Source organism: Pelodiscus sinensis, chromosome 29 (assembly GCF_052426305.1).
Source record: "Pelodiscus sinensis isolate ZL-2025 chromosome 29, ASM5242630v1, whole genome shotgun sequence".
Lineage (NCBI taxonomy): Eukaryota > Metazoa > Chordata > Testudines > Trionychidae > Pelodiscus > Pelodiscus sinensis.
Window position 1 is genome coordinate 6,577,104 of NC_143080.1, and position 274,363 is coordinate 6,851,466.

Here is a 274,363-nt window from a genome sequence, read left to right on the forward strand (position 1 = left end):
TGTTCTTGACTTTTTTCTAAACTTTTTCTCGGCTTTTTCCAGACATCTTTTTCAACTTTTTCCTTGACTTTTTCTCTCAAGTTTTTCTAGATATTTTTTCTGAGCTCTTTCTAACCTTTTCCAAGACTTGTTTTTCAACTTTTTATTGACTTTTCTCAACCATTTCCAGACTTCTTTCTCAACATTTTTTATTTTTCCAGACTTTTTCCCTACTTTTTTCTCGACTTTTCCCAGACTTCTTTTTTTGTCTTTTTTTATTTGTTTTTGACGTATTTCTTGACTTTTTCAAAACTTAACAGACCTTTCTGTGATCTGCAAGGCCTTCTGAGCTAAGCCAGGCCAAACAGCTGTGGATCTTTTGCTTTTCCCTAGCAATTCTTGCCCCATGCAAAGAAGCATAAAAACCCAGTAACGTAGCAGCTTTATTCCCTTCCCGTCTTTTGCTTGGGAGTTGAAACTCAGCTGATGGGAAGAATTCTTGAGCCAGACTCCTTTTCATAGGCAGGGGAAGGCTTTTGCTCACTTCAGTGCTCTCATACGGATGTGGGTACCCGCGGCTCATTTTTGCAGCTGCGGAAACCAACTTTGTATCAGCGGAGGGCTCTATGGGTGAGGCCAGGCTTTCCTTGTTGGCTGGAGGTAACAGTTAGGGACCAGCATTCCCCACTAATCTCTCTCTCGGGTCTGGTGTTATACAGGGTAGAGGCGGACAAAGTCAGTGCTCCCTTTACAGCGGGGGAATACAAAGCTGGCGCTAAACACGCACGGCAACTCACCGCAGTTCGGTACAGAGTCAACACCTGCTGATCATTCCACGCTGCGGGATAATAGCCCCGCTGGCGCTGTCGTAGGGTTCAGCAGAGGGCTGGGGACCATGGTGTTACCCGCACTCATTTCTCTATCCCTTCCACACTTCAGGGACACCCACCCTTACCCAGTTCCTAGGGCTCAGGGTGGAACTTCCCGCAGGTTTGCAGGATCTTTTGCCACTGAAAGAGCCACACTCAGTAATATTCCTGTTCTCTATTTATTGACAATTCCCAAGCAAGCAGAATATACATGCTAAGCTCACAGTCATGTTCACCCATCCTGATAAAGGCAGGCCAATGACTCCTGTTGGCCAGGAGTCTTGCAGAGAAATCCTGGCAGCTCTGCTCTTAGGCCGAGCTCTTTTTCCAGGTCTTCCCCCTCCTTCTTGGTGTTCCTTTCCTTCTTTCCCTTTTTCTGCTTCTTCTGTCTCACTTTCCCCCTTTTCCTTCTTTCCAGACCCCAGTTTATATAGTGAAACTGGAGTCCTGCTCTAGACCTTAACCAATTTATTTTAGTATAATTTTACTAACCAAATCATAACATACTGTAACGGAATTACCGAACCAATCGTACCCCACTGCCTTAGTTAATTCACACCTAGCAAAATTAAATTATTCAGCAGACAGAAACTGTTACAAACCAGACCGAGATCTCACCGACAAACAATAGGAAAGTGAAGACAATCACAGAATGCTGATTCCACAACCTCAGCTACTGATAAGCTGTTTCTTGCTAGACGAAACGTTGTTAACTAAGTTTACTCTACCCATCTAGAGATCGGTTTCTGTATCCGGTGACAGTGGAGGCCATTAGGACAGGATCCTTCTCGCAGCCTGGTGTGATCCTATGTTAATGCAATGTCCACGGAATGGGAGGATGTGACTGTTCCATGTCACACTGGCATGAGCTGGCCCCTGGTCTCTCAGCGTCACCGCCTCAAGGCTCCACATGGCAGCAAGGTGCTTGAAGATCAACATGCAAAGCAAGTCGCCTGCCGATCCCGACCGCTTTGGAGGGTGTCCATGGACGCTGGGGGGCTAACCCAAGCAGAGCCGGTGAAGCAACAGCAGCGCAAGGGGGCCCCTTATGAGCTTTATAAATAGGTATTGTATTAGCACTGGCCCACTTTACCTAGCTGCTGGTTCCGAGAGTGGCGGGGCCGGTGGGAACTCTGCACCCTGCTCGCTGGCTGTTGCAATCAACACACGCTCAGGTGAGTACAGCTGGTGGGCCCAATCACTGCCACTGTGGCCAAAGGTGGGGGGTGGGCTCCCGGGCAGGGGGAGAGAGCTATACTGCCCTTCATGGGACCACAAGGAAATTTACCTGCAGACTCCACCCCACCCCCCCCCCCAACCCCCAGACAGGGCATCACATTGGCCCTGTCTGCAGGTAGGGAAACTGAGGCACCAAGCAATGTGTGAGATCAGCCAGTGAATCAGTGGCAGAGCTGGGAACAGGACCCACGGCTGGGCCTAGTCACAATGCGCCGCTCCTTAGGGGTGCGTGTTTGGGGGTGGACAGCAGGAAGGGGAGGGTGGACAAGGGAGTGTTAGAACCCGGGGGGGGGGGGGGGGGAGTTATGACCAATCCTGGGCTGAAGAGTACAGATCTTGCCAGGAGGTTAGATTAGACGATCCTGACATTCCCTCCTAACCCAGTGGATAGAAGATCCCTTGCCTGTTTGGCCGGGACACCTCAGTCTGATCACTAGGAGACTTCTCCCAGCTCAGATTCTGATCTCTGGGCACCTGATCCTCTGCAGGCCCAGAGGGGCCCAAACAGAGTCACTGACAGGACTGGGGCGGGAGAGAGGGGCAGGGGCACCGTGGGGCCCAGCTGCAGAAGGCCCGTACCGCTCCCTTGTTCTCAGTGTCTCTCCAGTGCCCAGGGGAGTCTATAGAACCCTAAACCTGGAAAGGATCTCAAGAGGGATCAAGCCCTGGCCCCTGCCCTCACAGCAGGCCCAAGACCAGGGGTGAGCAATATTTTTGATGGGGGAACCACTCCAAGAATTTGGAACGTGGTCGAGGGCCGCACTCTTCCACGATACTATCGGAGGAGATGTAGGGTCTGGGGTGGAGGGAGGGTGCAGAAGGAAGCTGGGGGAAGGGAGGGAGTTTGGGTGGAGAAGGCCGTTGTGACCTGGGGCACTGGAGTGGGGGGCAGGGGGTTGGATTGTGACCTCGGGCAGGGAATTGGGCTGGGCTGATTAATCACCGGTGAAGCGGGGCTGCCAGCTCAGCTTAGAGGGAACCCTGCTGCCTGCCCCGCCCCTGCACAGGCTGCAGCCATGTGCTCTGGAACGCCTTGTGCTTCCTGGCTGCATCAGGCAGCTCCCATTGGCCAGTTTCTGGCCAGACACCGACCAATGGGATCATGCTGGGAGTGGGAGCAATTCCTCCCTTCCCCTCGCCCCTCCAGACTCAGAGTTTTTAAAGAAAAAACGCCCCGCAGCCGCGTTTTTGACCGGCGTGCGGATGGGACGAAGCAAGCGGGGAGCCGACCTGACGTTCCCCACAGAATCCACAGGCTGGGTCCGTGGGCCATATGTTGCCCAGGCCTGTTCTAGACCACGGAGGAAAGGCAGAGCTGCCCCTGAACAAAGCAGGGTTACAACGTGTCCCTTGTGCTCTCTGGCAAGGGGGCTCCTGCCCCCCACGCCAGGGACTGGGCGAAGGCGCCGCCTCGCCACGGGAGGCTGGCTGGGGCTCGGGCAGCCTCCTGCGTGGGCCGGCTGCTAGATGTCCAAGTCGAACGTGCTGCTGCAGTACTCCTCGTAGTCAAACTCCTCGATGGCGAAAGTCACCCCGCTCCATTTCTTGTGCTCTTTGTTCCCGTCCGGCGTGGCCACCACGAAGTTTTTGATGGAGAGCATGGGCAGCGTCACGCTGCGGTAGATCATCTCCATACCCCAGGCCTGCGGGGACAGACCAGGCACACGTCACCTATCCGGACCCCCCGCCGATCGCTGGGGCCAGAGAGTCGCACAACAGGGCCAGGGGGGCTTAGAACTTGGCCACGGAGCTGAATTATACACAACAGCTCCAGGTGATACACCCAGGAGCATAGACACATTAAACTGCCCTGCCCAGTCACACGTGGCCACACGTGCACACACAGACACAGGCTTGCGTGCATTATACCCACCCTGGGCGGCCGGTAACGTGGGCAAGGGAAGGCACAGATTTCCCAAAATTGCCGACATGCCCTGGCTGCCCGGGAAGGCTGGGGCCACGCACAACCTGGCTCCCTGGCCACTGCGGAGAGCTGGGGCCTGTAGCATGGCAGCCCTCCAGGTGGCCAGGAAGAATCAGTCCCTCCCGGGAGTGGGCGGGGCTTATATCCAGGGGAGGGGCCTCAGGCAAAAGGGGCGGGGCTGTGGCTTGCCTGCCCAAGCTGGGCCTTCACCCGCTGCCCATGGCGCCCACGTACACCCCAGATCCAATGGCTGTACGTTTAATGCAGAAACACTCGCACAGAATGTGGTGAGGATGTGAAGAAGTGGGTAACTGACTCATCCTGTAGTCGATACAATTGCATCGAGTACACGATCGGTCGGTCGATAAAGGGGAGGCGGGAGCTAGCGCTACCCCCACTGCGGCTCTGCAGGCAGCCCAGCTCCTACTATATTTAAGCTGCAGTGGGGGTAGATCCCAGACCCAGTGCAAGCTGAGACTGTGGTTCCAGCTCGCACTGGGTCCTGGACCACTGTGGCTTTGCGTCCCCTGCTGCCCCCGCCCTCCATCCCCTGCATCGCAGAGACCGTGCTGGGGTGAACCGGCTTTTAAGCCAGCTCCCCCCCGCACCGGCTCCTGCCTCCCCTGCTTGCTGCCTCTGACACAGAGGCAGCAAGGGAGTGGCGGAAATGAGTAGTTGTGTATTGACTCAACTAGTCGCTTCCTTCCCGGGAACATGGTGCCCATTCCGAAAGAGGATAATTAACCAGGATTTAAGATTGGCTGCTTGGCGGACAGACCCAGACCCTGGAGTCACGTGGCTGGGGGTGATCTCAGCTTTCCCTTAACATAACAAGGACGTTTCTAGCCCTCATGGCTGTGCAGAAAACCCGGGGGAGGGGGAGCTGTGACCCCTAAACGCCCAGAAACCCCCCTTTGCAAAACCTCACGGGCTGTAAATGTTTGGGGATGTCAGCCAGGGATTCCCAAGGGGCAGGTGGATTCTCTGTCCCTTGGGCCCTGTACGTGCAGACCGGGTGTCTTTCCAATTCCCCCCAGTGCCCGTTTACCCCGCCGGGGAGAGGAACCGGCAACTCACTGCGTTGCCTGGCCCCCGGGGATGGGGGGGGAGTGGGTCTCTGCAGCCTACCCACCTGCCCGCAGTTTGCACAGCTGATGCTGCCCCCTGGCTTCCAGTCCTTGAAGTTGCGGGGGATCTCCACCTGGCCGGACGTGGCTCTGTAGTAAAACCTGCAGGACACGCACCAAGAGCCGCGGCCATAAGGAGCTGGCCCGGGGGCGACTGAGTCAAGCCTGCAGGGCTCCCAAGCGGAGCCAGCAGGCAGCCGCCGGGCGAGGAGCGCCCCCCCCGCCCCGCCCCCCTCGGGGAGAGACAAGGCCGGCCCCAAGGGCGTCCCGGCCGCTCCCCAGAGCTGTGCCTGGAGCGCAGAGGAATGACGGGGCTGGCAGAGGCTGCCAACTGGCCCCGCAGGGAGTCCTAGCACGGAGGAGCCAGCGGGGGGCCTCGGGGCAGAATGAGAGAGGGGGCTGAGGGCAGGGGGTCGGGGACATTAACCCCCCTGCGCTAGCAACTGTCCCCACCCGGCTCCCTCGCTCGGCCCCGCCGGCGGCTGCTGCCCACCTCCCCTCCCAGCTCTGGTCGCCTGCGAGCCGGGCGCCCCCTTCCCCCCAGCTTGTCTGCAGATCTCACAGCACCCCAGGAGGCCACTGAGCCCGGCCCCCTGCCCAAAGCAGGACCCACCCCAACTCAATCCGCCCAGCCAGGGCTCGGTCAGGCCGGGACTTAAAAACCTCCAGGGATGGAGATTCCACCCCCTCCCCAGGGAACCCAGCCCCGTGCTTCCCCCTCCCCCCCCAGGCCAGGACACCGCTTGCTCAGGCCCCCTCCCCGGTGCCCCTCCGCCGGGCCGCCCTCACTTGAAGTTGGGGTTGATGTTGACGTGATGCATCTTCTCCACGGTGCGCAGGTCGTTGCCGTGGCACACGGCCACGTGGCAGGACCCGCAGTGCAGCCGGACGGCGTCCGGGTCGTGCAGCCGCCGTTTCTGGTGGGATTCGGCCTTCTTCACCTTCCGGCTAATGATGGCGCTTCGCTGCAGGTCTGTGATCTGGGGGGGGGGGGTAGGGCGGCTTAATGGGGGTGCCACAGGGGGCCGCCCTCAGACACGGAGCAAGAGGCACCAGCGGCCCCCTCAGCTCCTCTCTGTCCCCTCCCCAGAAGGGGCTCCTGCCACCTAGGAATTGCTGCCCCTCACCAGCCTGTGGGCCGGGCCCGGAGGTGTCGGCACAAGACAGGGCAGAGCGTGGGGCCTGGGGCAGGAGGCGCCTGGCTCCCACCCAGCACCGGCCCCCTCACCGTGTCCCGGTACTCCTCCTCCGGCATGGCCTGCACCGCTTCGATGGCTCTTTGCATGAGCTCCTCCAGGGTCTCATTCCGCCGCTCCCGGGACACCTCCTTGCTGTTGGCTTGGGCGAGGACGGAGTACAGGCTGTCCTCAGCCCGGGCGCGGCCCCTGGCCTGCACAAACAGGGAGGCACCGGCGGGTCAGCTCGGGGAGGAGGCCCAGGGAAGTGCTGGCAGGCCCCCCCGCAGGAGTTGGGGCAGGGGAGGTCTCCAGCGCCCCAGTGCAAGGGGGTTGGGGGGAAGGCTGAGCCCCCTAGGCCTGGGCGGCTTGTCCTGCTTCACCCCCCCTGGTGCTGGCAGATGGCACTGGGGTCAGAAGGCCTGTGGGGAGGTCTCCATGCCCCATAGGTCCTGGCCCCTCGGCACAGCTCCTGCTGCTGAGCCAGCTCCAGCGAGAAGGACCCAGCTGCAGGCAGCGCCCAGCAGGACCCCAGGGAGGCTGGAGGGGCGCAGGCAGGGACTTGGGCCAGCTGTCTTGGATGCCCAGGTCGGTCAAAGAGACCCAGCCGGGCGGGCCGGGGACAGATGGGAGCTGAGCCTAGCGAGGGCGCCGAGGAACAAGGGACGAGCCGGGCCAGGCCTGGGAAGGGGCCAGCTACCTGCACCATGGCGATCTCGTTGGTCATCAGCCCGTAGCGAACCACGATGTTGCATTCGGGGATGTCCAGGCCCTCCTCGGCCACGCTGGTGGAGACCAGCAGGTTGAAGGCTCCCTTGCGGAACTGATTGATCACGTCCTGCTGCTCGTTCTGGGAAGGGAAGGGACAGAGTCTTCATTGTGGTGGGCCCGGCCCCAGGCACCGCGGGGATACCCAGCCCGGAGCAGGGGGCTCCAGGGCTAAAGGACGACAGGGAGCCCGGGCAAGACGGGACCTGGGACACGGAGGCCAAAGCTGCAGCTGAACATGGGACACCCTCGGACACAGCTGGGCTACGAGAAGGTGAGAATCACATGGACTGAAGCTAGTGGCTGGTCCCTTCCCAAGTGGAGCAGGGTGGGAGAGGCTGCCGGGGAGGGTCTAGTGCAGGGGTGGCCAACCCAACAAACGAAGAGAGCCAAAGAGCCACACCAGAACTGTTGGGGGGGGGGCGGGGGAAGGACGCTACCACTTTAAAAACCCCAGGTTAGGCTTTTTGGCCACATCGGGCTCCCGTCGGCCGCTGCCGTCTTACCGCTGCCATTTGGCCGCACCGGATGGCTCCCCTGCACCCGGCAAGCACAGGGAGTTGGGGGCCGTTTGTAGGGGCACATGGGGCAGCTTCGCGAACCCCGGGGAGGAGGGGGTTTCACGAGCCGCACTTTCAGGGGTGAAGAGCCGCTTGAGGCTCACAAGCCGCGGGTTGGCCACTCCTGGCCTAGTGGTTAGAGCAGAGGAAGGGGTGGGAATCAGGACTCTTGGGTTCTCCTCCCAGCTCTGACTCCAGCCTGGGAAACGCGGCACTTCCTTTTTTGTGCCTCAGTTTCTCTCTCTGTCCCATGGTCCCTCTCCAGGGGGCACGTGGGCAGAGAACACCGTGAGCTCCTGGGCCGGGGAGGGCAGAGCTGCCCCCCACCATGGGCACTGCCAGCCCCTTCCCCCCACGCCCACCCACCTGGGTCATGTGCTTGGTCTGGTTGCTGTAGCCGGCTCCAGTCAGCACAGCGGCTTGGATGCCCAGGTCGGTCAGCGTCGTGTTCTCCCGGATCCACAAGTACAGGGCATGGGCGCTCTGGCGCGTCTTGGTGAAGATGATGCCGCGGGCGCTGCCCGGGGTGTGGAACCGCTCCAGGAGGATTTTCTCCAGCTTGCTCAGTTTGGGGTTCTCGTAGCGCGCGTCGTCGGCCAGCGCCCGCAGGGTGCCCCTGTTCTCTGCAACGAAGCGCGCCGCCAGCAAGCGGCGGTCCCTGTGAGCCGAGCGCGTGGGCGGCCACCCCAGAGGGACTGGAAAGGCGCCCGGCTGATTGGCAGAGCACCCACGGCTGGCGGCGCACGTGTCTACGAGTGGTGCCCCCCCGCACATGCCTCAGTGCACGTAACAAAATGTATTCCGCACACGGATGGGAAAAAATACAGGGCGCACGGTGAGAGCTGCAGCACCGAGCCAGCAAGCCCCATTTACAGCACACACGGCCCGGTCCACAATTCGAACCCAGGGCCTGCTGCTCTAGGCACAAGACTTCTACTGCTGAGTTTGTTAGCTAGCAGCAGTAGTAGGCACTTATCCATTCCTGAGGACCATCTACCCACCTCCGCAGGTTACATTAATCTTAGCGTTTCTCAATGTGCTTTTCCCCCTGGGGCTTGACGTACCGTCTATTTGTGGTCTCTGGCAGCAAGTGCTGCGGAAAAGACAGGTCCCAGCACCACAAGGGGCAGCACTGCCTAGTGGTTAGGACACTGGTCTGGGCATCAGGACACACGGGTTCTAGTAACGGTTCTGCCACTAGCCTGCTCGAGCAGAACCCGGGGAGGATTCTCTGGTCTGTCCCCTTGCTTTGGGCTCTCCAGGTCTGACCCCCACCCTGTATCCTGCCGCTAGCTCTTACCATCAAAGGTGTCGATGAGGAAGCCCTCAGTGGCGTTCTGCAGGGTCTTGGTGGCCTTTTCCTGCAGGTAGAACTCGTCCAGGGTGTGGAAGGCGTCAATCATGCGCACGGTGTCGTTGATCAGCAGAGCGTCGTTGTACTTCCGCAGGTGCACGGCATACGTGCGCGTCTTCCGGCACAACGACGCGGCTCCTGGAGAGGCAGGGACAGAGCCATCCTAGCGACCAACTCCCCTGCAGGGCGGCTCTAGTGTGGGGACCGGGCTTGGGACTCCTGGGTTCTCTTCCTGGCTCTGGGCAGAAAGCCTGTTTCCAAGACCCCTTACGCAGCGAAGGTAACAGCTTCCCTCCCCCCCTGCAGCAGGGAGTCCCACCAGCAAAGGACATGCTGCAGGCAGCATTCTGCCCTCCTACCAGCACCATCACTGGGGTGGGTGCCCGGTCTGGAGCCCAGGTGGTTTTATCTAGGACATTTGTGTGCAGAAACAGGAACGCCTAGAGCAGGGGTGGGCAAACTTTGTGACCAGGGAGCCAAAATCAGGGTAGGGAAATTGTATGGAAGGCCATGAATGCTCACGAACGGAGCCGTCCCACCCACAGGATGAATCGGGCCTGGCGCTTTGTGGGGGCCCCGCAGCCGCCGCCCCAACTGTCCGATGAACGGGAGAGACCTGGGAGATGATGGGGGCCTGGCGCAGCAGCCGCAGGGGCCACCCCCTTCACTGCACAGGCGGCAGCAGCCAGGCTGCTCCACACTGCCCCTTCCTGGCCCACCACGCTCGGCGCCTGGGCGCTCTGCTTCCTGCTGCCGCAAGAGGCAGGGTGCAGCAAGCCGGGAGTGGAGCCGCCCACGTGGTGAGTGAGGGGGTAACCCCCGCTGTCGCCCTGCACCAGGCCCCCAGAATCCTCTGGACTGCGTTGCTCTGGGAAAGGGGGCGGAGCAAGGGCGGAGCAGAGGCGGGGCCTGTGGAAGGGGCGGAGCCTGTGGAAGGGGGTTCCCCAGGCCCGGTGCCCCCCCTCAGGACGGCCCTGCTCACAAACCTGGGGTTAGGGTGCAGGAGGGGGTCAGGGCTCCGGCTGGGGGTGCAGGCTCTGGGGATGAGGTGTTTGGAATGCAGGAGAGGCTGGGATCAAAGGGTGAGGAGGGGAGACGAGGGATGGGGGCATGGGACTGAGGGGCAGCGTTTACCTCCTCAAGCAGCTCCTGGAAGCAGTATCACGTCCCCCTTCCGGCTGGCTCCTACGCAGGCAGTTCGGTGCTCTGCCCCTGCAGCTCCCATTGGCCGTGGCTGCCAGTCAATGGGAGCAGTGCTGGGGGAGGGGCCAGCGCAAGGAGCCCTCCAGCTGCCCCAGTGCAGAGGAGCTGGAGGGAGGAGATGTTGCTGCTTCCAGGGGCCACGCGGAGCAGGGCCAGCCTCAGATCCTGCTCCCCGGCGGGAGCTCGAGTGTCGGATCAAAACGGCCAACGGGCCGTCGTCTGCCCACCCTGGCCTAGAGGGACCCATTGCACTGGGCCCCACGTAGAGATATGAGAAGAGACCAAGCCCTCCCCCAAAGGGAGGCTCATTATCCCCATTTCACAGGTGGGGAAACAGAGGCACGGAGCAACCGACTCGCCCACAGCCAGGTGGGGCTACGAATTGAATCCAGAGCTCCCAAGTCCCCACCCAATGCCTGAGCCACAAGCCAACCTTCCCCCTGCCCCAGATGTACATAGATCCTTCCGCCCCTCACAGCCGCCCCCCCACCCCCACCGGTGCTGACACACAGCCCCTCACCAGCCTTCCGCAGCTCCACGATGCGCTGCTCGTAGACCTGCGTGCCGAAGTCCTGCGGCACCTCGGGAACGTCCAGGCGCTGGTGGATCTGGGCCATGATCTCTTTGAGCTTCCTGCCAAAGGGGTCCTGGGGCACAGAGCAGGGGGCTGAGCTGTCCCCCCGACAGTGTGAAGGCCCCTGCCTCGGTCCACCCCCCTCCCGGCCCTTCCCCGAGGGAGGGCGTTAAGCCCCCCAGAGCAGTCTCCGGCCTCCCCCCGGCAGCGGCTGTGCTGAGGCGGGGTCTCTCTGCCCCCTCGCGGCTCGGCGCGCCTTGTACCTGCGGCCTCTCCTGGGACACGTCGTACTGCTTCTTGGGCTGCGGGATCTGAGCCTCCAGGTGCCGGCGGTGCTTCTGGGACGACATGATTTTGGCCGTGTCCAGGTTGGCGCAGATCTGAAAGGGTTTGATCCCCCACACACACACACGCCCGATGAGCCACGAGTGAAGCCAGCCCCTTCGCGCCCTGCTCTGAGCCGCGGGCCAGGCTGGGGCCGAAGGGCACGTGCTAGGGAGGCACGGGGGGAGGGGGAGCAATCCCAGATGTGCCCCTATAGGGGAACCCTCAGCATCCCTGTGTGGGCACAGCTGGCACCACCAGCCACTCACCTGCCCCCACCCCTTGGGACGTCCCCTGGTGGATGCCCGAGTGAACAGCACTGCAGCTCCGGGACCCATGTGGCTGCCGTGGCCAGAACCTCAGGTGTGTCAGGAGGCCAGAAGCCGAGGAGACGGGCACCCTGGCGGACGGCTCCCCAAATCCTGCCCCAAATGCCTTTTCCAGCCGCCAAAAGACAAGCCTGGTGCAATCGCAGAGAGGGGCTGCAGGCACCTGGGACAGTGGGGGCAGCCGGGCACATCACCCGCTCAGCTGGGACGGGCGGGTGGGGCGCGCTCCCCTCACCTGCAGGATGTGCTGCCGGGCCCCCTGGAAGGTGCTGGCCCCCCCAGTGCCGGGTGAGGCAGTGAGGCCCAGAATCTGCGGCAGCTTCTTCTGGCCCTTCAGCTTGCGCTCCAGGTAATCCTCCATGATCCGGTTGTAGACGGCGTCCTTGTGGGTGTGGTGGCATTCGTCAATCACCAGCAGGGAGAAATCTGCCCAGGGAGACGGGGCTGAGCCACGCTGAGGGGTCCAGCGTGTGACTGACAGTGGGAAGGGGCTCTGGGGGGGAGGGAGCGTGATTAGCGTGCTAGCGAGGGGGGTCAGTTCCCAGCTCTGCCACTGACTCCCTGGGGCATCTCTGGTAAAGTCACTTAGCCTATCGGCCAACAGGCCCGGGTGGATTTTGAGGTTCAGATACTGTGGCAAGGGGGCCGTGCGAGGAGGGGGACAGGGCGAGGGCCTGCTCTGTGAGGTGACCAAAGGCCAGCTTCTCAGCCAGCGTCAGTCGGCTGGGACACAAGCTGGGAATCCAGGCCACACCCGGCCCCACCCAGCTCCTACCCGTCAGCTCCACGTGCATGTCCGGGTCCTCGCTGGTCAGGGCATTCTGCAAGATCTGCGCCGTGCAGAGCACCACCTGGTTCAGCAGCACCTCCTGGGAGAAGAAGAACTTCTGGTCGCTGTCGCTGCTGATGGCCGTGACCTGGAAGCGATCCTGCAGCGCCCGGAATTCCTGTTGGTAGTGCTGATCCACCAGGTGCACCTGGCCACCCGACGTGGGAGAAAGGCCCAGTCAGGCTCCTGGGCCGAACCCACCTGCCCCGAAAATTCCCTGAACTAGGGGAGGGAGCTGGGGAGAGCCCCATGGACAACAGAGGGCAGGACAGTAGGGCCCCACTGCCCAACCCAAACCGGCCACACCCTGCCTGTCCAGGGGGCCTCGACACAAGGGCAGGAATAGGGTTGCCAGGTGTCCTGTTTTGAACCGGACAGTCCAGTATTTGAGTTGTTTGGGAAACACGTTGAGACAATAGAAATGAGAAAATAGGAACGTCCAGTATTTGGAATGTCGATTGTGAGGTCATGTCAAGTGTGTCCGGTATTTTTGTTGAAACCATCTGGCAACCCTAGGTAGGAGTTTGGGGTCTCTCCCTCCTTAGCATGGGTTTTAAACACAGGACTTCAGCACAGCCCTCGCTACCACCGGAGCGAATGGAGTAGCGCAGCGAGCTGGCAGCAGTAGTAGGCTGTTACCCTCTCACACAGACCATTCATGCAGAGAACACAGACAGTGCCAGGTGCCATGCTGGGCAGTGGGAGATGAACCTGGCAAGGCCTGGCAGCTGTGCATGTAGAAAGGCTGCAGCCTCCAGAAATGTTTGGCCCAAGGGACTGAGCTAAATCTCGGCTATCCAGGCAGAGGGGGAATCAGGCATGTCCTGCCTCCAGTGCTTTTCCACTGCCCTGCCTAGTGCAATGCCAGCCAGAGTGTGGGTAACTAGCTGGTTCGCCCTCTGTCTCCACTGCCATGCTTGGCACACGGCAACCACCCAGCAACCACGGGGACTTGGACACATGCGGTTCCTCTCCAGCACGTCGATTGAGCCAAGAGCTGAAAGCCTGGGACGGGTCCCCTCTCCAGCTGCAGCCCCAGCGCAGCCCCACCACACCCTGGCCACGCTGGGAGAATCAGCCCCCTGCAGCTCCAGCCTCACCCTGTTCACCAGCACGGCCACCTTGGCCCGCTCCTGGGTCTCCAGATGCCTCTTGCACACGTAGGCGGCCGCCCGGGTCTTCCCGGCGCCCGTGGGCAGCCAGATGATGATGTTCTGGCCCTCCAGGGCGGGCAGGATCACTTCCCACTGGTAGTCGCGCAGCTCCATGGGGGCGGGCACTGGGCATGGCCAGGAAGCCCAGGGCACAGCAGGAAGGGGGCAAAGCCGGGGTCAGCATGGACACAGCAAGACGGGGTCAGGCCCCCAGCCCTGCCTTCCAACCCCTCCTCTCTTGCCCCCTGCCTAGCTTCCAATCCATCATCCCCCACAATATTCCCCTTCCCATCCCCTCTCCTGGCTTGCAGTCAACCTTCCCCCACGCCGCACGCTCCCGGCAGGCAGAGCACAGATCAGACCCAGCGCAGCCCCCAGCCCTGCACCCTAGAATACAGACCCACAGGGTGAGATGGGACCGTGGGTAGCTCATCTGCCCCCTCCCCCCCGGGTCTGTGAGCCTGGGCAGGATGCCCCTGCCAGCCGGCGGCTGCTGGCAACACCCCCAGCCCTGCAGCGCCCCTCTCCACCCGGCATCACCCCGCTTTGCAAAGCCCTGGACTGGCTGCAGACCAGGGCGAGTGTCGGGCTGGCCTGGCAGCTGCTGACTCTGCAGGGGGCAGCGCCCACCAGCCCCCGGGGCTTTTAACCTCTCCCTTCAGACCTGAGAGCCACGCCTGCCTCTGCCCGGCTCTTCCGGGAACCCCAGCCAGAGGGGTGTCCGGTGGGTCAGCTCCGTGGCCATACGCTGGAACTAGGGGGTCTGCCCCCCCCCACTGGAAGTGGCTTCCAGCCCACGCAGGGTCCCAGTTGGGTTCAGTGGCTCTCAGCTCCCCCCCCCCCCCCCACACTGCACCCATGGGTCCCACGCCCCCTCTCCGGGCTCCAGCTCCCAGGTTAGACTGACCTGAGTCCACCAACCAGCCACAAGCTCTGCTCCCTGCCACTGAAGCCACAGGCGCTTGCAGGGCCCTGGAGCACCCGCCCCCCCCCCCCCCCGAATTCTCCAGCCCAGTGTCACAGACAGAAATCGAAACTGAATCCTCTGCTAGACACACAAGGAGGCTCCGCCCCTAGGCAGGGTCGGCCCCGCCCCCCCTTCCCATGAGGTCCAGTGATTTCTTGGGGGCTGGCCTGGCTGTCAACAAAGCCACCCACATGTTGGGAACTTAGGGGGAGATACTAAGGCAGAAAACGTCTGGTGGCCTCTATAAACCCAGGGCACACCCATCTCTTGAATACCTGCCTGCAGCTGCGCTCGCCCCACAGGGAAGCTATACGGGAACTGGAAAAGGTTCAGAAAAGAGCAACCAAAAGGGGAGCGGAAGGAGAGAGTAATAAGACTGGGACTTCACAGTGGAAAATAGATGACGAAGGGGGGAATACCAGCCTATACAATGATGACAGGCACAGAGAAAACCAATGAGGAAGTGTTATTTAACGCCTCACAACACAAGAACTAAGTGGTCAGCTGATGAAGCAGGTCTTAGCCACGGAAGCTCATGAGCCTTTTCTATCTTTGTTGGGCTCTAAGATGCCACAGGACCACTCGTTTGAAATGTTACAGACGAGCACGGCTCCCCGCTCTGAGACTTTTTGGCACAAGAACTAGGGGTCACCCAATGAAACTACTAGGCAACTGGGTTCAAACACACAGGAGGAAGTATGTCTTCACACGACACAACCTGTGGAACTCCTTGCCAGAGGGCGTCGTGAAGGCCACACCAACAAGATTTAAAAAAACAACCAACCAACCACCCACCCTAGATTCATTCCTGGAGACGAGGTTCCATCGATGGCTATTAGCCACGTTGGGCAGGGAGGGTGTCCCTAGCTTGTTTGCCAGAAGCTGACAATGGGCAACAGGGAACGGATCACTTTATGCACTGACTGATTATCCGTTCTGCTCATCCCCTCTGGGACACCTGGCATTGGCCACCGGCTGAAGACAAGATACCGGGCTAGATGGCCCATTGATCTGACCCAGTCGGGCTGTTCTGAGGTTCTAGTTACATTTATGAGGCTCACAGAATCCCTGAACCGTAAGACGACACATAGCAGCAGTTTGGCTCCTCCCCCACCCTTTCCCAGCCAATCCTGTGCCTCGAGCAGCTGTCATGGTCCCCAACCTCTCCCCTGCTTCTCCGGCCATTCTGGTCTCTCATACAGCTGCAAGCAACCCCCTGCATCTGCAGTCAGCTCCAGGGAAAATCTCAGGCTCCGCCACTTAGCTCCCGCCAGTAGCCCAATGCCATGGGCGGTGGCCTATTTGTTTCCAGCTATCACAACACAAAGGGATGTTTAACTGCTCCTCTCAGCCGGCCTGAACGACGGATGCGTCAGCACGGCCATAGTGAGCCAGCTGCCGCTTAGAGATACCCCCCAGAGATCGCTGGGCACAGCCACCCCCATCCTTGCGCGGCTTCACTTGGCCTCCCCAGACTGGGAGAGGCAGCAGGGAGCAATGGGCAGAGGTTGCGAAGGCCGGGACTATAACAGGGTTTACAAGAGAACTAAATATTCATGGGGATTAGTCCATTCATGGCTATTAGCCAGGCTCAACAAATCCGTGTATCTACTCGCCCGTGGCGGGCAGATTTCAGCCAGTCGCCCCGTTTGCCGGCGGTGCGCGCATGCGCGGTGTGGGGCTGGCAAGTGGATTTCACCATGGTTTGTCGAGCCCTGGCTATTAGCCAGGATGGGTAAGGAATGGTGTCCCCAGCCTCTGTTTGTCAGAGGGTGGAGATGGATGGCAGAAGAGCGATCGCTTGATCATTACCTGTTGGGTTCCCTCCCTCTGGGACACCTGGTATAGGCCACCGTCAGCAGACAGGACACGGGGCTGGATGGATCTTTGGTCTGACCCAATGTGGCCGTTCTTATGTTTCTTAGGGGCACTGCGGTCAGACGAAGGGACGAGTCTGCGTCACAGGTGCCCCATACCCATCTCAGTAGGGACGAGCAGGGGCTACCCCCCACGACTGCCTTGCTGCAGGGTGTCACGTTACTGGAATTTGAGGGACGCAGCCAGATTATGGCTGCACCCATAGGTGGGGGTGCTGGCCCCAACAATGGTATAAAAGGGGGCCATGTGGGGTATTGAATAGGAGCTTATTGTTTGCTGATCCTGTGTACGCTATTTATGTGAGTGTAGAATGTCTGTGTGTGTAGGTAGGAATCTGTAATCTGTGTGGAAGCTGAATATTTCTCTGAATGTGGTTGAGCATTGCTATGGACAGGCTGATTAGCGAGGCCCTGTGGGACAATGGCACTGGATGGGCCAAGGACACACCTAAAGCAGGAGGGCGGAGACCTAAGAGCGGCCAGCAGAGAGAGGCTGAGGGCCAGGTGACTGGCTGCATACAAGAAGAGGCCAGGAAGGAGGTATAAAGAGGCCATGTGGTCGATGCCATTTTGTTCTCAGCTCAGCACTTCATCCCAGAGGCAGCATTGCAGGGATCGAAGAGCCCGGAAGACCTGTGAACCCATCCTGATTCTAGGATGCGCAACAAGAACTTTTAAACCAGCAGCTGTAACATCTCTGCTAGAGCCTGCATCGAGGACTGGACGTTTCGATGCATGTAATGTCTGATTCTTTAGCAACCTTACTCTCATGCTTTTCTTTCTTGTGATAATAAACCTTTAGATGTTAGATGCTAAAGGATTGGCCCAGCATGATTTGTGGGTAGGGTCCAAAGGGTAAATTGACCAGGGATCTGTGGCTGGTTTCTTGGAACCGGACAGGACTTGTTGGGGGTAGGTGGGATTGGGTGCTAGGACCCCCCACCTGTGTATGAGGCCCGGGGCCATCTGGGGCACGGATATTGCTGGGGTGTCGGAGGGGTTTTGCTCGGGAGGCTTCAGACAGGCTGCTGGAGCGCTCTGTGGGACTGGTTTGTGGCCTGTGTGGAGAGGTCACCAGTCTGGGGGCTGTAAGGAGCCCCGGATTTGAGCAATTCGCCCTGAGCTGTGCCCAGACGTGGCCCGGTCCGTCACACAGGGGCCCCCGCAACACCAGGAGACAAAGACTTTGCTACGGCCACGAACATTTATTTAAAAAAAGGGGAAAATAAAAATGAGGGGAAGGGCCCACGGCAGGGGGACCAGTCACCCCACGGCACCGCGAGAGGGACAGACCGGGGTGTGGAGGGAATAAGGCAACAGGGCCCCGTCTGGGATGTGCCGGCAAAACACTGGCCCGGTCTCTGGCTGCCTCTAGTGCGCTGAGCCAGGAGGGGAGAGGAGCCTCGGGGCAGGGGCTCTGTGCTTCACTGCGGCCCAGATGGGGGTTCAGCCCCTAGAGGACGGGGCAGGGAGGGGCCTGGCCCAGCCATGTGCGGCGCTCACCACTTGGACCCAAGGCCCCAGCTCCCGCCTGGGACCCGTTTCTCCCATGAGCGCCGACATCCCCCCTGCAACGTCCCACGCAGGAAAACGAGCCTGGGCTGAGCCCTGCTGGGGTGGAGAGGCCTCGCCCCCAGTGGGTGGCTCAGGACAGCAGTGCCCAATGAGGGGGGAGCAGAGAGGATGGATCTGACCCCGATGCAGCTCAGGGGCTAAAGCACCCCCCCAAAGAGCCCCCCGCCCGGAGGCGGCAGTGGGGACTGTGCTGCGCTGGGGGCAGGGCCGGGCGCGAGAGAGGCCAGAGCATCGGCCCCACACGCTGCAGGGGGAGGAACGGCCGACACAGACGCTCTGATCCAGGCCCCCTGGGACCACCTGCACCGAGCCAGGTGAGGGCAGAGGGGGGCAGCTCCCGGCCCGGGGAGCCCGTTCCACATTCACGCACAAAGCGGCTGGGTGGGGCCTGGGGCAGGGGGGAGGGAACAGGAGCCGCAGGGAACACACCGGGCTGTGGCGGGAGCAGCGCCGGCCTGGGGCCAGGCAGAGGGGCTGCAGCAGGCAGCTGAGCCCCCACCCCAGAAAGCCCAGGTACCTGCCGTTCCCCCGCCCGCCAGCTAGACACGGGGCAGCTCAGACTGGAGCCAGCGCTGCCCTGCTGGACTCTGAAGCAGGCTGACTCCACAGCAGAGCCCAGAGCGCCCGACGGTCCCTGGTGCAAGCCTGCCCGGGCTCTTGCCCCCAGGGCCAGACTCCGAGTCAGCGAGGAGAGCCGCCTGGGCCGCCCCGGGGAAGGGCAGCTCCTGGCCTGGCTGCCCCGCTGGCTAACACAGCCCGGGGGCCCAGGGGAGAGGCCAGCAGCCACCGGGGAGCCAGCGAGTGCCCCCGGAGAAGCCCTCCAGCAGCAGGAGGGAAGCCGGCTCTTCAGCAGCCACACGCTCCCTGGCCCGTCCCGACCGGCCAGCAGCTGAGCGGGGCCCCTCCTGGGAGAGTCACGCAGGAACTGAGGCCTTGGGCACGAGGGGGGCGCGAGGCCAGGCCCCCCACCGGGGCCCCTACTTGTCTATGAGCCCGGCCTCCTTGAGCTTGAAGTAGAAGAACTTCTCGAGGGTGTTGGCGCACTTGCAGTAGTCGCTGTCGGGCGGGTTGTACTCCCGGCAGTTGGTGACGATGCGCTGCAGGTCGGCGATGAAGAGCTTCTTGGTGACGTAGTAGCGATTCTTCAGGCGCTCGGTCATCGTCTTCAGGTCTGTGGGGGCAGCGAGGGGCTGGCTGGGTTATTCCCCCCTCCCCCCACACGTCACCCCCCTCTGAGCCCCATGACCCCAGCGCCAGGCCTCGCGGAAAGGAAATGGGGGCAGCGAGGGGCTGGCTGGGTTACTCCCTCCTCCCCTCATACATCACCTCCTGGTGCGCCCCAGGACCCCAGCGCCAGGCCTCGCAGAGTAGAAAGGGGGGCAGCGAGGGGCTGGCTGGGTTACTCCCCCCCCATACGTCACCCCCTCTGTGCCCCATGACCCCAGCGCCAGGCCTCGCAGAGTAGAAAGGGGGGGCAGCGAGGGGCCGGCTGGGTTACTCCCCCCCCCCCCATACGTCACCCCCTCTGTGCCCCATGACCCCAGCGCCAGGCCTCGCAGAAAGGAAGGGGGGGCAGTGAGGGGCTGGCTGGGTTACTCCCCCCCCATACGTCACCCCCTCTGTGCCCCATGACCCCAGCGCCAGGCCTCGCAGAAAGGAAGGGGGGCAGCGAGGGGCTGGCTGGGTTACTCCCCCCCCATACGTCACCCCCTCTGTGCCCCATGACCCCAGCGCCAGGCCTCGCAGAGTAGAAAGGGGGGGCAGCGAGGGGCTGGCTGGGTTATTCCCCCCTCCCCCCACACGTCACCCCCCTCTGTGCCCCATGACCCCAGCACCAGGCCTCGCGGAAAGGAAACGGGGGCAGCGAGGGGCTGGCTGGGTTGCTCCCCCCTCCCCTCATACATCACCTCCTGCTGCGCCCCAGGACCCCACCGCCAGGCCTCGCAGAGTAGAAGGGGGGGGCAGCGAGGGGCTGGCTGGGTTACTCCCCCCCCCATACGTCACCCCCTCTGTGCCCCATGACCCCAGCGCCAGGCCTCGCAGAAAGGAAGGGGGGGCAGCGAGGGGCTGGCTGGGTTACTCCCCCCCCCCCATACGTCACCCCCTCTGTGCCCCATGACCCCAGCGCCCCGAGCCAGCGCCAGGCCTCCCAGAAGGGTAAGGGGGGGACCGCGAGTCAAAGACAGAGCTAGGAACAGAACCCGGGAGCCCAGGCCCCTCCCCACCCACCGCTCCCCACAGGAGGGCAGAACCCAGCCCCATCCCAGGAGTCCAACAGGACCCGGTCATGCTCCCCACTGCCAGCGAATCCCGCAGGCAGCCCATGCTCACCCCCCCCCTCAGCCCCAGCGCCGCGGAGGCCTCAGGCTGACCCGCCACCTACCGATGGGGAAGCGGATGATCTCGTAGTAATCGGGGGCTTCGGATTTCTTCACGGGCTCCATGAAGGGCCAGGCGCTGGGGTGGGTCTGTGGGGGGCGAGGGGCAGTCAGAGGCTCGCGCGCAGGACGCAGACGCAACTCCCCTCCCAGCCCCCCGGCCGGTTGGCTGACCTGCCCTTCCCGAACCAGGCTGGGAGGCACCTGGCTCCCGGCCCCTTCCCTGAGCACAGGGAGCGGAGGCAGCCAAAGCGCCTGGAGCAGAACCGTCTGACCAGCCCCGGCGCCTCTCCCGGGCCGCTGGCCCCAGCTGTGGCTCTGGGAGGCACCAGACACTCCGTGGTGCCGGGAAAACCTGCCCTGAGCCCTCACTCGGCAGCGGGCAGGGAGGCTCCCATGGGAGCTCTCGATACCCAGCGAGGTCTCTGCGGGCCCAGAGCAAGACCCCGGGGGAGCCACCCCCCACAGCCCCGTCACCTTGATTTGGGCCAGGAGGTTTTTCAGGGTGTTGTACAGCTGGTCGGGGTCCTTGAGCTCCTTCCTGCAGAAGGGACACAGCTGAGGTCTCATGCGTCCCCTCCCAGCACCCGTAGGCGACTGAGCCCCAAGCCCCCACGGCTAGATGAGCCCCGCCCTTCCGACACGGGGCAGCCTTGTGCTCTCCCTCCTGAGCCGAGGGCAGCAGCCTGCCAGGGGCCGAGCCCCAAGGCAGCGCGACAGCCTCAGACCTCGTGTGTCACAGCCGCTCCCACCGCCCCGGTGCAGCCACCCCACGGCCCAACAGCCTGCGGCCGGGCCACTGGGAACGGATGGCAGCCCAGTGTCAGCCCTGCATGGTCTGCCAGGCTGGGCAGCCAGCGCCCTCCGGCAGAAATCACCTGGCGGCTCCCAGGGCTGGGGTATCACGCCCGCCCCGCTCGGACGCAGAGCTGCGAATGGCGCTTACCCTTTCTCCTTCCCCAGCGGCCGCCATCCCGCGTCTCCTGGAAGGTGGAAGGAACCTGTTCACACGCCATCGCTCGCGTCGCAATCCCCTCCCCCGGCACAGCCCCCGAGCTGCGCTCTCCGGCCTCTCTGAACCGGCCTGAGAGCCACGGCCGCCCCCCCGCTGTCCCCGGAACACACGCTCCATGGAGACGCGCCGGGAGCTGAGACAGCTCAAGGGCTCCTGAAGGCCTGGAGCAGAGGACGGAGCAGAGCCGTGCAACCCCCCGTCTCTTCCCTGAGGTTCCTGGCTTAGTTCCGATAGGAAGGACGGGCCGGCCACTGCCTGGGCTCACTCCCCAGCACCCAACTCTCAGCATCCCAGCCCGGACGCAGCCCGGATGGAGCAGCAGCACGGCCTGGCCACAAGGCGGCAGCAGCACGGAGCCTTTTGCACAGACACCCCGGCTGTACCTACAGGCGCGGCGGCGGTGTGAGCACCCCCAGCGCTCCGGGGGTTGCTACAGCAGCAGAGAAAGGCTCCAGCGGTCGGGAGCTGTCAGAGCCCTTCCCGGCGGCTGGAACCCTTTGGGGCACGGGGAAAGCCCGGGCAGCAGGAGGCCCACACGTACGGATCCCGGGGATGCTCTCGACGGGGATTTGCCGCACGCCCTCCTTGAAGCACGTCAGGCCCGGGTAGACCTTGCGGATCTGCGCCTGCTTCCTCTCGATCAGCTTCTTGATGATCTGCAGGGGGGCGGGCAGGGCGTCAGCTGGGGAGGCCTGGCAAGGACAGAGCCCCGCTGGGCCAGGCTGCGCCCCAGAGGCTGTCTCGGGCCAGGGGCACAGACCAGCGGGGCTGGAAGCAGCGTTTGCCCAGGGCCAGGCGGCTGGGTCGGGCCTGAGGCCGTGAGCTGTCCGGGAGGAACCGGTGCCCATGTTTTTTTAAGGCTACGGGGGCCTGGCTGGTGTGAGGGTCGGGGGGAGCCAGGCAGCCCCCCTCCCCGTGCTCACCCCCCCTCGCCCAGTCGGATACCTCCTTCTGCTTCTTGATGATGTGTGAGAGCTCGGTGTAGGGGATGCGGGGGTTGAGCTCACACTCCATCAGGGTGGCCCCCTCGTAATCCTTGATGTAGCCCAGGTACCGGCCCTTGGGCACTTTGATGTCCTTGGAGAAGCCCTGGAAAGGAAGGGGGGGCTGTGAGAGCGAGCTTCGCCCCCGTGTGGGGGAAGGCGTGCTGGTGTAGGGACCCTCCCTGCGGGAGAGAGGGCAGGTGGCGCAGCGCCAGGGGGCCAGACCTGCTTCTTGAAGTAGCCAATGGCGTACTCGTCGGCGTACGTCAGGAAGTAGAGGATGTTGTGCTTGATGTGGTACTCCTTCAGGTGGTTCATCAGGTGCGTCCCGTACCCCTGGGGGAGACACCCGTCAGGCAGATGCGAGGGTGGGGAGATGCTCCAGGCTAGTCCTGCCCTGGGACGGGTTTGCGCGACAGACTCCGGCAGAGCAAACGCTCAGCTGCAGCGACAGCCACTGTCAACCACGGGCCGTGTTCCCGCTACGGTTTTCCATGTGTGTGCAGAATACATTTTGTTCTGCGCACTGAGGCATGAGTGGATGTGCACCACGAGTAGAAACATGCTGGCAGCTGTGGGCGCCCGGCTAATCAGCTGGGCGGCATTTGACTCTCCCAAGCGCCCAGCTTACAGGGGACGCTGAACGTAGGCCTGGCCTGGCTTCGGGGCAAGCTCCACTGCTGGGCTACGGTCACCTGAGCCAGGGCAAAGCACCAGCTCCTGTCTCCCTCACTGCTAACCCGGCATCAGAGCCACAGCCTGTGGCCACCTGCTATCTAGGCCTGGGCCCCACTTGAAAATCTCCCCCCACAATCCCAACCCGCAGCCCCCGGTAACCAGCTCTGCCAAGCTCCCCAATCCCAACCCAATCCCCAAGCAACCCTAACCCTAACCCAAGCTCCCCAATCCCAACCCGCAGCCCCCGGTAACCCACGGCTCCCCAATCCCAACCCACAGCCCCCGGAAACCCACGGCTCCCCACTCCCAACCCACAGCCCCCGGAAACCCACGGCTCCCCACTCCCAACCCGCAGCCCCCGGAAACCCACGGCTCCCCAATCCCAACCCGCAGCCCCCGGAAACCCACAGCTCCCCAATCCCAACCCGCAGCCCCCCCGGTAACCCACGGCTCCCCAATCCCAACCCGCAGCCCCCGGTAACCCACGGCTCCCCAGTCCCAACCCGCAGCCCCCGGAAACCCACGGCTCCCCAATCCCAACCCTCAGCCCCCGGTGACCCACGGCTCCCCACTCCCAACCCGCAGCCCCCGGTAACCCACGGCTCCCCAATCCCAACCCGCAGCCCCCGGAAACCCACGGCTCCCCACTCCCAACCCGCAGCCCCCGGTAACCCACGGCTCCCCAATCCCAACCCGCAGCCCCCGGAAACCCGCAGCCCCTGGAAACCCACGGCTCCCCAATCCCAACCCGCAGCCCCCGGAAACCCACGGCTCCCCAATCCCAACCCGCAGCCCCCGGAAACCCGCAGCCCCTGGAAACCCGCGGCTCCCCAATCCCAACCCTCGGCCCCCGGTAACCCACGGCTCCCCAATCCCAACCCGCAGCCCCCGGAAACCCGCAGCTCCCCAATCCCAACCCGCAGCCCCCGGAAACCCGCAGCTCCCCAATCCCAACCCATGGCCCCCGGAAACCCGCGGCTCCCCAATCCCAACCCACGGCCCCCGGTAACCCACGGCTCCCCAATCCCAACCCGCGGCCCCCGGAAACCCGCAGCTCCCCAATCCCAACCCACGGCCCCCGGTAACCCACGGCTCCCCAATCCCAACCCTCGGCCCCCGGTAACCCACGGCTCCCCAATCCCAACCCACGGCCCCCGGTAACCCACGGCTCCCCAATCCCAACCCACAGCCCCCGGTAACCCACGGCTCCCCAATCCCAACCCGCGGCCCCCGGTAACCCACGGCTCCCCAATCCCAACCCACAGCCCCCGGTAACCCACGGCTCCCCAATCCCAACCCACAGCCCCCGGTAACCCACGGCTCCCCAATCCCAACCCGCGGCCCCCGGAAACCCACGGCTCCCCAATCCCAACCCACGGCCCCCAGAAACCCACGGCTCCCCAATCCCAACCCGCAGCCCCCGGAAACCCGCAGCTCCCCAATCCCAACCCACGGCCCCCGGTAACCCACGGCTCCCCAATCCCAACCCACGGCCCCCCAATCCCAACCCACGGCCCCCGGTAACCCACGGCTCCCCAATCCCAACCCGCAGCCCCCGGAAACCCGCAGCTCCCCAATCCCAACCCACGGCCCCCGGTAACCCACGGCTCCCCATTCCCAACCCGCAGCCCCCCCGGTAACCCACGGCTCCCCAATCCCAACCCTCGGCCCCCGGTAACCCACGGCTCCCCAATCCCAACCCGCGGCCCCCGGTAACCCACGGCTCCCCAATCCCAACCCGCGGCCCCCGGTAACCCACGGCTCCCCAATCCCAACCCGCAGCCCCCGGTAACCCACGGCTCCCCAATCCCAACCCTCGGCCCCCGGAAACCCACGGCTCCCCAATCCCAACCCGCGGCCCCCGGTGACCCACGGCTCCCCAATCCCAACCCGCGGCCCCCGGTGACCCACGGCTCCCCAATCCCAACCCGCGGCCCCCGGTGACCCACGGCTCCCCAATCCCAACCCGCGGCCCCCGGTGACCCACGGCTCCCCAATCCCAACCCGCGGCCCCCGGTGACCCACGGCTCCCCAATCCCAACCCGCGGCCCCCGGTGACCCACGGCTCCCCAATCCCAACCCGCGGCCCCCGGTGACCCACGGCTCCCCAATCCCAACCCGCGGCCCCCGGTAACCCACGGCTCCCCAATCCCAACCCGCGGCCCCCGGTGACCCACGGCTCCCCAATCCCAACCCGCGGCCCCCGGTAACCCACGGCTCCCCAATCCCAACCCACGGCCCCCCAATCCCAACCCACAGCTCCCGGTAACCCACGGCTCCCCAATCCCAACCCACGGCCCCCGGTAACCCACGGCTCCCCAATCCCAACCCACGGCTCCCCAATCCCAACCCACGGCCCTCGGTAACCCACGGCCCCCCAATCCCAACCCGCAGCCCCTCACTGTGGCCTCTCCTGCCCCGTTGCCCCCTATCTCCGCAGGCGAGCTGCCGTTTGGCCTTCACCTTCACTTGCTCGTTGGAGGTGACGGCGCAGAAGACAATCTCCGTGAAGCCCTGGGTGGGGAACATCCGGAAGCAGATTCCTCCGATCACCCGCCCGTCCTTGATCAAAGCCAGGGTCTTGTGTTTGCTGGGGGGGAAGCCACAGCCGGTCAGCGGAGGGGGGAAAGGCGGGCAGCCTTAACGCCTTATCCTGGCGCTCCCCTGCCCTGCAAGCCACTGCCGCGTCCGAGTGAATATTAGGGGACTCGGGCGGGTCTGGAGCCCAGCGTCAGCCTGGCTCGAGAGTCTGGATCCTTCCCCCCAAAACCCTCCCAGCTGCTGGGGTCACGCTGGCGCCGGAGCAGCCGCTTCCCACGAGCCGGGACGGTGACAAAGCCCCCCCCGCTCCCGGCACCACCTACGGGTCGAAGACGAGGCGGGTGATGTACTCCTTGGGCATGCGGGGCAGCTGGTGGGAGAAGACGTTCTGCAGCCCCACCAGCCACATCAGGATGCGCTTGTTGGATTTCTGCGAGAGCGCGTTGCCGATGACGTGGAACTCGATGATGCCGCGCCGCTCCTCCAGCCGCGCCGTCTCGTCCCGCGCCGCGTTGGCCGACAGCAGGCTGGTCTGGGGGGAGGGCGAAGCACACAGCCCTGACCACGTAGTCTCCCCCGGCCGGGGCCCAGCGCACTGCCACCCAGCCGGGGGGGGTACATAGAGACCGAGGTGACATCTCGTCCTCAGAGCCAGCCCTACACACCTCCCTCCCCTGCGGCTGCCAGCTCCGATTATTCCTGGGCCTGTCGCTGTCCCCAGAGGGCAGCCAGCGGGTACTGACGGGAGCCCTCCCCGCCCCGTACCTCTGGGCCCAGCATGGCAGCCGGGTCCGTGATGGTCAGCATCACCTCATTGACCAGCTCCATGGGGATGTCGCCCATGACCCGGATCCGCTTGGCATCCTCCAGCGTCAGGCTCTCCGGCAGCTTCCGCTTCTCGCCTGCTTGGGGGGCAGAGGACGGTGACAGCGAGGCTTACGGCAGGGCCACGGGCCCCTCGCTTCCCAGCACCCCCCCCCCCCAGCAACGGAGACGGTAGCCACCTCAGAGAGAGACTGCAGCCAGAGCTCGGGAGGACGGGGGTCCGCGGGAGCCGGTGGCGCTGGGTCTTAGCAGCCTCCTCCCCCTCTCAACCGCCTACAGGAGGGACGGGACCAGGGCAGCACGACCAGGTGCGCCACAGAGTCCGGCGTGGGGCTGCCTGCCCGGGGAGCGGTCACAGCCCTGTCCCAGGCAGCCTGGGCTGGGGGTCGTAGGATGGCTCTGTCGCTCCCCCGTTGAGCCGAACGGCTTGTGACTGACGGCCGCCAGAGTTGCAGGCATGGGCTGCTCCCGAGCCAGCCAGCGACAAGCTGCCTCCGCCCCAGCCCCTTCCGCTCCCCAGACCCCTTCCCCAGCCCGGCAAGCGTGCGAACTCTTGAGGGTTAACTGTGGATCACTGTGGAGTGGTGGGAGCTGGCGCTGGCCAGACGCCGGGTCCTCAGGCACGAGGACCCCCCCACGCGGGGCATGCAGAGTTCCAGAGGTGGTGGGGCCGCCCAGGGATACACGGGGGGTACAGCACAGGGCTGGGGCTGGCCTCACCTGGCACAGGCTCTGCCGCGCTGGCATCCAGGCTCATGGAGGACAGGGAGCTGCTGCTGCTGAGCTTCTTGCTGAAGATGGGGGTGCTGGGCACGGGGACGGTGCTGACGGCTGCTGAGAGGAGAACGGAGCCTTTTGCCAGCAGAACTTGCGCTCGCAGCCCAGGTCAGTGCCCGCGTGGCCCCAACAGGGCACGTTTGCACGGGCCCTCAGCAGCCGTGCGAGGAATGCACGTGCGTGCAAGGGAGCTGGCGTAAGCTCCACCGCCAGGTCGCCCGAGCGGCATTTCCCCAGCAAGGTACCTGGGCGTGGGACCAGCTGGGAGCCTTCTGTGGCCGGCATGGTGAAGTCCGATTCCCAGATGGGCGAGTTCTCCCCGTAGATCTCCTCTTCCAGCATCGACAGAAACCTGGGCAGGGCAGGTGATGGGCCATGTCAGCCAGCAGCTGGCACGGCTGCATTAGCGCTGCCAACCCTGAGCAGGGGGGGATGCAGCCACATGTGGCAACCCCAATTGAAGAGGTAGGTAGCCGACGGGGAGAAGCCTCACCCAGCAGGCAATGCCCCGGGACCTCGCACTCACCTCTGGGTTGGCCAGAGCCAGGGAGAGCTCAGCGAACTCCAGCAGCCCCCCAGCCCCCCACCCCAGCAGCCAGCCCCGCCTACTTGGGGAAGTGGGTGAGGATAAGGGTCCGCTTCTCGGGCACCAGCTTGTCCTTCTCCACCCGGAACTTCTCCAGCAGCTGCCGGCGGGTGACGGTGAAAATGGACTTGAGCAGGCTGCGCCCGAAGACGTGGGTGGTCTCGCAGCGGGGGAGGCTGTCGCAGCTCTGGGGCACGTGGCAGTAACACAGCCAGCTGTGGGGGGAGAAAGAGGAGCACTCCCAAGGGCCTGCCCGCTCCTCGGCACTGGCACCAGCACCCCCATGGGGCCGGCGCTACGCCTGGGCTCACAGCCGCTGCCTCTTCTGTGTGTGTGTGGGGAGGTGGGGGGCAGAGAGGCAGCGGCTGTGGCAGTCCAGACAGGGCGAGGGACAGCAAGACCATTGCTCCCCGCCAGCCGGGGCAACGCGCACTGGCTTCACAGCACTGAACCACCGTGGGTGCCCCAACCCACATGCTACACTGGCCCAGGCGCAAGCTGCCAAGAGCATTAGCCCTTCCGTGGCCCGCGAGGACACAAGGGTGCGCCGGGCCAAGCCACCGGGGGCAGCAGCAGCTGCTGAGGGTGCTCTGGAGACACGGCAGGGATGTAAAACCCCTTTGAATTGGTTAAACACAGGGTGTTGGAAACAAAGTCTGGACACTCTGCGTGTGGAGCAAGCAAGCAAGGGAGAGCTGCCCCAGCGGGGATAGGGTGCCCCCCCCCACCTACCCACTTGGGTTGGGCTAAAGCAGCCCCCGCTGTAGCCAGGGCCCCCCCCTTGCCTCCGTGGGGGGGAACCCCCTCCCAGGCCAAGTCAGCAGCCCTCCACAGGGAGCCGCCCGCAAGCACCAGGTAAGCACCGTGCATTAACGGTGATGCTCCCCAGGTAACCATTTAAAGCCAGGTGCCCGTTCACATCCCTAGGATGCGGCAGGCTCAGGACCCCCGGTTACTGTCACTGCAGCAGGCAGGGAGGCGGGAGAGATCGGGATCGGGGAGCTCCTGGTGGCTCAGCAGACCAGTCCAAGCCCAGACTCAGGACGCCCCCTTAGCCATGCCTGCAACGAATGGTCGGCGCAGGCCGAGCGGGGCCAGGGCCCGCCCCCGCCCCCGCCCCCTGGCCGGCGCTCACCGGGTGTAATTGACTTTGTAGGTGGCCACGTCATCGTTCTGCGAGCGCTGCCGGAACTGGGAGGGCGTCTCCAGCTTCCAGTAGTTGAGGCAGAGCAGGAACATCTTGGAGAGCTCGTACATGGTCTGCCGCTCCTTGGGGGGCAGGTGGCTGAACTTGTACTGCACAAAGTTGAAGACTCCCTGTGGGGGCAGGGTGCCCGATTAGCATCAGGGGAGCCGCCGGCAAGCCCTGGCTACAGGCCGCCCCGTGCTGCACAGCACACACAGGGCAGGAAATGGAGCAGCAGGGAGCGGCCGGGACGACCCGCGGAGACCCAGGCTCTGTTATGGATCCGGTGTAGTGGGCTGCATGTGGCCGGATTCTCCAAGAACTCCCAGGTCACCCGTCACCGTACGAGCCTCCCTGCCCGGTGCGGTGAAGCCGGGACCAAGGGGCGGCAGCAGAGAGGGAGCGTGGAACCCAGGACGGCGCGTCGGCAGGCTCAGGGCAGCGGCTCAGGGCTGGAGATGCACTGGCTAACACCTGGAGACGATACCGGGGAGACGAACCCCGGTCTGACCCCGCCGGGCACCTGCAGCCCCGTCCCTCACGCTACACCAGAGCCCTCCCTGCCTCGGCCCTCCGACTTACGAAGATCTACCACTTCCGGGGGCGGGGCAGCAGGCCAGTCACCTCCACGAGAAAAACGCACCCAGCACCAGCCCCCGGGCAGGGATTTCCTTGGGCCAGCACTAACACGGCTCGCTTTGCTACCGAGGCACCAGCTGTGCGGTGACGTGTCCGTGCCAGTCCCTGGGTGGATAACGAGTCGGCCAGCTGCAGGGAATGTCTCCTCGTTATACCAGGGGTACCGGGCAGGGGAAACCGACACCAGGAAGCTAAAAGTCACAAAGATCAGGCTGGAGGAGGCCATGGGAACATGCCAACACCTCTCCCCCGCGGGGGAGTCCGTGTAGACACGTTCGGTAGGGGCCAGCTACATGTCACAGCAGAGGGGGCACTGGGGTTGGGGGTCACCGTGACCATGGACGGCCGCCACAGAGCACGTGGGGTTACCTGCTCGATGTTCGGCTTCTCAAAGGGCGGGCTGCCGAGGGACCCCTCTACCACGGGACGGCTCATCTGCAGGATGCATTTCCTCAGCAGCTGGGGAGGCAAGGGGACTGTCACGCACCAGAGGCTGCAGGGTGGTGAAATTGACGGCAGCCACAGAAAGGGGCAATGCAGGCCAGGAGCAGCCGGCCAGACCCCCCGCTGGCATACGTGGTGCCATGCTGGTACCTTTAACCGGCTGCATGATTTACACCACCTAGCGAATGACCTACTCCTTCCCTTGACACGTATTCCCCGGGGGGGTCAGTTTGGGACAGTGCGGAAGGAACATCTGGTTTCCAGCAGGATGTGAGAGTGCAGCCGTTTAAATGACTCATGCCGATCGGTTACCCAAACAGTTACATGTGCCTCCTGGTCCGGTTCCCTGGGAGGGGGACAGCAAGAGGGAGCCTCCTGCCGCCCCATGCTGCTGCCTCTGTATCAGAGGCAGCAGCACAGGGCAGCAGCTGGCTCCCTGGGAGCAGGGTGGCAGGCAGGAGCTGGTACGTTCCAGCTCTCAGAGAGCTGGCTGCTGCCCCACATGTAACCGTTGACATTTTCAGCAGTTCACAGTTATCCAATTACATGCATTTTAACATCCCTCATTTCTAGCAAAACTCTTCTTCTAAGCCAGTCTTGCAGCTGGGCTGCCCGAGGCGGGTTGCCAGACGTTCAACAGCTCTGAACCTTTCCTGACTACTGTCCCTCTTTCAGGTGGCTGATGTGTCTTGCCTACCCCCAGTGGCTTACAAAATCAGACACCAAAATACAAGTGTCCCAGTACCTAGTACAGAACCAGCGCTTATACCGTCTCGTTTTACCATATAAACCAATTGGGATGTAAACCCTGTACTTAGATGTCCGTGTAGATTACGTGGAGTAGGGATGTTAGATAGCATGTAATTGAATAGTTGTGTATCCGCATCAAATCTTACTGGTTACACAACTATTGGATAGTCCAGTTAGCTCCACATGCGTATCAGTTCCAGCCTGCCCCCTTCACCCTCCACACTGCTACCTCTCTCTCAGAGGCAGCATTGTGGGGGGGGGGGGGGGGGGAAGAGGGGAAGCAGGCAGGTCTTGTGCTCATGGGGAGCCACCTTTTAAGCTAGCTCACAGGCACCGGATCCCACTCAAGACTAACCAATAAGCCCAGGCTTATCGATGAATCGTGTAGTGTCTACACACTGATGTTCCTAACAGAGCAGTACAAGCAGATCGCGGTGTGTGAAATTCTAGTTTGTATTGACTTTGCTAGTGCTTTGTTCGTAGCCGGTTATACAAATAGGCTTCGGGTTGACAGACCCTGAAGATGTGTGTGTACCTCCGGGATACATAGCCCTGGTTCAGAACCAATGTAAAAAATCAGCAACTCCACTGGGCTGAGATTCCTACACAGACTGGTTACTCCCAGGCCTAAGAGAGACCCCCCGCCACACACAGACTCTCCCCGCACTGGTCATGTAATCTGTCAGCTGCTCTTCCTAGCTCCATCACAGGCCCGGTGAACAGGGATTGGATTGGTCCTGCCTTGGGCAGGGGGCTGGACTGGACCACCTCCTGGGCTCTCTTCCAGCTCTATGGTTCTATAATCGTTTACAGCACAAATAAAGCAGAAGGGGTCAGTTATTACTTCAACAATTGAAGGCCAGATGCGGGCTAGGAGAGGTATTTTGTTCCCTGCTTGTAGGACGACAAACGACCATCAAGATGGACACCGGGAGCTTGAGCTCACCAGGATACAGAATCAAAAAGGCGTCAGGAATTCAGAGTTCCATCCTTTGCCAGGCGGGATACACACAAATGGGATCATTTACGCCAGGTCCTACACAAATTAGACGCAGTCAGAGGGTAACACGTGCTGCTACACACGTGCAGACCGTTCCCCTCGCGGGGAAACAAATTCTCCAGCTAAGTTGCTCTCTTTTATCGAAGCTGGAATAACGAAGGTCCCCTCCAGAAAGGGGAAGCCCGGAGGTCGAGAGGAAGGCCGCCTTGAACACGGCCTGGCAACGCTGTCGCTGAGACGGACTGCGAAGGCGTCTGGGCAAGGGAGAGTAAGGAAGGGGGCGCCCATGGAGCATGCCCACTGGGCAAACAGGAAGCCCTGCCGCAGAGCTGACTTCAACTGAGCCTGCCCCGGAACGCGCCCGCATGGAACAGCGGCCAGACCAGAGGCAGGAAGAGAAACGCCAGATTTGAGGCTGGAAACTAGAAGCCTTTGCTGTTTGTCGACTACACGGGGGTCAAACCACTGTCATGTGGGCAGGAACGGCCTGCTCCCCCTGCTCAGCAAGGAACGGTCAGAACTGCTGTCCTAGGCCCCCCCAATGCCACCGGCCAGGACGTTAAGGCATCGGCTCAGCTTGCACCAGTGTCCCCTCTCAGCTGAGCACTCAGGTGGTGGCTCAGATGATTAGCGGAGGGCCCAAAGACAGCAGCATGTTTCTATTGGTGGTGCACATCCACACATGCCTTGGCGCACGGAACAAAATTTATCCTGCACGTGGATAGGACACAGAGAGACGGGACACTGGCTGACACCTTGTCCTAGATGCCCGGCTAGCAGCTCCAAGGCAAAGCTAAGCCGCTGCTTCCCTACCTCACCTTGAACAGGTAGAAGTACACTTGCTTGGTGTCCGTGTCTTCCTCTTTGTGGACCGACATAAAGAGATTTTCCACATCCACCACCATCCCCAGCAGCCGGTTGATCTCTTCTTCCGAGACGTTCTCCAGGTGGGACACGTGGTCAGCTGGACGGGGAGCAGCAAAGGCGATGGAGAGGCTTAGGGGGAGAGGGCACCATGCCGCTGGGACATCCCCAGCGAGCCTCAAAGCATGCACAGCACCGAACGCAGCCCCGCCAGGGTCTGACAGGCCCCCGGGCAGCCCTGCCAGTGCAGCACCCTCCACTCTCCAGCCCTGCACCCCCGCGTGGGTCCCCGCGCAGAGTGGTACCTAGGGCGTGTCCGCAGCTCCGGCACAGCTCGCTCAGGTTGGTCACAGGCTGCTGCAGGTCCATGCGGGGGGCAGTGGGCGGGTTGGGATTCTTCCAGCCGTTGCACTTGCAGGCATCGTTGGCCTAGGGTAGGGACAGCGCGGGGATCAGTGCAGAGTCCTGGGCCTCACCCCAACGGCTGGCGCTGCCCCTCCCGATTCAGCGTGACCGCGGGGGGTGGGAACAGCCAGGAAAGGCGCCACCCAGGGCGTGGGGGCCACATGGACCTGGGCGGGCTGCTGGCCCAAGGGGATGAGCTGGGATTGCTCAGCTCTGAAGGCCCAGAGACGGCTGCTGCCCAAAGGCCCCAGCTAGGACGAGACGGACGATGTGGCTGCCCAAGGTGGGAAAAGCAGCATCCAGCTCCCCCCCCACCCCCTGCCCCAACCCGCTTCCCCAGCTCTGCCCCAGCACCAGGCCAGTGGAGAGCTCCCCCGCTCCGCTCCCCAGCGCTCCTAAACACAGCTGGCCCCGCAAACAGCTCCCCCATGCCCAGGCATCCCTCTCTCCTCCCCCCCCCCCGGGCACCTTGCAGACGGAGAACGCTGCTCCCCCCACCCCACCAGCACCTTGCACGCGCAGAAGGCTCCACCCCCCCCCCCCAAACTTGCAGGCGGAGAACACTCCCCCCCTCCCACACTTTGCAGGCGGAGAACGCTGCTCCCCCCTCCCCGGCACCTTGCAGGCGGAGAACACCCCCCCCCCCCGACACCTAGCAGGCGGAGAATGCTCCTCCCCCCCCGCACCAGGCAGGCGGAGAACGCTCCCCCCCCCCGGCACCAGGCAGGCGGAGAAGGCTGCTCCCCCCCGCACCTTGCAGGCGGAGAACGCTCCCCCCCCCCGGCACCTTGCAGGAAGAGAACGCTGCTCCCCCCCCCCCGGCACCTTGCAGGCGGAGAACGCTGCTCCCCCCCACCTTGCAGGCGGAGAAACCCCCCCCCGGCCCCTGCACCTGACACGGAGAACGCTGATCCCCGCCCCGGCACCTTCTAGGCGGAGAACGCTGCTCCCCCCCCCAGCACTTTGCAGGCGGAGAACCCTGCTCCAGCTCCCCCGGCACCTTGCAGGCAGAGCGAACTCTGCCCCCCCGCACCTTGCAGGCGGAGAAACCCCCCCCCCCCCGGTACCTTGCAGACGGAGAACGCTCCCCCCTCCCCGGCACCTTGCAAGCGAAGAACCCTGTTCCCCCTCCCCCAGCACCTTGCAAGAGGAGAACGCTGCTCCCCCCCCTCCCAGCACCTTGCAGGCGGAGAACACTCCCCCCCCGCACCTTGCAGGCGGAGAACGCTGCTCCCCCCCGCCCCTTGCAGGCGGAGAACGCTGCTCCCCCCCCGCCCCTTGCAGGCGGAGAACGCTGCTCCCCCCCGCCCCTTGCAGGCGGAGAACACTCCCCCCCCCCGCACCTTGCAGGCGGAGAACACTCCCCCCCCCCCGCACCTTGCAGGCGGAGAACACTCCCCCCCCCCCGCACCTTGCAGGCGGAGAACACTCTGTCCCACCCCCGGCACCTTGCAGGCGGAGAACACTACCCCCCCCCGCACCTTGCAGGCGGAGAGCTTGCACCTCTCCCCCCCCCCCCGGCACCATGCAGGCGGAGAACGCTGCTCCCCCCTGCACCTTGCAGGCGGAGAACACTCCCCCCCCCCCAGAGACCTTGCAGGCGGAGAACGCTGCTCCCCCCCCCCCGGCACTTTGCAGGCGGAGAACGCTGCTCCCCCCCCCCCCCCCCCGACACCTTGCAAGAGGAGAACGCTACTCCCTCGCTCCGGAACCTTGCAGGGGGAGAACGCTGCTTCCCCTCTCCCGGCACCCTGCAGGCGGAGAACGCTGCGTCCCTTCCTCCTGGGCACCTTGCAGACGGAGAACACTCCCCTCCCCCGGAACCTGGCAGGCGGAGAACACTCCCCCCCCCCCACCTTGCAGGCAGCGAACACTCCCCCCCCGGAACCTTGCAGGCGGAGAACCCAGGTCCCCCTCTCCCGGCACCTTGCACGCCGAGAGGGCTCGTCCCCCCGCACCTTGCACATGGAGAATGCTGCTCCCCCCACATCTTGCAAGCGGAGAAACACGCTGCTCCCCCCAAATCTTGCAAGCGGAGAAACACCCCCCCGGCACTCTGCAGACCCGCCCCCCCTCCCCGGCACCTTGCAGGCGAAGAACCCTGTTTCCCCCTCCCCGGCACATTGCAGGAGGAGCATGCTGCTCTCCCCCCATCCCGGCACCTTGCAGGCGGAGAACACTCCCCCCCCCGCACCTTGCATGTGGAGAACGCTTCCCCCCCGCACCTTGCGCGTGGAGAACGCTCCCCCCCGCACCTTGCACGTGGAGAACGCTCCCCCCCCCCCACACCTTGCAGGTGGAGAACGCTTCCCCCCCGCACCTTGCGCGTGGAGAACGCTCCCCCTGCACCTTGCGCGTGGAGAACGCTCCCCCCCGCACCTTGCGCGTGGAGAACGCTCCCCCCCCACACCTTGCAGGTGGAGAACGCTTCCCCCCCCCCGCACCTTGCAGGCGGAGAACGCTTCCCCCCCGCACCTTGCATGCCGAGAACGCTCCCCCCCGCACCTGGCACACGGAGACACTCCCCCCCCCCCCCGGCACCTTCCAGGTGGAGAACGCTGCTCCCCCCCCGCGGCACCTTGCAGGCGAAGAACACTCCCCTCACCCCGGAACCTGGCATGCGGCGAACTCTGCTCCCCCCCGCACCTTGCAGGCAGAGAACACTGCTTGCCCCCCCCCCCCCGGCATCTTGCAGGTAACGAGCACTCCCCCCCCCCCCGGCACCTTGCAGGAGTAGAACGCTCCTCGCCTCCCAGCACCTTGCAGGCGGAGAACACTCCCCCCCCCCCCCCCCCCGGCACCTTGCAGGCAGCGAACACTCCCCCCCCCCCGGCACCTTGCAGGCGGAGAACACTCCCCCCCCCCCCGGCACCTTGCAGGCGGAGAACACTCCCCCCCCCCCCCGCACCTTGCAGGCGGAGAACACTCCCCCCCCGCACCTTGCAGGCGGAGAACACTCCCCCCCCCCCCCCCGCACCTTGCAGGCGGAGAACGCTGCTCCCCCCCCCCCCGGCACCTTGCAGGCGGAGAACGCTGCTCCCCCCCACCTTGCAGGCGGAGAAACACCCCCCCCCACCGGCACTCTGCAGACGGAAAACGCTGATCCCCGCCCCTGGCACCTTCTAGGTGGAGAACGCTGCTACCCCCCCAGCAGTTTGCAGGCGGAGAACGCTGCTCCAGCTCCCCCGGCACCTTGCAGGCAGACAGCGCTTCTGCCCCCCAGCCGGAACCATGTAGGCGGAGAACCCCCTTCCCCGGCACCTTGCAGACAGAGAACGCTCCCCCCTCCCCGGCACCTTGCAGGCGAAGAACACTCCGCCCCCCCCGCACCTTACAGGCGGAAAAGGATCTCCCCCGCACCTTGCAGGCGGAGAACGCTGCTCCCCCATCCCCGGCACCTTGCAGGAAGAGAATGCTGCTCGCCCCCAGCACCTTGCAGGCGGAGAACGCTGCTCCCCCCCCCCCAGCACCTTGCAGGCGGAGAACGCTGCTCCCCCCCGCCCCTTGCAGGCGGAGAACGCTGCTCCCCCCCCCGCACCTTGCAGGCGGAGAACGCTGCTCCCCCCCCCCCGCACCTTGCAGGCGGAGAACACTCCCCCCCCCCGCACCTTGCAGGCGGAGAACACTCTGTCCCACCCCCGCACCTTGCAGGCGGAGAACACTACCCCCCACCCGCACCTTGCAGGCAGAGAGCATTCTCCCCCCCCCCCGGCACCTTGCAGGCGGAGAACGCTGCTCCCCCTGCACCTTGCAGGCGGAGAACACTCCCCCCCCCCAGAACCTTGCAGGCGGAGAACGCTGCTCCCCCCCCCTCGGCACTTTGCAGGCGGAGAACGCTGCTGCCCCCCCCCCCGACACCTTGCAAGAGGAGAACGCTACTCCCTCGCTCCGGAACCTTGCAGGGGGAGAACGCTGCTTCCCCTCTCCCGGCACCCTGCAGGCGGAGAACGCTGCGTGCCTTCCTCCTGGGCACCTTGCAGACGGAGAACACTCCCCTCCCCCGGAACCTGGCAGGCGGAGAACACTCCCCCCCCCCCACCTTGCAGGCAGCGAACACTCCCCCCCCGGAACCTTGCAGGCGGAGAACCCAGGTCCCCCTCTCCCGGCACCTTGCACGCCGAGAGGGCTCGTCCCCCCGCACCTTGCACATGGAGAACGCTGCTCCCCCCACATCTTGCAAGCGGAGAAACACCCCCCCCCCGGCACTCTGCAGACGGAGAAAGCTCCCCCCTCCCCGGCACCTTGCAGGCGAAGAACCCTGTTTCCCCCTCTCCCGGCACCTTGCAGGAGGAGCATGCTGCTCTCCCCCCATCCCGGCACCTTGCAGGCGGAGAACACTCCCCCCCCCCGCACCTTGCGCGTGGAGAACGCTCCCCCCCCCCCCGCACCTTGCACGTGGAGAACGCTCCCCCCCGCACCTTGCAGGCATGGAGAACGCTGCTCCCCCCCCCCGCACCTTGCACGTGGAGAACGCTGCTCCCCCCCCCGCACCTTGCAGGCGGAGAACGCTCCTCCCCGCACCTTGCAGGCGGAGACCACTCCCCCCCCCCCCGGCACCTTGCAGGTGGAGAACACTGCTCCCCCTCCCCGGCACCTTGCAGGCGGAGAACACTCCCCCCCCCCGGCACCTTGCAGGCGGAGAACGCTGCCCCCCCCCCGGCACCTTGCAGGCGGAGAACGCTGCTTCCCCCCGGCACCTTGCAGGCGGAGAACGATGCTCCCCCCCGGCACCTTGCAGGCAGAGAACACTCCCCTCATGCGGCGAACTCTGCTCCCCCCCGCACCTTGCAGGCAGAGAACGCTGCTCCCCCCCCCCCCCGGCATCTTGCAGGTGACGAGCACTCCCCCCCCCCACTCCGGCACCTCGCAGGAGTAGAACGCTCCTCGCCTCCCAGCACCTTGCAGGCGGAGAACACTCCCCCCCCCCCGCACCTTGCAGGCGGAGAACACTCCCCCCCCCCCCGCACCTTGCAGGCGGAGAACACTCCCCCCCCCCCGCACCTTGCAGGTGGAAAAGGCTCTCCCCCCGGCACCTTGCAGGCGGAGAACGCTGCTCCCCCCCGGCACCTTGCAGGCGGAGAACGCTGCTCCCCCCCCCCGCACCTTGCAGGCGGAGAACGCTGCTACCCCCCCCGGCACCTTGCAGGCGGAGAACGCTGCTCCCCCCCCCCCGCACCTTGCAGGCGGAGAACGCTGCTCCCCCCCCCCCGGCACCTTGCAGGCGGAGAACGCTGCTCCCCCCCCCCCCGCACCTTGCAGGCGGAGAACGCTGCTCCCCCCCCCCCCGCACCTTGCAGGCGGAGAACGCTCCCCCCCCCGCACCTTGCAGGCGGAGAACACTCCCCCCCCCCCGCACCTTGCAGGCGGAGAACACTCCCCCCCCCCGGCACCTTGCAGGCGGAGAACACTCCCCCCCCGGCACCTTGCAGGCGGAGAACACTCCCCCCCCCCGCACCTTGCAGGCGGAGAACACTCCCCCCCCCCCCGCACCTTGCAGGCGGAGAACACTCCCCCCCCCCCCGCACCTTGCAGGCGGAGAACACTCCCCCCCCCCCCCCGCACCTTGCAGGCGGAGAACACTCCCCCCCCCCCGGCACCTTGCAGGCGGAGAACACTCCCCCCCCCCCCGCACCTTGCAGGCGGAGAACACTCCCCCCCCCCCGCACCTTGCAGGCGGAGAACACTCCCCCCCCCCCGCACCTTGCAGGCGGAGAACACTCCCCCCCCGCACCTTGCAGGCGGAGAACACTCCCCCCCCCCCGCACCTTGCAGGTGGAAAAGGCTCTCCCCCCCGCACCTTGCAGGCGGAGAACACTCCCCCCCCCCCCCCCGGCACCTTGCAGGCGGAGAACGCTGCTCCCCCCCCCCCCCCGGCACCTTGCAGGCGGAGAACGCTGCTCCCCCCCCCCCGGCACCTTGCAGGCAGAGAACGCTCCTCCCCCCCCCACACCTTGCAGGTGGAGAACACTCTCCCCCCGGCACCTTGCAGGCGGAGAACGCTGCTCCCCCCCCCCCCCCGGCACCTTGCAGGCGGAGAACACTGCTCCCCCCCCGGCACCTTGCAGGCGGAGAACGCTGCTCCCCCCCCCGGCACCTTGCAGGCGGAGAACACTCCCCCCCCCCCGCACCTTGCAGGCGGAGAACACTCCCCCCTGGCACCTTGCAGGCGGAGAACGCTGCTCCCCCCCCCGCACCTTGCAGGCGGAGAACACTGCTGCCCCCCGCACCTTGCAGGCGGAGAACGCTGCTCCCCCCCCACCTTGCAGGCGGAGAACGCTGCTCCCCCTGGCACCTTGCAGGCGGAGAACGCTGCTCCCCCCCCCCCCCGCACCTTGCAGGCGGAGAACACTCCCCCCCGCACCTTGCAGGCGGAGAACACCCCCCCCCCCGCACCTTGCAGGCGGAGAACACTCCCCCCCGCACCTTGCAGGCGGAGAACGCTGCTTCCCCCCCCCCCCCGCACCTTGCAGGCGGAGAACGCTGCTCCCCCCCCCGCACCTTGCAGGCGGAGAACGCTCCTCCCCCACCCCGCACCTTGCAGGCGGAGAACACTGCTCCCCCCCCGGCATCTTGCAGGTGACGAGCACTCCCCCCCCCACTCCGGCACCTCGCAGGAGTAGAACGCTCCTCGCCTCCCAGCACCTTGCAGGCGGAGAACACTCCCCCCCCCGCACCTTGCACGCCGAGAACACTCCCCCCCCCCCGCACCTTGCACGCCGAGAACACTCCCCCCCCCGCACCTTGCACGCCGAGAACACTCCCCCCCCCGCACCTTGCAGGCGGAGAACACTCCCCCCCCCGCACCTTGCACGCCGAGAACACTCCCCCCCCCGCACCTTGCACGCCGAGAACACTCCCCCCCCCGCACCTTGCAGGCGGAGAACACTCCCCCCCCCGCACCTTGCACGCCGAGAACACTCCCCCCCCCCCCCCGCACCTTGCACGCCGAGAACACTCCCCCCCCCCCGCACCTTGCACGCCGAGAACACTCCCCCCCCCGCACCTTGCACGCCGAGAACACTCCCCCCCCGCACCTTGCAGGCGGAGAACACTCCCCCCCCCCCCGCACCTTGCACGCCGAGAACACTCCCCCCCCCGCACCTTGCACGCCGAGAACACTCCCCCCCCCGCACCTTGCACGCCGAGAACACTCCCCCCCCGCACCTTGCACGCGGAGAACGCTCCCCCCCCCGCACCTTGCACGCCGAGAACACTCCCCCCCCCGCACCTTGCACGCCGAGAACACTCCCCCCCCCGCACCTTGCACGCCGAGAACACTCCCCCCCCGCACCTTGCACGCCGAGAACACTCCCCCCCCCGCACCTTGCACGCGGAGAACACTCCCCCCCCGCACCTTGCACGCGGAGAACACTCCCCCCCGCACCTTGCACGCGGAGAACACTCCCCCCCCGCACCTTGCACGCGGAGAACACTCCCCCCCGCACCTTGCACGCCGAGAACACTCCCCCCCGCACCTTGCACGCCGAGAACACTCCCCCCCGCACCTTGCACGCCGAGAACACTCCCCCCCGCACCTTGCACGCCGAGAACACTCCCCCCCCGCACCTTGCACGCCGAGAACACTCCCCCCCCCGCACCTTGCACGCCGAGAACACTCCCCCCCCCCGCACCTTGCACGCCGAGAACACTCCCCCCCGCACCTTGCACGCCGAGAACACTCCCCCCCCCCCCCCCGCACCTTGCACGCCGAGAACACTCCCCCCCCCGCACCTTGCACGCCGAGAACACTCCCCCCCCCGCACCTTGCACGCGGAGAACACTCCCCCCCCCCCGCACCTTGCACGCGGAGAACACTCCCCCCCGCACCTTGCACGCGGAGAACACTCCCCCCCCCGCACCTTGCACGCCGAGAACACTCCCCCCCCCGCACCTTGCACGCGGAGAACACTCCCCCCCGCACCTTGCACGCGGAGAACACTCCCCCCCGCACCTTGCACGCGGAGAACACTCCCCCCCGCACCTTGCACGCGGAGAACACTCCCCCCCGCACCTTGCACGCGGAGAACACTCCCCCCCGCACCTTGCACGCCGAGAACACTCCCCCCCGCACCTTGCACGCGGAGAACACTCCCCCCCGCACCTTGCACGCGGAGAACACTCCCCCCCCGCACCTTGCACGCGGAGAACACTCCCCCCCCCGCACCTTGCACGCGGAGAACACTCCCCCCCCCCCCCCCGCACCTTGCACGCCGAGAACACTCCCCCCCCCGCACCTTGCACGCGGAGAACACTCCCCCCCGCACCTTGCACGCCGAGAACACTCCCCCCCGAACACTCCCCCCCCCCGCACCTTCCCCCCCCCCCGCACCTTGCACGCCGAGAACACTCCCCCCCCCCCCCGCACCTTGCACGCCGAGAACACTCCCCCCCCCCCGCACCTTGCACGCCGAGAACACTCCCAGCTTCTCCAGTTTCTTGGCGCGGGGGAAGCCCCGCACTTGGGCCTTGCGCTGGCTCGCGCGCTGCTGCTGGCTCAGGCCGGGCCGCGCCGGGTCGCTGGAGCCCGCGGGGCCCCCTGTGGGGCCCGGCCCGGCCCCGGAGGCGGCCGGGGGGGGCGGCGGCGGCGTCCGGCCGGGCTGCGAGGCCTCCGGCTCCGCCATGCCGGGACCGCGGCGTGCGCCAGGCCGCCACTGCGCCTGCGCGGCGCGGGGTCTGCTGGGAGACGTAGTCCCTTGGCTGGAGCTTCCCCTGCTCCGGGCGAGGCCGGAGCCCAGGCCGCCAGTGCGCCTGCGCCGCGCGGGGCTGCTGGGAGATGTAGTCCCCACTGGTTTAGCCTGCCAGGTGTTAGTGAGGGCTAGCCCTCTTGGGGGACCCCAACAGAGCACCCCCTTGTGGGGTAAATCACCTCTTCCACAGAGTATACCCCCCACACTGCAGGGGCTTATACAGAGTATACTCCTCATTTTACCAACCCCCCCCAACTGTGCGAACCCCCCAATAACGTGGGAAGAGGGAGGACTGGAGGTTCCCACCATGTGGGGTGCAGACCTCCCAGGAGGGCTAAGGAGCCCTAGCTTCCTGCTCTGACCCCATCAGGAAGTGTGTCACCATATGTCCTATGTGTTTCCCGGAATAACCCCATTCCGACCTCCACCCCCCTAAAAAAAAAGTTGGAGTATTAGGATATAGCTATTCAGGCTGGTCTGTTACTAGGATTTAGGGTTGCCAAGTGTCTGGTTTTGAACCGGACAGTCCAGTATTTGAGCTTTCTGTTCGGGAAGCAAATTGAGAAAATATAAATCTCTGGTATTTTCTAAATGATGTAATGTAGATTGTGGTGTAGTATTTTTGTTTAAACCATCTGACAACCCAACTAGGGATGCCAGCTACTGTCAGAAAAATACTGAACATGGCAGGGGAAAAAAATGTGGTTGAGCAAAAACAAAAACAAAACAAAAAAAACCAGGGGACCAAAGTTGTTGAGCAAAAAAACCCCAAAAAACAAAAAACGCACCAAAAAAAGAGGTGCTAGGGTTTTAAATTCCCTCGCTCGCCGCTCCCTCTGCCCCCGCCAGACGCAGCAGGGGAGGAATGTCCTAAGCAGCCTGCCATCTGAGAAAAACAGAAAATACCGGACATTTTACGTGTCTGATATTTTCTCCTTTTTTTACCAGACAGCGGCCGCAAATACCAGACTGTCCAGGCCTTGTTCTTAAGCTAAGGCTTTTGGCTAAGCAGCAGGAGAATCCATAAACCAGGAAATGTGCAGTCACATCTTGATCCACCCAAACAAATCACATTGAAATAAGGCAATTCTGTGCTGTTAGAAAGGCCGTCCAACGATCATCTCCAGATAAAGGAAAGTGCAAAGAAGATTTAAAGGAAACTTAGGTTGATAGCTTTCTGACCAGCAAGGATCCACTTATCAATAGTTGAGGTTGTGAAATCCCCCTCTCTCTATCATTTATCCGGATGGTCTCTGTCTGGTTGTTTGATTGTTTTTGTCTGCTGTATAATTAACTTTGCTGGGTATAAAACAATTACGATGGTGAGATAATTGGGGAGAAAATCATGTTACAATACGTTAAGATTGATTTGTTATCTATCAGTAGAATGATTGGGTAAAGTATACCTGAAAATATTATTATGTGCAGTGGGGACAAACAGGAAGTAAGAGGGAAAAAACAAAGGAAGAAGGGAGAAAAGGAAAGGAAACTGGATTCGTGCTTGCTGGAAGCGAACCCCAATAAACATGAAATTGTTTGCATCTCCGGGCTTTGAGTATTGCTGTTCTCTGTTCACATGAGAAGGTTCAGGGAAGTGGAAGGGTGAAGGAATAACTCCTCTAATAGACAGTATGGCTGGAGCGCCCCCCATATGGGTGGCAGGTAGTGTAGGCAAGGAAAGGCATTGCCTTCCCAAAACTGTTTACAATGCCCAGCCACCTGGGAGGGACCAGGGCCGTGCAGTGCGGCAGCCCGGCTCGCCGGTGGCTGGGGAGAGCTGAGGCCATGCCACACAGTAGCTCTGGCTCTCAACTGGGGCGGAGTTTGGCTGGGTGGGAAGGTTGTTGACGGGGCATGGACTGGGAGCAAAAGGTGTGGCTTCGGGATGAAGGGGCGGGGCTTCGGCTGCCTTCCCCAGCTGGGCCTTCACCCATGCCCCCAGCCCCACATCCCAGAGTGAAGCCAAGTGCCGCAGCCCCCACCCAAAGGTGCACACACCAGTGGAGTCACTGGAAGCAGGGCAGGGCTTCACATGAGTCTCCATCCAGGACCGCTTTGGGGTGCAGCAGGGGTCCAGCTGGCCTTGGGAACACTAGGGGCTAGAGATACAATACTGCACTGAGCTTGCTGGCGTCACGCAGGCACTGGGCCTTTCAGGAAAACTCTGGGGTTGGGGCCTGTGACGTAGTGGGGGTACCTGGCTGGTTTCTACGCTGCTGGCTCTGGGGGAACCCCCATTGGCTGCAGTTGGTACCACGGCCCAGCAAAACAGGATGAGTCATTATGCAAAGGGTGTGTCAACCTGTCTGACCAGCCACCCCCCATGGAGAGGAACTAAGGAAGGTGGATGCTGCCCTGGCTGGGGGGCAAGGCTGGAGGAGAGTGAGTTAGTTTCTGGCTGGGAGCATGGAGGAGGCAGCCTCAGCAACAGGCTGGGGGGTTTAGAAGCCGAGACCCCCTCCCATATCAAGGGGGGGCTGAGGCATCCTAGGCCTGCCCTGTAACCTGATGACATCTGTGCTGTGCTGTATCCTGGAGAAGCAATAAACCACCTCTGTTCTACCGGCTGGTGGAGTCTGTTCGTGCCATTTCGGGGTGCAGGAGACGGGAGCCCCAACGCGTCGTCACAGGGCCACAGCTGGTAAGGTGAGGAGAGCTGACAACCCTGTGACTAACAGGCTGGCACCAAGGCTGTGGGAAAGGGTCTGTCTGCCAAGGACTCATTGTTAGGCTGGGGGCTGTACGAACCCTCTCTCTGCTCAGCCCTCCCAGCTACCTTACAAATCCACTGACCTGCAGAGCAGCTTTCTAGCCGTGTATCCACCCCCAACCCCCCGACAGACTCCGAAAAGGTAGGCTGGCAAGGGTCTCATTGGTGACATCTGGCCCAGCCCCCCACGCCGAGGCAGGACCAAATAAATCCAGACCATCCCTGAGAAGTGTGGGGAGGTTTTCAAAAACAGATCCGACAGGTCTTAGAGCAGGAACCATCTTAGTCTGCCACTTTAAAAACAACTAGCCGTCCTGTGGCACCTTAGGGACTAACAACATGTCGTACCACGAGCTTTCGCGGGTAAAACCCACTTCCTCAGACGAGCCGGAGTGGAAATAACAGAACCAAGAGATTTATAACAAGGGCTAGGAGAAAGTACCTGTCAATTGTAGCGCCGGTGCTAATGAGGCTAATGAAGAGGGCTGGACGTGTCCCATTCTTAGTTTTTGATGTAAAAATGTTAGCGGCAGAGGAGACTGGCTTCCTACTGCAACATCCAGCTGGGAATTCTACCACCACCTCTGCTCAAAGATTAGGCATCAGGAAAATCTTTCTGACGCCTCTTTTTAATCCCTTCCTCCCTAGTTCCCCTTTGTTACACTGTTCCCACCACCTGCTCAACATTTCCCAGCCTGAAACTGCACAGGGCCCTGATGCTATTTCACTCCCATCCTCACCCAACCAAACACCCAGGACTGTTTTCCAGGGCCTCGCGATCCCTGCAGGTCTCCTGTTTTCTCTGAACTACACCAGCGTTTCTCAACCAGAGGGACGAGTACCCTTAGGGGTACTTGAGAGAAGCTGGGGGGTACGTCCACACAACTGAAATTTGGAGAAAACTGATTTGTTGTTGTAAGTTTTACAGCGCTTTCTTATTTTTGTACTTTTTACACCCAAAAATTTCATCACCCGCCTGGCTACGATTAAGTTGTTTAAACAAATGTGTTGCAATGATAGAACAAAATAGTGTGTCTGAAAACCGTAGGTCCTGCGGGTACTTATAATACTTTTTTAAAAAGGGGTACTTTATAAAAAAAAGTTTGAGAAACACTGAACTAGAGCCTGCACTGAAGCAGAGTCACATCACCCACTGTAGAGTCTGTTAGAGCCCAAAAAAGGTTTCTAGAAAGTGCACTGCCAATGGACCTGGGGGAGAACAGGTTTATTCCAGGAGCAACACAAACCAGAGAGACATAGAGAGAATCGTCACCCAGCAGCACAGCCCGGAGCCAACAGGGAGAGGGGGACACTTGTGTTGTCTGCTTAACGAAGCACACGAGATCTTTTATCGGGGACAAGGCAGTACGCCGCGTTTATTGAGAATACAACAGCTGCATATGCTTTTCAATCACTCACATACAAACATACACACAGTCTTGCCAGACGGTGTTATAGTTACCAGTCCCGATTCTGTATCAGTCTAGTGGCCAGCTAGATTGAACACAGAGGGAGAGCAGGGCCTTTGTTGGTCGATGGAGCTGATGCTTCTCTGGAGTTGGTGGCAAGACGAACCCAAAGTTCCATAGCAAAGCACCCGCCTTTTATCATCCTTTTCTCTGTTGAAATCCATGGATTCCGCTGTGTCAGCCCATGACCCGAGTGTTATCTTGTTGATGTCAATCATTCCCAAACATTTCTTGAAGGCTGATCCTGTAATCAGGGACGGCTCGAGGAGACCTGCCGGCAACTGGCACCCTAGGAGGAATGCGCAATCGGCACCCCCGCCTCCATAGCCCTCAATGACGTGACGTCATCATTGGGCGCCACCTTAAACACAGCGCCCTAGGCAACTGCTGAGGTTGCCTACATCCACAAGCCACCCGTGCCGGTAATCAGTCGTCTTTTGGGGATAACAACGTCGCTTCAAGGTTCGTCAATCTGCCATTCTGCCAATAGTTCAATCGCTCCTTATTATGACGGTTTCTCTTCGCAGTCTGTCGTTTACAGTTTGTCTTCACCCTGCATTCTCCCCCTTTTCTCTTGACCATCTGGCTCTAACAATGATCTTCACACCGTATCTCATTCACACAAACAGTCTTTCACAAAATCCTCCAAAAGTAAACAATGCTATTTTATATTAAGCAAAAGCAAAATCAAAACAATTCACATCGAAGGCCCAGGCCTTCAATATTTCTAATCTCATTTACATAGACACAATAGGAGATCCTGTCTCATACTTACTAAACTTTAGAACAAGGCAATATAGGAGATATACACTTAACTAAGGGATTTCACTGACTACAATTTAAATATGATTCTATATTACCTTACATTACTAAACCTAACATACAAATATAAAAAAGAATAAAACTTTCAATCCTAACACTTGCACATTCGATACAGGGACCACAATCCCGCCGGGCCCCTCGGGCGGCTCCAACCCGCCCCAGAGACAGGGCAGTTCCCCGGGAAGAGGCGTCGGGCGCACGGCACCGTGCGAGAGCAGGGCCGGAGCGGGAGGCGCTGGCGGCCCGGCCGTGGCTGTGGCCTCCGGGTGCCGGCATCTCTGGCCGGGTCAGGATCCCCTCGGTCCCTCGCTCTCTCCCGCAGGGGCCTTGCCCTGCTCCTCGCTGCTTGGCGGCTCCGGCCCCGCGCCGCCGTCCTCCCACTGCTGGATGCTGATGGGAACGTCTCTGCCCCGCAGGGCCGGCGAGGCCCGGCGCGGCGCCTGGATGCAGAGCTGTCCGTCCCGGGACAGGGAGCAGGTCACGGCCTGGAGATCCACGTCCTCGGGCAGCAGGGCCTCCGTGCGCAGCTCCCTGTATTCCCGGCTGCCGCCTCCCTCTTCCCACGCACGTTGCTTTTCACGCTGCCCGGTCACCGTCAGTCTCCTCCCCGCTACCCGCACCCTCAGCTCCTCCGGGGAGAAGCCGGCCACGTCCACAGCGAGCTGGAACTTCTCCTCCCGCTGCCCCCGGGAGCCCGGCTCCTCCTCGGCATCCCCGGACGGGGCCTGGCCGCTCTCCTCCAGCTCCCTCCGGCCCGCAGGCTCCCAGCAGAGGGCCGGCTGGGCCTGCAAGACAGCGCGGCTCATCCTGTCCATCTCCTCCAGGTGTCGGCGCGCGTCGCCCAGCACCTGCGCAAAGAGGCTCTGGGGGGCCGGCCCCAGGAGGCTGCTGCCCGGCTCGCTGCTGCAGACCCACATGGGGCCGAAGCTCCGCGACGGCCACTGTCTGAGCGGCAGCAGCCGCACCAGGTACCGGGAGCAGCTCGTCATGTTCCCGCCGCCTTCGCCTGCCTGCCTGGCTCGGCACTGGCTCTGGCAGCCGCAGGGCTGCCTTATATAGCTCCTCCCCCCCCCCCCCCGCCGCCCTTCCAGGCCCTTCCTGAACCTTCCTCCTCCGCCCACGTAAGGGCTGAGCCAGCCTCCGCTGCCCACAGATGGTGCCGGGGGTGGGACGAGTCCGGCCTTCGGAATGACGTCACAGGGCAGCGGAGCCAGCAGCTTCTGGCAGGGCCTGGGCAGGGCCAGGCTGGGCAGGGCTCTGCAGTGGGAGCCAGGCTCCTGTGTCTGCAGGGAGGGGCGCAGGGGAACACCCCCCTCCCGAAGGTTCGCCTCCGGAGCAGAGGGCAGCAGGTCCCAGGCCCACCCTGCACCTGCTGAACTGCAATATCGCGAACATCGTGTCATGCAGCTGGGCAAGGACACGCCGAAGCTGCCGCAACCTGTGTGTGGGCCTAGGGATGGGGAAGGGGGTGTGGGTGATGCCCCACCCTAGCGCCCCCTCTGCCAGTCCTTACCCCACTGGCCCTGGGAACCACGGCAGAGCTCAGGGCACCCTGCAGACCCAGACACTGACGCCAGTGGGGGACCAGTGAGACTGGCCGGGGCAGGTCGGGGGGGACAACGATCCAGTGGAGGAGTGAGGCAGAGACACAGGAAAGCTGCTCCCAAGGGGGGGGTCCCTCAGACACACTACGCACACCCCCACACTGGGCTGGACCCCGTCCCAGCGACTCCCAGGCTCAGCTCCCCACAGAGAATGCCCAGGAGCCTTCCGAGGTTTCCAGCTACCAGCGGACCGGGGCCGAGAGCTGCCGTCAGGCACCCGTCAGGCAATGGGCATGACCCCGAGCCAGGCCCCTCCCGCCTCCCTCGGACACAAACAGGGACCAACTTCAGGGAGACCCCAGAAGACTCTGAGCTGGGCGTGGGCTGGCAGCCAGGGCTCAGCCACAGCATGGGGGCTGGAGCGAGTGAAGGCTTTTATCTGCGTAGGGCCCACATGGGCTCCGTGGGTCTGTGTGTGCCTGTGTGTGTGTGCGCCTGTGTGTGTCTGCCTGTCTGTGTGTGCCTGTGTGTGTGTGCCTGTGTGTGTGTGCCTGTGTGTCTGCCTGTCTGTGTGTGCCTGTGTGTGTGTGCCTGTGTGTCTGCCTGTCTGTGTGTGTGTCTGCCTGTCTGTGTGTGCCTGTCTGTGTGCCTGTGTGTGTGTGCCTGCCTGTCTGTGTGCCTGTCTGTGTGCCTGTCTGCCTGTCTGTGTGCCTGTCTGTGTGTGCCTGTGTGTCTCTGTCTATGTGTGTCTTTGTGTGTGTTTGTGTCTGTGTTTGTGTGTACCTGTGTGTTCAAAAGCAGCTGCCCTGGGCAGGCTAGGTCATGCACTAACATCAGCTGATGGTGGAGGGAAGTGGGCGGGGGGGCGGAGAGGAGAAGGGGGGACATCCCCTCCCTGCAGACACAGCGGGGGGCGGGGTTCCCCCTTCAGAGCCTGCCTCTGAGCCCTGCCCAGCCTGGCCCTGCCCAGGCCCTGCCAGAAGCTGCTGGCTCGGCTGCCCTGTGACGTCATTCCGAAGGCCGGACTCGTCCCGCCCCCGGCACCATCTGTGGGCAGCGGAGGCCGGCTCAGCCCTTACGTGGGCGGAGGAGGAAGGTTCAGGAAGGGCCTGGAAGGGCCGGGGCGGGGGGGGGGGGGGGGGGGGGGGAGGAGCTATATAAGGCAGCCCTGCGGCTGCCAGAGCCAGTGCCGAGCCAGGCAGGCAGGCGAAGGCGGCGGGAACATGACGAGCTGCTCCCGGTACCTGGTGCGGCTGCTGCCGCTCAGACAGTGGCCGTCGCGGAGCTTCGGCCCCATGTGGGTCTGCAGCAGCGAGCCGGGCAGCAGCCTCCTGGGGCCGGCCCCCCAGAGCCTCTTTGCGCAGGTGCTGGGCGACGCGCGCCGACACCTGGAGGAGATGGACAGGATGAGCCGCGCTGTCTTGCAGGCCCAGCCGGCCCTCTGCTGGGAGCCTGCGGGCCGGAGGGAGCTGGGGAAGAGCGGCCAGGCCGAGGAGGAGCCGGGCTCCCGGGGGCAGCAGGAGGAGAAGTTCCAGCTCGCTGTGGACGTGGCCGGCTTCTCCCCGGAGGAGCTGAGGGTGCGGGTAGCGGGGAGGAGACTGACGGTGACCGGGCAGCGTGAAAAGCAACGTGCGTGGGAAGAGGGAGGCGGCAGCCGGGAATACAGGGAGCTGCGCACAGAGGCCCTGCTGCCCGAGGACGTGGATCTCCAGGCCGTGACCTGCTCCCTGTCCCGGGACGGACAGCTCTGCATCCAGGCGCCGCGCCGGGCCCCGCCGGCCCTGCGGGGCAGAGACGTTCCCATCAGCATCCAGCAGTGGGAGGACGGCGGCGCGGGGCCGGAGCCGCCAAGCAGCGAGGAGCAGGGCAAGGCCCCTGCGGGAGAGAGCGAGGGTCCGAGGGGATCCTGACCCCGCCAGAGATGCCGGCACCCGGAGGCCACAGCCACGGCCGGGCCGCCAGCGCCTCCCGCTCCGGCCCTGCTCTCGCACGGTGCCGTGCGCCCGACGCCTCTTCCCGGGGAACTGCCCTGTCTCTGGGGCGGGTTGGAGCCGCCCGAGGGGCCCGGCGGGATTGTGGCCCCCTCTCCCTGGGGCTGCCCTGCTGGGGGACGATTCTCCCTGCGTCTCTCTGGAATAAACCTGTTCTCCTCCACGCCTGTTGTCAGTGCACTTTGTAGACGTGGTTTTTACTCCCATTTCCCTCTCACCAGGGCAGGCTTAAGGGCCGGGGCTGAACTTGGGGTTCATCCCCCCGGGGGGCTGCCCCAGGTGCTGACTGGGCCGTGGGGGCCCTGCTTTCTGCTAGGGGGTTGTACATGGTCCTAGTTTAGGGCAGGCCTGGCTCGCAGCAGGGAGCCCCCTGGTTGCAGGGGGGCTGGGGAACTGGGCCCTAAGGAGTTAATGAAGGAGAGTTATTCCTGGGCACGCACCCTGGCGACACACAGCTGCCGGCGGGCACCAGAGGCGTGGCGAGGGCGTTATGCGCCATGGGGCAAAGGCCAAATTTGCCCCCTCCTCCCCCGCTGCTGCACCCCAAACCTGGTGCACGGCTGAGCCTGATCCTGGAGGTGGGGGAGCTTGTACCGCGACTTCCCCTGCCCCCTCCTGTTTGGGGCCAGGGCCCCGCCTGCACTAACCTGCCGGCGGAGATGGAGGAGGGCTGGGCTGGGGCAGAGAAGCGGGCAGGAGGCTCCTGCCGGCAGCAGTGGGAAGAGGAGGAGCAGATGAGCTAAGGGATGACGGGGAAGCAAAGGGGGACTAAATTGATGCCCCCCTAACATGGCGCCCGGGGACAACTGCCCTCCCCCGCCCCCTCTCGCTACACCACTGGCTGGCACCTCCCCTCCCTCCCCCGGGCACAGGCCTGGTTGTCACAGCAGTGATCTGGAGCTGAGACGAGCCACCCTGCAAATTTTCCACCCTTGCAGGAGCGTCTGGCTCCCTGGGCAGAGCCTGGCGCGCCTAGGAGGGCCTGCCTGCGTGCGGCTGGAGCCGAGGGGGGTAGCGCCACCGTTGCTCGCTGCCACGTGTCCCAGAGGCGGGGGGGGGCAGCGCAGCCGGATCGTGCCCACGGAGTCCTGCCCTGGCACACGTGGCGAGGCCTTTGTGCGCGTCGCCAAGGAGAGCACGGCCTCTGGTGGCACCGTCGCTACTGGCACGGCCGACTCGGTGCTGGACCAGCTCCCCTGGCAGGCAGGCAGCAGGCTGACGAGGCCGTGGCCGAGGGGGCTGGTGCCGACAGCAAACCCCCTGGGCTCCATGCAGGGGAGAGGTGGCTTCGTGGACGAGCAGGGCGCCCTCGGGAGCAGCGTTGGATGCGCTGTGCTGTGGCAGTGGCAGGCCTCTGTGCCAGGGTCCCCACCACCCACTTCCCCTTTGTCGCTTGGGATGGCCCGGCAGGAAGCCTGCCTCAGTTTCCCTCCGAGGTTCCTGGAAATAATCCACCCACAGTCTTTAAAATAATGCCCCGCTCCGCCTAGGGTCTCATTCAGGAAACCCAGGGCAGCCCTGGCGGTGAGCCTCTTTCACCCAGAGCTAGGCTCTGGGTTTGCTCAGACCTCCTCTGCGGGGTTTGGTGCCGGGGGAGCTAACTCTCTGTTTGTGCCTTGCTCCCAGCCTGTGGGAGTGAGTGTCCACCCCATTTCAGAGTGTCCACCGGGGGCAGCCGTACCACGAAGGGAGTGGCCAGCAGAGTTGCGGCTCCACCTTCTTGCCTGCCAGAACACTGGTAAGTAGCCCCACTGGCCTAAACCCGCCCCCAGGTCTCACCACTGGAGTGGGGGGATGCCCCTGGTGGCTGGAGGGTGCCTCGGAGAGAGAGAGGCTAGGAGACCCTGGGTTGGGAGAGGACAGGTCCCTGGCAGGCAGGGGGGAATTCCCCCACCCTGAGCCCCTCCTTGCCCCCCCCATCCTCACTCTCTTGCCCCCAGCCTCCTACACCCATGCCCACCTCCCCGAGGCCCTGCCCTGAAGGATACAGTCGGTCTGTTCAAGAACTCCTAAATGCTAAGAGCTAGGAGCACTGAATTCAGTATAGAGCGTCCGCTTGTGATCATTAAAGCAAGGGCCGGGTTGGGCTGTGCCAGGGAAAGGGGATGGGCCTGGAATGGGATTCATCCTCATCAGCAACCTCCCTCACTATATCCTTCCATCTTTCCCTGTCCAGTGCGGAGTGGCTTAGTTTCTGTAGACTAGCTCCACACCCATCTACTTTATCATCTACCCATTGTCTGTGGGGTCTGCCTCTCCTATTCGGATCATCCATTACGCCAAATACCAGGGTCTTAACTTTTCTCTTCTTGCTCATTCTGCAGATATGCCCAAATAGCTGTAACTTCCGCTGTATAACCTTCTGCGGTAGGTTCTCTTTCGGCTGTATCGTCCTATACAATTCCTCGTTGGTGACCTTCTGCATCCATCCTAGTCTCAGGATCTTTCTATCACAACTCCTCTCGAACGCCAATATCCTTCTCTTCGAATCTTTCGTTATTACCCATGTCCAGGGCTCGACAATTAAGGTAACCTACTCGCCAAGGGCGAGTAGATTATAGCCTGGCACAGCGCCGCAGCGTGGTCTGCGCATGCGCAGCGTGCTGAACTGGGTGGCTGGCGAGCGGGGCTCACCCCGGCTCGGCGAGCCCTGCCCATGTCTCATATCCGTACAACATGCTGCTAAATACACGCTTTCAAGACGCTCAGCTTCGTTCCTAAGCTAACTGGGACTGGCATGAAACCCCTAGAGCAGGGGTGTCCAAACTTTTTTCAAAGAGGGCCAGATTTGATGAAGTGAACATGCGTGAGGGCCGACCATTTTGCCTGACATTCTTTGAACCATTAAAATTAAATGCAAATTAACTATTTTATGCAAAGTTTATTGCAAACGGCATACTTTTCATTTCGTCACATGGATCACAAATCTAAACAGGTGTTAAATCACTCTGCCTTTCATATCTGAAGGCCAGATGAAAAAAAAAATCCAGGAAGCTGAAATATGTCAGGAACATTGTAAAGTACATTACATATTATTGGTAATAAAGGTTGTCTGTCAACTTTTAAGTTAAAAAAATATGAACAGGAACATAACACCAAGTATACATGTTGTGTCCAAATATATTTATAACTGATTTAGACCAACTGACATTAACTGAGATTTTACAATGTATTCATCTCAATACATATGGATTCGTTGGGGGCCATAAAAGATAGATATTGCCAAATTACCTGTGGGGCCATATTAAACCGGAACACGGGCCGCAATTGGCCCACGGGCCGGACTTTGGACATGCCTGCCCTAGAGGCTTCATGACGGAGTTTGGAATGGGCTCGCTTCTCAGAAAACCATAGAGAAAAAAGACAGAATCACCCTGCAGTTCAAAGGAGCTGGCTGGGAGGGAGGGAGGGAGGGTGACCCCCTCCAGGGCTGCCCCCACCCTCAGCCTCCCACCACAAGGTGACTTTTAAGGAGGGGGGGTGAAGCTCCCCCCGCTGATTCGTACAGGGACATTGCTGGCGGGATTGGTGTTCCCTTTCCCAAGGGAGTTGCAGCGTTTGCTGCATTCCTCACTCTGGCTGGGGAGGGCAGGGGGCAGATGAACCTGGACTTGCCCCAGCCGGGGGACATGCACCCCTCCCCCGGCTGTGCCCGCTGGAGCTGCAGTGACCATGGAGAGGCGCTTCTCGCCTGGCCCCAAGCTGCTGCGGTGAAAAAGGGGATGGAGGTGTCCTCTCTCCCCGGGCCAGCCGCACCCTGAGCCCCACGTCCCCTGCCCCACCTCAGAGCCCTGATTCAAATGAAGTCTGGGCGTTTTCATTTTATTTTCCAAAAAATACAAATTAATTGAGTGCAGGCCCCGAGGAACACCAGGCCCATGGGTTAGTTTCCTATACAAATAGGTTACGTGCCATGAATGTGGCCTGCAGCCAGCCACAGCCAGGCCCCCATCTCAGTCCCTGAAGGCCTGGGACGCTGGCTCTGTCAAGTCTCTGCCCTGGTCTCTGGATTCTGCCCTCCCTTCTCTGCCAGGGTTGCTGCCATCAACTCAGCCGGTTACCCCCGGGCTCGGTTATTGGCCCTGTCCTCTGAGCCCGGCTCAGCCGAGGCCGCCGAGCTCCCCGCAGGGTTGACCCGGACGGGCACGTTCCTCTCGGGGGCGGCTGCTGGGGGCAGGCCCGGGGCTTCGATGCGCAGCTGCCCCTCCCCGGAGATGGAGCAGGCCAGGCGGTCGGTGTCCACGCCCTCGGGCACGTCCCACTCCCTCCGGAGCACCTCGTACTTGTAGGAGAAGGCGCCTTGGCCGTCCTCGCGCTGCGTCTCCTTCCTGCCCGTCAGCAGCAGCTTCCTGCCCACCAGCTTCAGCCTCAGCTCCTCGGGCGCAAAGCCCCGGACGTCCTGCCGCACGGCGAAGGGCTGGGGCGGCGCCTGGCCGGAGCTCTGGCTTGGCTCCCCAGCGAGGCTGCTGCTCCCTCCGCCGGCCACGAGCCGCCCTCTGCTGCTGGCAAACTCCCTGGGCATTTCCAACTCCCGCAGCAGCTCCTCCTCCAGCGCCGCCAAGAGGGTGCCCGGGGCTGGCCACAGGGTGCGCACGGGGCCCAGCCGGGCAGCCAGGGAGCCGTGAGGGCGTGGCAGGAGGGGCAGGCGCCACAGCATGGTCGCTTCTTGGGCTGCTTCTGGCTCCTTTCAGCGGGGACCAGGGGCTGATCTGCTTGGTGCCGGGGGCCGGCAGCTTTTATCCTGCCCCGCAGGGGGCCTGGCCCCTTCCCGAACCCTCTGGCCCTGCCGGACGCCATTGTCTATTTTTATGAGGCTGATGGCTCGGAATGACTCACGGCCCAAAATGCAGCGACTGCGTCCCCAGCCTGGATTCCTTCGCTGCAAATAGCGTAGCTGAGCTCTCAGACAGAAGCTCAGGTTACAGGCAAGTTCCCCCCTTCCCAGCTGGGACCTGGCACAGGAGAAACAGTCCCTGCCTACCAGCATCATCTTGCTGTGGGGGAAAGCAGCAGTTCCCAAGCACCTGCCCCGAGGCTGGCCAGCTGTTCAGCACCATCCCTGCCACAGCAGACTGACAGGCTGGCCCCCCCCGCTTTCTAGCTGTGGGGTACTGCTAAGAGGATCAAATCAGGGTGTGTTGCTCAGAGTCAGGACTAATGGAGAAACCCCCTTATCCTTCCTGAATTCCAGGGGTGCCAGCTCCTTCCCTTGGGAGGTAGCTACCCCCAGGGAAGGCAAGGCTTGAACCCTCAATCTTGGGCTCTAGAGGCAGATGCCTTAGCCAATGCACCACTAGAGGAGCCTCCCAACCTGCTTACAGTCTGGAGCCCCCTTATCCTTCCTACTTTCCAGTGGTGCCAGCTCCAGCCCTTGAGACGCTGGTGGCCCCAAGCCGGAGGGCCCTTCACTAAAAAGCACCACACCAGTCACACACAGCACTTCTGGTTGCCACTCTGGCCAGCAAGAAGTCTCACAAGCCATCCCCTGTGAAAACACTCCAGTTTCCTGTGCCCCAACCAGCGCCCCTCCTTACACTGACGGGAGGTTATAAAAACCAATCCCACCAACTCCGAACAGGTTCTCCCGGTCCCAAGGGACCAGCCACACTCCCAGGTCAGAGATCCAGCCCCACAGAGCATGGGTGGACCAATCCTTTAGAATCGGAAAGTTTATTAATGAAAGAAAAGGTTGAGGGGAGAATCGTTAAAGGAATTAAAGTGCAGACAACAATGACAAAGCTCCTGCCGCAGGCTCTTAGCAGAGATGGAATAAACGGCTTACCTCCTGTGTTAGGATGGGCCGTCAGTCCTCCGGGACCCTTTATCCATAGCCAAGATGCTTCTGAAGTGATGAGCTGGAGTGAAGACAATTGGAGGAATCCCCAGGGCCCTGTTTTATAATCTTGCCCGTGTGGAGGGAATCCGACTGTTCTCGCTGGGGGAAGGTGCCTCCTAAAATGGAGTTTGTCACATGAGCAAGTCACCTGTTCACAGCCTTTTTAGGGGAGCTGCCTTCTACCTGCTTGACCGCAGGTTGACAGCAGAATTCCTCGGGGCTATGTCTACACTCGCGGCTTCTTGCACAAATACAGCCGTTCTTGCGCAAGAATCTGCAGAGCGTCCACACTGCCTGCCTGCTCTTGCGGAAGGAAATTTACAGCGCGGCGTGGTAACAGAGGGCTTCTTGTGCCAGAGCTACGCTCTTTAATGGGGTAAGCCCTCTTGTGTAGGAGCTCTTGTGCAAGAGGGCAGTGCGACGCTCGGCTGGGATTTCTTGCACAAGAGAGCCCTATGGCTAACATAGCGGTCGGAGCTTTCTTGTGCAAGAGAGCATCCACACGGCCATGGGAGCTCTTGTGCAAAAGCACAGCTCGCACATGGCAGTGTGGACGTTTCCTTGCACAAGACTTCTTGCACAAGAACCCTTGCGCAAGATGTTCTTGTGCAAGGAGCCGCCAGTGTAGACACAGCCCAGCTGTGTATGGTCAGCGCTTAAGGTTCCTGGTCGGTGAAGCGCTGCTGTGCACTGGAGTAGCCAGACGCCCTCCCTCAATCGCTGGGGGACGCCTGTTGAGATCTCCCAGAAACAAACATTTGAAGGACAAGTACCGAGCCAACACTCGTAACTTTACAAACAAAAGGCATCCAGGCCTGGGGGCAGGACGAACAGAACCCACAACGCATCGGCTTTCACCAGACACCTCACTTGCCCCCTTTGCACAACTCTGGGGCACACGCAACAAGGTGCTGCCTGTTCACATCGAAAATCCAATCATGTCCCGCTAGCCCCCTGTAACATACCCCCAGCGGCAGGGAGTGTCCACACGACGGCTCTTCCAGGCCAGGCGGCGGGGTGGCACGCTCAGTGCACCGGTAGGGAAATCAGCATCCTTAGCCCATCCAGGGATGAGTTATGGCGCCCATTTCAGGAGCACCCTGAGCGAGGAGACTTCACGTGCTAGGCCTGGCACTCTCAGCGAGGAATCCCTCAGCTCCAGCGAAGCAAGGCGCAGGGAAGAGAAACTGAGGCATGGAGATGGGGAAGTGATGTGACAAAGGACACCAGCAGAGCCGGGAACAGATGCTGGGGCTCCCATTCCCAGCCTGCGGGCCTGCCCACTCCAGCCCACTGTGTCTGACGATGGGCCTTCAGCCAAGCACAGTCACTCCCTGCTGCTCAACCTGGAGGGGATGAGCTAGAGCCAACGGGGAGAGACCAGGGCTGGACAGCTGGGGCTGGCAGGGCCTGTGCCAAGGAAGGAAGGTCACAGACCTCGGCAAGGGGGACTCCAAGCCGCCAGGAGTTTCTATTTAGAGGCAGAGACGCTGCTGCTAATTATAAGCACTGAGCCAGGAGTGCGACATGGGAGCTGCCTGTTCCGGGGCTGAGTAATGGGAAGGAATAGTCCCATTCAGTCAGAGGGACCTGGCGGGGGCGGCAGGCCCAGAGGGTTCGGGAAGGGGCCAGGCCCCCTTGCGGGACAGGATAAAAGCTGTCTGCCCCCAGCACGAAGCAGATCAGCCCCTGCTCCCCGCTGAAAGGGCTCGGCCCTAAGCCAGGAGCAGCGATGCTCTGCCACCTGCCCCTCCCGCCATGCCCTCACGGCTCCCTGGCTGCTGAGCTGGGCTTCATGCGCATGCTGTGGCCAGCCCCGGGCACCCTCTTGGCGGAGCTGGAGCAGGAGCTGCTGCGGGAGTTGGAGACGACCAGGGAGTTTGCCAGCAGCAGGGGGCGGCTCGTGGCCAGCGGAGGGAGCAGCAGCCTCGCTGGGGAGCCAAGCCAGAGCTCCGGCCAGGCGCCGCCCCAGCCCTTCGCCGTGCGGCAGGACGTCCGGGGCTTTGCGCCCGAGGAGCTGAGGCTGAAGCTGGTGGGCAGGAAGCTGCTGCTGACGGGCAGGAAGGAGACGCAGCGCGAGGACGGCCAAGGCGCCTTCTCCTACAAGTACGAGGTGCTCAGGAGGGCGTGGGACATGCCCGAGGGCGTGGACACTGACCGCTTGGCCTGCTCCATCTCCGGAGAGGGGCAGCTGCACATCGAAGCCCTGGGCCTGCCCCCAGCAGCTGCCCCCGAGAGGAACGTGCCCGTCCAGGTCAGCCCTGCAGGGAGCTCGGCGGCCTCGGCTGAGCCGGTGCCAATGGCAGAGCCCGGGGGTAACTGGCTGAGCTGATTTTTGAAGCAGACAAGAGGCTGCAGAGCCAGCATTGGGCTTGTGTCTACGGGCAGAGGGAAAGCAGCTTGTTAGTTTTTGTACTAAATAAATTCCTCGGGCTAGAAATCAGTCCCGGCTGGCTGAGCATCAGCGACCACAGTTCCTGGGCCACCTCCACTGCTAACGCAGGAAGCTTGGGCCCTGTGGTGGAAGGGGCGAGCAGCAGGAGAAGCTGCCCCCGGGTCCATCTGCCCTGCACCCTAACCTGGCTCTGCAGATGCAAGCCCCTCCAACCCCTCTGAATACAGCAGAACTTGCAGGAGGCTGCCTGGGCCCCCCTTGCTGCCAGGGCAGCCTTGCCCTAGGGGAATGGGGGTGGGGTGCACACTGCTCTCAAGAGCTGGGATTTCTCCCAGAGCAGGGACCCTGACATGGTTGCAGGGACCTGGTGACTTTACAGGAGACCCAGCTCGTGTTCCTATTGGGGGGAGGGTGCTACGTACTTTGCCAAGAGGGCAGCTGGCAGCCAAGGATACCTGGGTTCAGGGCCCAGGCTCTTCCCCTCTTCAGTTGGTTACAATCAGAGCCTTGGCAAGGCCAGGCCGCCGGATACCACAGTGCCTGGCCCCACAGCCGGGGGCAAGTCCCCTCTCTCATGAGAAGGGTGGGAAGAGGCTGGCTCCTGAAGCTGTTGTGATCAGTGGGTAGACGCTGACCGGGGAGCGGTCCAGGCAATGCAGAGTGAGGTGCTTTGAGCTGCAGCAGAACGGCCCGAGAGCCCAGCACGAGCTGCCCTGTTCAGCACCCTGGCTTCAAACAGGCTCTGCCTGCAGCCGCCGCTGCCCCCTATCCCAGCGATGAGCTATTTAAGCTAGTGAGGGTCACGGTGGTGTCCCTCCATGTCAACGGGCCGTCAGATGGCTGCAACCAAGACCACCTCCCAGGGTGGGGCAGTTCTAACTGAGCTTGCGTGCCTAGAATCGGCCGGGGGGAGAAGGGGGCACTGAACAGGGGCAGTGCTTTGATTGGAGGCAGGGGAGCACACAGCTTTCAGTCGGTCCCATTAGCACGTACCTCCCGTGCCCTCACTGTACACGTTGCCTTAGTCGTCCCTAGTACAAAAACTCCCAACATGGACAGAAACCTGCAGGATCTGGCAACCCTGGGTACGAGCAACCGTCAACAAAACGTCTTGTGGGCCACAGAACCTGGATGGGCCTTAGGGGGCTCAGTGCTGCCCTAGCCCCTTCTGGCACTAGGGAGCTCTGAGCAGGAGACGACGCAAGGAGGCGGGAACAGCTGCAATCCAGCAACTCTGTGGCACAGGCACTAGGGGGCAACATTTTATCACTTTACTGAAGTGACAACCTCAGCTGGGCTCTGCCCAAGCACCAGGAAGTTCACCAGGAGGGATCTGGCACAAGCAAGGGGAGCGCTTCGAAGCCTTTCCAGCAAGCAGCTCGCTGCAGCCGGGAAGAGGCTGGAGTTTGTGTAGGAGATGCAGGATGCCCCCACCCCCAACCTCTCTAGAGCCGCAGCCAGCTGGAAGAGGCGAGGCCGGGTTTGCCGGACAAAGCAACAAGCCAAGGGGCGGGGAGGATGGGGCCAGATGAATGCAATATGGAGCCCACGCTCTGAGTCTGAGCAGGGAGAGGGGGTTGCACAGTAGGAATTATAGTAGCCTCCCCCGGAAAGGTGGGGGCAAAGGAACTACAAAGCAGACTGATCCTCTCACACGCCTCTCCAATGCTTTTACGGTCACAGTGCAGCTCGTCCGGCCTCACTGCTCGGTTCTACCACAGCACCAGGAGTGGGGGCTGCCCTCAGCGTTTGTGCTCTGCTCCTGCGCCCCAAGGAAGAGGCAGGTGGAAGGAAGTTCGGTACAGGCAGACGTTTCCCACCTGGCGAGCTCTGAAGCGGAGGCGTCTGCTCCGTGTTGCTAGCGCTCCATGTTGTGGGAGCCTGTTTGAGGCAGCCTGGGGCGGGGATGGGCACTTTGAGACCTTTCCCTCCAGGTTTGCATCTGAAGTCAGATGCCTCCTATGAAATGAGAATGGCCTTGTTCCCTGGGCACCCTGCCACGCTCCAGGCCTGGGTCAAGCTGGCACCGGTTCTGTGCCTTGCCGAGTGGCCCTGTGCTCAGGACAAGCCATTCAGCTTTTACACCCTGGGTACACTGGCATTGCCACGAGGGGCAGACTGCCACACCTAGCCCAGCCAGGGATCCAGACATGGCTACAGTTGTCTACAAGGAGTAGCAGGTAGAACAGCACGTGGGATTTAACACACCTGGGTTCCACTGATGATCTGACATTGGCCTGATGGAGGGCCTTGGCAAGTGCCTCAGTTTCCCCCATGCGGACTGGTGATAACACTGCCTTCAGCAGGGCTTTAAGAACTTTCCTGCTGTGGCACTAGCAGAACCAGTTCACAGTGAAGTGACACTGGTCAGTTTTGCTTTCAGCGAAGTACCTGACGCCCAGGGACACCACAACCTAACGTTTTCTTTAGCTGGATTTAATAAAACGTGAACATTCCGGGTCACATGAGGTTTATAAAAATTTTTTAATCACAACATAAGTTTGTGATGAAGACTAAGTTGACAGTTCCTCTTTAAATACCGATCTGTGAGCCGCGGCATGAGGCGCTAGGCAGCAGCCAACAAGTTAAGACACCAGCAATCATCTCCCTCCCTCACCGCAGGTTCGTGGGGAACAGATGGTTTCCACAGGCAAGTTACTCAAAAGTCTCCCCCAGCTCCAACTCCGCACATCAGCAAAACCAGAGCCGTCTCCCCGCCAGGTTAACAACATTAGTGGCATCGCATACTGTCAAAAAGGACAATTGGTTTTTTTTATACAAGATTTTTTTGCAAAAAAACTGCAAGAGAATTATTAGTGCATTACACCAGAACTGAAGAGATAGAAAAGAGTTGGCATGCTCAAGTCCGACACCCAGATGAGGACAACAGAAGGCTACCTGGTATGTACTATACTGACAGGATACTGATTGGTTACATGAAGAAATGTACAATACAAAATACAGGAAAAAAGACCAGTTTGGCTCCCGGCTGCCCCCCCATCCCAAATACTCATCATTGTGATTTGGTCGAGACACCTGGCTCCGAAACCGGAGCTCAAGGTCACTATAATGCTATTGTTTAGTGGACTCCCCTTAGCTGGTTCACGTGGCGAACGCAAACGAGATACCACGGAATGGGCAAGTTACCCTTGTTTCCAAAAGTGAAGGAGAAGCTTGTGGTGCCCGGCCGGCTCTAGCCCTCGCCTAGCACGTATCCACCACCGGGAAGAGCAGAAGTTCATCTATTAAAAAAGGTGACGTTAAGACTTAAAATGGAATTAGTATTTGTACAGAAAGGTGCAAGTGGAACAGCTCCCTCCAGCCCCGGATCAGCAGGAACTGGAGAAATCACGGCAGCTGCAGGGGCCCAGCTGCTCTACCGTAAGTGCGATTGGTGCGCGTGGATTCCAGTCAGGTCATTGGAAGGGCTGCGGGCAGGTGGGGATGAAGGCTCAGTTGCTGCAGCACTGGCTTCTGCTGTGCTGGCTGTTGTCCTGCAGGTCCACGCCCCGATTCCTGCCCGGCACACCAGCAGCATTCTGGGTGTCGCTCTTCGGCAGCTTCTTGGCTGGAGGAAGAGGATGGGGGTCAGCTGCGGGGGCTGACAGCAGGGGGCTCAGCTTCCCCACAGAACTGAGCCGTGGTGCTGCTTAAGCTGGGTCTCTCTCTCCAGCTGGGTTTGGGATTGTCAAGTGGGTGCCAATTCCAGACGTGCCTAGGGCACTGGCAGCACTGAACAGTCATGGCCAGGCGGGCTCAGGTAAGAACGGCCAGACTGGGTCAGACCAAAGGTCCACCTAATTCGGTACCGTTTTCCAACAGTGGCCAATGCCAGATGCCCCAGAAGCAGCAAGCTGAACAGGGAATCAAGCGATCCTTCTCTGGTCATCCACTTCCAGCCTGACAAACAGGCCAGAGACACCATCCCTACCCATCTGGCTATGAGCCATCAATGGACTTAACCGCCATAAATTTCTCGTTCTTTTTTGAACCCTGGTCTTCACAACATCCTCTGGCAACAAGCTGACACTGTGCTACATGAAGAAATACTTCCCTGTTTGTTTTAACCTTGCTACCTATTCGTTTCATTTGGGGACTCTAGTTCTTATATTATGGTAAGAAGTCAATAACTTTTCCTTGTCCACATCGGTCATGATTGTCTAGACCTCGATCAGTCCCCCCTTCATCTCCTCTTTCCTAAGCTGAAAAGTCAATCTCCCCTACACTGACCTGTTCCAAACCCCTAATCAGTTTTGTTGCCCTCTTCTGAACTTCCCAATGCCAAGGTCTCTTGTTTGAGATGCGGCGACCACATCTGCATGCAGTAATTCCAGATGTGGGTGTACCAAGGATTTATACAGAGGCAATGAGATAGTCGGTCTTAGTCTCCAATTTTAATAATGCCCCAAGGTTGTTTGCTTTGATTGCCGCTGCAGATTGAGAACTACCCACAATAATTCCAAGGTCAAGTGGTTATAGTTAAAATAGTCCCAATCATTTTGGATGTATAGTTGGGATTCTCTTTGCATTTATCAGCATTAGTTTGCCATTTTGTTGGCCGATTTGGTTCTCTGGCTGCCCTGCGGCAAGTGGCAGCGTCGAGGGAGGCAAGAGCTGCTTCCAGGGCAGTGACTTGGCTTTGCTACTCGGAGGATTGCCGCTGTGCCAATGAGCAGCTGTGTAGGGGGCGCGTCTTGGCACAAGGCCAGTTTGTGATGGAGCACACAGACATCGCCAACTCCCCCCCTTCCGCCACTTACCTATCGCCATGAAGATTTCATTCACATTCATCGCTGTCTTCGCTGAGGTCTCCATGAACAGCAAGCTGTTGTCGTCTGCATACGTTTGGGCTTCCTGGAGGCAATCACATGGAGTGAGGCTGGCCCTATGCTCAAGCAAGTCCCAAAACTGCACCGCCCCACCACTGAGGGGTGGGCTGCAGGGCAGGTGAAGGACAGAGTTTCAGCTGCGGCCTCTATCACACTAGATTCTGCTGCTTCCCTTCCCATCCCCACTCTAGCACCGGAAGGGTTGAGCAGCCACAAGATACAGCCCGGCCTGGCCGGCGACCCACCTCCTCACCCAAGCCTCCCACCAGACAGACCTGCGCACGGTGCTGCTCACAAGGGTCGTGCGTGACACCTGCCAGGGCAGCTGCTGGCCAGGAGACACGCTCTAGAAGCCTGGCCCACAGCCAGCCAACCTGTGTCTCCGCACTGCAGCGTAGCAGAAAGCCTGCTGCTGACAGGAGGGAAAGCAGGGCAAATCCCGCATAACCCAGCGCACTCAGCCAGGTGGGAGCAGCAGCTGGCCGAAAGGCAGCACCACAGAGCATGGGCAACACACACCAGCCCTTACTCCCAGCCTAGAGGAGTAACTGTCTCCACCAGGCGCAGGCCCATCTCCAGGAGCGGGTATTGGAACAAGGGCTCCAACAGGAATGGATGGATGGATGCAGATAGGCTCCACTTCCCCTCAAGCAGGGTTGGGGGGTTATTGGGTTGTGGCTGCACAGAACCCAGCTTTCGAGGGCTTTAATGCACCTCTGGGTTAAGTTTCAGCCTGAAGTTAGCAGTCAAGGGACCCCCCCCCCCATTTTCCCAGCTCTAACTAGGGCAGTGTCCACGTCGACTTCTGCTCACCTGGAAGTCCACAGCTCTCTTGCTGGCAAGGTCTGCCTTGTTGCCTGATAACGCAATCACAATATTGGGGCTGGCCTGCCTCTGCAGCTCCTTCACCCAGTTCTTGGCGCGCACAAATGTGTCCTAGAAAGAGGCAGGAGGCTGTAGTCAGGAAGGGAACCGTCTCCCCCTGCCCACCAGCCGCCTCTGATCTTCCCCTTCCATGTGCTAATTTTTTACCACCCATGTGCAGAATACATTGTGCAACAAGGCATGTGCAGATGTGCCCCACCTGTAGTAACATGCTGCCAGCTGTGAGCACTCTTAATGAGCTGGGCAGCATTTGAATTTCTCCTGAGTGGCCGCACAAGCGCCCAGCTTACAGGGAACATGAGGCAGGAGAGGCTGACGCTAAGCAGCCAGGATGGTCTCCAAGCTCTGTGGTCAAGGCTCAGTGGCTGGACTAGAGAGCTCAGTCCAGAACCAAGGGGCAGACGGGGAGAGTCAAAGCAGGGGTTAGACCCAAGATCTGCTAGTCCTGGTCCCGAGCGGACCCTCTCTCTGCAGCAGCCCAAGGAACACGGTCCCCAGCCACTTCCCTCTGGAGAAGCCTCAACCCTTCCGCAAGCCGGCCCGGGGCGCCGCACTCACCGTGTTGGTGATGTCATAGACGACAATGGCTGCCTGCGCGCCCCTGTAATACATGGGGGCCAAGCTGTGGTATCGCTCTTGTCCTGCCGTGTCCCAGATTTCAAACTTCACCGTTGTGTCGTCCAGACAGACCGTCTGCGTTAGGAAGGCAGCTGGGAGAGAAGCAACGGGTCAGTGCCAAGGGAGCTGGAGTGCCCTGGGTAGGCCAGGTGGCCTTTGAGAAGCTGGCGCTCTGCACGAGCTGTGCCCAGTTAGACCATCCCTCCAAGGCACGCCAGATACCCATCTGACAACTCCCTCTGCCACGTAGCACCCCACTGAATCGTGGGACACGGCGGCACGTCCCGGGAGGATTTTGCCATCTCACTGTTACAGGAACATGCCGTAGTTGAGGCAGTGCTCACCAACCTGCTTCTCGGACACAGGCAAAGGGCTACCGAGCCATGACCTGCCACACGCCAGCAGGGGGCGCTGACATTTACAATTCCTCTGAAGGCCAGTTTGGTGCTCACGTATGCAGCACAGCCGTCTATGCTCATGACCCCACAAGGACTGTCTAATGAAGGGGATAGAATGGGGAGGCCTTAACCTCTTGACAGAGCGGGGACCAGAGGGCACAGGCCCATCACTTTGTACATGCCTTAAGGGCAAGGGGGGGGGGGCAGAGGCGTGAGCCGAGGAAGGGTCTCAGATGGAGAACAGGGGTGGAGCCCTGGTTTGATGCCTGTGGGGGTACCCCCTTCCCAGGCACTTCCAGCGCTCCTGCCTCTCCCCTACACTAAGGTCCCTTGGGTCTTTCAAGCACTGGGCTGAGGGTGTGGACTGGCTGGGACACCTGCCAGCCCCCGAGTGCCAAAAGCTATTGGCAAGAAATTTAGATCTCTCATCTTGGTAAAGTTGAGGCATTAGCTTGGGGTGCTCCCCTTTTGTAACCAATTCTGCCTTATGCTGGACCACTCCCAATCCCTGGGAACTGCTCTAGTTCAGCAACTAAACCCAATGTTTGGGAAACTCCTGCTTGAGCAGTGCCTGGCTTGGGATCATCCCTGCTGCTGGAGTGACTCTACAAGCTCATCCGACGCAGGAGGGAGCCAGGGTGCTCATAGCTAGCCGAGACAGCATGTGTCCTCAGCTGGGTGCGATTTTGCATGCTGAAGACAGCAAGCCGGCTTGGGGTGGCTGCTCTGTACAAGGCACATGGGGCTAGAGAGCGGTTGGGTTGCAGCCTGGGGAATGGCACAGCTCTGACCTGGGGGAAGGCCCAGTTAGAGCTACATTACTCCAGGAGTCAGGGACACTGCAAGAGGCTGCACAGGGTAGAGCGAGCGTCTTTAGGAACCACAGCTCCCTGAGCTAGACAGAGGAACCAAACCACAGTCACAGCATCTGGAGAGCCGCTCCTCGCTGCATGGGTCTGCCCCACTGTGCAGCCGAGCACAGCATGGGAGGACCCCATCTGCAGACAGCTGGGCAGCCATGCCATCTTAGTGACTTTTCAGAGGGCGGCGAAAGAGCCAGGGTAATCTCAGCATGAACCCTCCAGTGCTCGTGTAGGCAAAGCGGGGGTGTTAGAGCGTTGCATTTGGGGAACACTGTGCCCCTAGTGCCCTGAGATCTGAGCGCTTCCTTGCAAACAAGCCTCAAATCCCATCCAAGACAAGTGACGTGTGGCACGTGTACCGGGCCCACCGAGGCTAGCGCAGCAGCGCCGGGCGTGGAACCCAGCAGATCTGGCTCCGTAGTGCCGGACCATGAGGCAGGAGACCATGCCTCATTTTTGTACCCTTGCTTTGAATCCTGTTTCCAACCATGGTGCTGCCACAAGGGAGGCAGCTACAGCCTCAGACAGTAACCAGGACAACCGGCAAGTGCTACAAGCAGCGCTGGGGCCATTAGTCACAAGCGACACTGTCCAAGGTCCCAGCTGGGGGACACTCATTCCCACACAGCTGCCAGGAAGGCAAGTCGCTCCAGTCCACGTAGCTCCTGGCCCAGTGTCTCTAGGCCACGTGCGCCCCCATAGGACATGACTGTGGAATCTGCTCGGTGTAATGAGTTGTCAGAGGACAGAACCACCTGTCACCAATCCAACCATCGGCCCACCAGGGTGACCGGCCAAGGTGCTTGTGGTCATCCCTGAAGTGGCACTGAGAAGCATGTGGCAATTGCGTAGCCACCTCCTCATTTGGGGCCCCCCTATTGACTCATTGTGGCTGCAGCTTCTGACTTTCAGATCCTTGAGAAGCGCCTGCTTATGGCTGCCTAGCAGCTCTTCTCCTGGCTGGGCACGATGCTAGGAAACGGCTGGGCGCACTGCACATGAGAGGTCTGTCAGGGGGTCAAATCCAGACCGAGTCATTAGACAGCAGGGATTGTCCGACAGCTGATTGTCCGACTGTCCACACTGACCAGTTCCTTCCTCATTCCCAGAGGCCACATGTGCACATCCCAGCAATGCCTGTGGCCCGGTGCCAAGGGGTCGTGGGCTGGGGGAGGTGGGGACACCCCCCCGCGCAGGTGGGGGTCAGTTGCAGGCTAGTTGAGGCCTGCCGGCAGGGTGATGACAAGGAGCTAAGTCCTATGCAGGCCAGCGCAGGGTGTTGGGCAGCTAGGGAGGCTCCCATCCCCAGGCTGCCAACCCAGCCGAATTCACTAGAGCCATGCTGTAATCCCAAGGCACGTGGGCTGGGGATGCAGGTGTGGGCACCTGGAAGTGGATTTCTGGGCAGAGCAGCCCAGTCAAACTCCGTGTGGCTTCACTGCAGCAGTCAAGACCCTGAGATTTCACGAGCAAGCCCACCTCCCCTGGTCTGCATGACTAGCCCCCGCATGGCCCATCCAGATCTGACTGCAGCAAGGCACAGGCTGTCGCTCTTCCTGTTTTCTGTGAGAACTTGGGGGGAAAGCCCCCCCACCCCCAAACTGAAAGTGAAAGGCGGCTCTGCACTTCCCATGGCAGGGCCCATCTCTCCATAGCTGCGTCATTCCCCTCACTGCAGATCTCCAGGCAAGGCCCAGAGCTGCTGCGCACCCTACTGCATTGTGGGGGTGGGGGACCTGGTATTTCTATGGCCCCTGCACACTGGGGCTGTAAAGGAGCCAGGCCCTAACACCAGTTAATGGTTGAGGCCCTGTAGCCAGAAGAGTCTTAGACCAACACTAAAACACTGTAAAGGAGATTATAGAAGCACAGAACTTACTATTTCACCCTGCCTCATGATCAGACAAGGTTTGTAACGCTAACAAGCAGCAAGACCTTATGGCAGGTTAAGTTGGGCCTCTTGTCTCCATTACAAGCTTGGGAGAGATTGTGTCAATGCTTCAGTAACTGTATAATCAATCCCTTCTAAAACGTAATCCTGTCTGAAACCACGTTGCTGAACAAGAAAGTCTGTCCTCGGATGTGGGGCAAGTGGGGGATTGTGTGCATGGCTAAGGGCAAGTGTGAAAGCCATTACAATGCACAGATGGGCCAGACGAAGCGAGAACCTCGAAGACAGGCAGGAAGCATCCACTGTGCTCAGTGCTAGAATTAATAGAATGACAAGCCTTGGAGATAGGCAGAGAGACTCCCCCGCCCCCCACGAAACAAGAGGTAATGGGAAGCTTGACAACAGCCAAAGGACGCAAAGGCTGTAGGGATAACACATTAATGTATTGAAAATGATTCCCCCAAATGGAAGTGACTCCCCATAATTTGTTCCCCACAACTTAAAGTGTTTAGATTTATTATTATTATTGCCCCTTTAGAATATAACTTATTAGGTCATGTAACTTAGAACTGTTAAGAATATAATCCTATGTAGCCAGAAACAGCCCCCCCTCTGTGCTCCAGGGCATGCTCAAGCTTGTGCAAGGGGGGGGGGGGCTGCTTGAAATTGACATTGCAGAGATACATTGTAACAATGCATTGTCAAGCCACTAACTCTGCTACAGGAGCCAAGCCCTGTAATTGACTAAGGGCATTGTTACATAATTGATGCCTGTTCTTTTTAAAACATTGTAACTTTACTCAGCACTCAGAGAATGTTTTAAGCAATACCACCCAGAAACTTTTGTAACTACAACTTTTTTTATTATTCAAAATACTGTATGGGAAACATTAATTAGGGAATGTATGTAAGAGAGAGTGTGCTTGGACGATGAATGAATGGTTCTGAGAGGTGCCAGCCTGAGAATACAGCAACAAAGGGCTGAAGAAGGCATCGGGTGCCAGTGCAACCAAAAGGTATCAAGTGGAGAAAACCAAGTTCTGGAGGTCCACCCGATGAGATCACTGACGAGCACCTGACAGCCACCCTGGAGACATCAGCATGATGCAGCAATTCCCATAGACTGGCATAGGAAGAAATTCCTATAAGAACTGGACTAAAAGACTATGGAGTCAGAGTCCAAGGTTCTGCTGCCAGCCTACCAGGAGCTTCAGATGCCCATCTGATCAGGACCTCGCTCCCCACTCCCATCACTTGTGTACAGAATACCTGGCCAGTATTCTGTCACAAGCAACTTCCAGGCTGGTAACTATAACAAATACACAGAACCTGAATGAATGGATGAATGAATGTTTATATGTATATGGGTTAAGTAGTTAAACAACATTGTTTGCTTCTATCTTTTCTTTATTTTTTTATTATTTTTACATTAAATGTGGCTTTTTGCCTTATCCCCCTCATAAGATCCTGCTTGCTTTTATTTGGTACAACAAGGCAACACAGAAACCTGTGGGAGCAACTTTAACCTGCCTGGGGAACTCATTAATGGATCTTCAAGTCAGTGGCGTTTCAGGCCAATTCCACAGGGAAGCATTGGAACTGAACTTCATTCACAAGTTTCATTCTCATGCAGATGGTTTAAATCAAGATATTGGATGGCCTGGACATTACCTACCAACCAACCAAGGTACCAATGGTTCTTGAGATCTGTATAGAATCGGTTTGCACTTGGAGAGGAAGAGAACTAGCTTATGGTTCTTATCTACATGTTTTGTTAGTCTATGAAGTGCTACCAGACCATTTGGGGTTTATGTTTTTCCTGTTACAGACTCCGCTACCCCGCGAAAGCTAGATGGACATGTCCCCAACAGCGGGAGGGGCATTACTCCAATGCCAGCAGCCTATGAGGGGAGCTGAGGAGCAGGATTTTATGAACTGCATTCACCTGCTTCAGAAGGCAGCAGGCCAAGCAGACCTACCCCCACCTCTCAGACAGGGAGCCAAGCCATCCTTGGCACCGAGAGCTCCTTTTACCCAAGGATTTCAGTGCTTTAATGCTCACTTAAGGCAGATCCTGAGCAAACAAGCCTGGTCTGCAGTAGTGGCACAACTAGGGAGTTCCGGGTTCTAGCTGTAGCCTCCTGCATTCCCACCAGCCTGCTCCTGTGAAACCAACTCTCCAGCCAAGCCTCTGCTGCTTCCCCAACACCGGCTCAAGCACTCACCTCCAATGGTGCTTTCCTGGTACTCATGGAACTGGCCCTTCACGAAGCGCAGGACAAGACTGGATTTCCCCACGGCCGACTCCCCCAAGAGGACAAGTTTAAACTGGCAAATTTTGTTTCCAGCAGCCGGTCCGTTCGGTCGAGCAGCTCCTCCCCGACCCGCCATGGTCCGTTCCAGTGCGGCGGCAGCGCCCAGAGCACAGGCTTCAGGGGCAAGGGGATTGCACCGCACTTGGGTTACCAACTGGAGGAGGAAAACAGATTGCGTTACTGGACCACGATACTGCTGCTAGTCAGGTATTCCAGAAGTGAGCTCGTTTCCTGCCCCAGCAGGAAGGAATCCCCTCTCACCCAATCAGAAGCCTCCAAACCAAACAGCATGGATTAGAGGTACCCAATCCTTCCTCCAAGGAGGGCCTTGTTAGCCTTCAAGACTTGCCCTTGCCAGTGGTCTCATTGGACTATGTCTGAAAGGAACCTCAGTCTCCCAGCCTGCCACAAGGGACACTAGCCATGCTCCCTTTCCCCACGGTGCAGCCAGCCAGCGCTAGTGAAGAGCTGAAAAGGCCACACAATGCTTTGCCTCTTGCTAACACAGGTAGGGGAGAACCCCAGAGTAGGTCCTACCAAGTGTTCTTTGGATCCCCGTCTGCTGAAAGCTGGATAACCAACCAACTAGTTTTACAGGCCACAGAACAGCCCAATGGCATGTACCCGCCTGCCCTTGTGAAACCATTCTGTGACACTAGGGGATTTCGACAAGTCATGATCGTTACACAAGCAGTGAGCTTAACCCACCTGCGGGGCCTTAGCTTGCATAGGGCAACAATGAGCCAACTCTGTATCGAGCCACTTCTGTAAAGCGAGAACACAGGCCAAGCACCTGAATGCTTAGAACAAACGAGCTTAGCCGAAGGCCGACTGTTCAGCCACCAGGGGCTCCTGAGACACTTGCTGCTCCACAGAGCAAGAGGCAGGGAGTTCTAAGATGGGGTGTCAAAGGGCAGAGCAGCTTATAAAATGGTCTGTACGATGACTGAGTCAGTGCACGAGAACCACACCACTAAGGAAGTCGGCCGTGTATTCTGTCTGCATGGGAAGAGACAGTCGCACTGAAGAACAGGGCACCCCAGTGGTCTATAGCCCAGTACCTTCCGTCTTCCAACACTGGCCAGAGGGGGAAGCTTGCGGAAATGAGAAGACTGGACAGTCTATCATGTGATTGATCCCATCTTCCCTCCCCAGCTCCTGGCAGAGCATGGGGTTGCTTCCCAACCACCTCGGCTAAAGTTATTGAGGGACCCATCTTCCCTTCCTAACCTATGGGTCACGACCCAAATATGGGTCACCATTACTCTTCAAAAAGGTCGCCAAGTGTCTCCCCAGGTGGCTCTGTCCTCCCTAACCCTGTTTTTGAATTGCCTTGGGTCACCAAGTCTCAATTGTCAGAGTGGGTCCCCATCTGGAAAAGGTTGGGAACCGCTGCCTTAACTTCTTGGAGCCCATTCACACTTTTGGCTTTCACAAGATCCCCTGGCAACAAGTGCCCCAGATGGACTGTGCTGTGTGGGCAGCGCTTTGTGTTGGTTCACAACTGGCTGCCTATCCGCTTCATTGGCTGGCCCTGGTTTGTTTCATCTGAAGGGGGCAGTCACTTCTGGGATATCGTTCAGGCTTCTAGAGGCCTCATTCTCCACTTCCCCCACCAAGCTCCAGTCGCCTTTGCTAAGCCAATCAGTCTTCAGATTTTTAATTTCTCCTCATACCAAAGCTGTTCCCTACTCATTCATTCTGGTTGCCCTTCTCTGCACCTTTTCCAACTCACATCACCTGTTAGGAGATGGCATAATCAGAACAGCAAGCAGCATTCAAGGTGCAGGCAGTACCAGGGGTGTATAAATGGTATAGGATCGTTTTCTGTCTTTATCCCTTTCCTAATGGCCTCTAACATTGTGCAGTGGCAACGCTAACAGGGAGCAGGTATTTTCACAGAACCATTCACGGCTCCAAGATCTGACTGTAAAAGCCAACTGAGTGCCCATTGTTCTGTATGTATAGTTAGGATTAGGTTTTCCAGATGCATTTAACACTGAATTCCATCTGGCACTGTGTAACCCAATCCCCGATTTGTGAGATCCCTTTGTAACTCTTTGCAGCCAGCTTTGGGATTCAGCCATCTTGAGTATTTTATATCTACAGATTTTGCCACCTCGTTGTAGCAGATGATGCACCAGAGGCTGTGAAGTGACCAGTCTCCTACACAGTAGCAATGGCTAGAAGTCAACTGAAGCTGTAACAGCTAGTATAGAGGGGGGGAGGAAGCCATGACAAATTGGCCAGTTTACCTATTCGGCAGTGCCTGGGAAACAAGACTTCGCCATATAAAATTAGTGTGAGCACTTCAGGAATGGAGGCTGTTCGTTATTCAGAAGAGAAACCATTCTGACTCAAAGTTCTCAGCTGAATGGTGACTTAATACAGCTTTGAAACTATTATGCAGAAGAAAAACTGCTGCTTGTAACCATCTTAATTGACATGAGATAAGCAGAAAGTTTACCTCGTCAAGCCTTTATTCTAGTCGTTTGTTCGACAGTAACGTAACTAGCTTTTTGGGGGTGTTGCTGTTGCCTGATTGCATGCTTCCAGTTCCAGATAAGGTGTGGGGGCAACCGGTCAGTTTGTAACTTTGGGGTTACACTGTAGGACGTCTTTCAATTCGTGTCCAGTCAGTCATTTGAGTCTCCACAGCAAGGCTGTCCATCACACATTCCAACTCCTATTCCCCCCCTCCCCTTCTTATTTAGGCTTATCTTAATGCACTGGTATATTCGTACTCATTTATCCTGGTTCCGTTCCTCTTACGTAGAAGTGCCTGCTAACCCAATGCTTTGATTTGCTGGGATTACACCCAAGGCAGGAAGAAGGAGACAGGCAGGTTGCTGTATCACAAAACAGACAAAGCCTACACAAGCCTCACAGCTGTGCCTCCTCCAGCCACCGAATGCTATTCACTGCGGGGGAAGGATAATCACCTTGCTTTGCAGTTGCTAAAGGGAAAAGGAGAAAGGGAGCCACGGTTTAATACACATTTATCACTTTGGCCCCAGTGAAGAAAGTTAGCATAGATCTAAAATGCTATTTTCTGATCAGCACTGGAGACGCACAAGAGAAGGTGTGTCCTGTTTGACAGGGCAGCCTAGGAGAAGCCCCGAAGAGCCAGGGTTGTAGTCTCAAGCATGCCCAGACTCTTTGGGGGTTTCCTGAATAGAAATTCTAGCCTGTGCCTTCTGAATCAGGCGGCTTCAGAGACCGCGGGTCACAACTCAGCAAACACAGCTCTCAGTGTCTAAGACCTACTTCAAGTCATTTCTCAGTCCACATCGACACTGGAGTGAGTCAGTACCATCTGTTCCGGATTGGCAGTTTGGTCCACATCACTGTACGTGCTGTAGGGAGCAGCCCTACCTGGGCTGCCAGACATGGCTGAGGGGCAGACAGCTTGCTTTGGAAGCTCTCTATTGAGGAAGGCACCGGAGTTAGAGAACAGAACCTTGAGCTTTGACCCTAGAGATTGTAGGGGCTGGCAAGGGGGTTTGGAGCAGACTTCAGAACTTCAAGTAGGACTAATCTTGCTTCCAAATTGAGCTAGCCAGGAGACAGCTTCCTGAAGGATAAACTTTTAGATTATAAATTCTTCAGCCAGAGCAGCCTCTGAGAGGCTATGCAGCCAAACAATGGAACCCGGATCTTAGTGGGGGAGGAGAGAGAATCTTGGGGTGTCTACACTGCACCCTTAATCAAAATAAGATGCACAATTTGCATAGCGTAAACTGCTCATTGAGAGAGTTCAAAATAGGCTTTCTACACAGCGCCAAATCTCAACCACCACACTACCCCTTGTGCAATGAGGTTTCAAAGATGCCAAAATAGCGAGTCCGCTATATTTCACCTCTGGTATCCCGAAATAGCATTGCAGTATCACACCACAGGCAATGTTGGAGCTACCTGTAAAGTGTCACTAGCACAAGTGAAGAACCCCTTACCAGTCATTACTGGCTTGTGAAGGCAGCTCTGGACTGCCACTCTGCCTCCGGCTCCACACAGAGCATTCGAGAACAGGCATGCACAGAAACAGATACCTCTGGTCATAAATGCATGCAGACAGAATAGACACCTGTCATTTCTTACATGTATGTGTCAGGGCAGTGACAGTTTGGGGGAGGGGGTAGGAACTGAGCACTCTAGGGAGTCATGCTCATATGCAAAAGCAACAGCATAGTCCAAGCATCTTTTCAACAAGTTTCAGGTTACCAGCAAAGCCATCCTTCTAGAAACAGTCTGACTAGAACGATCCTCACAACACCACTCAAGTGTCTCATGCTGCTACTGATGACCAAGTCATTACAGGCAAACAACTGGATGCAAGTTTCACTCCACCCAGGGATGGTATTTGACTGTGCTTTGTAACCAACTGTAACAAGCAACTAGAAAGCAAGGAAGATATTCCTGTGGCAGTTCTCTATACATGCAGAAAGCCACGATAAACAGGTCATTACGTCCTTCCAGAGGGCTGTCTTTCAACCAAAGTCCGTCTGCACAAGACTGCTGGGAAAGGGTTCTATGGATTTGCTTTTGCAAATGGTTTCGTTATCCTGTTTGTCAGTTAAATGCCATAATGTTCTGCTATAAAGAGGATCATCTTACCTAACGAGGTTAAGCATCAGGCAGGGAGGGAGGGGAGCCCTGCTTCTGATACAATAGCAAGGACAGAGAATCCATCTAAAATGTGAGGACCTGTTCATGCCCACAGCTGGATAATGCAGTCAATTCAGGGCATCAAAGCACTACCCTTTGGTCTTGCTTGCTCGACAGTCCTACCAGAAGCTATGCCTGGGTACCATGGGCGTGTACCTGCCAGCCAATAGTGTCCTTCTCAATACACATGGAGGAAGGCCATTTCCCAGCATTCCTCAACCCCTTTCTGGAAAGGCTCTGTCGTAATATAGTAAGGATCAGCCCCCATATGTCCTCAGAACACCAGCACAGGTGAGCTGGGGTGGCCCTGGAGACATGGAAGTAACTCCATCTGAAGTTCTGCAGGACTGACCAGATGGATGTTTATTTCTAGCCACAGCGAACTTGGTTGACGTGAATGTCACTAATCTGGATGGCAAAGGCTCTGCTTCCGTACCAAGCCGAGGCACTTGGCCTCCTCCACCTCACAGATTTCTCCTCTGATCACATAGCTCTGTGGAGCAGCACAGGTTGTTTTTTAACCTTGTCCTGGTTCAGGAGGGCAGCGTCTATCAGCAACATGCAAACACTTGGCTGCAATTTCAGACTGGTCACATTGACCGCCATGTAAGTTGTGCCACAGCCAGATAAGCACCTCTGAAAGGAGCCTGGGAGACCCACAATGCGGGCAGCACAAGGAAACAGTGACCCAAATGCCTATCCCACTAGGCTCATAAGCAAGCATAGGCCCGGGATCAGGCAGTCAAGTCTATTGCATAAGCCAGCACAGAATCACCAGGAAATACAGCTTGTGACAGTTCTCTGCAGGCTCTGAGACTACATGGATCAGGGTTTGACATTTTACTCCTGGACTAGGCTACTACTGACCACAAATGGAGCCCATAGCCTCTGGTGGCTGCCTGGATGTAGATGTCAATCGGCTCAGTCCAGTTAAGACAAATGTGTCAGATCCCATTATGAGGCACTAACTCCCTCCCCCACAGGTTACGTCTACACTTGCATGTGATCAACAAAACTTGTTCACTTCCCTTCCCCACCCCAATGAACCGCCAAGTTTTGCCACACCATGTGATGAATGCTGCTTTGACGACAGGAGCATGCTCCTGTCCAAGTGAAAGCCTCTTGTAGGGGGAGGAAGCGGTTTGCCAGCAAAAGTGCTGACAAACATCCACACAAGAGGACTTTGCAACAGGGCAGTGTCGACACAGCACAGTTGCTCAAAGCTGCACGGCCTGACATACCCACTGGTCACAGCCACACCAAGGACTGAGTGAGCCATAGAACTGGGTACCTCATGCCTCTAACAGCAAACCCCTCCATGTGTTTGGGGGTGGTAGGGCAGAGAAACAGCCAGGAAGGATCTGGCTTTGCTTTGGTACATGTTCCATGGAGAACAAGACTATGAATGCAGCTCCTTTTACCAGCACAGAGTTGGTTAAAGGATGATCTGCGTAGGCATTCTATTTGCTGCTTTAGAGGAATATTTGACTCAGAAGCTCAAATTGGGCACCAGGACCACACTTTGCTTATGCAGCATCTAGCAATCTAAAAATCACTCATTTACTTTCTATGCTACAGGCCCTTGACATAATTCACCAGTGCACTGCGCAGACAAATTCCGACTTCCTAATGCTAGCCGTAAGCAGTTTCTTGCAGCTGTAACTTGAACCTTTGTCCAGCCTGTCACCAGCTACAAGGTGGTCTTACAACCAGGAAAGCACTGTGTCTTATACCCAGGCTTCTGGATGCAGCTGAAATGTAATTATGACCATATTCTGCAGCAAGGGAGGTACAGTAAAGTAGCTGATGATTCTCATTTGGCTTTAAGTCTATTTGATGCCTTCTGGCCTACCACTAGGTATAAAAACATTGCAAGTGAAACTCAGTTGGCAAAGGCCGAAAGGAGTAGGAGCACCTAACTGATTCCAGACAGAAGGCTGTTTACATAATTGCCCACATTAAAAATAGGGTTCCATTTGTGCAGCATATGCCGAATGGGTGCAGTCCTGCTCTCAAGATGTGCTAGGATGCAGACCTTCCATCAGCAGCAACTGTCCGGATGCCCAGCAACGACTGTACATGCTATGCATTGGGGCGTCTCGGCTCCTGCCGGTCACAAACATTATGTTTACAAACCTTGTGTGCACATCTGAATGATCAGACAGCGGTGCTTCGGGCCAGTCCTTCCCAGCTGCCAGACTGATAACTTTGAAGTGTGCTGGGATGCAGGGGAAGGCCTGGCAGACTGGCTGCCAATTCCCGTCTCAGCTTTAAGGACACGGTCACACCATGTCTAGCAGGAGCAGCAATACTCCCAGCACACCACATGCTACCACAGCAGCAGATAAGAACTCCTGCTGGACCAGGTGAGTACGAGAGCTGATGGACCCATGCATGCCCTGTATGATTAGATTGGCACCCTCTGTCATTCTGAAGGTCCCCCCCCCCCCACACACACACACCCTGCCATTTTTTTTTTAAGATAAAGCAGCACCATGATGAGTTTGAACTAAGGCCTGCACATCAGTGCCTGGTTCTGACTAGAATCCAGTTTGTGTTCATAAGGCATCTGCAAAGGCTGGTCAAGAGGAGGAATCCCCACACTCGCTGTGCCCTCTATCCCCTGCCTCAAGTGACCACGTCCAGAGATGTGAGCTAGCTATTCAACTCAGGGCTTGTCAACACTGTGGAAGATCAACACTGTGTAGTGAAGACCCACTAAATCAAACTGAGGGTGCCCCTTCCCCTCTGCCCCCCTCATCAGCACCGCTACTCCTGCCCCTCACGAAGGATGACAAGCTGCTTGCCTAGCAGCTTAGAAGACTTAAGCCCATCATTTGCGCTTCCATAGTGCTCCACCTCTGTTCACATTCCCCAACGTTGCCCCCCACAGCAACGTCACCCTGCATTCGAGTCGCTAGTAATAAGCAACATCAGATTGTCTGCCACTCACCCCGCCTTTGCAAAAGGAGCAATTCGAAGGGGCTTTGCAAACAGTTATTGCAGCACCAGTTTGTAGCTGGGATTTTAATTTAGAAGAGTGTCTTAGCTCGCTAGTCTAGCAAAGCCTTAAAGATACTTCAGGCAGCTCTCCCCTCCACCCTCAGCCTGTTGCCGGATAGTCTCAGTGTGGAAGATGGAAGTAGAACACTGAAAAGAAGTGTTCAGTGTCAGTGTTCAGGGATACTGTCAGTGAGGGGTAGCCAGGCTACACTTCTGCTGGCAGCTTCTGGACGGGACATTTGGCTGTAAGGTTCCTTTATTCTGCTCCATTTAGGGTATCATGCAATTGGGAGATCTCAGTTCAGAAAAATATGACTAACTTTCAGTGCAAGGCAGGCTAGACTCACATTAGTGATTTAATAGGTCACTCCCCCCCCCCCCCCCAATATATTCTGGTACTGCTGACAATTGTTTAAAAGCACAGCCAGTAGCAGCAAGTTAAACCTTTTAGGAAAAAAACCACATGGAGGAATGAGCTTCCCTCATCAACTCCGGGCAGGGGTGGGAGTCCCATCTTGGGGGTACCTTGCAACATGCTCTGAAAGTCACAATGGGCCACTTCAGACCAGGGAAGCGGTTCCGAAGCCAACAACCCTTTGCAGAGAACACTGAGCCAGGTCCGCATCAGCCAGAGACTGCAGCTTGCCAAGTTCCTGACCGTACTGGCCTACAGTGATAATTGGTATTTTCCTTGCTATTCTTAAAGTCAGCCATTAACTACCCAGTAAAACACAAGTCTGCTAGCCAAGGTAGCTTCCTGCTTTATCCCCAGTTGGCAGAGCAGGCAGACGGGGGTGAGTCAGTCCATTATAAGGAGGGAGCTGAGGAAAGCATTGGGTACTTCATGTCTAGTACCAAGCTGAGCATGAGGAGTTAGCTCAGCGATTTGGCAAGGGATAAGGGACTTTATCAGCACTTGCTTAACTGAAGTAAAACAGGCCACAGGGCTTTAATCAGCAACAAGTGGTGATCAGGGAGCCTGGTCTGAGGATTCAGCCACCTACCATGCTGCAGTGGTGGCTCTGGGTGAACCTTTGTCGGGACAGTCTTCCAAGCCTGAAACAGTCTCATGGCAAGACTAGTTCTAGTCCCAGCTGTGCCAGTCACTGTATTGTTTTGATGGGTCTCTTCTGCAAAGCGGGAATAAATCCTGTCCTGAGGGACACTGCATGGCTTGTGACCCCCTTAGAGTGTCTGGAAAAGGACTCTGGAGAGGGAACAGGACTTCAGGGATGGAATCATTGTCTGACAGTAACACTAATAAGCAGAACCCAAATAATACCCAACATTACTGTAAGTGGCTTTTACCTTTGCTGGCCTCTGAGGCCCCAGCAACAGCCTTGCTACATACAAAGTGCTTCCTCCTCCCTCGCTAGATTAAAAATTCTGTACTTCACCAAAAAAGTCCAACTCAAATTTTTAACTGATTGCAGGACATGCCAAAATATGTCACCTGTGCTCTGAGCCAGCTGACATCTGGCAAGCACAGCATGTGGGGACCAGTTACATAACCTCCATACACATGGTGTGAAGCATTTTTCTCCCTAATCAATGTATTAACTAGGGATGTCAAATGCAGATTAATTGGCTAATCGAATAGCTGATTTGTATCAGCTAGTCGATAATGGCCCTTCTGCCTTTGAAATGTAGTAACCCCATGGCTGTTGCTGCACTTCAAAGGCAAAAGCCCTGCGGGGAGCATGGGGCTGGCAGGGGACTCAAAGCAGTCCCCTGCACCGGCCCTGCCCTGCACATGGTATTTCAAAGCAGACCACTGGTTCCCCACTTTGAAGCACCCCCTCCTCTCCTGACAGAGCTAGCAATGGGAAGGGGGAAGAAGAGACGAGACTAGTCATTCACATCCCTAGTATTCACTCCTGAGAAATGAAACCTGATCCAATGTTTTCAGGGGTGTTATTTCAGAGTGTTCAGACACACTTGTGCCTACCAGAAAGCAAACTAAAGAATAAAACTTGTTGCGAGGGGAGCCCAGGGGAGGGGTCCACTGATGCTACAAGGAACGTGACTCCACTACCCACATGTATTAACATCTTGTTTAGAAACCGGATTTAGAGTCAATGCTAAGAGTATTGACTAGGAAATAGGAAGCTTCACTTCAGCTTAAACTAGTCAAAGAAACTCAACTCCTATGGTGCATGGTTATTGCAACACAACCGGTCTTGGCAGTCTGGTATCTACTTGCAATGGTCAGTTCTCATGTGTGTCTCCTCCCAGATAAGTCTTAATGCACAGAAGGTGAAAAACCCAGATCCTCCATTATCCCTAACCTCACAAGTGGATACTTGTGAAGGTAGATATGCCACTACTGCAGGTGTAGCTATTCACCAGGAAAGCAGCACAGTGAGCAATTACCCTGGGAATCAATTGTGTGTCTAAGAGCCACTAAAATCAACCCCTCCAGTCACCCCCAGCCCCTGGGACAAGACGTGTAAGGGAAATCCAAGGGACAGTTTCTCCTCACAACAGAGGCCCCACAGCAACTTGCAGATACATCTACTCCAGCCACAGTACTCACCTAGCCGGAGCTGCGTACCTTATGGCAACATAGCCCTGGAACTTACCATCTACCCTATGACAGGGGAGATCACTGAATAGCCTCAGTTCAACTCAAACAGCCGCCATCTTCAACATGCCTACAGTACCTGGCATGCAAGTACCCACAATACAGCCACATTGCAACTATCATATCTTTGAGTCTCAGTGGGAGTTGGTGGGGGGAGGAGGGGAGTTAAGCTAGGATTCAAAATAGTGTTTTGAGGACAAGTTGTACCTCATGCCTGCATTGTAAGCCAAGCTGTGTCTTCTAGTAACTACTAATCTTGCCTGACACTCTGCACAATTGTGGTGTGAGTGGAGGATGTGTAAGTGTGAGCCATCACAGATGCCCAGGCAGTCAAGGAACCTTGAAGATAACCATGAAACATCCATTGTGTCGGAGGTTTAATTAAAGTAGCAGCACTGATGAACCCTGGAAACAGTACGACACACAAGAGTGAGACGAGACAATGGGAAACCTGACAACCATCAAAACATAACTGTGGAAAATCCAGAGATTAAAACCACTGAAGGATGGATGATTGCAGCACAACACTGCAATCCCTGGAGACTCCAATGGGAGCTTGTATACGAAGGGGAGCTCTGGCCATTAACGCTGGGTTCAGTCCTGCAAGCCAAGCCTCAGAGGAGTTGGCATATGCCAGCTGCTTTCCTACTGTATTCTCAAACAGTGTATTGACTCTTCCCCTGAAAGATCTTATAAGCATAACAATGGCTGTGAAGACAAGATCTTAAAAATGTGAACCAGCTATAACTAATGGTGTGTCTGTCCACACGGTCAGTTGGACAAACTGTTCCACTGGCTCCATATGGTGAAATTAGCCGAGATGGCTAGCTTCATCTCAGTCCTGACAATTCAGGCAAGTTGGGGGGGAGGGAGGGGAGTGGGGGAAGTCCCTTCACTACAGTAAGGATGCTTGTCAAGCACCCACGTAGTGGGTGTAATAAGGGAAGATTAGGTATGAAGCATTACAAGCAACTATTAAATTTGCTTCCTGAAAAATAAGAGGAAAGCGTACACACTCCAGGTGAGACATGCCTCTTCATGACGGCTACTGCTCCAGTGGGCACAGGCGGGGGAGAGGTGCATGGGTCCAGGTTGGTCTGCCCCTTGAGCTCCCCAGCCAGAGTGAGAAATACAGCAAACTGTGTACTTCCCCTTTGCCTCCCGAGGCAGGGGAACAGTCAGCAACGTCCCTGTGCAAATTGGGGGGCCTTCAGCTCTCCCTGAAGGGTAGAAGGCTCAGACAGACTTCGACCAGCCTGGTGATGGTCTTTTCTATATTGTTTTAGGAGAAGCAAGCCCGTTCCAGGCACATTTTCCTGGTGCAACCAAAACCCTGACCATGGGTGGAAGAGAGTGGAAGTTGAATCCAAGTGAGGAAAATAGAAAGGAGCATAAACTGTCAAATTAAGTGCAAAATATTTATAAATAAATAAAAAGAAACAGTTTGAAGAACAGCTAGCCAAAAACCCAAGTAGTAACAGCTAATTTGTTTTTAAAGTATATCAGAAGCAGGAAGCTGGCTAAATAACTGAGTGATGGGGGAGGGAGGTGCATCTGGACAGTTGAGATGCTAAAGGAGCACTCAAAGATAACGTCCTTGTGGGGGAAACTAAATGAATTCTTTGTTGCAGTCTTCACGGCTGAGAATGGTAGGAAGGTTCTCAAACCTGAGGCATTCTTTTTAGGTGAAAAATCCGAGGAACTGTCCCAGATTGATAAACTTAACAGTAACAAGTTACCGGGACCAGTTGGCATTCACCCAATCGTTCTGAAGATTCAAATGTGAAATTGCAGAGCTATTAATTGTGGTTTAACTTATTCTTTAAATCAGCTTCTGTACCTAATGACTGGAAGACAGCTAATGCGATGCCAATATTTAAAAAGGCTCTAGAGGTGATCCTGGCAGTTACAGGCTGGTAAGTCCTAAGGATGTAATAGTGTAGTCAATTAACCGATGAGCAAAAGCTTACAGGTAAAGGCTATAGACGACATTTCTCCCCCCTGCCTCCCCCCCAAATATTTTAATGGACTAGCCAGCAACCCTACTCAGCTCCACCTCTCACCAGGTCTGGGAGCTCAGCTTCCTCCTTCCCTGGACAGGGGTTTCTGCCTGTATCAGAGGTATCAGCACAGGGCAACAGGCAACCAGTCTGAGAGGGGAGTGGATTTTTAAACTGGTTCCCCTTGCAGAACAGCTCACTTGGTACCCCACACTGCTGCCTCTGTATCAGAGGCAGCAATGTGGCATGGCAGGGGGCTCCTCAGCAGTGAGGCTGGAGTGCACTGGCTGCTAGGCCCACCCCCGGGAATACAGAATAGTCAAGGAACCAATAAGAATTCACAAGGTTAAGTACTGGTTAATTGAATAGTCGATTAACATCCCTAGTAAGTAACATCAGTATTGGGCAAGTTAGTTGAAGCTATAGTTAATAAAAGGGACACAGATGAACATTGTTTGTTGGAGAAAGTCAACATGGATTCTGTAAGGGAAATCATGCCTTACTTGAGTTGAGAGATGGTCAGACATGTGGACATGGATCCAGTAGATACAGTGTACTTAGATTTCCAGAAGGCCTTTGACAAGATCCCTCAAAGGCTCTAAAGTAAGTTGTCATGGGATAAAGCAGGAAGGCCCTCTCATGGACTGATAACTGGTTAAAGGGCAGGAAACAAACAGTAAGTTTTCTGAGTGGAGAGAGGTAACTAGTGGAGTTCCTGAAGGGTCCATACTGGGACCAATCCTATTCAACCTACTGATAATGATCAAGAATGAGGTAAACAGTGGGATGGAAAAATTTGCAGATTATACTAAACTGGTCAAGACAGTTAGACCAAAGCTGACTTTGAAGAGCTTTAAAAAGATCTAACCAAACTAAGTGACTGGGCAACAAAATGGTAAATGAATTTTAATGTTGATAAATGCAAAGTAATGCACATTAGAAAAAGTAATCTCAACTAGACATACAAAGTGATGGGGACTAATTTAGCTACAACTATTTGAGCAAGATCTTGCAGTCAGTGTGGAGAGTTCTCTGAAAACATCCACCCACTGTGTAGCAGCAGTCAAAAAAGCTAACAATACCAGGAATTATTAAAAGAGGGATAGAGGAGACAGAACATCTTATTGCCTCTATATAAAAGCCATGGTATGCCCACATCTTAAATACTGATTACAGATGTGGTTGCCTCATCTCAAAAAAGATATTGGCACCAGAAAAAGGGCAACATTTATAAGGAGTTCGGAACAGGTCCCATATGAAGACAGATTAAAAAGACTGGGACTTTTTGCTTAGAAAAGAGGAGATGGATAGAGGTCTATAAATCATGAACTGGTGTGGAAGACGCAAATAAGTTATTTACTTGTTCCCATAATGTAAGAACTAGGGGTCACCAAATGCAATAAATAAGTAGCAGGTTTAAAAACCAACAAAAGGAAATTTAACAGCGCACAGTCAACCTGTGGAACTCCTTGCCAGGGGAGGATGTGAAGACCAAGACTTTTACAGGGTTCAAGGAAGAGCTAGATAAAATTCATGGAGGTTAGGTCCATCAATGGCTATTAGCCAGGATGGGTAGGAGGATGTCCCAAGCCTGTTAGTCAGAGGCTGGAAATGGAGGACAGGAGAGGGCTCATGTGATGATTCCCTGTTGTGCTCACTCCCTCTGGGCCATCTGGCATTGGCCACTGTCAGAAGTCAGGATACGGAGCTAGATGGACCTTTGGTCTGACCCACTATCGTTCTTGTGTTATGTTCATGCTTTAAGTTATAAGAGGAAGCTGCATATCAAATTTGGTGGCCCTAGCTTACTGTTTAGGAGGAGTTCTTGAACATAGAATCCACATGTGTTTAGTGTCCTCTGATTCGTGGAAAGGAAAAATTCTCATTAGCTAAGGCTGCAGGGTTTCATCTACCCCACATCAGAAGCAGAGACCAGACAAACTGAGGAGAATGAAGAGTTTAGGATGCTAGTATTACGTGCTATTGGATGTTTCACCTTCCTTATTCTGCTTCATTGGGGTACAGCTGTATCCACCCTACAGAAGTGACCAAGACAGGGTCATACCAGCTCGAAGATTCAGAGGCAGTTGCATGGTTGCTCTAGTTGGGGTTTTAATTTAGCTGAATGGTATGACTAATGCTTTAGAAACAGCTGTTTGTGCCCTATTAGATCACCATGGCTGAAGTGAGAAACATACAATTAGAGCAGGCTGAGGTATTGTGTTTGCACATGTTACTAGCACATAAGGAAGGTGACAAGGATAATATTAGAAGCGACAGTCTCACTAATGGCACCTAAGCACAGCATTCTTGTTTATGCTACTCCAGCAATGCAAAGCAGGTGGCCAGCTAGATCAAAATGAAGGAAGACAGCCACCAAAGCTGCTTTGTATTGCTTTGGCTAAGCCCTCTACTTGGGTCACTTTCACCCTCAGGGTGCGTGACTAACTCTGTACAAACCCACTTTTGCTAACATCCTCGTTAGTAAGATACCAAATTGCACTACTTTTCACTATAGTCTTCCAGCACTTAATGGGAATGTCACGGGCCAAAGAAAGTCTGTGCAGTGTTATCTGAGTAGCGGGTGGAACTCTTTAGAAAAGGCCCCATCTTTCTGAACATATATGGAGCATTTAGCACGAGAAACTCCGCTCTTGTCCAAGAATGTCATAGTATAAGTGTCTCAAAGCAGCAGCTGTCTAATATAATCCCCATCTCTAATTTTTGTTCACCCCACATTAGGGATGTTAACTTTAGTTTAATCAACTAGTTGACTAATGGATGGAAATTCCATCTACTAGTTGATAAAAAGGGGAGCTGCAGCAGGGTTAGCCCCCAGCCCCAGGAGCTAATCCTGCTGTGGCTCTGCCTTTTAAAGGTATTAACAGCTGGCAGGCTCTTAATACAGTTAAAATGCAGATGTGCAGCATCTGGGACTGGGTGTGAGCCAGGAATCAGCTGATTCCTAGCTTGCACCTGGCCCCTGCTACCTCTAAGGATGTTAAATTTCCATCGGCTAGTTGATAGGCACTTCCACTTTCCACCTTTGAAATGTATGCAGCCCAGGGCCAGCGGGAAGTCCTGCTGATGGAGCTCCAGGCACTTGAAAGTGTGCAAGAGCCCGGGGTTCTTGTGCATTTCAAAGCAGAAGTGCCCACGTGGAGCCTGGAATTAGCATGATGTCCCACTGGCCCCAGTCTGCACAGGCACACCAGCTTTGCAATGCCATGCGGAGCTGGGATCAGGTGATCCCAGGCTCCATGCAGCATTTCCGTAGAACCTGGGTTCGCTGGAAAAACCGCATAAAGCCCGGGCTCAGCCGGGGAGTGATCCTGGTCTCTGCTTGCCATTTCAAAGCGACAGCACTGCTCAGAGCCTAGGATCAGCTGGGGACTCCCCCGCTGACTCCAGGTTATGCAGAAATGCTGCAGGGAGCCTGGGGTTAGCTAGGGAGTCCCCAGCTGACTCTGGGCTCCACGTGGCACTGCTGCTTTGAAATGCCACAGCAGTGTTTCAAAGGAGCAGCAGCATACAGAGCCCTGGGTACAGGCTCCATGTGACACCCCCACTTTGCCTCAGAGGCAGGAAGTTGGGGGGGGAGAAAAATCAACTAGCTGACTTAATTATCCAATAAGCATTTGCTTATCTAACAGTCGACTAGTCCTTAACATCCTTACTCCTGAACCCTGTGGAGATGGTGCTGGGGGAACCGGCTCTTAAGCCTGTTTTCTCTGCCCCCCCCCCCCCCCCTCAGAGAGGCAGCGGAGGGGAGGGAACAGCAGAAACAGTTATGCTTATCAGATAGTCAACTAGTTGCTTACATCCCAACCCCATGTATACTGTGGCACGTCAGACATCTGAGATAGGGAAGCACCAATGCTTTCACCACAGAAGGGCCTTCCAGTTTGCTGCTCTCATTGCAAACAGGCACAGCCCTGTACAGGCAGAGTGGGGAGGAATAATGCTTTGCTCAGAGGGACCCCATCTGCTTATAAGAGGAACTCAGCTGCCCAAAAGGATCACTTTGCATGCCTCTGAGCTGGGAGAGGATGGAGGGTCACGTGAGCATTCTGGGCTACTAAGTATAACCCACATGTTAGCCTGTGTTGGGAAGACTCCACAACACAACTCACTGCATGGAGCACTGCAATGTAAACCAAGCAAGGGATGCCAGTAAGATTCCTTTAGGGCTTCAGGCAGCTCACACCAACTGTCCCTTAGAAGAAAGGGCATGCATTTTAAGGTTTAAATTAAATCCTAGTGCTCCCAGAGACAGTAATACCCAAAGAAACTGCAACACACAATATGATGGGGGCTAATTTAGCTACAACTAATCTGGAAAGAGATCTTGGAGTCATCGTGGATAGTTCTCTGAAGACGTCCATGCAGTGTGCAGCAGCAGACAAAAGCAAACTGGATGTTAGGAATCATTAAAAAAGGGGATAGAGAATAAGATGGAGAATATCTTATTGCCCTTGTATAAATCCATGGTATGCCCGCATCTTGAATACTGCGTACAGATGTGGTCTCATCTCAAAAAAGATACTAGCATTAGAAAAGATTCAGAGAAGGGCAACTAAATCGATTAGGGGTTTGGAACGGGTCCCATATGAAGAGAGATTAAAGAGACTGGCACTTTTCAGCTTGGAAAAGAGGAGACTAAGGGGGGGCGTGGAGATATGATAGAGGTATATGAAGTCATGAGTGGTGTGAAGAAAGTGAACAAGGAAAAGTTATTTACTTGTTCCCATAATAGAAGAACTAGGGGCCACCAAATGAAACTAATGGGCAGTAGGTTTAAAACAAAAAGGAAGTTCTTCACACACACAGTCAACCTGTGGAACTCCTTGCCTGAGGAGGCTGCGAAGGCCAGGACTATAACAAGGTTAAAAAAGAACTAGATAAATTCATGGAGGTTAAGTCCATTAATGGCTATTAGCCAGGATGGGTAAGGAATGGTGTCCCTAGCCTCTATTTGTCCGAGGGTGGAGATGGATGGCAGGAGAGATCGCTTGATCATTATCTGTTCAGTTCACTCCCTCTGGGGCACCTGGTATTGGCCACTGTTGGCAGACAGGACACTGGGCTGGATAGACCTTTTGTCTGACTCAGTCTGGCCATTTTTATGTTCTTAACTTTCCCAGCAACTGCTTGGGAGTTTATGGAGGTGCTCTGAAAGCCGGAAACAGGCCTTGCTTGTCCAACAGTGTCTAAACTTCATTGCTTCTGCATCACTGCCCTGATTTCCAACACTGACCAAGGGGACACCTCAATAATTCTTAGAGGTATGAGAAGTCATTTGTCTTAAAGGATTTTGTAAGCATCTCTGCACCCAATGTTACAGAAACATTGCTAGTTTTACATACCTGAAAATACTGGGTAATTTTACTGTTCTCTTCTCTAATTCATTAGGTCACTATTTTTACCTGCCTGGGGCCTTTTGCACAGCAGCAGAGAAACAGGTAAGAGGCTGTAAGACAAAGATGATCTCAGGGACAGGCCCAGAACCTGAAGGCCATTTCAACTCTAACTAGAAGTAAAGTTGGAACAAGGACATACTGACTGAAGATAGTAGCTAAAGAGGGAAAGATCTAAGGACTGCTTCAGCTGTAGTAATAGAACAGGTTTACTCCTCTGAGTTACTGTGAATTTCACTTTCACTTCCAGACAGCTTTGCTTCCCCTGCCCTGCCCTCCCCTCCTTCCCCCCCAGTTATTAACTTAACTGTATACTGTTGGGGTCACATCAGTACAGGGAAAATTAGGAAGTTGCTCTCCCCACCCCCACCCTGCCACAAAAGTTACAAGGGACAGCCAACTTACTGTGGGCCTGTATTACTCTCAAATTTCCAAGTCCTCCTCGTGTGTCATTTGAAATCACTTAAGTTTCCCCTTGCCTGAAGGCCATTAAGAATGCCTAGAGAAACTGATAGGGTTGTATGAGGGAACACATTCATCTGGCTCCATTTCTGAAACACAGACAACAACTTGGAGCACCCTATAAAAATGTATAAGCTATTCACTCATTCTCTGGAAGGATAATGGTGTTAAACAAAGGACCAGCCTCCTGTCTTCCAACAGTGGTCAATGCCACATGTCCTAGAGAGTGAACAGAACAGGGAATCAAGTGATCCCTCCCCTGCCACCCATTCCCAGCCCCTGACAAACAGAGGCTAGGGACACTATTCTTGCTCATCCTAGATAATAGCAACTGATGGACCTAATCTCTGAATTTCTTTTTTGAACCCTGTTCAAGTCCTGGTCTTCACAATATCCTCTGGCAGGGAGTTCCACAGGTTGACTGCACTGCATGAAGAAATACTTGTTTGTTGGTTTTAAACCTCCTACCTATTAAATCTAATTTGGTGACCCCTAGTTCTTGTGTTATGGAACTTATTCACTTTCTTCACCCCAGTCATGATTTTATAGACTTCTATCATATCCTCCTTAGTCACCTCTTTTCCAAGATGAGAAGTCCTCGTCTTATTAATCTTTCCTTATACAGCAGCCCCTCCAAACCCCTAACCATTTTCTGCCCTTTTCTAGACTTTCAAAATGCAAATACATCTTTAAATGAGACATCCATATCTGTCTGCAGCATTCAAGATATGGGGGCATACAGGCAGTCCCCGGGTTACATGGATCCGACTTACATCGGATCCCACTTACAAACAGGGTGAGGCAACCCTGCACTAGCTGCTTCCCCCCAGCAGACCAGGGAGATGTGAAGCTAGCGCCCCCCCCCCCCCCCCCTCACCCAGCAGACCAGGGAGACACAGAGCAGCTTCTCAGCAGACACCTTAGCTTGAGAATAAAGGACTAAGGGAAGTGAGGTGTGGGAGAATAAAACTGAGCTCTGGAGAAATGTTTGGCTAGAGTTTCCCCTACAATATGTACCAGTTCCGACTTACATACAAATTCAACTTAAGAACAAGCCTACAGTCCCTATCTTGTACGTAACCCAGGGACTGCCTGTACCATGAACATCTAGATCCTTTAGACGTACGATTCAGGAAGATCACATTAGTTGAAGATGTAGGGCAAGATTCCAAACAGGATTACTTCAACCATTCGGAATGAAGCAAGCTACTCAGCGACCCATAAATGTCAAGTTATTTCTCAACACTGCCGTTCTGGGTCACTCAGTCACGGTGTGTAGCCGATCCCTGGTTCAGAGCTGCAGACTACATGCATTGTTCTCAGAATTCCACATTCATCATGGCTGCTTCTACTTCTGGCCACCCAGAGCACCAGTTACAAGCTCCAAGTATAAGAGCAACCCAGAGTGTGGTTAAGAGAAGCAGCCAAGGAGTTAATGGGCCTATGAACAGGAAGTTTCAAAGATATGAGCTAGAGTGGAGGACAAAGGCACAGGAACGGAAGCAGTCCCTGTTAGTCCATGAAGACTAACAGGCCCCTCAGCTCTTGGCCTTGGAGATTAAGAGTTTGGAGTTCAATTACCTCAAACAGGAAGAGGTCAGGAGTTGTCTCAGCTTGGCACCAAGGTTCTGATACATTGTCTCTTCTGCCAATTTGATCTAGTACAAGCAGGGCATTCAATTATTTTGAACTCTGTCAACAGAAAGCCAAGAATATACAAGCAGCATGTTTCACACGGAACAGCCTTAAAACATGATGTCCCAGCGTAATCTCTCTTCTTTCCTTTATACATTTTAACTTCAACCTTGATTTGTCTCAAATTGCCATTTACAAAAGCACAAGATGTTAGAGGTGAGCCAACATAATATCAATGCTGCCAGTAAGATCCCAAACCAGACAGTGTTGACTTTAACACCGCTGATTTCATTGAGAAGTTATAAAAAGGCTGGAAAACTTAGTTGCTGTTTCTCATACCAAGACACACCTTCAGTGTCCAGTTTCCTTAGTGAGGCAATATCACTAATGACCTGTCAGGACCACTGCTCCTTTACCCTTAAGTAAAAGTTACCTTTTAAGTGCAAGTAAAACCTAATTGTACTCCATTCTAGGCATTCTGAGCTGGTGCGAGCCAAAACAGAGATGGCTGCCTGCCCACCCAGCTCCTAATACACTTTAGATGTAGAACCATGGCAGGGGTAGGTCCTGGACCCATCACAAACCAGGACGGAGACAGGCTGCTAGCCAGTCTTTTTTTTTTTTTTTAAAGCAAACACTTACTGACAGGCAGGGAAATGCATGTAGTGGACAGCATTAGCCAATAAGCAAAAGCTTATAGGTTAATCAACTATGCTATTACATCCCTACTCCATTCAGCTTTGAATTTGTTACAGTTTAGCATATTTATGAGGTCTACATTTGATCCCACTGTCATGCAATTTAACTGCAGTATTACCTCTAAATGTGTTAAGTCCACCTTCAACTTGATACATATTCAATTTGTAAACACCAGCTCTGACCATTTCTATCCCCCCCCCCCCTTTCTGAAATGAGAGATTGAAGTTGGGGGTCTTAAGTCCACTAGATACTTGAAACTCTTAAAATAAAAAAAAAAGACACAAATATTGGATCCCTTTGGCAACTAACTTTGGGCTCCTGTTTCCTAAATCCCTGGGCAGTTTATTTCCACAAGATATTTTCTAAGAAATCCAAGCTCTTAAAAAAAAAAAAAGCAGAAGTGCTCTAACCTTTGCTACAAGTCATAGAAGTTAGGAGAAATCAATTACTTTGTCTATACAAAACAGTACAATGGCACTTAAATAACCAGAACAGTTACAGCTGGCTATTGTGGCGGTCATTCAGAAAGCCTGACACAGCATGGTATTCCCCTACATATAAAGAAACTATTAACTAGTAACTCAGGCAGCCCTTATGAGTCAAACCTGAAGAGCCATATCCCCGTACTCCAACTGGGAAATTAAGTGAGCAGCTTCTAAGTATGCTGCTTTTAAAATCAGGAAGTAAACTAATTATAAGTAGTAGTAAATATTATTGCTCTGATGTCCATAAGGATCATACATTTTGGTTGGATAGCACCTGAATTCTGTGCCTCTGAAAAATCTTGCACACTTCCACAGTAAGTGCGCTACCATACAGGCCCTATCAAGAAGGGAGTGAGAAGGTTAGTTTTATAGAAGCATGCATATGACCTAAGTGAAATCTCTGTATGGGAAATTTGCACTTTTATTCAAGAGTCTTAACTAGAGGAATCTATTTTAAGACACCATCTTTTCTTTAGTTACATCCTTTATTCCTTGCACTTCCATTGTTTCACATTAGGCAACAAGCCCCCAGTCTTTGGAGCCAAATACCATGCCCATGTCAGAAGATAAGACACCTTCCTCCAAGGCTCACATTACAAGCTTATGTCCGAGTTGGGATTGGAAGTTGAAGTCTCCCCACCTCACACACCAGTGCTCAGCTCAGTCCAGACTAGGTGACTTCTCAAAGACATAGTTTTGACAATTCTCTGCCTTAAACTTTCTGCTCAATAGCACTAACTACCATAAAGCCATAATATTATGGTCAACTTGTACACCTACATTTGACAATAGAAAGCCTAACCCTTGGAAACACTATGCCACAGCCATTAGACCTGTCCAGTGCCCAGAAAGCTAGGGTGATTATGGCAACAAAAGCCACCATTACCCAGTCAACCAATCCAGTTATCCAGATCCTAATTGTGGGCAAGAGAGAGAGGTCTGTTTGCTGGGTCAAAGTGAATCATGAATTGTCATACATTTACCAAGTGACAATACAAGCCAGGGGAAGGGGAAGTTACTAGGAAATTGACTGTTCATAACCAGGGAAGCAATAGAATTAATGACCAGGGGCAGGGGGGAGATGAGTTTGCTTCTCTTTTCTACTCATGTAATAAGTGAGTTACCAGCAAATGCCATTCTTGGTATGCTTTATGTGCATGCATGGGGGGGGGGGGGGAGAAATGTGGGCAAGATTACAGAGTCTCATCCAAGACAGGGCAATAGATTAATCCCACTTCTCACCAGCCACCTAAACTGGTCTCAGGTGTTCAGGGAAACAGGGAAGGTTACCCCTGTAAACAGCCCAGGATCTCAGCTGCTTCCAGGCCCATTTACACACACATGCCAAGTAACAAGGAACCCAGCCAAGTTACCAAGGGAATAACTACTCCATACCAACATTCCCTCTAATCCAGTCCATCCAGGTGTAGATTTTTTCCCCAACCACATACAGAATAAGTTTTGCGCACACTGAGATATGTGCAAAGGTGCACTACCAATAGAACACAGACAAAAATACTAGCTGCAGTAGCTCTGCTAGTCAGCTGGCTGGCCAGCACTTGACTCTGAGCAGCTACCCAAGTGCCCAGCATACAGGCAACACTGCCCAGTACCGTGTGGCCAGGGCTGATCTCTGCTGACCCCTGAAGAGTGGCTGGGCAAAGCTCCCTTAAAAAGACACCCCCCCCCCCGAACACAACCTTACGTATAGAGCAAAGAATAAAGAGGGGGAGCATGTGAGACAAGGACAGAGTCCCCCCAGCCCAGTGCCTCCTTGCCAGATCACCCCCTGGTCCCAGGAAGCAAGGCACCCCCCACCGGGCCCCCCCCACCCACAAGGCACCCACCACAGGGCCCCCCCCACCTCAGGGCCCCCCCCACCCACAAGGCACCCACCACAGGGCGCCCCCCCCCACCCACCCCTCAGGGCGCCCCCCACCCACAAGGCCTCTCTGCCCCCCGGCTCCAAAGGGCAGGACACCCCCCTGAGGCCCCTCCCCGCCCGACTGCGCCCCCGCCCCGGCTCCAGGGAGCAGGACACGCAGCACCGAGCCCCCGCCCCAGGACGCCCCGCTCCGAACAGGCCCCACTCACCGCGCCGGGGTCGCCTCTCTCCCCCGCCCCAGCTGGCTCTCAGGCTGCGGCCTCCACTTCCGCCTTTCAGCTGCTCCGTTTCCGGGTCCGCCCACCCCTTCCGCTCCGGTCGGGCGGGGTCAGAGGCAGCGGCGTCCGCCAATCACCGAAGCCCTGCCCACTCCTCCCTCCCCGCCCCTCCCAGCCCCGCCCTTCTCTGCGCTGCCGGAAGTGGGGCGTAGCGCGGCGGGGCGGTCCACGTGACGCACTCGCGGGGGCCGATGGGAGTTGTAGGCCTCGAGGTGGGAGGGTGCCGCCTGGGGCGGTGGGCGCAGCTTGGTGCGCAGGGAAGAAACAGGGGGAGGAGCCTGGAAGGGGGCGGAGCTTGAAGTGGGTGGGGGAAGCGGAGGGAGAAGCCTGGGCGGTGGTAGGGTGAGGGGGAGGAGCCTGGGGCAGAGGGAGGAGCCTGGAACGGGGATGGGCAGGGGGAGGAGCCTGGGGGCGTGGGTGGAGCCTGGGGCGGGGGCTCGGTGCTCCCTGGAGGAGGAGCCAGGGACAGAGGGAGGAGCCTGTAGTGGGGGGGGCGAGGGGGGATGAGAACGGAGGGGGTGGAGCCTGGGGCAGAGAGAGGAGCCTGGGGCGGGGGAATGAGAACGGAGGGGGTGGAGCCTGGGGCAGAGGGAGGAGCCTGGGGGGGGGGAATGAGAATGGAGGGGGTGGAGCCTGCGGGTGGGGTTGAGCCTGGGGCAGAGGGAGGAGCCTGGGGCGAGGTGGGGGGAGGGAGGAGGAGCCAGGGACAGAGGGAGGAGCCTGTAGCGGGGGGGGGGGGAGCGAGGGGGGATGAGAACGGAGGTGGTGGAGCCTGGGGCAGAGGGAGGAGCCTGGGGCGAGGTGGGGGGAGGGAGGAGGAGCCAGAGACAGAGGGAGGAGCCTGTGGGGGGGGGGGGGGGGGGGGATGAGAACGGAGGGGGTGGAGCCTGGGGCAGAGGGAGGAGCCTGGGGCGAGGTGGGGGGAGGGAGAGCAGGAGGAAGACTCTGTTGCCTGGGTGGGGGGGGGGGGCCAGCAGGACTTCCCCCTGGTGGCAGCAGGGAGCTCCCTGGGATAGCTGGGATCATCTGTGCCACCCCAGAGCTGGGTGTGATAGGGAGGGGTGCTGGGCCACCCAAGCCTGCTGGGGGGCGCTTGGCCTGGAGGAGACAGAGGTGGAGGCATTGGCCCACGGGTCTGCTTTGGGACGCAGCCTGCCCTGCTGCACACGGTCAGTCCCGTGCCCACGGCTGGAGCTGCCCTGAGGACAGCTGGACTGGTATATTGGTTTTAGGCTGTTCTGCTGCCCCCATCCCCTCTTACCCAGGAGGCTGCAAACTGCCCAAGTCCAGCCACCAACATGACTAGGATTGCCAGGTGTCCGGTATTGTACCGGACAGTCCGGTATTTGCTCGCTCTGTCCGGTAAAACAAATCAGACAATACTGGACACGTGCAATGTCCGGTATTGTCTGATTTTTCCGGCTGCGCACCGGACAGAAGCCTGGCAAGGGCGGGGGGAGCGGCTGGGCGTCCTAGTTGGGAAGCGGGGCCACCATTGCCGCAGAGAGCCCTCCGTTGGTTGAGTGGGGGAAGCCTCCTCCTTGCTCGTGCGTTGCCGGGAGCCTGCGCGGGACAGGCAGCGCCCCAGGATCTGCAAGTGCCCGGGTCAGTCCCGCTCCCGCCGGCCGATTTGCTCACCCCTCCCCTTCCCAGCCGGCCAGTCCTCCCCCACTTCCCCTCCTGATCTTCCCCGGCCAGCCCCCCTGCACCGCCCCCCAGCTCTGCTTCCCACTGGCCTGTTCTTCTTCCTGCGCCGCTGCACCCCCGCCCCCACCAACTCTGCTTCCCTCCCAGCCAGCCCCACGGCTCCCGACCCCTCCCCAGCTGTGCTTCCCACCCCCCTTCCTCCTGGCCCCCCCCTTCCTCCCGGCCAGCCTCGCAGCTCCCGCCCCCCCTTCCTCCCGGTCAGTCCCCCTCCCCTGATATTCCGCGGCCAGCTCCGTACCGCCCAACCTCCCCCCCCCCACGACCAGCCCTGCTTCCCGTTGGCCCCCCCATCTTCCCCCTGCCAGCCCCGTTGCCCCCCCCCGTTAGCTGTTTCCAGGCCCCCCACCCTTCCCAGTCAGTACCGCTCCCCGCCTGGCTGGTCCTTCTCCCTCCCCTCCTCCTATGAAGCGTGTCCAGTTTTTTTGTTAATGACTACCTGGTAACCCCTAGCAGTGCCCCATCCCTGTGATCACCACAGAGATTTAAACTGAGAAGCAACTTGCCTCCCTCCTCAAGCCCCCCCTGGCTCCCAACACCCCAGCTCCCTGACCCCAGCCCCAGGTTCTGCAAGGCTGCTGGCACAAAATGGCCTTGGAGTCTTTTTTTTTTTTTTCTCAACCTCTTTGGCTCCCCCCCCCCCTTTTTTTTTTCCTTCAACAGAATTTTTTCTCGGTGTTTTTTTTTTTTTTGGCAGGGGGCGGCTTGTTCTGTATTTTTGTTTCAACCATCTGACAACCCTAGACCTGACCCATGCCAGCTACACGATTCAGCCTCGGCGCGCTGGCAGGGCCCCTCCACAAACCCAGGCCGTGGCTCAGGGCTTAGGAGAGGGTTCTGCCTCCAACATCCCAGCGGGGCTGTAGCTCCCAGAGGCTGGCACTAGCAGGAGAGGGCTGTGCTGGGCAGCAGAAGATCCTGGGTTCAGGCCTGCCTCTGACACATATGCAACCGCCCAGAGCTGGCTGCATTTCAGCGGCGGGTGTGCAGAGCAGCCAATGAGCATTGGAAAGAAAGGGGCTGAAGACACGTGAACATCACCGTGGTGCAGCGGAGGGGAATTCCCCCGAGTAGGGGTGTCCTCACGGACAGCAGCCCCTGGCGTTTCTGCAGCAGTGCCTGATGGGCGGGAGAGCAGAGCGTAGTCCTGTGCCATGCCCTGGAGATGAGGGCTCTGGGGTTCAAAGGGCAGAAGTGGCAGCTGTAGCTACCCAGGGCCTGACAGGTTGCCAGGACAGGGACCTGGTAAAAGGAAGAGGAAATTTGGCAGGCAGAGCTATGGGCTGGCTCCGCCCTACTTGGCTGTAGGATCTTTACGGGTGTTCAGGCTGGGTCCTAGTCTGTTACATCGGGAGCTGCTGTGACTCAGCCCAATGCCGGCCCTGCCGCAGCTTGGAAAGCACATGGAGCAATGGGGACTGTGGGCTGGGTCGGAGGATGGGATCAGCGACCTGCCCTTGGTGTGGCCCAGCAGCCTGCAGTCACACGGCAGCCCCAGCTTAGGAGAGCAGGTGATGCAACCCACCCCGAGGGCTCGTTAGGGGAGGGAGCCGAGAGGCCGCCCTGTGTTGCCAGCAGCGATGTTTGTTGCTCGCAGAGACCTGGGAGCCCTGGGAGCTCTGGCCCAAGGGAGATTTTTCACGGGCCAGCCTGTGTGGCTAGCCTGTTTGGCTGGGGCAGAGCAGGGAGAGAAACCTCCCCCCCTCACAGGGTCCAAGCTGCCAGAGTCAAGGGGCGCAGTCAGTGAGCCGGGCTGGGTAAGCCCCCAGGAGCATGTAGAGAGCTGCAGAGCACAGGGCGGACAAGGCCACAGGAGGCGCTGCCTGTCAGCATAAACCCCACTGCCCCCCATGCCGGGCTGGAGAGCAGGCTGGGCCACTGAGCCAGTGGGGCAGGGGAAACGCACACTCCCCTCTAGGCCAGAAAACTGGGTTGGCCAATCTATCCACGGCTGAGCCCCAGCAGCCTAGGACAGGTGGGGACTGGTGCCCGTGAGTCAGGCTGGCTTGCCAGGAAAAGGCGCCACCAGTTAATTGCCCTGTTCCAGGGAGGGTAGCTGGCTGGCACAGCACCTCTGACAACACGGCTACGTCTAGACTGGCATGATTTTCCGCAAATGCTTTTAGCGGAAAAGTTTTTCCGTTAAAAGCATTTGCGGAAAAGAGCATCTAGATTGGCACAGGTGCTTTTGTGCAAAAGCACTTTAGACGCAGTTTTGTGCAAGAAAGCCCCGATCGCCATTTTCGCCATCGGGGCTTTTATCCGCACAACAATACCGCGTTGTCTACACTGGCCCTCTTGCGCAAAAGCATTTACACACGAGGGCTTTTGCCCGAACGGGAGCAGCGTAGTATTTCCGCACGAACACTGACAATCTTACATTGTCTTACAGCAAGTGGCTGTGATGGCAAGTGGGTGGGGGAAGGGGCAAGGCCTGAACTGGTCCCCAGGATCCCAGAAAGCAGCAGCAAAGGGCTCTGAGCAGATGGAGCCCCAGGTGGGGGGGGACCTTTCAGCAAGGTGCTTTGGGGTGCCAGGTATTTTGGGAATCAGACTGAGTTGTCCCTCCCCCCCATCTCTCCAACCCCTTCTGTGCTAGCCATTGACCGTACCACGTACCAAGCAGCAGGGGCACAACACTGCCCCTCCCCAAAAGCAGCAGGAGGCAGTGGCTGTAAAAATAGAGCTTTTATTTCATGTTGTGTCTCTGCAGCACCATGGAGGGGGTGGCCGGGGTGGGGCTGGGCAGTGGTGGCACATGCTGGTGGCAGATGCGGGGAGGATTCATCTGTGGAAGGGACCAAATATAAAACGGAACAAAACGCCGGAGAATCACTGAAGTTCCCAGCAGGGAGCAGAGCCCCGGAGCCAGGCACCGCAGCAGGCGGGTAGGGGCGGGGAGGGCAGTGACGGGCGACTGCTGGAGTCCGGGTGCCTCTGGGCTCAGGGAGAACAGTGGCTGGTAGCAGCCCAGCTCTGTCTGTCTGTCTGTCTCTGTCTGTCTCTGTGTGGTCCCAAGGAGGTGTCTGCTTGGCCACGGTCCCCTTAACTCTGCCCGCCGTGGCTGAGTCCAGGCTCACCACCTTGTGGCCCAGCCTAGCCCCTGCAGGCCCAGCCCGAAGAGGCAGGCTGGCATGGCTCTCTCTCGGACCAGCTGCTAGAGCTCAGCACAGGGTCCCTGGACAGCAACCAACCCTTATAGGGCTTCCCCTGCATCCTAATCCTGAGCACAAAGGGGCTTCCCCACCCACCCAGCCCCCTCCCTCGCACTGAGGTCAGAAGAGACTGCCGGTTGTGGCGAGCACAGCCAAGGTCTCGTGGGGAGGAGGCAGGCTGGGATGTGCCACACAGGCACTTGCTAGGAACAGCCCAGAGGCGGCCAGGGCGGAGAATTCCCAGTCGCCGAGGCGGCCAGGCAGGGCTGTGCCGGAAAAGACGTAGGGTGACACAGGCCCAGCACTGGGGACGGCTGCGTGAGCTGGACAGGTGGGGAGCTAGGCTGAGCTGGGTCATTCACACACAAAGGGGGTGCTCCTGGAGCTGCACAGCTCCCAGAATGCACTGCTCCAGCTCCCCTCCAGCCAGAGGGCCTGGCCGGCCACCCCCAGGACTGAACCGGGCCCCTGGAGCTTGGGCTCCGTCCCTGGAGTTGCAGCAATCACCCCCCCCCCCCGGGGAGGGCAGGGGCACCTGGCCCCCCCGCGCAGGGGGTTACACTTGCATGTTGGGACACGTAGCCTTGGCACAGCACAGTCTGGACCCCCCGACTTGCAGCGCCTCGAAACTGAGCCCTACGGCGCCAGGAACAAAGCGGCCGACAGCCTGGGGGTGGGGATTCCCGGACGGGCACCAGGCGCTACCGAGTCCAGCCCAGTCCACCACTGCCCCTGAGGCTTCCCTGGAGTCCGGGGCGGATCGGCGAGAAGCTGGACGGCCCTACCGGCCCCGGTTTCCAAGTGGCCCTAGAATCAGCCCAGCTGGTTTCCAGCATTGTGTGTTTCATGCAGCTTTTCCTCCCATCAATTACACCAGAGCCCTTCCAGCCCGACCCACTCGGCCCCCAGCTCCAGCCCCACCGCCCGCCCCGTGTTGAATTCGTGCCAATTCGTACTGGAGATGGGAGCAGAAGACTGGGGAGACAGCTCCCACCAGGGGAGCAGAGAGGTACCTCGCTGGGGGGGGGGGGGCGCTCCAGGCCTGTGGGGCGCCAGTGGGGCTGGGCTGGGGGACAGCGGATGGCCTTGTGCTCACGGTAGTCCTGGGCGTTCTACGGCTCTCGGAACAAACTGCTCGTCGCAAACGTAAAAAGCGTCATTTTGTAGAAAAGGCCGCGGCTCTGCAGTCTGCGGGCAGTTGGGTTGACAGCTGGAGCGGAAAGTGTCCTGGAAGAGCCCGGGGGGGGGCTCTCCTTCACTCCTCCCCGCAATTCCTATCTCTTGTGATTCCTCCTGCAGAGGAAAGTTGCTGCTGGCAGAACGGGGGTGGCCTCCGAGCGCTCCATCCGTTTCGCTTGCCCCGGTGCCCAGCCGGAGCCAGGCGGGCGCCACACCCGGAGGGCGAGCCAGACAGGAGGCAGGGGTGCGGCTCTGGGCAGGGGTGAGCCGACGGTGGGGGTGTCAGCGGAAGCTTTCCGAGTCTGATCTGCAACGGAGGAGCGGCCCGGGATGGCTCTGAGCGGGGCAGTGGGGGAAGGCGGGGCTGGGGCCGGCGGGGGGCGAGGGGAGGGGACACAGGACTGGGGAGCCTGCGAGCGAGTAGGGGAGGCTGGGCGTCAGCCCGCAGTGCAGGGCCGCCTGTGTCGGCGAGAGGAGGGCTCCGTCCATGGCCGCCCAGGGCAGGTGGTAATGGCACACGGGGCTGGAGGGCGTGCAGGGGGAGTCTCTGTGAGCGCGGAGTCCTTCTGGCTCCCGGGGGCTGGCCCTGGCGGAGGTGGTGCCGGGACAAGCTCCGGCGTCCCCCGGCCATGGCGGCAGCGGCCCTGCGATGGCGGCGGCAGCCGAAGGCAGAAGAGGCGGCCCTGCTGCCGGGGGCAGTCTGGGCGGCTGCTCGCTCCCGCTGCTGGGTTTCGGGGGCGGGGAGGACAGCACGGGGAGGCCGTAGGGGCAGGCCAAGACCGGGGCGTGCAGCAGCTGGCTCCGGAGCAGGTGCATCGTCCGCTGCAGCTCCCGGCTGAGGTGGGAAACTTCCTGGTTGAGGTGAATGAGCTGGAAACAAACGAAGGCAACAAATTCTGAGGACAGCGCCCCAAGGACGCGGCACCCTGCCCTGCTCCCACACGGCCCAGGGCTCAGCAGCTCCCCGCACCGGCAGCCTTTGCTTCCCAAGAGTGGCCGTGCACCCCTTCCTGCTGCCTGGCGCCTCGCTTCCACCGGAGAAGCAAAGGATTCTGGGAGCACGGGGCAGGGATACCCCCTTGGGATCCGGCTGCTCCTGGATCTGCAGCCAGAGGAGTGTGGATCAGGAGAGGGCTGGCGGTGGGTGACTGGGAGGGGGGTGTCTCAAGATTATGACATGCACCCGGACACAGCAGCCTATGTAACACCTGCCTGCCCACTGGGGCTCTTTTACCACAGGCAGCCATTTAGTCACCCCCACCTTGGACAGCCCCGGGCTCGTGTCCCAACTTGCTCATTGTCTTTTGTTCACCAGCCTCATTGGCAACACCCCCCAGGAAAGGGGGGTTACTGGCTGCTGCGGAAAGGCATGAGAAGCAGAAGCAGCAGCAGACCTTTTGTTTTTATAGGGCCTATAAAAACCAGGTAGTGGCCACCGCTCTTCCTTCTCTGCAGGGATGGCAGGTTTAACCTCCTGCTGGATTCAGGATGCTAACAACTCCCCCGGCGAATCGCAGCAGCCCAGCATACCCGCCCTGGCTCTCCTGGGGGCCGCTGTTTACCACGAGCGCTGGCTACGGAGGGGAGGAGAGGAAAACCCAGGGGGCCAAGACACAGCAGCAGGCAGGCTGACAGGCCAGGATCCAAGGCCGAGGGGACCCAGCCCCACTGGTTTTACTGGGCTAGTCTGTGAGGGTCCGCACAAGGCAAGCAAAGGCCTGGGCCGCAGGAGAGGTCATGCCGGGGCTGCCCATGGAGATGCAGAGCCCGAGATCGGGGCTGGTTAAGGGCGCTCGAGTCCCAACAGGACCCTGGAGCTGCTGTCGCTTACGGCAGGAAACCGGCCAGTCCCTGCAGCAGCTTCACGTCTCGCTGCTCACCCGGCCAAGCTGCCTTGCTCAATATCCAGAGAGCCCTGGCAGCCTGCCCCCAAGGGCAACGGACCCTACCCCCAGCACGCAGCCCGGGGGAGGCGGGCGCGGAGGCGGGGCTGTTCCCAGAGCTGCCTTTGTTGCTATGAAATTGTCACCCAGACAGAGTGGGCGAATTGTCAACCCGGATCGCCTGAGTCAGCGGGAGCCGCGGAGCAGCCAGGGCTGCCTGAGCCGGCGCGGGCTCCGCGCTGGGGGTGGGGCACATCCCCCCGCCCTGCAGAACGCCCCCGGCAGCCACGTGCCGGGAGCTCTTTGCAGGAGGGAGCAAACCGGGCCCGTGGGTGCTGCAGCGGTCTGAGCGCCTGCGAAGCCCGGGAGACCCAGCCCGGCAGCGCCCGCCTCTCCCGCCCCCTGGCCCCAGGCCCTACCTCTTGGTTCAGTCTCCTGACGTTCTGCTTGATCTCATCCGCTTCCGTGCCTAAGGCTGGGCTGGCCTGGTCAGTCCCTGCAAAGAACCCAGACCCGGCTCAGGGACTGTCGACCCCGACCCACAGGGACTCGGGGGCCCTGGCAGGACAACGGGCCGGGGGCAAAGCCTGAGTGAACCCCACATCGTCACCTGCCCCTCGCGGGACCAGCTGCCCCCTTTGGACGTAGCCCCTCCCTCGCCGGGCCTCATCCTGGGCCCATGCCCGGAACACTCAGACACGGGGGCTTCCAGCTGGGGGAGAGGGTGTCAGCTGCTCCCGCCCCTGCTGCGCAGCCTCCTCCCGGGGCCGCTCAGGCCAGGCTGGCAGGTGGTGGAGCTGAACGAGCCGCTGCTCATCCCGACGGGCACCATAACCACAAAGCGCCGGCACCCAGGAGGCTCCTGCAGGCAGGACTGAACGTCTCTCCGGAGGCCGGCCAGGAACATGCCCAAGGGCACACGGTGAGTCAGAACCAGGACCGGACCCAGGAGTCCGGCTGTAGGGGAGAGGAAACCAGGCAAACCCTGCGACTAACGCTCCCCCGGGCCCAGAGGAAACAGCTGCTCTCCCGGACGGAGCGCACCGCGTGGCCTGGACGGCGCCGGGTGGGGCAGCAGGCGGTTACCGGACGTCGGCGAGTCCACGACGGAGCTCGGCGGGGGCGGCTCCACGTTGAAATGGAACGTTTGCGTCTCCGACATCCCGCCATCGTCCTCGATCCCGTCAACGACCCTAAGGGAGGGGGGGTTATGGCCAGGGAAGGGTCCTCCCCATAGGACCAGCTGGGGCAGCATCATGGGCATCGCTAAGCGGCCCCTCTGCCTCTTAGGCATGGGGCAAATTCATGCCCTGGGCGACCGAGCTGGGCTCCAGACCCTCCCTCGCGCCCTGGGCGACCGAGCTGGGCTCCAGACCCTCCCTCGCGCCCTGGGCGACCGAGCTGGGCTCCAGACCCTCCCTCGCGCTCTGGGCGACCGAGCTGGGCTCCAGACCCTCCCTCGCGCTCTGGGCGACCGAGCTGGGCTCCAGACCCTCCCTCGCGCCCTGGGCGACCGAGCTGGGCTCCAGACCCTCCCTCGCGCCCTGGGCGACTGAGCTGAGCTCCAGACCCTCCCTCGCGCCCTGGGCGACCGAGCTGAGCTCCAGACCCTCCCTCGTGCCCTGGGTGACCGAGCTGGGCTCCAGACCCTCCCTCGTGCCCTGGGCGACTGAGCTGGGTTCCAGACCCTCCCTCGTGCCCTGGGTGATGGAGCTGGGCACCAGACCCTCCCTCGCACCCTGGGCGACCGAGCTGGGCTCCAGACCCTCCCTCGCGCCCTGGGCGACCGAGCTGAGTTCCAGACCCTCCCTCGCGCCCTGGGCGACCGAGCTGAGCTCCAGACCCTCCCTCGCGCCCTGGGCGACCGAGCTGAGCTCCAGACCCTCCCTCGCGCCCTGGGCTCACTGGCTCCTACGGGGCAACGCCCAAGGATTGCAACGCAGCCACCTGAGCAGAGGACGGCAGCTGCTGGTGAAAGTGAAATGAGCCAATGGGTCTCAGCCTTGATCCAGGCAGATGGCCCCATGGAGCCAGCCCTACCCCCACCCCGTGGCACTTACCGCCCATCCCCCAGGCTGGCAGCACCGGCAGGGCGGCCAGGGCTGGGTGGGCAGAGGCGTAGGCACCCGGCACGGACACGCTGGGGTGTGGGGTGCTTGCCTCACGTCTGCAGGCAGTAACTGGAGTATTTGGCTGCCAGGGCTCTCACGCCGGGATCTGCCGGCCCAAGCAGCTGGAATCCCCCTAAACCGCCTGCATCTCCCCAGTGTTGCATGGCAGGCGCCGCGTCCTGCAGGGGCGGGTGGATGGGGCCTGCCGCTCGTCCCACCTGGGCCCAGCCCTGCGCTGACCAGCCCCCCCTCAAACCATCACCCTCCCTGCCCCCCCCCACGGAACGCCAGCGATACCGGCCATTCGGCAGCACCACAGCGACGGTCGGGAGCCCCCGCGGGGAGGGCAGGCCGCGGCCTCCTGCTTTGGTGGGAGCCTGAGCCCCCGGGGCAGCGACGCGCTGGGTGCAGGAGGTGGGACGCCCAGGGAATCCAGCAGGCTGGCTCTGGCAGAGCAGCAGCCCAGAGCATGTGCGTGTGTGCGTGTACGTTTTCAAACACCGGGGCCAAACTCTCACAGGCAACATGCCCCTGAACCTGTGGGGAGTTCGCTGCGGCCAGCCAGAGCTGCAGGTGATGGGCAATTACCGTGAGATGAACTGGGAAGAGAGGGGCAGGCGGGAATGTGTGTGCGAAAGAGGGAACACGCTCGGGCTGCTGTCTTTCTAACATGTGTGCATACGTGCGCGAATGCATGCAACTCTGCCAGTGTGCGCACGTGCGAATGCATGCTACCCCGCCAGCATGCACACACACGTGCAAATGTGTTCACCCCGCCAATGTGCACAGGCACAAATGCATGCAACCCCGCCAACGTGCGCACGTGCGAATGCATGCTACCCCGCCAGCATACACACACACGTGCAAATGTGTTCACCCCGCCAATGTGCACAGGCACAAATGCATGCAACCCCGCCAACGTGCGCACGTGCGAATGCATGCTACCCCACCAGCATGCACACACACGTGCAAATGTGTTCACCCCGCCAACGTGCACATGCGCGAATGCATGCAACCCCGGCAACGTGCGCACGTGCGAATGTATGCAACCCCGCCGACGTGCGAATGCATTCACCCCGCCAACCTGCACAGGGGTGCGAGCAGGTGGCGAGGCACGCACGCAAACCCTCGCACGCCGGTTTGGGGGCTCGGCCCTCAGCCGTGGCGTTCCAAGATGGTGGGGCTGCCCGGCCTTACCTGGGGCTCAGATCTGGGGGGCCGTAGGCGTGCAGGGAGGGGATCAGGAGCTTGGTTGGCCTGTGGCCGTTGCTCTCGCCCTCTCTTGGACACTGCGGAGAGGGGCTCCTGCCCCGGCTGCAGCGGGCGGGGGAGCGGCAGGTGCGGCGCAGGGCCGAGAACTGGCGCAGCTCGTCACCCAGCAGGCTGCTGAGGGAGCCGCCCCGCACGGGGCTGTGCAGGGTGGGCAGCAGCAGCTTGTGGTGAGTCAGGCTGGTGGGCGAGGGGTGGAAGAAGTCATCGGGAGCCTCGGCGTCCTCCAGGATGGAGGGGAGGGGCTTCTCGGGGCTGGCGCCGCTCTCCGGGTGAGGCTGCAGGCAGAGGGAGGGAGCTGGGGGCCAAAGGCAAGGGAGCTCCCGCACGTGGCGCTGGCTCAGGGGGCAGGACAACCCCCCCCCCCCCGACATCGCTCAGCCAGGCCAGCGGGGCAGGGGGAGGAAGGACGCAGGCTCCCTACTCCGAGGGTCCCCAGGGAGCCCAGCGACTGCAGGCAGAGCCGGGGGAGCTGCCGCGCCTTGGCCCCCTCCCCTGCCCAGCGCCGGGCCGTGAGGGCAGCTGGACACCCGCAGAGCCTGGCAGCCTCCTGTTCCCAAAGGCCCCGAGAGCCGGGGAGTCGCTGGGGCGAGCGGCCGCTGGCCCCGCACGTCGGGTGGGGGTGGGGGAGGGAGAGTGTTTCAAATGAGCCCCCGGCACAGAGTGAACTCGGGGGGGGGGGGGGTCCAGGCAGTGGCCAGCCCAGCCCCCCAGCCTGGTCCAAGCCAACCTACCTGGGATAATCGAGGGGACCTGGGAAATCGCAGGAGCCCCTGGAAACCAAGCAGAGAAAGGCCGGTCAGCGTCGCTCCATTCCGACCCAGGCCCCGGGCTCCGGCCAGCCCCCAGGAGCAGCCCCCAGATGGGGGAGCAGCGGAAGGTGCCGAGCGAACACGCGCGGGGGGGTCATGCTGCGTCGACAGGAGCCGATCCCCAGCGGGAACAGGCAGGGAGCGGGTTGCCCACAGGTGCCGGGGGATCGCCCAGAGCTCTATGTCAGTGCCCGGCCGCCTGTGCCCAGGATCCGACTGCTCCGTGCCTTCCCTGACCGAACACCGCCCTCTGCCGCCCCGCCCGGCCTCTCGAAAGGACAGTCGCCGAGGGTCTGCAAGGCACAACAGCAACCGCGGCACGGGGCCGGCTCACCGGCACAGCCCGCGCCCGGGGAAGAGGAGGCCCAACAGCCTGTGATACGGGGAGCTCCGTGGTTCTAGCCCATGCGGCTCTTCACATCTGAAAGTGCGGCTCGTGAAGCCTCCTCCCCACCCCCCGTGGCTTGCGAAGCTGCCCCATGCACCCCTAGAAATGGCGTCCTCAAGATGGTGGCGGCCGACGGGAGTCCGACGTGGCCTAAAACCTGCCAGTGGTTTTTAAAGGGGCAGCGTCCTCTTTTTCTTTTTTTGCTCAACAATTCTGGGGCGGCTCTTTGCATTTTTTCCGCCGCCGTTTCGGCTCTCTTCGTTTAATGGGTTGGTCACCCTTGTTCTAGCCGGACAGGGGGACCAATGAACATCGGATTCTTGGCCTTGGGCCGGCGCTGGGGCGAGTGGGGAAAGTTCTCCTCTTGCACTCCACGGCTCCAGCTCTCCTGGCCCTCAGGGGCTGCCAAAAGGAGGCCTCTCGGAAGTGGGGCCGGGGTAACATGCCATCTCCAGCCAGCCCGTTGGGTGTCCAGAAAGACTCTTCCACTCTGGCCTGGGCTTCCGGTTGCTTGGCTCCCATCTCAGAGAGCAGCGGCCCAGTTCCCTGCGTCTTCGCCCCAGAGCGGGGGGCTCGGAGGCTATTCTGCAAAGCTGTGGGGGGAGGGTTTGGTCCAGCGTTTGAACCAAACCAGCATCTGCAGAGGGCGCAGCGGCACCCAAGAGACACCCCTCCTGGCTGGAGCTCGGCCGGATGCTGGAGCAGGGCAGAGGAGACAGCTGTGCCCGAGCCGAGCTGGCTTGTGAATTTCACCACTGGGTAAGTTGTACCAGCTCCATGAGGCCACATGCCCCACGGCCATGCACGGTGCTGGAAGGCTGATGGGGGAAAGGGGGCGAAATAAAAGCCACTGGGGCAGCGACACCTCACAGCCAGCGTTCCCTGTAAGCTGAGCACTCGGGCAGCCACCCAGGAGAGATTCAAATGCCACCCTGCTGGTGAGCAGAGCGCCCAGAGCCGGCAGCGTGTGTTTCTAGGGTGGTGCACCTCCCCCACATGCCCCAGCGCACATAACATTTATTCTGCACACGGAAGGAAAAAATTAGAAGGAACACTGCTCCGAGCCTGCACTTGAGAGCGGAAATAGGACACATGGGGGCGGGGGAAGGAAGCGGCCTGGTGCACAGGGTCTGGCACGAGGGGGCACCGCCTACCCCTCTCTCCAATTCCACGAGGCCTGTTACCGCTCCAGCCCCACCTCAGCCCAAAGCAGTGCCTAGCCCCACTGCTGGTTTCGTGCCAGGAGGAACGATACCTGGCAGCAGGTGCCTTTGCTGCTGTGGGTTTCTGGCCCTGCCCCCAAACTCGGGCTCTCCCCCTTGCCCCACCAGCCCTATGGGGCCCACTGGGCATCCAGCCAGTGGTGAGGCCGGATCGCAGGCAGCGCCTACCATCCTGTGCCCAGAGGGTCGCTCCGAGAGGACTGTGGAAACAGAGATTTTTGGGTGCTTCACGACTAAACCTACAGGGGCTGAGCAAGGAGCAGGGGCTGGCAAGGGAGGCTGGGAATCCGTCACACGCCAAGGACCACTCCGGCGGGGTGGGTGGAGGGACAGCTTGGGGGGGTCGGGAATGGGTCACACAGCCCTTCACCTCGAGGTCACTGCTTGGAATGCAGCCTGGGTCGGTAGCGACCGAAGCACGTTACCATCCGCCGGCTGTTCAGCGGCCTATGCGAAATGAGCGGCTGGTCTCGCTCCAGGTCCTAGTGGACAAAAACCACCCGTCACAATTGGCACCGAGCCGCGGCCGGCAGAGCAGACAGCCTGGGCCGGGCTGGCCCAGAGACGCAGGGCCTCGGCAGGGAGCAGCGGGAGGAAGCTGGTACCGAGTTTCAGCCAATCAGCGAAGCTGTTCCTACGCTTGGTACCTGCCACCAGCTGGCTTGGAAGATGCTCCCAGGGGAGGAGGGGGGTTGGCGCATCTACCTTCTTGCTGATGTCATAATCCAGAGCAAGTGACATCACAAGGCATCGCCATGGAGGTGACGGTGATGTCAGAAGTGCCAGATGCGGCCCCACCAAATGGAAGGAGCCTCGGGGGGATGGGCCCCGCATGGCATTTGTCTGTCAATCTCAACCGGGTTTTACTTCCTGAAAACCCAGTTACCCCCTTCGTTCCATTGTTCTCCCTATTTTCATTATGGGCCAGACGCCGAGCCGCAAATCGCAGTGCTGCAGGGTCAGGCCACAGCAGGAAGGACGCTACTTTCTGGCCCTGGTGACCTGAAACCTCACGGAAACATCTGATCCTGCAAGCCAGCTCAGGCCGAACCCGCAGAGCAGCCGCTCGGGAGGGGTCAGCGCTGCCGAACCCGGAGCAAACCCAACTGGTCTGCAGGCAAAACCTGTCTCCCCCCGCCAGACTTCATGAGACCCGACGGCGCTGGGCCCGTCGGCTGCACGTTCACTTCTTTGTGCCACTGTTACGGAGGGAGGGGCTGCCCAGCTGTGAAGCTGCACTTTGCAGGCTAACCAGCAGAGGGCGCAGCCGGCACTTAGTTTTGGTGGGTCCTACGCAAACAGGGGGCTTGGTGTTTTACAAGTATCTCCGCTTACCGATAACTCGGAGATGGGTTTTTTTTAAAGGTTTTTAGGGCCCAGAGGGGAATTTCCCACCGAGTTCTATTCCATTCCGGGCCTGGGGGGATTTTCCAGCAGGGTGCGCCGGGAACATACGCGGAGCTGGACGGGCGCACCGGGGACCTACACAGAGCCAGACGGGCAAAACACCCCGAGCTCTCCCCAACGCTGGCTCACAGCAAGTCTCTATTCCGGGCGGCTGAGCAACGAGCGGTTCCTTCTGAAGCGGAACGGTCCCGCCTGACCGAGGGAGTCAGCGGAACGACGAACCCTCCGGCCCTGGGGTGCCCCTGGACGGCACTGGCTAAGTTCCAGGCTCGGCTCTCAGAGTCGGGCACCAGCAAATGCCTGCCCCTCCCCCCCAACAGTGCGGACTCGTTAATGTTCTGTTTGCCAGGCAGGATTCATCCTGACACGAAGCTCTGGCCCTGGGACTCTCGGCGACTCCACAAGACAAGACAGTGCCCACTGCCAGGGCCGGATTAAGGGGGGGCTAGCCGGGCAGCTGCCCAGGGGGGCCAACCTATGGGGGGTGCCTGATGGCAGTTGTAAGGGGTGCCATGCGCCTGGGGGCTACACGGCACCCCTTACAGCTGCCACGCGTAACAGCCGGGTGAGATCCGAGCATGGGGCTCAGCCAATCCCAGGCCGGTGCCGCTTCCTAACTGGCTGTGGGTTACGTCTGACGTTACGTGGTGCAGTGTAACCACCACCAAGGTGGATTTGAACCTGAGACCTCAGGAGCTGACTATAGGCGCCTCTGCCCTCTGAGCTAAAAGCCAGCTGGCTCGCAGCCCGTGCTGTAGAGGTCTCTTGATCTTAACCGTTGCTGTGATTTGGTGCCACTTGCAGTACTCAGTAACCACACTAGGGCGCTGTCTACACGCGCAGCTTCTTGCGCAAGTAATATGCAAATGAGGCTAAGCATGGAATATCGCCGAGCCTCATTTGCATACCTAATGAGCCACCATTTTTTTCAGAAGAGGCTCTTGCGCAAGAAGGAGTGTCTACACTGCCCCTTCTTGTGCACGAAAACCCTCTTGTGCAAGGCCATTCTTCCTGGAAAGTACTAGGTGTAACGGCCTTGCGCAAGAGGGGTTTTCGTGCGCAAGAAGGGGCAGTGTAGACGTTCCTTCTTGCGCAAGAGCCTCTTCTGAAAAAAGGGTTGCTCATTAGGTATGCAAATGAGGCTCAGACACATTCCACGCTTAGCCTCATTTGCATATTACTCGCACAAGAAGCCGCGAGTGTAGACATAGCCCAGGTGTGTGGGTTACAGTAGCACACCGGCTGGGCTGCCACTGACCCCTGGCGAGGCCTGGGCAGGCGGCCCCCGGGCGGGCGAGTGGGCCCACCACACCCTGTGGTTTCCCAGCCCTCACCGGCACGGATGGGGCAACGGAGCCTGCTAGGGACGCGACACACTCGGCCGACGCGCCGCCCTTCTCCGGCCGGCAGGAATGGGGAGTCCAAACTGCCTTTGAGCAGTGTGGCAGGGAGGGTGTGACGGGGTGTCCCCTCGCACGAGGCCCCTGGTGTTAGCACTCGTGCACAGCAGTCACTACAGTCCCCTCCCCGCCCAGCCACCGATCCTGCCCGCAGCAGGGCCAAACGGCCGGGGCCAGGGCGCCGAGGTCAGGGCGCCGAGTGCTCCCGGCTGCAGGAGCGACTTGGAGCTGCTGTCTCACCTCACCAGCCCAGCCCTTGGGGCTGAGGGGACCCGAACGCCCTCTGCAAGCCCTGTGCATCCCCCGGGGCCGGGGCGTGGGCAGGGGGCGGCTCCGGGACCGGCGTGCACCCACCTCGATGTCGCTGCCCTCCCGCAGGTTGAAGGTGAGGTCCTGGTGGATATCGGCCAGGAACTTGCTGGAGTACTCGGGGTACAGCTCCAGCACCTCAAAGAGGCCGCGCAGGCTGAGGTACTGCAGGTCGCAGTAGGTCAGCGCCTTGACGTCCGCGTTGGTTTTGATCACCTGGTCCTTGCCGGGCAGGTCGGCCCCAATCAGGTCCCCTTTGCCTGCGGGCGTCAGGAGAGGGGGATAAGCCGGACGAGGGGCTCCCTGGCCAGGCCTCAGAGGGTTCACTGCCCAGAGGGGAACCTGAGGCACAGAGCCTGGCCCTCTTCCAGCCGGGAATGGAATCCAGGCTCCAGAGCCCTTTCTTAGACCCAGCTGGGAGTGGGGCAGCCGGGCGTCTTGCTCCCCAGGGAGAGCCCTTTGGGGGAGATGACAAGCTGGACTGCCCCCCAAGAGAGGCCTGCGTCCATGCGGGGGGCCGCCCCCAGCCCAGCAGTGGCTTGGACCAGCCGCGGGGCCCCCTCAGGACGTATCCGAGACCCTGAACCCAAGGGTAGGGCTTTGCCAGCTCCCGTCACGGTGCGAGGCGCAGTCTGGAGGGCCCGTCTCCGCAGCCGCTGTCTGAGCTGGGTGCAGGGGATGGGCACCGGGGAGCAACTACCGCCCGCTGCCCAGCGAGGCCCCCGCGCCTCAGGCGCTCGCTGCCCGGGAGCCGGCCCGGGGCACGGCCTTACCCAGGATGGCCAGCACCATGTTGTCCTTGAGGACCTCGAGGGAGCCGGAGCAGACGAAGTAGTTGGCCTGCAGGGCGTCGCCCTGGCGCAGCAGGTACTCGCCGGGGGCGCAGAAGGAGGTCTTGATGTGCAGGGAGAGGGCGCGCAGGCAGCCCCGGCTGGCCCTCTCGAAGAGCGGCAGCTGCAGGATGTCCTTGTTGAGGTGCATGGCGATGTCGGCCCGCAGCTCGTCGGGGAAGTCGCGCAGCAGCTGGGGGGGAGCGGCGGGAGGGAGTCAGCATCGCCACGGCAGACAGAGCCGCGCCGTCCCAGCGCCGTGCGGAGCGTCACCGCCCTGCCCAGCAACACCGGCCTGGCCAGGCTGGCGGGGACGTTACCGGATGAACACGATGTCCCTTGTGACACAGTGGGGGGCTGCCTGCTCTGTAACCCGGGGTCCCCCTGCGCTGTGAGGTGCGATTCCCACTGACTCACCCACGTGTGGATTGGCCCAGACAGCTAGGCGCAGCCTGACCACATAACAAGGCTCTTCCCGGGGGAGAGACAAAGGGAGGGAGGCCGAGATGAACCAGGTCTCGGGGGAAGGGTCAGTTGCTGGCGGGGAAACATGAAGGAAAGAGCCTAAGCTGAGGGGGGGATGGACCCCCTAACCCAAGGGGTCTGAGGCATCCTGGCCCTGACTCCTGTAACCAAGCGAGCAGTCTGCGTATTCCCCCTGGCCCACACGGGGGGAGTTATTTCGAAATAACCCTCCTCGGTTCAAAATAATAAGCAGCGCGTCCTCCCTACCCAGCCTGTTATTTCGAAATCCGTCCTGCTGCTTTCCTCAGGGAATCACGCTGATTTCAAAATAGCGGGCGTGTGGATGCGCCGCGGCAGCTATTTCGAAATAACTACCCCGCAGAGTCATTCGAAGTATTTGCTCCCCGGCGCTTCCTGGGGCTCGGAGTCGAGGGAGCGCGTCCACACTCATTCAATTCTTCAGCAGGCCCCTTATCCCGCCTTCCTAAAGCAGGAGCCAACTCCATCCCTGGGGCTGCCTGTGTTGGCTGTCCGGCCGGTCCCAGGGTGGACGGAGGGACTCGAACCCACCACCCCGCGCTCCCCAGGCGAATGCTATTGTTATTTCGGGAGTTATTTCGAATTTCATTTTTTTGAAATAATTCCCCGGTGTAGACATGCGCTACAGCTCACGGTTTGCTGGTTACGGTTACACTGTTGGGGGACACGCACCATGGGCGCATGTAGAGCTCTGAGGACTGGCTCTGTTAGCTCCGGGAGTCGTGCCGGCAGAACAGCTAGCCGCCACGGCTGGGAACGGCTAGTCAAGCGGATTGGCCCACCAAGACGTACTTGGCTGACAATGGGCTTGGGGAGGTGCCAAGCCACATCTGAGGCGCTGTTCCAGGAATGGTCAGACCCGCCTGGAAGAACTGAGCCCCCCGGGGACAACAGGAGCCCCTCCACGTGGCCCAGGACTTATAAAGGGCCCTGGAAACCCTCCCTTTTGTCTTCAACCCTGCTTCTCTGGAGGATCTTTGCTCTGAACTAAAGATCTACACACAGGACCGAAGGCCCCAGCCTAACAGGGCACGTGGTCCAGAGACCTGATACAAGACTGCGGTTTATTCCCTCTCTGCGACAAGCCTGCACCAAGAACTGTGCAACTGGGGTACATATTGGATGTACCAATTCCTTCCTGCCTTCCCTCGGTTTTAGATTCTAAAGGACTGGCACCGTGTAATTTCTGGATAAGATCAGTGTTCCCTGCAAGCCGTGCGCTTGTGCAGCTGCTCAGGAGAGATTCCCGTGCCTGCAGCAGATTAGCAGAGCACCCACAACTAGGATTGTGTTTCTCTTGGTGGTGCACATTTGTGCAGGCCTTGGCGCACATAACAAAATTCATTCCACACATGGAAGGAAAAGATGAGCAGGAACATCAGGTAAGCGTCTCAGTTGGCTGGTCCACGGGGATCAGAACCACCTTTTATTCAATGAGACTGGTTTTCATAACCTCCCATCTGCACACGGAGTGACACGGGTGGTAGGTGACAGAGGAGATCTGGGGAGCTTGGAGGGGTGGGGAGCTGCTTGTAGGGCTTCTTGCTAGCCCATGTGGTGACCAGAAGGGCTCTTGGTGTGTTTGGTGCCTTATAGGGGACGAGCCCCGATCATGGGCTGTAAGTAGCTTTGCTCTGAGCTGACCCTCTTAGCAGGGCCCCTAGAACCTGTTATTACACTGAGCCGCACACGTGGGGCGCTCAGCTCCCTGCCCCATGGCACCACTCTCTGATCCTATTCCGCCAGGGCAAGCGCACGCACCAGCTAGTGCCGCAACCCCCCGGAGAGCCGGCCCCGTGGGCAGCCCCGCTGGCGGAGGCCCAGCCCGGCGGCACCGCCTACCTCGTTGGCGTCGATGCCGTTGTTGACGGACCAGGTGGTCTGGAAGTACTCCAGCATCCTCTGCTTGAGCTGCTGCGGGAGGCGGTGCACGCGGATGAAGTCCTTGAGGTCCTTCATGCGGGTGTGGTAGAGGGAGCGGCGGGAGTACATGCGCTGGATGATGGCCGTCACGTTGCCGAACACCACGGCGTGCATGAGGGCTGCCGGGAGAGGCCGGTGCCGGCTCAGTGCCACGCTGGCAGGCACCCCGGGCTGAACCGGCCCAAGGCAGAGTCCCTGCACCACGGCGGCTGCCAGCCCGCCACGCTGGGGGAACCCGCCCGCGAGGAGTCTTTCCTGCCCCCCAGCACTGGGCGCACGTTCCCCTGCCTGGCCCCGCCCGGCTCCCCCCCCAGCACAAACTGCCTAGGCCTCCCCCAGCTTCCCTCTAGCACAGGGCGCCCATCCACCTGCCTGGCCCCTCCTGGCTCCCCCCCAGCACAGGGCACCCGTCCCCCTGCCTGGCCCCGCCCGGCTCTCCCCCCAGCACAAACTGCCTAGACCTCCCCCAGCTTCCCTCTAGCACAGGGCGCCCATCCACCTGCCTGGCCCCTCCTGGCTCCCCCCCAGCACAGGGCACCCGTAGCACAGGGCGGCCCGTCCCCCTGCCTGGCCCCGCCCAGCTCCCCCCCCCAGCACAAAGTGCTTAGCCCCCCCCCCCCCGGCTTCCCCCCAGCACAGGGCGCATGTCCCCCTGTCCGGCCCCACCTGGCTCCCCCCCAGCACAGGGCGCATGTCCCCCTGCCCGGCCCCGCCCGGCTCCCCCCCAGCACAAAGTGCCTAGGCCCCCCCGGCTTCTCCCCAGCACAGGGCACCCATCCCCCTGCCGGGCCCCCCGGCTCACCCCCGATCAGCATGGTGCAGATGGAGAAGATCTTCTCGGCGTCGGTGTTGGCGCAGACGTTGCCGAAGCCGACGCTGGTGAGGCTGCTGAGGGTGAAGTAGAGGGAGGCGATGTAGGCGCTGCGCACGGACGGGCCGCCCAGCGAGTTGTTGATGTAGGGCGCCTCTAGCCGCTTGCCCAGCTCGTGCAGCCAGCCTGCCAAGCACAGCCAGGGTTAGTCACTGGGGGTGGGGGGTCAGGCTGGTCGAGCAGCCCTGGCAGCCAGCCCGCCGGGCCCCCGCAGCACCTCCTCTGCTGCCGGGCATCATCACGGTGCAGGCCTGGTGCCGGGCTGGGTCCCACGCGCTGCTGCGGCGCCTCGCCCCACGGCTGGGTCACTCCCGTCCCACGAGGGCCGGGGCCCACTCCATGGCACTGGGCTTTGGCCGGAGCGGTGCCGCGACCCCCCCGCTGCACCACGGGACTGGACACTCGGGCGTGCCAGGTGCTCAGGGCTCGACTCGCTGGTGGCACCAAGTGGGGGAGATTTGGGGGGTTTCCGGGGCCGTAGGTGGGGGGGGGGGGCCACTCAGTGTCCCTGGGTGTTACGGGTGTAACGAGGGGAGGGGGAGTTTGTTGTGACAGGCAACGGCGCAGAACTGGAGCCCCCAGCGATCGGCGACCGGGAGACCCAGCTGGAGGGCCCAGCCGGCGCTGGCCAGAGGGAGGCCAATGGGCTGCAGAGAGAGGCCCCAGGGGGTCCCGGCTGGGGAGAACCAAGGAGGGACGAGAGGAGCCCAGGTGCCCTGTTTAGCCTGGGCAGGCGAGGGGCGGCTGGAGGGGACACTGGGGGCTCAGCTGGAAGAAGGGGGCTTCTGACCTGCGCAATGAGAGAGCAGGCAGGCCCCCTGGCGGCAGGGAGACCCACATGGGCTGGGCTGGGCTGTGCAGGGAGAGGGGGGAAGCGGGGTGTGGGGGGAGCAGGCCGACAGGCCTGAGGGATCCTTTGCTGGTTCAAAGCTCAATAAACCCTCCTGTGTGATGCCTGCTGGGCGCTGCTCCGGGCTGGGCTGTTCCCTCTGGGAGTGCAGGCCCCGGGGGGCCAGAGAGAGTGGACCCCCCCCACGACAGAGCCAGGCTGGGGGCTCAGAGAAGAGCCGTCCCAGGAGGCAGGGGGCGGACCCTCGGGAGAGAGTCGCACTGGAGGGGTGTCCGCCCGGGGACCCTACGGACTGAGCCCCTGGCACCCAGTCAATGCAGGGGCCCGCGCACCCGGCGCCAGGGCGAGGAGACGTGTTTTCATCAGCCCCCTGCAGCCAGCGCCTCCTCACCGCTCTGCCAGGCCAGGGAGCTCACAGGCAACGGCTCCCTGGCAAGAGACATTCAAACCCTGCTCAGCCAGCAAACCCCTCCCCCCCCCCCGCAATGCATCCAGAGGCCCACGACTGCCCGGCCACCCCCCAGCTTGCAGAGCTCCCCCTGCGCCTTCCTTTCCTGCACGCAGCGGGGGGCCCCGCCTCACTCCAGTGGCTGCAGGCAGCTGGACTCCCCCCGCGGAAGGGACAGGCCGCCCTGGCCCAGCCAGACTGTCCTCTGGCCACCCTACCGCCTTCCCAGGACTGCTCAGGCTTCCACGCCCCCCCGGAGGGCACAGCCCGGCCCAGTGCCTGGCCCTCACCAGACCCTGCATCCGCCTCCCTTGAGGGCTGCAGCGGGTCCCTGGCACCGCTCATCGAGAGCGTCCCGCCTGCCAACGCCCTCCGCAACCACTCCTGGACCCCGGGACGTGGGGCAGCCTCCGTACCCACCTTGCGCAAGTGGGGAAACCGAGGCAGCGACTTGCCTCGAGCACACCGGCAGCCCATGGGAAAGCTAGGCTAGAACCAGGCGTCCAGACTCCCAGCCTCCACCCCCCCCCCGGCTCTAACCACTAGATCCCACTCCCCTCCCAGAGCTAGGTGCAGAACCTAGGAGCCCTGGGCTGGCCCACTGGGGCTCAGGCCCCGCGGGACTCACCGATGTCCCAGGTAAGAGGGTCGTTACTTTCCATCTCCTTGCGGCCGATGACGTACCAGATGCAGGCCAGCCAGTGGGCGAGCAGGGCGAACATGGACATGAGGAGGGTGAGCACCATGGCGCTGTACTGCGAGTAGCGGTCCAGCTTCTGCAGCAGGCGCAGCAGCCTCAGGAGACGCACCGTCTTGAGCAGGTGCACCAGCGAGGTCTGGGGCGGCGAGCGGGGAGAGAAGCAGAAGCAGCCGTCACGCACCGCGGGCGCCTGGGCAGCTGGACGGGAAACAGCTTAAAGAACGAGCGCAGGGCTGGGCTGGATCGGGCCCCCGCAGCACATCAATCCGGCCACGGCACCTGGCTGCTTTCTATGGACAGCCTGCGGCCCGTGGCACCGATCCAGGCAGCAGGATCCTATTGAACTGCCTCACGGTGGCGGCGCTACCCCGGCAGGGGCTGGAGTCGGGAGCCCTTTGCTGAGTTTTTAATTCAAAGCCTCCGGCCCCAAGGGGAGACTAGCCCCAGCCCCGCCCCGTCTGTCCCAAGCCCCGCCCCCTCTGTCCCAAGCCCCGCCCCTTCTGTCCCCAGCCCCGCCCCTTCTGTCCCCAGCCCCGCCCCTTCCAGGGAGTGGAGCCAGCCTGTGACCACCTACCAACGTTCATTAAGTGGCCCCCTTCTAGAATCACAGGGGGGAGAAACAGCCCTGGGCAGAGCCCAGCATGGGACTGGCTCCCACCCAGCGCCCCCCAGGCCTCGGCCCCACTGCCCTGCCCCCAGCTGGCCGGTGTCCTGCTGCAGCCCCAGTTCTCACGCCGGGCAGCGGCTCAACATGGGGGCGTGGCCGGAGGGTTAGAGCCCCCTGCCCCGAGGTTCCCCTTCCAGCGGGCGGCTTTGGTTCAGCGCCTGCAAGGAGAGGCTCGGCTGCGGGTGGCCCATGCACGGGGATCCATTCCCACGGCGCGTGGGCTGGGCCGCCAAAGCCCGCTCCTCTTCCTGGTGCCTGGGGTGGATATGGCACCCCGAATGCATCCGTGGGGCCAACCCAGGGCCTCTGTGGCGGGATGGGGGCCCGGACCCTCCCCAGCTCACCCCAGCCGCTGTGCGGACTCAGCCCCATTGGAACAGGGTGGGCGCAGCAGCGTGTGTCCGCGTGGAACCTGCGTGGGCAGGTGTCTGGGCACGTGGGTGCGTCTCGGAGCCCAGGCAGCCTCATTGTGTCCCAATGCCCAGGCACGGGGGCGCCTGCAGGCGCAGCCATGGGTCCTTGGCAGGCGTGGGGGCAGCCGGCGAGCCCTGCGCCCGGGTGGATCCGGGGGAGCCGCGACAGAGACCCCGCAGCCCGGCCGTCTCCGGGACGCCCCGGGTTCGCACTCACCACGGTCACGTTGAATGCGTACAGGAGGTCAAAGGGCAAGGCGGCGATCAGGTCCACGAAGAACCAGGTGGCCACGTAGTGGAGGCAGATGGAGCGGGCGTCGTAGACCACCTGCCCCGACTGGCTGACGTAGGTGGTGCGGAAGTTCAGGACGATGTCTGGAGAGGAGCACCGAGCCGGTCACTGCCGGAGCCCTGCCTGGGCGCACCCTGCTGCCTGGGGCGGATGCCAGCCTGGAAACGGGGGGCTCTGACCCGGCCCATTCGGGGACCGGGGCGGTGGGGCGCAGCAGCAAGCCCTCCGAGCTGGCCTGGGGGCTACCGGAGGGAACGCGCCCTGGCACAGAGCTCAGCTGGGAGAGCAGGCGCCCTGTCCCCAGCCGGGAAGGGCCCGGTGGGCCCCAGCCCCACGCCGAGTGCCCTCCCCGGGTGCCACACAGCGGCGCCCGGCCCGGCGCCAGCCCTACCCAGGATGAAGAGCATCTCCACGACAATGTCGCTGACGATGGTGCTGCGGGCGGCCGCCAGGCTGTCCTCGGTGCCGGTGAAGCAGACGTTGTAGGGGACGGTGACGGCCACGTAGAAGGTGGCCAGCAGGATGAGCCAGTCCCACAGGGCCTTGAAGATGCTGTAGTGCAGCAAGATGAAGCGGGATTTCTGCACCGAGGCCACTTTGTACTCGGGAACGGAGGGCTTGCTCTCGAAGACGTCCTGGGGAAGGGAGGCCTCTGCTGAGACGCAGGTGCCCGGGGGGGGGGGGGGGGGGAGGAGCGCCCCCATGGCTATCCGCACCAGGCCGGAGACCGGGGTGAGGGGCTTGCAGCCGGGATCGCTGAGGGGAGGAGCACCAGGCCCCTGCCCCAGGGAGCTCCTGTGACATAGGACAGGAGTCCCCATGCAGGGACACAGAGACCCCGACTCCCACTGCCCCCCGGCCCATTCCGAGCCCAAAACAACCAGCCGGTAAGCACCCCCTGCCGCACCCCTCTGCCCAGCCCTGGGGGGGGGCTGCTGCAGGCAAGGCCTGACTAGGGCCTGGGGTTGCCTCATCCCCAGCAGGACGGGGAAAAGCCCAGCCACTAGGCGCTTGGGACCTGCGCTTCTAACGCTCCCTAGTCCCCCCACCCCCCAACCCTACAGCAGCCGGCCCCTGCGCTGCTCCCGCCCCCCAACCCTACAGCAGCCGGCCCCTGCCCTCCCCCCCACCCCCCACCCTACAGCAGCCGGCCCCTGCGCTGCTCCCGCCCCCCAACCCTACAGCAGCCGGCCCCTGCCCTCCCCCCCACGCCCCCCCCCCCCAACCCTACAGCAGCCGGCCCCTGCCCTCCCCCCGCCCCCCAACCCTACAGCAGCCGGCCCCTGCCCTGCCCCCCTCCCCCCCCCCGCCCCCCAACCCTACAGCAGCCGGCCCCTGCCCTCCCCCCACCCCCCACCCTACAGCAGCCGGCCCCTGCCCTGCCCCCGCCCCCCACCCCAGCCCAGCCCCTGCCCTCCCCCCCGCCCCCCACCCTCCCCCCACCCCCCACCCTACAGCAGCCGGCCCCTGCGCTGCCCCCCCGCCCCCCAACCCTACAGCAGCCGGCCCCTGCCCTCCCCCCCTCCCCCCCCCCTACCCCCCACCCTACAGCAGCCGGCCCGTGAGCTGCCCCCCCCCGCTCCCTCCCACCCTACAGCAGCCGGCCCCCGCGCTGCCACCCGCCCCCCCCCAACCCTACAGCAGCCGGCCCCTGCGCTGCCACCCGCCCTCTTTCCAAGCAATCCTACAGCACCAATCTGGGCCGCCCCGAGCAGGCAGCCCACTCCCGGGGCAGAGGAAGCCCGAGCTGTCCAGGGCTGAGAGCCGGGGCTGCTGACCCCCAACAGTGAGAGGAGGAAGGGGGCCGGGAAGGGAGATCGCAGCCCAGCAGGGCTTCCCGCCGGGCCCCCTTCGCGGGACACAGGCCACATCTACCAGCTGAGGCTCCAAAGGGAGCAGCCCCCGGCGCGCAGGCTGCTCTAAGGTCACCCCGGCAGCGGCTTGATGATGTGCCAGGGGCAGGACGCCCGATCACAGCCTCTAGATTCATTTCCCGCTAATGCTATTAACCGTAATCCCCGGGGGCCGCCCGCCCTGGCCCCAGACAGTTCCAGGTGCAAACGCTCGTGGCTTTGGCAGCCAAGGGCACAGCGAGTGCCCATCTCCACTTCCGGGACGCCTGCCTCACAGCTCCACCACGGGGCAGCTAATCCGTGCCCCAGATGCGCAGTCCGGAGGAACAGGGCTGCAGTCTCCCACCTCCCTGTCCCGGGGCAAAGCACAAAGCACTGGGGACTAGCGCCGGGAAACACCTCCCTCCGGCCCCGCTCGCCCGGAGTAAACACTCCTCCGGGATGCAGCCACCTCTGGGGTGGAGGACAGAAGCCAGCAGGTGGAAGGAGGGAGGGAAATGCCAGTTGAGGGCAAGGAGATAAACACCGCCCCTTCCAACCAGGGCCAGCAGGCCCCCCCACGTGACTGGTTAGTTGTTGCCCACGGGTGGATTTAGGGACCATCTGGAGTGATCGGTGCACAGCACCTCGCCGGCAGTTCCTGCCTCTCGCCTGCCCAGCTGGAGCGCAGCGTTCACAAACTGTACGTCTAGACTACACGGCTCCGTCGATGGAGCCATGTAGATTTGTTTGGTCGGCAAAGGGACATGAAGCGGCGATTTAAATAATCGCGGCTTCATTTAAATTTACATGGCTGCCCTGCTCTGCCGATCAGCTGTTTGTCAGCAGATCGGGGCAGTCTGGACGCTCCTCTGCCGACATAACAGCCCTTTATCGACCTCCCCAGTAAACCTCATCCTACGAGGCATAACGGGGAGGTCGATAAAGGGCGTTCAGGTCGGCACGGGAGCGTCCAGACTAGCACGCTGAGCCGACAAACAGCTGATCAGCTGTTTGTCGGCTCAGCATGGCAGCCATTTAAATTTAAATTGAGCCACGATTATTTAAATCGCCGCTTCATTTCCCTTTGCCAATCAGCCTAATCTACATGGCTCCATCGACAGAGCCATGTAGTTTAGACACACCCAAAGAGACGTCCCGGCTGGATTTCAACGTTCCCAGAGACAAAGACTCCGGCTCAGTTACCCTCCTGGCTAGAAACGGGCAGCGGGTTTCTAGCACGCCCTGGTCTGGCTTCAGCTCCCGGCCACGGGCTCTGCTCTGCCAGAGGCGAGAGCCCACTGCAGGGCGACAGAAACCTTCCAGAGGCACCCGGAGCCCCAGCTCACGCTCCTCTTGCCCTGCTCTCGGCTAAGCAACAGACAGAGCTGCTGCGGTCTCCCCTCCAGAGGCAGGTGTGGCGGCGCGCTGGGGTTCCCCCGACTCCTGCACCCCCATAATGGCACGGACAGACTCCGCCAGCCAGTAGAACAGAGGGAGTTTATTGCTGCTCCAGGATACAGCACAGCACTGATGTAATCTGGTTCCAGGGCAGGCCTAGGATGCCTCAGCCCCCCTTGAGATGGGGGAGACTGGGCCCCTAAATCCCAGCCCCTTGCTTAGGCTGCTTCCTGCATGATACCAGCCAGAAACTACCAACCTCTCTTCCAGCCCTGCCCCCCAGCCAGGTGCTGGTCTCCACCCTCCTTCCTTTGTCTCTCCCTGGGAGGCTGAGCCTGGGTTAATCCACATTTGGGAGAGTCAGCCAGAATCTCCCATCCCAGCGCAAGGGGACCCGGTCACAGAGCAGACAGCCCCTCCCACTGCGCCACAGCAGGGTTTCAGGGAGCTCCCTCCAGCTTGTCAGGGGTCCGTCCACACTAGGGATGTCACAGAGTCGTCGACGAACAGATTAACCGATAAGCAAAAGCGTGGAGGTTAACGCGGGAGACGACACGCATTCCCCCCACCTCCCAACCAGCTACAGTTTTTAGCAGGCTGGCCAGCAGCCCGGCTCAGTCCTGGCTCACGCCGGGTCCGGGACCGACCCCTGCTGCGGTTCTGCATTTCAAGCGTCTTAGGAGCCGGGCGGCCAGGCTGGTCGCTGTGCTTGGGCTGTGGGTGACCCCCACTGGCCTGTGTCTATAAGTGGGGGTCACCCAGACTCGAGAGAAGTCTGGGGGGTTACGTCCACACAACTGAAATTTGGAGAAAACTGAATTTTTGTTTGAAGTTTGACAGCGCTTTCTTATTTTTTTACTCTTTACACCCCAAAATTTCACCGCCGGCCTGGGCTTCTCACCTGAGCAAAGGAAGGGGTGTGGCTACCTGGGGGGTCGTGTGTTCTGTGGTTTTGGGAGAGGCTGTCTTGGCGGGGAAAACATGGAGAGAAGAGACTAAGCTGAGTACTGAGGGTTCAAGGGCCTGTGGACCCCACCCCAAGGGGTCTAGGGCTGCCAGCCCCCGACTCCTTATGTCCACACCACGCCTATGCTGGGCTGAATCCTGGAGGAGCAACAAACCCTCTCTGTTCTACCGGCTGTGGAGTCTCGTCTTGCTGCTGACGGGGGTGCAGGATCGGGGGGTCCCCGACGCACCGTCACACTCCCCTCACGGACCAGCTCCCACCTGGCCCCCTGCACTGCTGCCGCCCCCCCCCAGGGACTATAGAACAGTCCAGTGTTTCTCAACCTTTTTTTATAAAGTACCCCTTTAAAAAAAATGATTATAAGCAGGGCTCACCGAACCGCGGCAAGCCCCTCTCGCCAGCCGCGCTGTCCGGTGATCTGCGCAGGCCGCCCGAACCCGGCTCTTCCGGGTTGTAATCTACTCGCCACGGGCGACTAGATTACATAGTTTGTCGAGCCCTGATTATAAGGACCTGCAGGACCTACAGTTTTCAGACAGATACATTTTTTTTCTACCATTGCAACACATTTGTTTAAACAACTTAATCGTGGCCGGGCGGGCGGTGACATTTTTGGGTGTAAAAAGTACAAAAATAAGAACGCGCTGGAAAACGTAAAACAAAAATTGCGTTTTCTCCAAGTTTCAGTTGTGTGGCCAGAGCCCCAGACGTCTCTCGAGTACCCCTACGGGTACTCGTCCCACTGGCTGAGAGACACCGGAATAGTCGACTAACCGATAAGAATTCAAGAGGTTACTCGACCCTTCAAGTAACCGAGATTTAACATCCCTAGTCCAGACGCCAGAGCCGGGGCCGAGAGCCGGTGATGGGCTCGCTGGCCCACAGGCCGAGGTGACCCCACCTCTGTGTTCATGCGGGTGTCTGCACTGGGCTACCCCAGAGGAGAAACCTTGGTCTGAGCAGAGTGGCTGGGCTTCCTCAACAGCAGGCGAGAGGCCCCGAATACCTGCCCCCGGCCGGCCGCTCTCCACACACTCCAGCCCATCACGCTACGCCCCCGCCTCCTTCCCCTCTGGCTGCGCGGAGTCAGTTCACAGCTCAGACCGAGGCCCTTGGCAGCAGGGTCCCCTGCCCCCCGGAACAATGTTCTAGGGAGCTCCTGGCCCTCAGCCCAACGCCTGCCAGGCCCCTACAGACAGCACCCGGGGCACGCCGGGAGCGCTGAAATGCAGCTGCTGCTGGAGTGGAACGCTTCTAATGGAGGGGCTCAGGCCGGTGCAGAGAGGGAAGGTTGGGGTGCTGCTGAGCCAGGGTGGGGCACAAATGGGGGGACTATGCACCCAGTTCCCACTGACCTACAGTAGGGTCCAGAGACCAGGCCAGGAAGGGCTTTGCGGACCGTCCTGTCTGAGCCCTGCATTGCCTGGGCCGGAGAGACGCTCTGAGACAGGCACACCCTGCCTTGATTCACAGACGCCAGGTGACAGGCTCCACCACGCCCCAGGCCGGCTGCGCAGGGTCCCTCCTTTCTCGGCCAGGGCACTTGATGTCTGGCCCCAGCTGCCTGTGGGTGACCTCCCCTGCGCTGGCAGCCCAGGGGAAGGAGTGGGGAGGGGGTTGCGTGACCCACGCTCGAGTCCAGAGCTGGGTTTTCCCAGGGGAACTACTGTGAGGTGACTCCAGCACCACTGTGCTCCGGGGTGCTCAGCCCTGAGCCCTGCCGGCAGCAACGCCCGTGTCTGCTGGAATTCCTGCTGTGCTCGCTCCCCCCGTGCCACAGGACTGCAGACAAACCCGGCCCCTCCGCCCGACACGCCTACGGCCAAGGGCTCTGCCGGGATACCCTGGGCAGCCTGCCACCACCGGAGGGCCAGGCACACAGCCGCACCGCACCGCTGGCTCTCACCAGAGCCACGCCGCCCTGACCCTCTGCGGGACAGGACTCCCCTCACGTCTGGGAGCTGGGGTCTACAGAACCATGCAGGCTGCTGCTCACACAGCAGGCCAGGGACCGCACCGACGGGCCTCAGCTGCCCGCTGCTCCGCTCTGGGGTGAGAGGGGAGCCCGATGCCCTGGGAAGAGAGAGCTGGTCCCTGGCAGAGAATCAACAGGCAGGCCCAGGCAAGGCTGCCTGCCAGGGGAGGGCTGGAATTCAGGGCAGCTGGAAAAGCCATCGGGGGCTGGGAGAGCGGGCAGGGGCTGGGGGGAGGGCGCCGGGAACACCCCAGGTTAGGAGGAGCAGAGGGGGCGCAGGAATAAGGGACCACGTGGCCGGACTCCGGCAGGGGGAGCGGGATGCAGGACCTGGCTCGCTGAAGGCAGGTGGGTGCCAAGGAGCCCAGCACAGAGGCAGGGGAGGGGCACAGGCCAGGGGGCACAGGAGGGGGGAGAGCAGGAGGGAAGCCCCGGGAGCAGGGGCCGGGTCCTTACGCTGTTGATCTTCATCTCGGCCCGCTCCTTCCCGGCGAACTGGCGGGTGAGCTGGTGCAGCACCGTGCGGCCCTGCCTGCGCGCCGCCCGTAGGCGGGAGCTGCCTGCCTTCTTGGTCCGGTGCTTCTCTGAAACACAGAGGGAGCGGCTCAGAACCGGGGCCGGCGCCGCGTCGCTGGGGCTGGCCCCTCTCCCAGTGCAGGCCCCGGGTGCGGATGCAGCAGCCATCCCACGAGGGCCTCCTCCTCCTTCCCATTCCCTCCCCCCCACGCGGGGTTATGGGGAGCAGAAGGGGGCGCAGGAATAAGGGACCACGGGGCTGGACGTTTGCCCCAAGCAGATGCTACCAGGACCACGCTGGCCTGTCCCCACCATGCCAGGCCCCCACCCCAGACACACGCCGCCCAGCCCCACTGCCCGCCCCCTGGCCAGGGCGCACCATCTCTCCTGTCGCTCGGGTGGCCCTTGCCCCGGCTCTCCGAGAGGTCCTTGAAGGAGACGAGGAAGAGCACCACCTCCCCTTTCTCGTTCTTGATGGGCACGATGTCCAGCAGGCACCAGAAGGCAACTCCTGCAGGGAGAAGGGGAACAAGGTGAGCCAGGCATGCCACATCGCAGCCAGACACCCACAGGGCGGGCCCACCTCCCCCGGGCAGGGCTAGTCAGCAGCAGCCCCATTCCAAGACCACGCTGTGCCCGCCACCCCCTTAGCCAGCAGGGACCCAACTCTCCCCACATTCTCTAAGAAGGGAGCTGCGGGAGTAACTCCAGGAGCTGGCAGCAGTAGTAGGCTGTTAACCCCACATCAGCTGGCCACTCGAGGGGTCCACAGGATGGCCTGGGGCTCTGGGAGAAGCTTCTGGGCTAGGGTTCCCTCCGGCATGCTGTTACGCTGAGGGGCAGGAGCCGGTTCCTCTGAGGCTGGTCCCCATGGGTGCTGCGGATCCCGACCTCGCGGCCTGCCCCACGCCGCCGCCCCCACTCACCGCCCTTCTTGTAGAAGCCGACCTCAGTCTGGAATTCCTGCCTCCCGTCCAGCGCCTTCTCGATGCTCTGCAGGGCAGACTCGCTGGTCTCCGCCCCGTACAGGAAGCGGCAGCTGCAGTTCTTCTGCATGACCTCGGAGCGGGCGAAGCCGGTGAGGTCGCAGAAGCCGTCAGAGCAGTAGACGATAGGGAAGCCGCGGTGAACCTGAGCGTTGGCCAGGATGAAGTTGCTGTCTGGAGAGAAACAGATGGACCACACCCTCAGTGGCGCGGTTATCGCCTTTGCGAGGTCACAGGAAGCTTCCCCATTGCGACCCTGCCTCCCAGCCCCCTGCTCTGACCACTAGACCCCATTCCCTTTCCAGAGCCAGGGAGAGTCCTGGCTCCCAGCCCCCTGCTCTGACCACTAGACCCCACTCCCTTCCCAGACCCAGTTGGTGTGGCGGTTTCTGGCGTGGCCTAGAGGATAGGGCATTCGCCTGGGGGTGGCGGGTTCGGGTCACCCAGCCCAGCCCAGCCCAGGGTCAGACAGGATAAAGGGCGTCTTGAGAGCAAGGCGAGAGAGTCCTGGCTCCCAGCCCCCTGCTCTGACCATTAGACCTCACTCCTTCCCAGAGCCAGGGAGAGAGTCCTGGCTCCCAGCCCCCCAGCTCTAACCACTAGACCTCACTCCCTTCCCAGAGCCAGGGAGAGAGTCCTGGCTCCCAGGACCCCTGCTCTGACCCACTAGGCTACACTCCCTTCCCAGAACTTGGGCTAGAACGCAGGTACATTAGCTTCCTGCTCCAGCAACTGAACAACCCCAACACTTGCTGAGCCAGAAAGCAAAGGAGTTTTTTAAGCATATTAGGAGCAACAAGACATTAGCACTGATCCACTACTACTAAATGGAAAGGGCAGAATTATTATTAATAATAATACACCAAAGGCAGACGTGTTCAATCCATATTTGTGTTCTGTACTTCTGTAGCTATATCAGAAGGCAACACTCTTTCCATTCCACTAGCCTCTCAGGAGGATGTTAAACAGCAGCTACTAAAGCCAAACATTTTAAAATCAGCAGGTGCGGATAACTCGGATCCAAGAGTTTCAAAAGAGCTGGCTGACGAGCTTACTGGACCATTCATGTCGATTTTCACCAAGTCTTACAACACTGGGGACATTTCCAAGGATTGGAAGGAAGCTACGGTTGTCTCAATATTTAAAAGGGGTAAACAGGACGACATGGAGGATTATAGGCTTGTTGGTTTGACATTGATCCTGGGCAAGATGATATGAGACTCGATTAACAAAGAATGAAAGGAGGGGAATATAATTAATTCCATGGGCTTATGGGGAAAAATAGTCCTGTCCTACTTGATTTTTTTTTAAAACATGAGATTACAAGTTTGCTTGTGAGTGCTGATGTAAAAGCCCAAATATCTGTGCCGTGTTTGACTCGGTACCAGGGATATTAATGGGTAACCTCTGCCAGAACCCTGCGTCCACTTCTGGTGCTGACAAGCCAAGATGGTACCTGCCTGTGGAACACACATTTAACACTGGGTTTTCCAGGCTTGTAGAGTCTCTAATACATCAAAAAGGGGGCGTGATGCCGAAAACTTTGGGAACCACTAGACTAGTATTGGGTCCTGCCGGGAGGGCAGGGGACTGGACTCGATGACCACTCAAGGTCCCTTCCAGTTCTAGTGTTCTAGGATTCATCAAAAGACTAATCGCCGAAACATTTTGGATGATCTACATACAGGAAGACATGTACCCTGCATTACTGAAATGTGCCCCAAAAGTGCTGACTTGCTTTGGGTCCACATAGGTATGTGCAAGTTCATTCTTCTCCATGGGAATCATCAAGCCAAAACTGCGCACCCCTCTTACTGATAGACATCTGACTGACTGTCTCTGTGGTGCTACAACGGGATACAAGCGAGATGTGAAACAGCTAGTTAAAAGTTTGCAGACATAAGAACGGCCACAGAATGGTCCATCTAGCCCAGTATCCTGTCTGCCGACAGTGACTGATACCAGATGGACCAAAGCGAGGGAACACAACAGGTAATCCTCACGTGATCCCTCTCCTATCACCCACCTCCAGAGAAACAGAGACTAAGGCCACCATTCCTACCCATCCTGGCTAATAGCCATTGATGGACCTAACCTCCATGAATCTATCTAGCTCTATTTTGAACCCTGTTAAAGTTCTAGCCTTCACCACATCCTCTGGCAAGGAGTTCCACAGGTTGACTGTGTGCCGAGTGAAGACAAACTTCCTTTTGTTTGTTTTAAACCTGCTGCCCATTAATTTCATTTGGTGACCCCTAGTTCGTATATTGTGGGAACAAGTAAATAACTTTTCCTTATTCACTTTTCCCACACTAGTCATAATTTTATATACTTCTATCATATCTCCCCTTAGTCTCCTCTTTTCTAAGCTGAAAAGTCCTAATCTTATTAATCTTTCTTCATATGGGACCCGTTCCAAACCCCTAATCATTTTTGTTGCCCTGTTCTGAACCTTTTGCAATGCCAAGAGATCTTTTTTGAGATGAGGTGACCCCATGTGTACGCAATATTCAAGATGTGGGCATCCCATGGTTTTATATAGAGGCAATAAGATGTTCTCTGTCTTATTCTCTATCCCTTTTTTAATGATTCCTAACATTCTGTTTGCTTTTTTGACTGCTGCTACACACTGAGTGGGCACAATTTTCACATTGATTGTACTTATGCTCCAGTAAATTCCAGTACAGTATTAGCAATTTTTGTTTGATTTAAAATTGTGAAGCCAAAACAAAAGAGTAGTCAATATAATGGTCTTCTGTTGATACGCATTTTAGTTGTTAAATTCCTGGACTGTCATTGCTCATTAAAAGTGCTGTCATATAGGTGGAAATCAGTTAAATACTGCATTTTATTAATATCATCAGAACTGACGTAAATGGGGCCTGCGTGTTGTGTAGTCTTGTCTTAATTTTTCTATTCATGCCCATCAGTGTGAGATAAGCTATTTGCATATATTTGCATATATATTTGAATGTATATGCAACCACACTTAAGTTGCGGCCCTCAGCATGTGCTGTGAGTATCATTGTGGCCCTCGGGGCTTCCAAAGTTGAGTAGTAGGGTTACCAGGTGTCTGGTTTTCGCCCAGACTGTCCGTTATTCGGGTCCCCCGTCCGGTAAAAAAACCAGAAAATACCGGACATATGAAATGTCCAGTATTTCCTGTTTCTCTTGGATGGAAGCCCGGCAGGGACAATTTTCCCTTGCTGCAGCTGGCGGGGGAGTGAGGAGTGCAGGGCCATTTAAAGGCATAGCGCCCCCCCCCCATTTTTTTTTTTTTTTTGCTTAGCAACTTTGGTCTCCCCCTTTTTTATTCCCAACAACATTTTTTCCATGGTTTTTTTTGGGGGGAGGGAGGGGGAAGGGTTCAGTATTTTTTGTTAAACCATCTGGCAACCCTATTGAGTAGCCATGGTCTAACATGATCTAGGGCCTTGAAGTGAAAGCTAGACAAATTTGGACTGGAAAGAACGGGTAAACTTTTAACAGTGAGAGTAATAATTACCCATTAAGAACAGCCAGACTGGGTCAGACCAAAGGTCCATCTAGCCCAGTATCCTGTCTTCCGACTGTAGCCAACTCCAGATGTCCCAAAAGGGAATGAACCAGACAGGCAATCAAGTGATCCATCCCGTCACCCATTCCCAGCTTCTGGCAAACAGGGGCTATGGACAGTATCCCTGCCCAGCCTGGCGAATGGCCATTGATGGACCCATTCTCCATCTTTTTTGAACCCTACTGAAGTGCTGGCCTTCGCAACATCCTCTGGCAAGGAGTTCCACAATATGGAGCAATTCACCAGGTGTCGTGTCGGATTCCCTCTCACTAACCCTGTAAAAGTCAGGGATGTTTTTTTCCTAGACGCTCAGCTTAGAAAAGATAGGAAGTCTGGCAAGAGACCACCCTGGCATCAGACTTTGAATGATCTAAAAATCAAAAAGGCATCCTATAAAAAGTGGAAACCAAGTCCACGTGCAAAGGATGAAGATAAACAGATAACACAAAGATGCAGGGGCAAAATTGCAAAGGCACAAAATGCGCTCAGTCTGACTAGAGACATAAAGGGTAACAAGAAAACATTCTGCAAATATATTAGAAGCAAGAGGAAGACCAAGGATAAGGCAGGCCCATTGCTCAATGAAGAGGAAGAAACAATAACAAAAAATGTGGAAATGGCAGAGCAGTCTAATGACTTCTTTGTGTTGGTTTTCACCAAGAAGGTTGGTGGCAATTGGAAGCCTAACATAGCGAATGCCAGTGAAGATCGGGTAGGTTCGGAAGTTAAAATAGGAAAAGAACAAGTTAAAAATTAGCTAGAAGTTAGACATCTTCAAGTCACCAGGACCTGATGAAATCCAATCTAGAATACTCAAGGAGCTGAGAGGAAGAGGTATATGAACCATTAGCTACCATCTTTGGAAGTTGGGAGAGATTCCAGAAGACTGGAAAAGGGCAAACCTAGTGTCCGTTTATAAAAAGGGAAATAAGGACAATCCAAGGAACTCCAGACCAGTCAGCTTAACTTCTGTGCCAGGAAAAATAACGGAGCAAATAATGAAGGAATCCATCAGCAAACATCTGGAAGATAATAAGGTGATAAGTAACAGCCAGCATGGATTTGTAAAGAACAAACTGTGTCACACCAACCTGGTTTCTTTCTTTGGTAGGATAACAAGTCTTGTGGATAAGGGGGACGTGGTCGAAACGGTATAGCTAGACTTTAGTAAAGCATTTGATATGATCTTGCATGACCTTCTCATCAATAAACTAGGGAAATACAAACTAGATGGGGCTACTATAAGGTGGTTGCATAACTGGTTGGAAAACCATTTTCAGAGACTATTTATTAACGTCCACAGTCATGCTGAAAGGGCATAACAACTGGGGTTCCGCAGGGATCAGTTTTGGGACCAGTTCTGTTCAATATCTTCATCAACGATTTAGATGATGACATAGAGAGGATGATTATTTTGAAGATGATCCCAAGCTGGGAAGGGTTGTAAGTGCTTTGGAGGATTGGGTGACAATAGAAAATGATCTGGACAAGGTGGAGAAATGGTTTGAGGTTAATAGGATGAAGTTCAATAAGGACAAATGCAAAGTGCTCCACTTAGGGAGGAACAATCAGTTTCACACACACAGAATGGGAAGTGGCTGTCTAGGAAGGAGCACTGCAGAAAGGGATTTGGGGGTCATAGTGGACCACAAGCTAAATATGAGCCAACAGTGTGACGCTGTTGCAAAAACAGCAAACATCCTTCTGGCATGTATTAACAGGAGTGTTGTGAGCAAGACACGAGAAGTCATTCTTCTGCCCTCCTCGGCACTGATTAGGCCTCAGCTGGAGTATCGTGTCCAGTTCTGGGCACCACATTTCAGGAAAGATGTGGAGAAATTGGAGAAGGTTCAGAGAAGAGCAACAAAAATGATGAAAGGTCTAGAGAACATGATCTTTGAGGGAAGATTGAAAGAACTGGGTTTGTTTAGTTTGGAAAAGAGAAGGCTGAGAAGAGACATGAGAGCAGCTCTCAAGTACCTAAAAGGGTGTTACAAGGAGGAGGGAGAAAAATTATTCACCTTAACCTCTGAGGATAGGACAAGAAGCAATGGGCTTAAATTGCAGCAAGGGAGGTTTAGGTTGGACATTAGGAAAAGCTTCCTAATGACCAGGGTAGTTAAACACTGGAATAAATTGTCGGGGGGGGGGGGGGGGGGGGGGGCTGGGGGGAGGGGCTGTGGAATCTCCATCACTGGAGATATTTAAGAGCACATAGATACACATCTGTCGGGGATGACCTAGATGGTGCTTAGTCCTGCCACGACCTCTCGAGGTCTCTTCCAGTTCTAGGATTCTAGTGGGACAGGTCCTGGGCCGTACAGGTCAAACCAGCATGACAACAGTCCCTTCTGGCCTTGGAATCAAAGAACCCAGGATGCAGAAGGGAAGACAGGTGAGGACTAAGGCTGCCAACCTTTGGGGGTGCCAGCACTGGCCCTGCACCCCCGCAGCATCCAGACATTCCCATGCCAAGCAGAGCTACATCCCCAACTCCAGGGTGATGCCAAGGAAAGGCCCCAAGCGTCACCACCTGCGCGGCCCTTCCTGTTGCTATTTGTGCGGGGACGCCTTGCTTTGCCCGCCCCCCGCCAAGGCCTTGACTGAGGCTGCAGTCCTTCCTCCAGGCTGGGGAGCTGGCTATGCCCAGCCCCGCGCCATTCAGTGGGAAGGCGAGCACAGGAGCCCCGATATAGTTCCTGGTTTCCATCTTCGCAGAGACACGGTGCCAAGCAAACCGCGCCTCCCCCTCGCCAGCTGGTGCTTCCCCCCCCCTCCCCGTGCAGGGCTAAGGCAGCTTAATAGCAACAACAACAAACCCAGCAGGGGGCTCTGCCAGGACTCCCCACAGGCCCGGCAGCCAAGCGCTCGCCGTGGGCACAGGGAAAGCTGCGGGGAGAGGAGCTCCGGTCCGTGCACAGCAGGGTACACACAAGGAGGCACCACGCAGGGTGCAGGACGGCAGTGGGCCCTGCACGGTCCCAGAGGATGCTGGAGGGCACGGGTGGGAAACCTGTGGCCCCCAGCTAGCCTGGGTCTGGTCCCCGAGGCTTGGGGCAACCCCCCAGCATTGGGGACCCCACGCTGGTGCCCCACAAAATCTACTAGCCTGGGCCCCCCGAGGCTCTGGTGAGCGAGGGGAATGTCACTGAAGGCTTTTTTGTTTTGTTTTGGGGGGGGGGTTCTTCTCACTTGTGTGCGGCCCCTGACGGATTTTTCTGTGGGTCAGCGGCCCCCCCAACCCAAAAAAGGTTCCCCGCCCCCGCTACAGGGCAGCAAGGTCGGATTGCAGGCGTCAGGAACGCCCCCTTGCTGGCAGACTCCGGGCCAGCACAGACACGGAGAAACTAGTGGGGTGCCCGGTCGCCCACCCTGGCAAGGGCAGAGTGGTGGCCCAGAGCACCCCGCACAGCAGCCTGCGGAGGGAGGAGGGGCGTGGCTGCAGCAGTGCATGTCCTGTGGCAACCCAGCCACGTTCCCGCCCCCCCCAGCCATGTCACAGCACCACACTTGTTTCCATGACAACAGACAGAGGTGGTACCAGGGTCAGCACCCCGTGGGTAGGAGCACGGACAGATGAGGCCACAGCAGGAAAGCCCCAGGCTCAGAGCCTGGCGAATTGCTCGGCTCCTAGAGACGGGGTCATTGGCTTGGCCGGGGTGTGGAATTCGCAGAGTCTCCGCTCTTGGCAACATCCACAGACACGGCCGGCACCTGCCCCGTGCTCTTCTGCCCCACCCTGTGGCACCCAGGCACCAAAGGGCGGCATCACGCACCAGGGCTGCTGTGGGGGCGAGCCGGGTTCATTTAGCACCAGGCATCTCTGGAAGGAGCCCCCTTTCCAGCTTCGTTAAGCCCCTCATGGATATACTGAGGCCGAAAGTCTTTCAAAGAGCCTGAGCAATCGCCTTGGAAACGCACACGCAGCATCCCAGGGAGCCCTCCCCCCACAGGCCCGGGGGGTGGGGGGTGATGTGCCACCCATCTGGCCGGGACACTAGCCAGGGCGGGAATGAAACCGGTCAGCGCTTCCCACCAGCCCTGGCAGCCCTTAAAGACAAATCTGCTCCCTGTCCAGAGAGGGCGAACCCTTTCCGGGACCCGACTCCACTCCATCACTTCAGGGAAACTGAGGCAGGGACGGGACTGGCCCAAGGTTGCCCAGAGAATCAGTGGCAGGGCTGGGGATTCCAGCCCCCTCCAGAGCCAGGGACAGAGCCCTGGAGCCCTTCCTCCTTTCCCGGCACAGAGCGCTGCTGGGAGCGCAGGTCGTTATGCAAACATCTGGTGCGTGTGGCTGTGGTAGGGGAACAAAGCCCTGTGATGCAGCGTGCTGGGAGCCAAGCGGGGGATGGGCTTTGAAAAGATAATTACGGGGGGGGGGGGCGGGAGCTGTGTCATTGTCTGAAACATCTGGGCTGCTGGGACTGGCGGCTGCAGGAGAGCCCGGGCGCCCAGCCGGGCAGTCATTGCCATTGCCTTTGTCTGTGTTGTCGCCGCACACTGGGCACAGCTGTGGCAACCGCTCGCTCTCGGCCGCCGGGCCAGCCAGCTCCCTGCGGGCACCCCTCGGCCTGGCACAGCCGGCCCAGCTCTCCTGCCTGCGCCTGGCGCTGGGTAGGCCGAGGGAGCAGCCGTCTGCTATGGCCACACTCATCCCGGCAGCTCGCAGGCTGGGGTCTGGCTGCCCCGTCCTCCGCCAGAATCACAGACTTAGGGCAGGGGTCTCCAGCCTTTTTAGCCCGAGATCACTTTTTGAATGTAAGTGCAATCGGAGAGCTACCTCACCCCCAAATACCTTGGCCCCGCCTACCTTCCCGCCCCTCCTCTGAGGCCCCACCCCTGCTCATTCTGTCCTCCCTCCCTCCCCCATCCTCCCTCCCTGTCACCAGGCTGGGGCTGAGGGGTGGGGTGCAGGCTCTGGTCTTGGATAAAGGGATCTGGAGTGCGAGAGGGGCTCTGATCTTAGGGCAGGTAGTTGGGGTGCTGGAGGGGGTTCTAGGTACAGGCTTTGGATGCAGGGTACTTGGGGCTAGGGCAAGGGCTTGGAGGGCAGGAGGGGCAGGGTTTCAGGATGTGGGTACCAGCTGGGCCCTGCTGACCTCCGGTGGCTCCTGGGTGGTGGTGCAGCGGGGCTAAGGCAGGCTCACCCCTGCCCTGGCCCTGCACCACTCCCAAAGGCAGCCAGCAAACTCCCTCCATCCCAAGCCCTGTTGTGCCTCCTCTCTGCTCTGTGGAGATGGGATACAGAGTGGGGGGGGGGGCACCTTGACATCTGCACCTTCCTCTCTCCCCCCTGTCCAGCAAGCAGCAGGCTCCTGAAAGGACAGCTCCAAGGCAAAGGGCAGGAGATGTACAGGAGTGTGGGGCGGGGCAGCTGACGCGCTGGCACTTGACAGCCTCTTGGCCAAACCCGTCAGGATGACCTGCCAGAGGCTCCAAGATCTACCAGTCGATCCCGATCGACTGGTTGGTGACTGCTGCCTTAGGAGGTCAGGTCCCAGCCATCCCCGGGGAGAGGATCAGCCCTGGCAGACTCCCACGGCTCCATGCAGGCCAAATTTTAAGCATCTGTCCCTCCCTTGTGAGATCCACTGGGCTGCAGAAGAATTCCCCCCCCCCTCTCAAATGGGCACTTAAGAACATGCCATGGGGGGCAGGGATCTCCCGGGGGCTGCATAGGAGACCCCCTCCCCACCCCTGGGCTGGAGATGATCTCTTGGGTGCCAGGTGTCCCCCTCGCCCCAGCTGTCCACTGGGACCCAGCCTCCTCCCTGTGTCCGAAGGGCTCGGATCTGCCACGGCTCGAGGCCTGACGCGGGTTATGAGCTGCGGCTCCATCCCAATGACGGCTCCATCCCAAAGGCGCATCACTTCCCTCCATGAGCAACAGGTTTCCCAGGTGCTGGGAGCAGTCGTGTGGGGCTCCTTCAGGGGGGCCTGGCCCATGGATTCGGCTGCTGGAGTTCGGATGAGAGGGAGGACCCAGCCTAGCAGAGCCAGCAGAAAAGTCCCCCCATGAAACCCTGCTCCTTGTGAAAGGCCCAGCCAAAGAGAAAACTTCCAAGGGGTCTTCTGACAAATCCCCCAACATTTCCACAAAAAGGACCAAAAAAAAGACAGTTTCCGGCTCAATTTTCTGCTGGGGAAAATTCAGCAGTTTGCAAGCAGCTGAATCGGGGGGGTGGGGGTGGGGGACCCACCTTGCCAGGGGAGCACCTGTGACCCACAGAGGCTGACACCCACAAGGGGTGCACTCTGCCCATGCTCCTTTCGCCCCCTCCCGACTGCTCCCACCTTGGTACCTTCCTCTCCCTGTGGCTGGCACGGGACGGGCTAGCACAGGCCCTGCCACTGTTTCTCTGGGCAACCGTGGGCCAGGCCCGTCCCTGCCTCAGTTTCCCTGACGTGGACGTTAATAAATAGTCTCTGAAACATCTGGGCTGCCGGGACTGGCGGCTGCAGGGGAGGTGGCTGAGCGTAGCCAAGCAGGGCCAGTGCGTGCTGACCATGAGCCACCGTAGGAGCTGCAGAGAGCTGGGGCGCGGGGCATGTGTCTGTACTGGGGGCTGGGGCGGCTCCTTTCTGGAGGCTCCCCCTCCGTAGCCTGGGGCGATGTCCCCATCCGGCAGCCAGCTGCTCCCTGGGTTTCCCGTCCTCTGAGACTTCACGCTGCCCATGGCCCGGCGGGGCTGTGTTGCTATGCAACGCAGCAACAGGCAGGCCGTGCCCGCGCTCACCGCGGGATGTAGCTACATGCAGCAGAGAAAGGCCCTGGGGAGGCAGTGGGCACAGGGGTGTAACATGGCAAGCCCATGTATGGACCCTGCCCAGGGTGGGGGGGGTTCAGGGGCGTAGCATACTCCGCCCTGCACACCGGAGCCGCGCCTGCCTCGCCATCCACACCGCTAGCTAGACAGGAGCCAGCGGAGCGTCCGGCAGGGGCGAGGAGCCTTTTTTGGGTTGGGGGGCCGCCAACCCACAGAAAAATCACTTGGGGGCTGCGCACAAGGGAGAAGCAAGAAAAATAAAGACAAATAAAAATACCCTCACTGACGTGGCCCCTGGCTGAGAAGGAAAAAGACATTCCCCTGGCACACCAAAGCCTTGGGGGGCTCAGGCTAGTAGATTGTGTGTGCTCCAGCCCCACGGAGGGACGACGGGGGGGGGGGGCGCTGGAGCACCAACACAGTCTCCCCAAAGCTGGGGGGGAGCCCCGAGGCTTGGGGGCCGGATCCAGGGAAGCTAGGAGCTGCCACCGGGCCTCACGTTCCCCATCCCTGGCGTATGGGGACAGTACTCTACTCACACAGCCCTACCCTACGGCGCGGGCCCAGGGTGAGCTGGGGGTGGCCTGGGAGGAAATGCAGGCTCGGTTTTGTTCTAGATGGATCCTTGACAAAGCCCCATTCCCTGCCCTGCGGGGGCGCCCCTGTCACCTGTGCCAAGCTCGCACTTGATAACTGTCCCTGGTGCTGAGTCTGGGGCAACCCGGTGCCCTCTGGCAATGCAGAAACGCCCCCTCCCAGCCAGTCCACCAAGGCCACAAAAGGCTGAACTGGCTCTGATACAAGACGCTCCGGCTGGACTCAAATCCGGGGCCAGGCTCCTCTCTGGCCTGACAAACAATATTCACTTTAATCCATTCTTATATAATTCTGGATGCAGCCATGGCTCTGGAGTAGGGGGCTGGGTGGGGGGGCCCTCAGGGCTCCAAGCCTCCCTTGTTACCTCCTCAGTGACTCAGCCCCCTCCCCACGGCAGCCTTTCAGGGAGAAGCCGGGGGCTCGCTCCCTGCGCCCGGAAAAGGGGCTACGGGTCGTCTCATTTGGAAGGGCTGTCAGGGAGCCCCCGGAAATGCTAAATTAGTTTTCATTGATCTTTCTGGAAGCATTTAAACCACAATCCTCTTAGGGGGAAAATCCCAGCGACTGCAATATGGCATTTTATTTACAAAAAGCCATGCTTACTACACCTTCCCCTGGGGATGGGGGCAGCACAGACCAGCTCCCGGGCTGTATCGGGAATTCCAGCAGGGGAGGGCGTTAATCCAAGCCAAAGACGCCGAAGAGGCCAAAGACTCAGGGCTGGAGCAGCCATGGTCTGCGGAAGGTTTTTTGACACTTTCTACCATGTCAGTAGGAGGATGGAGAGAAGCATCTTCCCCTCCTCCAGGCCGCTCAGACTGTGCACGTTGCGGGTACAGGTGAGCGCTTGGAGAGAGACCCAGGCCCCGCCCTCGCCGGGAGTCGGTGATTCTACGAGACCTCCTTAGCCACCCACGAATGCCAGTATTTCAGCCCTGGGCGTGGGGCTCAGGCGTCAGCCCTGGCGACGGAGTTTGGGTTTTGGCCTCAGGAAACCTGTGATGTTTTGTCTAGTGGCTGCGTCCCGTCTGCACCTTGCAATAAAAAATACCCGTGCCAAAATCAAAGCCTCGCAACCCGCCCTGCCCAGGGAGAACCATTGGCCACCATCACTGCTGCCCTGGGGCGCCATGGGGTGACACAAAATAGCCACAGTGCGGGCCAGATACACCAAGCCTTCTCTCACACCTAGGTGCAGCCCGTCCATCCTTCACGGGAGAGAATCAGTCATCTTTGCAGGGAGGAGCAGGGCAAGGGGCTTGGCTAGGCTGGGAATCCCTGAGCAGTCTCCCAGAAGCAGCAGGAAGGGGATGTGCCCAGCAGCCACCCCCACCACAACGCCACCGGGTGTGCGGGGACCCAACACAGGGGCGCAAGGATCCCCTCTTGCCAGGGCAGAGCAACAAGGAATCACGGTACTTGTCCCGATAATAGAAGGCTAAACCCTGCCCCTGGGGTTGGGCAGCAGGGTGGGGGCAGGGGCGCTCTGTGGTTTAGGATCCCTGCTACTGCCGTCCCACCCCCTCAGCTGCAGAAGTGGGTCGGGCAGGGCAGCTGGCCTGGGGCTAAGGTCATGGATCCCTGGTATGGACAATGCCCCCCCCCCTGCAGTTCTGCTACCCCCAGAGCTTGGAGGGGGGGTGGCAGGGAGCCGGCAGCTTCCACCAGAGGGAACCTGGCCCCCCAGGGGGAGGGATCCCCTCTAAGCCCAGCCCCGAAAGTCCAGCCCTATTGTCCACTAGAACCACAGGCCAGCCCGAAGGTGCAGGATCCCCCTCAGCCCTGCCCAGCCCGAAGGTGCAGGATCCCCCTCAGCCCTGCCCAGCCCCAAGGTGCAGGGTCCCCCCAAGGCGTAGGGTCCCCCAAGCCCCGAGGCGCATGGTCCCCCTCAGTCACGAGGCGCAGGGTCCCCCCCCTCCGGCCCTACCCAGCCCCGAGGCGCAGGGTCCCCCCCCCCCCCCCCCCGGCCATACCCAGCCCCGAGGCGCAGGGTCCCCCCCCCCCCGGCCATACCCAGCCCCGAGGCGCAGGGTCCCCTCCCGGCCCTGCCCAGCCCCGAGGCGCAGGGTCCCCCCCGGCCCTACCCAGCCCCGAGGCGCAGGGTCCCCCCCGGCCCTACCCAGCCCCGAGGCGCAGGGTCCCCCCCCGGCCCTGCCCAGCCCCGAGGCGCAGGGTCCCCCCCCGGCCCTGCCCAGCCCCGAGGCGCAGGGTCCCCCCCCGGCCCTGCCCAGCCCCGAGGCGCAGGGTCCCCCCCGGCCCTACCCAGCCCCGAGGCGCAGGGTCCCCCCCGGCCCTACCCAGCCCCGAGGCGCAGGGTCCCCCCCGGCCCTACCCAGCCCCGAGGCGCAGGGTCCCCCCCCGGCCCTGCCCAGCCCCGAGGCGCAGGGTCCCCCCCCGGCCCTACCCAGCCCCGAGGCGCAGGGTCCCCCCCGGCCCTGCCCAGCCCCGAGGCGCAGGGTCCCCCCCGGCCCTACCCAGTCCCGAGGCGCAGGGTCCCCCCCGGCCCTACCCAGCCCCGAGGCGCAGGGTCCCCCCCCGACCCTACCCAGCCCCGAGGCGCAGGGTCCCCCCCCGGCCCTACCCAGCCCCGAGGCGCAGGGTCCCCCCCGGCCCTACCCAGCCCCGAGGCGCAGGGTCCCCCCCCGACCCTGCCCAGCCCCGAGGCGCAGGGTCCCCCCCCGGCCCTACCCAGCCCCGAGGCGCAGGGTCCCCCCCGGCCCTACCCAGCCCCGAGGCGCAGGGTCCCCCCCGGCCCTGCCCAGTCCCGAGGCGCAGGGTCCCCCCCGGCCCTACCCAGCCCCGAGGCGCAGGGTCCCCCCCGGCCCTACCCAGCCCCGAGGCGCAGGGTCCCCCCCGGCCCTACCCAGTCCCGAGGCGCAGGGTCCCCCCCGGCCCTACCCAGTCCCGAGGCGCAGGGTCCCCCCCGGCCCTACCCAGTCCCGAGGCGCAGGGTCCCCCCCGGCCCTGCCCAGCCCCGGGCTGCGCGCGGCGGACTCACGGGTGCCATCGAAGCGCGTGGCGATGGTGTCCAGGAAGGTGTTCTGCGGAGCCAGCAACCCCTTCATCACCGGCATGGCCCCGCCGCCGCCGCCGCTCCCCGGCCCGGCCCGCCCGCGGGCTGCCAGCGGCAGGTGCAGCCAGTGCGCCGCCCCGCTCCGCCCTCCCGCTAATCCCGGCCGGGCTGCTCCGCGCGGCCCCGCCCCGGGGGACCCTGCGGGCAGCAGCCGTGCGGGCATTGAGCCCGGGGGGGGGCACCTTGCACCCGGGGCTTGTGGTGGGGGAGGGGAGACCTGGCTCCCAGGGGCTGTGGGGGAGGGGACCTGGCACACAGGGAACTGCTAGGAAAGGGGCGACCCTGCACCCAGTGACTGGGGGGGGGGAACCTTGCACCCGGGGCCTGTGGTGGGGGAGGTGGGACCCTGCACCCAGTGACTGGGGGAGGGGGGGGGACCTTGCACCCAGTGACTGGGGGGAGGGGGGACCTTGCACCCGGGGCCTGTGGTGGGGGAGGTGGGACCCTGCACTCAGTGGCTGGGGGGCAAGGGGGGACCTGGCTGCCAGGGGCTGTGGGGGAGGGGGCCCTGCACTCAGGGAACTGCCGGAAGAGGGGCGACCCTGCACCCAGTGACCAGGGGACCCTGCACCCAAGGCCTGTGGGGGATTAGAGGCGGGCTGGCTTCCAGGGGCTGTGGTGGGAGGGGGCCCTGCCCACAGGGAGCTGCCAGGGAAGGGGGGACCTTGCACCCAGTGTCCGGGGGAGGGTGTCCAGCTCCCAGAGACTCTGCGTGTGGGACCCTGACCGAGCGGGGTGACAGAGGAACAGCTCTAGGCCGAGGGACAGCAGGGAACGCCAGACCCCCAGGCCCCTTGCGAGTGTGTGGGGGTGGGGCTGGTCGTGGGGCCTTGGCTGAGCGTTTGGAGCCACCTGGGGCCTGTCTGCGCTGGACCCGAGAGGGGCCGAGCGCTCTGCCCGCAAAGCCGATGCCAAGGGGCGCCGACATCTCAGCTCTGTGCCCCGGCTCCCTGCCAGCGCTGGGGGACGAAGGCTCATGCTGCCAGAAACGGGATCCAGCGGCGCTTTGACTGGCAGCCTCCCTGTGCTCCCAGGTCAAGTAGGGGGAGCACGTGGCCGTGTGTCCAGCCTGGCCTGCAGAGAGCCCCTCAGCCTCCCGCCCTGGCCTGGGCATCTCCCCGGGGGGGCTCGGGGAAGGAACAAGGTGCCCCAGGGCAGACCCCTCCCTTTGCACGCCCCTGTCTCCCTTCCCTGCACGAAACTCCCTGCTGCATGGGGTAACCCTCCCAAGCAGCACGGGCCCTCCTGAGGAATTTGCCCTGTGCCCCGGAGTTGGAGGTGGCCGAGGAGGGGACGGGGGGGGGAGGGGGGAGGTTTCCCATCAGACCTTGATCCCAGCCAGGCCAAGGAAGCGGCTGCAGCAGAAGGTGCCGGGGTGGGGGTGGGTTCAAAGGCTGGCTGTGATGTGGCTGGCCTGAGAGATCCGGGGCCGGTCATGGCACAGCCCTCGTCCTCATTCCCCAGCTGTGCACGGGCGCCCTCGTCCCGCTGGGGGGAGAGCCGGCAGGGCTAGGGCTGGCCCAGCACCACTGCAAAGAGAGGGGCTGGGAATCCAGGGCCTTGCTAATTGGAAGAGGGGGTTTGCTTCTCTGGCTCCATAGCAGGGGGCTGTTCTTGCCCCCCCTCCGGCAGGCCTAGGGTGACCCTTAGCTAGGAGTCCGTTGGCTGCAGCAACCACTACCCCAGTGCAGTGATGCCCATTTATTTTCCAACACTGCCATCTGGCTGCCAGCGCTGCCTGGCCCCCGGGCTGCGACCTCGATGATCCCGAGATCGGGGCGTCTGCTACATCAGAGGGGGGTGCCTATTTTTGATGGGGGGGGCATTCACATTTTAGAAAGTGGTCAAGGGCTGCACTTTTCTATGGAGGGGGATGGAGGAGGGAATTGGGGTGCAGGAGACGCTGTGGAGTCTGAGAGGGAGTTTGGGTGAAAGGGGGGGGCGCGCACAAGTTTCCTCCCCCACCCCGGAACAGAGAGGCAGATAGAGCCGGCAACTGATCTGAGCCCTGCGGCTGCTCCCTGCCTGTGGGTCCAATGGTACAGGCCGTGGGCCAGACTGGAAGGCTCCGTGGGCCTAGCTTAGCCTGTGGGCTCTGAGAGCCCCAGCAAGACATCCTGCGGTGCCAACCCCATCAGGTAGAGGTTGGCTGGTGCCAAAGACCAGCCCGTGGGGGGCCCCAACAAGGTCCCCCAAACCACTCCCCCCCACCTCACAGGCCTAGCCCCTCCCTCTTGCCCACTCTGTGCTACATCAATAAAGTGCCACGAACCACGGGCCACCCGCCTGGGCATCTCTCCCTCAGCCACAGGCCTGCTAGTGGCAGAACAGCCGCCCGGGTGCCGGGTGTCCGCAGTGCATACACAGGGTGCTGGGGGCTCAGAGCCAAGCCATCCCAGCCAGCTCTGCCCGCTCCCATCCCAGCCCGACCTCGAGTGGCCTGCAAGTCAAGGAGGGCAGAGCTCCCTGGGTGCACAGCTCATTGCAAACCTGCCTCTTTGGTCTTTCTTGAGAGGCCACCCCCCACCCCTTCGTCATGGCGCAGCAGACACCCCCGCCAGGAGCATGGGTGAGGGCAGGAGAGCTGCCACGTTCTGAACTCGCTCTGCTCAGGGTGGCACCACCGCCTCAGGTTGGCAGCTGGCTGCAGGGGACTCCGGCCAGGCCCCCGGGTACCCCCACCCCATTGCAGTCCCGTGAGACAACACGCCAGGCAGACAGCCCTGAGCCTCAGGCAGGGGTTTATTTGTAAATGGCCCGTGGTCATTAAAAGAGTCCCTGTGGGTCCTCCCTGCCCTCGGGCTGCTGCTCCCCCCACCTCTGGCCACTTCAGGAAAAACTCTTTGCAGCCACCCCGCTCTGGGCCTGGTCAAGCGGGGCCAGGCACTCCCTGGTGCTGGCAGGGTCAGTGTTGGCAGCACACGGGGCTAGAGGCAGCAGGCTGGTGGGGTAGGGAGAGGCATCCCGGCAGGCCGAGGCTGGCTGCTCTGGGGCCAGCTCCTCCCGCTTGCCCATGGTGAGGATGCCGGCAGCGTGGTTGCCGGAGCCGTGCAGCAGGCGGTAGAGCTGGCTCTGGAAGGCTTGCGAGCTGCTCCTTCTCTTGCCCAGCGTGAGGATGCCGGCAGCATGGTTCCCCAGGCCGTGCAGCACGTCATAGACCCGGCACGGGCAGGTTTTCTGGCGGCAGCACACGGGCATGCTCTGCCGGGCCGCAGCCAGGGAGCAGAGCAGGGCCAGGAGCAGGAGGCAGGAGGCCTTGTGGATCTGTGAGCACAAGAGGCAAGTGTGAGCGCAGGGCCAGGCGGGTGTCAACGGGGATAAACCCAGCGACACCCCAGCTCAGCCCAGGGGCCCATCTAGCTTTGCATCCGGGCTCTGAGAGCCCCGGCAAGACGCCCTGCGGTGCCGACCCCACCAAGGAGAGGTTGGCTGGTACCAAAGACCAGCCCGTGGAGGGCCCCAACAAGGTCCCCCAAACCGCTCCCCCCAACCTCACAGGCCTAGCCCCTCCCTCTCCCAGAAAACCCACATGGGCGCCACCTCACTGCCCTGCCCCACTGTGAACTCTCTGCAAACACTGCCCCCAAAATACCCAGCATGCCCCACTCTCCCAGGGCCACCCCCAGGGCTTGGGTTGCGCAACATTCTTGTGGGCCTCCTGCCCCCTAACCACTAGCCCATACTGCCCTCCCGCAGCTGGGACTAGACCCTTATTTTAAGAGGGCTAAGGGATCTTTCGGAAAAGGCTTTATTTTCCGAAAGATCCGCGTCTAGACTGGCGCTTTTTTCCGGCAAAGCTCGGTGCCGAAAAAGAGCGGCAGCCATTTTTATGCTAATGAAGCGGGGGAGATTTAAATCCCCGCTTCATTAGCAATTGCGATACGTCTAATTTGCATCCTTTTTACGAAAAATCGAGACGTAGCCCAGGAGCGCTAGCTGCCACACACCCTGTGCACAGGCCCTAGTGACCTGCTGCAAAGTGCCAAAGGGGCCAGACTCACACACTGTTCTCTGCCCCTCGCCCCATGGCAACACTGTAGAAAGCACCCCCCCCCCCATTTCCATAAGGGAGAAGCAGCCACAGTGGCAATTAGCACTAATTGGCCCCCTGGCTGGCGGAGGGTGCGTCATGGAGACAAAGCTGCCCCCAGGGAGCCTGCCGGGGCAAGGCAGGGACTGATGCTGGTGAGCAGCTCAGCCTGTTATGTGCGTGGCTGGCAGGGGTCGTGCCCCAGCTGCCGCAGGCCCCTGGCGGGGTCAGGGAGGCGTTACATGTTGTAGCTGCCCGGTCTCCCTTTCACTCTGACTGTGGGCTCGGTTGTGCACTGCCCGGCGCCCAGCGAGGTCAGGGTTGCCAGATGCTTTCACAAAAAACCCCGAACATGGCAGGAAAAAAATTTATTGAGGAAAAAAACAGGGGGGGGGGAGCCAAAGTTCTTGAGCAAGAGAAAAAAAAAACCAAACCAACATACCGGATGTCTGGGCGAAAACCGGACACCTGGCAACCCTAAGTGAGGGCTGCGCTTCCCCGTGCGACGCACCACAGCTCTGAGCAGGGAGCAATTGACACCGTAGCCTCACGGCCAAGGTGGCTCAGGCCACAGGTGCCAGGTCGGTGATCAGGAGACACCAGGAAGAGTCAAAGCAGACGCCACTTGCTCCCTGGCCTGCATCCCCCCAGGGCCTGATGTGCTGGGCTCCTCCCCAGAACTGCCCGCGGGCACGGGGCTGGGACACATTGCGACACACCAGCCTTTGGTGCCGTGGCTGGCAGGGTTTCCCTCGGGAACGCAGCAGGGGAACCTTGCTGGGGAGGAAAGCCACCCTCATGCCACAGCACTCACCCTTTGGGGTCTGCTCCCCCGCATGCCCTGGCCCGTACCTTGGCATTGGGCGCTGCCATCGCTCTGAGAAGTCTTCAAGGGACGGCGCGAAGCTATGGCATGACCCGGTGAGGTGCCTCAACACCCTGAGCCGAGCTCCCGGGCAGCCAGGGCTTATATAGGGCTGGGCCACCCTGAAACTCATTCCCTGCCCCCACACAACAGTGCTGCCAAAAATAGCCCCGGCAGCCGTGGGGCCGGGGCTGCAGGAAGGGCCTGTCTCTGGGCGACACGCGCCCATTGTTCCCCGTTGCTTGGAGACGGGCCAGGCCCGTTCCCTCATTTGTGACTCCCCATTATGCCCCGGCCGCCTGGTGGCCGTGCTGGCTGGAGACGGGCCGCGTACCCTGGCGCTAATGAGCCTGTAATTTCCTAAGGAATCCGCCAGCCTGCGCGGCACAAAGCAGCCGGAAGGTCGGCGGTTGGGAAGGGACGGGGAGACAATAGCAGCCCCCAGGCAGGGAGGGGGGAGACTGGGCCCCATTAGGCTAATTACCGCGTCCCGACAAAGGGTGACCAACAGCCAAGCTGCACCCGTCAGAGGCGCTGGCGTGGCCCTGTGCGCTCGTGGCACGGTGCGCCTCCGGATCCCCAGGCCCTGCCCGCGGGAGAATTCCCCCACTAGAGGGGCTGGAACAGTTTTTATAGTGGGGGCACCGATGAGGGCAAGAAAGCAGGGAGTTGGGTTATTACTCCTCCAGCCAGGGCCTCCAGGGCTCCCTGCTGAGCCCCGGGGCCCCGTCGGACTCTCTGAGCTGCTGCTGCCCCAGGGTGGATCTGGGCCAGGGATGGGCAGCCGTAGGAACTGCCCCACGGCCGCCCCCAGGCTAGCATCTGTCCCCAGCCATACGCACGGCTCTGCAAGCTGGATCGCCCCCGGGAGCAGCATGGGGGTGGCCCCCGGGACAGGCCGTCGGTCCCACGGCACAGGGCAAACTCCGCAGCCCCCTTTGCAGCAGGGCCACGGCAGGCTGGCGAGGGCTCCCTGCAGCTCCTGCCTCAGCCAGGAGGGGTCAGTAGCGTGACACAAGGTGCCTTCTGCCCCTGGGGCTTACACGGCTCCCCCAACCCTGCCCAGCCATAGGCCACTGCTCAGAGGTGGCAGAAGCACCCCCAGCCCGTGGCCATGCCAGAACGGCCCCGTGGCCACAGCCCAGGGGTGAAACGTGCCGTTCTCATGGCCTGCCAGGCCTGGGGGTGCGTGTGACTTCAGTCTGGCTGGGCCTATCAGCAGCATCCCAGGCAGCCTGGGCCCATGGCAGCCACCCAGTGCTCTCATGGGGACCAAGACCCCCCCCCTCCCGGAAGCCAGGACTCTCCCCAGCACCTCTAAGGGCAGGAACAGCAGCGTGGCACATAGCTGACTACTTCCGCTAGCCCTAAGCTGCCCCCTACACCCCACAGCACTACAGGCAGCACGGGCTGGAGACCTCCAGCTGACATGGGGCTGATGGGGGTGGGGGCTGACTCTCCATACAGCACCCAGGCTACCAGGAGCAGGGGCTGGCATTGTGAGAAATGAGCCCAGATGCACCGAGCCCTGAAGGGGACTGAGCAGGGGGCAGAGCCATGCCCTGTGGGTCAGTGACGCAGAGCCACCCCAGCAACCCAGCCCCCCGGGGGGAGAGGCTGTCAGTGCCGTCACTGGGGGGGCAGCCCTGGCTGAAAACCCCCAGATACAGGCCAAGGCCCCATGGCTGCGTGTGGGGAGCTGACGTGGGCCCGGCCCGGACTGCACACAGGTGGGGTGGGGGGGATAAAGCACACAGCTGACACGGGCCCGAGGTCCGTAGGGAGCCCTGCTCCCGGGGAGGGGGCCGCGTTTCTGGGCCTCCCCCTCCCGGGCCGGGATCCGGGGTGCAGCAGCAGCCCGGCAAAGCTAGGCCAGGAGGCGTTTTCCTCAACTCTAGGGTGTGAGAGCTTCACCAGCCCCATCCGCCCCGCTGCCAGGGGAGCTTTCCCCATGGGCCCAGAGGGAGGACAGGATCTCCATCCCAGAAAGCCAAGGGCACGTGGCTATGGGCCAGTCACCACGGCAACGGGCCAGGGTCGGGGGACAGTAATGTGGCCAAAGCGGCAGGCGTCCTGGCCAGGAATGGCGCAAGAGTAGGGCACGTCACCGCTGCCTCCCCTGCAGGCTGGGAGCCCGGGCCAGCCCAGCGTCACAGCAGCAAAAGTCCTCACCCCCCCCACCCCCATCCCGCTCCTTCCCTGGGCCTGGTGTCCCTGGGCCCATGCAGTCACCATGGGAGCAGCACAGTGCCCCCCCCCCAGGAACCCTCACAGGTTAAGGCCACTGCAGTCTGGGATGTGGGGGCGCCGTGGGCTGCCTGCACCCCAGGGCTGCCCCATGCCAGGCCCAGCACGGCTCCTGGCTGCTAAGGGCCAGCTTGCCCATAGGATCCCCCAGACCCACACGTGACCTCCCAGGCCCTGCCGCCCAGGGCACCTGCCCGTCTCCGGAGTGCAGCCAGCCCCCACCCCATCTCAGAGACAGGCACACCAGCGTGAGGGGGGAGGCTCTTTATAACATGCCACTGCTTTCATTCAGCTCTGAACACACAGGGCGCGGGGGGTGGACACCCCGGCCAATGGTGGGCTTCCAGGCTCTGCGACTCCACCCCTCCCCACCCAAGGAACCACAGGGATGGTGCGTGGCTTCCTGAGCCACACACCTCCCTGCGCTGGGCCTCCCCCCACTCTCAGCCCTATGTGGGACTTGGGGGGGAGGGCAGCCCATGAACTCTGAGCCTATCCGGGAACATTCTCTAGAGCAGATGGGCCAGAGGGCAGCCCCGGAAAAGGGGGAACCATCCTGTCTGGCCCCTCCCAGCCCTGGGGTAGCTCAGGTTGGAAGCTGCAGGGCTGAGCCCGGCGCAGGCAAATGCCCCAGCCCTGAGCTGGGAACCAGTGTGGCAAGCGGGTGGCGAGAGGGGCCAGGTGTGGTCCGCTCGGTGCCCCTCCCACCCCGTCTGCTCGCTGGGTGCCCGCGGGTGCCCCTAGAGCTGCCAGATGCTGCCGTGGCCCTGCCATGCGGAGGGGGGAGGGGTCCGTCTCTGGGCAAACACCAACCCCCCGCACCACAGGACCAGGCGCTGCACCTGCACGGGGAGGGGGGAAGAGTTTTCACAGACGACTTAACCCAATGCTCCCCCACAGCCACCTGCCGCAGGCAGAGCTGCTGCTACAGAAAGCGCAGTCAGAGCAGGGGCGGGGGGGGGGGCATGGAGGGAGGATCAGGGGTCTGGGGGCTCTGGGTACCAGTTTGATTGTGAGATGCAGGCTGGAGCCAGCCCGGCTCCCTCTCCCACTCCCAGCACCTTGCCCCAGAGCTGCTGCAGGAGCCACAAGTTCCGGAGCCACGTCCCTGCCTGACACTCACCCCCCAGCCCAGCCAGGGGCCAGGCAGAGCGCCAGCCCCGCCCCCACCCGAACCCCCTGTCTAGATCGCCCTGGGATAGGCAGTTCAGTCCCCACCCGCCGGCAGCCAGCGCTGCACGGGGCTCGTGTCTTTCACACGCGTGGTTCAGAGCCTAGGAGTTGCGGGCCCCTCGGGCGGGGCCAACGCCTGTACAATCCTGGGTCCATGGCAGGAGCGCTGGGGGCCACGGGCGACGGAGACGCTGCAGGGTGCCCCCTCCGCCAGGGACGCTGGCTCAGTCCTGGCCCCCATGCCCTGCCCCATGGTCAGCAGGACCCTGTGTCGCTGCCCCCTTCTGTCTCAGAGATGGGCTCCAGCGGGACCCGGCCCCGGCCGAGGTCGGGGGAGGCGGAGCCGTTCCTGCCGATGCCACATGACTGGCCCGCGTTGTGGATCTGCCACAGGTTGTCCAGCGCCTCGGCTTTGGCGTGCTTCAGGAGGTCGGCCTGGCCCTGCAGCGGGGGGAGGCCAAAGGTCAGGGGGGGTGCACATGAGGGGGGCCCCCACACTCCCTCCCCAGGCAGAGTCATTGCTCAGCGGCTGCCCCTAAAGCACAGCCTCTGCTCCATGAGACACACAGTGTCCCCGCCCCTCCGCCCCAGCCAGCTCGGCACAGCCCTGCCCGGCACAGCCCTGCCCGGGGCCTCGGAGCTCAGAGACCAAGGGCAGAAGCGAGCAAGGTGATCACGCCGCCTGGCCTGCCTCACACAGACCCCCGGACCCACCACACCTGCAGGAGACCCCTCGCCGCTGACAGCATCCCCGCTCTTCAGAATCCCGGGAGACACCGGCTCTAGAGACTCCCTGGTGACACCCGCTTAAGAACAGCCCCAGGCTGCAAGTTGCTCCTCAGGCTGGAATACCAGCCACGGCCTCTGGGACGGGGGTCCAGCTCACATGTGGCTGGAATCGCTGAGACTCCCTCTCCCCTCTAGGTCCAAGCTGAGGTGTGTTTACATGGTCCGTGGGGGGACCCTTTGCTAGCACAGCCTGGGGCTGGGGTTCTCCTGCCCAGTCCTGCGCACAGGGCACCCGCCTGGCTGCAGCGGTGCGGGAGCCACGCCCGGCCCCCTTTACGGCTCACGAGCCGCTTTGGTGCCTGTCTCTGGGGCCACCCGGAGTCCAGGCTGGGTACTGCAGCTCTGTGCCTGCCCGGTGCAAGCCGGCAGGTGGTGTTGTGCGGGGAGAAGTAGGGATGTCATAGTGTAGTCGACTAACCAATTCATCGAGAAGCAGAAGCTTATCAGTTAACGCTGTAGACTACACACATTCCTCCTTCCCCCGCTAGTAAATTTGATAGCAGCCTGGCTCCTGGGACCTACCCTGCACTCTGCATTTCAAGTGTATTAGGAGCCAGGTGGGCAGGCAACCCGGCTCAGTTCTGGCTCACGCTGGGTCCAGGAGCTCAGACCCCCACTGTATAGGGGCTGCTGCCACCCTGCGCTGCTGCCTCTGTATCAGAGGCAGCAGCGCAGGGTGGCACCATGGCAGGCAGTCACTCTGCGAGGGGAGCTGGTTTTTAAACTGGCTCCCCTCGTGGACCAGCTCCCGCCTGGCACCTTGCACTGCTGCCCACCCCGAGGATGGCAGGGGGCTCCTCGGGACTGGGGCCACATTGCACTGGCTGCCGGCCTCACCCCCCGGGACGACAGACGAATCGAGTAACCGATAAGAATTCATGAGGTTAATCGACTATTTAATTAACCGATATTTACCATCTCTAGGGAGTAGGGAACGTGGGTCCACGCTGCCGCAGCGGCACCAGCACAGCCTGGCGTGCTGCAGACCCCACCGCGCCCAGCTGGGAGCAGCAAGAACCTGCCAGAACGCATCCCTCTGTGGGCAGGGGGTGTGGGAACAGGGAGGGGAGCTGAGAGCCACTGAACCGAACTGTGACCCCTGGACGTGATGGAAACCACTTGCAGCCGGGGGTGCAGCCTCCCCATGTGCCGCTGGCCCCAACCTCCCCAGGGCAGCACCGTAAAGCCCTCTTAGCCATGGCCCAGCCAGGAAGGGTGCTTGCTCAGGGAGGTGGCCTGAGCCCCACACGGCCCCTAGGTGGCAGCACAGGATCATCGTAGGGCAGGCACGGTGCCTTACCCAACCTGTCTCTGACTGGGCCCATGCAAGCAAGATTGGGGTCTCCCCACGCCCCACCCCATGCCCACAACAGTGGGGCCCCGGTCCAGGCTCAGGCAGGGCACAGCCGAGTCCAAGGGCCTAGAGCTGCCCTCATCTGCACGTGCCCCATGGCCCAGCAGGGACCACGTGACCCAAACTATGGCAGCCAGGCGTGGTGGGTAGGGGGAGGCCAGGATACTGGGGCCCCCCCAAGAACAGCTGATGGGAGCTGGGCTGGATGGTCCCTTGGCAGGGTAGTCCAGGAGCTCAGCGTTCCCACACAGGCAGAGCGAGCACAGGGGGGTGCCCAGTACAAGCCCAGATCACAGGGTGCTGGTCCCTCCTCAGAGCCACCAGCTCCCCTGAGCCCCGAGGCACGTCCCGGCATCACGGCCCAGCACGCCAAATGGCGGAGGAAACACCACTGTGCTGAGTAGGGATGGTAAATATTGGTTAATTGAAGAGTCGATTAACCTCATGAGTTCTTATCCGTTACTCGACTATTCGATAGTCCCCAGGGGTGGGCCCAGCAGCCAGTGCGCTCCAGCCCCACTCCTGAGGAGCCCCCTGCCACTCCGCGCTGCTGCCTCTGTATCAGAGGCAGCAGTGCAGGGAGCCAGGTGGGAGCTGGTCTGCAAGGGGATCCAGTTTAAAAACCAGCTCCCCTCGTGGACTGGCTGCCTGTCACCCTGTGCTGCTGCCTCTGATACAGAGGCAGCAGCCCCTTTCCAGGGGAGGTCTGAGCTCCCGGACCCGGTGCGAGCCGGAACTGAGCCGGGCTGCCTGCCTGGCTGGCTCCTAATATATTAGAAATGCAGAGTTGCAGCGGGGGTAGGTCCTGGGCCCGGCACAAGCCAGGACTGAGCTGGGCTGCTGGCCAGCCTGCTAAAAAATGTACTGGAGAGGGGTGGACAGGGAGGGGGAAGGGGGGATGCATGTAGTCTCTAGCATTAACCTATAAGCTTTTGCTTTTACACTACTACATCCCTAGTGCTTGGCTCTCACTGCCTGCAGGAGCAGGGCCTGGAGCTTCTCCAGGTCAGGTCAGCCTCAGCCCTTGCCCTGTCCCAGGAATAGATGGGGAAATGGACCCAGGGAAGGGACAGACCCAAGGGAGTCTGGTGGCAGAGCTGGGACCAGGGATGCTAACATGAAGGGGAAAGGAGTCCAGGAGAGCTGGCAGTATTTTAAAGAAGCCTTATTGAAGGCACAGGAAGAAACCATCCCGATGCAAAGCAAGAAAAGCAAATGTGGTAGGTGCCCAGATTGGCTTACCGGGGACATCCTGGGTGAGCAGGATGGAAGCTGACAAGAAGTGGAAACTTGGACAGATGACTAGGGAGGAGTATAAATATATTGCTCGAGAATGCAGGGGAGTTATCAGGAAGGCAAAAGCGCAATTGGAATTGCAGCTAGCAAGGGATGTGAAGGGGAACAAGAAAGGTTTCTACAGGCATGTTAGCAATAAGAGGGTGATCAGAGAGGGTGTGGGGTCCCTACTGGATGAGGGAGGTAACCTAGTGACAGGTGATGTGGGAAAAGCTGAAGTACTCAATGCTTTCTTTGCCCCGATCTTCACGGACAGGGTGAGCTCTCAGACAAATGCACTAGGCAACGCAGTAGGGGAAGGAGGTGGACAGCCCTTAGCAGGGAAAGAAGAAGTGAGGAACTATTCAGAAAAGCTAGACACATCCATGGGTCCAGATTTAATGCATCCGAGGGTACTGAGGGAGCTGGCAAGTGTCATTGCGGAGCCTTTGGCCATTATCTTTGAAAACTCATGGAGATCGGGAGAAATCCCGCATGACTGGAAAAAGGCAAATGTAGCGCCCATCTTTAAAAAAAGGAAGAAGGACAATCCAGGGAACTACAGACCAATCAGCCTTACTTCAGTCCCTGGAAAAATCATGGAGGGGATCCTCAAGGAATCCATTTTGAGGCACTTGGAAGAGGAGAAAGTGATCAGCAGGGCTCAACAAATAATACACGGGCGAGTAGATTGTAACCCGGAAGAGCTGGGACAGCACGGGGGCTCGCCACGGTTCGGTGAGCCCTGGTGATCAGGAATAGTCAGCATGGATTCACAAAGGGCAAGTTGTGCCTGACCAATCTGATTAGCTTCTATGATGAGGTAACTGGCTCTGTGGACGTGGGAAAGTCAGTGGATGTGATACACCTTGACTTTAGCAAGGCTTTTGATATGGTCTCCCACAATATTCTTGCCAGCAAGTTAAGGGAGTGTGGATTGGTAAATGGACTGTAAGATGGCTAGAAAGCTGGCTAGATTGTTGGGCCCAACGGGTAGTGATCAACGGCTCAATGTCAGGTTGGCAGTTTGTTTCTAGCAGAGTGCCTCAAGGTTCGGTTCTAGAGCCAGCTTTGTTCAACATCTTTATTAATGACCTGGCTGAGGGGATGGATTGCACCCGCAGCAAGTTTGCAGATGACACTAAGCTAGGGGGAGAGGTAGATACGCTGGAGGGCAGGGATAGAGTCCAGAGTGACCTAGACAGATTAGAGGATTGGGCCAAAAGAAATCTGATGAGGACAAGTGTAGAGTCCTGCCCTTGGGACGGAAGAATCCCCAAGCATTGTTACAGGCTGGGGACCAATTGTCCAAGTAGCAGTTCTGCAGAAAAGGACCTGGGGGTTACAGTGGATGAGAAGCTGGAGATGAGTCAGTAGTGTGCCCTTGTAGCCAAGAAAGCTAATGGCATATTAGGGTGCATTAGGAGGAGCATTGCCAGCAGATCTAGAGAAGTGATTATTCCCCTTTATTTGGCTCTGGTGAGGCCACACCTGGAGTATTGTGTCCAGTTCTGGCCCCCCCCCCACTATAGAAAGGACGTGGACGCACTAGAGAGGGTCCAGCGGAGGGTGACCAAAATGATTAGGGGGGTGGAGCACATGACCTATGAGGAGAGACTGAGGGATTTGGGTTTGTTTAGTCTGCAGAAGAGAAGAGTGAGGGGGATTTGATAGCAGCCTTCAACTCCGTGAAGGGAGGTTCCAAAGAGGCTGGAGAGAGGCTGTTCTCAGTGGTGGCAGATGGCAGAACAAGGAGCAATGGTCTCAAGTTACAGTGGGAGAGGTCTAGGTTGGAGATTAGGAAAAACTATTTCCCTAGGAGGGTGGGGAAGCACTGGAATGGGTTCCCTAGGGAGATGGTGGAATCCAACCCCGGCTCTCGGTCTCTCTGGTGCTCAGGATCTAGTCTGTAGGGCTCCTCTAACCCGAGGGAAACCGAGTCACGAGGAAACTGCTGCAGCTGAACATCTAGCGGGAATCTCCCCCCAGCCCCAGCCCAACAGCAGCCAGAAACCCAGGCCAGGCCCCGGCGTTACCTTCAGCACCGTGATGTTCCAGGCAAAACTCTCCAGGGCCTTCTGCAGCTTCCTGCCCTTCAGCCCTTCCTGGGCTTCCAGATGGTGCAGCTCCTTGTGGAAATCCATCCCTGGGGAGCAGAGCAAGAAGGTGCTTGTCATGCTGAGCCAGTGCCCAGAGCCACGGGGCAGAGACCTGGGGGCCAGGCTGCCATGCCCACAGCAAAGCCGGCTGCGGGGTGGGTGCCCAGAGCTGGCTTCATACGGTGGCTGCACAAGCAGAAACAGCCGGGGACAGCCGGCACCAAGCCAGGCAGCTGTGCTGGCACAGGCGGCTGAGGCCAGGAGAGATCCAGCGTTGCTCCCTGCACCCCACCTAGGCAGCTCTAAGGAGCTGGAAACAAGGGAAATCCCCTGGCACAAAGGGGAGTCCCAGCCACACAAGCCCTGGCCTGCCCTGGGTGGACAGAGCAGTCCCAGAGGCCAGGGGGCCTGCGGGCACCCAGCTCAGCCAGGTCCGAAGGCCGGAAGAGGCGCGATTCCAGCCAGCGGCGGTGGCAGCTGTCACCACCCCTCCAGGCACCGGGTGGGCCAGCGTGCCCAGCATGCGGGCAGGGGCGGGGTGTGCATGGGATACCTGGGCTCCCATAGCAGAGGTGGGGAAGGCCAGGCCGTGGTTGGGGGCCTGTGCTCCTCAGAGGGGAAGGGGGGCTTGAGGGCTGACCCCCAGGGCCAGGCGTTGCCCCAGGGGGTGGCATCATGACTGGACTGAAGCTTGGATGGGCAGACGCTGGGGAGTGGGCTGCCTCTCCCATGGACCCTCTGGCCACCCACGCTCAAGCCAGCAGCTGCCGGGTGTGTCCTGGTGCCCTCCGTGCTGGGCACAAGGGAACAGCCTCCAGAGCCGGCGGGTGAGGGCGCAGCCAAGGTCGCCCCTCCCAGCAAACCTCTGTGGAGCGAGGAGCCTGGGGGTTGCCCAAAGACCACGCCTCCCCCTTCCCCCCCAGCATGGGGCCTCCCCCAGCATCCCACCCGGGCTCGGGCACAGCCACGAAGCAGCCTATGGGGGCGGGAGATCCCATGGTGAGGGGCAGGAGCCTGGGGCCATGCGGCACCTCTCCCTCTCCGCCTGCCCAGCTGCTTAGTGCTGGAACAGAAAGAACCCAGGGTGCTAAACAGCCCACCCATTCCTCACACAGGACCCTTCAATGACAGTACACCCCCCCCCCGACAACCCACCACCACAGCTCCCCACACCCAAATGAAGAGGGGCAGCCCCTCTGTCCCTGCAGTAGCAAATGGGGCCCCCGCTGCCCTTCCAGATCCCCCTCAGGGGGCACCATGCTGAGCCCACCCTGCTGGACTCTCCGGCCAGGGACAGGTCGCGGGGGCGGGGTCCAGCACACGAGGGGTTAAGCCAGCCCGCTGCACAGCACCCTGAGCGCGAGCTATATTTACCCTCCCTGACGCAGTGCCAGCTCCGGGCCCACGCAAGGTCGCCCACACGCTGCCGCTCACCCACCTGCCATCAATCAGCCCCCCCTCCCGGAGACACACCAGGCAGCTACCCAGCCCCTCGCCCGGGGTACAGCCCAGTCGGGACCCACGGCAGGGCAGGGAGCAGAGCCGGAGAATCACTGGGGGTGCAGGTAACAGAGCCGGGGGCCTGGGTGTCTCCCTGCCACAAGCTTGGGCAGCGCATGGGGCGCTTGGGCAACACCCGACCCGCTAGGAACTGAGCTTAGGCCCAACAAACTCATCTCACCTCCTGCCAGCAAACACCGGGTCAGCCGGCTTCGACTGCACAGCCCTGGCATCTCCCCAAGCCAGCCTGGCCTTCTCAAGCACCCGCGGGGGGCCATAAGCTGTCCCCTGTTCCCCAGAGCCACCACCAGGAGCTTCTGCAGCCACACCCAGGGCACCGGCATCAGGGCCACAGGCTCAGCCCTGACCCCTCTCCTTAGGTCACCCGCCAGCCCTGCCTGCTGCCCGCCAGATCCTAGAACTGGAAGGGACCTTGAGAGGTCACCGAGTCCAGTCCCCTGCCCTCACGGCAGGGCCAAGCACCATCCCGACTAGTGTTTCCCAACCAGTGGTACGAGTACCCTTAGGGGTACTCTAGATAAGTCCGGGGGGTTCATCAACACAACTGAAATTTGGAGAAAACTGAATTTTTGTTTTAAGTTTCACAGCGCTGTCTTATTTTTGTACTTTTTACACCCAAAAATTTCATCGCCCGCCCGGCTGCAATTAAGTTGTTTAAACAAATGTGTTGCAATGACAGAAGAAAAATGTGTGTCTGAAAACTGTAGCTACTGGGGGTACTTATAATTATTTTTTTGGAAAAAGGGGTACTTTATTAAAAAGGTTGAGAAACACTGATGTAGACCATCCCTGATAGATGTGCATCCAACCTGCTCTTCAATAACTCCACGGATGGAGATTCCACAACCCCCCCAGGCAATTTATCCCAATGCTTAACCACCCTGATAATTAGGAAGTTTTTCCTAATGTCCAACCTAAACCTCCCTTGCTGCGGTTTAAGCCCATTGCTGCTTGTCCTATCCTCAGAGGCCAAGGAGAACAATGTTTCTCCCTCCTCCTTGTAACACTCTTTTAGGTACACGTTGAATTTCTCTAATCCGGAATCCTCAGGACCTGACCAGTTCCAAACGAGAGAATTTTCTGGACCACGGAAGGTCAATATTGTTTAGCAACATTACCAACACTCCCACTGATTACTGGGCCGTTAGAGGACGTTTTAGGGGTAAATTAGAGCTAAATAACAGCACAGAACAGAGAGCCAGGACTGGTGTCTGTAAACAAACTTTTTTGGGTCCGCAGGAAACTTGGCCAGACCTGTGAAAAGTGGACATGCGGCTCACTAAAATCATGCCGAACAATGGATGTTTCTGGACGAGAGAGCTCTGGATTAGAGAGCTGCCATCATATCCCCTCTCAGTCTTCTCTTTTCTAAACTAAACAAATCCAGTTCTTTCAGCCTTCCCTCACAGGCGATGTTCTCTAGACCTTTAAGCATTTTTGTTGCTTTTTTCTGGACCTTCTCCAATTTCTCCACATCTTTTCTGAAATGTGGTGCCCAGAACTGGACACAGTACTCCCGCTGAAGCCTAACCAGCGCAGAGTAGAGGGGAAGAACGACTTCTCCTGTCTTGCTCCCCACACTCCTGTTCATGCAGCCCGGAAGGATGTTTGCTGTTTTTGCAACAGCACCACACTGTTGGCTCCTATTTAGCTTTGTGGCCCACGACCCCAGATCCCTCTCTGCAGTGCTCCCTCCTAGATAGTCACGTCAGGGGGGCTTCAGGGCTCCTGGCAGCTCCCCGGGCACTGGACTAGGGGAGCAGTGCAGCAGGGCACAGGCTGGCACAGGCCTCCCTGTGACATGAGCAAAGGGGCCTCTAGACCTTCCAGTGCCTAGCAGTTACCCCTGCTGCCCTCCCCAGGCAACATGTGACTCTGGCAGGAAGGGGATGGGGCGCTGCCTCTCCCTGGAGGGATGAGAGGAGGCTCCTATCCCCACAGCGCACCCCTCATGGGGTGAAGCAGATCTGCAGGGCAGCAACACTGGGGGATCCAGGCAGGGTCCACACTGGGGGAGGCAGGGCAGGTTGCAGGGCACTGGGCCCAGAAAGGCAGGAACTGGCCAGCCCTCTGGGATTCACAATCTGTTCCACCCGCATTAATCCCGGGCTATTCATAACACTCCATGCTCCCCGAGGATCCAATCAGCCGGGGCACAGCCACTGACCCCCGGCCCCGGCATGCCTGGGTGTAATTATCCATGCCCTGCCACTGAGGAGCAGAGCTTTGAGCGTGGGAAGGGAACAGGGCTGCAGGTCGGGAGTGAGGGGCACTGGCAAAGTAGGGGGAGCCCAGGGCTGGGCTAGCAGGGGGCTGTGGGTCAGGAGTGAGGGGCACCGGCAAAGTAGGGGGGAGCCCAGGGCTGGGCTAGCAGGGGGCTGTGGGTCAGGAGTGAGGGGCACCGGCAGAGTAGGGGGAGCCCAGGGCTGGGCTAGCAGGGGGCTGTGGGTCAGGAGTGAGGGGCACTGGCAGAGTAAGGGGGACCCCAGGTCTGGGCTAGCAGGGGGCTGTGGGTCGGGAGTGAGGGGCACCGGCAGAGTAAGGGGGACCCCAGGGCTGGGCTAGCAGGGGGCTCTGGGTCAGGAGTGAGGGGCACTGGCAGAGCAGGGGGAGCCCAGGGCTGGGCTAGCAGGGGGCTGTGGGTCAGGAGTGAGGGGCACCGGCAGAGTAGGGGGAGCCCAGGGCTGGGTTAGCAGGGGGCTGTGGGTCGGGAGTGAGGGGCACCGGCAGAGCTGGGGGGAGCCCGGAGTGGGTGAGCAGGTGTGGGGGGGCACAAGGAAGGTGCCTTGGCACAGCCCGACAGCAGCACCTGCCTGTGTGGGTTCAGCCACATGTCTTCGATGCCATAACACTCCGCTGCCGCTTACGCCGTCAGCCCCAGTCTGTTATTTCTGATGCTAATTATATTTCAGCGTTTGGCAGTTAACAATTCCTCTCTGCTTCCTTGTCAGCCTCCCCCGTGTCGCTCCGCTCCCCCACCCCGCTCGCCCCTTTGGGGCCCAGTGGCCCCCTTTCAGCGCTGATGCCCCGTGGCAAGCTGCCCCTGGTGGAGGGTGGGCTCCCGTGGGGTTCGAGCCCGCACGGCAGGAGGGAGCTATTCCCGAGGGCTGGGCGCTCGCTCTTCGGCTCCGCTGTCCCAGCTGGGAGCAGCCAGGAGAGGGGACAGAGAGCCGCTGTCCCCCCCAAGCACCCCACGCTGCTCTGCCCAGCACAGCGGGACCCACATCCCGTCCCCTGGGGCTGCCCGACCACCAGTCTCAGCGCAGGAGCAGCCCAGGCAGCCGCATGCCAGAGTCCCCGAAGGTACTGCACGGCAGATTTCTGGAAGAGCTAGAGGCACCCCTCACACAGGCCTGTCTCCGACATCCGCCACCCCTCGTTTCCTGCCCGCTGCCACAGGAAGACACGTCCCGGCCAGCAGACTCCCGCGGGGCCGGGTGCAGAGAGCTGGGCCGCACCAGGAGGCGCCTGTCAGACTGTCGCAGGCAGCTCAGCCGTCCCCACCCCAGCATGGGCTAGGAGGGGCTGATCGGGCCGTGGGGTCTTTCCCCCCGGGGGACACAAGTTCAGCCCTGGGAGGGGGCCCCCCCGAGTCCCATTAGCACCACGCCTCCTCCCGCCAGCAGGTGTCACTGTGGTCAGCAAAAACGCCGCCCCCTGGGGCCCCACGTGCCCATCGCCCCCCAGCACCCAAGTTCCCTCCGAGCTGCCGGTCACGCTGCTGCCTTTTAAGCCCCGCACAGGGGGCCAGGGCTGCGGAAGGGAGAGATGCCTCTTCCAGTACAGAGCTGCCACAGCGGGGGACAGGCACTCCTCCCCTGGCCCCACTCTGCCTAGCGCGGCCGTGAAGAGGTGCCTGTCTGCTGTTCCCGGGCTGCTGCGGTGAGAGAGGGTTGGGGTCATCCTCTGTCCCCGGGCTCCCCGAATTGCTCCCCCCCAGCCCCACCCCAGAGCCTGCACCCCACACTCCAACCCCCTGCTCCAGCCCCGAGCCACCTCCTGCACCCCAACTCCCTGCCCCAGCCATGAGTCCTCTCCCACACTCCAAACCCCTTACCCCCCACACCTACCATGTGCGGAATGAATTTTATTATGTGCACCAGCTGGACGTGATGTGTCACGCGTCACCTCCCTACGGGTGCACATAAAATTCACTCCGCCCATGGACGAACCATTAGAGGGAAGGGGGCCAGCACGCTGGGGGCTGTGGAATAGGGGGCCCAAACCCACCCCACTCTGCATCCACCAGCCGCCGCCGCCGCGGCACATACCGGCTTGCTGGACTTGCATCAGCTTGCTGTGCACGCCATCGGCCGATTCGATCAGGGTCCGGCTGGTCTGGATGGTCTGTGGGAGCAGAGAGGAGGGACTGAGGGAGCGAGATGAGGGATGGCCAAGCCCCCAGGGGACTCCCTTCCTCATGGGCTGTGCTCCAGGCTTGGAGGGGTGAGGGGAAGGGAGGAGACGCTCCCCCTCACCCCCCACAATGCCTGGGCCAAGTGCCAGCCGCTGGCCAGAGCCGGGAGCTCCTGGGAACATGAAGGAAGGAAGCAGTTCCAGCTCTTTCTAATCAGGGGATTCCTGCCGCCCACTGAGATCACGTCCCGCAGGGCATCTGGTGACCCGATGCCCGACCCCTGCGAGGCCTGAGGAGTCCCGGGGGGGCGGTGCCAGGGAACGGACCCCCAGGCGGCTGCAGGAGCAACTTGCGTCTGGTAGCTGCCACGGGAGGCCCTTGCTCTGCCACCCCAGGGAGGGGCTGGGATTTCCCAGCCGACCCGGCCTGACCCCCCCATGCCCCTGAGCAAGGGGGCACCCGGCGCCCGTGGGGCCAGCCCCAGCGTGCTGGGACCAAGCCAGGCGTTGTCTGCCTGAGACAGCCGGAAGGGCTGCGGGGCGAGGGGCAGGGAGGTGCTTACGGTCTCATAGGCGGTGAGCACTTTGCGGAGCAGCTCCGGGACGGGCCCCTGGGCCTCCATGGGGGGGTACTGCTGGCCCAGGTTCAGCGTGACGCTGGGGGCGCTTTCGCTGCGCAGCAGCCAGGCGGCCACGGTCAGGATGCACTGCTTCATGGTGGCCGCCGGCGTCAGGCCGCACAGCTCCTTGAAGGAGACCAGGGCGTTCTGGAGACGGAGACGCGGGTGAGCCAGAAACCCCACTGATACTGCGGGGGGAGGGCAGGAGTCCTCAATCCCAGCCCCCCTCCACTGCTGCCACCCACCCCCACAACCCAGGAGTCCTGACCCCCACCCCTCCCCCAGACACGCTAACCCACTAGACCCCCCTCCCCTCCCAGAAGGAGAGAGAACCCAGGTATCCTATCCCCAGCCCCTCCCCCCAGATATACTCGACCCCCCCCTCCCCCACAGAGGGGGAGAGAACCCAGGTATCCTATCCCTCAGCCCCTCCCCCCAGATATACTCGACCCCCCTCCCCCACAGAGGGGGAGAGAACCCAGGTATCCTATCCCCAGCCCCTCCCCCCGATATACTCGACCCCCCTCCCCCACAGAGGGGGAGAGAACCCAGGTATCCTATCCCCCAGCCCCTCCCCCACAGAGGGGGAGAGAACCCAGGTATCCTATCCCTCAGCCCCTCCCCCCAGATATACTCGACCCCCCTCCCCCCACAGAGGGGGAGAGAACCCAGGTATCCTATCCCCCAGCCCCTCCCCCACAGAGGGGGAGAGAACCCAGGTATCCTATCCCCCAGCCCCCCCCCCACAGAGGGGGAGAGAACCCAGGTATCCTATCCCCCAGCACCTCCCCCGATATACTCGACCCCTCTCTCCCACAGAGGGGGAGAGGACCCAGGTGTCCTGTCTCTCCCGCCCCGGCACTGCCGGCCAGGCCCGCACCTGGACGTTCTCCCGCAGGTCGGTGGCCTCGCGCAGCGGCTGGCCGGCCGCGCGGAAGACCTCGTCGATGGCCTTGATGCCCGTGGCCTTGGTGGAGGTGTATTCCCGCAGCCGCCGGCCCTTGCGCCCGGGGCGCCCCCGCCGGTGCCCCTTGCCCCCGCCGGGCCGGTCGGCGACGGCCACGTGCACGAAGAGGGTGGCGTGGGGCAGCAGGTCCCCGGCCAGGGACTGCAGGGGCAGGTGGCGGTAGCCGCTCTGCAGGCACTCGAAGGGGATGGTGTACTGGGCGATGAATTCGTCCCCGATGTAGTCGTCGTCCAGCACCACCAGGCGCAGCACGGCCAGCTCGGGCAGGTTCACCTGGAACTCCAGGCTCTCCTCGAAGACCGGGTTGTCCCCGCTCTGCAGCGCCGTCTTGGTGCGCCGCTCGGCGCAGTCGGCCGGGATGCCGTGGATCTCGGCGCAGACGTAGGGCTCCACCACGTCGCCCTTGGCGCCCGAGCCCCGGGGCTTGGGCAGGTTCTGCCCGCTGATCACCTTGAGGTGGAGCAGCTGGGCCGGCACGCCGGGCAGCGAGTCCTTGGCGTTGGCGCTGAAGTAGGACACCTCCTCCCGCATGACGGCGGGGCGCAGCACGTACCCGCAGGCCCCGTTCTGCCGGAACCAGCCCGTGTTCAGGTCCATCATGAGCCCCGGCGTCTGGAAGTTCATGGCCACCATTTGGCAGCCGCACTTCCAGAAGTCCTGCGGGTTCATGTTGCTGGCGTCGATGCGCAGAGGGCTGGGGTAGACCCGCGACAGGAACCGCTTGTTGTAGCTCACCAGCTCCGCGGGGGACTCGCTGGCGAAGCGCCCGGCCTCCACCTCGCTGAAGGAGCAGAGCTCCCAGTACCGCTGCCCGCGCCGCGAGGCCTCGAAATCCCGGAAGGGCACTGCCTGGCACAGGCCCACCAGGTCCGACAGCTCCCTGCTCAGCCGCAGCCTGCGTGGCCCGCCCCCCCCGGGAGGCTGCCCGTCGGCCTCGCCCGGCCGCTGCCACGGCTCCGGGCCCTCCTCCTCGTCCGTCACCTCCCCCTCGCTCTCGTGGCAATTGGGCGGCAGCTTCCTGCCCTTGATGAGGATCTTGCCCTTGAGTGTCTCCGGGGAGGGCAGGAAGGCCTCCTCGGGGGCGGGGGTGTCCAGGTACAGCTTGGCGCCCAGGGTTTTCCTCAGGCACTGGGCCATCAGCCTCTGCTGGGCCGGGGAGCAGCGCACGGCCAGGCACAGGATGAGTGGGTAGTCGGAGACCTCGAAGGCGTACCGGTCGATCACGCCCACCGCGCTGCGGAAGGCCACGCGGGAGGCGGCCGAGCGGCCCCCAGAGACCAGGGGCTCGCCCTCCGGGCCGTCCCACACCACCAGCTCCAGGCTGCGGCAGCCCATGCGCAGGGCGGCGACGTAGCCGCCGAGTCCGGCGCTGCCCCAGGAACTGTCCTCCCGCAGGCAGGCGCCATGGGCCGAGCTGATGTAGTAGTGGGACAGGGGCTGCGTCATGTCCTGGCACACCCGGCGGTGCTGCGGGTCGAAGATGGAGCAGTCGGGGGAGAGCAGGTAGCGGGTGAAGCCGTCCACAGCCAGGTAGCCCTTCTCCCGGCCCTCGCTGGAGGGCTCGTATTTGCCAATGATCTCCAGGCACATCTCCTCCGTCACCCCCTCCATGCCCTGCTCCACCTCCAGGAAGGTGAGCAGGTCCTTCAGGCTCAGCGACTCCTTGTTGCTGGAGAACTGGACCAGGAGGAAGAAGATCTCGGGCCGGGTGCAGAGATCGCAGTAGGCCTCCACGAAAAGGTCGCAGGCGACGTCGCTCCCCGACCGCTCCCCGGCCTTCTGCATCTCCTTGAACTTCTGCTCGATGGTGGAGGCCTTCATGCCCGGGTTCAGGGCCTTGATGAGCTGCACGGCCCGGGCCACGGGGATCCGCCCCGCCTTCTCCAGGTCGGCGACGTCGAAGACCGAGGAGATCCAGGCGGTCCGGAGACTGGGATGGCCCGCCTCCGGCGCCTCCGGCGTGTGCTTCCCGTAGGACACCAAGTACCTCAGCCCCATCACCCAGGCATTCACCACGTCGGCCGAGCTAGCCACCAGATCCAGGGACTCGTACTTCTCGCCGTAGATGATGGAGAAGGCGCACTCATCTGGGAACTGGTCGGAGAGGCCGTTGCTGCGCAGCACGGGGGTTTTCTTCCCCACCCGCACCTCCTTGACCGACTTGATCTCGATCTTGGCCTTCTCCGAGTCTTTCTTGGACGGCTCCCAGCGCAGACAGCGCATGTCGGGCTCCAGCAGGAAGAAGCGGCTGTACATGCGCGAGTTGGAGCGCACCTTCTTCATCTCGCAGCCCTCCAGCATGAAGGAGATGCAGGCGGCCGTGCTGTTGATCTTCCGGTCGTTGGGCATGGTGCTGAAGGACACCGTCTTCTTCTTCTGCACCGGCCTCTGGCGAGAGCCATCCTGCAGAGAGAGGAGAACACCGTGGTCAGGCGTGGCGGGGGAACACCAACAGGCGGTGCCGTGGGTCGGGCTGCGCACTGGCTGGCCGGAGGGAGGAGGGGCGATGCCTCGCATACGGGCGAGCGCCATCCCCTCGCAAGACGCACTCTGCCAAGACCCAGCTGAGAGCAGAGCCCGGCGCTGGGCTCCTGCCCCTGCGGGCGCAGAGATGGAGGGCAGCCAGGCCTGACTGCTGGGGACAGCCCGGTGGCGGGCCGGCTCCTTTGAAGCAGAGCAGAGATGGGAAGGAGGGTGCCATTCGGGCCCAAGACAGGAACCTGGGAGGTCCGGGAGGGAGGCCCTGCTCTGACACAGCCCTGCCGGGTGCCCCTGGCACATCCTTGTTGTCCCTGTGCCTCCCGGCCACAGAAGTCCCACCGCTAACAGGCTGGGGGGCAAAGGCAGAGCTCCCGACGTCCCATCCGAGAGCCCATCCCGCCGTGCAGGGGCAGCGCAGCCTTCAGGGGGGACGAATTCGCAGCTGCTGCTTCCCTGCGTTCCTGCCACGGGTGGTTTTCCTCTGCAGGGAAAACTCCAGTAGCAGCAGCAGGTCCCTTCGCTGCAAGGTGGCCAGATCAGCCCGGCCCCTCAGTGCAGGGCCCCAGCGCTGACCCCTCAGCCAGCTGCCCGACGGGGGCGTGACAGCAGCAGCCGACAGGTCTCGGTCCTTCCGTCCCGGCGAGGTGCAAGGGCCTGATAAGCCAGAGCCAGCGCAGTTTCTTGGAGCTAAATATAGGGCACATCCTCCCCAGGGCAGCTACACAGGGACTCCCATCCCCCCCTCCCCCCCCCGGCCGGTGAGCTCTTCCTGCTGGGTCTGGGGCCAGGAGGTGCCTTCCTGCCTCCCCACAGCTGGTCTGTGCGCCTGATGCCCTGGGACCCCCATCCAACCGGATTTGCTTCTCCTTTGAGCTGCAGTCCCCACGCTCCCACCCCTGGGTTCCCCACCCGCCACAGCCCTCTAGTGCCCCACCCTCCCCACCCACAGCCCCCACTCCCCACAGCACCCCGCCCTCCCCACCCACAGCCCCCACGCCCCACAGCACCCCGCCCTCCCCACCCACAGCCCCCACGCCCCACAGCACCCCGCCCTCCCTACCCACAGCCCCCACCCACAGCCCCCATGCCCCACAGCCCCCACTCCCCACAGCACCCCGCCCTCCCCACCCACAGCCCCCACGCCCCACAGCACCCCGCCCTCCCTACCCACAGCCCCCACCCACAGCCCCCATGCCCCACAGCCCCCACTCCCCACAGCACCCCGTCCTCCCCACCCACAGCCCCCACTATCCCACCCCAGGGCTCCCCCCCCACAGCATCCTTCCCTCCCCACCCACAGCCCCCGCTATCCTACCCCAGGGCTCCCCCCCACCCACAGCCCCCAATATCCCACCCCAGGGCTCCTCCACTCCCCACTGCACCCCTCCCTCCCTACCCACAGCCCCCACTCCCCACAGCACCCCGCCCTCCCTACCCACAGCCCCCACTATCCCACCCCAGGGCTCCCCCCCCCCCCACAGCATCCTTCCCTCCCCACCCACAGCCCCCGCTATCCTACCCCAGGGCTCCCCCCCACCCACAGCCCCCAATATCCCACCCCAGGGCTCCTCCACTCCCCACTGCACCCCTCCCTCCCTACCCACAGCCCCCACTCCCCACAGCACCCCTCCCTCCCTACCCACTATCCTACCCCAGGGCTCCCCCACTCTCCCTAACCACAGCCCCCACTATCCCACCCCAGGGCTCCCCCCCCCCCCACAGCACTCCTCCCTCCCCACCCACAGCCCAAAACAAATGCCCAAGCAGGCAGCAGGGCCCAGATTCCAGTGAATGGGCACCGAAGGTGAAGGAACCGTCAGCCCGTGGGCAGCCGGGAGGGGGTGGGGGATCCTGGCTCCAGCTCCCTCCGCCACCCAGCCCTGTCTCAAGGTGAGCTTGGGCCCTGAAGAAACACAATAGCCCCGTGGCCCTGAAATGCTCCCATCCGAGCTCAGGAGACCCCAGCGTCCACGGGAGAGCCAGCCTCCTGCCACTCCCTGCCCCCCACTGTGCCGGGCACCCCCCAGGCTCCTTCCCTGCCCCCCGGAGTGGGATGCTCCCCCAGCCCAAAGGGCTGTAAAACCGAAGGCCCCGCCCTGGCCCCATGCACAGCCGCTTCCTTGCTGCTGGGCCCCAGCCAACGTGGCAGGGGTGGGTGAGATTCTGTGGCCTGCACTGTGCAGGGGGTCAGACTAGATGATCATAATGGTCCCTTCTGACCTTAAAGTCTATGAGGTCGTCCCCCCCCCCCCACCAGCCCATTAACCAGACCCAGGCCACGTCTGTGCGGGGAGGGGGGCAAGGGGCATAGAGGGGGTGCAGCCACCAGCCCCCTCCCCCCCACCAGCAGGTGCCATCCAGCAGTGGGGCCTGGGTGGGTCACGAGCCGTGGGGCGGGGGTGGATTTCAAGGATTTCCAGCCAAACCGAGGGGCGTTTTCCGTGAGGCTCAGGGACGTGTGTGGGGGGGGGGGGGAGTTGAGGGAACCACTCGGAGGCTGGGAGCTGGGCAGGCCCCTGGGGGGCAGAGCGCAGCGGGGCAAGGCTGGGGTGGGGCCTGGATAAGCAGCCCTTGCCTGGGGCTACTTCAAAGGGAAGCTCTGAGAGCTGCTGCTAGGAGATAAGGGGGGCGCAGCCCCACCAGCAGGGGGAGGGGAGAGGTGCCCCTGCTTGGGAGGGGGGAGGGAGTGAGGCCCATCAAGGCCCAGGTTCAGGGCCTGCTGCCCATAAATGGTGAACGACGGGGGGGGGGGCGATGGGAGCCCAAGGATGCAGCAGCATGGGGCCAGGGACAGGAACCGCGTCCCGCCAGGAGGGGGACCAGCTGCAAGAGCAGCTCCCAGCTCCAGGGGCTGGGTCCCGCTAACGAGCAGCGTGGGGGGGGGCATGCTAAGAAACACAGGAGCGGCAGCGCTCCTCACTCCCAACCCGCACCCCCCTGCAGCCCCAGCCCTGGGCCTCCCCCTTCACCCCTGAGCCCGCCTCTCCCTCACCGGCTCCGCTGCTGAGCCCCCCTCCCTGCAGCCCCAGCCCTGGGCCTCCCCCTTCACCCCCGAGCCCGCCTCTCCCCCACCGGCTCCGCTGCTGAGCCCCCCTCCCTGCAGCCCCAGCCCTGGGCCTCCCCCTTCACCCCCGAGCCCGCCTCTCCCCCACCGGCTCCGCTGCTGAGCCCCCCTCCCCGCAGCCCCAGCCCTGGGCCTCCCCCTTCACCCCCGAGCCCGCCTCTCCCCCACCGGCTCCGCTGCTGAGCCCCCCCCCCCCTCCTTGCAGCCCCAGCCCTGGGCCTCCCCCTTCACCCCTGAGCCCGCCTCCCCCCCACCGGCTCCGCTGCTGAGCCCCCTCCCCGCAGCCCCAGCCCTGGGCCTCCCCCTTCACCCCCGAGCCCGCCTCTCCCCCACCGGCTCCGCTGCTGAGCCCCCCCCCCCCTCCCTGCAGCCCCAGCCCTGGGCCTCCCCCTTCACCCCTGAGCCCGCCTCCCCCCCCCAACTGGCTCTGCTGCTGAGCCCCCCTCCCCGCAGCCCCAGCCCTGGGCCTCCCCCTTCACCCCCGAGCCCGCCTCCCCCCCACCGGCTCCGCTGCTGAGCCCCCTCCCCGCAGCCCCAGCCCTGGGCCTCCCCCTTCACCCCCGAGCCCGCCTCCCCCCCACCGGCTCCGCTGCTGAGCCCCCCTCCCTGCAGCCGGACTTGCTGCCCTTTTAATCCAGCGGATTTTCCAATCAAGAGGAGCTGGCAGAGCCCGATCCCCTGGATCCGAGGCTCCTGCTCGGCACAACCGAACTCCCTGCCGCTGCCAGGTCGCGGCCAGGGCAAGGGACCCCCGTGCGTACACCCCCTTTGCAGCTGAGCAACCAGGAGCCAGGACGCCCTGCCCAGACAGGGTCTCCTCGGCCCCTCAAACAGCCACGGTCCACCAGGGTCAGGACTCCCTGGGGATCCCCCAGTGCTTCTAGCCCCCTCTCTGGCCCAATGGGGAGAGGCTCCTGCCCCACCAAACCAGATGGTTTTAGCTCCGTTTTCCTTCCTTCCTTCCTCTCCAGGCTGGGATCCTGCCAGCTGCACACCCTCCCGTGGCAGCCTGGCCTCTCCGGGCTTCCTCCCTAGGTCAGCCTGGCCCAGCCCCCAGCCCGCCATGGCTGCCCCTCATGACACGGGGCTTTCGGGCAACTCACCCCCACAGCCCAAATGCCTGCTCTGACACGGGCTCCTGCTGGGCTGCCCCAGGAGTTCCTCCCAGCGTGTCCCCAGCCCCCCCATCTGTCCCAGCCTCCGGACTCAGCCCCGTCAGGCTCTTCCTGACAGACACCCCAGTACTGCCAGCTCCCTCGCCCCCCAGTGCGAGCCTGCCCCTCCCCTTCAGGGCTGGATGTGTCCTCAGTTCCCTTACTCGGACGTTACCGAATTCTGATGTGAACGTACAAAACACTGTTCTGTGTTTGCACCAAACCCTGGGCCAAGGGGGCCAAGGGAGACGTCTATAGAAAGCGTCTGCGTGGCTGGTTCGGTTTCGACAGCTCTGATGCCTGTGCCACTTTTGTATCTGAAGTTACGAGCATTGGCTCCGAACTTGCATTTCACACGCTTGCTTGCGAGAGGTCTCGGCAGAAGGCTTGGCCAGCCTCCTGAAAGGGCGGCTAGTCAAGTGAACAGCAGCCATGAGCCGAAACAGGGGCCAATCCACACCTGAGGGACTTTGCAGGGAACGGTCACACCCACATGTGAGCCGTGGCTGCTGCCGAAAAAGGATTGAGTCGTGCCTGGACCGGTGACTAGCTCACGTGACCAATAGGGATGTGAAAGTGTAACTGTGTACATAACTAACGGTAAATGTAGGCTCCTCATAGGTAAGGGGAGCCGGTTTAAAAGCCGGCTCCCAGCATGCACTGGGACGCACACCGACCCCCCCCCTGCTGTATCAGAGACAGCAGGGTGGGTGGCAGGCGGGAGACGGTAGATGCGGGGAGCTGGCTCCCCGTGCACATCAGCTCCTGGGGAGCCGCCTGCCAGCCCACGTGGAACCATTGAAAATTTCAGCGGTTACATGGTTACTTAATTACACACATTTTCACATCTCTAGCGATAAACTGCATCTTGGGATATACTCTCGCACGGGGAGAACAATGGGATCCCCTCTACATGGGCAAGGGCATAAAGGGGGATCCGGGGGTTCCTCCGCGTTTGCCTTCATTCCAGCTTAGCACTTGGCTATGAATTGAGCCCGAAAGGACCGAGGGCCCAATCCTAACAGAGGATGTATTCCAGAGACTTATAAAACAGCAGCTGAATCCGTCTCTGCTCCAAGCCTGCACCAGGAAGGTTGTAAGCGGTGCGCGTCACTTGGTTCCTTTAACAATTTCACTCTCAACCTCGTCTTTCCTTCTTTTTTAGTAATAAACCTTTAGATTTCAGATTTGAAAGGCCTGGTGCAGGGTGCTCTTTTGGATAAGATCCGAGGTGTAAATCGGCCTGGGCGCGTGACCGGTCCTTTGGGACCGGGAGAACCTGTTCGGAGTTGGCGAGATTGGTTTTTATAACCTCTCCTCAGCGTAAGGAAGGGCGCTGGTTGTGGCACAGGTAAAGCTGGCGTGTCTGAGGGAGACTTTTTGCCGGCCAGAGTAGCAGCTGAAATGTTCTTTGTGGCCGGTTGGGCGCCTTGTAGAGGGAGCCCCCCAGACTTGGGCTGAAAGTAGCCCTGGTTCTGAGCAATTCCGCCTGATTTGACTCCCTCAGAGGTGCCCCCCGACCCTTGTTCTATTACACCCAGAAATCTTTTATTTTACAGGTTCCATTTCAGTCCTGCCCAGCGGCAACATCCCTCCGCACGGTTCAATGCCGGATCCTGAGGTACCCTGCACCCAACAGGCGCCTGCAAAGGGAAAGGGGAACTGCAGACACGCCCCATGTGTCACCCAGAGAAACCGCCCCCACACAGGGTCCTTTCACCGCAGTATCCCCAAAGCCAACCCTGGGGCTTATCACACGCTGCACAGGCACCCCCCCAGATGCCGTGGTTGGCTTCAGAATCCGTTGGCATCCCTTGGTCTCTCCCCCCCCCCCCCCCAACCTCCTGGCCAGGCTGCTCTGGAGAGCCGGCACAGTGCCAGAGACAGCAGCCTCCACCCACCCGGCTGCTGCTAGCCAGACTGGGCCTGTGGCACCAGGCAAGGTGGCACCGGAACGGGGGAGCCCAGCGCCGGTGCTGGGTCCTGTGGGGCTGCAGGTGGGGATGAGGCGAGGGAGCTGGTCAGGGCTGCTCCCTGAAATGGGTGCAGCCCTGCTGGGAAGCCAGCCAAACCAGGAGGGGGCCCCCAACCACCCACAGGAGGGGTCACGGCCAGCCTGTACCACACTCAGCCACAGACGGCACAAGCAGCCTGGAGCAGGCTCCACCGGTGACCGACAGGCAGAGGATTCCCCCCCAGCACCAACCCCTCCCCTCCAGCAGCCCTTCACAGTGCAGGGGAGGGAACGAGGCGCCGGAGCAGGAGGTGAGCCTGGAGGGACATCGCTATGGCTTCTACGCCCAGGGCAATGCATCTGCTGGCATCACTCACCAGCTCCCAGCCCAGAGCCAGGTGTGGCCACGGGATGCTAAGACAAATCTTGGCCCCAGGGGGAAGCGGGGCCGGGTTCTGACTCCCTCCGCAGCTCAGCGATGGGCCAGGCAGCCTTTGGGGGGGAGGGTTCCCCTGCTTTCATCCCAGCCCCACTTTGGGTGGCTCCAGCTGGCAGTTAGAGGGCGTTTCCCCTTCTCCCTGAACAGCCCCCACGGCCGGTCCCACTGCCCAGGCTGCTCCCTGCAGACGCTGAGGCTTCTCCGGAGCCTATTGCTGGAGAATGACGCCCTCTGCTCCTGCACCCAGGGGAGCCCCATGCATGGGCGGGGGGCGGGGACAGGCCCCATGGAGACCAGACCAGCCATCACTGCACCCCAAGCAACCTGGAAAGGGGGCTCAGCACCTGAGCCTCTGGCTCTGATCACAGGCATGTAGCTCTCTGCTCCTCCCTCGCCCCCTACCCCATCCCTCTGCCCTGGAGCAGGCAGCTCTGCCGCCAGCAGGGTCAGATGCACACACAGGGTCACGGCCCAGCCTCCACCCGGTCCCAGCGGCACCGCCCTCCTCATCCCACAGCCCGTACCGCCCTGCCCCGGCCCCGAACAGAAAACAGGAAATCCACCCGGAAAGGAAGGGCCGGGTGAGGAGCTGCTTTGGTCGAACAGCTGCCAGATGTGACTTCACAAGGCACCATGTCCAGCCTGGCCTGCTGCAGAGAAACAGCCCCACCGGCCGCACGACTGGGCAGAGATCTGGCCGCGGGGGGATCGTGTCAGCGGGGGACCCCTGAGCTAGCTGGGGCACAACCTGCAGAAGGGGCGATGGGTTTCACTGTGGGGGCAGGTCGAGGACACACCCATCCCGCCCGCGCCGGGAGCCTGGTCCCCGTGCACCGAGGGCCGGCAGCGGCTGAGTGCTCGGCACTGGGTGCACGGGAAAGGCAGCCCATGGGCTCCTGCTGCAGCGCACACTCCGTCTTCTCTGGGGCCCTTCTGCGCTGCCTGCGGAGCGTGACTGCTGCAGGCGGAGACGCCCCAGGGGCTGATCTAGCAAGCTCAGGCCTCCACAGCTGGGAGGCTTCCCCAACACTGCACCTGGCTGGTCCGTGCTGCCAGAGCAACCCTGCGCCTGGGACCCAGATGAACGCCTGCCCGTGCCGAGCAGCCTCGGTACATGCACTAGCCCAGGGATCGCCAAGCGCTCTGCAGGCGGGGCTGCCTCGCTTCCCGGTACAGGATAGAGCTAACCGCACGCCGCCTGTCTCCGGCCCAGCGAGGCGCTGACAGTTACACGAGGCACGAAGAGGAAGTTCAGCTCCGAGGCAGCCGGTACCTGAGCGCCGCCGCCCATGGAAGCTCTGAGGCGGCGCAGGGAGTCGGGGGCTCCTGGTGATGCGTGAGGGGCCAGGGCTGCATGCTACAGCTGTCAATGCCGGGGAGGAAAAGTACCCCCGGCGGCCGGCTGTAGTATGGCGTGTGTGGCCCCATGCCCACAGGGTGGCTCTTACCCTGTGGGACAGAACACCCGGCAGGCACCACAGGGCGAGTGCCTTGCTGGGCCAGGCACAAGACAGATGCTTTCACCGTTCCTGAAGGCGACATCACTCACCCAGGGAACTGAGCTTAACCAATCCCCACGGGACGTCGCCTCTGGGTCAGCCCCGAGCACTACACGCTGTGCCCAGCACGTTCCCCGGCACACAGGGCTTTCTCTGGGCTCTGACACCGGGCCTGCACGGTGCTGTGACCAGCCACCTCCCATGCACAGGGCCCCGGCTGGGGTCGCTGGTTTAGCCTCGGAGTCCCTGCCGGCTAATTTAGCACCAAGCTCCGTGTAATTTACCTTGTGGAATATTTCCTTAAGCAGCTGATCTGGCTGCTCCCCCTCCCCCCACGACTGGTCACACCCGGTTGGGTTTGGCTGCTGGTGACCAAGAGACAGAGGAACCGAAAGCCGTGGAGGTTCAGCAGTCGGAGGCTGGGGGCAAGTCTGGATCAGCAGCAGGGGCTCAGCCCACCGGCAGGGCGGCTAGCCACATGCACACATAGCAGAAAGGCTCCCTCACCTCCACCTGGGCCTCTGGATCATGGCAAGAGGTGCCCCCCCCCCCCGATACCTCACAGAGCAGGACGGTGTGTGTGACACACCCACACACGCCCAGCGGTGGCGGTAACTTTCTAACACTAACAGCCACAGCAGAGCCGGAGACAAGAAACCAAGTATCCAGACGCCGTTCTGCCCCCGCCCGCTGCCCTGGCCCCTGGATGCCGGAGAGACACCAAGGTCCATGCCGAGTTCTGCTCCAGGGCGGTAGAGGCCACAAGAGAGGGGTGGGGGTGGGAAGAAGGAGGCAACATCACATTACTAAAAGGCCTCTCAGCGTCTTCCCCCTGCCATGGGAAGCCCAGACAGGCAGCAGCTGGGCTCAGCCAGAGCTTTTCTAGAGGAGCTTGTTCCCCGCTGAGAAAAGAGACAGTGACACACGGTCCCCAGCAGGGCCAGCTGGAGGAGATGGCATGAGCCCAGCCTGTGAGGTACCCCAGGAAGGGGGCAGGTCTAGGGGGTTCCTGCCCCATGCCAGGCCCCACGTAAGGCACTCGAGCACTGCCGACATCGACTGCTGCCCCGCAAGCCCTGCACTGGGTGCTGGCCCAGGCAAACCTGATGGGACCAGCCACCCAGCCCTTCCGAGAGCCACCCTGCGCTCCCCGCCTCCCACACGCCAGCGACACATCCCCAGTTGGACACCAGGGTTCAATGGAGCCCCTGACCCCCTGCACCAGCTCCCTGGAGCTACACTCCCCTCGGTAACCGTCGCCCTTGGTACCATGGTAACCGTCACCCTCCAGCCCCCTGGTAACTGCTGCCCCTGGAGCTCCATTCATCTCAGCAACTGTCACCCTGTTACCGCAGCAACCATCACCCTCTGCCCTGGTAACTGCCTCCCTAGTAACCACTGCCCCAGAGTTGCTCTTGCCTCAATAACCGTCGCCCTGGTACCTCGGAAACCACCATGACCAGAGCGACACATCTCAGTAATTGCAGCTCCCAGGCCACCAGTAACTGCTGCCCCAAAGGGCTACACACAGCAGCCCCCCCTCCCCCGACACCCACCCCATGCAGCAGCTCCCCTCCTCCCCCCCGCCAGCTGCATCCAGGGTAGAATAGATCCCTATAATCCTGGCGTACCGGGCAGGTCACCGGGCTCAAATCCGTCCACCTGGCTGTTCTGCTCACGTGGCACGGAGCAGATTTACCAGCGGCAGGACGGGAGATGCCCACGTTTACCTGCACCGGGGCCGGGGGGGCTCCCAAGCCCACCCAGGGAAGAGGAGAGACCTGCTGCCCAGGTGCTGCCGGGCGCTCCCCGCGCCACGTGACAAACGCTGCCTCTCACAGTCGTTTCCCTGCTGCCCCAGCCGGCCCGTCAGGCCCCGGACAAAGGCGATGAGGAGGGAGGAAGGGGCTGGCTGCCAGCAGAGGCGAGATTAGCCAGCTGCGTGCAGGGAAACCCGGGAGGCAGGCGCCGGGATCCAATAAGAAGCGAAGGACGTTGGCTCTCGAGCCATCTCGGCATCATCTAAGTGACGTGGCTGCAGGCTGCTTTGCTGTCCTACCCATAATTCCCTCCTAGCCAAAGGCCTTTTCTGCAGCCCGACCCCCTGCCACAGAGGCCTAGACCAGCTTTGGGGCAGTGGGCATGGGATGCTGGCATCCTTCACGCCAAGCCCTGGGCTGCAGAGGTTGTTGGAAGGAGGGCAAGGAATTCTGGGAAGCTGGGCACAGCAGCTGCCTCTAAATGGGCACCAGCAGGAAAAACACGAGCCAGTCAGGGGCAGGCAGTTGCCTGGGGCAGTTGCATTGAGCACAGGTTCTGCCCCAGTCCCCGAACTAACCAACCTGTGGAACTCCTAGCTGCAGGAGACCCTCAAGGCAAGGAGTCTGGGGGTGCCCAACCACTCTATGGAACTCAGAGAAAGGATTAGATTCAAAGACACCAACATTTTAAAGCCAGAGGGGACAATTCATCCTCTACATGACCTTCAGGGTGCAGGCAGCCCTTCCTGCCCCTTGTCCGCAGGACCCTCCCGAAGATGAGGCCTGTTTCTGCAGCACAGCTGCACAGTTTCTGCATGCCCAGCTATGCCACATTGATATGTCCCCAGGGCCTCTCTGGGAGAGATTCCTGGGCCACCAGTAACACACTGTGAGCATTTTTGCTCTCCAAAGTCTTCGGCTGCAGGCGAACAGGGGCGCAGGTCACAGGCAGGTTTAAACTGGCGTAAATGGTGGAGTCTCTGCAGCTCCGCCAGAGATGAGGGGTCCTATTGCAGGAGTAGGAGGGCGTGGAGATGTGATGAAGTAGGGATTGCACTCGCTTTGCTACGTTGCATGTGGGTTCTACTGTCCTGTAGCAACCCCATGTGTGTGCCTCGGTTTCCCTGGGCACTGCACTAAGACTTAGATGAGGGAAACTACCCTAGCCGCAGCACGTACATAATGGGGTACAGCCAGGGTGACACCTTTTGCCCAGGAAGGAGAACAAAAGGCAGAGGAGAGGCTTTGGGCCCAGGCTAATGGGCGGGGCTGAGTCAGTCTGGATTGGCTTGGGGTGCTGGGAGGGGGTGTGAGGCCTTGGCTCTGAGTCCCCTCTCCCCAAGATGGATGGTACTGACTGCTGGTGACTGTGCTGACAAGCCTAATCAACCTTCTGTTCGCTGAGTCACATCTGGCTGCGGCTGCAGGGCCCGGTGACACCCGATGATCCCTGCACATCTCCGAGACGGATCCCGGGTCATTCGAGGTGCAGCGGAGCCCTGCTCCAACTCCCGGACACGGGGACCTGAGCTCAGCCCCTTCCAGAGCAGAAAAGGAGGGTAGAGCTGCCGAGGGTTACAGCTGCACTCGTGCTGCAGGCGCTGCTGGGGAGCCTCCGCCGGCACGGCATCCGGGGAGGCGGGAGCCCCTCCTGGCGCATTGCACGCGCTCTGCCTTTCCACCCGCAAGCGCGCTCCCCGCCGAAGGCCCCGGGACCACAACGAGGCTGCACAGGCGCCGGGCGAGCAAGGAACAACCCCCCTGCAATTGCCCTGTGCGCACGCTGTGAAGCTGGCTCACGCCCCCTTTGCCAAGACAACGCGGCGCTTGACAAAGGAGGGGCGGGAAGGGGACAGCGGCACGGGAGGCAGCCCACACACCCGGTATTAATAGCACAGCAGCAATTTCACCTTAAAATAGGCTGTGTGAAGAGGGGAGGCGGGCTCTGGACACAGGCGGCCTATTGCACGGCCCGGCAGCGGTGACGCGGGCACCGCTGGGGGACAGACTTAGAAATACACACGCGACTCTCCGGCTCCAGTGCAGCCCCGGGACCCTCCTCGCCAGAGGCACCTTCAGACCCTCCCTTGACCTTCCAGCAAGAGACTTCCCCTGCCTGCGAGCGCCCCAGCGCCAGGCAGGGAGCCCCTCCATAGTTCCTCCTTCCCCAGGGATGCACCAGCCCACCAAGAAAAAGGGGGTGAAGCCTCCAGCACTCAGAAGCAACATCCGCTCCCCGTGTGTGGTTCCCCCACTTTGCTCTGAACACAGCCGGCCCCTAGTGCCTGGGGACGCCAAGGCGATTCGGGGCTGCTGGGGGCCTGCACGTGGCAAGACGGAGGGGCGGCCCGGAGACAGGCCCAGCCCCAACACAGCAGCCAAACCCGCCGAGTTCGGACCCCAGAGTGTCACGAACCACCCCATGGCCTGATCCCCTCAGGATCGGGCCCTACCAGGCCCCACGGGCCCCACCAACATGGGCCACTGCCAGCCCAAGCAGGCTCGGAGGCAAACCCATCTGTCTGCTGCCTTGAGCGTCAGAGCTGCTCCTCCTCCCCCCCCCCGGGTCAAACAAGAGAAACACAAGCCTCCAGGGGCATGCAGGGCAGGGGCTGCAGGGAGCCAGCCCCACAGAGGCACCAGAGACCTGGCTGAGCACCCAGAGAGCAAGGTGGATTCCGTCCCCGAGCAGCAACGCAAGCAGACAGGCAGAGGTCACGGATACACGAGGTCATCCAGAGCCACGCCACCCTGATCGCCCACGAGGCCCAGCACCCTTTGTGCACAGACAGCTCGGGAGCACCAGCCCCGCCCCCGCCGCCCACAGCGCCCTGCAAGAAGTTAGGCCGTCAGAACATGGGGCCCCCACCCCCGCCCTTTCTGGGAACCCCAGGTCTGCCTGGCTGGGAAATCCCCCCCAGCTGCAAGCCCGGAGCCCGTCCACCGAGCCTGGTGCCGGCTCCCAGCCAGGGGGCGTGGTGCAGCGAACAAAGCCCCTCGTGGGCGGGGATGAATGAAGAGAGAGGCCACCTTGCACCCCACAGAGCCAGGTCACCCACTGCGGCCCCCCCCAGGTGCACGGGGGTGCACACCAGCCAGCTCCCCTCCTCGCTTGCTGCCCCAGACACTCCGACAGTAGAGCCCTTTATGCAGGGGTGAACTAGGGCAGGATTCCCCAGTTTGGCCAGGAGGGGTGGGGGATCTGGACAGTATGAGCTTGGGGAAAGAGGGCTGGGGGTAGCCCTAGGGAAGGCGGCGAGGGGGAGGATGCAGCAGGAATCCCCAGATGGAAACAGGAGGTATGGCAGGGGACAATCCCAGCCACTGGCTCTGGATGGAGGGAGGGGGGAGGAATCTCCAGAGGGGGGGGGGGGGGTTCCCAGAGGATCCCATCCAGATAGGGAGAACAGGACAGGCAGGCTGCAGACAGCAGTGCCAGGTCAGCAGGGAAGATGTGGGGGGACATGATGAGGGTCCAGTCGGGGGAGGGAGTCCTGGCCAGGCAAAGTGGGGAGAGGTGCTGCAGGCCCCAATGTGCCAGTCAGGTGGGATGAAGTGGGTACCAGCCAGGCAGGGGGGAATGAGGGAGACACTGGGTACCCCAGGGGATATGTAGGTCCTGGGTGGGGGACAGGACAGGGGGGATGCAGGTCCTGGTTGTAGGGAGAGAGATTGGCAGGGGCAGCTAATGTAGGACCCAACCCGGTGTGCGGGAGGATGCAGGTCAGGTAGGGATGCAGGGCATGGGGGGGGGGGGGTGCAAGGGATGCAGTCTGCGGTCAGGGAGGATGAGGAGGTGATGGGCTCCAGGGTCCAGGCCAGCAGGGCTGATGGGGGACGGGTGGAGGGGATTGCAGGTGGAGTGCTGATGTGGGTCCCAGCTGGGTGGTGCAAGAGGCCAGAGCTGTGGGGGGCAGGGCTACAGGATGCAGGGAAGCAGGAGTATAGGAGGGCCTGGGAAGCAGGGATGCCGGGGAGTGCAGGGGGCATGGGGGCCAGGCTGCAGGTTGTTGGGGGGGGGTGTCTAGAGACAGGGCTGAAGCAATGCTAGGGTGCAATGGGGCCGGGAGCACGGCAGGACCGGGGGGGGGGGTAGGGCTGTGAGGGGTGCAGGGGGCCCTGGGGGCACGGTTGCAGAAGATCTGGAGGTGCAAAGGGGGTCTGGGGGCAGGGCTGCAGGGGCCCAGGGGAAGATCGGAAGCAGGGCTACAAAGGGCAGAGAGGCCGGGGCACCGGCAGGATGCTGGGGGGGGGGGGGTGCAAGGGAGCCTGGGGGCAGGGCTGCGAGGAGGACCTGGAGGGAAACAAGGGGGGCTGGGGGCAGGGCTGCGGAAGACCCGGGGAGGTAACGGGGCTCAGGGGAGGGCCCGGGGGTGCAGGGGGGGCCGGGGGCGGGGCTGCGGGGGGCCGGGGAAGGGGGGGCTGGGGGTGCAGGGGGGCCGGGGAAGGGGGGGCTGGGGGTGCAGGGGGGCCGGGGAAAGGGGGGGCCGGGGGAAAGGGGGCCCGGGGGTGCAGGGGGGCCGGGGAAAGGGGGGGCCGGGGGTGCAGGGGGCCGGGGAAAGGGGGGGCCGGGGGTGCAGGGAGCCGCCGTCCCGGTCTCACCTTCATGATGCTGGCGCGGGGCGCGGCGGGCACCGGGCTCCGCTCCGCCGAGTTCTCGCGGCTGCTGCCGGAGCCGGAGCCCGGGCTCCCGCCGCCCCGGGGCCCGTCCGCCATCCCCGGCTCGGGGCACCGCGGCGGGGCCGCTCCCCAGGCTCCGCCGCCCCGCGCGCCCCGCAGCCCCGCGCGGCTCTGCCTGGAGGGGGGCGGAGCGGGGCGGGGGAGGGGCTGGGGGCGGGGGCGGGCGCGGGGCGGCCCCCAGCCGAGCTGCGAGCCTGGCCCCTGCAGCGCTGGGGCGAGGGGCCCGAGCCCAGCCTGAGCCGGGGGTCCCGCTCCCTGCACCCCCAACGTCCCCCCGGTGCCACAAACACCCCGTGCTCCCCGAAACGCCGCGCCCCTGCCTCCAACTACCCCCACCCGCCCCTCAAATCCTACCCCGGCTCCCCACCCCCTGCACCCCGAAACCCCGCACCCCGCCTCCAGCTCCCCACCCCCTGCACCCCGAAACCCCGCACCCCGCCTCCATCTCCCCACTCCCTGCACCCCGAAACCCCGCACCCTGCCTCCATCTCCCCACCCCCTGCACCCCGAAACCCCGCACCCTGCCTCCATCTCCCCACCCCCTGCACCCCGAAACCCCGCACCCCTGCCTCCATCTCCCCACCCCCTGCACCCCGAAACCCCGCACCCTGCCTCCATCTCCCCACCCCCTGCACCCCGAAACCCTGCACCCTGCCTCCATCTCCCCACCCCCTGCACCCCGAAACCTCGCACCCTGCCTCCATCTCCCCACCCCCTGCACCCCAAAACCCCGCACCCTGCCTCCATCTCCCCACCCCCTGCACCCCGAAACCCCGCACCCTGCCTCCATCTCCCCACCCCCTGCACCCCGAAACCCCGCACCCTGCCTCCAGCTCCCCACCCCCTGCACCTCGAAACCCCGCACCCCGCCTCCAGCTCCCCACCCCCTGCTCCCCGAAACGCCACGCCCCTGCCTCCAACTACCCCCGTTCTCCGAAACCCCGCACCCCTGCCTCCATCTCCCCACCCCCTGCACCTCGAAACCCCGCACCCCGCCTCCAGCTCCCCATCCCCTGCACCTCGAAACCCCGCACCCCTGCCTCCATCTCCCCACCCCCTGCACCTCGAAACCCCGCACCCTGCCTCCAGCTCCCCATCCCCTGCACCCCAAAACCTCACACCCTGCCTCCAACTACCCCCGTTCTCCGAAACCCCGCACCCCTGCATCCACCTACCCACCCCCTGCACCCCGAAACCTCGCACCCTGCCTCCAACTACCCACCCCCTGCACCTCGAAACCCCGCACCCTGCCTCCAGCTCCCCACCCCCTGCACCCCGAAACCCCGCACCCTGCCTCCATCTCCCCACCCCCTGCACCCCGAAACCCCGCACCCTGCCTCCAGCTCCCCACCCCCTGCACCCCGAAACCCCGCACCCTGCCTCCAGCTCCCCACCCCCTGCACCTCGAAACCCCGCACCCCGCCTCCAGCTCCCCACCCCCTGCTCCCCGAAACGCCACGCCCCTGCCTCCAACTACCCCCGTTCTCCGAAACCCCGCACCCCTGCCTCCATCTCCCCACCCCCTGCACCTCGAAACCCCGCACCCCTGCCTCCATCTCCCCACTCCCTGCACCCCGAAACCCCGCACCCTGCCTCCATCTCCCCACCCCCTGCACCCCGAAACCCCGCACCCTGCCTCCATCTCCCCACCCCCTGCACCCCGAAACCTCGCACCCTGCCTCCATCTCCCCACTCCCTGCACCCCGAAACCCCGCACCCTGCCTCCATCTCCCCACCCCCTGCACCCCGAAACCCCGCACCCTGCCTCCATCTCCCCACCCCCTGCACCCCGAAACCCCGCACCCTGCCTCCATCTCCCCACCCCCTGCACCCCGAAACCCCGCACCCTGCCTCCAGCTCCCCACCCCCTGCACCTCGAAACCCCGCACCCCGCCTCCAGCTCCCCACCCCCTGCTCCCCGAAACGCCACGCCCCTGCCTCCAACTACCCCCGTTCTCCGAAACCCCGCACCCCTGCCTCCATCTCCCCACCCCCTGCACCTCGAAACCCCGCACCCCGCCTCCAGCTCCCCATCCCCTGCACCTCGAAACCCCGCACCCCTGCCTCCATCTCCCCACCCCCTGCACCTCGAAACCCCGCACCCTGCCTCCAGCTCCCCATCCCCTGCACCCCAAAACCTCACACCCTGCCTCCAACTACCCCCGTTCTCCGAAACCCCGCACCCCTGCATCCACCTACCCACCCCCTGCACCCCGAAACCTCGCACCCTGCCTCCAACTACCCACCCCCTGCACCTCGAAACCCCGCACCCTGCCTCCAGCTCCCCACCCCCTGCACCCCGAAACCCCGCACCCTGCCTCCATCTCCCCACCCCCTGCACCCCGAAACCCCGCACCCTGCCTCCAGCTCCCCACCCCCTGCACCCCGAAACCCCGCACCCTGCCTCCAGCTCCCCACCCCCTGCACCTCGAAACCCCGCACCCCGCCTCCAGCTCCCCACCCCCTGCTCCCCGAAACGCCACGCCCCTGCCTCCAACTACCCCCGTTCTCCGAAACCCCGCACCCCTGCCTCCATCTCCCCACCCCCTGCACCTCGAAACCCCGCACCCCGCCTCCAGCTCCCCATCCCCTGCACCCCAAAACCTCACACCCTGCCTCCAACTACCCCCGTTCTCCGAAACCCCGCACCCCTGCATCCACCTACCCACCCCCTGCACCCCGAAACCTCGCACCCTGCCTCCAACTACCCACCCCCTGCACCTCGAAACCCCGCACCCCGCCTCCAGCTCCCCATCCCCTGCACCCCAAAACCTCACACCCTGCCTCCAACTACCCCCGTTCTCCGAAACCCCGCACCTCTGCATCCACCTACCCACCCCCTGCACCCCGAAACCTTGCACCCCTACCTCCAACTACCCCCTGTTCTCCGAAACCCCGCACCTCTGCCTCCATCTCCCCATCCCCTGCACCCCAAAACCTCACCCCCTGCACCTCTGCATCCACCTACCCACCCCCTGCACCCCGAAACCTTGCACCCCTGCCTCCAACTACCCCCCGTTCTCCGAAACCCCGCACCTCTGCATCCACCTACCCACCCCCTGCACCCCGAAACCTCACACCCTGCCTCCAACTACCCTCCGTTCTCCGAAACCCCGCACCCCTGCATCCACCTACCCACCCCCTGCACCCCGAAACCTTGCACCCCTACCTCCAACTACCCCCGTTCTCCGAAACCCCACACCCCTGCATCCACCTACCCACCCCCTGCACCCCGAAACCTCGCACCCTGCCTCCAACTACCCACCCCCTGCACCTCGAAACCCCGCACCCCTGCCTCCAGCTCCCCATCCCCTGCACCCCAAAACCTCACACCCTGCCTCCAACTACCCCCCGTTCTCCGAAACCCCGCACCCCTGCCTCCAACTACCCATCCCCTGCACCCCAAAACCTCACACCCTGCCTCCAACTACCCCCGTTCTCCGAAACCCCGCACCTCTGCATCCACCTACCCACCCCCTGCACCCCGAAACCTTGCACCCCTACCTCCAACTACCCCCTGTTCTCCGAAACCCCGCACCTCTGCCTCCATCTCCCCATCCCCTGCACCCCAAAACCTCACCCCCTGCACCTCTGCATCCACCTACCCACCCCCTGCACCCCGAAACCTTGCACCCCTGCCTCCAACTACCCCCCGTTCTCCGAAACCCCGCACCTCTGCATCCACCTACCCACCCCCTGCACCCCGAAACCTCACACCCTGCCTCCAACTACCCTCCGTTCTCCGAAACCCCGCACCCCTGCATCCACCTACCCACCCCCTGCACCCCGAAACCTTGCACCCCTACCTCCAACTACCCCCGTTCTCCGAAACCCCACACCCCTGCATCCACCTACCCACCCCCTGCACCCCGAAACCTTGCACCCCTACCTCCAACTACCCCCTGTTCTCCGAAACCCCGCACCTCTGCCTCCATCTCCCCATCCCCTGCACCCCAAAACCTCACCCCCTGCACCTCTGCATCCACCTACCCACCCCCTGCACCCCGAAACCTTGCACCCCTACCTCCAACTACCCCCGTTCTCCAAAACCCTGCACCTCTGCATCCACCTACCCACCCCCTGCACCCTGAAACCTTGCACCCCTGCCTCCAACTACCCCCCGTTCTCCAAAACCCCACACCTCTGCATCCAGCTACCCCCTGCACCCCAAAACCCACACCCTGCCTCCAACTACCCACCCCCTGCACCCCAAAACCCCACACCCCTGCCTCCAACTACCTACTCCCTGCACCTCAAAACCCCACACTCCTGCCTCCAGCTACCCACTCCTGCACTCCGAAACCCCACACCCTTGCCTCCAACTACCCAGACCCTACACCTTGAAAGCCCACACCCCTACCACAACTAACCACCCCCCAAAATGCTGCTCCCTACCCCATCTGCACATCTCTGCTACACATAGCCCAATACAGCCCCCCCCTGCAAAAGCCTGCCCTCCCTGCCCCACTCTGGACACCCACCAAGCCACCCCCCCTACGCACAGCACTCACCCTACCTCTCCATCTACCTCCAGCAGGGCCCTTGGCTTCTCACTTCATCTGCCCCCTAAGCCTCCCACCCCACCCTCTGGCCCTCTCCAGCTCCCTCCCAATGCCTCTCCCCCCCTCTCCCACTCCCACCCTGGGGGCTGGGCAGCACATAACCTCCCTCTAAATAGGGGTGAGGGATCCTGCTTCCCCTGCCCCGTCTAATTCCTAACCCTTGATGTGGTCTGTTGTGCACAGCTTGTGAGCTCTTCCTGGGCGGGGAGCATGTGCCGCTGTGCCACACCCAGCCACCGGGCCCTGGTCTCCACCAGCTGTGGGCGGCACCTGCCCTACGTGCTGAAGAACGGCCAGGCTGGGTCAGACCAACGGTCCATCTAGCCCAGGCACCTGTCTGCCCACAGCAGCCATGCCAGGTGCCCCAGAGGGGATGGACAGAACAGGCAGCCATCCGGTGAGGACAGAGACAGAGGGACACCATCCCTGCCCAGCCTGGCTCACGGCCATTGCAGGACCCAGCCTCCATGCCTTTATCTAGCTCTTCCATCTCAGGTTGGGTGGTGCCTGGCACAACAGGGGCCTCCCATCCTGGTGGGGGCTGGGCGGCGCCTGGCACAAGGGAGGGGGGCTGATTCCACTGGAGGCTGGGCAGTGCCTGGCCCAACACGGCCTGGATCTCAGCTGGGATCCGCAGGCATCACCGTAACACAAAGAACCCGTCATTCCCGTTTGCAAAGCCACCACGCGGCATGAGGGGTCCCTAGCAACAGCAGCTGATCCCCCCCGCCCCTGCCCCCACCTGCGAGTGCTCCAAGCTGCCCCAGCATTGGGCCGGCTGCAATCCCTGATTCTCCGCTGATTACGCAGCCGTAGGGTCCAGGGAGGGAGGCCTGAGATAAGTTCCTTGGAAAGCCCCACCCCGTGCACGGCCGCCCAGCTCTGGGAGCCGGCGAGGCAGAGCAGAGCGAACAGGCTGGACGCCGCAGCACACAGCGGAGGAAATTAATTCAGGCCTCAGGGAGGGCCCTTGTAAGGGACACCCGCCCTCCCCAGCTGTGTGGGATGAGAAGGGCTCCCTGCAGAGCAAACGAGGAGGCACCGCACGGCCAGGTCCCACGTGTGCAGTGCCCGGGGCCGCCCCGTTTCCCGTCGACGGCAGGTGGGGAGCTGGAATCCTGGGCCCTGCTGGTTTCCCCCAGGGCACCTGAGCAGATGGCAGCCAGGAAAGGAAGGAAAGCAAGGAGCGGGCAGGGCAGACTCCAGCCGAGGGAACACAGGGCAGTGCGGGTTTTGCCGCATGGACAGGACGGGGGAATGGTTGGACACGGGCCTTTTACCCAGGCCCTGTCTGGGGCGGATCAGCCCTCGCAGCAACGTGCAGGGGGCTGCCTTTTGTGTCTTCCTACAGCAGGAGCACAGGCCAGGGACTTTGCTTTCCCCACCCCAGGCCCAGCTGTCTGCACAGCAGGGCTCTGGAGCCTCACAGCTCAGTTGCCTCACAAGAAAACCTTCACAAACTGTCGGGAGGAGCCGGCTCCCCTGCCTGCTGCCCTCGGATCTCAAAGGCGCCGCAGCGAGCCGGTCCCAGGGGGCCCCGGACAGATGCCGAGTTGGTGAAATATTCATAGGGCCGCCCCCCCGCATACAAGACCCACGGCCAGGGGAACTCTTTCATCAAGCCGAGGTGGCCTCCCAGCTAGAAATCTCTTAATGGGGATTAAAGGCCCAAGCACAACGCAGGGCCTGGCGGTTACGCTCACAGATAATCCGTCTTTATTTTGCTTTCGGAAACATTAAAAGCAGCCCCCCCCCCCCCCCCGTTGTTTCACAAACCGGAGGGCACGTGCTACAACGCAGCTTACAGGCTGCCAGCGAGCCCCAACCCCTGCCTGGCCAAGGCGGGCAGGGCTGCACCAGCAAGCAGAGCCAACCCCTTCAGGACCCAGGCCCCTGGCACAACGTCGGAGGGGCCAGGTTACGAAGCACCGGGCATGGCATCCATACCAGCCCTGCAGCTGCCAGCCAGCTCAGCTCCCCGGAACAGAGTGACGGGGGTTCCCCAGCCTGCCAAACCAAGCACCTGAATGGCAGGGATTGCTCCGTATCTTTGGCGGAAATGTACCCCCCCCCCTTCTGCAGCTGCCACCTTCCACCCCAGAGGTGGCTGCATTTCAGGGGCGCTGCAGAGGCAGAGGTGAGGGCAAAAGGCACAAGCGGAACATCTGGTGACGATCCCAGCAACGAGGGCAGCTCCCTCTCCAGCCAGCCGTGGCCCCGGCACTACCAAGGCCCTGGTGGAGCAGAGGCAGCAGACAGAGGAAGTTGGGGGAGGGGGGTGCAAGGGTTGGAGCATTAGCCAGGCCTTGATTGGTGGCTGTCCCCAGTGCCCTGGGCCTCCCAGAGCAGCAGCCCCCAGCTGTGCAGTGGGGCAGATAAGGGCCCCCACCAGGTGCTGCCCTTCAGCAATCAGCTGCCTCATCCCCCGCCCTTGGCAAGCCTCCTTCCCCCGCTGGGGGCACCAGGGACCCCCCCCCCGGCTTCCCTCCGCAACAGGGGCAGGGACCCCAGGGAGACAGGGGTCTCTCCTGCCCCTCTCCCAACACACTGCACCGGGGAGCTGAGCTTGATGTCAGCGCCACCTGGTGGGCAAGCTGCCCTCTGCAGGGCGGCCCCTGGAGCAGCATCACCCACCCCAGCAGGCGGGGCCCCCGGGGAGCTGGCAGACCCCCTCGGGCAAAGCCTGCCTCAGGGGCAAGATCAGGAAACTTCGCCCAGCTGCCCGGAGCCCTTGGGTGGCAGAGGGGGGCCCACTGCTCCCCTGAACCCGCTTGGTGACCACGGCAGGTGCACCCCCAGCTGAGGCTGAGACCCCCCAGCCCAGCTCCGCGTGCAGCCTCGACCAGAGAGCAGCCCTCCATCTCCCCCCCCCCTCGCACCCACTGCTTCCCTTCCCCCTGTGAGCAGCAGCACAGAGCCCAGGCCAGGCCTCAGGAGATGACCCTGCTCTGGATGAAGTGCAACGGGCGCCGTTCCCTCAGCACTCTGGCCATGGGGCCCGGGGGGCTCGCTGTGTCCCGCAGCTCCCTGAAGGCCCCAGCCGCCACCAGGTGCAGCCGCACCGGCCCAATGCTGCCCTTGAAGCGGAAGGTTCTGTAGACAGGAAAGTCTTCCTGGAGGCACTGATCCAGCTGCAGGGAGAGGGAGGGGATGGAGCCTAAACACGGGCGCTCGGACCGCCGAGACCAGGACTTGTCCCGGGCCACAGGCAGGCTGAGTTCAGGCTCTGGGAGCTGAGTTTTGGGTTGGACCTTCCATTGTGCACCAAAGCTCCTTCCAGCCCCACCGGTCTCCAGCCTGGACGGGCCCAGGCGCCCCTCCTCACAGCAGCCAGTCCCAGCTGTGGCAGGGGAAGGTGCCACATGTCCTGGAGCACCAGGACCACTTGCCCCGAGCGCTGTTAGCAAGGGGGGGGGGGGACTCTTCCTCCCACCGTATTTTGGCCTCTCGCATGCATCTGGAGGAGCTCATTACCCAAAAGGGTAACAGCAATGTCCTGGCCCCTTTGGGATCCTGCTCTGCTCCAGCCTTGGTCAGACCTCGCGGCGAGGAGTTCCACCGGTTAAGTGCCTCACGGTGCTTCTCTTGGCCCCAGGCGTGGCTGGGTGCCTCCCTCCACCTGTGCAGATCCCCCCCACCCCAGGAGGCAGGGCGCCTGCAGGGCACAGCACACCAGGAGCAGAGGTCCCATCCCCCGGTTCAGCAGTGCCAAAGCTGAGCCCCTCCATGCCCTTGTGGCAAGCTGGGCACCTGACCAGTGAGAGCTGCCACCTGGTGGCCAAACTCAGCCATGGCAGCACAGGCCACGTGAGGGAAAACCCCTGGACAGGTGGGGGGCACCTGTGTAGCTCTGGTGAGGCTGGAGCCCAGTGCTGGGAGTGACCCCAAGCACACAGGATGCTCCCTTCTGCAGGCTGGGGGGTGGGGGGGAAGGTTCCCACGACCCCCAGGCCCCCTAGGCTGGGGCAAGGAGACACCCCCTGCCCCTGCCCAGCCCCGCCCCGTGCGGCTACCCTCCCACGCCGCTCACCTTATAGCGCTGCGCCTCTGACAGATCCCGCACACCCCGCAGCTCCACAAACACCTGGTAATGGGGGGCGCAGGCCCCGGAGGAGGCACCTGTGGGGAGCACGGACCCACGTCAACCCACCCCACTGGAAGGGCAGGAGAGAGCATCCCTGCAGCGAGGGGCTCAGGCCGGTTGGGGGAGCCTCCCTACACGGGGAGGGGCAGGAATTTGGACGGCCCCAGCTCTGGGCGGCACCTCGCTCCGACGGGCGCAGAGCCACTCCCAGGCGGTGCCATCCGGCCATCAGCACCGCGGAGCCGGAGCGTGGGCAGGGGGTCCCCACCGACCACGGCGTCAGCTGGCACCAGCCATAGTGACCCCAGACACTCAGCCCCCTCCTGCCCACCCAGCTGGGCCCAGGCTGGGGGCATGGCCAGTAGGGCCCGGGCACAGACAGGGTTGGGCAGCCCCAGGGTGCCAATAGGAGTCGCAGCCCTGGAGGCAGAGCGGTGCCCGGCTGTCTGGAGCCAGCAGTGGCACTTACCCAGAAGGCCGCTCTCTGCGCAGACGTAATCGACCAGCCGGGCTCCCGGCCACATGGCCACGGCGCGGCGCAGGCTGTGGTAGAAGCGTTCCTCCGGGACGCCTTCCCCACGGACGCTCAGCGTCTGGCTCAGCCTGCGGAGCCGAGGGCAGGGGGCAAATCAGGGAGACTGCCCCTCCGCCAGCAGGGGGCAGCGCCACAGCCTCACTGGCCTGGGGAGAACAGCCCCCCCCCGCCCCAAAACCACAGGGGAGGGAAGCCCCCAGCCCACACCCCACTTCAGCCTCCATCAGGCCCCAGCGTTCCCCAGGCTCCGGATGGGGCGGGAGCCCGGTGCTGGGGGTGGCCCCAAGGACACAAGATCGCCCCCTTCTGCAGGCTGGAAGGGAAAGGTCTCCACCCCCCCAGACCCTCTGGGTTGGGGCAAGCAGGGGCAGGGAGATACCCCCTGCCCGTGCCATGGGCATGGCCCTAGGCACCTGCTGCCTCTGCCCAGCCCTGCAGGGTGTGTGTGGTGGGGGGGGGGGGGCGACTCTCCCCACCTGCGCACGGGCCCCACCATGGGGCAGTGGTTGTGGAATCCAGCCACCTTCAGCACCTCCCCGACGCGGCACCTAATGGAGAAAGGGGGGGACGTGAGCCCTGACCGCACCCCCACAATCAGCCCCATTCCGTCCCCGGGCAGCAGGGAGCAGCCGCACGGGGCGTACAGACGCGGGGGGCGCGGGAAATAGGGCAGGGAAGGGGACACCTGAGCGGCCCAGCCTTGGCGGTCAGCACCAGCTCGTATTCCTGGCCCTCACGCAGCTCTGCCAGCAGCACGGCCTCCGGGGGCCCCTCGGCGCCCGGCCCCACGGGCAGGAACTCGCAGAAAGCCCAGCCCGGGCACAGCAGGTAGCGCGAGTCAGGCTGCTCCGGCCACAGGTTCATCCCAAGCAGAGCTGGGGGAGGGGGGGCACTGCGGGTCAGCAGCAGGGAGAGCACGTAGCTCCTCCCCCCGCCCCCCCCACCGTCCCGTCCCGGACAGACCCACAGCTGCTGGAAACACCCGCACGGCAACCTCATAGGGCTGGGGAGGGGGGAGGGGGGTGGAGCAGCCTGCAGGGCAGTGACCTGAGCAGGCAGCCTGCCCCCGCTCCCCCAGCAGCTGCCAGCGCCCCTCAAGCTGGCAAACCATGGGGGCCCCAACTGCGCTCGTGCAAAGAGCAGCACAGTGCCCCCCACTGCCACACGGGCCGGGGGTCGCCATGCTCCCCACTGCTACCCAGGTGTCACCACGCCCCCCCACTGCCACACGGGCCGGGGGTCGCCACGCCCTCCACTGCTAGCCAGGTGTCACCACGCCCCCCCACTGCCACACGGGCCGGGGGTCGCCACGCCCCCCACTGCTAGCCAGGTGTCACCACGCCCCCCCACTGCCACACGGGCCGGGGGTCGCCACGCCCCCCACTGCTAGCCAGGTGTCACCACGCCCCCCCACTGCCACACGGGCCGGGGGTCGCCACGCCCCCCACTGCTAGCCAGGTGTCACCACGCCCCCCCACTGCCACACGGGCCGGGGGTCGCCACGCCCCCCACTGCTAGCCAGGTGTCGCCACGCCCCCCACTGCCACACGGGCCGGGGGTCGCCACGCTCCCCACTGCTACCCAGGTGTCACCACGCCCTCCCCACTGCCACACGGGCCGGGGGTCGCCACGCCCCCCACTGCTACCCAGGTGTCACCACGCCCTCCCCACTGCCACACGGGCCGGGGGTCGCCACGCCCCCCACTGCTACCCAGGTGTCACCACGCCCTCCCCACTGCCACACGGGCCGGGGGTCGCCACGCCCCCCACTGCTACCCAGGTGTCACCACGCCCTCCCCACTGCCACACGGGCCGGGGGTCGCCACGCCCCCCACTGCTACCCAGGTGTCACCACGCCCTCCCCACTGCCACACGGGGCGGGGGTCGCCACGCCCCCCACTGCTACCCAGGTGTCACCACGCCCTCCCCACTGCCACACGGGCCGGGGGTCGCCACGCCCCCCACTGCTACCCAGGTGTCACCACGCCCTCCCCACTGCCACACGGGGCGGAGGTCGCCACGCCCCCCACTGCTACCCAGGTGTCACCACGCCCTCCCCACTGCCACACGGGCCGGGGGTCGCCACGCCCCCCACTGCTACCCAGGTGTCACCACGCCCTCCCCACTGCCACACGGGCCGGGGGTCGCCACGCCCCCCACTGCTACCCAGGTGTCACCACGCCCTCCCCACTGCCACACGGGGCGGGAGTCACCGCCCCCCCCAATCGCCTGGGTGCTGCTTACTGCCCAGTGCTGGTCCCATGCCCCTCACCTCCTGCTGCGCCATAGAAGGGGCAGTAGAAGGGCAGGCCCTGGCACGCCGACGCTCGCAGGGCCTCCCCATAGAGCTGCTCGCCGCTGGGCTCTGCCGCCACCACCACCTGGAGCCGCGGCCACAGGCGCCGGGCGATGCCGTCCCAGCCCCGGGCGCACTCTGCCCTCAGCTCCGCCGCCCGCGCCGTGTCGGGCACCAGCAGCCCCTCCAGCTGGTGCCGGGTCCCTTCAGGCAGCTCCAGCTGGGCACTCAGCCGCCCCCTAGCCAGGTCCTGCGCCAGGCCCTCCCAGCTGGCACGCAGGATGTCCAGGGCATCGTACAGCTCCGACGCCAGCCCGGCCTCCAGCGCCCGCAGCGCCCGCTCCCGCAGGGCGAACAGCAGCTGCAGGTACAGGGCCACAGCTCGCGAGGGCACCGTGCCCGCCCCTTCCGGAGTGCAGTACAGGGTCGGCAGCGGCCAGGCCGCGGCAGGCAGGGCGCAGCTCCGGGCCCAGGAGAAGCGAGCAGTACCCCGTGGGCTCAGGGCCTCTGGGTAGGCTCTGCCGAGGACATCCAGGTACAGCACGGGCCCCTGGGCGGGGGAGAGATGGGAACGCTGAGCCGGCACGGCCAGCCGCCCCTCCCCAGTACCAACCTGACGCACCTCTTCCCCAGGTACCAGCCTGAAACTCCCTCCCAGGGTACCAGCCAACGACACCGCACCCAGCCACTCCGGGTAACCTCCTGAAACACCCCACCCACCCCCCTAGGTACCAGCCTGAGACCACCCCCCCCAGGGTACCAGCCTGTGACACCCCCTTCCCCACTTACCCCAGGGTACCAACCTGCAACACCCTCCCATCCTCCCCCTCCGCCACAGGGCGCTGGCATGCGACATCCTCCTTCCCCCATAACATGCCAGCCTAACACACTCCCTACCGCCCAGCTGGCTCCCACCTCTGCTCTCACGGCCCCACCAGGGCAGGGCCCTGCGACAGCGCCAAGCCACATTGCCCTCCCCCAACTCCCAGCCTGGAGGAGCTGCCCCCTCGCTACCTGCAGCAGGGAGCCCGCGGCGAAGCAGCTCCAGAGCAGGGCCCAGGACCCCGGCCGTGGTGCTGGGCTGGCGGGGGGCTCCGCCCCGTCAGAGCCGGGCTGTGCCAGGGGGTAATGCTTCCGGAAGGTGGCTAAGTCTGTGGGGCAAATGAGCTGGGGTCAGCCTGGGCCCTCCAGTTCCTGGCCTGCCCACGAGGGACCACGCCCAGGCACAGTGGGATGGGCCCCTCTGCCCCAGGTACCTGGTGCTGCAGCTCCAGCTCCCTCCAGCAGCTCCAGCAGGAGGCGCTCTTGGCTCTGCTGCCCATCTTTGGACACCTGCTCCAGGTGCTGGCGCTGCCGGTCGACAGCCAGGCCCAGCACCCACAGCACCAGCCGGTGCCAGAGAACGAGCCCCCAGGGCTGCCTGGGCCCCGCTTTGGCCGTCCAGGAGCCTGCACTCCCCAGGCAGCAGCGCCAGGCCCAGAGCAGCAGCGCCAGCCCTACAACCAGCCCCACAGCCAGGAGCATGGCAGCAGCACTGTGGGGAGAAGGGGGGGAGGGGAAGGTCACTGACACAGGCCCCCAAAGCCCCACCCTGGTGTCCCCAGCCCCCTAATATCTCAATGGCCCCAGTGCCCCCAATACCCCAACTCAGTGCCCCAGGCTCCCCAATATCTCAGGGGCTCCTAGTGCCCCCCAAGTACCACAGTGCCCCCAGGCCCCCACTATCTCAGTGACTTCATCACCCCCAATAGCCCTGCCCCCAGGGTCCCTAGTGTCCCCCCCAGGTCTCCCCCCCCCGTGTTCTTAGGGTCCCCAACATCTCAATGGCCCTAGTGCTCCCCAGGGGTGCCCCAAAGCCTCCCACCCGGATCCCAGTGTCCCCAGGCCCCCCAATATCTCAACGGCCCCGCCCCCAGTGCCCTCGGGCCCCCCAGTAGCTCAGGGGCCACTAGCGCCCCCAATGGCCCCGCCCTGCCCTGCCGGGTCCCCTGGCGCCCCCACGGCCCAATCCCCACGGCCCCCGGGGCTCGCAAAATCCCCAGGGCCCCCCCGCGCCGAACGCAGCGTCGCGTTTCCTACCGACCCCCCCGCGCCCAGCTGACGTGACGGAGAATTAAAGGGCCGGAGCAGCTGCGGCTCTTAAAGGGCCAGTTGCCCATTTAGCGCCCCCCGGCCAGGACTGGGACCCGGGCGCCAGGTCGGGAGTGGGGGGCACCGGCCGAGCTGGGGGGGAGCCCAGGGTCACAGGTCGGGAGTGGGGGGCACCGGCCGAGCTGGGGGGGAGCCCAGGGTCACAGGTCGGGAGTGGGGGGCACTGGCCGAGCTGGGGGGGAGCCCAGGGCTACAGGTCGGGAGTGGGGGGCACCGGCCGAGCTGGGGGGGAGCCCAGGGCTACAGGTCGGGAGTGGGGGGCACCGGCCGAGCTGGGGGGGAGCCCAGGGCTACAGGTCGGGAGTGGGGGGCACCAGCCGAGCTGGGGGGGGAGCCCAGGGCTGCAGGTCGGGAGTGGGGGGCACCGGCCGAGCTGGGGGGGAGCCCAGGGCTGCAGGTCGGGAGTGGGGGGCACCGGCCGAGCTGGGGGGGAGCCCAGGGCTACAGGTCGGGAGTGGGGGGCACCGGCCGAGCTGGGGGGGGGGAGCCCAGGGCTACAGGTCGGGAGTGGGGGGCACCAGCCGAGCTGGGGGGGAGCCCAGGGCTGCAGGTCGGGAGTGGGGGGCACCGGCCGAGCTGGGGGGGAGCCCAGGGCTGCAGGTCGGGAGTGGGGGGCACCGGCCGAGCTGGGGGGGAGCCCAGGGCTACAGGTCGGGAGTGGGGGGCACCGGCCGAGCTGGGGGAGAGCCCAGGGCTACAGGTCGGGAGTGGGGGGCACCGGCCGAGCTGGGGGGGAGCCCAGGGCTGCAGGTCGGGAGTGGGGGGCACCGGCCGAGCTGGGGGGGAGCCCAGGGTCACAGGTCGGGAGTGGGGGGCACCGGCCGAGCTGGGGGGGAGCCCAGGGTCACAGGTCGGGAGTGGGGGGCACCGGCCGAGCTGGGGGGGAGCCCAGGGTCACAGGTCGGGAGGGGGGGCACCAGCAGAACTGGGGGGCAGGGTACGGCTCAGGAGTGAAGGGCTCCAGTATCTTGGGGCCAGGGCTCCAGGCACCACCCCCTGGGAGCTGGGCGAGGCCAAAGGCAGGAGACGCCACCAGCCCTTCCCCCAGATCTGGCCTTTCTGCCCCGGTGAGCAATTCACCTCCCCCTCGCAGCCCCAGCCCAGACACAGCAGAGCCCAGGAGCCGGCAGGGGCCTTGGCCGTTCCCCATTTGAAGGGGCCCAGACTCCGTGGTGATGCTATGGAACCCGGCACAGCTGGCACAGGGCAGCAACAGGGGCACTGCCTGCCTGGCACAGCCCAGGGCTCCCATCCCTCCGCTCCTGGCCCCAACCTGAGCCAGGCCCAGCTAGTTTAGGGGAAGGTGCAAGAAACCTTCCTGCTCCTCTCTCTGCTCCGCTCTTCAGAGCAGGAACAGTTTCCCCGGCCAGTCGCTCAAAAGAAACCCAACCCCCACCCAGCTGATAAGCAGAGTGCCCACTGCTAGGCGTGGTGCACATCCGCACAGGCCTTGGCGCGCATCACATTTATTCCACACAAGGATGGGAAAAAAAAATCTGCAAGCAGATGGGAAAGATGAGAAGGGAGCATTGAGCGGGGGGAGGGGCTGACTCCCCTGCCGCCCCATCACAGTCACATCCCGTCTTCCCGTTATCCCTATAAACACCCAGTTCTTTTCCCGCCGCTTGTGACAGGGGCCCCCATGCCGGTTGTGCACTGTGTGTGGAGTCTAGGAAATAGCCCACAAGGAGTTCCCGTCTCTGGTGGTGGGGGCAGCACACGAGAAGTGGGGATGAGACGCTGGACACGGGGGAGGCGCACAGGGCCCGTGGGGCCTGTATCGGAAACACAAAAACACAATTTTGCAGCCCCCGGAAGAGTCGACAATAGTTTATTAGTGCCATAGGCTAGTCAGGAGCAGACTCCAACACTAAGAATAGGCAGTTGAAATAATTCAGTTTCCACATACAAGGTTTTCTGGTTTTTTTTTTTTTTTTTGGTTAAAGAAAAATCGTCCGAAAGTTTTGCCATGGCTGTTTTCCAAATGGTATTTCCCCCCTTGCTACAAAAGACGTGATCGAAAGCCTGCGGGTCCCACCTCCCCTCAAGGCTTTCCCCGCGTCTCTTGAAATGCACGTGCGTTGCCAAAAGACGAGAACGGGCCCCCATGGGCCGGGGCTTTGGCAAGAGAATTTTTCTTTTTTCTTTTCTTTTTTTTAAAAAAGGAATCTTGTTGGTTGTCAGGAACGACTCGGCAGGAGCCGGCTGGCTGGGCAAGGCTAAGCGAGGCCAGCGCAGAGCTCTCGTAGCCGGGGCTCTCCCCCAGGCCTTCCCCCGCGGGCGTGCAGCCTGGCGAAGCAGGTGGTGGCGGAGTTACTCACAGGGAAGGCCGCGTGCAGGGCTAGCAGCAGTGCTGAGCGAAGCACACACTCCCACGCTAGCCGCCTCTGCCGAGTGCAGCACGGAAAGAGGGTGACGACTCCCCTGCCTGCGCCCAGGGCACTGAGGTTTCAGCGGCTGGTGCAAGGCGCGGGAACAGACACGCTTTGCACGGGGGGAGCTTGTCCTGGGAGCAGCCGGACAGACAGCACTGGTGTGAACGGTGGCCGTGCTGGGACCCAGCAGGGGCTCACGCTGCCACAGCCCAAGGGGAGCGCACTGCGCAAAGCTGGAAGGGCCGGCCATCTCCCTGCCAAGGGACAAGTGCGGCGCCTCCAGGTCTGGGCTTGTGGGGCGCTGGCCATCGGCCCGGCTCAGGGGCTCAGCGCGGCTCCCCTCCTGCGGCTAAGGGCACAAGGGACACGTGGACGTGGCGGAGGGCGAGACGACCCGGCTGGAGACCTACAAGCCTGTAACCAGGCTCAGCACCTCCTGCCTCCAGCCAGTAGATTGGGGGCTGCGGCAAGTCCCCTAGAGAGCAGAGCGAGGAACATCACAACTTCCCCGCCCTCCCGTCACACTCCCTGGTTGCCCCACAGCGTGTGACCGTTTCCCCCACGGCGGCTCCTCCCCAGGCCGTCCACACAGTGCACGGCTCAGTCCTGGGCTCCCACACCCGCGGAGCCCAGAGCCAGCCCCCTCCCGCACCAGGGGATCTGTCTGACCCTTCCCTTGGACCTCAGCGAGCTGCTGGGCCCAGACCTGGCCCTCCCACAGAGACACGCGAAATCCAGAGATTTGTGTTAAAAAAATATTCTGTGCTTTATTTACTCAGCCGTAGAAAAATAACGTTGAACGGGAGGGAGGGCGCCCAGGGCGGGGCCGGCAGTGCCTCCCCCCATCCTGAGCCACGCCCTGCCCTGACCCCAGCGGGGAGCCCCTTTCGTCCTGCACACAGAGCAGCCGTGTCCGTCTGGAGCCCCCTCCGTCCTCTCGCCACTTATCAAACCTCCCAGTGCTGGGCCAGGCACCATCCCACCAGCTGAGCAGAGAACGGGCCAGACAGGAGCCAAGAGGAAAAGGCCCCAGGGCCCTGGGGGGGACGCCTTCCCAGAAAGCCGCTCCCAAGGCGCAGATGCTGCCGCCTGGGCTGAGAAAAGAGGCTCTTGGCCCCCCAGGCAGTGGAATCCCCCGGTCTCTGTGCACACAAACAGGACCCGACGCGCACACGTGCCCCCCAGGACGGGGAGCGGGTAACAAAAGCGTTTCAACACACAAGTCCCAGAGGGGACGATTACTGCAAACTAAGTACCAGGCCTGCCCCCCCGCCGCCCCCCAGGAGTGGCTCCGGGCCGCGAGGGCAGGGCTCCGCGTCTGGGGGGGGGACACGGGGCGGGCGCCAGGGATCTGCTGCGCGCGAAGGAGCAGCGCTGCAGAAGCAGAAAGCGAAAGGCGGGCTTCTTAAAGGGACAGACAGGAAACCATATGACAAGCCCACTGCCTTTAGTACAAGGGGTAACACCGACGAGCCAAGCGCAGCCGGACACAGCTGCTGGCACGGAGCAAAGCCCCCGGACGAGCACCGCGCTCCCCGCACACAGACACTAACACGGGCTGCTCTCCGCAGGGCACACGCCCGGCTCGTCTCCGAGGGATGCGGCGGCCGGGCCGGGCCCGTCCCACAGCGCGGGGTCACGACTGGCTGTGGGGGATCCACTGACTGTCCATGGGCCGCCGGAGAAGCTCCTCCACGTGCCGGGCCACGTCCATCGTGTCGTCCAGGTCGAACTCCCCGTCGGGATCCAGCACGGAGTCGGGGCTGAGGGAGAGACAGGGAGAGCCTGGGGGGGGCATCCCTTGACAGCCCCGCGGGGGCCGGAGGCGGCGTGCTCCCCCGCAGCGCCCCCTCCCAGCACAGGGAGGCCCAGGGCCGGGAACGCGCGGCACCTACTTCTGCGTGTAGACGTTGAAATGGGGCTGGGAGCACACGGCGGGCGACGGCGCCTGATCCATGTAGGTGACCGTTCCGCCAGCGGGATCCCCGGAGGCGCTGGCGAACCTGGAACGGACGAGGGGCCGGCGCGTCAGCCGGGGGTGGGCGGACGGGAGCGCGGGGGCGAGCTTGGCAGCTTGTGCCGGCCCCGGCCCCCCAGCTCAGCACAGGGCGGGGGAAGGGAGTTCTCATGGGTCGCTCGGCTCTCCCGGGGCAGGATGAAGCTGTGCCCACGGCGGTGCCAATGGTGCTTTACACCCTCCCACGCAGTCCAGGGGAAGCTGTGCTGGCAGGGGCGGGTTACAGCCACACTCAGACCCTGCTCAGCTCCTCCCAAGTGCCCAGCAAACACTCTGGGGCCTGCTGGGTTCTCAGGTGGGGGGTTGAACCCTCCCAGCCCCAGGCCCAGGCTGCAGCCATCCGTGGCTGCCAGCCTGGAGCGCTCCTGCCCTGGCCATCGGCTCTGCCCCTGTGTGAGCCATGGGACGGGCGTGTCCCCAGGACCCTGGCCAGACCCTGTGGGGGGGCCCTGCGGAGCGAGGACGCTGGTTCAGGGGTGTGAGCAGAGGGGCCGGGGAGATGGGCTGAGGACAGCGCACAGACGGGCGTACTTACTCCGGCACCACTTGTTTGATCTGTGGCTTCACGTACCCATCCACGGCTTTAGCTACAGACGGGGAGAGAGAGAGAGAGAGAGAGAGATCAGCGCTTCGGCACGGCGAGCCCAGGGGGTGCTGAACCGACAGCGTCACCGGCGCTAGCAGCCAGTCGGCTCGGGGCACTGCCGAGCCAGACAGCCTGTCGGGTTGGCGTCTCTGCGCCATGAGGTCAGGCGCCACCGAGAGGAACCCATGGCTGCAAAGCGGCCAGGCCCTTGGGGGCGTGAGCTGGTGGCAGCCTCCTCCACGGCGGAGCCCGAGCGTGCTGGAGGAGGAGGGGGGCGCGCCCCAGACTCACAGAGCACCGGCGTGTAGTACTTGGAGAAGACCTCGTCCTTGGGCCGGTCAGGGAAGACGTAGATGAGGTAATTGAGGTCGCCCAGGCGGTCGGCCAGCGAGCGGATGGAGAAGTCTCGGGTCGTGAAAGGCATGAGGTTCCAAAACATCCGCTCAGCTAGAAACACAACAGCAGAGAGGCGCCTGTGAAACGTGGCATCCGGGGCCACGGGGTGCCATGGAGGGGCCTCAGAGGCACGCTGCGCCCGTCAGGCCCTTGTGTGGCACAGCCGGCCCCAGGAGTTCACTCAGACCTCAAGGAATCCAGCTTCAAAAATCATGAAAACTCTAAGAATCGACGCCGAGTTTGTTGGCGCTTCCTTAGAATCATAGAACCATAGAGCTGGAAGAGACGTCAGGAGTCATCAAGTCCAGTCCCCTGCCCTAGGCAGGACCAATCCCAACTAAATCAACCTGGCCAGGGCCTTGTCAAGCCAGGACTTAAACACCTCTAGGGATGGAGACTCCACTGCTTCCCTAGAGAACCCATCCCAGTGCTTCCCCACCCTCCTCGGGAAATAGTTTTTCCTAATATCCCACCTGGACCTCTCCCACCACAACTTGAGCCCATTGCTCCTTGTTCTGCATCTGTCACTACTGAGAACAGCCTCTCTCCAGCCTCTTTGGAACCTCCCTTCAGGAAGTTGCAGGCTGCTCTCAAATCCCCCCTCACTCTTCTCTTCTGCAGACTGAACAGACCCAACTCCCTCAGCCTCTCCTCATGAGTCATATGCTCCAGCCCCCTCATCATTTTGGTCGCCCTCCATTGGATCCTCTCCAACGTGTCCACACCCTTTCTGTAGCGGGGGGCCCAGAACTGGACACCATACTCCAGCTGTGGCCTCCTTCTGGCTGTGCACCTTTAGGGGTTCCCTCCCTGCACCCTCGGGGCTGGAAACGTCCTGTCCGCACACCGGCACGGTGAGAGTATCATGCAATCGCCTGATTCTGGGAGCTGGGGGCTTCGAAACCCCCCTCCCCGTATCATCAGCTTTGCAATTCAAGTCCCTGGGCTTCCCCAGGCGCAGGGCTGCTGCTGCATTCAGGGCATAGGGACCCTCCCCCCCCCCCTCCTGTTTGACCCAGGGCATCTGCAACAGACTGGGGAGAGCCCGAAAGTGAACCTAAGGAGAAACAAAAGCAGAGGAAGGAGGAAGGCTGCTGGGCCATGGGCGTCGCTGGGCTGAGAGCCGGGGCAGAGCCGAGCCGGCACGTTCTTGCAGGTCTCACAAGGGAGGCTCTGCCCTGGCTGCATTTGCACGCGAGTCTCTCTCAACACAGGGCTCTGGACCACACCCGCTGGCGTGGACTGGGCAGCCCAGCCCGGCCGCACAGGGACGGCCCTGGCTTTCCCCAGTGGGAGGAGGATCCTCGCGGCAGCCAGCAGCCCAGTGGGACGCATGTTCTGGGCGAAAAGGAGAAAAGCCAAAGCTCTCCAGAGCCGCCGGCTGCCAGCAGGGGCCCAGCGGGGTCGGTGTGGTTCACCGTGCAGACACCCGGGGATGGCCGAGCCTGGATGGCGGGGTGGGCTCCCGCCGGCACAGCCTGGGCCTGCCCGGGAAGGGGGCCTGAGGCACCTTTACTCCGGTCTCACAGGTCAGCGAAGCGCCGCCTCTAGCAGCGCAGCCGGGCTCCGGCGGGACGTGTGGGGTTTGCGCCGCACCAGGGGCCCCGTCCCAGCCCCGGCCCCGTCCCAGCCCCGGCCCCGCACTCACGCGAGTCGAACTTCCAGGCGATGGTGATGCCCCCGATCTCGGAGTCGCTGAAGCGCAGCAGGAAGGTCCCGTCTGGCTTGTTGATCAGCAGGTCGTGCGCTTGCTGCTTGTTGACAAAGCCCAGGATGGCCCTAAGCACAGAGAAGGGGTGAGGGTGGGGGCAGGCGTGGGGGGCCCTAAGCACAGAGAAGGGGTGAGGGTGGGGGCGGGCACAGGGGGCCCTAAGCACAGAGAAGGGGGTGAGGGGTGGGGGCAGGCACAGGGGGCCCTAAGCACAGAGAAGGGGGTGAGGGTGGGGGCAGGCACAGGGGGCCCTAAGCACAGAGAAGGGGGTGAGGGTGGGGGCAGGCGTGAGGGGCCCTAAGCACAGAGAAGGGGTGAGGGTGGGGGCGGGCACAGGGGGCCCTAAGCACAGAGAAGGGGGTGAGGGGTGGGGGCAGGCACAGGGGGCCCTAAGCACAGAGAAGGGGGTGAGGGTGGGGGCAGGCGTGGGGGGCCCTAAGCACAGAGAAGGGGTGAGGGGTGGGGGCAGGCGTGGGGGGCCCTAAGCACAGAGAAGGGGTGAGGGTGGGGGCAGGCGTGGGGGGCCCTAAGCACAGAGAAGGGGGTGAGGGGTGGGGGCAGGCGTGGGGGGCCCTAAGCACAGAGAAGGGGTGAGGGGTGGGGGCAGGTGTGGGGGGCCCTAAGCACAGAGAAGGGGTGAGGGTGGGGGCAGGCGTGGGGGGCCCTAAGCACAGAGAAGGGGTGAGGGTGGGGGCAGGCGTGGGGGGCCCTAAGCACAGAGAAGGGGTGAGGGGTGGGGGCAGGCGTGGGGGGCCCTAAGCACAGAGAAGGGGTGAGGGGTGGGGGCAGGCGTGGGGGGCCCTAAGCACAGAGAAGGGGTGAGGGTGGGGGCAGGCGTGGGGGGCCCTAAGCACAGAGAAGGGGGTGAGGGGTGGGGGCGGGCACAGGGGGCCCTAAGCACAGAGAAGGGGGTGAGGGGTGGGGGCGGGCACGGGGGGCCCTAAGCACAGAGAAGGGGGTGAGGGGTGGGGGCAGGGGTGGGGGGCCCTAAGCACAGAGAAGGGGGTGAGGGGTGGGGGCAGGCGTGGGGGGCCCTAAGCACAGAGAAGGGGTGGGGGGCAGGGGCAGGAGTGGGGGGCCCTAAGCACAGAGAAGGGGTGGGGGGCAGGCGTGGGGGGCGGGGCCATTCCAGGGAGGAGGGTCTCACCCGTCGTTCCAGTGCGGCTTCAGGTGCTTCTTCAGCACCTCCATGACGCCGTCGAACCACTGCCAGAAGGTGTAATTCCGCCCTGGCAAGTTTTCCTGGGTGAAGACAAAAGGCCCCGCGTGTGTCTGAGCCCGGCGTGTCCTCCAGCAGCCCCACTGCCGCTGTGGGAACGGGCCTGGCACCAGCCCCCCTCTCTGCGCAGGACGGGCCCTGGTCCCGGGGTCTCTGCGGGCCCCGCCCTGCCAGGGCAGGCAAGTCTGGCACCTCTCCTGCGCGAGCCCGAGGGAGGGAGCCAGGCGTCCCGCCTGCTCCTTTGGGGGAGGCTGGCCCCAGGGTCAGCGGGAGCGGAGCTGGGCGGGCCCAGGCCCCCTCCCTCGCAGTCCTTGCGCCTTCCCACGTGGCACGCGGTTCTGCAGCGAGGGCGACGCCACAGGGACCCCAGGCCGGCGAACCCCGGGGCCAGGCTGTCTGCGGCGATTCGCCCCACGTGACGCCGCTCGGTGCCTACGGGCTCCCCTCCTCCACCCCGGCCCCGCCGGGCGCCCCTACTGCCCAGCCCGGCGGGCAGGCTCACCCGGTTGAACTGGGACCAGGAGACGGCCATGGCGCTGAACTCCTCCAGCTGGGGGCTGTTGCTGCTGAAGAGCTTCTGGGCCAGGAAGAGCAAGTTCTCCTTGGTCAGCCCCCGGCTGCTCTGCACCTCCGCCTTGAACTTCATGTTGAGGGCCTCGCACAGCTGGGGCCACAGCACCTTGTCGGGCACGGCGAACGGCACCCGGCCCTGCCGGAGGGGACGCGGGGCCAGGGTCAGGCGGCTCCAGTGCGCCGGGCAGGGAACCCAGCAGCCCTGCCCCACCCCAGTACCCCCCGGAGCCCCACGCCCCTTCCCCCAGAGCTCTCCTCCTCCCCCCTCTGTGCCCCATGCCCCAGAGCTCCCCACCTTACTCCACCGCCCCATCCCCTCTCCCCCAGCATCCCCTCGCCCGGCCTTTACCCCCCCCAGCATCCCCTCCCCTGGTCTTCACCACCCCCTCCCCCTCTCCCCCAGCAACCCCTCCCCCGGCCTTTACCCCCTGCCCAGCATCCCCTCCCCTGGTCTTCACCACCCCCTCCCCCTCTCTCCCAGCATCCCCTCCCCCAGCCTTCACCCCCCCCCCCAGCATCCCCTCCCCTGGTCTTCACCACCCCTCCCCCTCTCTCCAGCCTCCCCCCCCCAGCTTCCCCCCCCAGCCTCCCCACCCTGGTCTTCCTCTCTCCCCCTCTCCGCCACCCCCTCCCCCCCTCCCAGCATCCCCTCCCCCAGCCTTCACCCCCCCAGCATCCCCTCCCCTGGTCTTCGCCACCCCCTCCCCCTCTCTCCCAGCATCCCCTCACCCGGCCTTCACCGCCCCCTCACCCTCTTCCCCAGCATCCCCTCCCCTGGTCTTCGCCGTCCCATCCCCCTCTGCCCCAGTATCCCCTCCCCGGCCCTTTGCCTCCCCCATCCTCCTCTCCCCCCAGTATCCGCTCTCCTGGCCTTCACACCCCAACTCCTCTGCCCCAGTGTGCCCCGCACAGGGCCCAGAGCACGGGGTCCCAAGTGACGAGGGCGGGGGAGGCCCCCGGCGGTGCTGGCTGCTCACCGGCTCGGCGAAGGCGTTATCCCAGAGCACGGTGGCCGTGGCGTTATTGTCCTGGCTCCCGTGCACGATCACCACCACGGGCAGGGACAGCGTCTGCGGGAACCAGCAGGGCCGGGCTGAGTGCGGGGCGGGGCTGGGGGCTGGGGGCTGCCGGTCCCCACCTGCTGCTGGGCGGTTCTGAGCCAGGCGGACCCCTCGTGTGTTCCTCCCCCCTCCTCCCCACAGAGCCCCCCAGGGCTGCCCAGCTAGTGACTGAGGCTCAGATTTCCTGTGTCCCTCCCTCCGCCCAGAGACGCCAGCCCGGCGACAGGCGACAGGAACCGCCGGTGCCCAGGTCAGTGTCCCCGCCGGACGCCAGCCCCAGAAGGGCTCCTACTGCCCCCAGGGCCGGGCAGAGGTCCAGGGCGGCAATGCCAGCGTAGGGCCCAGGGCAGCGGCGGCACCAGCTTAAGGCTAAGGGCCGGGCAGGGCCTAGGGCAGCAGCAGCGCCAGCGTAGGGCTCAGGGCCAGGCAGGGTCTGGGGTAGCGGCGGCGGCGGCAGCATAGGGCTTAGGGCCGGGTAGGGGCCGGGGTGGCGGCGGCACCAGCGTAGGGCTCAGGGCCGGGCAGGGTACAGGGCGGTGGCGGCAGTGGCGCCAGTGTAGGGCTTAGGGCCGGGTAGGGGCCGGGGCGGCGGCGGCGGCGCCAGCATAGGGCTCAGGGACGGGCAGGGTACAGGGCGGCGGCGGCGGCAGCGCCAGCGTAGGGCTCAGGGCCGGGCAGGGTACAGGGCGGCGGCGGCGGCAGCGCCAGCGTAGGGCTCAGGGCCGGGCAGGGTACAGGGCGGCGGCGGCAGTGGCGCCAGCGTAGGGCTCAGGGCCAGGCAGGGTACAGGGCGGCGGCGGCGGCGCCAGCATAGGGCTCAGGGCCGGGCAGGGTACAGGGCGGCGGCGGCAGTGGCGCCAGCATAGGGCTCAGGGCCGGGCAGGGTACAGGGCGGCGGCGGCAGTGGCGCCAGCGTAGGGCTCAGGGCTGGGCAGGGTACAGGGCGGCGGCGGCAGCGCCAGCATAGGGCTCAGGGTCGGGTAGGGGCCGGGGCGGCGGTGCCAGCTCTACCTTGACCTGGAAGACCAGCTCGTTGCCGCCGACACTGAACTGCGACTCGAAGAGGATGGTGAACTTCTCCTCGGTCACCGACTCGGCGCCGCGCCGATCCGAGCGCTTGATGCGCTTCAGGGACTGCGGGAGGCAGGAGAGGGCGTGAGAGGCGGGCCGGGGCGGGAGGAGGGGGCGGGGCCTGCGGCCCGGCTCTCACCATGTTCCTGAAGTGGGCGCTCAGGGTGCCCGTGGCCTGGTGGTACTCCATCACGCAGCAGTTGTTCAGGATCTCCCCGCTGCTCTCGCTGCAACGGGAAAGGCAGGTCAGGGGCCGGGCGCTGCGCCAGCTCCGCCAGGACACCAGCTGTGGCGCCAACCGTCTCCAAGGGGGGGGCCACGCCCTCTGGGCCCAGGGATCCCACGCGGGGGGCTGGAAGCTGGCTGCGGGCACAGTGGCCTGTCGCCGGAGGGGGGCCTGCCTGCGGGTTTGGTTCTTTGGGGTATTCCAGCCGGCTGACAGGTTCCTAGGGAAGGCCGGGACCTCCAGACACACCCTGCATGCTGAGCTAAGGCCCAGCAGCCGCCCCACGCCGGGGGCCTCTTGCCCAGAGACAGCGATGGATTGAGGGCCAGACACGGCGTGACCTTCGGCGGACAGACAGCCTGTGTGGCAGCCGGCTGGCGCTTTCCCACCTTCCTCCCCTGAACCCTCCCCACTCGCCCCCAGGAAAGGAGCTACTGCCCTTCCCCGTGCGTGTCTGTGCCGAGCCGCACACGGCCCAGCCAGACCCTCGGTGGGGAGGAGGGCGAGTTTCCACCGAGGAGGGGGCTAGAAGAGAGTGACCCCCCCCCCCCCCCGCACCCGGGACATGTCCCAGCTGCTGTGCCAGAGCTTGTTCTCCAAGCGTCTGCGGCTCTCAGCCGGGGAGTTTTCATGCTCAGTTTTCAGCCCGCCGGGCGGGTCGGACTCTACGCCGGCTTCCCCGGAGCTGAGCTCTGGCGCCTCCTAAGCGCTGCCCCTGCCCTTGGCTCTCCCACGCCCCGAACGTCCCAGCAGGCCGGTCCCTGGCCTCTTACCGCCGGGCTGGAAGGGCGGGGTGCGAGAGCCCCCGGCAAAGCGCCCACTGCCGAAGGGACCAGTAACACCCCAGCTCTGCCCCAGTAACTCGGGTCGCCGGAGCAGGCGGTCACGGTCCCGCTAGCTCTAGGGAAGGCGCTAGGCGCCATTTGTCTCCGTGCGAGTGTCCTGTCCTGCCCCCTTGGCGTGGGGGCAGGGCGAGCTTGTCTGCGCCCCTCTCCGCTCAGAGGGACCCCGCCGGGCACACGCTGAGGGGGCCCCGGCTCTGTGAGCAGAGGGGCAGAGAGAACACGGAACCAAGCTCCCAGGGCCCTGCCAGGCGGCGCGGCGGGGCCAGCTCGGGGGTCTCCCCGGCGGAGGGGGGGCCTACTTGCGGGTGCTCTCGTTCTTCAGCAGGGCCTTGGCTTGCTGCTCGCTGATGATGGTGGCCTTCACCTGGGGCGGGTTCATGTGCACGTTCAGCTTCCCCCCCACCAGCAGCCGCACGGTGGCCGCGAACTTGGTCTGTGTCTTCAGCACCTGGGGGGGCTGCTTCTCGATGATGAAGGTGCTGGGGGAGGAGCCAGCGTCACGGGGCCTGCAGCTGCAAGAGGGGCCGGAGCCACAGCCCCCTCCTGCAGCCTGGGGGGGGCACCGGCACATTCCCCCTCCCCGGCTTACTGCACCCGCCCCAAGAGCCCCCTCCCGCCCAGAGCACTTGCCACACAAGCCCCTTTCTCTCGCCCCCGCCCCCCGCTGGCCCCTCGCAGCCCGCTCCTGCCTGGCTGGCTCAGAGCGAGGCCATTGCTGGGCCTGACCCTGTCTCCACCCACGCTCTGAGCTCAGCCTTGGCCCCTCCAGCCCATGGGAAGCAGATGGCCCGGAGCCCATCAGGGCCCAGCCCGGCCCTGCCCTGCCCTCCCAGCCCTTGTGGGGCGGACAACCCAGGCCATGTGGGGCGGACGTCACAGCCCGGCCCTGCCCTCCCAGCCCTTGTGGGGTGGACAGCCCAGGCCATGTGGGGCAGACGTCACAGCCCGGCCCTGCCCTCCCAGCCCTTGTGGGGCGGACGTCCCGGCTCCCCAGCCCATGTAGGGCAGATGTCCCAAGCTGGCCATGCCCTCCCAGCCCATGTGGGGTGGACAGCCCAGGCCATGTGGGGCAGACGTCACAGCCCGGCCCTGCCCTCCCAGCCCTTGTGGGGCGGACGTCCCAGCTCCCTAGCCCATGTAGGGCAGATGTCCCAAGCTGGCCATGCCCTCCCAGCCCATGTGGGACGGCCGGCCCGGCCTGGCCCTGCCCCCACGTTACCTGGTCACCAGGGCGGAGATGATGTCTGTGATGGTGCTGTTGAGCTCGGCCAGCATCTCCTCCACGGGCCCCGGGATGGGCAGCTGCTGGCACAGGTGCTCGGCCCGACGGATCTGCTGCCGGTTCTGCCAGATGATCTCGGCCAGCTTCTCACACCTGGGGCGACGGGGCCCGGCCGGGTCAGTGCCCTGGCAAGGCCCAGGGACCTCCTGGAGCCCCAACCCAGCTGTCTGTGTCAGAGGGTCACAGGACTCCCCGTCTGCACCCCCAGGCTGGCACGGCCTGGCCTTAGCCAAGCGCGTGGGGCACTCAGACGCCCCAGCGATCCAGTCCCATGTCCCCAGCGATGGGGGCAGGTGACGCCTGGACTAACACCCCTGCCAGGGTCTCCCCTGAGTCCGCCTCTTGGCTCCCCGATTCCCCGCTGGCGGCGGCACCGTTCAGTGGCTTCCCAGCCAACCGCCCAGGGCCAGCCGGCAGCTCTGGGTGCCCAGCCCCCCTTTCCCAAGGGGCCCCGTCCCCGGGGCACTGACGCACCAGGACTGCAGCACGTCGAGGGTGCCCTCGGGGGGCCCCCCGTTCCCCGCCAGCTGCTGCCGCCGCTTCCACTGGATCAGCTCGTCGTCCAAGATGGTCGTTTGCTGCTTGCGCAGCAGCTGCAGGGTTTTCTGGTGCTTCTCCGCCAGCTCCTGTGAGGGGCGGGGCGTCAGCGAGGGGCGGGGCAGGGGGCGGGGCTATGGCAAGCGTAGCTGCCCCTCGCTGGCACCGGGGGGGAGGGAGTGGGGGCCCCCAGGCCTGGCACTCACCACTCGGTACTGCTGTAGTGTCTGGGCCTCCCGGTGCAGCCAGGCCTCCAGCGACGCCTTCTTCTGCTGCAGCGTCGTCTCGCGGGACATGCGCTCCTGGGGGCCCAGCTGGGAGAGCTGGGAGAACTGGGCTGGGGGGGGGGAGGCCAAGAGCCTTAGGCCTGAGCCCTGCCTGCCCCGGTGCTCCCCGATTCCCAGAACCCCTGTGCCAGGCCTGCCCCGGGGGCAAGGACTCACTCCCCAGGCCTCACGGAGCCCGTGGGAGGGGCTGAGCTGGGGCTATGGAGGGGGTGGAGGTGAGGGGGGGGTCTGCGAGCATGTAGACACCCACAAGGGTGCGGAGGGTGGGTGAGATGTCGCACCCCCAATACTATGGCAGGGTCTCCCCTGCGCTAGGTGGGCAGCTGATCTCCCCACAGACACCCCTGGTCCCAGGGTTGAGCAGCCAGCACGGGTCCAATGGGGTGGGGGCTGAGGCGCAGAGGGCCCAGTGGGGGGGAGACGAGGCGCGGGGGGCCCAGTGGGGTTGGGATGATGTGCGGAGGGCCTAGTGGGGGGAGTACTAGGCACAGGGGGGCCAGCAGAGGGGCAGCAGGTGCAGAGAGGAACGAAGGGGCCAGCTGGGGGAGCACGAGGCGCAGAGGGGCCAGGAGGAGGGGTGCAAGGAACAAAGGGGCAAGCTGGGGGGCATGAGGCACAGAGGGGTCAGCGGGGGGCACCAGGTGCAGAGGGGACAGGAGGAGGGGTGCAAGGAACAAAGGGGAAAGCTGGGGGGCACGGGACGCAGAGGGGCCAGTGGGGGGGGGGGGGGGCGTGAGGAACGAAGGGGCCAGCTGGGGGGGGCGCGAGGAACAAAGGGGCCAGCTGGGGGGGGCGCAAGGAACGAAGGGGACAGCTGGGGGGGGCGCGAGGAACGAAGGGGACAGCTGGGGGGGGCGCGAGGAACGAAGGGGACAGCTGGGGGGGGCGCAAGGAACGAAGGGGCCAGCTGGGGGGGGCGCGAGGAACGAAGGGGCCAGCTGGGGGGGGCGCGAGGAACGAAGGGGCCAGCTGGGGGGGGGGGGCGCGAGGAACGAAGGGGTCAGCTGGGGGGGGGCGCGAGGAACGAAGGGGACAGCTGGGGGGGGCGCGAGGAACGAAGGGGACAGCTGAGGCGCAGAACCACATAAGCAGCATTCCCTGCCAGCTGCAGCCCTGCCAAACCCAGCCGCACCCAGGGCCTGGTGCCCCCTCAGCAGCTGGGACAGGGACAGTCCCTCAGGACAGGGGTCTCCCTCAGGACGGGCTCTCCGGGCCAAGCTGCCTCTGCCCTGCAGGCCCTGCCCCCGTCAGCCCATCCCCACGGTCCCTCCCTGCCCCCATGGCTGGCGCCCCCACCTTGGAGACGCAGGTTCTCCTGGTACTGGATGATGAAATACTCCTGCGTCTGCTGCAGCTTCTTCAGCTCGCTCTCCGTGTCCTGGGTGACCAGCCGCAGCTCCTCGAAGGTCTGGTTAATCTGCAGGTGCTTCTGGGACAGGGCGTCCGCCAGGCTGCTGGCCGGGGCGGGGCTCTGCACAGAGGGGCGCCAGCTCAGGGCCATGCTCCTGTGCCCGGAGCAGGGAAAGGGTGGGCTGCGGGGGGGGAGGGGGGCGACAGCCCCAGAAGGCGGAGGCCGAGGCTCGCGCCAGGGGGCAGTGGCTGGAGAGAGACACTGTGACGTGGTGGGGTTGTGTTTGTTCTGTTTGCTTGTTGTGTGTGTGTGTGTGTGTGTCGCGCGCGCCTCAGTTTCCCTGGGCACTGCACTGATGCCTGGCTGGGGATGGGTGTTTTGGGTGTGACTCTCACTGAAGGGAGGCTGCCCCCGCCTGCCCAGCCCAGCACGGACACAACGTCCCAGGCTCTCCTGTCACCTGAGCCTCGGTGGGAGATGCAATCAGGTGACGCCTTTTGCCAGGGGAAGCTGGACAGAGGAGGAGGAGGCTGCCTGCAGGGCTGGGGGCCTGTTGCTGAGTGTGTGAGTTGGTCTCAGCTGGCTTAGGATGCAGGGAGTCCAGCTGGGGGGGGGGGCAGGCAGGGAGCCCAGAGTCCTGGTGCTGGGCCCCCCATCTCCAAGATGGATGGTGCTGACTGCTCCTGTAAAAAGTCTGTGTCCCTGTGAACCCATCACCCTTCCGTTCTACCTGCCGCCTGAGAATCCCGTCTGGCTGGACGGGGGTGCAGGGCCCGTGGATCCCCACACTCTGTGACAGACACGGGGTGGGGTGACGGGCTCCAGGAGGTCCCAGCAGAGTCAGTGCCCTGGCCTGGGGTCCCCCAAGAGACAGGGAGTGAGACAAGGGCCCCCTGCCTGGCTACTCACGTTAGTGGCCTCCCGGACCAGCCGCTGCTCGTGGTACAGGATGTGGCGGATGCAGCGCACCAGCTCCATGGGGCACCGATCGTACGTGTTCTGCAGGAGGGACAGCAACGCCCTGAGCTGGGCTTGTCGGGGGGGCTCTCTGCCCCGGCTGGGGGAAGGGGGTTGCCCTGTGTGAACGGCCACGGCCCAGCCCAAACCCACCCTGCCTGCCTCCCCGCTCCCAGGCAGGTGGGGTGGGGATGGGGTCACCACAGCCAGACAAGGAGCCTGAGGGGACAGAAGTGCCGGGCGGGGGGGGGGGGGCTGCCACATGGCCCCAGGGCTTGCAGCAGTGGTCCCATGGGGAGGGTGGGGGCAGCAGTGGCCCCATGGGGAGGGTGGGGGCAGCAGTGGCCCCATGGGGAGGGTGGGGGCAGCAGTGGTGGGGGCTCAGGGACGCGCTGGCCTCATGCAGTGAGGAGAAGGGAGCAACAGGTACCAGGCACCTTCTGCCATGACCCTTGCCCCGCCCTCCCCTGCTGTGCCAGGCCCCGGCGGGGAGGCAAGTGGGCGGCCCTGGCAGGACACAGGGGGACAGGGCGGCTCCGGGGACCGACCTGCAGCTGTGTGGCATAGTGTCCCAGCTTGATCTTCAGCAAGAAGCCGTCCTCGCCCACTTGGTGATCTGCCTTCTTCTGCAGCTCCTGGATCAGCCCCTCCAGCAGCTGGGCGGCTTTCATGTTCTCCTGGGGGCTATCGAGGTCGATGGAGTCCCTGGCACAGACACAGACGGGGGAGAGCTCAGCTGGGGCCCGAGACCGCAGCTGCCGGGGGACCCCCCATGCGTCCGTCCCTCAGCAAACCGCAGCCAGCCCGAGCGAATGGGCGCAAAGCCCCGCCCCCTGGTTCTGCCCCCCTGGACCTTGCACCTGCCCCCAAAGCTTGTGCCTGGCCTGAGCCTGCCCCCCGCACAGAGCCAAACCCTCCTCATACCCGTGTCCCCTGGGCTGGAGGCGGGGACCTGCCTTTAGCTAGGGTAAGGGGAAAGTGAGGCACGAAGGGCAGCGGCGACTGGCCAAAGCTCCCCAGAGAAGAGGGGACAGGACAGAGAAGAGGCCGGATCCAGACGTTCCCAGGCTCAGCTCTAGCCTAGGCCATGGTCTGCTCAGCCGTGAGGTTGTCAGATCCACGGATGCCCAACAGCACAGGGGGCCATGAGACGCCTTCACTGCCCGCCCCCTCCCAGCTCTGCCCAGGATCCTAGGGCTTCCTTGCCCTCCCCCGCAGCCCCATTTAGAACCCCAGGCAGGCCTGTGGGGCGGGCTCACCTACCATGCCTGGCTCTCGATCCACTGGGACAGGTAATGCCGCACCTCGATGGGGAAGTGCTGGCCGTAGAGCGCCTGCATCTGGCGCAGGGCCTCTCCCTGCAGCTGCTGGGCCTGGATCCACACGGCCATCGTTCAGAACCTGCCGGGCAAGGACACGCCGTCAGGGCGAGGGCCCCCCGCGCCCCAGAGTGGGCGGCGCCGGCCCCACGGCTGCCCGGGGCAGGCTACATGAATGCGGGAGGGGGACTCCTGGCTCTGGCACAGCTGGGATCCGACTCTCCCTCCCAGGAGGGGCCCTGGAAAAGCCAGCAATGGACGGCCCCGTGGGATCGCATGCAACGCGGTCACCGTCCCCGTCGCATGCGCCCGACAGCTCGGCCTCGGGCCGGCCAAGCGGAGCCGAGCATGGGAGGCAGCTCAGGGAGCTGCCCAGCGCAAATACGAAACCTTTGCCCCACCCAACACCAGGCTGCCTTCCCCAGCCCTCCAGATGCCTTCCCTCCCCTCACCGGGGCACCTGGCCACGCTCCCCAGCCTCCTGGCCCCCTTCCCCAGCCCGCTGGCTGCTTTCACCAATGCCCCCGGCACCCAGCTGCCTGCCCCAGCCCCTCAGTGTCTGGCCCCCTTCCCTGAGCAGCTGATGGGAGGAGCTGGCCAAGGGCATGACAGAACAGGCTGGAATCTCCCACATGCCAACGCTCTGGGGCTTTGCCCCACGTGGCCTAGGCAGTCCAGTTCCTCAGGGGGCAGAGAGACCCAGCCCTGCTACAAAAGAGGCGCCCAGGACAGTCCCTCTGCAGCCAGCCCAGGTCCGGGGTCTTACGTGCCTCCCACTGGGTCCTTGCCGCACGCAGCCCGGGGGCACTGGGTTTGAGAGCACGCCCAGCGCCCGCCCGCTGTCGACTGTACACAAACACCTGGGAGCAAACACCCGGGCGAGGCCCCCGTCCCTGCTGAAATTGGATTCCTCGCGCTATTTCAGGCTCCTCCGCCTCTCCAAACACTAGGGGAGAGGAGCCAGCTTCTATTCTGGGCCCAGGCCGGGCTGCACGGCCACGCTCATACTTTGGACTTTAATCTGGGCCTGGAGGCATTTCAACTGGCCGGCGGGGAGAGCGCACACGGCACCAAGCGCAGTGCCGGGAGGCAAATATAGCACAGGCCGACAGAGCCAGCGCCTATAAAAAGCAGGAGCTTCCCCTGCCGAGCCGGCCGGATCTTGGAAAAACAACCTCGGGGGTCGGAGAGTTTTTACAGGTGATGCAATGAGGCGCGTGGGCCGGGGGTGGGGGTATAAATACGACAGACACAAACCGCGCTGAGGAACGTGACTCGGGTTTCAAGTCAAGCACTGAAAAGTTAAGAAACGCCACAATTCACACTTGGAAAACCTTCCTGTGGCCTCTCCAGGGGCTGAGGGTCGGGCTTTGCCACGCTCAGGTTTCTTTAACCCAGTTTTCTCTGGGCAGTCGCCGAGGTTTTTTGGCAAGGGAATTAACGGGGGAAGAACTCCCAGATGTGGGCTCCTTCCTGTGGAACGTCACTGGCCTCTGTGGGCTCGCAGTAGGGTTGGCCACCCAGGCCCACCTCACCGGTCTCGGCTGCTTGAGCTAACCGTTAACCAGCAGCAGCAGCAGGTTGTTGTACTGTTCGTGGACCAAAACTAGAGGGGGTGAACCACTTTGCCGGTGGCGTCAACTCGCCCGTTCCTCCCTCTTTCGCCCTATCCCCTCCAATTAGTCCTGTCCCAGGCCTGGCTATTCCCCCCCCCCCCCCGGCTCCCCTGTCCCCTCCCGCTCCCCCCCATTAGTCCCTGGCTCCATGGGTTCTCATCAGCCCCCATCTCCCTCCCACTCCTAGTCCAATCTGCTTCCCCCCCTCCCCTGGCCTCCCCCATGTTCCCCGGTTCCAGCCCCCCTCCCTGATCGTCATGTCCAATCTCAGTGCCTCTCTAGCTCCTAGTCCCAACCAGTCCCAGTCCTCCCCGCCCCCCCAGGCACCGGCTCCTTAGAAGATCTGTCTCCCTCACCTCCTTCCTCCTGCCCTCTGCCCCACGGTTCCCAGACCAGATTCCTCCCCACCCCAGGTGCAGGTAGGCCGTACATACAGGAGGGGATCTACCTGGGGGTGCAGGGGCTCCAGAACCCGCCGGAGGATCAGGGTGGCTAAGGAGCTGACTGGGAGTAGAGCGGCTGTGACCCTAGACTGCAGAACTAGGGAATCTCAGGCAGGGGCAGATGGTTATTTGACCTCCCGGTGCTCAGCGTGGGGGCCCCAATTCAGGGAGTGGTGACCCTGCGAGGGCCCAGGGAAGGGTTGGAAACCTGCTTTGCGGGGGGCGCTCCAGCTATGGAGCTTAACACCGAGAGGCTCGGGGTGACGTGGATGGGTCTGTGAGGACCGACACGGGGACCCAACGTGCAGCTGCGGCCCCGTCGGCCTAGCCGAGGGAGATCGGACGCAGTCCCAGGGCTGGAAGCGGACGCTGGACAAACTCAGCCTGGGAAGGCGACGTGCGTTTTGAACAGCAGGGCTAGGAACCACTGAGCCCCAGCTGAACCCTGAACAGCCTGAGCTGTTCCCAGGGCCACAGGGCCTAGCGGCCCCACCTCCCTCAGGCCCAGCGAAGAAGCTCGAAGCCTCACAGCACATAGGGTGACCCCAGAGCTCCTGCTAAGCAGCAGGGGCTGTGCGGGGGGTGGGGAGTGCATGAGGGGGCTGTGAGCAGGAGAGGGTGCATGGACGGGGGTGTATGGAGGGGGGCTGTGAACAGGAGAAGGTGCATAGACGGGAGTGCACGGAGGGGGGCTGTGAGCGGGAGGAGGGTGCATGAAGAGGGGCTGTGAGCAGGAGTGGGAAGTATGGAGGGGGGCTGTGAGCAGGAGGGGAGTGTATGGAGGGGGGCTGTGATCAGGAGAGGGTGCATGGATGGGGGTTCATGGAGGGGGTTGTGAGCAGGAGGAGGTACATGGAGGGGGGCTGTGAGCAGAAGGGGGTGTATGGAAGGGGGACACGGAGGGGGGACATGGAGGGGGGCTGTGAGCGGGAGGGGGGTACACGGAGGGGGGCTGTGAGCGGGAGGGGGTGTATGGATGGGGGTTCACGGAGGGGGGCTGTGAGCGGGAGGGGGGTATATGGAGTTCACAGGGGGCTGTGAGCAGAAGGGGGTGTATGGATGGGGGTTCACGGAGGGGGGCTGTGAGCGGGAGGGGGGCTCACGGAAGGGGGCTGTGAGCGGGAGGGGGGCTCACGGAGGGGGGCTGTGAGGGGAGGGGGGACAGGAAAGGTTCTGTGCAGAGGTGAGTGTCATACAAACCCAGAACCCTCCAGTGCTGGCATGTTGCCAATGCCCCAGGAAGCTTCCGGCGGAGCGCCCGGGGGCCGGCAGCAAACCCCTCATTGGGGCCCTGCGCGGTGGCCCTGGCGCCGGGTCAGAAGCTCTTGGTCCCTTCCCCGCGTGCAGGGGATACTCACGGCAGGAACAGGTGTTCTCCTCGCTCTGCCCTGCCCCATGCACCGTCCCGGCAGCCCCTTGCCAGCCCCCTGGGCACCGGGACCCTGGGCACCGAGGGGAGTCCTGCCGCTTGGCTAAAGGTTCGTGCCCCGCAGGGACAGCCCAGCTCCCGGCGTGGCAGCCCAGTGCCGCCGCTCCACGGGCTGCCCGGCTACAGGAAGGAGCAAACAGCAGCAATTTCCTTCCAAAATGTCAGCTGCCTCTCGCAGACCAAACAGCGAGCGCTGGGCTCCTGGCAGCTTCCTCCCTGCGCCGCAGCGAGCGCGCGACCGTGCGCAGATCCCAGCCACGCTCGCCGGGAGCGCCGGCGCCAGGCCGCGTGGGGCCGGCAGCGAAGCAAGCGTCTTGCTCAGCTGAGGACAGGTCCTAAAACCAGCAGGGCAGGTGCCCAGCCGCTGGCCAGCGTTGGCACGTGGGCGTTTCCACGCCAGCCTGCGCCTGCTCTACCACAGGACACAGCACCAAGGGGAGGAGGCTGATCGCAGGCCCGTCCTCAGGGGGCATGTAACAAGCTGTCGCCCCCGCCCCCTCGGCGGCCCAGCACTCACCGCTGCATGGGTTTATGGGGCCCAAAGTGCCCAGTGCCTGGAGACCTGCCCAAGGAGCTGAAACCCCAGGGCCCAAAGTCTGCTGGGCAGGGGAGCAGAGGACAAGGGGGGGCATTTATCGAAAGGCGCAGAGCACAGAGCACCCGTGGCTCCCCCCAGGACGCGGGTCCTGGGGTGACTCCAAGGAGGGGGCGGGGCAGGTCATGTGCCCACCCTGGAAGCTGGCTCCCTGCTATCTGGCCATGCAGGGCCAAGCTGTGCCTCCCGGTGCTCCACTGCCCACGCCCGGCCCAGCCCGGCCCGCCAGGCCTCCCCCGCTTCTCCGGGACCCTTCCACAGCCCGTGCTGGGGCCTGTGCTCCCTCCCCCCGAACCCTGTTCTTCCCAATACAACACAGGGACGACAGTGGGGGACACGGAAGCAGCCCCAGACCATACCCAGCTGCCCAGCAGTGAGCAGGCTGAGCCAGCGAGTGGCATCGGCTAGGGTTACCAGATGGCTTTCAAAAAAATACCAGACGCACATGATCTCAGAACAGGATGGGGGGGGAGGACTGGCCGGGAGGGGAGTGGGGCTGATTGGGAGCTGGGGGGGACTGGCCGGAGGGAAGCAGGGCTGGCCAGGAGGAGCGGGGCTGGCTGAGGGAGATCGGGCGAAGGAACCAGCCGGCAGGAAGCAGGGCCAGTCAGGAGAGCTGGCAGGGGGGGGGGACTGGCCGGGGGGAGGGGGGAGGGGAGCAGGGCTGGCCGGGAGGGGGTTGGAGGGAGCGGGGCTGACTGGAGGAGATTGTGGCGGGGAGGGGAACTGGCTGGCGGGGAGCGGGGCTGACCGGGAGGAGGTCCGGGGGGAGTGGAGCTGGCTGGGAGGGGGTCCGGGGGGAAGCAGGGCTGACGGGCGGAGATTGTGGCGGGGAGCAGAGCTGACCGGGAGTGGGTCGGGGGGAGCGGGGCTGACCGGCGCAGATTGCAGGGTGGAACCGGCCGGCGGGGAGCGGGGCTGACCGGCGCAGATTGCAGGGTGGAACCGGCCGGCGGGGAGCGGGGCTGACCGGCGCAGATTGCAGGGTGGAACCGGCCGGCGGGGAGCGGGGCTGACCGGCGCAGATTGCAGGGTGGAACCGGCCGGCGGGGAGCGGGGCTGACCGGCGCAGATTGCAGGGAAGAACCGGCCGGCGGGGAGCGGGGCTGACCGGCGCAGATTGCAGGGTGGAACCGGCCGGCGGGGAGCGGGGCTGACCTGGGCGCACGCCGATCCCAGAGTGCCACCCATCCCACGCATGGTCCTGGCGGTTCATCTGGGTGGAGCCACCACCACCACCGTGGCCCCTTTAAAAACTGCGTGCTGAGGCCTTTTGGCCCTAACAAGCTGCCAGCGGCTGCCGCCATCTTGACTCCCTGCACCGAGCCGGACAGCTCCCCAGTAAGCGCTAGGGTTGCCAGGCTGCCTCCATATGGAGCCAAATCAGAAAGTACCCGACATTTTAGGTATTTTCTGAATTTTTTTACCAGACAGGAGGCAAACATGATGGACTGTCTGGTTCAATACTGGACACCTGGCAGCCCTAGGCTACAAACTCTCTTTCCCTTCAAACAGATTCCCACACAATCTCGGGATTCCAGTCGCTTTAAGCTCCCCAGAAGAGCGAACGAACCCGGCCAGAGCCATCGCAGGCAGGGGAGACAGGGATGTAAACTCCTCGCTGCCTGCCAGCCCGCCTCTTTGGAACCGGCTGTGCGGCTGGGTCGCTTCATGTCGGCCTGTGGTTTCCAGCGTGTTTGCTACAAGCGGAGCTGGCACCAGCTGTGCGGGAGACACAGGCCACTTCTGAAGGTTCGGCAGGCTGACAGGTTTTGTTCCGCTCCTGCAGAAGAGCGTGGCTTTCGCCCTGCTGCAGCTGGGGACAAAGAACCCGCCGGTGGCACCCTGACAGCCCTCGCTGGAACATGGGTGCCAGGCGAGAGGGAACGGGAACTTCGAGGCCTGCTCTGCACTCGCAGAAGAGAGACAGTGTCAGTTGTGGAAAGAAAATATTTCCTCTTAAGAATAAAGGCGAAGGGCCCAGCTACAGGCCAACCCTTTGAACCTCGACTGTCAGGATTCAGCACTTCTGCTCGCGTCCTCAAGGACTTGAGGCTCGGGCGAGGTCACCAGAGAGCCCCAAGAGAAACAAACCATCCAGCAGGGGGTGCTCTCCTCTCAGTCACTCGCAAAGCAAAGGTGGCCCCCGGAGAAGGAGAGGCAGCAGACACGCAGGAGCCGAGAGGCGCGCCTTCCGAGGACTTTTCACAAGAACCGGGGCGCTGTCAGCTCTGGTGCAGCTACCAAGCTGCCGCGCTCTGCCCCAGAGATGGCTGCATTTCAGAGGAGGGCAGTCCCTCGGTACCCTCGGCGATGTGCTTAGGTATCTTTCAGGATGAACAATGCCACGGAAACTCCATCATTCAGGCTCCAAATCTAGTCGCACAGTCGTTGCATTTGCGATATGTAACCCCATGTCCCCGCTGACACCCACCGCTCAGGGACCAAGCACTGGAATAAAGACTGTCTGCCTCTCACAACTCACACTCCTCCCTAATTGCATATCAGCCAAAAGCTACACAGGAGCAGAGGGGATTGGCTCCCTGCCTGAAATTTTTGAAGAGCCACGTAGGAATTGAAAGTTCACAGGCGAGACCCTGAACCAGCCTGGGGTCTGGTAGGTAAGGTCGCATGGGAAGCAAGTGGAAGAGGAAAAACAACTGAAGACAGCTGGCAGTTTTTCAAAGAGACATTATTAAAAGCACAAGAGCAAATACTTCTTATCTTTCCGAGGCAATGGAATAATGGCAAGAGACCACCCGGGATTAACCAGGAGATCTTGAATGATCTAAAAATCAAAACGGAATCCCACAAAAAGTGGAAACGAAGTCAGGTAACAAAGGATGAATGCAAACAACCCACACAAGTGTGTAGGGGCAAAATTAGAAAGGCCGAGGCACAAAATGAGCTCAAACTAGCAAGCGACATAAAGGGTAACAAGAAAGCATTCTACTAATATATTAAAAGCAAAAGGAAGACCCAGGGCAGGACTGTTACTAAATGAAGAGGGAAAAACAATAAACAGAAAATGTGGAAATAGCCGAGGTGCTTAATGACTTCCTTGTTTCGGTTTTCATTGAGAAGGTTGGTGGGCAGCAACCAAACGCCTAGCAGAGTGAAAGCCAGAGAAAATGGGATAGGATCAGAAGCTAAAATAGAGCAAGAACAAGTTAAAAATTACAAGTCAGATGTCTTCAAGTCACCAGGGCATGATGAAACGCATCCTAGAATACTTAAGAAGCTGACTGAGGAAATAGCTGAGCCATTTGCTATTATGTTTGAAAAGCCATGAAAGTCAGGAGAGATTCCAGAAGACTGGAAAAGGGCAAATATAGTGCCCATCTAATAAAATGGGATATAAGGGCAACCCAGGAAATTACAGACCACTCATCTTAACTTCTGTATCAGGACAGATGATAGAGCAAATAATTAAGGAATCCATTTCCAAACATCTGGAAGATAATGAGGTGATAAGCAAGAGTCAGTCTGGATTTGTCAAGAACAAATCTGGTAGCTTTCTTTGATAGGATAACAAGCCTTGTGGATAAGGGGAACGTGGTAGTTGTGGTATAGCTAGATTTTAATACGGCATTTGACAGTCTCGCATGACCTTCTTGTTAATAAACCAGGGAAATACAACCAAGATAGAGCTACTATAAGGTGGGTGCATAACTGGTTGGATAACTTTCCAGAGAGTAGTTATCAATAGATCACAGCCATACTGGAAGGGCATAATAAGTAGGGTTCTGCAGGGATCAGTTTTGGTACCAGTTCTGTTCAATATCTTCATCATTGAGTTAGATAATGGAATAGAGCAGGGAAACTTTTTTTGGGTTGGGGGTAAAAATCAGTTGGGATTTTTACCACACACAAGTGAGAAGCAAAAACAAACAAACAAACAAAAGCCCAAAACCCAAAAAACCCTAACTCCCTCTCCGACGTGGCCCCTGACTGAGAAGAAAGACCCTCCCCGCATTCCCCTCATGCACCAGAGCCTTGGAGGGGCTCAGGCTAGTAGATTTTGTATTCTCCAGTCCCACAGGGGGATGGCAGGAGGGAAGGGGGGCTCTCCAATGCAGGGAGGGAGCTTTGAGCCTCAGGGGCCTGATCCAGGCAAGCTACGGGCTGCATCTGGCCCCCAGGCCTTAGGCTTCCCACCCCGACATAGAGAGTGCTCTTGTAAAGTTTGCAGATGACACCACGCTGGGAGGGGTTGCAAGTGCTGTGGAGGATAGGGTTATAGAGCAAAATAATCTAGACAAACCAGAGAAATGATCGGAGGTAAACAGGATGAAATGCATTAAAGACAAAGGCAAAGTGCTCCGCTTAGGCCACGTCTACACTGTCAGATGTAAACTGCGGGTAGTTACAGCACTGCTCACAGAGCCCTGCAGGGAAACAGCTGTTCTGTGTCCACTCTGCTGCTTGTGACGGTAGAGCATGTCCACATTAGCAGCTTCTGCAAACCCGCAACATCTCAGCCTCCTTTCCCGGCTCTTTGCCCAGCAATCTCTCTCTACACACGCACACAGACACACCTGCCTCTGTGCTCAACAGCACAAACATTCCATCCGTCTGCTTTGTTCTGTGTCCCAGAGAAAATCAGCCCCGTCTGCAGGCTGGGCCAAACAAACCTCTCAAAGGGAATCTGCACAAGCCTGCAGGGTAGACCGAGGGAGAGGACTTGAGGGACTATGGGCCATCTCTGGAGGCCAGTCACAATGTAACAAACAAGTCAAGTGTCCACGTTGGCCCCCCAGCGCTGTATCTAGAGCACAGAAAGCTCTACACTTCTCATTGAGGTGGTTTACCTAGGGTGCAGTGTGACGCAGTGGGAGCCTGTCTGCTTTGTAACCCGGTGTCCCCACCTGGCTGTGCGGTGCTGTGTGAGTCCCACTGATACACCACACGTGTATTGGCCCAGACACCTAGTCCCAGACTGAGCAGTTAAGAAGGCTCTCCCCAGAGGGAGGGACAGAGGAAGGGAGGAGACGACGCACACCTGGCTGGGGGGCAGGACCTGGGCGCTGGGCAGTCTTGGCTGGGCAAACATGAAGAGAACAGACTAAGCCGAGTGGTGGGGGGTTCAGGGGCCTGTGGACCCCTGCCCCAAGGGGCTGCCTGCCCCTGACTCCTATGTCCACATCGCGCCTATGCTGTGCTGTATCTCTGAGAAGCAATAAACGCTCCATATTCTACAGGCTGGCGGAGACACATCTGGCTGCGGACGGGGGGCAGGGTCGGGGCGGCTCCCTGACGCACCGTCACACACAGCAACTGCAGAGATAGTTCGCACTAAGTGCCTTGCCAGTGTGGACACCTCGGGAGTGACAGCGCTGGGAGCTGATTCACTGCGCAGTATTTGCCAGTGTAGACTTGGCCTTAGGAAGGAACAATCAGTTGCACGTATACAAAATGGGAAATGGCCGCCTAGGAAGGAGTACTGAGGACTGGAATCTAGGGAGTCATAGTGGACAACAAGCTAAATATGAGTCAACTATGTGACGCTGCTGCAAAAAAACCAAACGTCCTTCTAGGATGTATTAGCAGGAGTGTTGTGAGCAAGACACGAGCAGTCATTCTTCCGCTCTACTCTGTGCTGATTAGACTTCAGCTGGAATATTGTGTCCAGTTCTGAGCACCACAAGTCAGAAAAGATATGGAGAAATCGGAGACGGCCCAGAGAAGAGCGGCAGGGGGCTGGACTCGATGACCTCTCGAGGTCCCTTCCAGTCCTATGATTCTATGATTCTATGATAAAAACAAATAAAGGTCTAGAAAACATGAGGGACGACTGAAAGAAGTGGGATTGCTTAGTCTACAGAAAAGAAGACTGAGAGGGGACATCATAGCTTTCAAGTACCTAAAAGGGTGTTATAAGGAGGAGGGAGAAAAATTATTCTCCTTAACCTCTGATGACAGAACAAGAAGCAATGGATTTAAACTGCAGCAAGAGAGGCTTAGGTTGGACATTAGGAAGAAACATCCTAACTCTCCAGGTGGTGAAGCACCGGAATAAATTGTCTAGGGAGGTTGTAGAATCTCCATCACTGGAGATATTTAAGAACCGGTTAGTCACACATCTGCCACGGATGGTCTAGATCAGGGCTACTCAACACGCAGCCCATTTGTTTGTGGCCCGCGGTGCGATTTGGGTTGATATGTGTTTTAATAGTCAAATTCCTGGACTGTTGTGAAGCCAAAACAAAAAAGTAGTCAATAGAATGGTCTTCGGTTGCGATGCGTTTCAGTAATTCAATTGCTGGACTGTCATTGCTCATTAAACGTGCTGTCCTATGGGTGGAAATTGGATACATACTGCATTTTATGAATATCAGCAGAAGTGACTTAAACGGGGCCTGTGTGTTGTGTAGTCTTGCCTTAATCTTTGTATTCATGCCCGTCAGTGTGAAATAAACTATTTGCATATATTTGCATGTATATGCAACCACACTAAAGTTGCAGCCCCCAGCATGTGCTGTGAGTATCATTGTGGCCCCCGGGGCTTACACAGTTCAGTAGCCGTGGTCTAGACGGCACTTGGTCCTGCCATGAATGCAGAGGACTGGACTTGACTTCTCAAGGTTCCTGCCATTTCTTTTATTTTCATTCTTTGGCAGCATAAAACAACACTGCCCAAATCTCACCAATATCTCACCGAGGGCTGGTCTGCATATGAAAGTCAATCTGGAGCCAGGCACGGTGTGACTTAAAAGGGCTCAATCGTTCCTGATTAGCTCTCTGTGTGTTTGCTTTTATTCCAGATCACCTTAATCTGCTTCCAAAGTGGAGTTAATACTATCTCTTAGGGAATAACACCCCTTAGGGAATAACATCCCATGTAGGCCGACTGTGGAGAGAATCCAAATGGCAGGAGAAAGAAGAGGAGAATAAGCTGTGAATCCTCGCAAAGAGCTTCTGATGGGGGTGATGCAGGACTAGTCTGATGCTATGATTATAAAAAGATGTAGGAGCCATTTCTTGGCCTGGAAATCCAACTGCCCAGCAATGGTCACCCCAAAGCAAGGGATTAACCCATTACCTCCCCGAGCAACCCCCAAACAGCACTGCACACGCACATACACACTGATGGGAGAGGGCTAAGTTTTCTCAACCCTGCCTCTGTGCAGGGGGCAGCTAGAGGACCCCTTGAGGTCTCTTCTATGACTGCAAATCTAGGTTTGCCTCACATGGGAGTGGAAACCTCTCCTTCTTCCAGAGTGGCTTGTGAGCACCAGGCACGTAATCAGATTCACCAATGTCAAGCAGGTGGAAAGCAGGAGCCAGGCCAAAATACAGATTAGTTGCAAACAGCGTGCACAGTAATGTTGGGGTTCTTTGCTCTGCTTTGCCGTTGGGTTACGCTGGAGGGTTTTCAGGCTTCTCTTTGCAACCCCAAGGAGGAGTCAGATAAAACAGCAGCCACAGACGATGGTAAGCAGAGATTCTTACGGACTCACATAAGAGAGATGGGTCTTTGAGAAACACTCCAAGTACTGCAAGGCATGCCATACAATCGCAGGAGCCGGCCACCCTCCGCAGCCTCCTCACAAACAAACCGGAAGCCAAACAGAAAGTCATTCCCTGAACGAGAGAGCTTGGCCACTGTGTTTCCCAGGTGGCACCTGGGTACTTGGCAATCTCATCTGCACCGGCACGTTCCTCCAAACTGCCTGTCCTGGCAGCTCCGCAGTGCAGTGACGGAGGGAGGGGTAGATCACAGCGGCTTAACTACCAGGCTGCTTAAACTACTTGACCTAGGAAAACGAGGCCCAAGGAGAGAGGGACCGAGACTTGTCCTAGGGCATATGGTGAGCTTGGTAGTAGAGCCGAGAGGAGAGCCCTGGCTCCCAGCCTGGAGCTCAGTTTTACAGCACGAGACAAAGGGCGCGTTCATCCCAGGGCAGGGCTCAAACATGCTCCTCAGAGGCCCAGGGCATCTTCTTGGCAAAGCAGCAGGAACCCGCTGCCACGCCCAGCGGGCTGCCCCCACCCGATGGCACTTAGGCTCTCCCAGGGAGAAGACCAGCCAGTGTTTCAGTGTGAACGCTGAGGAGCCCAACCCAGGGAGTGCCCGGGATCTTCCCAACCCTCGGCGTCCACTCTCTCGACCCAAGGAGCCCCGGCATGCCAGCCCCACAGGGACAACCTGCAGGAACCAGCCACACCCGCTCCCCTACCCCGAAGCTGGACAGGTGAAACGGGTGGCGTGGGGGCCTATGGCTGCCCCACTGCAGAGAGGGGCTTGGTGAGGGCCGTCTGCCCCCTTTGCAGGTGGGAGCCGGGAGCTGTTCCCGTCACCTCCCCGGGCATTGCACATGGCTGGGACGCTCGTGCCAAGCAGCCACTGTCTGCAGGCCTCAAGCCCGACCCATCCTCAGAGGGACTGGCTACCCAGGGCTACCAAGGGACAGGAAAAGCAGGAGCCAGACATGCCTAGAGAGCAACCCGCACTCCCTGCAGCTCGCAGAGGGGACGAGACGGGCTGCGCACACAGGGCCTGATTTCCCTCCCTCCTTTCGCCTTGAGAATCCCCCCACAGCAGCACCCGAGAGGCAGGGATCGGGCCCACGCCCTCGGTGCCCCATCCAACCCAAGCAGCCACGGGTCTGGAGAGCTGCGCCGCAGGGGTCGGGTCGCTTTCGCTGCTGCTTTGTGAGGCACAGGGTGGGAGGAGTCCACAGAAGAGCAGAGCCCCGGGCCCCCCGCCGGCGCCTTGCTCGGCCCATGCCCTACCCTGGTGCAGAGGAACTGGCTGGCGTGTGGGCACTGGGTTCATTCCTTTGGAGGGGCACTGAGCAGCGCCCTGGGGGCTGCCCTGAGCCCCTGGCAGGGGCATCTCAGAGCAGCTGTTCGGGGGACGGGGGCGGTGGGGAAGGCTGGGCTGTTGGCTGTGCTCTCGGCAGGCCTAGCATCCTTCCCAGCTATTGCCCAGGACCCCAGCCCAGCAGCCTTACACAGGAGGGGCCAGCCCGGGCCCCCGCCCAGCTGCTGCCTGGCCGCAGGAGGCACTGCAGGAAACTGTCCTATGAGCACAATGAACTAACTGCACTGGGCTCTGAAGGCCCCACAGGCTGGGACCAAGGGGCAGTCACACACCGCACCGGCTCCCCCTCCCCTGGCCGCCAAGAGCCCTGCAGTGGCAGCACACAGCTCCCCTGGGCACCGGCTGCCAGGGCCCAAAGAAGGGCCCCCCAGGTGTGATGCTGCCCCTCACCCCAGCACCAGGCCTCTCCGGAAGGAATGCAGCGCAGCCTCTCACTCCTGCCAACGCCCTCGCAGCCCTCCCTAGGGAGCAGAGCCGGGGGCTCGGCCGGGGGCTATTGCGGCCGTGCCCAGAGCCCCGGGGCAGGAGCAGCTCTCAGTAATCCAGCCGGGAGGACAGGGACGGACGGCTTAGCAAGCCCCGGGGAGCCTAATCTCTGCTACTAACGCCAGCGCCCCCGCGGGGGATAAACCCAGACGCAGATTAGACAGGCCTTGGCAGCGCTTTAATAACGGCCTCGCGGCCCAATTACCCTTGCTGCGGGGGAGGAGGGTTGGGGGGGGGGGGCGACGGATTTGACCCAGCTGGAGCCCACGAAGCAGGGACTCAGCTGCCTGCAGGCTCTGCCACAGCCCAGGGGATGCTCACAGCTGGCAGGAAGCCGCTCTGGCGGGGACAGGAACTCCTCGCCTCTGCCAGCTCCTCCCGTCCAGTCACTTCCCTTCTCACGAAGGGCCCAACAGACCATGCGCCCCAGGGCCCTCCCTGCAGCCAGGGAAGGGCTGAGGCCCCCCCCCTTCCTGCAGCTAGCAGGGCCGCTCTTCTCTGCCCCGTCCCAACACACTGAATCCAACGAGGAGCCAGGTCACCGGGATCTTTATCTGGGGCAGAGGCCTGGCCTCAATCTCCACAACGCAGTCACCTGGGAGAAAGCCTCTTGCTGAGCAAAACCCTCCCAGGTATAGAGCAAGGCTCGGCACCGGCGTGGTACAAAACTCACTGCCTGCCACTCCCCCCGGACACTCCACACAGCTGCTCTGGGGACTACAGCCTGCCTGCTGCCACCATAAACCCTGCCAGGCCCCACAGAGTGCTGACCCCTCCAAAGGGACCCCCAAACTCGCGTATGACTCTAATGCCAGGCCTGGACGGTGGAGGAAAACATTCAGGGCTTCCGTTGCTCTAGTCGATCCCCAAAAGGGGTCCGGACTCTCCCCTGGACAGGCACAGCCAGGGGAGGGAATCCAGCCTACCCGGAGCTCGGCTGAGCATCCTCGCTCCAAGGGGACCCCACTTTGGCTCTGCCTTTGCTAGTGCTGAGCAAGGCCCTGCCTCGACCAGCTGCCAGCGCGTCAACATCCACAGCCGCCTCCGGCAGCCCAGCCCTGAGCTGATGCCGGGACAGGGCTGCCATCGGTCCCAGGGTTCAGTGCCTTCGGGTGGGGAATAGCCCAGCTTTGGCCTGGAGACACGCTTCTGTTTCATCTGTTACGCTCCGGCACGCGCATACAAAGCGACCAACCACATCGCTGCCAAGCTAGACCTAGTCGGCCCGAGGGGGCCCCAGTGGGTTCAGCATCCCAGACCACTTTCTGTGCCCCCGTGGGGGGCTCTGGTCCCATGTGGCCAGTGCCAATGGCTCAGGCAGGTCAGGTCATGAGTTCGACCCACGGGCCAGCCTGGAGCCTGGTTGAGGCTGGCTAGAACCAAGTGGGAAAAAGCTGGTGCTGTTTTCCGGCCCAGGCCTGCAAGTCAGCCATTTCCAGGGGCAGCGGAAGGAGCTTGCACCTTGTCCATCCACCCTCGCCTTGAGCAGGACCCCAGGGGCACTGCCCCGCTTGCCAGTGGCCTGCTGGTGCCCACCCTGGTGCGGCGCAGGGGGCTTGGCTGCCATGCTCAGCTGCTGCCGTCCATACCCACCAGGCGGGGCAGGCTGCATCCTGACAGTCACAAATGCCTTCCATGCAACACTGTCCGATGGCTCCTCCCCCCGCCCGACCTGGCTCCTCCCTCTTGTACACTCCCCGCACACCTTGCCCCTCCCTCCACACACCACCACTCTTGCAGCTGCTGGTACAGGCTGGCTGACAGGCCACGAGCCCAGCCGCTTCCCACAAGGAGGTGGCACGAACAGGGTCAGGCTCCCCAAATCCTCGCCCTTCTCGCAACCCACACTGAGGACTCTGACTCTGGGCAGGTGCCAAGCGCCCTCGAGGCCCCTGGGAGCCAGCGGGAGCCGCAGGACTCTCAGCATCCGGCTGGGCTGAGTGGTACTGGAGAGCCAGAGCCTGGAGAGTAACCGCAGGACACAGCAAAGGGGCCGGGGAGACTGATGACAAACCCCCAGCTCATCTCGCCAGCAGCAGCATGAGCCCCCTGCTCGGCTGCGGGGCTGCGCAAGGCCAGGGAGCTCACAAGGGCTGCCTTAAGCAGCCCACACCTCTGCCACGGGACGTGGGGTGAGCCGCCAGGCCTCTGCATTCACGCAGCTCGGCGAGTGGCCAGGCCACACGGCAATTGCTCTCCCCCCTCTGGCGACCTGGCCTGAGGGGCACACGGGGGCTCACCGGGGAGCGGGAAAGCTCAGTCTACGTCATTTCAGGAAGTTGGTTCACATCCAGGGGCGGGCACAACTCAGGCCTGGACCAGCCGGGGGGAGGGTGGGCCGAATGGGACTCAGGCTAGAACAGCAGGGGGACTGCAAGTCAGGAGGAAGAGACAGGCAGGGTCAGAGCGCTGGGGGGGTCGTGGGTATGGGGTGAAGGGCACCAGCAGGCGTGTGGGGAGCTGGGTTCCCACCTTCATGACACCTGGCACCAGACAGTGTCTGCAAAACATCACACACACACACACACACACACACACACACACACACACACACACACACACACACACACACACACACACACACACACACACACACACACAGAGAGAGAGAGAAAGCAGGGCCTGCTGGACAGACGGACACACCCAGCTCAGGTGGCAATCAGTCCACGACAGACACAGAAGAGCGCTTACTTTAAAAGGCCTGTTGTGCGCACCACCCGGGGGTGAAAGTAACCTCCGTGTCTTACAGGTACTGTCAGATCGCAAGCCCCGCACAAGGAGAAAAATGGAAAACTGAAGGGGAGCCTTTCGCTTCCAGGGCACGTCAAACGGCCAGAGTTAAAGTGACCCATGCGAGTCTCTGTTCTTCAGCTTCAGTTCCTTTGGGGGTTTGAAAAAGCGATCTTGTGGTGCAGCAAACAAAGCCCTGTGATGCACAAGCTCAGGGCAGGAGGGTGGGGGGGGGGCGGCTCAGAGCAGGAGGTGGGGAGGTATGGGGGAGCGCGGGGAGTCAGGGCTAGGGAACATGGGGGGGATTCAGGGCAGGAGGTTGGGAGGCATGGGAGAGAGTGTAGGAGTCAGGGCGGGGGGGGACACAGGACTCAGAGGCGGGGGACACAGGACTCAGGTGAGGGGGGAAGGAGGCACAGGAGTCAGGGGAGGGGGGCACAGGAGTCAGGGGAGGAGGAGCGTGGGGGAGTCAGGGGAGGAGGAGCGTGGGGGAGTCAGGGCAGGAGGTTGGGGAGTGCGGGGAGGGGGCAGTCCCTGTCGCTCGCGGTTGGTGACCCTGCCCATGCTGCTCCAGTCCCCGGCCTAATGGGAGCTGTGGGGGTGGAACCCCCCTGCGGCTCCCTTCCCCCACCTAGGGGCTGCCCACCGCAGGGAGGTGCCTGCTGCTTCAGGTGCAACGTGGGGCCCGCAGGACAGGGGGGAGCCCCACACTGCCAGCAGGAGCCCAGCTGGGAGCCCGCACGCACCTCCACCTGCAGCACTAGGGCCAGTCAAGCACTGGGGCAGCCGGCCTGGCTTCCAGCCCCTGCCCAGGGAGCACTGCCGCCAGCTCCCCATCCTGGGACCACTGGCCTAGAGAAGCAGCAGCCCCGGCCACTTCCACCTCCCCTGCAGCAGCAGGAGCCCAGCTTCTAGCTCCCAGAGCCCAGCATGGGCAGTACTTGGGGAACCGCTACCTGGCAGCCAGAGCCCGGCCCCCAGCTGGCCCCTCTTACCAGTTCAGCGTCACACCTGCCTGCTTTCACCTTTGCCCAACCCCTTGGGAAGGGCCAGCCCCCACAGCAGGGTTGTGCAGCCCCCCAGGCAGCCACCGGACGCTCCCAAGCTGCAGGTCAGATGCAGCAAGGCCGAGGGACGCGAGACCCTTAGCAATATCAGCCTCAGTAAAAGCAACCAGCTCTCCGTCTCGGGAGGGGTTTCCATCTAAGAAGGATGCTCCAGCCTCTGGCAGAGAACAAACTGTGTTTTATCCTCACCCTCCACCAAACACAATTCGCACAGACACGTCTAAAAGCCCAGTTTCTACTCCTGACGGGAAAAAGCCGAAACCCTTGTCAATGTTGCACGATTCACTGAATCGGTGTGGAAACTGGTGCCAGCAACCCTCTTCCGGGGACGTTGATTTTAGTGCACTTGACACCCAGTTAGCTTACACGGTTGCTCTCTTAAGCCAAATTAAGTGTGTCAGAGCCAGAAAATTAACAGCCAGATGTGGGTGTTGTGCCCGTATCACTACGCTAGACTGTAATCCAGTTCAGCCAAATCAGTGCAAGCCGGGTGTCTCTATGTGGCCTGAATGACTCGCCAAAGGAAATCTGCCCCGGAAGCCCGGGCTACAACATCTCCCGGACACTGCAGCTCAGCTCCATCGAGCACATTATGACGTTAGAAATTGAGTATTTTTACGGAAGAGCAGAGAAGTGAAGTCAGCTACACCACCCCGTGCGCATCTGACACACAGTGGTGAGATCACAGCAAAGCCAGTCTGTCGGCCCGGATCCCGGCGCCCACATTTCTCCAGGTCACACCACCATGCTTTGCGCCTCACAGAGGGGCTAGCGAGTCCACCGATGGGGTCCCTGTGGCACAGAGACCTCCCCAGCACCACACAATGGGCTGGCGGCAGGGCCAGCAATCAACCCAGCCCTGCTGACTCCCAGGCCGGCTCAGGCACGCCAGCCCTACGACAGGACACGGCTGCAGAGCCCAGCCTCGCGCAGGGTTCCCTTTGTCCGAAGGGAGTGACCACGCAGCCGGGGTCGCAGCCATGCTGGCATTCAGAAAGCAAGAGCTCTGTGCTGCAGGTCCACTTCCCAGGGACATGAGACGGGCAAAGCCACGCTGAGCTCCGGCACCAGCTCCCAAGTTTGCCAGTTAATATTTTTTTGCACCAGCCACTGAGCAGGGGCAGGGAAGCCTCCTCCCTCACTCGGAAGGGGAAATATCCCACGTTCCATGCTCTCCATAGAGCAACAGCTTGCTTAGGTGCCGATCAGCCAGCCAGGGGAACGATCCAGCCCACAAGCGGCTTTCTGAATCTTCCCGGGACCCAAACCAGGGCTTTTCGTCTCTCCTCTGCTGGCAGGGCCTTGACAGCAGCATGGGATAGCTGGTTCTGGCCAGACTCTGGCATGCAAACACCCAGCTTGTCAGACGCTACAGAGCAGCCCAGTGAAAGGAATCCAGGGACAGGAATCAGGGGAAAGGCCTCACACAAACAGACAGAGCCCAGCTGAGATTTCTGTATGTTCTCTGCTCTTCTGGGCTCTGAATTTACTGCAGAGGATTTCGGCCTTACCCCCTAGGATCCCCCCAACTCTGCCTGGGGAGAGAAACTACCCGGAAATCCAGCAAAGGGGTGGTTAGATCAGGAAGAGGAGGAAAGGACGGACTCTCCTCAAAGTGGAGGTGGGCGAGGAATTGTGGATTTTACTAGCACTGCAATTTTTATTCCAGAAGATATTCTGACATTTTGGGAGGGAAAACATTCAGGATTGAAAAGAAAAGGGGAAATCACAAACTTTTCTGCAAAACGAAATGTAATAATTGTTTTGATTTGGAACTACGGAAATGTTTTGTTTTCAGTTCGCCATTTTTACTTTCAGCGCGTATTACAATATTAAATACAGTGTAATAGATTCCTAGTAGGAAGTATTATATACACATCCGATTAACATTGCTACTTTAATATAAAAATCACAATGTTTCATTTGGATGTTTTTATTTCAATTGAAACATTCCCACAAAACGTTTTGGTTTCGACAAAACCGCATTTTCCAATGGAGAACGGGCGCGTACAAAATGGCCCCCCGCTTTAGATTTTACTTTATGGAGAGGCCGCCGCCCCTCCCCCCAAAAAATAATGAAATAAAAACCCATTGGCTGTTTGAGTCTCATAAGCAGCCAATCCACCCCCACCCCAACCTCCACCCATGGACCAGACTCTCAGAGCAAGAGCAAAACGGGAGCTGGTCTTAGAGCAAGAACATTATTTGGTCCTACAATGTCACTGACCAAATCCCGGGGAGGAGTCTCAGTCTATCAGCAACTACCCCTAATGCAGCTCCACACCCTTGCCAGGACTTGGGCCTTTCAGGGCTGCTCTGCACATATGGCAGATGTGAACCGCAGCAAACACAGGAAGCTGCTCCAAGCAGAGACCAAAAGGGGAAGTGGGGAAGGATCCTTGCCTGACCCAGGAAGGAACAACGGGAGATGGGGAAGGGACCTTCTCTGACCTGGGGAGTAGCCAGGTTTCCGCCAAGCCCAGTGCATTGCAAAGCCACCCCAAGCGTGGAGCTAACTTCCCTATGTCTTAACCCAACCCGGCCTCATCTGCAAGGAGTTTAAACCCTTCACAGAGCAAGAGCAGGTCAATGCATGGAATGGATCAGCAGCCAATGTGCCCTGTAAACTGGGCGCTTGGACGGCCACCCAAGAGAGATTCAAATGCCGTCCCGCAGATGCTAGGTTTCCTGTTTCTACTGGCGGTGCACATTCGCACATGCCTCGGTGCACACCAAAATTATTCCATGCACGGAAGGAATAGGTTAGAGCAGTGTTTCTTATACATTTTAATATCAAGGAACACCAAACAATACTTTGTTTTTTTTATGAGGAACACCAAAGATTTTTTGTTGCAAGAGGAGAGAGAGAAAAAAAGGTCACCTGCCCCTTTAAGGGCGGCCATTTTGAACTCTGTTGTTCTCCGCGGCACACCGATGTGCCATGGAACACAGTTTAAGAAACACTGGGTTAGAGGTTAGTGCTCAAGCCGCTCCAGACTACTGACCAGTAGGTCTGCTTCTTGCTTGAACCTCCGCACATCACAGCCTGCTGACACGTCTTTGCCAATAAACCCCAGAAACCTGCTCTGCCTGCAGGCGCTCAGCCACCATGGGTCAAAGGAGGCGCAATTGACTCCTTCGTTGCCCACACCAGTTCCACCCACACCCCCGCTATTGGCTGTACACCACGCCACCTTTGGCATGTACCTGAGGCCCTGCCAGGGCTGGGAACCGGCTCCTTGGACGGCCTGGGAGCTCTGAAGGCGTCCTTGTGTGCACAACGTCTGGGATTTGGCACCACGCTCACAGGCCTGCCCTGTTGACGCTTTCTCTCGCCTGATCAAAAATGTGAAGTCTTCATTTTTGCATGTCCCCCAGGTCCCCTCGCTCCAGCCTCTCGTGCTCGCAACAGCAACCGCACAACAGAAATCCACTGGGGCCAATGTTCAGCAAGCAGACCGGCCAGCAAGAATAGTCTGAACTCACCAGGACACCCTAAAGCAGGGCTACTCAACATGCGGCCCGCGGTGCGGTTTCGGATTACATGGGGCTTACCACGCGGCCCGTGGATGGAATCCTTTGAACATGGCCTCCACTGGGAACATGCTCCACAACAGCGAGTCAATATAACAGTCTTCTGTTGAGATGCGGTTTAGTAGTTCAATTTCTGGACTGTCATTGCTCAGTAACAGTGCTGTTGTATGGGTGGAAATGGGGTACATGTTGCATTTTATAAATATCAGCAGAACTAACTTAAATGGGGCCTGCATATTAGGTAGTCTGGCCTTAATCTTTGTATTCATGCCCGTCAGCGTGAAATAAACTATTTGCATATATATTTGCATGAATACGCAGCCACGCTTAAGTGGCAGCCCTCAGCATGTGCGGTGAGTATCATTGTGGCCCTCAGGGCTTCCAAAGTTGAGTCGCCCTGCTCTAAAGCTACAGCCTCCACCCCCAAATATCCCTGGCTTTCCGAATCACTCCAGAAACCGATGCCCTACTCTCTGTCGGGGTTTCTCCACCAGCGAGCTGTGACCACTAACGCAAAGAAAACCTCCCCGCCCCTGCACTCCACAACCTTTCAGGGGCAAGGTTTCTCTGTTACTTCCCGAAGCCCACGCCCAGACCCGGTCACTGCGCTGAGCGTTGTTAGCACGGGTCCGTTTTCGCTCTTTTAGCCTCCGAGGAGGGGAGTTGTGAAAAACATTGGAATAAGGAGTCGCCAGCCTGACATGACTGAGAAACTCTGGTCCATGCGATAGCCAAGCTATGTCCAGCTCTGAGCCCTGGGCAAACCAGCTGCCTTATCAACAGAAAGACACACACCAGATGCCAAAGACGAAGCTTCACCCAGGTCTCACTGTGATTCATCTAGTTTCTGAAGCTATGCAACCAGACAGGGAATTTGGCTGTGAAACTGGGGAACTTGCAACATCCCTACAGCTCTGACGAGGGCTGGGGAAGATATGACTCTCCACGGACTAGCCGGACCGCAGCCAGGCTGAGCAACATGCCAAGAGCCAGGGTTGCACCAAGCGTCTGACCCAGCCACACGGCAAACTAAATCGAGAGAGCTGATTCAAGGCCCATCAAACGGGGGAAGAAGAGCGGGTTAGTGTGACCCAAGCAGGCTCGGTGGAAGTGGAAAAACCGACAGCTCCTTGGAAGCCTGATGGGAAACGAACTGAGACGGCGCAGCCGTGCCCAACTCCGGCTGCCGACCGGGGTAAAGGCAGACAAGCCCCTGGAGAGCAGATCTGGGCTTTTAAAAATGGAGACTAAACTTAGAAATGGGCTGAGCAGAGCAGCTCGGGAAAACGCGATGCCCTAAGCCAGCACTGGTGTGATGAGCTGGGTGGCCTGCGAAGGCCTGGGGGTGGGGACTCATGCCAGGCTCCGTACAGAGGGGAGCTGGAGAGACTGAGGCGGAGCGGCACTGGGACCACACCATCCTAGGGGAGACAGCCACAGCACAGGCCCTGGAGAAGGGGGGCTGGTTCCCAATATGGTGACAGCCCTAAAAAGCTGGGGGAATTCTGGCATTAGACTGACGCCCTCTCGCGCCTCCCCCCGGCCACTTGAGTTACCAGAAACGTGGGCTGCTTCTGCCCTCAGGACTCCCGTGAAAGGGGCTGGTGCCACAAGTCTGGCAACCGGACCCTGGGGGAGCAGGCACCCCCATTCTGCACGGCCGGAAGGCCCAAGGGACTAACGGGCTCCTCACCACTGCAGGAGAGAAGCCCACCGAACTGCTGAAGCCGTGCCCAGCCCTGGCTGCATTTCAGGAAAACCCCCACCACCAGGAGAGACTCAAGAGCCATGGACACCCATTTTCAGCCTGGGAGGGGGTCTGGAACACACCCCAGGCAGGAATCTGCTCCCAACCCCGCAAAGCTGACGTGCACGCGTTTGTGCCCAGGAGGGGACAGACAGGAGAGTGCACACGGCACCCGGTTTTCACATCAGTCACGGAGCAGGGAACCCCACAGAGGCCTCGTGAGACCAGCAATCCCCCCCACACACACCTGATCACAGACACAGCCATGTCGCAAACCACAGGGGCCCTGTCACAACAGCAAGGAGGTAAGAAGCCGGAGCGAAAGCAACAATTGCAAAACTTACCACCCGGCTGTTTAAATAAAGAACCAGCCGTGACCATGTTACAGCTGGACTAGGACATTCCAGAGCAAGGAGCTGCTACAATCCAGCCTGCTGTGAAAAGGGAAAACCTGGAGTCCGGACCGTCAGCGTCTGCAGCAGGGGAACCAACGACCATATTTTGTTTTGCAAGCAACAGGCGCTCCCGTCCCCTCTCTGGCGCAGCGAGATGGGCGGATTCGGCTTTATCAGCAGCTCAGCTCGCCCCTATCGGCCAGGAAGCTGTGTTCACATACGTGCCTCCCCCTGACGTTTCCCAACGCTGCAGGGAGAAGCAGCTGAAGACAGGTTCTGTCAACAGGCGGAGGTTACATGGCTAAAGGCATCCCTGCACCCAGCATGTCAGTTTCAGGCTGCCGACCAAAGCCCCTGGGGTTGGGAAACTTTCTCTAGCCACCAAGAGCCCCACTTGGCTGCACAAAATTGCAGCTAACTCCTCAGGCTCAGGAGCAACATGCAGCAGAGGGAACGGAGGGGAGCAGGGACGTGCTGAGCCAGGCATCAGGAAAGCCCCCTGGGGAGAGAGGCAGGAGAGGGCCAGGCGTACCCACCTCAGCCTCTGGGCAGTGACGGCCCCTCTCTGGCCGCACCCGGGAGGAGTTTTGCTCCTAGTGCTTAGTCGTTCCCGGAAGGAACAGAACCCTCCCAAGGGGACAGGAGCTGCTGGGCTTCCCTGGAGTCTGGCTCACTGAGCGGCCGGCATGCTTCTCTTCCCGGAGCGAAGGCCTGAGCCGCCGGGACAGGGGAAGGGGGCTCAGGTCTCTGGGGTCCCTTCCAGTGACTCTCCTCCATTCCAGGAACCGCCCCGATGTGCTCAAGCTGTTTTCCCGATCCCCGGATGACGCTCGACCTCAGCAAGGACCCCAGCAAGGGCATGGCCGGGGCACGGCAGGCAGCTCTGGCTCAGCAGGGTGGGAGCAGGCACAGCATCCAGCTGGGACAGTGTTGCTCTTTGGAGGCCAGGAGCCGTGTGCCCCAAGGGCCCCACGTACTCTGCTTGGCTACAGACCCAGCCCCAGCCCATCTGTTGAGCCTGCTGCCCCAGAGTGCTGGGAAGAGGCTGGCTCCCGGGGGCACCAAGAGGTCAAAAGCAGCAGAAACCGGTCAAGGACAGGGGCTGGGCAGGACTGAGCCGTGCCTGAACTTCCTGCTCTTGCCCATCTGAACAGATCCTGCCCCCGCCAGGGTGCCTGGGGCTGCCAGCCAAACCCATCCAGAAAAGAGCTTTCTGAACCAGCTGAGTGGATTTCCCCACGTGTCTGCCTCACATTTCCTACATCTCATGGCCCTGCCACAGGGAGCACCACCCGGGTCTTTCTAGAGACCGGAGGGTAACCCGCTGCACTTCCACAACCACCTCTTCACCTTGAGACCCTACAGCCCCAAAGCTCCCTCCTGTGGGGTTCTCAGAAGCTAGAGGGCCACACAAAATGCTGGGAGGTGCGTGTACCCCAAGGCATCACACCGGTGCTTTCAAAACAAACACAGACATACAGTCACACCAAGCCGAGCGCGCCTGTAAAACTGAAGGCCCTAAAGAATTCAATGAGAATGAAACCAACGTGGGTCCTATAGACAAGTGCTTCTCAACCAGAGGTACAAGTACCCTTAGGGGTACTCGAGAGATGTCTGGGGGGTACGTCCACACAACTGAAATTTGGAGAAACTGAATTTTTGTTTTAAGTTTTACTGTGCTTTGATATTTTTGTACTTTTCACACCCAAAAATTTCATCACGCAGCTACGATTAAGTTGTTTAAACAAATGTGTTGCAACGGTAGAAAGAATTTTGTGTGTCTGAAAACTGTAGGTACTGGGGGTACTTATAATTTTTTAAAGGGGTACTTTATGAAAAAAGGCTGAGAAACACTGCTCTAGAAATCACCCTACACCCTTACAGAATTTAGGGGAATGAGCTCATTTCTATCAGGTTCTCTCAAGCAGGGATGCTAGATATCGACGAATGTAATCATCACGTAACCACATCACATCTTAGAGGTTAAACAATTATTTGGTAGTCTCCGGGGGCAGGGCAGGCAGCCAGTGCGCTCCTGGCCCCACTCCCGGGGAGCCCCCTGCCACTCCGCACTGCTGCCTCTGTATCGGAGGCAGCAGTGTGAGGTAGCAGATGGGAGCCAGTCCACGGGGGGAGCTAGTTTAAAAACCGGCTCCCCGTGCAGGGCAGCCACAGGTCTCTTCCACGGGGGGCCTGAGCTCCCCATGGACAGAGGCTGCGCTGGCACCCCACAGAGCAGCCTCCCCCTTGCGCTGCTGCCCCTTGAACCTGGAGCAGCCCCTGCCTGCAATGTGCCTGAGCTCCCCACAGACAGGCTATTCCTGATGCCAGAGCAGCCTCTGTCCATAACAGGACCCCTATGGGGCTGGAGCAGCCTCCTGCCCATGACAGGTGGGAGCTGTTCCAGCCTCAACCAGTTACTGGTTAACCGGAACCAATAAGCATCACCCGTTCAGCGTAATGCTCACCAGTTAACCTTTCACATCCCTACTTACAACCCAATCCAAAACACTGCCCTCAGTAAAAATGGAAATGTACGGATAGTTGAGAAGTTACTATATTGATCGTCGTTAAACGATTGTCTCTCACTCCCAAAATTTCCTGCAACTGTGAAAATTTCAAAATTGAGAAAAAAAAATAAAAAATGCTTTAAAATAAGCATCTGTATTTCCTGCTGAAAGCATAAGAAAAATCAGAATCCAGTTCCACCAATCCTAGCTGTAAAGCTCTAGAAGAGTGTTTCTCAATCTTTTTTTTTATAAAGTAGCCCTTTTTCAAAAAAAAATTATACATACCCCCAGTATCTAGTTTCCAGACACACAAAATGTTTTCTACCACTGCAACACATTTGTTTAAACAACTTAATCGTAGCCGGGAAGGTGATGAAATGTTTGGGTGTAAAAATGTACAAAAATAACAAAACGCTGTAAAACTTAAAACAAAAATTCAGTTTTCTCCAAATTTCAGTTGTGTTGACGTACTCCCCGACTTCCCTTAGGGGTACTCATACCACGGGTTGAGAAACACTGCTCTGGAACGTCAGAGCGAGTTCTCCAGCAGGGTCCCATGTATCTGGGGAAACCTGGCTGCCGGCTGAATTCTGCAGGGACAATCCCCCGCCTGGATCGCTTCTGAAGCACATGCAAGTGCGAGACAATCAAACCCGGTAATTTCTGCCCAGCTCGAAAGCCATTTCCAACTCAAACCTGCTTCTCCGCGGTACTCTTCCGCGCATAGCCACCAACTGCTGCCTCACACCTACACAGTGGTGAGTGTAGGGATTTTGCATACACTAGACAGTCGGGAAATCCCACGAGCAGAGACTTCACCGCTTATCTGGGGTCAAAGCTTCCCCAGCTCTTGGCAAGGCAGCTCTGTTGAGATATGGAAGCGAATCAAGTGCTGAGAACTACTGGTCTCCATCTCCAGGCTGGCAGAGCAAACATCCCTCACCGTGCCCCAGGCACTGCTACCATGTCCTTCCTGCCATGCCGCCCGCTCCTGGGAGACTGTCACTTGCATTGGAAGGTGAGAGACTTTCCAATCGCTCTTCATGACCAAACTGTGGGCATCCACTTTCCTGCAGGCGCTAAGCTGCTCCCGAAGCGAAAAACGGGGTAACCCCCAGCTGATGCTACAGGGCTCCTGCTGCGTTCTGACGCTGGTGTCAGAGAGGTATGGATTCTGGGGCCATGGCTGGAGGTCTGATGCCAAAGGCAGGGGGCTTTAAGGAGGGTTGGAGGAGAGGGCTTGTCACAGTACAAGCACTGGATGGAGATAGTCTTGTTGGGCATTGTGGCACCACCAGCTCCATTAGCGCCCCTTACACCTGGCCTCTGACTGACTGCAGCCCCTGCTGTTCCCACGGCTATCGTGCGAGTCTGATCCCACTGCACAATTCCTCCAGCCTGCAGGCCACATCCCAAACCCACCCTGGAAATGGCCTAGAATGCTGCTGGCCTGGCGGCAGGACAAATTAGCCTGGAACAATGTTCCCTCTAATCTTGTCCGTGTGGGGAATATTATTTGTTTATATGCACCGAGGCATGTGAGAATGTGCACCACTACCAGAAATACACACCTCGCTGTGGGCACTAATCAGCTGGGTGGCTCTGGAATCTTTCCTGCACGGCCACCCGGCTTACAGGGAACGCTGCCTGGGCCATCAACCGCACGGCACCATAGGGACACGGAGTTTCCAAAGGGATGCGGCTTGTTGCTACCGGGCGAACACAGGCCAGCCAAGAGGCGTGAGCTATCCCATTGCAGCTTCTATGCAGAGACAAGCCCCAGGATGTTCTCCCTCCGCCAAACAGCACTCGAGGAGCGTATATGAACCCCAGGTCCCATAGCTCCCCAGCAGCAAACAGCCTTGGAGGGAAGAAAGATCTGGGGCTGGCTCCATCCTTCTCCATCCACACACACAGCCAGGTTGGCTCCCTCGCGGGCGATGCCAAGTGACATCTGAAACAGGGCCTGACACCCAGACATGCAAGGCGGAGCAAGGAATCCGCCCTGTTCTCAATAGCACCATGAAAAGGGAAACGAAACCACACCAGGCAAATACCCGGCAGCCGAGTTCCAGTAGGGACTGAATCGGAATAAGCCACCCAGCCAATCACTCACCGCAGCCAGGCCTTGCTGGGAGATCCTCTCAGGAGCAAGCCCACAGACAGGAAGCAAGGCTAGGCTATGGGGAGGCTGCTTTTCCCAGCAGCTCAGCTCACACAGCCTGAGGCTGAGCCAGGGTGCTGAGCGCCCATGCTGCGCATCAGCCCTGTGCTTCGACAGCCGCTCCAAATGCCCTGAAAGCCGAGATTCCTCGCGCTCCTCTGGGGGCGCTGGCCAGATTCCTCCACAAGCCGAACAGCCCCAAGGGAAGGGAGTGAAGAAAAGCCGCGCTTTGAAAGCGAATGTTAGACTCTCCCGTGCTCCCACCCAGCCAGGCTGTCTGCTCCTCACACAGGAGTGCCCAGACAGGCCAAGCGCTCGCTGTCCTAGGGCTGAGTTTGAAGGGTTTGTATGTCAGGCTTTAGCAAAGAAAAAACCCCAAAGTCTCTGAACATCAGACTGGGTCAGACCAAAGGCACCTCTAGCCCAGTGTCCTGTCTGCCGACAATGGCGAGTGCCAGGTGCCCCAGAGGGAATGAACAGAACAGGTAACCATCACATGATCCCTCCCCTGTTGACATTCCATCCTCTGACAGAGGATAGGGACACCCACCCTGCCCATCCTGGCTAATAGCCATTGATTGACCTATCTTCTGTGAATTTCTCTAGTTCTTTTCTCTTTTTTTTAACCCTGTAAAAGTCCTGGCCTTCACAACATCCTCTGGCAAGGAGTTCCACAGGTTGACTGTGTGTTGCATGAAGAAATACTTCCTTTTGTTTGTTTTAAACCTGCTACCTATTAATTTCATTTGATGATCCTAGTTCTTGTTAAAACAAAAGGAAAAAAGGGAAAAAAATATGTAGCACTTTAGAGACTAACAAGATAGTTTATTAGGTGATGAACTTTCGTGGGCGAGACCCACTTCTTGGATCTGGCCCATGAAAGCTCGTCACCTAATAAACTATCTTGTTAGTCTCTAAAGTGCTATATATTTTTTCCTTTTGTTTTACCAAGGTCAGACTAAAACGGCTACCTCTCTATTCCTAGTTCTTGTGTTATGGAAACAAGTAAATAACTTTTCCTTATTCAGTTTCTCCACACCAGTCATGATTTTATAGACCTCTGTCATATCCCCCCTTAGTCTCCTCTTTTCTAAGATTAGAAGTCCCAGTCTTTTTAATCTCTCCTCATATGGCAGCCATTCCTAATCATTTTAGTTTCCCTTTTCTGAACTTTGTCCGGTGCTAACATATCTTTTTTGAGATGAAGCAACCACATCTGTATACAGTATTCAAGATGTGATTGGAGGGGTGTGACGTAGTGAGGGAACCTGGCTGGTTTCTATGCTGCTGGCTCTGGGGTAACCCCCACTGGCTGCCGTGGGTACCACGACCCAGCAAAACAGGATGAGTCACTATGCAAAGGGACCTCTCAACCAGTATGGCCAGACACCCCCCATGGAGAGGAACAAAGGAAGGTGGATGCTGCCCTGGCTGGGAGGCAGGGCTGGAAGAGTGTTGGTTAGTGGCTGTCTGGGAGCATAGAGGAGACAGCCTAGGGAAAGGGGCTGGAGTTTAGGGGCCCAGTCTCCCCCCATCTCAAGGGGGCCTGAGGCATCCTAGCCCAGCTCTGTGACCAGATTCCATCTGTGCTGTGCTGTATCCTGGAGAGGCAATAAACTTCCTCTATTCCACCGGCTGGTGCAGTCTGTTTGTGCCATTTCGGGGTGCAGGAGACAGGGGACCCCCAACTCGCCGTCACAAGGGTATCCTATGGATTTATACAGAGACAATAAGACGTTCTCTATCTTATTCTCCATCCCCTTTTTTAATGATTCCTAACACTTTGTTTGCTTTTTTTTTGACTGCCACTGCACAGAGTGGATGTTGTCAAGAGAACTTTCCACAATGGTGCCAAGATTTCCCTCTTGAATCGTAATAGTTAATTTAGTCCCCATCATTTTATACCATAGTATAGCTGGGATTATGTTTTCCAATGTGCGTTACTTTGCATTTATCAACATTAGAATTCATTTGCCATTTTGTTGCCCAGTCTCCTAGTTTTGTGAGATCCTTTGGAAGCGCTTCACAGTCAGCTTTGGTCTTAACTCTCTTGGGAAGTTTTGTATCATCTGCAAATGTTGCCACCTCACTACTTACCCCTTTTCCCACACACTTTGCTTGTAAGCAAAACAGCAACGTCTTTGTGCCAAGGTGCTCTGCTAAAGCAGACAGCTTTGTCACCAGAATCTCCCAGGCCTTCCTGTGCCGTCACCAAGGGTGTGTCTAGACTACATGCCTCCGTCGACGGAGGCATGTAGATTAGCCAGATCGGCAGAGGGAAATGAAGCCGCGATTAAAATAATCGCGGCTTCATTTAAATTTAAATGGCTGCCCCACTCTGCCGATCAGCTGTTTGTCGGAAGATCGGGGAAGTCTGGACGCGACGCGCCGACAAAGAAGCCTTTCTTGATCGGCACAGGTATGCCTCGTGAAACCAGGTTTACCTGTGCCGATCAAGAAAGGCTTCTTTGTCGGCGCGTCGCGTCCAGACTGCCCCGATCTGCCGACAAACAGCTGATCGGCAGAGCGGGGCAGCCATTTAAATTTAAATGAAGCCGCGATTATTTTAATCGCGGCTTCATTTCCCTCTGCCGATCTGGCTAATCTACATGCCTCCGTCGACGGAGGCATGTAGTTTAGACGTACCCCAAGTGCCCCCCTCCGCCAGACAATTCTGACCCTGAGCTCCTCTGCAGGGCCTCAGCCTATCCACGTTTCAGTCCCTGTTAAAGACACCGCTGCCCTGCTGCAATAATGACTCTCCTTGGTCTGTATGGGAGCTGCACGTAAACGGCCTGTCTGTGCCCCGTGTCCACTGACCTTCGACATTCAGCTCTCAGTCCCTTGGAGTAGGTGCAGTCTTACATAGTTGGAAAGGTGCTGGCATGCAAGTGTTACTGCAAAGAAGGAACAGCCTAACTGTGGGGCCTTCCACTGGACTTTGTAACTGGCCAGAACCTGAGTTTATCTCCCAAGACGCCACACCCCCCGCGAGCCAAGAGAGCTCTTAATACAGTCAGGGCAGCACAGCCTGGCCAGTAAGCTCGGACGCAAACAGCCCACCAGGCTGAAGCGGACGTGTAGGGCTACCCACAAGCCCTGGCGCAGCTCCCAGCTCTGCTCCCAGAGCAGGGCGGCAAATGAAATAAGACCCCGCAGATTCCAGCCTGCTCTAACCACGTTACACAAAATGCAACATTGGACAGAGCCCTGGAACGAGCAGCCAGCTCAGTGCACTCCCCACAGTTTGGTACAGCCCTGGCACTGGTACTAAGCGAGACCCTGGCCTTGAAAGGGGCCAGAGTCTAGATTCAGCCCACACTGTCCTGAGGACTACCAGGCTAGGAACCAACCTGCAGACTAGACCTAGGATCCACCCTGCTATTCACGCCCCTTGGGCTCCAAACAGTACATCTAGTGTTATGGACAGAAACTCAGCATCCATGAATTCCCAAATTCTACCCCTAGTCTGCCAATAATTCCCCGGGCAAGATCTCTTCTTCCTCACAAGTAACACAAGGATAGTCATGGGGCTTGTGATACTCTGCCTTTGTCTACCCTGGGATATCCACCACTGGGGGATTTGCACCATGGCCAAGTCAACGTGCAACTTGCTGCCTTAGTCTGAAACTGGAGTGAGGTGCCCTGGTGCAAATCACATGACACCAGTGAAAATCAAGTCTGCAAATACCAGGCAGGGGGCTGCTCTGCTACAGCTGCAAAAGGGAGCGCATACGAGCCCTCGTTAGTGATTGCTCCCCTCCCCGCCCACATTGGGAGGGTAGAAAGCGCTGCATGCGGATCACATCTGCCTTCCACAGTCAGAAGCTGTTTACAAACAGTCCCTTTCCCTAAGCCCTGCAGGTTTTTCTGCAGTGTCACTCTATCCCCCATTACTGAATCTGAAACAAAACGTTAATGTTAAAAACCAAATAGAGAAGAAGGCAAAAGTCCCTTTGCCTCATTTAAAAAAAAAGTGAAAATTGCTTTGTCTGCAGTTGTTTGAGTGTCAGCTTTTCAACTGTCCTCAGCCCAGCTCTCAGGGTGACACACAAAGTTAGGAACCCAAACACCAGCATACGAAGAGACACATATGGGGGGGGGGGGAGTACCAAGGAGTATTGTGCTCCCTCCATATTTGTCCAGCACAGTGGACTCTGGGGCGCTATGATAATGCAAATAAATAGCAAAGCTCATGATAAACACCGTGGCAGCAGGTACTGGAGGGCTGAGCTGTGGAGTGAAAAATCTACTTTCTCGCATCATACAACACGGAATGTCGAAGGAGGCAGCTGGTTGGATTCTCACTTCCATCTTCATGTTCTCCTCCAGGACAAGGACTCTGCCATGCCAACCAAGCCTACCTGGCCTATCATTCCCAGGCCAACACACCCCGCCTGCACTGAAGCAGGTTGGGGGAAGGAGACAGGCCAATATTTCAGACTAATGCCCTGCTACCCTGCCCCCCCCCCCGCCCAAGCATGGTCTGGAGGTGATGGCCACAGGAGACCTGTCTTTCCACCCCACAGGGCTTAGCTAGGATAAGAGCAGAGATTATAATGCTTGCCTTTTGGGACAGGACGTGCCTTTCAGTGCGAAACAGAGCTTGAGAACTGAATTAAGAAGTCTGTCTCTGTTCACACCATGTAGGCACATTGCCGGCAGCAAGGTCCTGATACTGACACTGCAAAAAACTACCTACAGCCTGCACCCAGGTTTGGGGGGTTTTACATGAGGTTTAGTGACACTGAGTTTCACAATGACCAAAATATTTACAAAAACGTTACTTCTCTTGGTTGATTTTTAACACTTCCTCCCCACCCCATCCTGGCTCATATAAGGCAGGTATATGAAGAAATTCCGTCTTCAAAGGGCAGGTACAAAACAACTATGCAACCAAGCTGCTGGTTTCACTTTGGTTTCTGGGCAATGTAACCCAGAGGCTGTTCATTTCAGAAGTGCACAATTCAGTCCTATAACTGATCCCACAACTAGGCCTGAGCAGACGGATCCTTGCACCCATGCATAGTTTTGGTGAAGTCTATGGGGCTCCACGTAGGTCCGATCACAGGATCAGGACTTTGACAACACAAAATAATAGTTTCGGCCTGCTTAAAGCAAAATTATGCCACATGGTAGTAAAAAGGCTTGTGCTTTGCCTGCTCCAGAGCTAACCCTGACCAGACCCCCTTGTGCAACACTGCAGTCACATGTACACATCTCTCTTACATCGGACCAAATGCAGATTTTGTACCAGGATACACATTGTGGGCTAGGGGGTAGTGGTGAGTCATTACCGACACAGTTATCCCAGTACAATCCCTGGCTGCAATTATAACAGGAGAAAAGTACCAGTTGTACCAACATAGCATATGACTGTTCCCATAGGGTAATAAGCTGAGAGGGGTAAACACGCCATCATCCTGGCAAAACCTCATCCACATGGAGGGGGCGTGCACTGCTTTAGATGCATCATGGTAGTTAAAGTACTGTGCATGGTCTTCATGGATGCAAGGCCTTACCCTAGCCCCATCATCACCTCCCATCCCTGGAGCCACCAAGAGTGGAAGCTGGTTTGTTCCCAAACTGCTCAGTTAGACATGGCTGGTGGGTGTGGCTTTCCTGCACCAGACACCCCTGGCTCTAGCCAAATCACAATCTACCCTGCGCACAACCACCAGGACCAGCACTTTGAATGACATCAAGAGACAAAAAGCAGCTGAGGCCAAGGTCTGCAGCAACTCTATGGAGCGACACAGAGGCGTACCCTAGAACCAGGCTGCCGGGCTGATACCAGGACAGTGCCAGTAAGAGTGGGGGCACCCCAAGAGACAAGAAGGATTCTGTGCTAACCCTGGCTCCAGGAACACACAATTGTCTTTAAGGTGTTAAGCAGGGAGAGGGCAGCACGCCCTCTGTGTGGGAGGTAAATGTCCCACTCCCCAAGCCCGGTTCACAACCCAGCCCCAAGAACTGGGGAGCCAAAGCAAAACACCTGCATTCACAGCCCAAGGTGCAGGCGGGAAAGAGGCAGCCACAGGTGAAAAAGGAATGGGGGTTTTCCACCCCTTGACACAGCACCCCCAGTGTCACCGGCACGGACCTGTGCCCCTCCTGACTCTCCTTTCCCCCAGCCAGACTGGGCTTGTCTCACCCAGCAGCCTCTCAGTGTTGTCAATGGCAGTCTGTGTGTGTCTGTTAATGGCAATCTGTCAGCATCTGTGTGTGTCAATGGCAGGCTGTATCTGGGTCTGTCAATGGCAGTCTGTCTGTATCTGTGTGTGCATCTGTCAATGGCAGTCAGTCTGTATCTGTGGGTGCATGTCTGTCAATGGCAGTCTGTGTGTGCATGTCTGTCAATGGTAATCTGTGTGTGCGTATGTGCGTCTGTCAATGGTAATCTCTGTGCATGTCTGTCTGTCAATGGCAGTCTGTGTGTGTGTGTGTCCGTCTGTCAGTCAAGGTATGTGTCAGTGTCTGTCAATGGCAGTCTGTGTGTGTCTTTCAGTGTCCGTCTGTGTGTGTGAATGGCAGTCCATGTCTCTCAATGTCGGTCTGTGTGTCCGTCTGTGTGTGTGTGAATGGTGGTCCGTGTGTGTGTCTGTCAAAGGTCGTCTGTGTATGTGTCTGTGTCTGTCTGACAATGGCCATCTGTCTGTGTGTGTCTTTTGGTATGTGTCTGTTGGTATCTGTCAATGGCGGTCTGTGTCTCTCTTTCTGTTGGTGTCTGTCAATGGCAGGCTGTATGTATCTGTCAGTGTCCATCAATGTCCACCTGTCTGTGTGCATGTCTGTCAATGGCAATCTGTGTGTGGGGATGCGTCTGTCTGTGTGTCAGTGTCTGTCAATGGCAGTCTGTGTGTGAGTGTGTCTGTGTGTTAGTGTTTGTCAATGGCCTTCTATGTGTGTCTGTCGGTGTCTGTCAATGGCCTCTGACTGTGTGTGTGTGTTTGTCAATGGCCGTCTGTGTGTGTGTGTGCCTGTGTCAGTGTCTGTCCATGGCCGTCTGCGTGTGTCTGTTGGTGTCTGTCAATGGCCTCTGTTTGTCAATGGCCATCTGTGCGTGTGTGTGTGTCTGCGCATCAGTGTCTGTCAATGGCCTTCTGTGTGTGTGTCTCAGTGTCCGTCTGCGTGTCTATCAATGGCCTCTGACTGTGTGCGTGTGTTTGTCAATGAACATCTGTGTGTCAGTGTCTGTCAATGGCTGTCTGTGTGTGTTTCTCAGTGTCCGTGTGTGTGTCTGTCAATGGCCGTCATTGTGTGTGTCTGTCGGTGTCTGTCAATGGCCTCTGACTGTGTGCGTGTGTTTGTCAATGGCCGTCTGTGTGTCTGTGTGTGTGTCTCTCAGTGTCCGTGTGTGTGTTTGTCAATGGCTGTCCGTGTGTGTGTGTGTGTGTCAGTGTCTGTCAATGGCTGTCCGTGTGTGTGTGTCGGTCTGTGTCAATCAGGCCCGTCTGTCTGTCCGTGTCCCAGCCGGCCCGGCCAGGCCGCGCGCTCCCGCCCGCCTTTGTTTACGGCCCGCAGGCCCCGCTCCTACCTCGGCCGCGCCGGGCGGCTCCGGCTGGGCTGCGCCGCGGCTGCTCCCGACTCGTCCCCGGGCCGGCTCTGCCCTCGGCCCCGCCACCGCGCAGCGCCGCCCCCCCCGCCCCCCGAACCCGGCCCCGCCCCTCTGACCCCCCCACCCCCTCGGCCCCCGCCCGGCCCCGCCCCTCCGACCCCCCCCCCGCCACCGCCCCCCGGACCCTGCCCCGCCCCCCCCCCCCGAACCCCCCACCCCCCCACCCCCTCGGCCCCCGCCCCTCCGAACCCCCCCCGCCTCCGCCACCCGCACCCCCCGCCCCCGGCCCCGCCCCCCTGGCCCCCCCACCCCCCCCGGCCCCCGCCCCTCCGAACCCCCCCCCCCCCGCCACCGCCCCCCGGGGCACCGGCCCCGCCCACCGGCCCCTGCCCGCCCCGCCCCCCGAACCCCCCCCCCCGCCCCCCGGCCCCGCCCCCGGCCACCCCCCCCGGCCCCCCCCCCGCCCCCCAGCCCCCCCCCACCCCCTCGGCCCCTGCCCCGCCCCTCCAACCCCCCCCCCCGCCCCTGCCTGGCCCCGCCCACCCGAATTCTCCCCCCCCCCACACACACACACTGGCCCCTGCCCGGCACCGCCCCTCCGAACCCCGCCCCCGCCACCTCGGACCCTGCCCAGAGCCGTCCCTCCCGAACCCCCTCCTGCCAGCTCGGACCCTGCCCGGCGCCACTCCCCCCACCGAACCCCTCCACCTCCACCTCAGACCCAGCCCGGCCCGGTGCCAACCCCCCCCCGAACCCTCTCCTGCCACATCGGACCGGACTCAGCCCAGCGCCACCCCCTGAACCACACAGCCCCCCACCACCTCAGACCCAGACCCAGCTCCTCACTGGCTCCTGCTACTCCCTCTGCAGCTCCCTCCGCACCTGACCCCTGCTACTGCTCCATTCCCCTTCCCAGCATCCCGGTACTGTCCCCAGCTTGGACCCTCAGACCCGACCCTTACTACCCCCCACACCACCTCCCAGCCCCCAGTACTGCCCCCCCGACCCAGAGCCCATTATCCCCCCCCCCCAACACTCTGTCCGGACCCGGTGCTGGATACCACTCCTCTAACTCCTGCATGGGCCCAGCACCCTGGGGCCCACCCCCTAGTCCCTGCATAGCCCCAGCACTTCAGTACTGCCCCCCCTCCAGACCCTGCATGGGCCCAGCACCCTGGTACCCACCCCCTAGCCCCTGCATAGCCCCAGCACTTCAGTACTGCCCCCCCTCCAGACCCTGCATAGGCCCAGCACCCTGGTACAGCCCCCCCAGCCGCCCCATGAGCCCAACACCCAGTACTGCTTCTCTGGCCCCACAATGGTGCATTGCCAGGTACCACCCACCCAGAGATCTCTGTCACTGCCCTCTCAACCCAGCCCCTGGTACCACCCTCCCCCCTGACACAGCCCCACACCCAGCACTTGGTTCTTCCCCAACGGATACCTCTTCCTGGGCCAATACCACACCTGGTACCACATATCCTGGACACTCTGCCCTGGCCCAGCCCAAGTGCAGAGCCACCCCCAAAATTCCCCACCCAGAACCAGCACCTGGTACCACTCCCTCTGGCTTCCCCAGGCCCCTTTACCTAGTAACACCTCCCCTCCCGCATGGACCCAGCACTAGCCGCCTTGATAACTCCCATGGTTCTGTTTCCAGGCTCCCACTATCTCTCCCCCCACAGCCCTCTCCCTCCTGTACCCCTCTGACCCATTGTTCCCTAGGTCCCTGTCCTCCCGTCAGCTCACTTTTCTTTCTTTCCTGCACGCTGCTGCAGCCTCCTCCCACAGGCGCCTTTCCCTGCCCTATCTGAATTCCCCTGATTACCTGCCCCTATAGCCCCATTCACCCTCCTATTCCCAGTGCAATCTCACATTCCTCCCTCCCTCCTCTGTCCCACTTGCCGGCAGAGCAATAGAGGCGACTTGCAGGGTGAATAGCAATGGGGCTTGTGCTTGATTTTGCCCCTCTGTGGGGCAGGGCAGGGCTCAACATCCCTCAAAAATTCAGCAGCTGCCTTTCCCTCTGGAGCTGGGTGCCAGCTCTTGTCTGCTTGGCTTGGCTTCCCCACTGAGGGCGGCAGGAGAAGTTGGCTTGTGTGGCACCAGCGAGACTGAGGGGCCCGCGCCGCCCTAGGAGTCCTGTGTGGGCATCGTGGCAGCAGCAGGATCCTTGCACTAGCTAGCAGAGCCAAGCCCCCTGGCTGGCTCCTCCAGGGAGCTAGGGAAAAGCGGCTGACAAGGAACCATGTAAAATCTAGGCTCCTAGGCCTTCTCCGTACAGCACAGACAGCCGTAGGAGGCCCCCAGCCTTCCTGTTCAGTTCCCGTGCAAGTTTCACTTTCTCTTGGTGCTCAGCAAGAGCCCGGTTGTGATTCCTTGTGAGACCTGAGCAGCACATGGGCTTTGCGCTGCCCAGAGTGAGCAGGGAGCCCTGTTACCCAAGGGCTGCACCATCGTCGTCCCCCTTCCTTCCCCCCCGGAGAAGCTGCCAGTGGCAGAGCCACAGCTAGACACACACAGACTCACAGTCCCTTCTCCTGCCTCTGCAGCCTTTGACAAAGGCAACCTTGCCCATCCGGATCCGGTTAGAACACTCTGGCAGAGATCCTCGACCCTCAAAGCTAGCTAGCTATTCGTCTTCGACCCCCTGCTCAACACGCTCCATTTCTGGGATACGGACAACCACGGTCCCATGGGTGCAGCAGCAGGAGGTGTGCAAACACTACCACTGCCCATAGGGCTGGGTATTTCCCCCCCCTGCTCCCCTTGCTCTGGCTCTCGTCTATGCGCTCCTTGGACTACGTTTTGGTTCTGTCTGTCCAGTGCCTGGCAGCGTGCAGTCTGGGCCCCAGACTAGGGCTCCGAATCACTGCGGGAAGCCAGAACGATGACTAACCGGGTTTGGAACAATCGCCTGCATGACAGGGTGCTCCCGCCAGCCAAACACGAGGGAAACGTGCTTCCCGGAGGGAGCGCGGCGTCTTTGGGACGCAGCACTAGTTGTGCCGAGGACTGACGCGTAATGGGGAAGGGGAGGGGGAAGGGAACTTACTGCTAAGCCAATGCAGTAGCAATGAGATCATCACCCCAAATCCTGGTGGTTTTCTGGCTTCCTTAGATCAGCGACAGGCCTTAATGTGCCAGCATCCTTTGTTGCGGGGGAGGGTTCCAAAAGATCAGCTGGATCTTTCCTGTTCAGAGATCATGGCTCACTCTCTCACCAGCATGGGCGGTGAGTATTGGAGGCAGGGGAAGGCGTTGCCCACACTCCGCCTCCACAATGCCCCCGGCTTTAGCATGGCCTCCGGGCTTCAGCCACGCTGAGGCTGTGGACACTGGGGCAGGCGCCCTGCCTGTGCTCCTGGGCAGGAGACTGGGGATGCCCACCAGTCACGTGCTGCATGCCCTCCACATGCTCTGGGGCCAGAGAGGCTCGTGTAGGAGGCGGGAGCCCTGCCCCTACAGTGAGGGCTTGCATGGGGGAGGGTGGAGGCATGCTCTGTCAGGGGCTTTGCTCCGGTGGGAAGCGGGGCAGCGGGCAGATGGGGCAGGGCTGGGGGCGGGGCATCAGGCAGATGGGGCAGGGCTGGGGGCGGGGCATCAGGCAGATGGGGCAGGGCTGGGGGCAGGGCATCGGGCAGATGGGGCAGGGCTGGGGTTCCCTGTAAGCCAGTGAGGGGAAACCTAGGCCAGTGAGTGGCCTCCTTCATCTCAGTGGGCCGCAAGGTTGTCGTAACCAAGACGGTCTCCTGGGATAGGGTAGTTTTGCTCAGTGCGCTTGTGTACCTAGATGTCGCTGGGTGTGCCATAGCGGCGCTTTGACTGGATGCAGAGGGAGCACACGGCTCTCACCATGTTGTGTGCAATCTGCATGACCCTCACATCCCCTGCCCTGGCTTTACGTGCGTGTCCCTTTTGTAATATCGGCTGGAAAAAAACGATGCAGACAAAACCCAGTGGAATCTGGCAACCCTGCACGTGGGCAACAGTCACAAAATGTCTCATGAGCTACACAGGGAACCTCACTGGCCTGCCTGCGGCCTTCGGGCTACAGGTTGCTCACTACTGCTGTAAGCTGTGCACCTGAGCAGCTACTCAAGAGAGATTCAAATGCCACCTGGCTGATTAGCAGAGCGCCTGCAGCTAGGTCTTGTATTTCCACCAGTGGTGCGCGTTCACTCATGCCTTGGTGCACATCAATGCATTTATTCCGCACATGGACAGAAACAATCAGCTCATGGATGGAAAAGATTATAGGGACATTGCTCAGCACCCAGGCAGGCTGTGGAAGGAGTACCTTGGAGACTGAATTACATGGGAACCACCCTCCAGCACCCTCCAAAGGCAAAATCTTACACTTCCTGCAGCTCCCTGCTGCAGATTCCAATAGATTAGACGCACATAAATAGAGCATCCCCAAATGCAGTAGTGAGGATATCGATTAGGAATGGCGACATTACCAAACTGGGTCAGACCAAAGGCCTGTCTGGTCTAGGGATGAGAAATCCCAGTTAAATGGTTAACAGGTTAAGTGTAATGTTTAACCAGGAAACATGTTAAAGAAGGGGCAGCCGGCAGGGCATTCCAGCCCAGGAGCGGCCCCCTTCTGCCCGCTGTGCCCAGACCAGAGCGGCAGCCCTGCTGCTGACATGGGCTGCTCCGGCCAGGTTGGACTGTTTCCCGCTTGCAGCATGGAGCAGGCGTCTGCCTGCAGGGAATAGGGAGCTGCTCCAGCCCCTGTTGATTAACCAGACCCAGTAAGCCTTGCCCTTTAAAAGCAGGCTAACGGATTAACCATTCACATCCCCAGTCTGGTGCATTCCCTCCGCCCCGCAGCACACAATCCCAAGAGAGGTGAACGAACTCCCTGGCAAGCCGTCGTAGGATAATTTACCCCGTGTAGTCTCCCTTTGGTCTCTGGTACTTAGAGACAGGTGTGAGCTCCGCAACCAGGGCCGGCTCGAGCCATTCCTGCGCCCCGGGCAGCGGGTGCGCGACGCATGCGTGGCTCCGCCCCTGGCCGCACGGCGCATGTGCGGCCCTGCCCCCCGGCACGCTGCGCACCTTACAGCTGCAATCATGGCACCTGATGGCAACTCTAAGGGGCGCGGCGCAGCCGGGCACGCAGCACCCCTTACATCTGCCATCAGGCGTCCTCCATAGGTTGGCACCCCGGGCAGCTGCCCGGCTAGTCCCCCCTTAATCCGGCCCTGCCCTCACCACAAGCTTTCATACCCCTGTAATGATCCCTCGTCCTTACCATGCAGGGCATGACTGCTTGGAGGAGACCCAAGGCAAAGCGGAGCCCGGGGGATGTCACTAAGTACACACGCGGCTGGATGCTGACCCAGCGAGGTCGGTGGTTTCATGCCTTGATGCAGAGTTGTGATAATACAGCCTGGATGCCCCGAAGGCAGGTCACTGGAACTCCAGTAAGTCTGAGTCACCATCAGTGGTTTGGTTTCCCTGCAGTGGGGTCAGAACTTCCTGCTGCGTGAAGTGGGCCCTGGTGTTACGGGAGGAGGGGAGGGGCAGGCAAGGGGCTTTGTCGGAAGGGAAAGAGAAGCCAGCAATCGTTCTGGCTGTTGTGGGCCCCCTGGGCTTCCCAATCCTGGGCCTCTGAGCCACAACGTGCATGGGGGGGGGGGGGCATTGCTGTGCTGCCCACCACCCTGGTAAGCATGGTGCATCTCCACAGCATGGACCCCACACAGCTGGGGACAGGGGATGGAGAGCCACTACTAACCCAAGGCCACAAGCTCCACTGAGAAACCAAACGTGGCTGCCTCGGCGGGACAACCGGAGGGGGGCTTGCCTTCCCGTGTCTGTCACCCAGGGAGACAGGAGGATAATGGCCCGGAGCACAGGCGGCGGGGACCGTAGGCAGGGGGAAGGCATGGCCTTCCCAAACTGCCTCACCTGACCCCGTCCTGCTCCACTGGAGCCCCCAGACCCACTTCCCGAGTCTGTCGCTGTGATGCCAGGGGCTGGGGCAGGCAAGCTGGTGGCTATGACCACTCTGGCCATGTAGCACTGAGGCTGGTGGCATGGCTGTGCGGGGGAGGGAGGCCTTGCTGGCCAGGGGTGCATGCCTGGGCCATGCCTGTTGGCCAGACCTTCAGAACTGGGGCAGGGGCAAGCAGTGGCTGCGCTGCCCGGCAGCTCTCAGAGCGCCCTGGCTGGGGGAGGCTGCAGCCTTGTCGCTTGCCGGCTCTCCAGGGCCACGGGAGACTCCCACTGGTTCTCCGGGGCTGGGGCAGGCTGTGGCCATGTGGCCCCCCAGCTTCTCAGGCCTCCAGGGCCAGGAGTGGCTGGGGACACTACCATGGGGCAAGGAGGGTGCCAGGACCTGCAGCCACATGGGGGAGGGAAGGCTGGGCAGGGGCCCACAGTGGCCAAAGTATGTGTGTGTGGGGGGGGGGAAGCTCGGGCTCTGGTGGGCAAGGTGGGGGGGGGCGCATGCCTCTCCAAGCCATGGGGTCACCTACAGCCTGTGGTGCAGAGGAGGCAGCATTTGCTGAGCAGTTTCTGGATTCCTGTGGCCAGTGCCTTCCGCGACAGGAAGCAATACTCAGTGTGTTTGCTTCTGCTTCAGCGCGCTTGCTGGCCACATGGGATTTGCTGGGCTTTCACTTTCGTTACCAGCCAGGGCTGCACCAGCCTGAGAACTCTGCTCAAGTGAGCTTCCAAGACCCATCCACGGAGACCCACACTCCCGGGACCAGACCTTTGCCTCACACACAGCCCCACTGGCACCTGCCAGGAAATCCACTGGAGGGAAGGGAGGGAAGATGCTGTGCATGATAAGTATGGTGACCATATTTTCTGAACCAAAATTAGGGACACGATAGCCACGCCCCCTGATCCCCGTTAGCCACACCCACTTGCCACAAGAAGTCCCACCCCTGGAGGTAGAATTCCCAGGGTCAAGATGGACATATGACCTGAATTAAAGGGTGTCATGTGACTCCCTCTAAGAACTCCTCCCACTGTCTTCTACCTATAGGTATGGGTTTGGGCCCCACAGAACCCCCTCATGCAACTGTGCTGCAATTGCATTAACCCAACTTGCATTGCATTAACTGGGGGGGAGAGGCCGGGGGTGCCTCTATTTCAGTGGTTCGCAAACTTTTTGGCCTGTGAACCACCTTCCTGGGCCCCTATAATGTAAACCATTGCTAATGGAAACTCACCGTTAATTACATAATTACACCCGAGCCATTTTGCTAGTGCTGCAGCTAAGGGAGAATGGTTTAAATTATTAAACAAATTAAGCATTTTAACTTTCTCATGTTAGTTTATCAAACTTCATTTTAAATAAACTAAAATATTAAATGTATGTCCAACACAAAAGGTTTCAATGTGTCCTTTGTTTATGACAGGGGTGGGGAGCCTTTTGGGGTTGGGGGGCCATTGACCCACAGAAAAATCAGTTGGGGACCACACAAGTGAGAAGCAAAAAAACTCCAAAACCCCCCCGACTCTCACTGATGTGACCCCTAAAACTGACACCTCACTCCTCTGGAGCTCCAGTCCCACGGAGTGAGGGGAAGAGACGGAGAACTGAGGTTCAGGGCTTCCTATAGGCCAGATTTACTTTTCTGGGGTTCCAGAGTTAGTGGATTTTATGGACCCCCTTAGGTTCTAGCGTGGGGACAAAATTGAAGGGTTCGGTGTGAAGGGCAGGGCTGCCAGTGTGTGAGATCTGGGCGGAAGATGGGGTGCAGAAGGGGGAGAGGTTGCGAGTTCTGGGTGGGAGGCAGGGTGCAGAAGCAGGCTGCGGGTAGGGTGTGTGGCCAGGAGGTAGGGTGCAGAAGGGGGCTGGAGGAGGGTGTCTGGCCAGGAGGGAAGGTGCAGGACCAAGGGAGGGTGTTGGAGCAAGCGGGGTCTTGGCAAGGGGAGGGAAATGAGTGAGGAGGATTGGAGTATGGGGGTCTGGGCATCGGGGGGGATGCTTTGCGCCCTGTTGAAGAAGGGAAAGCCTCTGCACAGCATGCTACTGCTCCCCCAGCGGGGTGGGAAGGGAGCTCGCCCTCCCCCCCCACCACACAGCAGGGATTAGCACCAGCTCCCTGCTCGGAGGGCACAGAGTGGCGAAGAAACCCCGACCTTCCCCGCCAGACCAGGCTCATTGCACCTGCCAAGCCTCAGCACATCCCACCCTGCAGCGCCTCAGCCAGGCTCCACGCAGCCCCTGCCAGGTCTGAGGCAGCAGCTCCAAGGTGCAGAGGTCCAGCAGCGGCTCTGCTGGGTTTTGCCTTGGACCTGCCCGTCCCCCCCCCTCCAGCCCCTTGGCAGTGGCGGCCACTGTCACAAAGACCAAGCGGTCCAGAGGAGGAGGCAGCATCGGCATGGCCAGCCCAGGGGCCCCATGAGGCAGTGGGGGGAGAGAGCCGCACGGTGGTGGGGCAGTGTGTAGCATGGTGGCTGGAAACCACACGCCACCAGAAGTCGACCCGGCTGCCCGCTGGCAAAGCTCCAATGGAGCTTCCTAGGCTTGCTGGGCGGGGGGAGGAGGCTGTTGCCCCTTGGTTGCTTCTTCCTTGCAAGCTGGTGATTCCATCAAGGAGTGAAATCTCCAGCAGGGCTTTCTGGGACATTTCACTACTTGATGGGGCACCGGGACAGAGGATTTAAATTCAGGACAGTCCCGGAAAATTCAAGACGTGTGGCCAGCGTAACGCAAGCCATCGGGCCCCTGCTAGACTAGCCCTGCTGGGGGAACAGCTAACGAAAGCCCGCGTCTATCCTCAGCATGCCTGGACCCAGGGATCAGCTGAGTTAGTCCACAAGATCACGATGGGACCCCCCTCCACAGAAGCAGCATGGCCTCTGGGCTTTGGCACCTTATGACTGTGGCACCTGGAGGAAGACATGTGGATACAAAACATCCGGGGAGAAGGGACCCTAACGGAGACAAAACGAGGCTGGTGTTTGCTTCACAGCCATGAAATGAAATAGACATTGGGAGGGCAAACGACCAGCTGCCCAGTTATTGCCAGCACTAGGGAAAAGCTGCCACATCTCCTTGCCAATGGTTGGAAGGCTTTCCGAGTGTCAGCAAAGGCCAGGTCGGAGGGGTTCCCCAATCCCTTAGCTGGTTTCCCCGGCATAGACACAAGCGCTCAGATCAGGTGCATTAGAGGCTTAATCTGTATTAAACAACATGTGATTTTAAACAGACAACACCGGCTGGTTCCCTGAACAGCAACACGTTGCACCAATAAACTTACAAGACCAGACACAGCCCATGGAATGAGCACAGAATGGGACGCCTGTTCTAGACCCCTGCGCTGGTCGCCTTATAACATGGAACAGCCCATGGGGGTGTCATCTAGGTTGGATATTAGGAAGAGCTATTTCCCTAGGAGGGGGGTGAAGCACTGGGATGGGCTCCCTGGGGAGGGGGTGGAATCTCCACCCCTAGAGGTTTTTAAGTCCCGGCTTGACCAAGCCCTGGCTGGGATGATTGAGTTGGACTTGGTCCTGCTTTGGGCAGGGGGTTGGACGCGGCGACCTCCTGAGGTCTCTTCCAACCTTAGGAATCTATGATCTGCCAATGCCCAAGAAGCAAGAAACCTTGGAGGTGGGGGGATCTCAGCAGCTGACAGACTGGGTCCCCCATTTCCAATGTGCCACTGTCCACATGGAGGAGAGCAACCTAACAGGCTTCAGCATTTGCTTCAGGCTGCCACGTGAAGGGACACCCATTTTGGGAGCTCTTGCTCTGCCTCTGTGGAAGGCCCAAGCCATTTAGGGAGGGATAGTTCATGGCAAAAGCAGAAACGGGGAGACAGGCTGAGCACAAAGCCCAAGAGATCTTCAGGGCCAGTTACAATGCCAAGCTCATCTCATGCCTTCCTTCCCTCCCCCGCCGCCGGTATCTGCAGGGAATTGGTTACGGAGGGAGCGCCATCTTGCCTTTGCTATCCCCTGCTGAGTTATCTAGACAGGGCCTAATCCAGCCTGCAGTCCCACGCACCAAGGTGAAGGTAGCCAAGCTACAGAACAGCCACGCCGTGGCACTGGTGGCAGGGACGTGGAAGAGAGCAAGTGGGTTCTGGGGTTCCATAAGAACGGTCAGACTGGGTCGGACCAAAGGTCCATCTCGCCCAGGGTCCTGTCTACCTACTGTGGCCAATACCAGATGCTCCCGAGGGAGTGACCAGAACAGGAATCATCAAGCGATCCCTCTCCTGTCCCCCATTCCCATCCTATGACAAGCCGAGGCTACGGACACCATTCTCACCCATGCTGGCTAATAGCCATTGATGGACCCACACTCGAATGGGTCAACATCCTGAAAGAAATCTTTCCTGAGCCCTTTCTTCTGGCCTTCAAACCACCCCCACTTCACCACACTCACCACCTGCAGCAAGCTGCCCCCAGAGCAGGACGCACCAACGCAAAGCAGCATCCGACCCTCCCAGAGCAAGAAATGCAAGTCCTCCAGACGTATTTCCACTGCTCCGATGCTCAACACCCTCCACAACACACCTCTCCAGATCCATGGGTCCTATACCTGCCCGTCACAACATGTGGGCTACGTCTAGACTGGCATGATTTTCCGCAAATGCTTTTAACGGAAAAGTGTTTCCGTTAAAAGCATTTGCGGAAAAGAGCGTCTAGATTGGCACAGACGCTTTTCCGCAAAAGCACTTTTTGCAGAAAAGCGTCCATGCCAATCTAGACACGGTTTTGCACAAGAAAGCCCCGATCGCCATTTTCGCCATCAGGGCTTTTTTGCACAAAACAATACTGTGCTGTCTACACTGGCCCCTTTGCGCAAATGATTTGCGCAAGAGGGCTTTTGCCCAAACGGGAGCAGCACAGTATTTCCACAAGAACACTGACAATCTTACATGAGATCGTCAGCGGTCTTGCGGAAATTCAAGCGGCCAGTGTAGACAGCTGGCAAGTTTTTCCACAAAAGCAGCTGTGGTGTTCCCCACTCAGTGAAAGGTCTGCGTAGGTGAAGCCAAACAATTGCTATACTCATGAATGAACTCCCAGAGAAATGATACAAGAAAAAACTCCCCCTCACCTGTAGCTAAACACACCTCCCAAAGCGATCACTCCTGAAGCAATCCATCAGTCCTCATCTTCAGAGGAAAACCACGCAACACCTTCAAAAGATGAGCCCAAGGACTCAAATTCATAACTCTGCTAGACGCTAAAATGGCTGGTTTTACAGCTCATTATAACAACTAGTAACTGACCTACTCTCCTTTGACCCAGGAGTGCAGAACTATTAATTGTCCACTTCACAGGAAGTGGTTTCTTGCAACATGTAACCCCTTATGTTTAACGATCTGTCCCATCGTTAACAGCTGGGACACACAAAGAAGTGCCGGGAATTCGAAAGCTTGTTTTTGTTTCACCAACAGAAGTTGAGCCAGTAAAAGAAATGACCAGACCCAGCCAGCTCTCCCCCATCCTGTCGCTCCTCGGCTTGTTTCCTCTGTTAGGAAAGGGGTTCAGACTTCACCAACAGCAACTGTAACAGCTGCTGCTCATCGCTGCTGTCTTTGTTTCCCCCCAAAAGGACAGTTCTTACCCTCGAAAAGACAGCAGGCCTGGCAGCCAGCGAGTTCTCATCTTTCGGCCGAGCCCTCCCCAGCCCCTTTGGTGAAATATCGGGAAGGGGGCGGTGGCAGGAGAGATAGGCCTGTCGGGGTGTGTCTAGGCAAGTCCCCGAGGACACGCTTGTAGCTGTGTGCTCTCCTCGCTTGCCAACATCAGGCGCCTGGGGCTGGGGATGTGAATGGGTAACCGGGCAGCCCCCTGCTCACGGCCTGCTGCGGGTGGAGGGCTGCTCCAGTCCCACCGGCCCCCACGTGGGGCTACTGGGTCTCAGCCCAAGTGGAACGGGAGCCACAGCCGTAGGGTGGAGCAGCCCCTCCCCCGCCCATCCTCCAGCCCCCTTTCACCCCCCCGCCACCCATCCTCCCCTTTAACCGATTATCCAGTTAAACAGGATTTTACATCCCAACTTGGATCACACATGGCAGCCCAGACAGCACCCATCCCCCATCCCCGTGTCTGGCATGCCTCAGGCCTATTAACCACGGCCTGACCGTCTGCAAACATCTCTTCCCACGCTGCAGGGCCCAGCCCAGCCCACCGGCTTGAGGAATGTCTCAGAAAGGTGCCGCGGGCTCCCTGTCTGACCTTCTGCCCCGTAGCCGCTCAACGGGCAGGGCCAGCCTGCACCTGGGCCCCCGCAGAGAGAATGATTACCAGGTGGGCCAAGGGGAACTTCCCCTTCAGCCACCCTCCATCTACCTCCAAACTCTGGGAACACAAGGTGGGGCTGCAGCCGGCCCCTTCTCAGCCACCCCAGCACTACTTTTGTCCTTTCCAGGGGCACAAGCAGTAGCCACCCTGCCCCTGGGCATTGGACTTTGTCATAAGAACGGCCATACTGGGTCAGACCAAAGGTCCATCTAGCCCAGTATCCTGTCTGCCAGCAGTGGCCAGCACCTGGAGCCCCAGAGAGGGTGGACCAAAGACAATGATCAAGCAATTTGTCTCCTGCCATCCCTCTCCAGCCTCTGACAAACAGAGGCCAAGGACACCATTTTATCCCCTGGCTAATAGCCTTTTATGGACCTAACCTCCATGAAATTATCTAGCTTCTCTTTAAACTCTATGATAGTCCTAGCCTTCACAGCCTCCTCTGGCAAGGAGTTCCACAGGTTGACTACACACTGTGTGAAGAAGAACTTTCTTTTATTAGTTTTAAACCTGCTACCCATTAATTTCATTTGGTGTCCTCTAGTTCTTCTATTTAGGGAACTAATAAATAACTTTTCTTTATCAGCCCTCTCCACACCACTCATGATTTTATAGACCTCTATCATATCCCCCCTCAGTCTCCTCTTTTCTAAACTGAAAAGTCCCTGTCGCTTTAGCCTCTCCTCATATGGGACCCTTTCCAAAAGCCTAATCATTTTAGTTGCCCTTTTCTGAACCCTTTCCAAGGCCAAAATATCTTTTTTGAGGTGAGGAGACCACGTCTGTACACAGTATTCAAGAGGATAACCCAAGCCAGGGTGCTCCCAGATCAGCCACCGGGCTCCCTGCCTGCTCAGTGCTGACACTCAATTGGCAGAGTCATTGGCCTTTAGCAGGCAACGTGCCCAGAGCCAGGCTGGCTCCCCACCCTCACACAGCCCCTACCCCCTTTCCGAAGGAGAATGGAGCTAAGTCCCTAGCCCCAAGAAGGCTGGTTTCTAGGACCATGGTGCCCCCGGGACTCCCATGCACAAAGAACCAGACTGGCAGCTCCAGTCTGACACACCAAACTCGACTGATTTTCAGTGGGTTCAAAGCAGCGCCGGAGAGCCAGAGGGCTGCATGTCACACGGCCGGCGCCCTCGAGAACGCTGCTCCCTGTGCAGCACACCAGCTGCAGGGGGCTGCTGCAAGCCACTGCTTTGCCTCTCACCCCTTGTGCCCACCCAGCGTGGGCGACATCTGCAGAGCAGCCTGCAGAGAACTAACGCCAAGGGCTGGTGAACTCGTGCCGCCTGCTTTTCCGGCTCCCAGCTAGCACCAGAAGCCATTTGGCACCGAGGAGTATGTCTACACTGCAGAATCAGACATCTTCCTAACTGGAGTTAGCTAACCGGGGTTAAAACAGTAGTGGACCCAGCAGCCCTGCAGGGCACCTGGGTAGAACTGGTGCGTCTAAAGCGAGTTAATATGAGGTGCCATGCTCCCCACCCCCTGCTAATTAGCCAGGGTTTGCTCCCCGTTAAGAACACAGCTGCTTTGGCAGCATAAACGTAAACATGGGTCAGAGCCTTGTTCACGTTACTCTCCAATGCCGGCCACACTGGCAGGTCAAATGGAGCTGGTGCTGGGGGCAGATCTGGCTTTGATGGCCCATCAGGGAAGAGCTTCTTTTTGTAACCCAGCCAGGAACACAGTGGTGCTGGTGGGTCTGGGTTGAGAGCTCTTCCCAGACTTCATTGGAAGCCGGCTCTGCCCGGTAACTCCCCCTGTGCCCCTCATTGTGGAGTCTAGGCACCGTGGGCAGGTTAAGACATGGGTTTAGGGGCGAGCTGAGTCCTGCTTGGGGTACATAGATGAACAGCAGCCAAAACATGCACCCGGCCTTCCCTGTGACAACACCTCGACCTGCGTGTTAGTGACCCCGTTAACATCAACATCTTTCTATTGACTCTCCGCACTCTAAACAAGATGTCCATGGGCAGCCAGTAATAAGGGGAGAGCAGAAGCAGCCTCACCCCAGAGTCGGCCAGTTCCAGCAAGAGCCTGCCGGCTGGCCAAGGGAATCTGCCCAGCTCTCCTGCTGGTCCAATTTCCATCCCCTCCTGCAGCAGCTCTGGGCAACGTCCCAAACATTCTCTCCCCCTTTGGACGGGTGCTTGTTCTGATTTATTTTCCTTTTCCAAGAAAGAAACAGCAGCAGGGTGGGTGGCTGAGCATCACAAGGCAGGTGGCCCTGAGGGCACCCAGAGCTCCCCTGAACTCCCACAGAAAAGCCCGGCCCAACCTTGAGAAATGAGGATTTTGTTCACATGCTGGAGTTCCCAAGGGCTACGTCTACACTGGCCCCTTTTCCGAAAGGGGCATGCTAATTTGACAGGTCGTAATAGGGAAATCCGTGGGGGATTTAAATATCCCCCGCGGCATTTAAATAAAAATGTCCGCCGCTTTTTTCCGGCTTTTAGAAAAGCCGGAAAAGAGCGTCTACACTGGCCCCGATCCTCCGGAAAAAAGCCCTTTTCCGGAGGATCTCTTTGAAGTAGGAATAAGAGATCCTCCGGAAAAGGGCTTTTTTCCGGAGGATCGGGGCCAGTGTAGACGCTCTTTTCCGGCTTTTCTAAAAGCCGGAAAAAAGCGGCGGACATTTTTATTTAAATGCCGCGGGGGATATTTAAATCCCCCGCGGATTTCCCTATTACAACCTGTGAAATTAGCATGCCCCTTTCGGAAAAGGGGCCAGTGTAGACGTAGCCAAGGAGTCTCGGGCAGGCATGGCAGAGCTGACAGCTGTCGATTCGTTGGGCCCTTCCGCCTCTTCTTCCCTGATTCTGGGGTTATTCTCAGCTCACGGGAATGGCTGGAAACGCCGATTCCATCCGTTTCCACCAGAGAAGTCAACAGAAAACTCAACTCAACTCTGTCTCCAGAGGTAGGAAGGAAACTCACACGCCAGCATGTCACACCAAGCAACCAACCCTTCTTCCCAATACAAAACCCACATGACCTCCCAGCAGTGCCACTTGGTCAGTGACTAAGCTAGCTGAGAAAGCCAAGGTCATTGTAACATCTACACGTCAGGGACAACACGTCCGGTTGAGAAGTCCTTTGGCCAACCGCTCTCTTATAACAGCCAGCACCGGCCAAACTCTGGGGGAAGTTGGGAAATAATCCGTCGGGGTGAAAAGTGAGTTTTCCCCACTTTCACTCACTTTTCCATCTCTGGTTCCAGGGGGAAATGAGGGGAACGTAAAAAGGAGAAAGAAAACCCCCAAGCCAGAAAACTGGCCACAAAGCATGAACGTGTCATGGAGGGTGGAAGTGTTGGGGTGGACGGAGATGAACCAGAGAGGACGGCGACTCTTTGCGATCATGCCCCGTGGGCCAGACCCTCATCGGGCATAATTGGCACAGCCCTCTTGAAGTCAGCGAAGCTGTACTGATTAACCCCAGCTCAGGGTCTAAAGGTCTTGCCTGCTGCAGTGGGAGGCAGCTGCGTGTGAGGCTGGCGTTTGGTCGGGGGATATTCCTTGGAGCAGAGATAACGGCCAGGGCCACAGGATGTATGGCTGGGCTTTCCCCCTTTGTTATTTGAGCTGAGCAAACTGTGTAACCACAGACAGACACACATACACTCACTGACTCTTTGCACCTGCAAGCTTCTCTCAATATTTTCCCAAGCTGGAGCCTGAAAGTCACCGGCCTTCGATTGCCGGCTGCCACAGTAGAATTCTTCCCAGCTTCTCTGGAGAAGACTCCTCTTACTCGTGTCTAGATCAGAGGTCCCCAAACTTTTTTGGCCTCAGCCCGCTCTGCTCCCCACCCCCTGTACCTGGAACTTCAGAGGCTGGTGGTGGGGCTGTGGTTGGAGCCAGGAGTTATGGTTGGGAGCAGCTGGAGCCAGGAGCTGTGGGCTGTGGCTGGGAATAGGCCCATGGTTGGTGCCAGAAGCTGGGAGCCACATCCCGGAGCCGAGCCATAGCCGGGAGCAGAGCTGGGCAGCAGTGGCCGAGGCCAGGGTTGGACCTGTGGCCAGAGCAGAGTGGGGATGGGTGGTGCTCTCTCCCCAACCCCCCAAAGTTCCTCTGCACCCTCTGATGGGGGTGCGCCCCCCAGTTTGGGGACCACTGATCTAGTACATTGTGTCCTGGCTCATCCCAGGACACGCCCCCTCCCGGTACAAGGTGCAGCACACACAGCATGATTTCCTCGGGGGAGCTGCTGCAATAACACCACCAGGACATCTGGATCGGGGCCATATGGGTGTGAGCGCTGTGCCGCAGGTTGCTGTGCCAAAGGAGCAGCCTGCCTTGCCATGTTGAGTTAAGGAAGCGCCACCATCTTGCTTGCGTTGGCAACATCCTGTGGCTTGCCCCGCGGAGCTCCAGCCCAGCTGCAGATGGGGGAGGTGCCGGGGTAATATGCCAAAGAAGTCTGTGGATTTCCTGACCTCCCGCTAGCTCACCCCTCTGCCTGCGAGTCCCTGTAATGCCCCTTCGCCGTGGTTGGAATGACTGCACTGTACTAGCCTGTCACGCTAACGAGAGTTTTTCATTACACTTTGCAGTCGCAGCTTTTAATGGAACGCAGGTTTGTCCTGGCAACAGCGGGGCACTCGAGTTCTGGGGGCCACAGAGGCAGTTGTTGGGTAACAGGTTGGCAGGAAAAGGGAATTGTTAAACCGCAAAGGGCAGCTTTGAAAAGGTGGATATCTCCAAGCAACCTTTGCAGAACCCGGCCTAGAACTGCAAAGTGACCGGCACCTTCTACAGCCGTTACAGGGGAGCTTCGCTTTTGCAGGATTCTTTGGCAATACTCAACAAGCGCCCGGCAGGGTACCCGGTGGCCCTCTGGAGCCGTGTCCAGACCTGGGCCTGCGCGCTGTGGGCTGTGCTGAGCTCCCTAGGACATGAGGCGGTGCGGCGTGTCTGGGCCGGGGAGGATGCGTGGGCTTTGTAATTGATTTCCTAGAAAATTGTCTCTCTGGCTCCTGCATTTGGAGTGTGAGCTTGAGGCTTTCATGCCCACCTTCCCCCTCTAATTACATGGTATTTGAGGAGTCTTAATTACCCTTCAGGGCTGGAGGCACCTATTTCGCCAGGAGATGAGAGACAGATGTTTCAGAGGAAACAAGGCGGGGTGATGCGGCTCCTTCTCGCTTATCTCCCTTCCCCCCTTGCCTGCAGCCTGTCATATCTCCACAGGGATCCTTACACCACGCAGGGCTCTTCTCTGCCCCAAGCTCCCTTGGCTCTGGCCGCGGGACCCAGCACGGCCAGCTGGTGTTGTCACCGCACCGTCTCCAGAGCCGTTTGGGTTTCAGGAGGAGATGGAGGTTCTGCTCGGACCCCTGCCAGCCCAGGCCCAGCTCTCTGCTTTTGGCTAACTTGAGCCAGAAGAAAACAGGGTTCTCGGACCGCCCCCTGCAGAACACAGGCCAGAAATCTTGTGGCAATTCAGCAGTTCCCAACCAGGGGGCTGGGACCATGCTGGGAGGCCATGGGAAGGTTTCAGCGGGTCTGCCAAGCAGGGCTGGTGTTAGACTCGCTCGGCCAAACGGCAGAAAGCCAAAGCTCCGCCCACACGGGAACCAAATCCAGAGCCGCTTAGCTTTGCAGGGCCCCTGTGTGGCGTGAGGTCCCAGCCAATTGCCCTGCTTGATATCTGCAACGCCGGGCCTGGCTGCAGGCAGCTGTTGTGGCACAACTGGGCCAGGGAGTTTTTCTGGCCTGGTGGAGGGGGTGCTCTGGAGGGGGTGAGCCTACGGTTGCCAGGTGTCCAGTTTTCTACCGGACAGGTCGATATTTACGCCTTCTGTCCGGTAGAAAAATTCAGAAAATACCGGACACGTGCAATGTGCAATGTCCAGTATTTTGTGAATTCCTGGCTGGGCGCCAGACGGAAGCCTGGCGGGGGCGGGAGAGCGACTGGGAGGCGGGGCCGCGATTGGCGCTGGGAGCCCTGTGGTCGTGTGCAAAAGCCGGGTGGGGCGGGGCAGGGCAGGGCGAGGGCAGGGGCTGGAACTCCCAGCCACTCCCCCCGCCCGGCTTCTGCACACGACCAGAGGCTCCCAGCGCCAAACGCCGCCCCACCTCCCAGCTGGGATCCTCTGGTTGGTGCAGAAGCCAGGTGGGGAGAGCGGCTCCCAGCCACTCCCCCGCCTCCGCCCGGCTTCTACTAGCAACTAGAGGGAGTGCCTGCCGGGGGCGCGGCCTGTTGGACTCCGGCTGCGGCCAGTAGCTGCACTCACCCCTACCAGCTCTGCTTCCCGCCCAGCCCCCCCGGCCCCCAATCCCTCCCAGCTCTGCTTCCCACCCCCCTTCCTCCTGGACAGCCCCGCGGCCCCCAACCCGCCCCTGCCAGCCCCACCTCCCGCCCCCCTTCCTCCCGGCCAGCCCCACGGCCCCCAAACCCCCCGCCAGCCCCGCCTCCCACCTCCCTTCCTCCCGGCCAGCCCCACGGCCCCCAAACCCCCCCCAGCCCCAGTCCCGCCTCCCACCCCCCCCCCCTTCCTCCCAGCCAGCCCCGCGGCCTTCTCCTTCGCCCCTGCCAGCTCTGCCTCCCGCCCCCCTTCCTCCTGGCCAGCCCCGCAGCCCCCTCTCTCGCCCCCGCCAGTCCCGTCTCCCACCCCCCCCTTCCTCCCGGCCAGCCCTGCGGCCCCCAACCGCCCCTGCCAACCCCGCCTCCCGCCCCCCTTCCTTCCAGCCAGCCCTGCAGCCCCCTTCCTCCTGGCCAGCCCCATGGCCCCCTCCCTCGCCCCCGCAAGCCCCGTCTCCCGCCCTCCATCCTCCCGACCCCCCCTCCCACCAGCCCCACCTTCCACCCCCTTCCTCCTGGCCAGCCCCGCCCCTCTCCCAGCTGGTCCTTCCCCCCCCGCCCATGATCAAGTGTGTCCGGTATTTTGGGGGGGGTCTACCTGGTAACCCTATGTGAGCCCCATTGCTGGGGGAGGACAAAATGCTTCCCAGGGGGCGCAGGGCTGTGAGACCCTTGGCTACCACCTGCCCTTAGTGTGAGGGAGCCTGGTCTGTGCCCACCAGGGGCCGGTTCCATGGCACGCCCAGCCACACCCTCCCCTCCCTGCCCACACGGGCACTGCTATCCCTCATGCCAGTCTCCTCCCAGCACCCCCTCAGTGTCCACCCCTCATCTGCTGGATGCTCACAGGCCCTCTGCTCCCGAAGGAACCGTTACCCCATAGCTTGCTAGTGCCACCTAGACCTCAGCTCCGCTGGGCTTGCAGCACGTAGCTTTGTTTCTAGAGAAAGCAGGGTTAAGATCATTGCACAGAGGACAGAGACTCGAAAGCTGGAAACCAAGGGTCACAGGTAAATCTAAATCACAGCGTGTGTCCTCGAGCCCCATCTTAACTAGCCCCCGCAGGCCCTGCTCACCCGCAGGCCTTCGCAGTGTCTTTCAGCCAGGCCGGTGGGCCGGACACGCTCCTTTCGCAAACCCCCATGTCATTTGGGGGGTTCATTTGCATCCCAGGAGGTCCCCGGCTCAGCCAGTTGTTTGTGTTTTTTCCTGCAATGTATTGATTACTAGGAGACTTACCCGGTATGAGCTGGGGCTAGCCCAAGGCGGGGCGGGGGTGGGGGGAGCATTGCAGGCCTCCCGCCAGCTTCTCCCTGAGGCCAGCCTGGGACAGGGGTGCTCAGCCGGGGACACGGAGGGCTGGCCTCAGGCAGGGAAGGCAGCGCAGCCCGTGGGGGTGTGCAGCTCACCTGCCAGCTTCACCCCAAGGCTGACCCAGGGTGGCTGTCAGGGCTGGCCTGGAGCAGTGAGGGCCATGCTGCCAGCCAGCAGCTGTTCCCCAGGGCTAGGGTGCTTTTTGCCCCCCTGTGATTATTCCTGAATATAACTGTCTCCACTATCACACCCCTCCCTTTCCCGTTTGATGTGAAACAGTCCTATTCTAGGCACATCCCATTGTCCCGGCACAACCGAACCCCGACTTTGCTTTAAGTTATGATAAGACGAAGCCGCACACTCGCGCTCTTTCATTTAGGAGGAGTTCTTGAACAAATGGACCCGTGGATGGACAAATGGGGACACACACTCACACACACCGATGCACAAACTCTCTAAACTATATCGTAGAGAGCGTGGCCAGTTTCCCAGTTTTCAACTGGACTTTCCAGGCAAAAAAGAAACCTGACAGCGCCTGGTCAGATCTACTGACTGGACACCCAAAGTCTGGTGGCAGGAGGCACCAGGACATTACCTATGCCAGCCTCTACTCAGCCAAGGCCACCTCCAGCCTGAGCTCCCCGCTCTGGCTCCACAAGCAAGTCTTTCCTGAGCCGAGCAGGAGGTGCGAGGGGGAGGAGAGACGTGGACAGGGGCAGGGAAGATCCCGGCACTCCTGCCGGAGTGTCCAGTTTTGCAGCAAATTGGCCACCCTGATTCATGAGCATTTTGCTCAGACTGTAAAGGGCTGCCCACCATGAACCAGCCAACACTCCACCTGCACATGAGCAGCCAGAGTGAGTGAAGCATTCTGCTCCCTGCCCAAGGGTGCTGGAACAATTGGCAGAGAGGGGGTGCTAAGAACCATTGACCAAGCAGGACACTGTATGGTGGAAACCCTTCAAGCCAGCCCCGGCCTGACCTGAGCAAAGGGATCACCTTTTGGGGACATGCCTTAACGCACAGCCCCAGAGCACACCCTTGTTACTATACATCCAGAACTCCTCATGGATTTTCATGCACGCCTCTTGCAGCAATTCTGATGACTGGGACAACACAGGCTCTCATCAGAGACCTTCCATGACACTCTTGGGTAAACTAGTACGTGGATCCTACACCCAGGGGAGAGCACCCCTGCAGACCCGATGTACCCTGGGCCCTCTGCCAGGCAGCACAAACTATAACTGGGCTCATAAAAGCATGAGGTAAGGTCATGGCATATCCAATAGCTATTTCCCAAGATACTCAGGGACACAATCCATGCTCTGGGTGTCCCTGGGACCGGATGATAGGGGATGGATCACTCAATAAATTGCCCTTTTCTATTCGTTCCAGCTGAACCACCTGGTACTCACCACTGCTGGAGGACAAGCCACTGGTCTAGATGGCCACTAGTCTGACCCAGTGCAGCTGTGGCCACACCCTTGTAGGCTTTTGGACTAAGATAAAATCACCCTTTCATTAAATCTGATCTTACTTCCTAGAGTAAGATAGCAGCAGTGCTCACACCACTGCCAAATACAGAGGAATTGAAGCTCCCAGCTTCTGGCTCGATAGACCCTTCTTCATACAAGGGTTGCATGCGGGGGCAGATCCAAATCCAAAGGCGTCTATTTTCCAGTTTCGGTCCAGATATGAATAGAGTCTGGCAACAGACACACTAGTGGAAACCCAGCGACTGATCTTACAAAATGCCCACTCGTCCAAATAGGCTGCCGTCGTGGGAAAACGTCTCGGAAATTGTCGGCACCGGCAAATCCGAACACGGGCCCCAACCACCAAATCCCGACCCAGGTCTCACCTTAGCTTCCTGCAACTCTCACCTTCCAGAGATGCTTGTCCTGCAGTGTGACAGGACCGCTCCAATCTGTTTCAGACAATCGTAGACTGAGAGGGGCAGAATCAGCCAACTTTCCAGCCCAGCTATGGTCCAGCTGCCAGTGCAACTTGCTTTCTGAGTAGGGATGGAAAATCCTGTTTAATTAGTTAACCACAAACAGAGGCTGCTCCCTGCCCTTCCCCGCTTCCCCCGGGTTGGAGCAGTCCCTTGCTTGTGGCAGGTAGGGGCTGCTCCAGCCCCCACCGGTTAACCATTCACGTCCTGTTTCTGAGATGGTTTCACGTGTGGCCAGGTCCCTCCAGAGCTGCAGACAAACCGGCTGCACAGCATAGACCTGCCTCTGCTGTTTGGAATCCTGGAACGGGCCCTTCGCAGTAAACTGCATGGTGGCTTTCATGTGGGCACTCCCATGCTCCTCTCCCATACTCCCCTGCCCCAATATTCTCCAGAACTCGGAGACCATCTCAGGGGCTGTACTCCCTGTGCCCTGGCCCGGCAGAGCTTCCCGCCAGTTTGCAAAGTCTGTGTGTCACTTCCACAGGGCAGATCTCAAGCCTGCTCTCTTGTCTCTCGGGCCTACACAGCTGGAACCTCGTGGGAAAAGGCCATTTCCTGCAGCATCTGCCTCTCATTAAACACGTCACCAACTGTTTCTGTAGTCACTCACGCACCGCCTCGTCCGGAACCCCAGGAAAGAACTTTGTGAGTTAGGATCCAAAGTGCTATGGGCAGCGACCGAGGGTCACCCTCAGCAGTTGTGGTGCTGTGCTTGTGAGGTGGCCGATTCAGCTGGGACCCTCAAGCTCACGTCACGCAGGCCCTCGGGCTACTCTCAGCCCTGCTGCGGGCTGGCTTTGGAGCAGCTGTGCCAAAGTGAATGCAGCTGTTTCCTGGGCCATTGCCATCCCACAGATCAGCTGAGACTGGAACAGATTCTGCACCTTGCTGTGTTCTTCCCTTTTAACAACCTTCACAAAGACCTAACGCAGATCCTGCCTCGTAGCGCACAGGGAGGATGCGGTGTGCAGTATCGGGGACTCCCATGCACGCTGCGGGCAAGCACAGGAGCGTAACAAACACGCGCAGGTTCATTGCACAAAGTGCACTGGCACAGCTGTGGAGCATGCACCACCAGCTTGTTGTGTGCACAAGGACAGAGGGCTGCACCGTGCACCATGGGAGACCATGGGAGTGTGCTTGGAGTGCTAGGGAATATGCAGGCTCTCTGCGTGCACCAGAGGGGTGTCTGCGTGCCTGGCTCTTACCAGGCACTCCAAAGAAAGGAGATGCCCAGGCGTGTGGGGGGAAGAACATGCCAGATCAGGTTGGGGAGCTGTAAGCTGGTGCTTCCAGATTCCATGTATTTGGCGGCAGAAGATTCCTTCAGGGGAAACTGAAATCGGCTTGGTTGTTCCGAAAGCTACATTGAAAGCTGGAGGTACCAAGGCCATGGGCAACTGGTGAATACAGAAACCAGACTGATAGCTGGGGGGAGAAAGGGGCTCGTGGGGTACCCTGGGAGCTGAGACATGGTGAATTACAACTGGAAATAGGCCCTTGTGTTATTAGAGCGTGGTGGGGGGGATGATCAGAAAGAAGGTTCATCTGAAGGTGGAACCAAACTGGTCCTACCAGCCTCGCACCCATGGGAGGGAAGGGGCTGAGTGCAGGAGGAGGGGGGAGACAGTCAGACCTGCCCTGCTGCATTGCTGGCACTCCAGCCAGTCTAATCCTTTGCTCTACATGCCACGTCTTCGCTCCGCAAAGCACCGGGTCGCTCGGCTGCGGGAGGGGGAGATAAACCTTACGCTGATCTGAGCCGAACCAACCAGGAGGAAGCTGCGGATGAGAACCTGCCGGTGCCAGTTTGGGTTCAGAGCTGTGCCCCCTCTCTGATCGTGGGACACACACCTGCCCGTGTGTTACGGCACCTGCCAGGGATTGTTAGTGGTAGCAGCTCATGCTGGAGGTCCCGGGTTCAACCCCAGTGTGGCAGCAGCAGCAAGATCCATGGTTATATTCCGGCAGGAGAACCGCAAAGAGCCATTTACAAACTAGATAGAATGTGGGTTCGGAAATGAGGGGACTCCCGGGGTCCATGAGAGAAGCTGCCTGGTCCCAGACCACTCCTGCTTGCAGTGCAATAGCCTCCCGCTATGTATGAACCAAACAGCAAACTCCCAAGAGGGTTGCACACTGAGTAGCATGGTGTTCACACCCTTTGTGAGATGCCTGCCCCCTTGCTGGGCACACCACTGGCCCCAGGAGGCCACGGGGCCTGTGCGTGCACAGCATGTCTACACCCCGGGACAAGGAAGAAATAAACGAGTGACGTATCCAACAGCCCGACTGGCTTCCTTCACAGCCTGAAAACAAGGAGTAAAAGAACTTCAGACAGAACAAAAGCTGATGTCTGTTGAGGGATCACACGCCCAGGCCTGGAACTCCTGCCCATCCCCTGTCCCTGCATTGTGTTCAGAGCCTTGTGCACAGGGAGGGCCAGAGCACGTAAGAAATTAACTTGTCTGGCTGTCTTCATCGCCTTCCAAAGTCATTTCATCAAGAGCAGGTGCCCTCACATCCTGTCACACTGTGCATTCTTCACCCCACCATGGACTCAATGCTCCTCCAAGCCCTACGTGCAGTCTCAGGACCAGACCCCAGAGCAGACCACGGCAGGTGCAGCTGAATGGGAGATGGGCGGCGGTGCCGGGGCACAACCTGGCCAGGGTGAGAAAGAGCTGGCCCACACACCGAGGTGAGGAATAGAGCTGGCCAGAAAACATGCCGATGGAAAAGGGGCTAATTTGTTGAAAAAGGAATTTCCACCGGCAATGTCGGTTTTCAACACATGGGGATGGGAGGGGAGTTGCTGCAAAACGAGAACATTTTCAGTGTTCAGCAATCGATAAACCAGAGGGATTTCAGAGGGTTGGGCAACAGGTTTGACTGAAACTGCTCATCTGATCAGCTGAAAATGTTTTAGATTTTGGCTGCTGAACATGAAGACAAAAATGGGGGGGAGGGGGTCGGTGTGGCCATGTAAACCTGAAAAAAAGGTGGGTGAAGAGGAAAACATTTCGGCATTTTTGTCAGATACAAATCCACAAACCCAATGAAACGTTTCCGCTTTGGTTCCAGGAAGAAGCCACCAAGAGAGGAGGAGACGGAGACTCCCTCACGCAGCTGCAGAACGGGGACCATGGCAGGTAGTAACCAGCACCAGCTGATGCATAAAGGAAACCCACCGAGAACCGAAAGACGGGCCCGAAACACTGGCCTGATTTCTAGTCCCATCAAATCAAGGGGCGCTTGCAGGTGCTTCTGGGGCTTAAATTTGGCTTGCAGGCCCCTGGGTTTGTAACAGTCCCCCGTCGCAGGAGGGATACGTACTGCGCTCCTGTGCCCCAGGTTGGGACGCTCTGTGCCCCGGGCAGGGAACGCACAAGGCTGGCTGTTGTCGTGAATTAACACGTTTGATGTATTTGTTCCCTCTTTGACGGGAGCCAGCGGTTACCACGGTAACCCCCCGGCTGCCGCTTTCCCCTCAGAGGCCGGCTCTTGCGCAAGCCGGGCTGGTAAACACGGCAGAAGAGGGGTCAGCCTGGTTCATTGGCACGGGCTGGAGCGGCCGCCCGCCCACCCGTGCGGGGCTGGTTCAGGCGCTGGGGGCCTGCGGTGGAACAGGAAGCTCCCCCCGGGCTCATCTTGGGTTAAGCCCCTGCCTTTCCCTGGCTGGTCGAGGGGGCTGCAAGAGTCCAGGGGCAAGGCTCTGTGCCATGCTGCATTCAGTGTCCTTTTCCCTGGGGGACATTAAGAGAGAGAGCCAGGCAGCTTCGACAGCACCCCAGAAATCCCAGTGTGAACTGCTCAGTCTACCCCCAGCCTCACCTGCCCTGAGGGACCCCAGGACACAGGCCTACAAATCTTGAAATAGTTAAGCAATCATCCAGGGGAATTTCTCTGTCTTTGTTCTCTGGTGTCTCAGCCTTTCTGCTCGTTTGGGTCGTGGCCGGCAGCCTTCCCTCTGCAGCCACGAGGGTGAGAAATTCAGCTAGGACAGCACTGGGGGGTTGTGATTCTCCGCCCACGCTGCCCGTGTCAGTCACTGAAATCAGAAGAACATCAGGGAAGGTGGACAGGGGACAGACAAACCAGAGAATGGACCATCCCAGGTCAGGAGGAACCAGGGGAGTTGCTGTCGGGGTGTAAGTGCATAAGTGTTATAATGCCAACAGGCGGAATTGAACCTGGAACCCTTGGAGCTTAATGTACAAGTGTTTACCGGAGGAGCTAAAAGCCAGCTGGCGCTTAGCAAAGGCTGTAGCACAATACTTTCCAGAGTTGTTGACGCAAGTCTCACGACTTGAACTCGAGTCCAACTTAAGTCGCCGAGGTGACTCTACCTGAGATTCGACTCGGGTTCATTGTTTGTGACTTGAGACTTGCTAATTTTGTTAAATCGACTTGGTGAAAAAATTGTCCGAAAAAGCCGATATTGATGGCTTGTATATACGTGACTTGACATTTTTAAAATTAAGATTTGAGACTCGACTTGGGACTTCACTCGAAAGTGACTTTAGGGACTCGAGACTTGACTTGAGATGTGAACTGTAGTGACGTGAGACTCCACTTGGACTTGACAATGACGACTTGAAGACAACACTGATACTTTCCTCTGAAATATTTGGTGATGACCATTGTCAGAGACAGAATGCTGGACTCGATGGGCCTGGCAGTTCCGATGTTCCATGCTTTCTTGGGTATCCCTGCATGCACACAGGTGGCAGACTGAGCCCCAGGGGTGATGTGCTGCAGTGGAGAAGGCAGGTAGTAAGCCAGCAGTTGTTTGCTACTGGTAAGAGAAGAAGGAAAGAAAAGGCTGAGGATCAAAACTAAGTAGAAATAAAAATAAAAGACAGATATCTGTAAGTGGCGTTCCTCGAGATGTGTAGCTCATGTCCACTCAACATAAGCGTGTGTGTGCTCGCCACATAGAATCATAGACTCCTGGGCTGTCTACACTGGTGGGTTCTTGCGCAAGATTGGCCATTCTTCCGCAGAGCACACCCACTTTTGCACGAGAAGATTTACAGTAAAGTGTGGTAAGAGAGGGATTCTTGCGCAAGAGCTATGCTCTTTTCTAACAAGTGTAAGCCCTCTTGAGCAACAGCTCTCGCGCACGAAGGCAGTGTGGACACGTGGCAGGGGTTTCTTACGTAAGAAAGCCCTATAGCTAAAATGGCCCTCAGAGTTTTCTTGCGCAAGAGAGCATCCACACTGCCATGGATGCTCTTGCGCAAAAGCACATGACCGTGTGGACGTGTTCTTGCACAAGAACCCTTGTGCAAGATGTTCTTGTGCAAGACCCGCCAGTGTAGACATAGCCCTAGGGTTGGAAGAGACCTCAGGAGTCATCAGCTCCAACCCCCTGCTATAAGCAGGACTGACCCCAACTCAGTCATCCCATCCAGGGCTTTGTCAAGCCGGGACTTAAACCTCCAGGGATGGAGATTCCACCCCCTCCCTAGGGAACCCATCCCAGTGCTTCCCCACCCCAGGATGTATAGGGTTAGGGTTAGGGTTAGGGTTAGGGTTGCTCCCACTTAGGCTATGTCTAGACTGCAGGCAGGAGCGGCTTGAGGCCGGCTGCGGCAGCTGATGCCCCAGGCGGAAGGCGCGGTCGGCTCCCTCACCTGCATGGCCGTCAATGGCCGTGATGTAATCATCAGGCACCCGGGCACCCCGTGACATCATCACTGGGTGCCCCGGGCACCCCGTTGAAGGCAGCGCCCTAGGCGACCGCCGAGTCTGCCTATGCTCACGGGATGCCCCTGTCTGCAGGCGTCTTTCAAAAGAAGCTTTTCTGGACTCTTCCAAAGAAACTTCTTCCGAACGAGAGCATCCACACTGCCGAAGCGCATCGAAAAATCGATCTGCTTTTTCGAAAGATAGCGTCCACACTGAACAGACGCTATCTCGCATTTAAGCTGGGATTACTATGGACAGAGTGGTCACCAGGGCACCTGTGCTTTTTCCTCATTCCTCTTCTTTCGAAAAAACTCCCTCTTCCCCATCACACACGCCTTTTCGCAAAAGAGCTCTTTCACAAAAAGGCTTCTTCCTCATAGAAAGAGGTTTACCAATGCCGGGGAAAAAAACCACTCTGCTCTTTCGATTTTTTTTTCAAAGGAATGCGATTGCAGCGTGGACGTAAGTGAAGGTTTTTTTCGGAAACAGCTGTTTTTCTGAAAAAACTTTGTAGTGTAGACATAGCCTTAGTGTGTGTCCATCACGCTTAATTGCAAGCTCCTTGGGGCACACGCTCTGTCTGTATTTTGTGTCCTGGACACAGAAGTGAAAGTAAGCAGGTGTGCCCTCGTGTGTAGCTCTGGAAAGAGCTGTGGCAAAGCCAGCAGGGAGCTATTTAAAGAGCTGGCAGAGACCCAGATTGCAATAGGACAGGACCAGTAAGAAATGTTAAGTTACTTTCACCACTGCCCGTACAACACTAAGCTTGGTGACGGGTTGATTACAACTTAAAAATGTTGGGCAGATACCAGCTGATGGGGGCAAATGGCCCCTGTATCAAGAAGCTGTTGCAGGCTGTAACAGGGAGATCTCCTTGGGATGATATTGTAACTGCCACCAGGACAGGTGCATTTGAACCTGGGACCTCTAAAGCCGTGGTCACCAACCAGTAGATTGCGATCTACCAGTAGATCGCGGAGGCTCTAAGAGTAGCTCTTGAGCCCTCTCTGAATTGCGCGCCTGCACAGTACATTTACATTAGATTTCTTCATTTGAGGAGCAGCTACTCACCGAGCAACAGCACAGGTGAGTAGCTGCGAGAAATGGTGGGAATTTTTTTTTTAAAGTAGCAGTGTAACGATTGGGGATAGCAAGTGATGGAGAGGAGAAGAATAGAGAGGGCGGGGCTTCAAGGAAGGGGCGGGGCAGTAGATCTTGGCTTGGTCTGTCATTTAAAAAGTGATCTTGGTATAAAAAGGTTGGAGACCACTGTCTAAAGCTTAGTATAGGAGCCTCTACCCTTTGAGCTAAAAGCCAGCTGGCTCTCAGCTCATGTTGAGGAGGTCTCTTGGTTTTATCTGTTGCTGTGGGCTAGGTGCCACTGCATGGGACAGTGAACCACACTAGGGCTATGTCTACATTCGCAGCTTCTTGCACAAGTACAGCCTTTCGTGCGCAAGAATCTGCAGAGCGTCCACACTGCCGGCCTGCTCTTGCGCAAGGAAATTTACAGTACGGCGTGGTAAGAGAGGGCTTCTTGCACAAGCGCTAGGCTCTTTTTTATCAGGTGAAAGCCCTCTTGCACAGGAGCTCTTGAGCAAGAGGGAAGTGTGGATGCTCAGCAGGGATTTCTTGCGCAAGAAAGCCCTATCGCTAAAATGGCCCTCAGAGCTTTCTTGTGCAAGAGAGCATCCACACGGCCATGGGAGCTCTTGCGCAAAAGCACAGCTCGCACATGGCAGTGTGGACGTTTTCTTGTGCAAGACTTCTTGCACAAGAACCCTTGCGCAAGATATTCTTGCGCAAGAAGCCGCCAGTGTAGACATACCCTAGGGCTGTGTCTACACTGGCATGAATTTCCGGAAAAGCTTAAAACAGAATAGTTTTCGTTATAAGTATTTCCGGAAAAAGAGCGTCTACATTGGCAGGCTGCTTTTCCGGAAAAGCCCTTTTTCCAGAAAAGCGTCTGTGGCCAATGTAGACGCGCTTTTCCGGAAAAGAGCCTCGATCGTCATTTTCATGATCGGGGCTTTTTTCCGGAAAAGACTACTGGGCTGTCTACACTGGCCCTTTTCCGGAACAGTGTTCCGGAATAAGGACTTATGCCTGAGCGGGAGCAGCGTAGCTTTTCTGGAATAGCGGCTGATTTTGTACAGTAGAGCGTTGTTGCTTTTCCGGAAATTCAAGGGCCAGTGTAGACAGCTCGCAGCTTATTCCGGAAAAGCGGCTGATTTTCCGGAATAAGTGGCCCAGTGTAGAGACAGCCTAGGTGTGTGGGTTACGCTATGTCCCCCCCAGAGAAGAGCAGTCTGAGACAGACCAGGTCTGTCTGTAAACACTCGGGGGCTTCTGTTTATTGCGGGGCAGTAAGGTGGTTTTGTGCAGGGCCACGGCAGGTGGACCGAGCAGGCCTCGCTCTGAGCCTCTCCCTTCTCCAAGCCAGCGGTAGGGCTGCAGGGCGCTGCTTTGCTAGCGTACTAACGGCGGGGTGTGATGCAGTAGCTGAATGTTGCTTTATGAGCTTTCACACTTTGGGAACAGGGGTGACGCAGTGGTGAGGGTAGCGATCGCTTGCACTCTCCAGCTCTGCACAAAGCCTCTATTTTGTGTACCCCCGGGGGGGCGGGGAAGGAGATTGGAGCAGTTTGCTCTAAACGAGTTCAGGCAGCCTCCTGTAACATTGGTCACAGGACCAAGGA

At 60.6% G+C, this 274,363-nt stretch overlaps 12 protein-coding genes and 1 long non-coding RNA gene across 27 annotated transcripts; 2 read left to right on the forward strand and 11 right to left on the reverse strand.

Moving 5' to 3' along the window:
- Positions 1-1,013: 1,013 nt before the first annotated feature.
- Positions 1,014-14,468, reverse strand: DHX58 (DExH-box helicase 58). The gene is made up of 13 exons (XM_075911682.2): positions 14,316-14,468; positions 13,355-13,533; positions 12,201-12,402; positions 11,661-11,851; positions 11,036-11,152; positions 10,719-10,845; positions 8,942-9,133; positions 8,008-8,264; positions 7,014-7,163; positions 6,367-6,528; positions 5,928-6,118; positions 5,144-5,240; positions 1,014-3,730 (listed from the first exon to the last, which is right to left on the reverse strand). Exons 2-13 carry the CDS (start codon positions 13,520-13,522, stop codon positions 3,551-3,553), a joined length of 2,034 nt encoding a protein of 677 aa, XP_075767797.2. The 5' UTR covers positions 13,523-13,533; positions 14,316-14,468; the 3' UTR covers positions 1,014-3,550.
- A 4,201-nt stretch (positions 14,469-18,669) lies between these two features.
- Positions 18,670-41,550, reverse strand: KAT2A (lysine acetyltransferase 2A). 4 transcript variants are annotated; one of them, XM_075911678.2, is made up of 18 exons: positions 41,298-41,550; positions 32,799-32,922; positions 32,448-32,593; positions 29,805-29,894; positions 28,746-28,927; positions 27,634-27,825; positions 27,270-27,376; positions 26,968-27,078; positions 26,188-26,327; positions 25,746-25,954; positions 25,345-25,471; positions 22,429-22,539; positions 22,166-22,309; positions 21,762-21,876; positions 21,152-21,188; positions 20,683-20,746; positions 20,211-20,295; positions 18,670-18,998 (listed from the first exon to the last, which is right to left on the reverse strand). In XM_075911678.2, the coding sequence occupies exons 1-18, from the start codon at positions 41,517-41,519 to the stop codon at positions 18,805-18,807; spliced, it is 2,400 nt and encodes a 799-aa protein (XP_075767793.2). In that variant the 5' UTR covers positions 41,520-41,550; the 3' UTR covers positions 18,670-18,804. The 4 variants fall into 4 exon arrangements, with proteins under 4 accessions (XP_075767793.2, XP_075767792.2, XP_075767795.2 ...); XM_075911677.2 differs by having other exon boundaries at positions 26,968-27,081; XM_075911680.2 differs by having other exon boundaries at positions 26,188-26,324; positions 41,298-41,549.
- Positions 41,551-45,641: 4,091 nt separating this feature from the next.
- LOC142820982 (heat shock protein Hsp-16.1/Hsp-16.11-like) lies at positions 45,642-47,632 on the reverse strand. The gene has a single exon (XM_075911355.2). It carries the CDS (start codon positions 47,573-47,575, stop codon positions 46,874-46,876), a length of 702 nt encoding a protein of 233 aa, XP_075767470.2. The 5' UTR covers positions 47,576-47,632; the 3' UTR covers positions 45,642-46,873.
- Positions 47,633-49,288: 1,656 nt separating this feature from the next.
- LOC142820988 (heat shock protein Hsp-16.1/Hsp-16.11-like) lies at positions 49,289-50,284 on the forward strand. Its single transcript, XM_075911379.2, has one exon. The coding sequence runs from the start codon at positions 49,354-49,356 to the stop codon at positions 50,038-50,040; it is 687 nt and encodes a 228-aa protein (XP_075767494.2). The 5' UTR covers positions 49,289-49,353; the 3' UTR covers positions 50,041-50,284.
- Positions 50,285-52,989: 2,705 nt separating this feature from the next.
- Positions 52,990-57,486, reverse strand: LOC106733103 (heat shock protein beta-11-like). The gene has a single exon (XM_075911725.2). It carries the CDS (start codon positions 54,776-54,778, stop codon positions 54,179-54,181), a length of 600 nt encoding a protein of 199 aa, XP_075767840.1. The 5' UTR covers positions 54,779-57,486; the 3' UTR covers positions 52,990-54,178.
- Positions 57,487-57,612: 126 nt separating this feature from the next.
- Positions 57,613-60,676, forward strand: LOC106733104 (heat shock protein beta-11-like). Its single transcript, XM_075911726.2, has one exon. It carries the CDS (start codon positions 57,690-57,692, stop codon positions 58,287-58,289), a length of 600 nt encoding a protein of 199 aa, XP_075767841.2. The 5' UTR covers positions 57,613-57,689; the 3' UTR covers positions 58,290-60,676.
- Positions 60,677-60,817: 141 nt separating this feature from the next.
- RAB5C (RAB5C, member RAS oncogene family) lies at positions 60,818-93,353 on the reverse strand. 2 transcript variants are annotated; one of them, XM_075911723.2, is made up of 6 exons: positions 93,196-93,353; positions 70,062-70,305; positions 64,625-64,776; positions 63,995-64,117; positions 63,113-63,206; positions 60,818-61,920 (listed from the first exon to the last, which is right to left on the reverse strand). In XM_075911723.2, the coding sequence occupies exons 2-6, from the start codon at positions 70,225-70,227 to the stop codon at positions 61,805-61,807; spliced, it is 651 nt and encodes a 216-aa protein (XP_075767838.1). In that variant the 5' UTR covers positions 70,228-70,305; positions 93,196-93,353; the 3' UTR covers positions 60,818-61,804. The 2 variants fall into 2 exon arrangements, with proteins under 2 accessions (XP_075767838.1, XP_075767839.1); XM_075911724.2 differs by lacking the exon at positions 93,196-93,353 and adding an exon at positions 89,864-89,927.
- Positions 93,354-97,636: 4,283 nt separating this feature from the next.
- Positions 97,637-139,368, reverse strand: KCNH4 (potassium voltage-gated channel subfamily H member 4). Of its 2 annotated transcripts, none has more exons than XM_075911330.2 (16): positions 139,201-139,368; positions 125,220-125,453; positions 124,673-124,804; positions 124,234-124,361; positions 117,994-118,237; positions 117,528-117,685; positions 116,159-116,366; positions 114,164-114,358; positions 113,281-113,480; positions 110,878-111,127; positions 110,150-110,364; positions 105,300-105,338; positions 104,494-104,843; positions 102,230-102,378; positions 101,605-101,681; positions 97,637-100,172 (listed from the first exon to the last, which is right to left on the reverse strand). In XM_075911330.2, the coding sequence occupies exons 1-16, from the start codon at positions 139,274-139,276 to the stop codon at positions 99,585-99,587; spliced, it is 3,243 nt and encodes a 1,080-aa protein (XP_075767445.2). In that variant the 5' UTR covers positions 139,277-139,368; the 3' UTR covers positions 97,637-99,584. The 2 variants fall into 2 exon arrangements, with proteins under 2 accessions (XP_075767445.2, XP_075767446.2); XM_075911331.2 differs by having other exon boundaries at positions 102,272-102,378; positions 139,201-139,367.
- On the reverse strand, positions 106,367-109,308 carry LOC112544125 (uncharacterized). The gene is made up of 3 exons (XR_003087448.3): positions 107,594-109,308; positions 107,359-107,470; positions 106,367-106,583 (listed from the first exon to the last, which is right to left on the reverse strand). It is a non-coding gene; the product is annotated as an uncharacterized LOC112544125 (long non-coding RNA).
- A 2,631-nt stretch (positions 139,369-141,999) lies between the features above and the next one.
- Positions 142,000-146,534, reverse strand: HCRT (hypocretin neuropeptide precursor). 2 transcript variants are annotated; one of them, XM_025179735.3, is made up of 2 exons: positions 144,120-146,534; positions 142,000-142,539 (listed from the first exon to the last, which is right to left on the reverse strand). In XM_025179735.3, the coding sequence occupies exons 1-2, from the start codon at positions 144,141-144,143 to the stop codon at positions 142,105-142,107; spliced, it is 459 nt and encodes a 152-aa protein (XP_025035520.2). In that variant the 5' UTR covers positions 144,144-146,534; the 3' UTR covers positions 142,000-142,104. The 2 variants fall into 2 exon arrangements, with proteins under 2 accessions (XP_025035520.2, XP_006113180.2); XM_006113118.5 differs by having other exon boundaries at positions 144,158-146,364.
- A 132-nt stretch (positions 146,535-146,666) lies between these two features.
- Positions 146,667-177,717, reverse strand: LOC102462232 (inactive phospholipase C-like protein 2). The gene is made up of 6 exons (XM_075911248.2): positions 177,525-177,717; positions 160,485-162,974; positions 159,548-159,751; positions 158,900-158,975; positions 153,045-153,154; positions 146,667-148,031 (listed from the first exon to the last, which is right to left on the reverse strand). The coding sequence occupies exons 1-6, from the start codon at positions 177,636-177,638 to the stop codon at positions 147,846-147,848; spliced, it is 3,180 nt and encodes a 1,059-aa protein (XP_075767363.1). The 5' UTR covers positions 177,639-177,717; the 3' UTR covers positions 146,667-147,845.
- Positions 177,718-183,833: 6,116 nt separating this feature from the next.
- GHDC (GH3 domain containing) lies at positions 183,834-191,218 on the reverse strand. Of its 2 annotated transcripts, none has more exons than XM_089773994.1 (9): positions 191,159-191,218; positions 190,336-190,613; positions 190,094-190,230; positions 189,056-189,440; positions 187,469-187,658; positions 187,260-187,331; positions 186,718-186,851; positions 186,195-186,283; positions 183,834-185,295 (listed from the first exon to the last, which is right to left on the reverse strand). In XM_089773994.1, exons 2-9 carry the CDS (start codon positions 190,601-190,603, stop codon positions 185,095-185,097), a joined length of 1,476 nt encoding a protein of 491 aa, XP_089630120.1. In that variant the 5' UTR covers positions 190,604-190,613; positions 191,159-191,218; the 3' UTR covers positions 183,834-185,094. The 2 variants fall into 2 exon arrangements, with proteins under 2 accessions (XP_089630120.1, XP_075767411.2); XM_075911296.2 differs by having other exon boundaries at positions 189,056-189,629.
- Positions 191,219-193,045: 1,827 nt separating this feature from the next.
- Positions 193,046-266,024, reverse strand: LOC102462477 (signal transducer and activator of transcription 5B). Of its 8 annotated transcripts, XM_089774062.1 has the most exons (20): positions 231,862-232,074; positions 229,444-229,572; positions 208,984-209,125; positions 208,273-208,429; positions 207,677-207,766; positions 206,713-206,887; positions 205,336-205,466; positions 205,067-205,218; positions 204,530-204,685; positions 203,610-203,789; positions 202,379-202,466; positions 202,180-202,302; positions 201,085-201,177; positions 200,037-200,243; positions 199,463-199,557; positions 198,253-198,383; positions 196,500-196,655; positions 196,158-196,209; positions 195,501-195,608; positions 193,046-195,368 (listed from the first exon to the last, which is right to left on the reverse strand). In XM_089774062.1, exons 1-20 carry the CDS (start codon positions 231,896-231,898, stop codon positions 195,242-195,244), a joined length of 2,529 nt encoding a protein of 842 aa, XP_089630188.1. In that variant the 5' UTR covers positions 231,899-232,074; the 3' UTR covers positions 193,046-195,241. The 8 variants fall into 8 exon arrangements, with proteins under 8 accessions (XP_089630188.1, XP_089630193.1, XP_089630190.1 ...); XM_089774067.1 differs by lacking the exons at positions 229,444-229,572; positions 231,862-232,074 and adding an exon at positions 265,897-266,024 and having other exon boundaries at positions 208,988-209,125; XM_089774064.1 differs by lacking the exons at positions 229,444-229,572; positions 231,862-232,074 and adding an exon at positions 244,124-244,252 and having other exon boundaries at positions 208,988-209,125.
- Positions 266,025-274,363: the final 8,339 nt, after the last annotated feature.

What these genes read in the sequence shown, in the direction of transcription:
- LOC142820988 (XM_075911379.2), top strand. Translation starts at nt 49,354, where the DNA reads ATGACGAGCTGCTCCCGGTACCTGGTGCGGCTGCTGCCGCTCAGACAG.
- GHDC (XM_075911296.2), bottom strand. Translation starts at nt 190,603, where the DNA reads ATGCTCCTGGCTGTGGGGCTGGTTGTAGGGCTGGCGCTGCTGCTCTGG. An exon ending in AGCTGGAGCTGCAGCACCAG is followed by an intron (nt 190,231 to 190,335) that starts GTACCTGGGGCA and finishes TTTGCCCCACAG; the next exon opens with ACTTAGCCACCTTCCGGAAG. An exon ending in CAGAGGCGCAGCGCTATAAG is followed by an intron (nt 185,296 to 186,194) that starts GTGAGCGGCGTG and finishes CTCTCCCTGCAG; the next exon opens with CTGGATCAGTGCCTCCAGGA.
- KCNH4 (XM_075911330.2), bottom strand. Translation starts at nt 139,276, where the DNA reads ATGCCGGTGATGAAGGGGTTGCTGGCTCCGCAGAACACCTTCCTGGAC. An exon ending in CCCGAGCGACAGGAGAGATG is followed by an intron (nt 124,362 to 124,672) that starts GTGCGCCCTGGC and finishes TCTGTGTTTCAG; the next exon opens with AGAAGCACCGGACCAAGAAG. An exon ending in GGCGCCGTCCAGGCCACGCG is followed by an intron (nt 101,682 to 102,229) that starts GTGCGCTCCGTC and finishes GGTTCTTTGCAG; the next exon opens with GGACTGACCAGGCCAGCCCA.
- RAB5C (XM_075911723.2), bottom strand. Translation starts at nt 70,227, where the DNA reads ATGGCGGGTCGGGGAGGAGCTGCTCGACCGAACGGACCGGCTGCTGGA. An exon ending in CCAGGAAAGCACCATTGGAG is followed by an intron (nt 64,777 to 70,061) that starts GTGAGTGCTTGA and finishes CTTCTCTCCCAG; the next exon opens with CTGCCTTCCTAACGCAGACG. An exon ending in TCTATGACATCACCAACACG is followed by an intron (nt 64,118 to 64,624) that starts GTGAGTGCGGCG and finishes GCCTCTTTCTAG; the next exon opens with GACACATTTGTGCGCGCCAA.
- LOC102462232 (XM_075911248.2), bottom strand. Translation starts at nt 177,638, where the DNA reads ATGGCGGACGGGCCCCGGGGCGGCGGGAGCCCGGGCTCCGGCTCCGGC. An exon ending in TGCTCACCGCCTATGAGACC is followed by an intron (nt 158,976 to 159,547) that starts GTAAGCACCTCC and finishes CTGCTCCCACAG; the next exon opens with ACCATCCAGACCAGCCGGAC. An exon ending in GATGCAAGTCCAGCAAGCCG is followed by an intron (nt 153,155 to 158,899) that starts GTATGTGCCGCG and finishes TCTGCTCCCCAG; the next exon opens with GGATGGATTTCCACAAGGAG.
- LOC142820982 (XM_075911355.2), bottom strand. Translation starts at nt 47,575, where the DNA reads ATGACGAGCTGCTCCCGGTACCTGGTGCGGCTGCTGCCGCTCAGACAG.
- LOC106733104 (XM_075911726.2), top strand. Translation starts at nt 57,690, where the DNA reads ATGCTCTGCCACCTGCCCCTCCCGCCATGCCCTCACGGCTCCCTGGCT.
- DHX58 (XM_075911682.2), bottom strand. Translation starts at nt 13,522, where the DNA reads ATGGAGCTGCGCGACTACCAGTGGGAAGTGATCCTGCCCGCCCTGGAG. An exon ending in AGGAGGAGTACCGGGACACG is followed by an intron (nt 6,119 to 6,366) that starts GTGAGGGGGCCG and finishes CCCCCCCCCCAG; the next exon opens with ATCACAGACCTGCAGCGAAG. An exon ending in AACATCAACCCCAACTTCAA is followed by an intron (nt 5,241 to 5,927) that starts GTGAGGGCGGCC and finishes CGTGTCCTGCAG; the next exon opens with GTTTTACTACAGAGCCACGT.
- LOC102462477 (XM_089774062.1), bottom strand. Translation starts at nt 231,898, where the DNA reads ATGGTCACGGCTGGTTCTTTATTTAAACAGCCGGGTG. An exon ending in CAGCCCTGGCAGGGCCTCAG is followed by an intron (nt 209,126 to 229,443) that starts GTACATGCCAAA and finishes CTTGCCCGGCAG; the next exon opens with GTTCTGAACGATGGCCGTGT. An exon ending in ATCTCCGCCCTGGTGACCAG is followed by an intron (nt 203,790 to 204,529) that starts GTAACGTGGGGG and finishes CTCCTCCCCCAG; the next exon opens with CACCTTCATCATCGAGAAGC.
- HCRT (XM_025179735.3), bottom strand. Translation starts at nt 144,143, where the DNA reads ATGCGGGGGAGCAGACCCCAAAGG. An exon ending in GGGGGAGCAGACCCCAAAGG is followed by an intron (nt 142,540 to 144,119) that starts GTGAGTGCTGTG and finishes TTGTGCTCACAG; the next exon opens with ATCCACAAGGCCTCCTGCCT.
- LOC106733103 (XM_075911725.2), bottom strand. Translation starts at nt 54,778, where the DNA reads ATGCTGTGGCGCCTGCCCCTCCTGCCACGCCCTCACGGCTCCCTGGCT.
- KAT2A (XM_075911677.2), bottom strand. Translation starts at nt 41,519, where the DNA reads ATGGCGGAGCCGGAGGCCTCGCAGCCCGGCCGGACGCCGCCGCCGCCC. An exon ending in CGCGGCAGAGCCTGTGCCAG is followed by an intron (nt 26,328 to 26,967) that starts GTGAGGCCAGCC and finishes CTGCCCCCCAAG; the next exon opens with CAGGCGAGAAGCGGAAGCTG. An exon ending in CCTCCAACGAGCAAGTGAAG is followed by an intron (nt 22,540 to 25,344) that starts GTGAAGGCCAAA and finishes TGTCTCCCCCAG; the next exon opens with GGGTACGGGACGCACCTGAT.